General features: G+C 37.5%; 2 protein-coding genes across 2 annotated transcripts; both read right to left on the bottom strand.

The window, feature by feature from the left end:
• Positions 1–59,594: 59,594 nt before the first annotated feature.
• Positions 59,595–107,994, bottom strand: LOC139315055 (vitellogenin-1-like). The gene is made up of 33 exons (XM_070941079.1): positions 107,976–107,994; positions 106,632–106,652; positions 106,355–106,506; positions 103,314–103,568; positions 99,156–99,317; positions 96,655–96,812; positions 95,716–95,860; positions 95,426–95,571; positions 95,161–95,326; positions 93,820–93,945; positions 92,508–92,714; positions 90,598–90,815; positions 90,406–90,506; positions 87,183–87,250; positions 84,588–84,677; positions 83,017–83,136; positions 82,595–82,781; positions 82,145–82,238; positions 81,833–82,018; positions 76,543–76,678; positions 74,982–75,078; positions 73,530–73,654; positions 71,295–71,675; positions 70,789–70,845; positions 69,235–69,297; positions 66,618–66,821; positions 65,244–65,386; positions 64,534–64,672; positions 63,755–63,878; positions 62,708–62,906; positions 60,285–60,379; positions 59,821–59,915; positions 59,595–59,708 (listed from the first exon to the last, which is right to left on the bottom strand). The coding sequence occupies exons 1-33, from the start codon at positions 107,992–107,994 to the stop codon at positions 59,595–59,597; spliced, it is 4,593 nt and encodes a 1,530-aa protein (XP_070797180.1).
• Positions 107,995–159,511: 51,517 nt separating this feature from the next.
• Positions 159,512–261,436, bottom strand: ADGRL4 (adhesion G protein-coupled receptor L4). The gene is made up of 16 exons (XM_070939438.1): positions 261,316–261,436; positions 259,685–259,849; positions 213,260–213,412; positions 201,390–201,545; positions 200,551–200,618; positions 198,547–198,723; positions 198,266–198,449; positions 195,602–195,718; positions 191,662–191,855; positions 189,674–189,850; positions 187,718–187,918; positions 185,757–185,977; positions 183,616–183,682; positions 165,961–166,052; positions 163,719–163,887; positions 159,512–160,830 (listed from the first exon to the last, which is right to left on the bottom strand). The coding sequence occupies exons 1-16, from the start codon at positions 261,434–261,436 to the stop codon at positions 160,768–160,770; spliced, it is 2,325 nt and encodes a 774-aa protein (XP_070795539.1). The 3' UTR covers positions 159,512–160,767.
• Positions 261,437–288,358: the final 26,922 nt, after the last annotated feature.

Below are 288,358 nucleotides of genomic sequence, written 5' to 3'. Positions count from 1 at the left end.
TTGCTGTCAGTTTATATTCTGGTGTTTTGCATGTCTGTGTGGGTGGGGGCAGTCTTAGAGATTCCTTGGCTAGGCTGTTTACTGATGGCTCTTTTGCAGTTTCTTGATTGGGGTATTACTTGATCATTGGTCTGAAGTTAACCTTGGAGTTAATCTAGATCTGAGTGCTGATTACTAATGGAAAAGTGCTGGAGTCTTTTTCTCTTTTGGGCTAGAAGCCGGTATAAGCCCACAACCTAGAGGCCTTGGTTCTTGTAACTGGCAAATGGTTGTTAAATAAAATCAGATAAATATTTCCTTCTGATAAATCAGAATCTATTCTTGATTGAAATGAATGTTACACATTACAAAAAAAAATAGATAAAGAGAAGAAAAAAGGAAAAGAGGGAGACGAGGAAAAACAGACTTGATATGAATTATTGATTTTAATGACCGCTGAAGCATTACATTAACTCTATTATAACTGATCGATTACTTTAAAACAAGAATTTGAAACATAGAGAAGACAAAGGCATTTTAATTTGTGGAAGAGATTGAAAATACTACGTGCTCAGTTTTCTTGCAAGAGATATAAAAGCAATTTGGCTGGCATTCAATTGAAAAATTCAATTATAAAGTGTTAAATGAAAAGACTGAACTAGTAACCTGGCGCTTATTTTTGGTACTAGATAAGTAATATAGATTATGTATGTAGTGGACACCTTTATGTTTGTGATTTAATAACTTCCATATTTACCATCTGGACATTAATTACTTGTGCAGGGGATGCACAAGTAATTTATATGTACACAGATAAATTTTTTATCTGTGTAAAAGATAAAGGTTTTTTTGACTGGAGCACTGGCTTTATTCCTGATTCTAAGAAACTGATTCTACAGTTTAGCTTATCAATCATCAGGTTGTTTCAAAGGTGGGTTTCAGCAGGTTCTGACCAGTTCTGGAGAACCGATAGCGGAAATCTTGAGTAGTTTGGAGAACTGGTAAATACCACCTCTGACTGGCCCCGCTCCCATCTATTCTCTGCCTCCTGAGCCCCAGCTGATCGGAAGGAAATGGAGATTTTACAGTATCCTTCCCCTGGAGTGGGGTGGGAATGGAGATTTTACAGTATCCTTCCCCTGCCATGCCCACCAAGCCATGCCACCCCCACCAAGCCATGCGATGCCCACCAAGCCACACCCACAGAACTGGTAGTAAAATTTTTTGAAACCCACCACTGGGTTGTTTATTCATAATATTTCTACATTAAGTCAGTCAATGTAACACCTTAAATCATAGACTGAGAAAGGATTGTTTAGGACAAAGAGTATTACCCCCTATGCTGAAGGAGCCAATTTGGTATAGTGGATAGGCTAGAAACCAGGAAACTGTGAGTTCTACTCCCATCTTAGCCCTTGAAAGCCAGAAGGGGAATTTGGGGGCAGTTCCTGTCTCTTAGTCCAACTCACCTCACAGAGTTGCTGTTGAAGAAGTATTGTATGTGTTTATGCTATCTTGAGTCCCTTATACAAATAATAAAAATGGGATAACAATAAATAAATCTAAATAAATAGTACCCATGACATTACCTCTGGGTAATTGGTTCCACTGTCAAAATTATTTCTTAATGTACAGCTCGAGTTGGTTTTTCATTTTTGTATAAAAGGAAAAAAAAGTGACAAAAGGTGGTAAAAGCAATGTCACAACATCATGCAGGAAACTGCCCCTTTTTGGTGGGGGTGTAAGACATCACAATGATGCAGACATTGGGTGTCGCTCACATTGCGATGCTGCAACACTCTACTCCCTGCTTGCTCTGTTTGTAAGATGTTGCTGCCTTTAAGTATTTTAAAACATGCTATTTAGTTTTCTCCCTTAGGTTTCCATTTCAGTACTAAACATTGCAAAATTCTGATAACTTAAATTTGATCGTTCATTTTCATAATTTAATTGTGATGGTCTATTTATAATGAACCTTCATTATAGTATGAATCTATTATGGTAAAATAAAAAGTATATTAGGCTAAGACTATTTTTGTGGCAGTACATAAATGATTACCAAACTCCATGCAACCAGAAACTCTGAAAAGATTGAGTAAGCAGTTGAAAGCTAAATATTTCTGATCTTTTTGGCCTCTAACCTTAGAGGATTAATTCAATCTGAAATGGAACCTGATTAAAAATTCAACCTCTGATAAAGTACTTCTGCACTAGTGACACTCTATAACTTTCATTATCATGAATAAAAATGAGTTCCTCATAGAACAGCAAACCCATCTTTACATTTTCAATTATTTGAACATTATTTGGGCAAATTAATGTAGGCTTCAGACTTTAGGTATTGAAGATTTGTTTAAATAAATAATTTTTAAAAAGCAATTTAACTCTGTTATATTTCTTGAATTGTGAAACCTTTCAGATTGACTTAGGTTCATGGTATCTTGAATATGCAGATTTAGCCTGTAATAATGAGATTATAGTGAGCACAAAGTTAATTCCATCTAGCAGAATAAATCTGTTGTGACAATTTAAACCATCGCATTGCGGTGTGCAATTATGATATTCTAGCACAATTATGGGAAATAATACAATGACCTTAGCAAATTTCCACTGAAAACTGCATTTGCTTCCTTAAGAAGAGAGCTAATGCCTTCCAGTGGTATATAAGGGATGTATAACAATATACATATGGCATAATTATTTTGAACTGAAGGTCTCTCGGAATTTATCAGTTGTTACAGGAAAATCATAAAAAAGGTAAATGCTTTCCCTCCCCTTTTTAGTATAGTGAGACCACACTGGCTAAATTTACAGGCAACCAATAATTTCTTTGATGGATAGATTTGTCATATGCAAGACAGCACCATCTGTATTTTATCCCATTGCAGGATGTGGTTTGGATCAGAAGTGGGTCTGACCAGTTCTGGAGAACCGGTAGCGGAAATTTTGAGTAGTTTGGAGAACTGGTAAATACCACCTCTGACTGACCCCGCTCCCATCTATTCTCTGCCTCCCAACTCTCAGCTGATTGGGAGGAAATGGGGATTTTGCAGTAACCCTCCCTTGGATTGGGGTGGGAGTGGAGAGTTTACAGTATCCTTCCCCTGCCATGCCCACCAAGCCACGCCCACCAAGCCACACCCACAGAACTGGTAGTAAAATTTTTTGAAACCCATCACTGGTTTGGATCCATACATTTTGGGAAAAAATAATATGCAGAAATATCAATGCAACTGTAGTGTTAACTCTGCCATTTTTTACTATACCATTATAGTAAATTATATTATATTTAGTGCCCAATAAATTATATTATAATTAGTGCCCAATAAACAGACAAAACTAGGGGACTAACCTGAAGTGCTGGATTACAAAAACATTGAATTATTGGACCTAAGGGAGTAATTCCCAACCTTCAGAAGACTGAGAATCACTGGAAATTGTGGAACAGACTGTAAATGCTTTCTTATCATTGCTACTACAGTGGCTGTAGCTAATTACAACATACTCATTAATAAGAAGGGAAATTTTCCGTGGCCCCATCGCGCTCCACACTATTTTATTAGCTTTATTTTTAGTTGGGAAGCAGCCAAACTTTCGAAGAAAGCATTTTTTAAAGTTCCTTGAAAATGTGGCTATAACAGAAGGCCCAAGAGCATTCATAGAAATAAACACAATGCTGGAAATTGATGTTTTGCTTTGCTAAACTAAGTTCCTATTCATTTCTTAATTTAATCAAAGATTTAATCTTTTGCCAAAGGAAGTATCCACAGCTAAATTTTTGGTCACATGCTCCAGACTGGTAACAGTTGAACTATGGTCTCTAGAATTAAGAAAAATCAACCAGATGTATTTCCAAATCATGATGATTTGGTTTGGTGAGGTAAGCCTAAAGTTGTATAAAGATTCAGAAAAGTTTTTGAAAATAAAACTAACCGTAAAATAATAAAAATAATAAAAGTAACCCAGTGGGTTGCAATAAGTGGCAAACTGAGTACAGCTAGCATAAACTATATGATGAATGGTTGCACATACCCCTTCCTCTCTGTGACAGCCCCTCAAATATTGGAACACTGCTATCATGTCTCCCCTGGTCCTTCTCTTCACTAGACATGATAGCAGTGTTCCAATATTTGAAGGCCTGTCACAGAGAGGAAGGGGTCAAGCTATTTTCCAAAGCATCCAGACAAGGAATAATAAACAAGCACCCAGACAAGGCGAGACAAGGAGTAATGGATGAAAGCTGATCAAGGAGAGATTCAACCTAGAAATAAGGAGAAATTTTCTGACAGTGAGAACAATCAACCAATGGAACTTGGCTTCAGAAGTTGTGGAAGCTTCATCACTGAAAGCATTCAAGAAGAGACTGGACTGCCAGTTGTCAGAAATGGTGTAGGGTTTCCTGCTTGGGTGGGGGTTGGACTAGATGATTTATAAGGCCCCTTCCAACTCTGTTATTCTGTTAAACTGATAGAAGTTTGCTATGAAAAGCGAGCAAAAATTTGGATGCAAAGAATCTGGATGCTCAGAATTTGTAATTAGATGGAGACAGAACAGAAGAAAGATGTATCAATAAATAAGGAGAAAGGGTAAATTGAATAAAATAAAAAGGCTTTCACGAGACAGCAGGAAGCTAGCAAGGAGATTGAAACTGTCTTTCTGATATAAGGGGAGAGGAAAAATTTGAAAAACACAGAAGAAGGTACGCAATTAGGGTGCAGATACACCAGTATGCACCCAGATCTAAGGAATTCACTTGACAGACACAATATTTTACCCAAAGAAGGAGAGACCAAAGCTGAAAGAAATGGCTGGGAAAAAGAACAGGATGTGATTATCTTAGTGAAGCATCTTGAGGAGATTAAAAAAAAAAAAAAAGCAAGAGATTTCAGAGATATAAAGTGAGACTGAAAGTTTATTTTGAGAGTTAGGGAGAAAGGAAGCGGAGATTTAAAGATAGATTTCTCCTGAATCAGGCATCTTAAAAAGACCACAATAGACAGAAAAGAGATGGAAGACACAAGGGTCCAGTTAAGAAAGCAAGTGGTAGAAAGGTTATTCAGGAGTAAGTGATAAAAAGAAAACATCCAAGGATTTTTTCCTGTTATACAGTATATCCCGTTGGTGTGCTATCCTGCAGTTTATATTGGAGGGAAGTGATAGGTGGGCAGTATTAACTCCAAGGTTCTGGCAGAAGGACTGAATAATTGGAGTATACATCATATGATGGCTTGGAAACAGATCTTATTGTAAGAAGCGCTTGAAAGCTTCTTCATCTCATGAAGTGAGGGCCTAAGTCAATATGAGGAGAGATATACTTATCTAGATTGAAAGATAATTGTTTGAAAACCATATTTGGGGATTATTTATTTTATTCTGTGCTGTGGACATAATTATTTATTAATGAGGACAGGAATATTATCTGCCGAGATGGATGTGTTTGTATGTCTAGTGTTATGAATGGGGGAGGGAGGGAGGGGAGTGTATGGTTTTTGTTGTTATGTATAATCAATGTTTTTGTCTTATGTTGATTTTAACTTGGAAAATTTAATAAAATTTATTTTTTTAAAAAAGAAAGCTTCTTCATCTCCTTTTACTTCATTTGCTTTTCGACTTTTCTCAGCATTCTAGTCTTTGGAGAAATCCAGGTTGACCTAACTCCTACAATTTATTTTTCTCATTTTAGACAGTTTCTCTTTATGCTATTCTTTGCATTTTCTGACTAAAGAAGTTGTTGTGACTCTAAGTTCTTAAGGATAGCCCTGTCTTTGACTTTCTAATAATTCTGTTTTAAAAGAAAAATAGTTATATTAATATATTCTTAGTTTGGTGGATAAACATCACATGAACAGTGCTATCATATCAGGTCCTAAAATAAAATGAACAAAAAGTTGTTTTGCTGAAACAAAGGGAGAGATTTTAAATACAGCAATATAAAGAAGGAGATTTTTATTAGCTCACACAAAAACAAAGCAAAAGCCATTATAAAGTTTTTATTAAAATTCTGATGATTTCAAAACAACCTGGCTACCATACTAGTCTCCACTGAGGAATTGATGGTTTTGTTTAATTTACCATGAATAGAAAGTGTCCATTAGAGATCAATGGTCCTGTTGGCTGGAAGCTCTCATGCTGTTTTGTAGTCCAGAATTTCCATCCCTTCATATGAAGATTTAAGCCTCATAGATCCTACTATAACAGAAGGATTTACAGGTAGTCCTTGATTTACAACCATTCATTCAGTGACATTTGAAGTTATAACTGCACTGAAAAAAAGTGATTTATGAATGGTCCTCAAACTTACCACCATTCCCACGTTTATGTGATCAAAATTTGGGTGCTTGGCAACTGAGATGCATTCCTGAGATCACGTGATCACAATGTGTGACTTTCCCAGATGGCTTTTGACAAGAAAAGTCAACAGGGGAAGCTGAATTCAACAAAAGTCAACAGGGGAAGCCTGCAAAGCAAATGCATGATTTGCTTTGCAGGCATGGCAAAAAAAGGTTACAAAATTGGATGTGACTCACTTATCAATCACCTTGCTTAGCAACAGAAATTCTGGTCCCAGTTGTCATAAATCAGGGCCTACAGTATTCTAGAACACAAGAATGAAGAATGACCTCATGGAAAGAAAGCTAAAGAAAAAGGTTTTGAGAATCGTTGATTCATATTACATGTTACATGTTACAGCTATAGTTAGCCAAAATTAACTTTTGCTTTCAGTTATGCTTGTGCAATCCCATTAGGTCAATTGTTCAAATGTTTAATGGCATTTAAAATTAACCAAAATTTATGCTGAGGCTTTTCATGTCTTAATAGGCATTCTGGGATTCAAGGACAGCATTTCTATCACATGCAGCTGGATTTATCTTCAGAATTAAAGACAAATAATCAGCAAATTCTATTTCAGTTCAATTGAAGTCATATTTCTATGAAACACAATCTTTAAAGCTGGGAAAACTCTAATGTGAAAATACAATGTTTAAATTCTGGAATGACATAGCCTATTCAAAACAGACTCTAGCATTTGAAGATTCATATATCCATAAATAAATGTCAGGAATATAGATATAACATGAAGTTGAATGTTACAAGCCAACAATATATACTCTAAGACCCAAAGCATGTATATATTCCTTCAAATCAGCACTATTTAGAGCCTCTCAATTTGTTATTCAACTATAGTTGTTAAATGTGACAGAAGCAATCATTACTTAAATACCAAAGGGAGCAATCACACTCAATTATCTCAATTAAATACAATTTGTTTTATCAACTCTGGGCCTTACCTCTATCTACTTCTGGAAATGCAGATCCCAACATTACATTCAAGGGGTTCATAGAAATCAATTATTTCTTGTGATGTCATTGAAGAAAACTTGGTTGCTTTGTGTGCTGAATCTGAGACATTTATACCTGACCTTTTGGAAATCTTGTTCATGGCTAGTGAAACAGTGTAGTTCACAGAAAATCTCATGCTAATGAATTCAGATCTTAAATGGTAGGCCTCCTTCCCAAAATTTGCTACCCCACATAATTTGAATTGCTTAGAACCCACTGTCTAATTTGGAAAACCATTGGCACCTATATCCCTGTTCCTTTAGCAGAAAAATTCCAGAGTGTCAAATCCCAGAGTGTCAAATTCCAGAGTGTGAAGACCTTACTATCTTAAATAAATCTGAGGAGATTTGCACATTTTTGGGGATTGCACAAACAGAGCTGGATTGTTGTCAAAACTTGATTCCACTTTGTCTTGACAAACTGGCTTTGGTAAACAAAGAACATGAAGTGAGAGGGTTCTGGCATTCCATGCAGAAACCTAATGCTTTGCACATATCTGGATCACTGCCAGATCTTGTTCCCGCACTGCCTGGACAAACCATATGTTACAACTGGGAAAACTGACAATACAAAGATAAAGTTTGTTCCTTCTTCAACATAATGTATCTCTGAGTGTACTGGACTGTCATTGCCTGTGGAGATAATATTAGGGTTGTTTGAAAAAAACGACTATCCAGAATTTATTCTGTCATGCATAGTCATAAGCCTTTGTATAATCAATAAATCAAAAATAGATGTATTTTCGGAATATTCTTGCCTATTCCATAATCCATAGAATGCGAGCAATGTGATCTTGGATGCTTCTTCCTGAGTCCGGCTCATTTATTTGTCAAGTCTAGATTGTGAAATCATGATAATTACCTTGCTTACATGTGAGATGAATTAAGTTGTTTGGTAGTTTGAATATTTTTAGCAGAATTTTTTTAGGGAATATATCATCTTTATAGCTGTTGCTCTAAGTTGTCTAGTCCTACAACTACCCTTTTTTTACCAGCCTTAGCAGAGCACGCCAATCCAGCAGAGGCTGGCTTTGACTCCTTCCTCTGGCATGATTGATTTCACTATATTAAAGAAGATAAGGAAAGACTCTTACCAGTTATTCCACAATAACTCATCCACAGCCCTGGAACTTGATTCCCTCACTAATGTGTCCTCTTTCTCACTGAATTGAAACAATTCAATCTGTCTCTGAAAACTCACACCAATATAATTAACTAACAGCACATACTAAAATTAAACTAAAACATTTAGTTAAGTGTATCTCCATATTTACATTTTTTATTATGTGCTGATTTAAAATCAAGATCGCTAATAGATTAATAATCATAGATTAAGAAGCAAGAGCACATTAGGAACATGGGAGATGCTTCTGGGGTGACTAGAGCTCAAAGCAACATATTCAAGCCCATTGCCCCAAAAGAGTAACAGTCCAGATGAAAGATTCCTTGTGCTTCTTTTGAAGTAGAATTAAGGGTTCCAAGCAGTGGTGAAATCCAAATTTTTTTACTACCGGTTCTGTGGGCGTGGCTTGGTTGGCGTGACATGGGAAGGATACTGCAAAATCTCCATTCCCACCCCACTCCAGGGGAAGGATACTGCAAAATCTCCATTCCCACATTCCCATCCCACTCCAGGGGAAGGATACTGCAAAATCTCCATTCCCACCTCACTCCAGGGGAAGGATATTGCAAAATCTCTATTCCCACCCCACTCTGGGGCCAGCCAGAGGTGGTATTTGCTGGTTCTCTAAACTACTCAAAATTTCCACTACAGGTTCTCCAAACTGCTCAAAATTTCTGCTACTGGTTCTCCAGAACCTGTCAGAACCTGCTGGATTTCACCCCTGGTTCCAAGTATATTTCACCTTCCTATCTTTGTACAAAGGCCTGAAGTCATGGCCCTGCCAATTGGCCTGGGGACCCAATAGGGGAGTACATCATTAGAGGTGGTTGCTGGACTAACTTGCTGACCCCCCTTCCCCCTGCACTTCTCACTTCCCCTCTGCTCAACTTTTAAATTTCATATTTAATGCAATACTTCATTGCATTTTCAATTTAAGTTTATTGTTTCATTTCTTTACTATTGTTATTTTTTACATTTTTATTATTTTCCCCCATTTTATTGTTGTAAGCCACCCAGAGTACCCCTACGGCAAGATGGACAGCAAATAAGATAAATAAATTAATTAATTTCATAAGATTAATTTTAAATCAATTTTTGAATACTAAGGAAACTGCAAATTAGTAAGAAGAGATTTATCATTGCTTCTCTATTTGTGTTGTGCTAAATAATTATTTCATAATTATGTTAGTTTTAATGTATTGTCTGCATTAATATGCCCTCTTTTTGTGGTTTTTTTTTCATTTTTAATTTATGAATGAATTTGATTGATTCTTTGTTGGTTAGTAAATACGTTTATGAAGAACTTTTTCATTGTTTCCCTTGTATTTCATTTAAATCGCACTAGCACTTAGTGCGATTTACTTCACAGTGCTTTACAGCCTTCTCTAAGCAGTTTACAGAGTCCACATATTGCCCCCAACAATCTGGGTCCTCATTTTATCGACCTCAGAAGGATGGAAGGCTGAGTCAACTTTGAGCCACTCAGTATTGAACTCTTGGAGTGGCAGTGAGTTAGCCCCACAGTACTGCATTCTAATCACTGTGCCACCAAAGGCTCATAAATATCTCTTTTGAAAGCAAAGGTCCACTTAGACTAAACTAAACAATGGATTTTGATTCAAATGTATTTTTATAGTTGTGCTTTCAGTCGACTTCCAGGTCAAATTAAAAAGTTTCGTTTTCTAAAAGTTTAGATGTATTGCATCCTGAAACTTTTCATAGCATGGTTATATGCAAATTGTACAAGTGTTCATAGACAAAAGAAAAATAATTTAAAAATAATTTCTCCAGTTTTAGCTTCCAAAGAACTTTCACTCTTTTAGTACAAATATATCTGCACGCACTTTTATAAAGGGGTTAGATCAGAGGTGGCTTTCAGCAGGTTCTGACCAGTTCTGGAGAACTGGTAGCAGAAATTTTGAGTAGTTTGGAGAACCGGTAGTAAAAATTCTGACTGGCCCCGTCCCCATCTATTCTCTGCGTCCCGAGTCCTAGCTGATCAGGAGGAAATGGGGATTTTGCAGTATCCTTCCCCTGGATTGGGGAGGGAATGGAGATTTTACAGTATCTTTCCTCTGGAGTGGGGTGGGAATGGAGATTTTACAGTATCCTTCCCCTGCCATGCCCACCAAGCCACGCCCACCAAGCCATGCCACGCCCACACAGCCACACCCACAGAACCGGTAGTAAAAAAAATTTGAAACCCACCACTGATGTCTCAATGCTCTTTGTTTCACAGTCACTATGTGTGTCTAATGTTGTACCGATATTCTAGCCCAGCACTGCAGATCAAAATAGAAGCACTGAAGATCCCAAGTCTTTCATCCTTAATAATTTTTAACTACGAGTCATCTTGCTATCTTTGGGGCTCCATGTTTGTGTTAGTTTGCAGCAACATTATTGTTCTAGTGACCAATCAAATCTGCAGAAAATTGGTAGCAATTATAACAGAAATAAAATGTATATGGAGTAGTTATCAAATCTGAATAAAATCTGCAAATTCTAACTAATTGATTGGCATTAGCACACAATGATTGGTATTTCCATCTAAACGGAGCCAGATATGCATATACCTCACATGCATCCACATTTCTTTCTCATTGCTGTCTGGATGATCTTCTTTTATAACAGTCCCAAAATTTGTCAACCTTCATCTGCAAATTTTTTGCATTATAACTTTGTAACTATTACCATATAAGTCATTCAAATTTTCCTAAAATAATAGAATGTTTGGATATTGTGATGTTGCTCGTTGAAGTCAAGAAGAACTTCTGGATTATGTTCATTAATTAAAATGACAAATATAAATTACACAAATATTAGGATCTGGCACTTTGTACATTTAAATATTTGCTTTAGTATTAAGAGTTCATGAACCTGGATTTTTTAAAAAATGTATTTAGGTGTCTCTACTGATCAACTGAACACTTGCTGCATAATTTAAGATAGGATTTTAATAACCCCTAATAGAACTTCCATTAAGTACTGCAGTGGAACATAAATGTCTTCAAAGAAACATTATGTTTCTCATTTAGCTACAGTGGAGAAAAATGTTCTGCACATATAGATAGTCCTCAATTTATGACCACAATTGAGCCCTGGATTACTGTTGATAAACAAGTGAATTTTTGCCTCATTTTACAACCTTTCTTGCCACAGTTGTTAAGTGAATCACCGCAGTTGTTAAGTTAGTAAAATGGCTTTAAACTGACTCTGTCTTCCCCATTGACTTTGCTTGTCAGAAGGTTGTAAAAAGTGATCACATGACCCCAGTCATAAATAAGAACCAGTTGCTAAGCATCCAAATTTTGATCAGGTGACTATGGGGATGCTGCAATGGTTGTAAATGTGAAAAATGGCCATAAGTCACTTTTTCAGTGCCATTTTAACTTTGAATGATCACTAAACAAATGGCTGTAAGTCAAGGAAGACAGGAAGATTGCATGTTGGCTGGTAACACCATTCTCTTCTTTCAGGGCCTACACTTGACATTAGTTACCATTAGTCACGACCAGTGGTGAAATCCAATTTTTTTTACTACCGGTTTTGTGGACATGGCTTGGTGGGCGTGGCATGGAAAGGATACTGCAAAATCTCCATTCCCACCCCACTCCAGAGGAAGGATACTGCAAAATCCCCATTCCCTCCCCACTCCTGGGGGAAGGAAATTGCAAAATCTCCATTCCCACCCTACTCTGGGGCCAGCCAGAGGTAGTATTTGCCGGTACACCAAACTACTCAAAATTTCCGCTACCGGTTCTCCAAACTGCCCAAAATTTCCACTACCAGTTCTCCAGAACCTGCTGGATTACAACCTTGGTCACGACAGCTCTTGAAAAATGGGCTTGGGTAGAGAGCACGTTTTGTTGTTTTCAACCATTTAGTTGTGTCTGACTCTTGGTGACTTTATAGGCTAGTGTTCTCCATGCTACCTTCTCCAGCACAGCTTCTTTGAATTGTTGGATGTTCAAGTTCGCATCAGATTTGATGCTATCAAGCCAGCGTGATCTTTGCTTGACATTTTTTCTTTCTCCGCTAACCATTCCTAGCATCATTGCTTTCTCTAATGAATTCACATGTATAACGTGGCCAAAGTAAATCAAGTAAACAGTATCAAAAAGAAAAAAAATTGGAAAGACAGAACAAAGAACAAAGAAGGAAGGCTAAAAAGCTAAAAAGAGCTGGGAAGATACCCACAGAGAAACAGATTGCCAAGAAGTCAACAGCAGGTCTTCAAACATTGGCAAATCTCTTCAAAATGGCCAGTGCCTCAATTTATGAGCAGTTTGGAGTGCTGGCAAGGGCTAAAGATCCGGATATCTCTAAACAGCCGAGAAATCTTTCATTCTTATTTTTCTTTCAAATCAGCTGACCATAATCATTCTACTTTATTAATAGCTGTGCTGGGACCAAAGGACTTAAGGGAATACTTAAAATTACATTAACTCTGTACATGCACTGTGCAACTGATGAAAAACATATGCAAAACATTATAGATGTTTGCAGCGCAACATTAAATAAAATTGCCGGAGCAGATGTCGATGGGAAAATTTGTTTTAACTCTTGGTTACAGCTTTCAGACAGATGAAGGGCTGTTTATGCTTCTTCAGTGAACTTAGTGGCCAAATAATACAAACAATAATTTATATTATTATTATTATATTATTGGAATATTGCATTCAGTTTTGGTCGCCATGAGGTAAAAAAGATGTGGAATCTCTAGAAAGAGTGCAGAGAAGAGCAACAAAGATGATTAGGGGACTGGAGGCTAAAACATATGAAGAATGGTTGCAGGAACTGGGTATGTCCAGTTTAATGAAAAGAAGGACTAGGGGAGACATGATAGCAGTGTTCCAATATCTCAGAGGTTGCCACAAAGAAGAGGGAGTCAAACTATTCTTCAAAGCATCTGAGGGTAAAACAAGAAGCAATGGGTGGAAACTAATCAAGGAGAGAAGCAACTTAGAACTGAGGAGAAATTTCCTGACAGAACAATTAATAAGTGGAACAACTTGCCTGCAGAAGTTGTGAATGCTCCAACATTGGAAATTTTTAAGAAGATGTTGGATAACCATTTGTCTGAAGTGGTGTAGGGTTTCCTGCCTGGGCAGGGAGTTGGACTAGAAGACCTCCAAGGTCCCTTTCAATTCTTTTATTCTATTTCTATTTCTATTTCTATTTCTATTTCTATTTCTATTTCTATTTCTATTTCTATTTCTATTTCTATTTCTATTTCTATTATTTCTATTATTTCTATTATTTCTATTATACTACTATTAACTCCCTGTTTTCTCTTTAGGATTTATTTTCGGGGTGGGTGGGTGGGCTTGAAGACAATAATCTCAACCCTACATGGCATGGGACTGAGTTATTTCACAATCTCTCCCCAATTACATTTTTTAGTCCCTCGAGATCTAATAGAGAGGGCGTATTGTGGATTATTTAGGGTGGTACATTTAGTGAGTCCCAGATGGCAGGCCTTCCTAGGCATGGCACTCACCATGGCCCAGGTCTAAAAAATGCATATTGTAATATTGACTTATATAATTCAATATAACACAGTTGAAATAAGACCTGAATGGGTCTTCTACCCATTACTTCTCTTTCCTGCCTTAGGGTGCTAGGCAGAATAAATTGGGCCTCTCTTTTCTGTACAGCCCTTCATGTATCTTTAACAGGTGTTGTCAGGTCTTAGGGAAACCTAAGCCTTAACAGAATAACAGAGATGGAAGGGGCTTTGGAGGTCTTGTCGTCCTGGCCATGGCACCCACATTATGAATATCTTCCCTCCTAAAGTGAGGTTGGCACTAGCATTCCTGATTTTCCAGAGGCCCCTCAAGATTTGTTCCTGTCAGAGAACAAATCTTGAGTGGAAGAGAACTGGCAAATTAGTAAGGCGACTGTATTATTATTAACATCTCCTTAGCCATTGTTTTTTTTAAAAGTTGCATTATATATAGTTTTTAATTTGTTTAATACTTGTTATTTGTAAAGTGTTGATTTTTTAAAACTCTGTGGTACACCACCCAGAATCACTTGTTTTGTGACATGGGCAACTATATAAATTTGGAAAATAAAATCAGAACCCAGGAGTAGACCAAAGCAAAACTTTGAAGGGTTGCTTTGGGTTGTTGAAAGTTTGTGCAAAGCAGCCTTTTGAAGCTGCTCTCAGAGCAATGTGATCCCTCACTTCTGAAGTCTCCTGTGGCATAGCTGGAAATAGAGGCTTTTACATATGCACAAGTCCCTCCAGTTATTGATGTGCTAGTTAAGTCTGCAATGGAGTGCAGAGAACCTCAGCAAGGTAATGTATATCACCCCGCCGCAGGGAGGCGGAACCGGTAAGATGGTACCGCCCCAGGCGCCTGATGGAACCTGATAGGTTCCAGATGGAGCTTGGGCCAATCCCGGAGGTTCTGGCTCACGCCTCATCTGGGGACCTAGTGGCCGCCTGGGATAGGGCGGCGGCTGGAGCCCTGGATCGAGTCGTGCCTTTGCGGCCTCTGACCCGGCGCCGATCTCGCCTGGCTCCTTGGTTCACCGAGGAGCTGAGGGAGATGAAGCGCCGGAAAAGACGCCTAGAGAGCTGTTGGAGGGCTAGTCTTTCTGAATCTGACCGAACACTGGTAAGATCTCATATTAGGAGTTACCTAGTGGCGATAAAAGCAGCAAAGTGTACTCACTTTACTGCTCTTATTGCGTCATCAGATAATCGCCCGGCCACCCTGTTTAGGGTGACCCGCTCCCTGCTCCACCAGGAAGCGCGGGAGGACCCCTTGGAGGGAAGAGCCGAGGATTTTGTTCAGTATCTGTATGACAAAATCACTCAGATTCGGGCAGGTCTGGACTCCGACGGGATAGATCCAGCGAGGGTGACGGAGACAGGTCTTGAGACTGTTATCTGGGATGAGTTTGATCCTGTGACCCCAGATGACGTGGACAGGATTCTGGGTAGATTAAACGCGACCACATGTTTGTTGGACCCGTGTCCCTCCTGGTTAGTGCTGGCTTCCCGGGAGGTGACGCGAGGCTGGCTCCAGGGGATTATAAATGCTTCGTTGGGTGAGGGTATCTTTCCCGCCGCCTTGAAAGAGGCGGTGGTAAGGCCTCTCCTCAAGAAGCCTTCCCTGGACCCGGCAGTATTGGCTAATTATCGTCCAGTCTCCAACCTTTGCTTCGTTGCGAAGGTTGTTGAGAGTGTGGTTGCGCGACAGCTACCCCAGTACCTGGATGAAGCGTCGTATCTAGATCCGTTCCAGTCGGGCTTCAGGCCTGGATACAGCACGGAAACGGCATTGGTCGCGTTGGTTGATGATCTCTGGAGGGCTCGGGACAGGGGTTGTTCCTCTGTCCTGGTCCTGTTAGATCTCTCAGCGGCTTTTGATACCATCGACCATGGTATCATGCTGCACCGGCTGGAAGGGTTGGGGGTGGGAGGCACCGTTTTACGGTGGTTCTCCTCCTTTCTCTCTGACCGGTCGCAGTCTGTGTTGACAGGGGGGCAGAGATCGACCCCGAGGCCCCTTATATGTGGGGTGCCGCAGGGATCGGTTCTCTCGCCCCTTCTGTTCAACATTTATGTAAAGCCGCTGGGTGAGATCATCCGTGGTTTCGGGGTGAAGTACCATCTGTACGCTGATGACACCCAGCTGTACATCTCCACCCCGGACCACCCCAACGATGCCCTTGAAGTGATGTCCCAGTGCCTGGAGGCCGTACGGATCTGGATGGGGAGAAACGGGCTCAGGCTCAACCCATCCAAGACCGAGTGGCTGTGGTTTCCGACGTCCCGATATAGTCAGCTGGTGCCATCGCTGGCTATTGGGGGCGAATCATTGGCCCCCACGGAAAGGGCTCGTAACTTGGGCGTCCTCCTGGACTCACGGCTGTCTTTAGAAGAGCACTTGACGGCCGTGACCGGGAGGATTTTTCATCAGGTTCGCCTGATTCGCCAGTTGCGTCCCTTTCTAGATCGGGACTCGTTACGCACAGTCACTCATGCCCTCGTCACCTCTCGTTTGGACTATTGTAATGCTCTCTACATGGGGCTCCCCTTGAGGTGCACCCGGAGGCTCCAACTGGCGCAGAGTGCGGCCGCGCGGGTGGTTATGGGAGCAACATGGAGCTCCCATGTAACACCTCTCCTGCGCGAGCTGCACTGGCTCCCAGTGGTCTTCCGGGTGCGCTTCAAGGTTCTGGTTACCACCTTTAAAGCGCTCCATGGCTTGGGACCTGGTTACTTACGGGACCGCCTTCTACCATCATCAGCCTCCCACCGACCAGTACGCTCCCACAGAGAGGGGCTCCTCCAGGTGCCGTCGGCCAAACAATGTCGGCTGTCGGCCCCTAGGGGGAGAGCCTTCTCTGTGGGGGCACCGACGATCTGGAATGAGCTCCCCCCAGAGATACGGAGGATTCCGGATCTGCGCACCTTCCGCCGTGAGTTGAAGACGCTTTTATTTCATCAAGCTGGCCTCGCCTAAATCTTCTCCCTTTTAAGTGTAAATTCTAAATTTTAATGGATTTTAAAATATGGGTATTTTTAAATTATGGGTATTAATTCAGCCAAATTTATTTAATCCATTTTATTCGATTTTAAATTTTGTATATTTATGTGTTTTATTTCATGGCTGTGCACCGCCCTGAGTCCTTCGGGAGTAGGGCGGTATAGAAATTCAATAAATAATAATAATAATAATAATAATAATCTCCATACATCAAGTTATCTCTGTCAAGTGAAACCTCCCGTTGTGGTGAATTGCAGCCACCTCACAGACTTCAAATAAAAAGGACATCTAAAAAGGAACATAAAAAAACCGTGACTATTGTACGCATTCATCCAAGTTCGACTATCATTTAGGATTTAATACCACTTTAAATTAGCATCTAATTAGAGTTAAATTAAATTCACAATATCATAACTAGAAATCACACTTTTGTAGGCTGTTATAAAAAAACAGATGGCATGGAAATTAGTTTGGACATTCAGCACAGCAGTAACGAAACATGTAGATTCTGGAGAAGAAATTGTGTACTTTGAAATTTGTATATGGATGTGGTTTTGAAAGATTTTTAATCGGTGCACACATAACTGAACCCATGCATTATGAGACATGTGTCCTCACATTGGCCTCCTCAAATCAATTACTTTTTAAGATTGGCAGCTGCTGATGCTCCACCATCCTGATAAGAAACCTGTTGCTACTTAATCTAATGTTTCTTCTGGAAAAAAAATGAATCAACTTTAATCAGATGCTGTCCTATATGGGGTCTCCTTAGGCCATTGTGGAATATTAAAATGACGGTGCATGTAATTGAATTGCTACTATTCCAATCTGATATAGCCAAGGCAAAGTGAATGGAAACAGCCAACTGCTATTGTGCAAAGTTCTAATATTTTGAGAAGCATTATAGATAGACCCATAAAAAAAAGGAATAGATCAGAACCTCTTCAGTTATAAATGTGCTGCCCCAATGAAAGAAGAACCCTGATCAGGAATTTGAGTTTGCCATGATTAAAAAAAAAAAATCCAAAGTTTATGTGCCAATGAAAATATTTCTTTTTTATTCTTCTGAGCCATGCCCAAGAAATACTTTATGATTTTGCGAAAAGCAATGACATTTATTTCAGTGTGATGCTTAGATAGTGTTTTCTTTGGAATTCAGGAAGAGATGCTGAGAAATGTCCCTTATAGATTCCTGGCAATATTGCTAGTTAAAAAACAGTAAAAAGTTAAATCAGGAACAAATTCCTTAAATATATTGCTAATATAAGATACAAACACACACAAAACCCCAAATATGGAAATATGAATTAGTAAGGGGAATGGATTACAAGTAATTCCTGTAATAGAATTGGAGAATGATTCTTCAATCATTTAGCTAAAGTTGTGTAAAGGACATATGGCCACTAAGTCTTTCTACTCAGTGAAGGAATCCAGATTAAGGTATCTTCAGCAAATGTCCTTCTAAAATCCTGAAAATAAGGGGAGCATTTTCCCCATATCTTTTCTCCGAATTTTTTTTTTAATAGAGTTACCAAATATCGAAGACAGGTTAAGCAATGTTGGACAACTGTCCCCCCTTTCCCCCCCAAACAGAATGCACCCAATTTAAGTTGTAAGTTTTGGATTCAACCAGATATATAAAACTTTCTTCTCCTGGCAGTATTCTGGAAGAATTTTTATGAGGCTAAAATGCATATTTGATGTTATGAATCACTGGTTAAGAATTAATTCTTTCACCAGATATCTCGGTTTTGTAAACCCATTATGAAAGATTTTGAATCCCAAATGAAGAGCAAAGATAACAAGAGAAATTATTAGTTTACTATATATAATAATATTATGCTTCCCTAATGGATGTTTATATTAAAGTTGAATAATAGATTTTATTTTTCAGAAGAATTATTGTACATAGTCCAATTGTTGGAGTCATTTATTTGCATCTTTTTTTAAAGCATAAATTAATGCAAACCTAATGTGCAAAGTCTTCCAGTAGCAAAACACATCAGATATCTCATCATTTGTTTTGAATACAATTATAATGGGTAAGAAGGCTCATATTCTGATCAGGATTTGCCCTTTATTAACTTTTACAAATCTTCCAGAAAATTGTTATGGCATAAAAGATACCCTGTTTTCCCCAAAATAAGACATCCCCTGATAATAAACCCAATCGGGCTTTTGAGCGCATGGCAATAAGTCCAAGCACTTATTTCAGGTTTCAAAAAAAATAAAAATAAGACAGGGTCTTATTTTCGGGGAAACACGGTATCTCACTTTGACTGTTAAAAGTAACTTCCAGAAACATATTTAAAGAAAAAAAATGTAATTGCAAGGCTTCCCAATGCACGTGTATATGATTACAAATATAATCACACAGTGTGTGCAACAAAAGAGCAAAAATGTAGAATTACTCTTTTCTAGTGTTTACTATTACTATAAGTAGCATCGCTGATAATACAATTTATAAAAATTTGTATAATGCTTCCAAGTGTTTGATTCCCCCTCCCCCAAAACATAACCTTGTGTAAAGCCTGCTTTACTTATGGTGCTGTATCTGAAATATTATTACACTCACATAAGAGTTTTTGCATATCTCAACTGATTTATTATCTTACTGGAAAAAAGATTCAGTATTGCAGATTTTGATAGTGGCTTGTGATTTCCATCTTGTGGATAAAACATAGCATGCAGATAATATGCCAGTCTTTTTCTTGTAATGATTTTGATTAAAAACCAGGATTATATTTGGTTTCATGGAAAATCAAACAGTTGGGAGCCACAATGATGATCATTAGTTGGGGGTGCTCATTTTGAATATTCATAAGCTTTAAGAAAAAAAAAATCCTTTCAACAGATTATAATGCTTCATTTGAAGGCAAGAAAAATCTTATGAACTTTGTACATTAAAGCCCTCTTATTCTACCACCTCTTACAATATTAGACAACACAGTATCAGCAGTAGAGAGTTTCTGGGTTTTCTAATCTCCCAGGATTTGAAATGGACACCTAGCATTAAAACCATAATTTAAAAGGCACATCAAAGAATGTTCTTCCTGCATCAACTCAGAAAATTCAGATTGCCCCAGGAGCTGTTGATACAGTTTTACAGAGGAATTATTGAGCCTGTCCTTTATACTTCTATAACTATCTAGTTTGGTACAGCAACCGAACAGGACAGACTTCAACAGATAGGAATGCAGAAAAAACACTTGTAACCACCCTGACTTCCATTGAGGACCTGTGTATTGCATGGGTCAGAAAGAGGGATGAGAAAATATTTACCCCTCACATTCTGGACATAAAATGTTTCAACTTCTCCCCTCAGGATCCGCTATAGAGCACTGAATGCCAAAACAACTAGACACAAAGACACTTTTTTAACTTGTGCCATCACTCTGCCAAACACCTTATTACCACAGTACTGCCTTACATCGAAATATATTTATCCATGCAGTAGGGCTATATTACTATTAGCCTTCTCATCTTTTCTACTTCTACTGCGAACCGGTAGTAAAGGTAAGTAGAACCCACCCCTGATGCAAATGTGAGTAGATAGATAAGTATCACTTTGGTGGGAAGTTGACAGTGTTCCATGCACCATGACGTATAGTCATGCTGGCCACATGACCATGGAAATGTCTTCCCATTAAACTGAGTCCCTCAGCTAAGAAATGGAGATGAGCACTGCCCCCTAGAGTTGGAAATAACTGGACAGAGGAAAGCTTTACTTTTACCTTTATTAAGGGCATGGATAGACAAAACATAAAAAAGGGCTTACAAAGAAAGTAAAGGGCTTGTAAGAAAGCTTACAATCTAGATCAGGGGTGTCCAACCTTGACAGCTTTAAGACCTGTAAACTTTAACTCCCAGAATTTCCCAGTCAGCCATGAGAATTGAAATTGAAGTCCACAAGTCTTAAAGTTGCCAAGGTGGACACCCCTGATTTAGATAGTAAGCGGAGACCATCAAAACTGTGGAAAACCAAACCTTGGAATACCATTCAACAGGAACAGAAAAATTTCCCTCAGATAAAAGAAAGACGGGGTCACTCCATTTTGTCTTCCACCATAGCTCTTTCTGCCAGGTGCCTAAAATCAAATAGCAATAGCAATAACACTTAGACTTATATACCAAATCAAGGTGCTTTACACCCCTCTCTAAGTGGTTTACAGAGTCAACATATTGTCCCCAGCAATCTGGATCCTTATTTTATCAACCTTGGAAAGATGGAATGCTGACTCAACCTTGAGCCACTCAGAATTGAACTCCTGGAGTGAGCAGTGAGTTAGACCTGCAATACTGCATTCTAGCCACTGCACCACCATGGCTTTTATGGTGCCATAACAGAGGTGGGTTTCAGCAGGTTCTGACCAGTTCTGGAGAACCGGTAATGGAAATTTTGAATAGTTCAGAGAACTGGTAGTAAAAATTCTGACTTCCCCCACCCCCATCTATTCTCTGCCTCCGAAGTCCCAGCTGATCTGGAGGAAATGGGGATTTTGCAGTAACCTTCCCCTGGATTGGGGAGGGAATGGAAATTTTACAGTATCCTTCCCCTGCCACGCCCACCAAGCCAAACCATGCTCCCATACAGAACCGGTAGTAAAATTTTTTGAAACCCACTACTGTGCCATAAGTATCGAGGCCCAACCCATCATGAGTAGCTGACTGAGGGAACATATTCTGAATTATGTTCTCAATTCTTCTTTTCTTTTTCCTGTTTCCGTATGTGCCTCTTAAAAAAGTATAGAAGGAACAAGCATGATTTCAAAAGTAATCTTCAGTCAAGATCTTCCGAAAGAGAAAAATGTCTCTTATGAATGGATATTCACAAACAGTAGCTTTCATATAAACACTTCTGTCTTCAGCCAGACTTAATTTGAAAACAACATTTGCAGACCTTATGTATTTTTTTTTCTCTTTGAGGAAGATTCAGTGTGATATTTTATGATGAAAGCTTTGAGAGGTGGATTAGATGAAGAGAGACAATGTTCTGTTAAAGACTAGCCAGTTTCTCACGAGTGATAATTCCCTAACCTTGATGGATGGAATGAAGGTTTGATTTTATTTATTGAATCCGCCTCTCATTCTGAAAAGATTTTCATTTTAGCACATCGCCTACCATATTGACAAAAAGGCAAAGGAAGTTGCTACTTCTCTCCTGATGAGTAAATTGATACAGATATATATATATATTTGCAATAAAATAGTTGGTGATCCTAAATAAGTTCTTCCCAACAGTGTGGGGGAAGACAGTAAAAGTTGTGGGAGAAAATACTTCAGAGACACAGAAGGGCCAATGCATCATAAACCATTAAGCCTTTTCTATTTCAAAGTTAATGGAAAATATTTCAGAATAACTCAATGCCTAAAATCTTAGGTAAGAAAGGTATCCTTTTATTTCTCCAGGGCTCAAGAAAAGCATTGGAAGTAATGGATAGGATGAAAATAAGGGAAGTAAGGTTTAGTGTCAATTTTTCAAACATTACCAAAATAATATTACCCAACTTGTGAAATAGGAGTATATCATTTTTTTAAAAAAATCCTTAATATTTCCAGTGTTTGTTTTCAAGGACCATCTAGACATGCCAGGAGCAAAATAATATCCCTGCTTTTTACAGGCCTTCAAGACAGTGAAAAACAAGTGAGAATATATCCATAAATACAAGCAATGAGTATTCAAAAGCTGCAGTGAGTTTGGAAACTGCCAGAGGAGAATGAAAAGTATTATTCTCTGGGTCTTAGTTGTTGTTGCTTGGAGAGTATAGTGGCTGATCTATAAAATTTGTATGAAAATCACATAATGATAAAGCTACCAGTTCTCCAATATACACAAGCAACCAATAATATAATACCAGATTTTCTTTTCACTTTGGAGAAAAGGGGTATCTCCTACGGATATTTTGTGACTTCTTGTACTTTCCTGTGCCAATGATGAAGGCTGTAGTATGTTTGATGAGGATGGTAGTGATAGTGGGGGCAATGATAGAAAATGGCTATTCTTCAAATGGTATTTTCTCCCCAGATTGCTAGAAAATTTGCCAGCTAGTCAGCCAGCCTGTCATGTTCTAAGGCAGAGGTCTTCAAACTTGGCAGCTTTAAGACTTGTGGACTTCAACTCCCAGAATGTTATGCTGGCTGGAGCTAGGCTGCTGGAGAATTCTGGGAGTTGAAGTCCACAAGTCTTAAAGCTGCCAAGTTTGAAGACCTCTGTTCTAAGGCTTGCTAAGCAAACACTGAACGTCACCTCATCGTCACAAAGATCCACAAAGATCTAGGAATGAACTTTGCAAAGCAAACAACTGGATGACTGGCCTTCCATTTGTATACTTCCTATATTTTCCCAGTTTTTCCCATTTTTTTTTAACCACCAAAAAGTTCTTTTGAGGAAGAACTGTTCAGGCTGCACAAATCCTTCTGATGAAAGCTGAACATCTAAAAGCATCTTGCATCAGACAATGCATAATGACATCTCTGATGTAAAAAGTTGCCTACCAGTGTAAGACAGGTAATGTTAGATGAGAATGGTATCAAAGTGGTACAAATCAAAATAGCATATGATGTTTAATTATTTAGTCACATCTATACATCACTAATTGGTGCTTTTGAAGAATATACAGATGCATTTTAACCATCCCAATACCTAAGAAGCTTTTGGTTTCTTCATGCTTCATCTATATATTTGAGTAAGTACTCTTTATGCCATTGATGATAAAGGTAGAGTGCTGCTATTTGGATAAATTTTTAATTACATGCCTTGTTTGTTAGATACAAACTGGATTTTGTTTCCTTGATATACTGTAATTCCATCAGTTTAATCTGTAAAAATTTGCTAAAGTAGACAATTATAATGCAGTTGCCAAGTGTTCACCTGAATTATGCCTAATATAGATTTTAAGGCATTGCAATAGAATTTTCTGCTGTGGTATCCATGCTCCATTCCTTACTAATATAGGATTTGATTTTCGAAATGTATAAACTTCAATGTGTACTCCACTCCGAAAATTTACAGTTTTGGTAGGCTTACCAAATGCAGCTACAAAACACAATAAATGTACAGAAATATATTGTGAAAAAGAAAGTACAGTGAAAATCAACAATTAACTATATCAAACAACTAAAACAAGAGTCTATCAACCATTCCAGACAAAGACTTGGGGATAGAAAAATATTTTAAAGGCTTATTTAAACAGGACCACAGTGAAGGTTGTATGAATTTTGCACTCAGTAGTGTTCCTGAAGGCAGGTACCGAAATAGAAAAGGGCCACTTCTTGGATTCCATCAGATAATGTTACTTAATCTGTGGGATCTGGAACATGCTAATTCTGTTGACCATGTTAAACAGGCAGAAATTCAGAAATCCTTTTGTTGCAGTAGAACCAACCAACCAATACATAAAAATTTTGCCCAAGAGAATTATTGTCTAATGAAACAATTCATAAACTTTTTTTTTAATGTGATTTTTATGCCACCCTTCTCCGGAGACTCAGGGCGGCTTACAATGTGTTAAGCAATAGCCTTCATACTTTTGTATATTTATACAAAGTCAGATTATTGCCCCCACAAAATTGGGTCCTCAATTTACCCACCTTAGAAAGGATGGAAGGCTGAGTCGACCTTGAGCCTGGTGAGAATTGAACTCACAGTAATTGCAGGCAGCTGGATGTTAAATGCTGCCTTAGGAGGCATTAGCCTTGTAATCACAAATTATATTCTCCAGATAGCATCACAAAATCCTTTTTTTTTTTTTTTGGTCATAGTGACGATCTAAATCAGGGGTGTCAAACTCGCACTATCATGTCATTGTCATGTGATGTATTCCAACTTTCCCCCCTTCGCTAAACCAGGTGTAGGCATGGCCAGTGCGTGACAGATCCAGCCCATGGGCTGCAAGTTTGACACCCCTAATCTAACTAGTGTGACTTTCAGACAGGCTACATATGAATATTATTGGATTTTAGACAATATTTAAAAGCTTGGCAATAGCAACAGCACTTAGACTTATATACCACACCATAGTCCTTTACAGCACTCTCTGGCCAGTTTGCAATGTCAACATATTGCCCCCAACAATCTGGATCCTCATTTTACCAACCTCGGAAGGATGGAAGGCTGAGGATGGAAGGCCACTGTGCTCCATCAGGACTGAATTGCAGATCTGGGTAGAGCCTGCAATACTGCACTTTAACCAGTGTGCCACCAGGGCTCCCTACCAAATTAAAAAAAAAAAAAAACTTTAAATATATGTGATGACAATTACTAAAATCTACGTTAGTTAGAAGAAAGAATCATATGTTATGCCAATGTTTGGCATATTTTTCTCAGTATTTCAAAATTTGGGATACTTTGGTGAGGCATTGTTTTACTGCTTGACTAAGTGTAAATTAACATCCTTTGGGATACCGATTCATCTTTAGCTCTTACTCATCTAAAGTATTAATGTCTTTTCTTCATTAAATCCAGATGAATTATGACATATCGAGAAGATACATGAATAGATGTTAGCATACATCTGGGAAATACAATTTTGCTTTACTATACCATTGGCTTAATGTCAAATTTTAAAATTGGTAACTGCTAAAGAAATATTGATTGCCCTTTATCTGTATAGATCAGTTATGGCTAACCTTTTCTGTACTGAGTCTCCCCCACACAAGCCCCGCCCCCGCGCATGTGCGGCAGAGACCCGATGACCAGTTTGCTGGCGGGAGGCACGCACACATGGATGGCACAGCTGAACTGGAGTGACAGCTCGCGTGACCACAGAGAGGTTGCTGCGTTCGCCATCACAGGTATAGACAGTAGATTCTCCTTTTTTTAAAACAAATTAAAATCCAAGGTTAGGAAGACAAGTCAGGAATATGAATCCTGGTGAGTGGGATAGGCTGTGTGACAGAATTTTCTAAATTTGGATTCATATCTGAGACTATGATGTGGTACAGGAGTGTAAATACAAGCCTGTGTTGAGAGGGCCATCATGTGGCAACTGAATAAAATATTTTTCTATAGAATCAAAGTTCAAGCTGTGTAACAGACATAAGGATTAAGGATTTAACATCTCTATGGTACAAAACTTGAGTGTGATAAGTCTCCAATAATTTGTTCTGTATATATGAAAGATAAAAGCTAAAACAGTTTAAAAGATTATTAAAGGACATCAAGCAACTTTTAATTTAATAATTGCAAAATCCACTGAAGGAGTACATCTCACTCAGCTCTGATGATTTTTATCTGAGGACTCACAGAAACGAACTGCAGGCTTATATTTATTTAAAGCATTTTGTTTGCATTTTATCTGCTCTGTGATTCTGAAGACTAGATTTATATGTAGAGAGTGCATTATATACATTGCTTGCTGATCAATAATTGCCAAAAAAAACCATAGTAATTCAAAACAGTGGATTGTAAGACACACCATAAAGTTTTATACTAGGTAACTTGATACTTGATACAATAAAAGTGAAAAACCAAAGACTCATTCCCTCAGAAAACTTGGCCATGGTATCAAGAAACTTCCGAAACTGGTTACCAAATTATAATAATTTGATGACACTAGAAAAATATTGTATGCATGATTGAGGAATAACTGAAGAATAACCATATGAGTAAATTTAATTTTATATACATTTAAATTTAAATGTAAATGAAATGAAATTTTTGCTTGTTATCCAAGTTGAGGACCATGTTTGGGCTTTAATGATGTATGGGAAGACTGCATTCAATCAGTCAAAGATTAAGTGTGGTCCCCAGATCACAAAGTAAGCAATTTATAAACTAAAATTTGTGACCTATGGGACCAAAAAAACATCTACTATGGCAGCAAAATATATATACTTCAAGTTTACTTAAACTTACATACTGCTGAGTTTACTTAAACATAACAGAATCTATTGTGGATTTATTCTCCTTAGAGCCAGAATATACATCAAGAGCTAATGAGGAAAGTTTTACAGAAATATCCAAGCTTAAAATGAGAAGTTTTATAATTATCATAGTTATTAAGCAGTAGACCAGCTTGCCTCTTAGAATCATAAGGGAGCCATGACAGACATTTGCCTGGGATGGTATGAAGATTCCTGCCCTGGGGAAGAGGGTTGGACTAGAAGACCTCCAAGGCAGTGTTGGGATTCAGCCAGTTCGGGAAGGTTCGGGCAAACTGGTTGTTAAATTGCTGGCTGGCCATTCCCCTCCCCTCCCCGCCCCTTACAGGAATCCCCACGTGAATGTTTTGGCACCCAGGAGGCTGCAGGGACGCCTACTAGGCCCAAAATGGGACATGTGTGTGTGTGCAGCGCGGCCCCCCAGCGCCTCATTTTTGCTCCCAGGAGGCTGCAGGGAGGCCTACTATGGGGCCCAAAATGGGGCACGGGGGGTGCCCCTCGTGGCCCGTTTTTGCTCCCAGGTGGCTGAGTGCTGCCTGTCACACTCCCTGGCCACGCCTACCATGGCTACGCCCACACAGCCAGTCATTAGGATGGAGAACTGGTTGTTAAATTATTTGAATCCCACCACTGCTCCAAGGTCCTTTTCCAATCCCTTGATCCTTTGATTCCAAGTAAATGATCATACTAGTCTTATTAAAGGTGTATCCTTTCAGGATTGCTTTCCTTTTTTGCTTGATTATTCTCTGAGTGTATTTTATAGAAAACATGAAGCACATTGGAGATCTTTGCCAGTGTGTCATTTTGCAATACATATGAATGACCCAGGAAGGAAAAGAGGAATGATAGGAAGGAGGGAGGGCAGGTTATGGTCAAAGAGTAACGAGGTTTTCTTTTCCATATTGTCAATTGCCATTTTCTCTTGCAGTGCTAAAGGTTCTGGGAAATGGTGTCTGCCCTCCTCTCAACAAGTCCTTGTTATTCCAAAGAGGAATATATATATATATATTTCTGCTGAATATGCATGATGAAATGTGTGATTTTGAGTCCACGCAATTACCGTAAGAACCATTCTTGATAAGGAAAAAGAAATGGTTTGAGAAGGTAATTACTGCCGATCAGAAAAATGACTGCCAAATTCACAATCCTCAGAGTCGATCGAATAAAGGGTGCAACTATTTTATACAAGTACACTTGTTCTTTCTCGGTGAAGAATAACTACTTTGTTCTTTTCTGTATGCTGCTTCCTGTCTAAAAAAAGTAAGCACTCTTGGAAAAGGATGTGTGATTATCCGAGCCATGGATCAGAGTTGTGTGATTCTTGAATGTTCTGCTGTATGTTCAAGGATCAGGAACACGTTGTCTCTTAATTATTACATTGGAGGGATAGGAGGCAGAAGTGGATGAATAAGCCTGAGAACAGCACAAGAAAAGGGAAAGGAGATAGCTATGGCCTTGTTCCAAGAGATCATCTAAACAAGTTAAAGCAGAAGAAATGCATCGTGTACCTGATAAAAATGGTGTAGGGAAATATAAAAATGTAACATAATGGCCTCAATAGCACCAGTATGTACTTACACCTTGCACCTTTCTTCTAAATGCTATGCATGTCATTCTTAATATCTGTTTACTGTACCCAGGAATTGATGACTGAATTTCTCCTGAATGTTGTTTATACTATGGTTTTCTATTGAACTAACAGAGCAATTCCACGAACTACATTACCAGAGAATGAGTGTGAGATAATCAAAGAATCTTTTTCAAAATATCTTTTTCCTGGATGAGATTTGTGGAACTGGCTGTGTATTTTTAGGTTAAAAATGAAAAATACATATACCGAACTGAAATCTCATATCCTTTCACATGTCCATGCCTCCTTGTTTTTCTTCCCTAATGTAGTCTTTTTCAAAAGCTTCATTTGCTTTAAGAGAAGGCAGTGTTGCCTTAGTAGCATCGTTAGACTAATATGAATATAAAATTCTTGTTGATTTGTGTCAAATAATTCAGGAATCACTCCATAGAATTAAATTCCTTCCCCTCCCCTCTATTTTTGGATACTTGGGAAAAAAAACCCGGACATTTTGAAGCTCCTTCCAATGCTTTGGTGTCTGATGTTTTATGACTGAATTGTAAAGCAAATATTTTGAACCTGTGCTTGATTTTACAGCATAATGTCATTTTGATCATGAGCATAATGTCATTTTGTGAAAATGCCCTTAGCATCCTATAGAATGCTTGTTGCTTTATCAATCCATGGACTATACTGATTCAGATTATAGACAACAAATTGGCATGATTAAATGTTCTTCTACCTAAATTATATTCCATAGGAGAATCTTCTGATATACAAGTTTCCATCAATACTACTACTTTATCTGCTGATTTATACAGCCTCACCAAATTTTTACCTCTATGAGAAGCTTCTGCAATATTCCCAGGTCTCTAACCAGTGGTGGTTTGCTACCAGTTCGCACGGAATCAGGTGAACTGGTAGCGGTGGTGGCGGAAGGCCCTGCCCACCTGCTCGGATGCTTCTGCACATGCGCAGAAACTCCACTTGCATGCACGAGCGCAGGCGCACGCATGAGCATAACGGTAGCAACGGGATTTGGAACCCGCCCCTGTCTCTAACCACATCTTTTTAATTGGTCAAGAAATCCCTGCTTTGTTATTTCTTTTATTTGCTTTCTAGTGATGCAGTCTTACTGTATAAAACTCCTGATCAACCTATCAACCTATCACGTTGCTATGTGATTCATTTGCCCGTCTCAAATATATCTTTTTACAGGGTCACTGATGATCAAAAACATCCTATGTCATCTGTCTGTCTGTCTGTCTGTCTGTCTGTCTGTCTGTCTGTCTACTATCTATCTATCTATTATCTATCTATCTATCTATCTATCTATCTATCTATCTATCTATCTATCTAGTTATCTATCTATCTATCATCTGTCTGTCTATCATTGGGAGACATTACAAATGTCTATCATCTATCATCTATCATCTATCATCTATCATCTATCATCTATCATCTATCTATTTTTCTCCACAAAGCTGCATTAGTGATAATTTGAAGGAACTCAGGTGATCAGCCTATTTTAAGGCTGTGGCAGATGCTGGTAGGAGAGAGAAGAGTTGCACAGCTGTTTCTTTTCTGTTATGGGCTGAACACACTGAGGATTTCTCCCAGGATGGATTTGATTTAAATCGAGTTGATTTAAATCACAATTTAAATCATAATTTAAATCACTAGTAAAAGGGCTTGATTTAAATCAACTCGATTTAAATCATAATTTTTAAAGAGCAACTGTCATCTCTGCTACTCCTTTGACCCACTGTTGACTCACCGATAGTTCCAGTGTTGCAGAATATACAGCCTCATGCTACATAACTAAGCTCCATTTCATGCTGAATAAACTAAATTATTTATGTATCTTAAATAGAAAACTATCTTACGATAGATTTTTACCCCAAAAGTTTTTTATTAAAATAAATTTGATAAAAAAAATAAAAAAAATCCGATTTAAATAAAAAAAATCTGATTTTTTGATTTTTTTTTAAAAATCATTGATTTTTATCCACCCTGATTTCTCCTGACCTTTTTGTAAGATATCTCTCCCTCAAGTGAGGAAAGGCAGGAGGGCAGACTGGCAATAGTGGATTGCCAATGGAATAGCATTGCTTCTACTATCATTCTATTGATAGCTGATTTGAGAATTGTAGTAGGGAAAGTTGGGTCACAGCAGTTAACAGAGGTGATGAAGAAGTCACCACATGGCTCTTCCTCTACCTGTCTGCCTGTACTATGGGAATTGTTGTTTCCTTGGGAAGCTTGTTAGCAGGAAATTACTTTGATTTTCATTCCCAATCAACTGATGGAAAAATTGACTAAAAAATAGAATTTACAACAAAGATGCACAGAATGAAATCAATATGGATTTTGCAAAAAGAATCTATGTACTTCCAACCTTCAATTTAACTGAAGTGGAAAGAAGTAAAAATACTGGTATTTTTTTTAATATTTGGATTTATTTTCCAGTAAAAAGAAATTCAATGAAAAACTCATGAAATATGTCATTTTAATTAATACACCACTTTAATGAAACTTTAAGTAATTTCAAGAGAGATAAAATAAAGGAAATGAAAATATGGTTGCTTTTTTCATTAGCTTCTAGAGTGCAGTCCTTGATAAATGAGATGCTTATTTTGGATAAGATATGGCAAATTAAAAGATTTAACTAACACAACATGCACATGTTGTAGTATTTAGTTCAACTGAATTTACTCTGTGTATTTTTCCCCCTAGCTTGGTTGCAAATCAGGATATTTTTCTCCCCAGAAATCTTGTTGACCTGTTGTTCTAACCTTTCTTTCTTACTACAAATTTATTTGCTACATATTTTCCAAAACAAGCAGCACTGTTTAAATCAGTTGACCTTTAGAGATGTAAATAAGAAAGACAAGTGGATGGAAGTATACTTCATTTCTGTTTAGTTCCTTTGAAAGAAAATGACAGGATCTATCAAATTAAAGATTGGCAATGAAGGAAAGCTAGTACCCATAATTTTCAATAATGCTATAGGACACTAGAAGAAAAGCAAAGATTGGGTTTAGATATTAATGAAGCAGTCGATTTTATGAAAAAGTCTTATTCCTCATAAATATCAGGTAGACTACATCATCTAAAGCTCCAAAGTACAGTCTGGCCTTAATTCTTCAGTCTTAGCCTATAATTGACTGAAAGTATGATTTAGATCTCAGTCTGTGTTTGCAGTGGGATTTCTTTTGCAGTCTTTCACATTTTGATTGAAATACTTTATTACATTATGGTCTTGATAATAGAAATATACTTTAATCAGTGTGCTGCTGTCTTCTCTTATCCTCCTTCCCGTCTCTCTAGTTTAATTTTTCCTCAGCCCAATCTACTTCACTCAAAAGGATACCATCAACTTAAATTTTGGAAATCAGTTCCTATCAGAGGATGAGAGAAATCACTAGCCATTGCAATATTCTGTACAATATTGGCATCAGGACAAAAGCCTATTAGGAATTTTAGCCCCACTTAATGCAATAACATTGCATTGTTAACTGCCATTTATATAGTATCATACTTTGAAACTATAAGAACAAGTCCTTGTTCTCTATGAAATTCCACAGGGGGAACCAGACAAGAAGAAAAGTATAAACAGGAAAAGCACTTGTATTCAGTTATTGTACTTAATACTTAATTGTACCTAGAGATCAATAATAATAGCATTTACTTCACTTTTTTAATGTATATCTGTAGCTCCATTATAGCTGATTATAACATGCAAAGATTGTTTTAGAAGAAAACTGTTTCTACCTAAACCTTTTTTTCATTAATAGACATTTATTTAATCAGCACTTCTCCAGATTCCTCTCATATAGTTTGATTCAACTGCTCCATAACTGCTACAGTATCAAGGGTAGGTTCCACTTACCTTTGCAACGGTTTGCAATGGGAGCGCATGTGCATGCTTGCTTCGGAGTCAGCATATAGCCGCCAACAAGCTGGGTCTTCATTTTACTGACTTCAGAAGGATGGAAGGCTGAGTCAACCTTGAACCTGGTGAGATTTGAACTGCCAAATTACAGGCAGCTGGCAGGCAGCAGAAGTAGCCTGCAATTCAGCATTCCAACCACTGCGCCACCATGGCTCTTGAAACGAATGTTGTTCTGTCCAATATTCCTGAAGAAGAGGTGAAATCCTCCATTCCATGGAGCTAATCCTCCCTATCTACCTTCTTCCTTTAGCTCACCGAAACTTGAGGGAGGCCCATCTCACAAGCTTTCAGGTTATCACTGATTGCTAAGAAGTTTGGCTTTGGTGCTCCAATTGCAGAAGATGCAATTGGTCTTAAAGCCTGAATGACTGAACAGGCTGAGAAGGCTACAGTCATCTGTAAATTTATTAAAACAAACATTCCATTCAAATCGTTAGACATAGTTCCATGTTAATATGCATCATGTTGCATGGTTGCTTTCATTTCACGGTGTTCCTTGCTCTTTTCAATGTCTTCTCCTTCACTACTTCTCCTTGATCTTATCTCAACTACAATTTGAAAGGCTGCCACAAACCTTTGCTGCCTGGAAAGCATCTAATGTTTTCAAATCAAGCAGTTTTGGGGGAAAATAGGAGGAAGAAGAAGCATGATGTATCTTTGCTACCTTGAGTTACTTATAAAGTGATAAAAATGGGATAAAAATATTTTTTTAAAAAAGGGTTGAAGGAGCATCTTTGTTACGTTTTGTAAAAATCAAAACAGGATCTATTTCCCACACGAAGCTGTTTACACCTTTAAATGATTTCTAAAATCACTTTTCTGTTTTTGTAATTTTATTTTTGTCTCTATCCTTCAGCACACCTGTGAATTGTATTGCTTACAAGGTTTCTAGAACTGTCATTCCAAATAATGAAAAATATTTAATAAAAATGAATATATCATATTTGAGGTATAAATCAGAGGTACAAGACAAGCAAGGCAGAAAAGATTTTGGCCACTGTGGAGGGAGGGAGGAAAGGAAGAAAGGTTTATTGAAAAACTGTAATTTATCGTTAAAAATAATATTTAATAAAAAGTTACATGTGCCCGTGAAAAAGGAAGAAGGTAGATAGCATATATATAGACTACTTTTCAATTGTCCTTGTAATGCTACCAATGACTACCAATGAAACGGCACAACCATTTTTGGGGTGTGTGCATATCAGAATGTATCATAAATGAATGACATTCAGTTTTCGCAGCTAGTAAGTCATAGTAAAGTACACAGTACATTCAGAAATGTTACAAAAAATAATAATTTGATAACAGCAACAGTTCCAAATGATGTCAGGGTGCCTTTTTGCCTGGAGCAATACAGCAGGAAAATGCAATTCTCTTGATAGCAAATTATGCTTTATTTTCTGTACAGATGCAGTTAGCAGATAGTTCTGGTTAAACATGACTCTTCAGAACTGAAATACAGATATCAGATATTCCTGGCAGTGAACCAATTTCTGAGTTTTGCTAAAAACTCCCATGATAATTTCCCTTTAGTTAAATATTGCATGCTGGAGACTTACTGTGACAATCAATTGTTTGTTTCGAATTAGCCTTTTATGAAAAACTGAAAATAATAAGTTAGGTGACCCTAACTGTGAACTTTAGATTTTATACCGTTTTTATACTTAAAAAAGTATTCTGTGCTTTAAAGAGCAACATTTTTGCTCTTTATTTCTGGATCCTTCAATGGATCATTTCTCTTGAAGAGAAACATGACCTGTTTCTCCAGACTACTTCTGGATCCTTCAGTGGATCCAGAAATATTCTGGAAGAGACAAATCATGTTTCTCTTCAAAGACTGAGCAAATGTATATCCCCATGATACGGAGGGTTTAATACTCACTTGCTATATATAATTATATGTTGTAGAGAGTAAGAGATATTCCCATGAAAAAAGCTTTTAAAGTAGAGGCCCATTAATTTATTACAGTTGCATTGTTTAGATTTATTTGAATTTCCTAAACAGAATATTACTTCCCAGTGATGGAAAATTGATCTTGATTCACATACTAATGCCCCCTTGGCAGTTATAAAGTTATAGCCCTCGACAGGAGATGGATATGTGTTGTTTAAGTGAACTATTTCAATAATAAAAAAAGTAAAGATAGTATCAATAGTAATTGACACCTTGGGTGCCATGTTAAAACATCTGGAGCACTACCTGAACATTACTGAAAAACTCACCATCAGTCAATAGCAAAAGGCAGCTGAAGTTACCAAGTATAAAACTTTATGTTGTGTTTTTATATCACATCCTGTAATGATATCTGTAACAACATCAAAAAACTATCTGCCTGTCCTGGAACCTTGGCAAGGATTTGATATGTAGATAAAAATGTTAAATCCAATCTAAACATCTGCGCAACCAGTAATAACAATAATATTCAAAACTCTTTCCAAAACGACTATTATTTGGAAACTGTAGCTTTGACTGAAAGACAGAACCTCCCAATTATTCTATTTCTCTCTCCTTCCAGGATCCTTCCATATATGGAGAAATGCAAATAAAGAAGCACATTTGTGTCTGAATGCAAAAACCTGTATTTCATATTCATGCAACATTATCAATGTGATTTGATGGCATTACTATCAAAGAATTTCTGGAAGCCGAACGCTGCTTTAATGATATTCCTCAATATGACTTTGTTCATTTTTGTTCATGTGTAAAACATTTTGGATTGCTGGAACAAAATAGTCCATCAGATTTTTATTTTGTTTTCTATTTATATAGAAAAAAACCCACCTCCCCCTCCAATAGTGAGATGCCTTAAAACGATGTAAAAATGCAAATTTTACAAGATTGCAACTAATAAGCACCCTTGATCATCTTTTTTGTTAAAATGTTCTTAAATGCCACAAAACGGAATCGGTCTTATTATTCAGTAAAGATGTATAAATGCAGCATCTGCATTGCTAATTCTGGTTTAGTATCTGTATGGCTAAATAAGGCATTAAGAAGGAATCGGAGTAAAGGCAAGCAAATTTAAACAGTCTTTGCCTTTGATAATAAGTGACAGTGGACAGGATTTTAGCAAGTCCAGAAAACTAAATTTTTGTAGTTCAGTTGCTTTTCCCCTTAAGACATGCACAGATTATTAGGTCATTGTTGGAGGCTCAAAAGCCTGATAAAAATAAATCAGCTAACATCTTTATATTTTCAAGTCAGTGAAAAGCAGTTAGATATTATAAGTAATAAATACAATTGCTCTAACCTGGGATCTCTCTATACTAAGTAAAGTCTTTCAAATACTAAAAATAGTATATAGTCTCACAAGGAAGATTTTTTCTAGCTCCATTTTCACTTATAATAGATAAGTTGTTTTGAAGACTGATGATCCTTTGGACGACTCATCTTCTTCTTTGGGAGAAAAATTTCCAATAATTTATGTTAATGAAAAGCAGATATTTGCAAATAAAAAAAGTCTGCTGAAAATGAAGCTTGCTGCATTGAATGGTCTTTCTAGAGACAATAACTTCTCCAAGTTATTATCTCTAGAAAGAGCGTTCAATGCAGCAAGCTTCATTTTCTTTTTTTTTTTATAAACAAACTTTATTCGTATTTAAAAAAAGACATTTAAAACAATTATAAGAAAAACTGAACAAGTTTTTCTTAATCAAACACACAAATTACAAGTACATATACTATACATATATAGTGCTCAACTTCATCTATTAACTACTTTCTAATGTTATATATACATATATATATATATACGCACAGTGACTTATTTCCTTCTATATCTCTCTGACAGTGCAGTTGTTTATTTGCATTGATTTCTCCTAACTTTCATCTTTAAGCATTCCCTCTCTCTGACTTATCCACTGGTACCAGCTATTCCATATTTTAAAGTATTTTGAATCTTCCTTATCCTGTAGTTTTAGGGTTAATTTATCCATCTCTGCGCATACATAGATTTTCTGTATTACTTCCTGATCAGTTGGCAAACGGTCTATTTTCCAGAGTTGTGCCAACGCTAATCTTGCCGCTGTTATAATGTGGAGTATTAGGTATTTTATGTCCTTCCTAATATTCTTATTGATCATGCCGAGTAAAAAGACTTCAGGTGTTAATTCAATTTCGTGATTTGTTATCTCTAATATCCATGTTTTTATTTTGTTCCAATATTTTTTGATTTTTGGGCAAAGCCACCAAGCATGGTAAAAAGTTCCCTGCGCTTTTTTACATTTCCAACAAGCTGGGTTCACATTTGGAAACATTTTTGCTAACCTTGCGGGTGGCAGATACCATCGGTACCACATTTTATAGTGATTTTCTTTGTATGATACCGATTTTGTCATGCTATAATTATCTTCCCATGCTCTTTCCCAATCTTCTAATTGTATATTATGCCCTATGTTCCTCGCCCAGGCTATCATCTGCCAACTCTTTGACCAACTCTTCTGCCAAATCGAATTCGAGTAAATATTTGTAAATTTTTGAAATTAATTTCCCTTCTTTTGATTCTAATAGTTTGTCCAATCGATTTTGTTTTAAATCTATTCCTTCTTCCTCTTGGCCTTTTCTGTATCTTACTTTTATTTGCGAGTAGGGCCACCAGTCTATTACTATTCCTTGTTCTTTGAGTTCTTCCCTGGTTTTCAATTTCCCCTGAACATCTACTATTTCCCTATATCTTAGAATCTTTTGTTTTGATAATATGCTGGGGTGAGTTATTGCTTCTATGGTCGATAGCCAGCCGGGAATTTTCATGTAGTGTTTTTGTTTAATTTGTAGCCATGTGTTAATTAAAGATCTCCTAATTATATGGTTATTAAAATGTTTATATATTTTATTTCCTGAACTCCATATAAAGGCATGCCATCCCTTCATTAAATCATGCCCTTCTAAATTTAGCAATCTTTGATTATCTAAGGTTATCCAATCTTTAATCCATAATAAACTGGCAGCCTTGTAATATTTATCCCATGCCGGGAGTCCGAATCCACCTCTACTTTTATCATCTTGTAGTATATTCAATTTTATTCTTGATTTCTTCCCTTCCCACACGAATTTTTTAGTTATTTTATCCAAATTATCAAAGAATTTCTTATCTAATTTTATTGGAATTGTTTGGAATAAATAAAGGAGTCTTGGCAGTATGTTTGATTTTATTGCCGCTATTTTCCCCAATAAAGACAATTTTAGTTTCCCCCATTTTTCTAAATCTTCCTTTATTTTCTGGACTAAAGTATCATAATTGTCTTCTTTTATTGTTGTCGTTTTGGCCGTCAAATTTATCCCTAGGTATTTAACTTTTTTAACTGTCTGCAGACCGGATTCTTTTACTAATTTCTCTACTTGTTTTGTTGTCATGTTTTTTGTTATCATTTTTGTCTTTTCTTTATTAATTTTTAAACCTGCTACCTTTCCAAATTTTTCAATCTCTTTTATTAATTTTGGGGTTGTTTCTAATGGGTTTTCTACGAAAAAGACAAGGTCGTCTGCAAATGCTTGGACCTTGTAATCCTCTCTCTTGATCTTTAATCCTTGAATTTCTTTATTTGCTCTAATTCTGATTAATAAATTTTCCAATGTTAAAATAAATAGTAAAGGGGAAAGTGGACATCCCTGCCTTACTCCTTTATTTATTCCAAAGAATTTTGTTGGGTCACCATTAACCAAGACACATGCTTTCTGATTCTGATATATCGATGTTATCATTTTAGTGAATCTTTCTCCAAAATTCATACTTTTGATTTGTTGCTTCATAAATTGCCAGTTAACTTGGTCAAACGCTTTTTGTGCATCCAGAAAGATCAGTGCTACCTGTCTCTCTGGATGCACCTCATAATATTCTAAAACATCCAATGCTATTCTTAAATTGTTTTTTATCTGCCTTGTAGGCAGAAAACCATTTTGATCCTGGTGTATTTTATTTTGTAATATTATTTTCATCCTATTGGCAATTATGCTCATGAAAACTTTGTAATCGGTATTCAACAAAGAAATCGGCCTATAATTTTTTATTAGTGTGGTATCTGTCCCCTCTTTGGGTATTAAGGAAATGTATGCTTCTTTCCATGTGCTGGGTAGCTTTGCCTCCATTAGGGCCTCATTATATATTTCTAACAGTATTCCATTTAATGAATCTCCAAATGTCTTATAGAATTCTGTTGGTAAACCGTCTGTCCCCGGGGTTTTATTATTTTTTTGCCTCTTCAGTGCCTCTTTTAGCTCCCCCATCGTAATCTCCTTATCTAATAATTCTCTTTCTTCCTCTGTTAGTATTTGCAATCCCTCCCCTTTTAAATAATATTCAATTTCCTCCTCTGTTACTATATCCTTTTCATACAATTTTTGATAATATTGAACTGTTATGTCCTTTTTTCCCTCTAGGGCCCATTGAATCCTTCCCTCATCATCTCGTAACTTCTGAATTGTTCTTTTTTCTCTTTCTTTCCTCAGCCTATACGTCAGCCATCTCCCTGGTTTGATTGCGTTTTCAAAGTAATTTTGTCTTATATATTTCAATGCTGTTGCATATTTCCCCTGCTCTAATATGTTTAGGTTATGTTTTGCTGTTAACCAATTTAACCTTATTTTTTCATCTCCTGGGTTTCTTTGCAATTTACGTTCCCAATTTTGAATTTCTTCTAATAATTTGTTATATTCTTTCTCTCTCTCTTTTCTCCGTTTTACATTATATGATATCGTGAGGCCTCTTGCTTTGGTTGTATCCCATAAGTTTTGTAGGGAAGTGTGTTGCTTTGTGTTTTCCTTATAAAACCATTCTAGCTCCTTTTCTATGTAATTCTTATATTCTTTTTCTTGCAGTATCTGTGTGTTCATAGTCCATCTATTCTTCTTTCTCTGCTGTCCTCTCCACTTCATCATTATCGGGTTGTGGTCAGCCCAATTATTTGGTAAAATATCTACTTCTTCTATCTCCATTATTAACATCTTAGTTACCCAAATCATATCCAACCTTGACCACGATTTATGCGGATTCGAATAATATGTATAATTTCTTGTTTCGGGGTTAAGACATCTCCAGCTATCTACCATATCTAACTCTTCCACCATATCCATAAAGGTTTTAGGTAATACGTTTTTTTTATTTTTGTTTTGCTGACCACATTCATAATCTTTTCTTACATCTAAAATAGCATTAAAATCCCCAATCAGACAGACATTCTCCATTTTTTGTTCTATAATTTTCTCATGCACTTTTTTGTAGAATTCTAATTGTTGACTATTTGGGGCGTATATTGCTACCAATAATATCTTTTTGGACTCAAGATTTAGCTCTACCATGACTATCCTACCTTCTGTATCCACATACCTCATATTACTGTCTATTCCTTCCTTGATATATACCACCACTCCTCTTTTTTTTTCCTCTGCCAATGAAGCGTATTCTTTACCTAATTTTTTATATTATATATATTTGATATCCTGTTTTCTTATATGTACCTCCTGGAGGCACACAATGTCTGATTTTTGTTTCAAAATTTTTTTGCAAATTTGGTGTCGTTTGGATGGTGAGTTGAGTCCATTAACATTTACAGATAGTATTTTTAAAGTCCGTTCCATTTTTTTATTGACTTTCCTGTTGTTTCTTCTTCCTGTTCCTTTTTTTTACCTCTTGTCTGCACTCCTTCCTCTTCCTGGGTCTCTCCTTCATCTACTTTCCCTCCTTGTTGTGGTGTTCTTTCCCGATCTCTCTTCTGTTTTCCTTTGATATTCCGTCCTTCTTCTTTATTACCATTTGTTGCTTCAGCACCCATCATTTGGTCATATAATTCTTTTGCTTTGCTGTGCGAATCCACCTTGATTTTCTTTCCCTGCCACGTTACTAACATTCCTTCCGGAGTTATCCATTTGAATGGTATATATCTTCTGTTTAGTAACGTGGCCAGGAACCAATAATCTCTTCGCAAATCTCGTATTCTTTTAGGTACTTGCTTTAGGGTGATTATTTCTTTATTTCTGTAGTACATTGGTTCGTCCTTTGTTATCTTATATACAATATCCCTCACCTTCCTTCTTACAAATCTTATGTGTACCTCTCGAGGGAGTTTGTTTTGTCGGGCGTAGTTAGTGTGGACTCGGTAGACTTCATCTAATTCATTAATTATCTCGTCTTTTTCTCTCTGGAGTGCCTCTGCTATCATCTCAGCCATTACCATCGTCAGATCTTCCTCCCGGTCTTCCGCTACGTTCTGAAAACGCAAATAGAATGCCGCCTTCTCCATTTTTAATTGGGCCACGGTGTTCTCAAGTTCCTTATTTAATCCTGTCATTTTTGTATCTAATGCTTCTAATTTTTCTTCCGTCAATTCGGTTTTTTGTTCTATTTCTTTTATCCTTTGGTCATTTTTTTGAATGATTTCTTGTATTAAGTCCATTTTTCCATCAATCTTTTGAATATCATTCTTGACTTCTCTCTTTACCTCGTCCATGTCTTTTCTAGATTGTTCATGGTTTCTGGTCATACACTCTTGCATTTTGGCCATAGTTTCCTGAATTGTTATGAGCGTGGCCTGCATTGTTGGCATATTAGGTGTACTGGGTTGCTTGTCTGATGCAAACATTCCCTCCAAGGTTTTCTGTGTCACTGGGGAGGCCGCTGTTCCTGTTAAAAATGGTGTTGGCTTCTTAGCTGTCTTCAACGTGGTTGTGGTAGTGCTGGTCATTTCTTTCAAAATCTTGTATTGTTCTCCCAGTATTTTATCAACTTTCTCCCAAATCACCATCCAAATTTCTATAATTTCTATAATTCCTTTCTTTTCTTTTCTCTTTTTCCCCCCTCCTTATAAAAGATCAATCCAATAAACCTTATCTTAGATAAGATATTTATTTATATATATATTTATATTTGTAGCTATATTTATATTCATATTTATATTTATATTCTTATCACATTCTTAACTGAATTATATATAATTTTATATAGAGAGAATTAATTATTTAAAAGAATTTATTTATTTAAATGCAGCAAGCTTCATTTTCAGCAGACTTTTTTTTTATTTGCAAATCAATGTCTGTTAACTATGACTGATGTTTTTGAAGAAATCATTTTGCTGCGCAGAAAAATAAACTTATAAATGACGTTGTCAGGGAACTTGTCCAGAACTTTGCTGAACACAATTTCTGTGAGAAACCCATCTGTGATCAATTACCACGAGACACAAAGTTCAGATAAGCAGGAGAATCAACCTACTGTGGGAATCCAGCCAGTCTTCTTCTGATCCTACAACTGCTAAGAGAATGGGGACTGTGGGTTGTAATAGGACACTGCAAGAGGTTATGCTCTTTGTTTACCTGAACTGTATTAACAGAAGCCATTGGGAATCTTGCTGAGAGATAATCTGTATTCTGAATCAATTTGGTAAAGTGAAACCACGATCTCTGGATCTAATTCTATTATGCCCAGCATATTTTATATACTATCCCACAGATATTATTTAAATAGATATTCTGGGTGACATCACCCTGATCCAAGTTAGTAATGATAGGAAAGCTGTAGAACTAATGGTTCCAAACCAATCCGTATATACTAGGTTTCGTGAGATTTCCTGACGGTGTGTGAGTGTATTTCACATATATCATCTGGCTGCATGGTGTAACTCTGATCAGGATTGGTAACCTAATCTACAGTATATGTTTTGTAACTTACTAAAATGCACTGTCAAATTGAGGTGGCCCGGTTGGTAGCTATATCTAAGTGGGAAGGAAGGAAGGAAGGAAAGAAAAAAATATGTTACCTGGTATAAAGGCAAGAAACTCACAAATAGAATCACAAGTAGATTAAGAGAGTTGGTCTTCAAGTCCAACCCCCTGCTTAGGCAGGAGATCCTATACCATTTCAGACAAATGGTTGTCCAATCTCTTCTTAAAAACTCCAGGGCTGGAGCATTCAGAACTTCTGGAGGCAAGTCATTCCACTGATCAATTGTTCTAACTGTCAGGAAATTTCTCCTTAGTTCTAGGTTGCTTCTCTCCTTGATTAGTTTTCATCCATTGCTTCCTGCCCTGCCCTGCCCCCAGGTGCTTTGGAGAATAGATTGAGAGAATAAAAAGGATAGACAAAGGTGAAGATATTCAAATGCTAGTAGAAAGATTGTGACCATGATGTGGTCAATGGCAAAGAAGAAATGCTTGTTGAAAGAAGTAAAAACAGCTGTTTATAAGAGAGTGCTTTTGCCAACGTTGTTATATGGAAATAAGCATTGGGTGTGTTAGGAGAAATTTAGTGTAGTGCACAATGTTTTTAAAAATTATGTGTGCTAAAACAAGACAAGATATGGGTAAAAAGGGAAGGATACTGAGTGAATATGGATGAGCCTTAAATCAGTATGAAACAAGCACATTCGTTTGGTTTGGATCTATAAAGAGAATGAATGAAAGATGAACTTCAAAAGAAACACAGGCTGTACATGTATACTTCATAGTTGTCATGGCATGGCATTCATGATTATTTGCATAATACTACCACCTCTTACAATACTAGACAACACAGTATCAACAGTAGAGATCTTCAAATTTCATAGAATTATTGAGATAACAACATTTAAAGCACTGGTGAAGAGCTCCAAAAGGTTTTCTCAAATTGTATGGAAAATAAAATAGCAGGTGATAATAAATACAAAGGTCAAGTGTCTTGAAGTGTACAAGTGTACATGTCTTGAAACAAGAATCAGATATAATAAGTTCTGCAATGGTAAAGTGGTAAAATATTTTCTATATTCTATATTCAGTTTAGGATTAAATTGAACAGTACAGTTTGTACATTAAGAATGTTGGAAAACTGAATTGGAATGCCCTTTTAAATTTATGTTAGTAGATATATTTATCAATGACACATATAAAAGATAAGGAGAAGGATACTGTAATATCATGCAGGGTTTTTTTTAAATAGCACCAGTTCAAAATGGAAATGATGGAAAGCCACGACTGATCATTTTCTGTGACACTGAGAGATTGGAAGAATAATAAGGAGGTAGTCTGCTGTTGATGAAAGGCCTACTCTATTAAAAGGTCACATTCCTAATAGATTCCAGGTGGAATCCATCATTTTAATGTTCAAGCTTGCTTGAGTTTTTAAAATCTCTTATTTATAATTGTAATTTATTTATGCAAGAATGCTGACTTCATCGTTTCGTTGCAATGCTCTCAGTGTTTTAATGTTGTATTTTACATGCTTTTTAGTATAAAAGAGTTTCACATCAGTGATTCTAGGGCATGGCAGCTAATGAAAATACAGATGCACAAAAGTTACTCCAGGTTGCAAGGTATTTGTTAGAAATAGACTTCTCTGAAGTCAGTTTCCTCCATAACATCTATACTCTTTTCTCTGTAGATGATATTCAAGTAATAAAGTTATTGGAACCATTTGAAATCATAATAACAATACACAATATCATGCTGAATTGCTCAGTGAGCCATTATTTCTTGGGTGAATTTGTTTTACATAAACCATTAGTGTAATGTTACCAGAGATGTTTTGAGTTTTTGAAGTTTTGAAGTTTCCTGAGTGACATATTTATTTCTAGGATTTAAGTCACAATATTTATCTTTAAATCACCAAGGCAAAAAGAGTTTGTACATTGTACACAGTACACTTACTTAATAACAGTAACAGCAATAATAACAATAAAAAAGTTGTTGAGTCAGGTTCGACTCTTGGATGGATAATATGGACAAATTCTTGCCATTTTAATTTATGATGTAAGTCTTAATTCTGATGACTTAGTCCAACGATAATCCAGAATACACTTCAAATCTATTTTATCTATTGACATGTTCTCCATTAACAATTTTTGCAAGTATGATGCATTCACTTCACATACCCAGAGTGAGTGAATTTTTGCTTGTAAAGTATTTTCTTAACATGCCTACCTAAACTATGCATGACCAGGAAGAAACTGAATCATCTATTTGGGACAGCTGAAATGACTCAGGTATTAATTCCCTCTTGTATATTCTTTCTAATCCAACATTTACTTATTCATATCTCCTGACTCACATATTTATGAACAGGTAATCTATCTATCAAAGACCTCACTATGCTCATTCCATGAAGAAAAACTAAAGAATTAGTTGTTCTCCTACTCTAGAAAAGAGTCATCTTGAAGAATACTTGATAGAGGCTTATAGAACTACAGTATTACTTGCTTGAACTCAAAGCACAACCAGATATGTGGTCTGTTGGAAATCCAGTTCTCATAGAAACAGATGTTTCTATACCTTTCAATATGGAATATGTGTAGACCCATATTATCCACTGAACTAAATGCTGGAGAAATTCTGGCAACAAGGAACCTTGAAATTAGATGACTTTCTACCTGGCTCTGATTTACTTGATAAACTTTGGATTATGCTTTAACCTCAATGGTTCAGGCCACAGGCTGCCAGAAAGGAAGTGTCTTACATTGCGGAAAGATAGTTTTTCTCAAATTTTAGTAACAACTGAACAGATTCCAAAACATTAAAAAGCATGAATTTGCTTTAGGCCTAGGATTAAGTGGAATATGCTTTAAGACAAAAATGTTTGAACCTGTGAAAATAGCTGGCCTTGTAAATAACTATGTAACTTGTTTAGGAGAGAAATTGTGGTCTAAAATCTAATATAATGTTCCTTTCAAAAAAGTGCTGTATTTTAAAGTGCCATAGCAAATAGAAGTGGATGCTAGGTTTATTAGAGTTGTATTAGGCTATTTTATTTCATTAAAAGTGCATGGGGGAAAAAAACGGGAAAAATGGCCAGGTTTGTCCTGTTGTTTGAGGGGTGGGGGGTGGGGAGGAGGAAATTAAGGTGACCCATATGTTAAAACAATTGACTGTATTATTTTATACCATTCAGTCTGGCATAGTGGTTAAGGCATCAGAGTGGAAACTGGGAGACCATGAGTTCTAATTCTACCTTAGGCGCAAACGAAGCTGGGTAACTTTGATCCAGTCATTTTAGAAGGAAGCAGTGGTAAACCACTTCTGAAAAACCTTGCCAAGAAAACTGCGGGGACTTCTCTAAGAACTGGACACGATTGAACAGAAGATCTATCTTTCTATCTTTTTACTTCCCTATCTTTCTCTTAGCTTTTTTATCTCTCTCTTGCAGTGGAAGTCCCTTAAAAATAAGAGTAAATGATTTCCTACAAAGTTACAAACCTTAATTAATGCTTAGTGTGTATATTAGAGCAGCGATGGCTAACCTTTTTGCCATCACGTGCCAAAAGCGAGGGGAGCGTGGTGTGTGTGTGTGTCACACGCACGTGTGCCCACATCCATAATTCTATTTGCCCCAGCCCCCCCTCATGCTCCCCCTGCTTTTGGCACACAATGGCACGGGGGGCCCGGTAGGCCCATTTTTCGCTCTCCCCAGGCTCCAGAGCCTTTCTAGGAGCCTGGGGAGGACAAAAACAGTCTTCCCCACCCCCCTAGAGGCCCTCCGGAGGCCGGAAACAGCGTGTTTCCTGACTTCTAGTGGGCCCAGAAGGGCCGAAAATTAACTGGCTGGTGCATGCATGCATGCTGGAGCTGAGCTCGCGTGTCCACCGATATGGCTCCACGTGCCACCTGTGGCACCCGTGCCATAGGTTCGCCATCTTGGTATTAGAGTCTAGTCTAGACTAGTTAAATTTGAGTTTATGGAGTGGATCTTCAATGGCCCTGCTTATTACTTGGGAAGCACACAACTAAAATTCTGCTGCAAATTAAAAACATGGCTGTTCAAATTGCCCAGCCTGGACTGATGGGGTTTGGATTATTTTAATATGTTTAATATGTGTTTAATATGTATTTTAACATGTTTTATCTGGTTTGATTTTAATTGTTGTGAGCCGCCCTGAGTCCTATGGAGATAGGGTGGCATACAAATCAAATTAATAATAATAATAATAATAATAATAATAATAATAATAATAATAATAATAATAAAACTCATTGTCTCCCTCTGCTGTCCAATACAACTGTACTTACACTCCGGATATATTAGAACAAAAATTGATAGCTCTACACCTGTTGACAAATTCAAAGATTCAAAACTGTACTCATACTTTTAAAAGACATTACTCTTTCCAGAACCATATTCTTATAGATATTAAACCAAAACAGAGTATTTGCGGAACAAATTCACATCAAATGTGTAAGTATTCCCCTCATTTTATACACCCAACCAATTTTTTTGAAAATACATTCTGCCATAAGATCAATAAATATGAAAAAAAATTAAGATAATTAGAACAATGCTATTTTTTAAAATACCTTTAAACCATTCATCAGTTTTAATGTATGCCATTGTGTACACAGAGAAGTGACAATAAAAGTCATCTTATCTTTAAACATGGAATATTCCAATTCTACTTTCCAGATTTTTGTAACTAACTAATATGTACTCTTACAGAACATTTTTTTTTGGTTTTCTTTTAATAATAATACAGAGCTTTGGAATTTTGGAAACATATTTCAAGACTGTGAACAATTCCAGGATTAAATGCTGCTGATAAGGATGGGCTAAAGTATGAAATAGAAGATAGTTTAATCGACTATAATGTCACTCTAACTGAAATAATTTAAAAACACAATAAGCCATGAACTAATCTGAAATAGTAATACTTTTATTTGTGGAAATAAATATAGCTATGGGATTTAGTCTGGTTATATGGCCTGGGCGCCTCCTTGTGGCGACCACTGGATAGTCTTAGGTCTGGGTTTTTTTGAATTGCACCTGAACTAAGATTTCCACTGTCCTTCTGTTGGGCTAACCAACAGAAGGGAGTTCTTTCTGTTGATTTCCAAGGAAACAAAGACTGAAATATGTTGGTCCTTCTGGAATCCAAGACTACAGCAGAGATGGAAACAAAGCATGAATGACCTATCTCCTAGCTATGAAACTGGTTCTAGTCAACTTCTCTGCTTTGGTGGTGTACAATTCCCATCCAAGCGGAGTTTTAGTATACATAAATTTCGCCACCAACCTGAGGAACTGGATGCTGAATGAGTCATGGCTCTTGTATCAAAAAGACAGACCTGGTCTAAAGAAGTTGATGAAGCACTAACGAGACACGTAAATCAACTCTGGCATGAAGAGATGCTTAAAACAGAGCTTTTCCAATGGATGTGTTCCCTGGCCTTTCTACAGAAGCCATCAAGAAATGTATTTAATATTTCAAATAGCCTCCTTCAGTACAAGCTTTGAAAATCTCAGAACCGCCTTGCCAATGGACTCTACACCACCCATAGCTGGCCCCACACATCTAACTGGAGGAATACAGTATTATATCATGCTATTAAACATTTTCAGGGGCCTAAATCAGGAGCAAAAACTCCATATTTCGTGCACCATCTATTCTTGCAAACTTAGCCCACAGTAATGTGCAGAGCTTCGGAAATATCATGTCAAGCAATTTCCCCATAAATGGAAGCTGACCATTATATGACATCACACTGTATAATTAGACATTGGTCTAATACATTAATATAAAAGGCAAACTATGCAACCATACAGCATCTGAATAAACTCCAATAAAAAGATGATGCCTGCAGTGTATTTTCCATTCTTATCAGGGGTTGTATTTACTTACCTTCGCTACCGGTTCACAAATGCAAGTGCACATGTGCGCTCGCTCTGCTTGCACACACCACCTCTGCGCATGCGCAGGAATTTCTGTGCATGTGCTGAGCATAAAAAACAGGATATGATGACATCCGGGCAGGTGGGCGGAGCCTCCCGCAGCCACCGCTACCAGTTCTCCCAAACAGGTTAGAACCGGCTGAATATCACCACTGATTCTAATGCAAAAAAAAAAAAAATCATTTTCTATTTCTGCATGTCTTGGACCTAAGAACATCGCACACTGTTCAAATTGTCACTGCTTGTGTGTGTCTGTTCTAGCATTCCAAAACACTCAAAACACTACTTTTTATGTTTTGCGTTACTTCTCAACTGTTAAAAGTTTAGGTTTATATTGCAGGATTTGTGTCAAGCTATGTGTTATAAAATGCATGTACTAAAAGGTGAGAGATTGAGAAGGAGAGAGGAAAAGGGAATGGGAGAGACATTTTTTACTGAAAAGAAAGGAATTGGTGGACTTTGGGATCCTCCACCTACCAATTGCTTTGTTTCGATCAGTTACTGATACACAATACAGCCCCCAACAGATAAACCATACAGAAATTCACAGGAAAAAAGAAAGTTCACTTTTGATCTTATGCTGTGGAAAAATAGGAACCACAAAGTAATCCCTGAAGTATAGAGAAGAGAACAGCAAGTATAGACTACTAGGATCATTGGCATCTTTCAGTCTCAAGAGACTATGGTATCGTGCTCTGTAAAGAAGTCCTAAAACAGTATTTAGTGTGACTAAAAAGGCCAATTCGAGAGTGGCAATTTCTTCCACACTGAGGGCAGATACATTCTGTCCTCTGCCCAGCCCCCAGATTTCGCTGGTTCCGGGACTGCCTCTTTGCCTCAGCCTGCCGAACAAGTGTCTCTTCGAATTGGAGAAGGCCATGCTGCATCTTTAGCCTCCAAGCTGAACAATTGGAGGTTAAGGTTTCCCAGTTGTTAATGTCCATTCCCAGGGCCTTTAGGTCCCTCTTGCAGATATCCTTATATCACAGCTGTGGTCTCCCTCCGAGGTGCTTTCCCTGCACTAATTCTCCATACAGGAGATCTTTTGGAATTCGACCATCAGCCATTCTCACGACATGCCACCACATTTTCCAGACTTACAAAGAGAGTATGGCTTAATAAGAAGCTGACGGAACATACAAAGATCCAGATCTATAGAGCCTGCGTTCTGAGCACACTCTTGTACTGCAGTGACCCTCTTGGACCCTTTAAGCACGGCAGGAAAGAAAGTTGAACATCTTTCATATGTGTTGTCTCTGATGAATTCTTGGCATCACCTGGCAGGACAAAGTTCCAAATAGCGCAGTCTTGGAACATGCTGGAATTTCTAGCATGTATACACTATTGAAGCAGCGATGTCTATGCTGGCTGGGGCATGTCGTGAGATAGACTACTAAATCTGCAAGTTTTTAATGTGTGATCTTGAAAATCTTCATTCCCTTTTCAAAACAACAGAAAGTAAGCTATATCCTACCAAAGTCCTCTGGTTAAGGAACACCTTTCTCTAGGTGACATAGTATGCTGGCAAAACATCATGGTTCAAAATGTAGTGTTTCTGAACTGAAAAGTATTGGAGAGAATCAGGGGTGAAATGCTCCTGGTTCGGATCAGATCACCCGATCCGGTAGCAATGGAGGCGGATGGTTCGGAGAACCGGTAGCAAAAATCCCGCCCCTCCCCCATTGCCAGTTGAGCTGCACAATCATCAGAGGCTTTTTTTTAATTTTTAAAAGCATTTTTTCTACAACCTCTTTGGCCAAAGAGGTTATAGAAAAAATGTTTTTAAAAGGAAAAAAAGCCTCTGCTGATCAGGCAAGTCAGTTGGGATCGTCAGAGGTTTAAAAAAAAAAAGCTTCTGCCGATCAGGCAAGTCAGGTGGGATCATCAGAGGCTTAAAAAAAAAAAGAAAGCCTCTGCTGATCAGGTAAGTTAGCTGGGATCGTCAGAGGCTTTAAAAGCATTTTTTTAACAACCTCTTCAGCTGAAGAGGTTGTAGAAAAAATGGTTTTAAAAGTTAAAAAAAAAAAAGTTGGCCACGCCCACTCAGTCATATTACTACCCCCCCCCCCCACCAAACCACGTCCACAGAACTGATAGTAACAAATTTTACATTTCACCACTGGAGAGAATATGCGTCAAATTACCTGAAATGCTTATAAATCTCAGTGTTTATAAATTCTCAACCAGCAAAAGTTGAACTAAAAACAAAGGCCACTAGATGGCATGAGGGACTCATGATTTAATATTTAAAAAAAGAGAATTGCCTAGCTTCAGCTGATTTTGTTGAATGCACTGGTGCTTTGAAAAGTGATAGCAAGTTGGATATTGCAAAATATCCTTGTCAACCATTTCCCAGTGAGAGATATATTTGCGTAAAGGCTAGACAGCCATCTGCATGGGATACTTTAATTAGGATTCTCACACTGAGCAAGGGGTTTGACTTGATAGCTGCAACAACCACTTTCAACTCTATAATTCGGTGATATTCCTCTTTCACATAGCCAGCCAAATGCTGCACATGACTGTGTTACAAGATCAACCTCAGTTTAAAGTGAAGGTAGCTGAACTGTTTATGTTTTAATTTTTAAAAAACTGCTGTTATATTTAGTAAGCTGCCAGACTCCACTAGAATAGGCTTACTTAAATTTAAGTTTTACTACTACTAATACAAAAGGGACGTGCTGGCTCACTGGCTAAGACACTGAGCTTGTTGATCAAAAAGTTGGCAGTTCAGCGGTTCGAATCCCTAGTGCTGCGTAATAGGGTAAGCTCCCATTATTTGTCCCAGCTTCTGCCAACCTAGCAGTTAGAAAGCACGTAAAAAATGCAAGTAGAAAAAATAGGGACCACCTTTGGTGGGAAGGTAACAGTGTTATGTGCGCCTTTGGCATTTAGTCATGCCAGCCACATGACCACAGAGACGTCTTTGGAGACCGCTGGTTCTTCAGCTTTGAAATGGAGATGAGCACCGCCCCCCTAGAGTTGGGAACGACTAGCACATATGTGTGAGGGGAACCTTTACCTTTACTACTAATACTACTAATAACTTGCGTTATACATTTTCTCTGGATATAAAAATGGCTATATATTTTAAAATCCTTAGTCTTTCTCAACATGGGTGACATTTAACATTAACCCAGTCAAATATTCTATCAGCTCTGTTGCTACAAGGAAAATTTCAGTGTATCCCCTTTGTTTTACATTCATGATGCCATAAGATGAGCGAGTCTGTTTAAACAGATCTTATATTATCCTGCATATTTTGCTTAAAAGTCAGATTGAAATCTTTGGTAGCTGCAAGGTAATTATTCTTAGTTAATTGACTATGGAGGCTTGCAAAAAGATTGAGAAACTATTGTTTATTCAATGTGTTTGGAATCTAGAGCTAAAACTAAAACAGGTTGTCCTTCATCTTCTCAAAGAACCCAAGATTTCAAAAAGGCCATTTAGGCCATGAAATCCAACCAGATGCAGGAATTTAAATTAAGGCAACTCAACAAATAATAGTCTTCCTTCACGCAAACATTTTTAATGAAAGTGAGTATATACTTGCCCACATTCTGGAAAATTGATCCTACCCCTCACCTGATTTTAAAAATTCCACTTCTTGTTTGATGGATGGATATTAGCATACAACTGAATTATTTATGTTTTGTCATGTATTTTTTTCCCCTAAATAAGTGCCATCTACAAGATTACAGGAGTCAGCCATTTGGATTCCTGTGAATGTGTGCTTAATCTACAATAAAATTCCTTTTTTATAACCTATAAAAGGTAAAGGTAAAGGTTCCCCTCGCACATATGTGCTAGTCATTCCTGACTCTAGGGAGCAGTGCTCAGTTCCATTTCAAAGCCGAGGAGCCAGATCAGTGGTGGGTTTCAAAATTTCTTACTACTGGTTCTGTGGGTATGGCTTGGTGGGTGTGGCTTGGTGGATGTGGCAGGGGAAGGATACTCTAAAATCTCCATTCTCTCCCCACTCCAGGGGAAGGTTACTGCAAAATCCCCATTTCCTCCCAATCAGCTGGGATTTGGGAGACAGAGAATAGATGGGGGTGGGGCCAGTCAGAATTTTTACTACCGGTTCTCCGAACTACTCAAAATTTCCGCTACCAGTTTTCCAGAACTGCTCAGAACCTGCTAAAATCCACCTCTATACCAGAGCTGTCCGAAGACGTCTCCGTGGTCATGTGACCGGCATGACTTAAACGCCAAAGGTGCACCGAACGCTGTTACCTTCCCACCCAAGGTGGTCCCTATTTTTCTACTTGCATTTTTTACATCCTTTTGAACTGCTAGTTTGGCAGAAGCTGGGACAAGTAACGGGAGCTCATTCTGTTATGCGGCACTAGGGATTTATATTTATATCCTATATATTTAAACCAATTCCATTCTTCAGTACCTATTCTAGAATACGAGTCATTAAATTGTATTTGCTTCCTTGTATTAATGGTCGGGACTGGGATTGTTTATTTTTCAGGATATTATGGTAAAAACAGAGAAGGGCTTGGATATTATGAGCCAATGTTCTGATTCATTATTAAGTCATTTCATAGACTCATTAAAGGAATCTAATGTTTTCATAACATGACTAATTTTGCTATAATTTTTTGCAAACTATACTCTTTGTATCTCTTTGCCAATTTAAATGACAATCAAATGTTCCAAGCAGAATAGTGGGTGCTGAGCCTGCAATAATCACAGTGCAGGCAAAAGAATCTGGTTGTGTTAATGTTAGCTGAGAGAAAGTAATATCAGAAAATATGATAAGGTGTTATTAGATTCAAATGTGACACAGTAAATGTAAAGGGAAAGTTTAAGAAAATAAACCAAAGACATATGGCTTTATGACAAAAAATATGATCTGAAAATATTTAAATATAAAAATATGGTACAAACATGCACACACACACAAATACAAACACAACACCAAAACCAATATGAGGTAGTTCGTATCAACCATCAATATGTAAATTGGTAAATTACCAAAAAGTAATAAGAAGATCATTGGTGGTGCAGTGGACTAAAGCACTGTTAAGTAACACCAGCTGCCTGCAATTACTGCAAGTTCAAATCTCACCAGGCTGAAGGTTGACTCAGCCTTCCATCCTTTCGAGGTAGGTAAAATGAGGACCTGGTTTGTGGGGGCAATAAGCTGACTTTGTATAAAAAAAAAAAGAACACCACTTGGGGGGGGGGGCGAAAGCCCTACTAAGCAGGTATATACAAAAGTATGAAGGCTATTGCTTAACGCATTGTAAGCCGCCTTGAGTCTCTGGAAAAGGGCGGCATATAAATTGAACCAATAATAATAATAATATATATATATATATATATATATATATATATATATATATATATATATATACTGTTCAGTTATTATAGTTTAAAGTTGACTGTTAATAATATATCAGCAATATTTTCCAACTACTTTATTATTTATTTATTTATTACATTTTTTAAAATTTATTTTTTAGAATTTTTCTTATCCCAACTATTACTTTATAAGTAACTCAAGGTGGAGAACATATATAGAAATAGAATAATAGAGTTGGAAGGGACCTTGGAGATCTTCTAGTCCAACCTCCTGCCTAAGCAGGAAACCCTACACCACTTCAGACAAATGGTTGTCCAACATCTTCTTTAAAACTTCTAGTGTTGGAGCATTCGCAACTTCTGGAGGCAAGTTGTTCTCCTTCCTCCCCTTATTTTCCCCACAACAGGAATCCTGTGAGGTTGGACTGTGACAGAGCTGAGAGAAATTTAAAGTTTGAATGCTAGACATGTGATTCAAGCAACGTTTGTAAAGCATTATTAAGAAAAAAAATGAATTTAAATGTATTGATGATGCCAACTATCCAGTGTAAATTATAACTTTTGAGGAAGACATGTTTTCTATATTCTATGTGCATGTGTGTCTTTTGTATTACTAGAATTTACAATATCTGCTTTCCTAGCCAGTAGCCTTGGTAGGATGTTTTCTGTCTCTGAATAGACGCTCTTATGACTGAACTGTAAAAGAATACAAATTGTGTCTTTAATAGCTGAGAGAGAGAGGGAGGGAGGGAGGGAGGGAGGGAGGGGGAGAGAGTAAGTAGGGAAGGAAGGAAGGAAGGAAGGAAGGAAGGAAGGAAGGAAGGAAGGAAGGAAGGAAGGAAGGAGCTTCTCTTTAAAATGGAAGTAATACAGTATACAATGTACCCAATGGTGGGATTCAAAATTTTTTACTACCAGTTCTGTAGGCGTGGCTTGGTGGGTATGGCATGGCTTGGTGGGCATGGCTTGGTGGGCATGGCAGGGGAAGGATACTGTAAAATCTCCATTCCCACCCCACTCCAGGGGAAGGTTCTGCAAAATCCCCATTTCCTCCCAGCTGGATCAGCTGGGACTCAGGAGGCAGAGAATAGATGGGGGCAGGGCCACTCAGAGGTGGTATTTACCAGTTCTCCGAACTACTCAAAATTTCCGCTACCGGTTCTCCAGACTGGTCAGAACCTGCTGAATACCACCTCTGAATGTACCTAATCTCTGTCATTAATGAAATCAAAGAAAGTGAATTGTCCTGCTCTTCCCCCTCCTTTCTTGAAGGGAGTCTTATTATATTTGAAGCCACTTTGGAAGCAAAACTTTGCTTGACTTAGAATGAATCATCACTATTCTCTGTGCTACTAAAGATAAAAAGCAAGCAACTGCTCTATCCTTCTTATTTCTTTTCAACATGTTGGATGTCAGTTCTCTTCTGGAACTAGTGGGCTGCAGCTGAGAGTACCAGATTACATTTAATTCAAATGTACTGGTTTAGTCTTTGAAAGCAATATATAGCTGGATACAGGTTCCTCTTGATGTTGGGAAAAAAAAAGAATTGACTTGTTCTCTCTTTTTTTTATATGGCAACTGGGAAAAAAAATAAAATCAAACAGAGAATATTTTTCTACCTCGCGATTGCATTTCATCCGCCTTTATGTTATGCTGTTTGGTGGGAGATAAAGAAACTTGTGGCCCATTTCTAAATTACAGAGAAAGAAAGCTTTGAAAGTTACAGCACTAGGCAAAAGAAAAAAGGATGAAAAAAAAAAAAAGAATTAGAGACCTTCAAACTGATGTGAAACAGGGCATGGCATCCATTGAACATGAGGCTTAAGTTAGGAAGAAGATACACACTTTCATTAAAAGAGCTATGTTCCAGGAGGAATTGAACTTTTCACGATGAAACTGAAGATGCTCAGTATATTTTTCAAGTCATAGCTGGGGTCAACGTGTGTTACCATGGCATAACTCCAGGCAGTCTGAAAACTGCCTAAAAATATACCTGGTTTAATTAGACCTATCCTTTCTATGACTGGGTTCCTCTGAGGAGAATAACAAGGGCTGGAAGATGTTACAATGATCAAATGACATATGCATTTGCAATTTTAACAAGAAGCTTGTTCGAGAAGCCGATGCACCAGAAATATTGAAATAGGGGTACTGTTGTTCACTTTAATCAAAGCCTGGTACTGAATATCCAATGAGCAGCAGGACTCTAAGAAGTAATTCTTCTTTTGCAAATTCAATTAAAAGAAAATAAAACCTTTAACTGTGAACAAATAAAATAGCTTTACGACTTGCATTAGAGAAATGCAAGAGAGATAGATGAGCAGTATCACACCGGTACAAGGATAAATTTAACAGCACTGAGCTCTTGGATGCATTGGGACAAATCCTCATTTTCTGGTAAAGAGGATTCACTGAAAACCTAGCAGTCTGTACAGTACATATCTAACCATAACCATAAGGCCATGCAGTGGCCTAGCAGTTAAGATACTGGGTTTGCTGACCAGAAAGTTGGTGGAATGAGCTCCTGTTCTTACCTCATTTCTCAAACTTATGGTGAGCAACTGGGTTGCGTATATCATAGGGGTGTTCTCAATGTAATTATGACACAAAATTGGAGGAACAAGATTTCTGTAGCATTTCCTTCTTGATCTGCATTCCCAGCTCATTAAAACCCTCTCTGAGACTGCAGTCCCACATTTGCTTATAGACAAAATCTTCTTCAAGTCAAACTCATCTCCTAGTGACTTCCTGGCAACATGGAGAAGTAGCTTAGTGCTGTATTTACTGAAAAAAAAAAACTTAAATTCCCAGACTATAGACTAGTATTGTTTTTGGTTTTGTTTTTTTTTAAATTTGATTTATATGCCGCCCTTCTCCGGAGACTCAGGGCGGCTTACAATGCGTTAAGCAATAGCCTTCATACTTTTGTATATTTATACAAAGTCAGCTTATTGCCCCCACAAACTGGGTCCTCAATTTACCTACCTTAGAAAGGATGGAAGGCTGAGTCAACCTTGAGCCTGGCGAGATTCGATCTTACTTTAATTGCAGACAGCTGGTGTTAAATTACAGTGCTTCTGTCTGTTGAGCTAAACCAAGGTTACCCATCAACACAGTGTTGAGGCCTGACCTGCTTAGCTTCTGAACTAAGACAAGTTAAGTTGGATGGTATAGATTCTGTATCTATATGCTTAAGGTAAAGGTAAAGGTTCCCCTCGCACATGTGTGCTAGTTGTTCCCGACTCTAGGGAGTGGTGCTCATCTCCGTTTGAAAGCCGAAGAGCCAGCACTGTCTGAAGACATCTCCGTCGTCATGTGGCCGGCATGACTAGATACCAAAGGCGCACAGAACGCTGTTACCTTCCCGCTAAAGGTGGTCCCTATTTTTCTACTTGCATTTTTTACATGTTTTTGAACTGCTAGGTTGGCAGAAGCTGGGAGAAGTAATGGGAGCTCACCCAGTTACACGGCACTAGGGATTCAAACTGCTGAACTGCCGACCTTTCGATTGACAAGCTCAGCATCTTAGCCACTGAGCCTCTGTGTCCCTTCTATATACTTATTTGTGGTTAAATGCAATGGAACTTTTTAATTATGAAATAGATTCTATGACCATATAATCACAACTGGTCATTGGAAGACAATCTAGATCAGGGGTGTCAAACTCGATTTTATTGAGGGCCGCATCAGGGTTGTGTTTGACCTTGGGGGGGGGTTGGAGTGGGCATGGTCAGGGTGGGCATGGCCAGCTTGATGTCACTCATGTCAGGGATACCTGTGGGAAATCAGTCCTCCTGAGCTCTGTTTTCATTTGCAGAGGGTTGCAGGAGGCCTTGGCAGGTAAAAACGGAGCTCGGGAACCCATTTTCACTGGCAGAAGCACTGTGGACAGGTCCTTCGCTGTTTCCAGGGTGGCCCCATCGGCCAGATCTAAGTACCCTGCAGGTTGGATCCAGCCCCTGGGCCTTGAGTTTGACACCCCTAATCTAGATTAATCCAGCTTTAAATATGGCAGCACTGATATTAGGATCTGGTGTCCATTGCCCCTAGTTTTACAAACACAGCCATTTGGTAAGGCTAGATCTCCATCCTCCCCATAAAAAAGTCTGATGGGAATAAGATTAATAATTTGCCCTGTTTATGTTTACTTTCATCTGGGATAGGCTTGGCATGATACCTAATTTCTTCATAGAACTCTTCAACGCATTATGAATGTCTACTATGATGTATGTAGTAATTCAAATGTTAACTTCAAAACATATCGTTTTTGACAATCTGTTTTAATAATTAAGCTGGCTTCTTGCTAATAAATAATGGTGGTATTACTTTATTTTCAGCTCTATATTTTCTGGGGATAAGAAACAATAAGAAAGGCCATGCAAATTTATTTAATATGATGTGCATTTATTGAGACCTTCATTCAAAGATTAGCACATTTGATTTTTTTATTTATTTCCAATTAGCATAAACTATTCACATTACATAGGGCTTCCACATCTCTCAAATTATTTAGTTCATCTATGGACTAAAGTGTTTGTCTGAAAGAGGTTATCTGGGAAAGATCTTTCCTGTCTTCAGTCAGATCTTGCCAACAAGACCTTCTTGGGTTTTCTTGCATCATCTTGGGTCTTCTTGGATTAAATTAAGTCCGTTGCAGTTTCTGCCACAAAAACACAATCAATATTAATAGATAATAGAATTCAAAGCAAACACATTGAAGAAAATTTTTGTAGGCATTTTGATTATATAAAACAGTATCATTCTCCATTTGAGTTAGTAATGAATGTCAAAACAATTTTTGAACAGATGTGGGATTACAAAAAGCTAGAAATTTCATTTTCAGGATTTTGTCTATAAATGCAATTTTCAAATAATCAAACAATTATTATTTTCAGGCTGTTTTTTTTTTTGTTTTTTTTTTTTGCCAGATACAAATGCTGTCTGTTCACAAATCCCAAATCTCATAAAGGAAAACAATTCATCCTAATATTTCAAGCTCCCAGTTGCTAAATTAAGGAGCAGAGCATTTCAGGAAAATAGCTGATTTCCCCATTTTAACTAGAATGTGACAGAACAACAAATCCTGGTCAGAAAAGGGATAAATCTTGGTTTGAAGAAAATAAAATCATATGGCTGGAAGGGACCTTGGATGTTTTCTAGTCAAACCCCCCTGCTCATCTTTCTTGAAAACTTCTAGCAATGGTACACCCACAGCTCCAGAAGGTAAACTGTTCCATTGGTTAATTATTCTCACCGTCAGGAAGTTTCTCCTTAGTTCCAGGTTGAAGCTCTCTTTAATGAGCTTCCACCTATTGCTTCTTGTCCTATCCCCAGGATTTTGGAAAATAAGCTCACCCCTACCTCTCTGTGGTAGTCTCTAAAGTACTGGAAAACAGCTATCATGGCACCTCTAATTTTTCTCTTTAGTAACCTCAGGATGTGCAGAGTGATCCCCTTAGGAAAATAATGTGTTTATGAGCTAGATGCTGGCATGGTATTTTATTCCTCTCTTCCTCTTCCTGTGACCAAAAGTTGTGATCACTTCCAAACTGGTATGGAGGCATATGGTCAGAGGTTACTCCTAGTATGCATTCTGTAGATGGGATACAGCTGCTAGAATTAATTAGAAACTTCTGAAGGTTGCCCTATTTCTAGCTATGGATGTCTACCACCACAATCTTAACTTTATATAATTTCTTTTCATGTTTGGAGAAACCATTGAATGACAAAGATTATGTGCCAGTTCTTTCTTGAGTTCTCTAACTAGATTTGTGTTTGTATCCTTATGAAACCTATTCACTGGCAACCTTTAATCTCAAAAGACTACGGTATTGTGCTCTGGAAAGAGGTCCTAAAACAGCATCTGGTGTGACTAAAAAAGCCAATTCGAGAATGGCAATCCCTTCTACACTGAGGGCAGATATATTCCATCCCCAGCCCAGCCCCCAGATTTCACTGGTTCCGGGACTGCCTCTTTGCCTCAGCCTGCCGAACAAGTGTCTCTTCGAATTGGAGAAGGCCATGCTACATCTTTAGTCTCCAAGCTGAACGATCAGAGATCAAGGATTCCCAGACATTAATGTCCATTCCCAAGGCCTTTAGATCCCTCTTTATGAAACCAGGAGGAAGAAATAGAATAGTTTCTTTCAGGTTTAGCATTATGTGGACATTTTAAAATTGAAAGCACCATTATTTTAACCAATACATGCTGCTTCAAACATTTATAATTAATTTCTATCTCTAAAATGTTCAAACTTCAGAAACCTACAATGCATACCTGAATCCTGCTGAAGTTCAGGAATTAAAAATCAGTATTGCTCAGTGCCAGCTTGATTTGCGATCAGGTATTCATGTTTCATTTCTCCGTTGTAGTCCCCGCAAAGTCCACAGGTTTTGCCTTGTGCTTTTGCAGAAGTTTTTATCTACATGAACAAATGAGATGTTGCCACAGAAGTTCAAGTAAATTTTCTTGCAGTATCATTTTTTAAAGTAAAAATAAGAAATTCTTGCACAAAAAACAGCAGTCTGACTTACTCTCAGTATGACACCATCATATGCCACGCTTTCCAAGCCATATTCAGGAGCCTTGATAATAACATTGTTGGTTGTTCTCAAAATTTCAATGTTTTCTACAAAGAGAAAGCATGGCTTTAAAAGGCTGGCTGTTTACTTCAAGAGTTTTCAAACCCTTAAAGATAGCCATTGCATAATTCTATATGATTCTTGCTTCAGGATTCTTTCCATGCAATCATGTTTTCTATCAGGTGGGTGGATTATTCAGCTAACCCAAAGGGGTTGCCCCATTATTGATAAATGCTCCCTTCTTTTCAAGTGCATTTTGCTACATTCTTACAGTACGTAGAAATTACTACTAAGTAATTCAAGTTTATTTTTTAAAATAATTATTGAAAAAAATAAAGTAACTGAGCCAGAGTACATAGACTAAATGAGCTGATTCCTATTATTTAAGATATAAAATATGGTATCAGATGCAGTACCGCTGTTGTCTTCAGATCGTTCTCTATTTGTTGGTATTGGTGCTTTATTATGTAACACATTCAGCATCCCTACGGAATCTTGGATTGTGATTTCTCTGCCATTGGGAAAAAACAAAAAAATGCATTTTGGTAGAAAGTTAAAGAAAAAAAAAGGATAATAATTAGCAGAAAAGAGTCAGCCTTTCTCTGAAGAAATGCTTTTGCTATACCCACTACGGCTTGAATAGATGAAATTTGGTTCAAAGTACTAAAGTTGCCGTGGACTTGTCAATCTGGTAACATGGAAACAGATACCATTTTTATTTTCTTTTTATGACCCTGTAATCCCTTTTATTGGTGTGGAATTGGGGCGACTGAATGGAGCTAAGTGTTTACTGGTCGGATGCCGTTCCTGATGCCTATGTAGAGTTTGCAGCAGATATTTTTTATTACCATCCTGATAGAGAAACATCTGTTGCTGCTTAGGATTGAAAAGATGCCATGTTCTTATATAATTCAGATTGGCCTGAAAAGATTTCTCACTGATGATCTAGCTAGAGCAGAGGTGTCAAACTCAAGGCCCCTGGGCTGGATCCGGCCCATAGGATGCTTAGATCTGGTCTGCGGGGCTGCCCTGGAAGCAGCAAAAGACCAGCTCATGATACCTCTGACAACAAAAATGGAGCTCAGGAGGGCCGCATGCTGTCTTCCCAAGCGCCGTTTTGCTGACAGAGGGCTGCAGGAGGCCATTGAGGCTGAAAACAGAGCCTCAATGAGTGGTTTTGAGTTGGTCATGCCCACCCTAGCCATGCCCACCCCCTGGCCCGCTGACGTCAAACACAACCCTGATGCGGACCTCAATGAAATTGAGTTTGACAATCCTGAGCTAGAGGAAGAAAAGGCTGTTTCATTGTTACCAACAACTGACACCGAAGGGGTCTCTGGTGCTTTCTCAACTTGGTTGTTTTCTTGCAGATGTTTCATTACCAAACTAGGTAACATCATCAGTGCACAAATATTCTCTTTTATTGGAGCTCACACTGAGTTACTTCAAATCAACTAGAGCACTTCCCCTATACCAGGGTCAGCAACCTGCGGCTCTGGAGCTGCATGTGGCTCTTTCATCCCTCTGCTGTGGCTCCTTGTCACTCAAAATATGCGTCACAACCGCCAATGTGTGACACCCACCGGCACGTGATTTATTGAGGTTTTCAACCCCGGGTAGGCCAACCATAGATAAATCCAAGAAAAAAAAAGTTTCAGAAGAAAACAGAATGTTTAATTCAACTACATATGCTAGTTTTGTGGCCACTCAATAAATAGTCAGGCACGGAAAGGGTTTTGTGTCCCGGTGTTTTCTTTTCTGTGGGAAATGGGTCCAAATGGCTCTTTGAGTGTTTAAGGTTGCAGACCCCTGTCCTATACCATGACCAGTCCTCTTCAACTAAAACTAAATGTCATCAACTGAAAAAAAGATTCTTCCTCTGTTCATGCTACCTTACAATCTCTCTATTGTTTTCCTTATTTAATTTTTTAATTAATTTATTATATAAATTATAAATTTATAAATAATTCATTTATTCTAACCCTGTTATGTCCTCACATTGTTTGAAAAATACTTGTATATAAATAACACAATAGGTATCAATAATTTCATAGATTTTAATGTAACAGTATTTATGACCAGTCTATGGATAAAAGATTATCAAGCACCTGAGCTACTGTATGTGTAAGACTTCTAGAAGCTCTGTTTCTTTTTCTTTACTATTTTTTACTAATTAATTAGTAAATTAAAAGTATTTCTCTGTAACCCACATTCATTGTTATAAGCTTGTTCAGATGATAGCTATCCTGTAATTCTTTAAAGGTGGGAGACAGCCATATTATATTCTAGAATATATGTTTAGGGAAGGCAACTAGTTATTGATAGCAACACTTTTGTACTGGGTTGACTTTTTGAGAAGTAGTTCTGTTATTACCTTATATACCTATGAAATAAGCTAGTATGAGATCCCATGATTTGTATGGATCATGTTTTCCAGCTTTAATTAGAAACCAAAACAGCATCACTACCAGATGATGGGAAGTACATTTTACTCTTCACCCCCAAAGAACCACAGATTCCTCATCACATTTTTAAGCTTGCTAGGATTTCCATGAATGAGTTGAGTTTTGAATGATCATGTTGACATTCATTCTTCTAAGTCCCTGTAGGGCTGTTTTAGTTGAAATGTTTAAACTTAATAGGATTCTATCAGGCCTTCACTCTTTGTAAAACCTGGCCATTTTTGCATGATTTTACAGAATTGAGAAATTTAAAACCCCAATTATAAGAAATCTCTTATCAAGAATGACAGAATAAGGAAGCCATTTTTTAAAACAAATATTGAAAAAGAAGCTATTGGAAAGAAACTTGAAATAACCATCCATTTGTTTAAACTTACGCTGAATTAATGGATATGTGAATTTCTTTAGGGAAACCAGGTTTGGGATTGGGGATCCATATTTGGAATTGTGATTTATAACTGTCAGATGTGGTACAATCCTTAACTATCAGAAGGTCGCATTCTCTGTTGCCAATACTCGCGTTGAATGTCTTGTTGTCAAAGGTTGTAACCCTTTCATCCTGCACCTCACACACAGCTGATAAGAAAATAAATAGTAGGGTCAGAGTTAAACTTCAGTCCTACCTATTGGAAAGTGAAAAGCCTAAACAAACCCTCAACTTTTGCCAAATAATTAATTATACTAAGCATTGCAACATTTATAAACTTATCCTGCTACATAAACAAGTAAGATAACAATTTCAAACCATGTTGAAATGATGTTTGCTAATATATTTACCTAGGAATAGGGCTTATTTAAGAATCCCTAGTTGATATGAACAGGACTAGATCAGTGATGGGTTTCAAATTTTTTTACTACCGGTTCTTTGGGCATGGCTTGGTGGGTGTGGAATGGCTTGGTGGGCATGGCAGGGGAAGGATACTGAAAAATCTCCAGGGGAAGGTTACTGCAAAATCCCCACTTCCTCCCGATCAGCTGGGACTTGGGAGGCAGAGAATAGATGGGGGTGGGGCCAGTCAGAATTTTTACTACCAGTTCTCCAAACTACTCAAAATTTCCACTACCGGTTCTCCAGAAATGGTCAGAACCTGCTGAAACCCACCTCTGGACTAGATGTTAAGGAACAAAAGCTCAAAAAATGGGTTAGATCATTACTGATTATATTATTATAATAACTATTATATTATTAAATAATATTTAATCATTGTTATGATTAAAGTGGATACATTGAAATCAACCAGACTTAAATAGCATAATAATTACCTTACATCTCAGTGATTTCAACCAGCCTAACTGAAACAATATTAAGCTTAGATTCGGTTCTATGCTAACCAAAAAATAGCCACAAAAAGATAAACGTAGTCAATACTGGTTAGTCTATTAGGTAGGTACTGCCTTTGTGTAAAAGCAGCATTTTAATTTACCTTCAACTTCTTTGGACAGCCATAAAGCTACATTCAATTTGCTTAATTTTGGACTCTGATAAGATGGACTTGGGATGGCAGTGGGAAGAAAATCGGGATAGAAATCATCCATGTAAAAGGTTATCTGGAAAGAAAAAAAAAAAGACACAAAGACTAATGCTGCTACAAATGCATTTTGATTTAACATTTCATTAAGAGAAATGTTTATCACCTAACACCATTATTTTATTTATTGAGCCATAAACAATGGATTGAGACAAAACACAAGAAAGGAAAACACGTTTTCTTCCATCCACCCAGCTCTACTTGGTCACAAAAATTTTGTATGGATTATAAAGGGGTTAAGAATGCATGCATAAAATAGTCCCTAATATGCAGATGAAAAAGCAGATGATAGCCATGGTGGCACAATCTTCCCAAGTCAAGTAATAGATAGTATTAGGATTTCCAAGTATAATTAAAGCATTTTTAGTGGATAAACCTGCTCAGATAGGTGACCAATAGACCAACAACAGAGAAAATCTTCTTCACAGGTTAAAATGAATGGGGAAATGGCCTATATTTAGGTCTCTTAGTCTAGAAAAGCATACATACAAAATAATTAAGGACAGGAACTGATCTAATCTACATTTTGAACTTTAAATGATCTCAGTATCATGTCCTTTGAAATACCTGCCTGTGGCACTGTCTATCCTTTTCACTATACCATTCCATTAATTATCCAAATCCAAAGGTGGAACTGTATTAGTAATTTGAGAAAATGGAAAAGGATCACCTACACCAGGAATTATAATGATGGCAACATGAGCTTCTGGAGATTTTTCAATAATTCTGACTATCATCTCACGCGCAGGATTCTTCTGATAAGCTGTGGAAAAGCCTAAACGATATGCAATTCCGGGAAGTAAATACATAAACCTAGGGAAAAATAAAGCTATAGATGTGATTTATTTCAGAGAAAGGCAACAAACCTCTTTCCTCCTGAAACTATCCCCTATAATTCAGCAATGTTCTCTCCCTCCCAAAATTAAGGGTGGAGTTAGAAAGCCTTAATTCCTTTTCCATCACTCCAAAACAACAGTTCATTGTTTGAAGTTTCAAAAGCACTGGAAAAAGTGACTTAGGATCATTTTTCACACTTATGATCATTAAAGCCCCTCCATGGTCACCTGATCAAAATTCAGACGCTTAGAACTGACTCATATTTATGATGGTTGCAGTGTTCCAGAGTCATGTGATCATCTTTTTGCGACCTTCTGACAAGCAAAATCAACGGGGAAGCCAGGTTCACTGAACAACGATGTTACTAATTTAGCAGCTGTAGCAAGAAAGGTTGTAAAATGGGGCCAAATTCACTTAACAATAGAAATTTTGTGGTTGTAAGTCGAGGACTTCCTGTATTTTCCGCTAGGAAATTTAACTCACATCCATTGAAAGAAACACTTTAAAAATCCACAATTGGAAGAATGAGAAGTTACAGAGATCTTACCGGAAATAATGTCCATCTTGTAAGAAATGAAGTTTGGTCCATTTCATTTTCAGCTGGAGAGCTTTATAAATTGCAACTTTGCCTGTGGACATCTTGAGTTGTATTTTGTAATCCTTGCATTCATGTCCCCAGCTCAAAGAATACTTGAAGAGGATGTAAACACACAAATGTGATAGAAATTAAAAGAAAAATGGTGTGTAGGGATCACCATGGGATTGCCTCACTTCATTAATGGACTTAGTGTCGCAATTTTGTGTAACCTAAGCAGAGGTTCACATAATTTAACAACTGATTTGCCCAGAATAAAAAAATGTGTGAGCACATGAGCACCATGTACACGGCGTCAATACCACGGTGATTGTATAAGACAGGATAGCGCCGGGGAAGATGGGTGGCCCAGCCACTGGCCTTAACTATTGGTTCACCCAAACTGGTCCGAATCGGCTGAATCCCACCCCTGAACCGAAGTCTGTTAGCCATGCCAAACTGTACCAAAGGATTTGGAGACATATTTTCTGCTCCAACATAATTCAAGCCTGCTACCAAAATGGATAGGGGTATGGAGTATATTTAAATTAAAAGAATATTTGCAGTTTTTGCACTTTGATTCTAAAATTTCCTCCTGCTAAAGATCTGATTACCATTTCTCCCACTCCTCCCCTTTTTTGTTACTCTTTGAATATTAATTGGGTACTGGAGTCCTTTCAAGAGCCCTTGAGAGCTCTATTTGAAAATACCATTGATTTTAAAATGACTTAGATTTAATATAAAAATCTGGATTAACTTTAGGCTAGAAATGTAGCCCAAAGTTTTGCAATACATTGGATTCTGTAACAGAACCTAATCATTTAGTAAAAAAAAAAAAAGGCAAAAGAGAAATAGTAAAATAATCATTAGAAAGATTTATGATTAATAATGGAATATCTATGGAGATCCTTAGTTATCCAAGTCATGATTGTCCCAATGGTGCTTTTTCAAGAGGCAAATGGACTTTCTGGCTTCTCTTTCAAAATGTTTCGCTTCTTGGATGAGAAGCGAAACATCTTCAAAGAAAAACTAGAAAGTCCAGTTGCCTCTTGAAAAAGCACCTTTGGAATTAATAATGGAGCAATTCAACTTGTTCAGTATTTTATTAGGTACCCATTTACTAATGAACATTAAAAATTGGAGCTCATTCTTCTAGATGTACAGTTTGACTGACCAACTAAGATACTATGCAGAACTCTGAAATTCCCAGGCAGCTGTAGAGGCCTGAGATTGAGAAAGACATAGATTACAGAGGTGAAAAGGGTTTCTAAAAATATATATTGTTGTATAAGGCAATGAAGTTTAGCTACAAAGCAACTTTCACAATGCAATTTTTTTAAAAATTACCTGGAATTTGGAAGGTAGCACAAGGCTATCAAGACATGCCCTCCATTTAGTTTGGTTGAGTTGACCTGCAACTACTTTGAAATGGTTTTTGTGGTGGTCACGCTTTTTATACAAGGAAAAACTGTAGCCCTGGTCTTTGCTGTCACTCCTAACTGCTTCAAACACAACAGTGAGATATGGCAGAACACCTCCAGGTGTTTTTACCTAAAGAGACAAACAAAAAGATATGATTTTAATCCATGTTTTGATTAGGTAAGATTCCAAAATCATTTCTTTGGTGAATTGTGTAAGCAGCAATTTTTTGAGCCTTCTTTTGTTTTTATTAAAAAGGGCTTCTATAACAGTTCATTTGATATTCCAACCAGAAGATGGTACTGGAATAGGAGCTTGGATAAGTGGCTACTAATGTTAGCAAAAGAAGGGACTTTGGTTCTTCAGCCACCTATATAATTTCATTTATTGGTATCTTAATTCAATTGTGTTTTTAAGAATTTTGCACATTTACAGTTTACCCTGGCTAGCTTTAGATTGATATCTTTAAACTGTAGCCCAACACAGAAAGTTTTGGAATACATTGGCTTCTGTAATGGAACCAAATCATCTAGTCAAAAAAATAAAATAAAAAGCAAACAGAAAGCAAAAGAAAAATATTTTAAACCGAGCTAAAAATAAATAGCTATTATTTGTATCTACAAATACAAATTTGTATTTGTATATAAGCAAAACTTTCAAACTATGTTCATTCCTAAAGTTGGATGGATCTGGGTTATGTAGATATCTGTATGTACTGTATATACCATGTTTTTCTGAAAATAAGACCCTGTCTTATATTTTTTTGAACCCCAAAATATGTGCTTGGCCTTATTTTCGGGGAGGTCTTATTATTTTGTGGTGCGTGGAGCAAGACAGGGCTCCTCTTGCTGTCTTACCTGATTTCCAGCTCTGTCTCCCTAACCCTAACCAGAGGAAATGGTGGGGACCAGCTACACATGCATTTTAATATTTTCGGGGAGGACTTATTTTAGCACATGTGCTCAAAAGCCTGATTGGGCTTATTATCTGAGGAGGTCTTATTTTCAGGGAAACAGGGTATGTACATATGTACATACCCTGTTTCCCTGAAAATAAGACCTCCCCAGATGATAAGCCCAATCAGGCTTTTGAGCACATGTGCTAAAATAAGCAAACACACACATGTATGTAATACATGCTTCTCTGTATTATATATTTTTTTTCAGGGATGATTTTTCACCCACACCCACCTACCCACCTACCCACCCATTTCTGAGGGGAGGCAGACCAAATAATCTATGGATTGTGAGGAAAACTCTACCCTTGCGTCCCACTCTGGTGTGTCCCCAAAGGCCATCTCCCTTCCATGGAGGAACTTAACAACAGCCAGCCTGATCTCACCAGCAGACATCTGAGTCACTCCCTCATTTGTCCCTCACTGGCCACTGCCATTAAGAGCTTTAAAATTTCAGCCTTGGTTCAAAAGCAGCCAATGGCTATTTGCTGACTAGGCCTTGCTGCCAGCTGATTGGGCCAGAGGGAGAAAGGAAAGAGGATGGAGATGTGTCCCTCCCATCTTTTCTTGAACCATGCAACCTGCATATTTCTGGGACATATACCTGGAAGGCGTAGTGGTGCTGAAGAGGCCACAATTCCCCCCAATTTTCAATCTCATGGCATGTGTTCCAGCATTGTGTAAATTACCTTATTTGAGTTACCTTGATTCTATAGTTGTTGCCCTATACTTTCCAGTTTTGTTTGATGTTACAAAGAAACAGGGATTAGAGTTTTAGTAGTGTATATGTGCCTATCTATTCTCTGTCTGTCTCTGTCTCTCTCTCTCTCTCTGTTTCTGTCTCTCTGTTTCTGTCTCTCTCTCTCTCTTCCTCCCTCCCTCCCTCATCAATCTATCTTCTATTTGTCTATTATCTATCTATCAATCATCTATCTATCCCAGGCTAGAAATCAGGAGACTGAGAGTTCTAGCCCTGCCTTAGGCATGAAAGATGGCTGGGTGATTTTGGGCAGTTATTTTCTCTTAGCCCATAAAATTAGGTGCAGATAACAATCCAGTTGGCAAATTCCTGTGGTATCCAATAGATCAACATTCGGTCGATCTGAAAAGTGGACTCTGAACCTGGAGAAAGTGTTGAAGTGTTAAAGTACTTTTCTGAGTTGAAATTGGTTTTGTGCAGCCCTCTACCAACTGCCAGAAGAAAGCCTAAAGCATAGCCAATATTTTAAAAAACGTTGGATGAACAAGAGGCTGAAATACCAATTCAATTCAGTTCAATCCATTTCATTTTTAAAAAATAATCAGAAATGTATAAAAAGGAACCAGGGTTGTTGCTATGTTGCCTTTCCTTCCAAAGTAATAGCCAGGTTATTAGGGAGTTTCATGCCAGAGGGAACATCTTAACTTTGGTCACCCCAGTCCTAATTAATCTCTCTAACCTAATGAGTTATCAGCATAATCTAATAAGCCTTATCTCAACTGGTACATTATTCCTTACTCTTTTTCTGAAAATACATATACCATTTGATACATCAGATTCTTTTTAGAAACATACCAATTTACTTTTCTATTAATTCTTTAAAAACATACCTCTTCTTCCCAGCTGGACTCATTTCTGCTGCTTGCATCAGAATAAGACAATGGACCACTTGACTGCACCATGTAATACAATATTTAAACAGAATTAGAGATACTGAGTGGCAGAGGACAAAGGTAGAAGAATGGAAAGGAGTGATGAAGGTCCATCAAAACACAGGTTGTGATATCTATGCAAACAGCAGCGGTCTTTATTTGTATGTTTTGGGGGAGGAGATGGCAACAAAAAATTAAAGCAGTCATATCTACATGCAATATCAGATATTGTGTTGATTTAACAATTGGTTTGTCCTTTCCAAAGTACCATCTAAAATAGTGTAGGCTTAATCTTAGGGATTGAATCCCCAGATTCCAGTCTTGTACTTTTTGGAAGGTCCTTCAGGAAGCTAAAAGAAAGAACTGTACTTTTTCAAAAGGTTGGGATATTTTAAGACACAATTCTGAAAGTCCCTATGAAGCTAGACTGATTTTATGTACATCAGAGGAGCATGCATGCTGGCGTGGTAGCACAATGGTTATAATGCAGTACTGCAGGTCTAACTCACTGCTCACTCCAGGAGTTTAATTCTGAGTGGCTCAGGGTTGACTCAGCCTTCCATCCTTCTGAGGTCGGTAAAACGAGGACCCAGATTGTTGGGGGCAATATGCTGACTCTGTAAAACTGCTTAGAGAGGACTGTAAAGCACTATGAAGCAGTCTAAGTACTAGTGCTATTGCTATGCATGGTTTGAAGTATTATATAATAACTTTTATTTGTGGTCACGGACCAAAATACAAATATAGGGTTTGAAGTATTATTATTCTGTGGACTGATTGTATCAGCCCAGGATACTCAGTACTGCTTGTCTCACACAAATCAGGTGAGAAACCTGCAAAAACCCTAAAATGAAAGACATGGAGTAATATATGAAGCAGGATGAAACAGTTGTATTATTGGGGCAGAGATTAAAATCTATAAACAAATCCAAATATTAACTACAGCCAACTTACACAAAGAAACCTGGCACATGTTCATTGGCTGAAACTACAATGAAATGATGCCCTGACCACTCACTGACCATTTCAGTTATATGTGGTGGTGGGGTTCTTTTTTATGGATTGGATTGAAGGAAGGTCACCACTCATTCCAGCATTTAGAAGCAGGTCTCTCTTTGCTTCCAAGCAGACTTCTCTGGAAGCTTCTCTGCAGCCGCTTCAGAGCTCTGCCGAGCCTTACAGATTGACTGACTGGCTTATTTATTTATTTAGACAACTTGTACGCTTGCTTAAATATCATAGCAGTTATATGAAATACCTTGCTGGTAAGTCATAAAAAAACAGTCTCTGCTGGTTAATTTATGAGTGTGAACTGGGAAATATTGTCTTCATTCTCTAGCTGACAGATCTGCTTGAGTTAAATTATTTTCGCATCAACTTGCACATTCCACAATCATGTCTTATTTGAATTCCTTTTCTCCAAAGAAGAATGGAAGTATCAAGCATTGGAATCTATCCACGTTAATATAAAGAAAGGTCAGTTAAAAATCATAATAATATATTGAAACTCACCTGTTCAATCTGGCTTTCCCTGAAGGGAAGCTTTGCCAGGTCTCGGCCTTGCAATTCCTGCAAAATGTCAAAGAAGAAAAAGCAAAGCAAGGGTTACCCAAATGCACACGGCTGCATGCATGCATTCATGTTGGAAGCACCGAAGCCCTTCTGGGTTGAAAGGATTAGTGAGTGACGTCACCATCGCCCAGGGACGCCCAATTGGGGTCTCCTTTCATGCACCCATTGAAGTGGTACCTATTTATCTACATGCATTTACTCGCTTTTGAACTGCTACGTCAGCCAGAGCTGGAGAGAAAGACAGGAGCTCGCCCTGTCACACAGCAGCATTTGGGTCTCAAACGTGGGCTTATTGATTATCAACCCAGCGTCCTAACCATGTGAGCCACCACGCATGTAGATGCACATTTCTAAAGGAAGAGATAAACCACATCCCAGCCAACAGAGATTTTGAGCTAATGCGCCCTGCAGGGAAAGATTTATCCTAAGTTAGAATTGATGGGTACCTTCTCATCTTTGTGATGTGACCTCTTGCCGTGCTTCTTTTTATCCCCATCTTTCTCACCACTTGGATAACCCTTCTCCTGTTGTTGTCTTCCATAAATATGCGTATCATTTTGGGTGCTGTCACTGCTATCGCTGCTATCGCTGCTATCGCTGCTGCTGCTGCTGCTGCTGCTGCTGCTGCTAGAATCATCAAGTTTTTGCTTTTTATCCAAAGGATGATGCTGTTGGAACTGAGGTCTCTTCTGATACGGTTCCTGTTGTTCTTGATCATTATCTTGCTTCTGGCTGGTAGGAACTTGTTTTAGACTTATAATTTTCTTCAAACCACTATCACTGCTTGATGAAGTTTCAGTGCTCTCATCACTCTCGTCTAGATAGATCTAGCACAGGATATACCCAGAGAGAAGAATATCTGTCATCTCATGTAATCCTAAATCTTAGGCAAATTGATATGTGGAATTAACATTGCAAGAGCAATATCGTAAATGCTAACAGCACAGATTTTTCTGCACACTTGGAGTGCATATTGAAGAAGTGAGGGCACACATTCAGGCCCCACAGTTAACTTTCCTAAAGAGTAAGATTCTTCTGAAGATACTGATGTGTTGAGTAGAAGATAATATAATTGCATTTTGCTTAACACTTAATGGTCATGTTGAGATTTCCAATCATATGTTTCTGACTTGAGTAGTTAGCATGTAAGAATGGGCAGTGGGACAGAATTAGTAAAAAATACTCCCCGATTTCTTGGAAATGTGAGGCGGATCTAGGGTCATACTACCATATGTGGTGGGAGTGCTCAAAAGCAAAAAGTTTCTGGCAGCAAATAAGCAGCTGGTTAGAAGAGATGTTCATGTTCAAAATAGAAGTCAAGCCAGAATTTTTCTTACTGGACATGACAGATGGCAAATATGACAAAAATGTAACCTATTTAATATTGCATATACTTATCGCGGCAAGACTAGCATTTGCTCAAAAATGGAAGTGTAAACAAATTCCCTCAGAAGAAGAAGTAATACACAAAATTTACAGCTGTGCAGAGCTGGATAGATTTACTTTAGAACTCAAAGACAAAAAAAGTGAATCAACATACAATGAAGTCTGCAATAAATTTTATAATTGGTTAGATAAGAGGAAGAATGCCAAAAACAAGGGATAACGAATGTCTGGAAATGTATATATCAATGTATATCAATATATCAAGGTATATTGAATTTGTGAATGTAATATAGGTTTACTAAATATATATATAGCTGTTAAGAAGTAAAATACTGTATACTAGATATATAATGAAATAGGAGATATGTAAATTTGTATATAGATTAAGGAATATATTACTTATTAACTTAAATTTGACTCAAATGTTAGAAACCAGAGACATTGAGCAATGTCCATTGTTTTACTTTTAAAACTAATAAAATATTTTTTTTAAAAAAGGGCAGTGGGACTATCGCAGATTGGCTCATATATGTACCTTCACTTCTTCCAGATTTGAACTTGTCTGGGCAAATGGACCTCTTGCAGAAGGTTGCTCTCATAGAAGCTTATAAGTCACATTCCATGAACGGTAAGCATTGCTCTTTCATTTAATGGCACTCAATCATATTCATAGTCCTAGCTATGCTGTTCACATTAGTTGGCAACTTGTCTACACTATAATTTATGGAATTAACTGCATAGTTCACAATGGGAGTGAATTTTAGAGCTGGCAATATGAAATTTGGGAGTATATTAATTTAGGGTTTATTTATGATTGTTAATCATTTGAACCTAATAGCCTCTCTCTTCCTAAGGGATAAAAACCTGTTTTTGTGGAATAAGGCCATGATTTTTCTTCATCCTCACATATAGTCTCTGTGTTTAAACAAATGTGGCTCAGCACTATATAAATTGTGTTTATTACTCTGTGGAGCAAAGCATTTGATGTATTTCTTTCTGAAGAAATTAGAAGAAAGAATACAGTTAACCAATGCAGCTACTTGCACAGTAAAGCCCTAACAATCCACATTGTATTTTCAAAGTCAGAATAACTTGATATCTAAGCATATTATCCTAACAGTATTCACTGTAACTAATTATTTATGTGGTTTTCTATGATACTTTAAGACATTGGTGTAACCCATAATGTTTAAAACAACACCAGCAGAACATCAAATGTTTACATATGGGCCATGTATGATGTTGGGAGGGAAACTTGGATGGTTGCTATCTTACCATCCCCCCCCAATAAATACCTTGTTAAATTCGTCAATCGACATATCTTTTTCTTCATTTTTTAACAAATGTACCATCTGATCAGCAACACGAGCACCTCCTCGAATGGTGAATCGTAGCTTCTCAATTGGGACATTTGGATCAGCTGAAATTATTTTTATTATTGTAAGTTGATACAATCATTGTTCACATATATATGAACACACACACACACACACACATATGTACGCACACACATATAAACACTGTACTGTAGTGACATAGTAACACATAGAACCAGTGGCGAAATCCAATTTTTTTTTACTACCGGTTCTGTGGGCGTGGCTTGGTGGACATGGCAGGGGAAGGAAACTGCAAATCTCCATTTCCACCCCACTCCAGGGGAAGAATACTGCAAAATCCCCATTCCCTCTCCACTCCTGGGGGAAGGATATTACAAAATCTCCGTTCCCACCCCACTCTGGGGCCAGTCAGAGGTGGTATTTGCTGGTTCTCAAAATTTCCACTACCGGTTCTCCAAACTGCTCAAAATTTTCTATTAATGGTTCTCCAGAACATGTCAGAACCGTGCTGGATTTCACCCCTGCATAGAACCATTTGAACTTTGATATTAATATGAGTTTAGCAATAGCAGGTAGCGGCGCCTACCTGATTTTGGCTACTCTTAAAGTAGTCATAGAATTGGGGCTGCTTAATACTTGAATATGAAACCACCAGGGATTCTAGGACTTTAGGCAAGCGTGGAGAGTCAAAAAAGCATATTGAAGAATGCATTGGCTAACCACTACCATATTGTTGCCGAGAATAATGGATATGTCATTATCAGAATCAACCTTGATTTGAGGGCACCTTTATCTTTGTCTAAAGATCCTACTAAGAAGTAATGTTAGTAAACTAATGTAAACTACATTAGTTTACTAGCCTAATTATCAATGTTCTCTCCTAATGCTATTTTTATCTGTTTGTGAAAAATAACAAAAAATATAATACAGTATGCTGCATTATTAAAAGAGTTCTGGATTAAGGCTTGGCAATAGAGAACAATAACCCAGAACAGTAGTTAATTTAAGTCAGCAAGTGCTAAAAGAATTATTGCTAGGTTAACCAGTAGAATTTCATCATCTTTTTGAAATATACTACTGAATTTATGCCATTACTATATCATTTTCTTAACCTAATTACTATGAGTAAGTGTCATGTATTCTACACTGCACTATGTGTCACAGTGAGATTTTCACAGATTAGAACACAACACTTAAAAGCACCATTTATATTACTTTTTTCCTGTAGCTTTTAAGTTTTTGATGTAAACTAGAAATCTAAACAAAATATATATACATATAAATATGACTTACATTCCTTGAGGGAGAATTTAAAAACATGTTCTTCAATGAAGTTGTGTACAGATCTTCGTGCAATACATGCAGTATTCATATTTGCCCAGTGAAAGCAAGCCTTACAACCAAATGTACAGGTTTCAAAGCACTTTGTTTGGTGAACTGATTCTAAATACTTTTTCAACGGTGCATCGAGATTTTCAGGTGATTTTTTTTCTGATGGAAGCGTGTCCTGGTTGGATAATGAACATATTCAGACACAAACTCGACATTAAACTTTGAAATGTTATTTCTGTTTTCCTTTTAGGTTTTCTTACTGTTTTTTTTATTGTTTTAATTGTTTTTAACCTGTAAAAATAAAGTTTTAATACTGTGTGTGACCAACCATACGCTAAATAAATAAATCAGACACATTTCTCCCCTCCACAGTTTATTTATTTCCCTGAAGGTAGCCATGTTACTTTGCTGTGTTTTGAGCAAAAACACAGTGTAAGTGATAGCTTAAAAGCTAACTATCTATTTAATTATAAAATGAGATATATTACATGGGTTAATCTTTAAGGTACCATTAGATTCTTTCATATTTCACTCCTTTTGGTAAAGATGAATAATTCAAATGTGCCATGATATTTTAACTTGATCAAATATTACAGTCATTTTCTGGATGTTCATATAGAAGAAATGCAGCTATTGCGTCAACAATATAAATGATATGGGTCTAGGACTTTTCGTCTCTGACTCTTCATTCTCCTCGAGCGTTTCTCCCTGGGCGATTCTCTCCCAATTTATTTCCTCAGCTGGCACACCTCCAGCCTTCACGCTGGGGAATGGCTCACCTCCACAGGAGATAAGTTGGGGGAGAATCGCCTGAGGAGAATGAAGAGTCGGAGACGAATAGTCCCATTCCGAAATGATATCTAATTTTCTGTTCTTGTAGCCAGTAATGGTCAATCCAGTGCTATCGATACTGATTAGTTATCATTAATTTCTTAACACAATTAACTCTGAATCAAATCTTGTAGGCTTTAATCACAATTAACCTTAATTGGATCAGAATGTATTCAATTTATTTGTCGTTAGGTACTAGATACCTGAATTCTTGATCTAAGAGAATAAAAAGGCTGGGTGTTCTTAGAAGTCTCTAGGTTAATATTATATTATGTGTAATACAGGTTTAGTCCTCGACTTACAACAGTTCATTTAGTGACCATTCAAAGTTGCAACGGCACTGAAAAAAGTGACTTGTGACTATTTTTCAACTTACAACCTTTGTAGCATCTCCATGATCATGTGTTCAAAATTCAGATATTTGGCAACTGGTTCATTTTATGACCTTTCCTCTGTCCTAAGGTCACATGATTTGCAACCTTTTGACAGGCAAAATCAATGGGGAAGCCAGATTCACTTAACAACCGTGTTACTAATTTATCAATTGCAGTGATTCCCTTAACAAGTGTGGCAAGGAAGGTGGTCAAAACTCACTTAACAAATGTCTCACTTAACAACTGAAATTTTGGGCTCAATTGTGCTTGTAAGTCAAGGACTACCTGTATAATACAATGCCTGCTTTAATTATTGCTAGTATCTTGGTGGGAGAGAGGGAACAGGAAACAATAAAAATAAATTATTTCATGCCATTTCTATTGCATATAAGATCAGCAAACAAATAAACATCGGGAAATCCAGTATGATTTACCTTTCTTTCATCCCCTTCTGTTGTTGACATATCAAAGGACTCCACTACTGTTCTAGACTGATTTTCAGGGAAGGAAACAGGAGTTGACACAGCAGCTGCCTCTTCTATATTGCTTGTGATAGCAGATGTCTTCAATCTGCAGGAGAAACAAAAACATAGGGAACGTTGCTTTAGAACAGGGCTGTCAACCTTGTGGCCCCTGGGCTGGATGCATCACGTGCTGGCCACGCCCAGTTTAGCGAAGGGAAAAAAAAATCCTGATACAGATAATTCAGATTAACAGAGTTGGAGGGGACCTTTGCAGGTCATCTAGTCCATCCCCGTGCCCAAGCAGGAGACCCTACGTCTGCCGCTACCTAGGATTGAACTCACAACCTCCTGATTGTGAGGCAAGAGCTCCACCTCTAGGCCACAGCAAGAGATACATCTTATAAAACCAAACTGATGACAAACACCCTTCCTTCCATTTTGCTTCACCAACTCTTAACATGACCAGTTCTGCAAAATTAAGTTGGCATTGCCTGAAGTTGTTTTTAAATTTAGGAATAGAAATGGTTTCTCGTTCAAGCTTCTAAGAGATTCAATCACAGCACTGGGATTTCACCAACCCTTGCTTTTGTAATTATAAAGCAGAGACTGTACAATCCAGGCAGAAGGGGGAAAAAAAAATGATGAGATGAAATTATTTTGCTCGGTTAAAAAAATAGACATTAACTCATCACAGAATTCCCCATGATAATTCTCTGAGAATTTCCATTATTGCAAATTAGCTAATCTGGTTGCTTGGTCTACAGGATCCCATGCTGTAGATCAAGTTCTTTATTCTGCTATAGTACAGTAAATGACTCTTTGTTAATTATTTAAATAGCTTAAATAATTAATTCTGATGTTGCCTGTATTATATTAGGACTCTCAGAACTTTTAGCCAGAATTGCTCAATTCTGCAGCCATGACTGTATATGGTTTATACCCTCCATATACAAATATGGTTGATTAATGTTATCTAAAAATTTCAAAAATATAGGGCAAAAGCCTATAATATAAAAAAAGCCCCAAAATAACTATAGATTTAAATGTATAATGTTAAAGATTTGCAAGATCGATTTCAGCACCACAAAGAAGAAATCAGTTCCATAAGAAGTTTATAACTACTTTTATTAATATTATCTATACTAAGAGAATCTTGTAAGTCTGACTGTGATTTCCTCCTCCTTCAAGTATCCCCCCCCTCCTATGTACATGAATTAGGGAGGTATTTAGCTAATTCACGTACATATGGGGGGGAATACTTGCCTAGCTCATTCCTTCATCTTGTTTTGAATTTAAGCAATGTTCCCCCCCCACCCCCTTACTGCTTTGGTAATGAATGTGGCCTATCTCTGTCATCTTCCTTCCTTAGTACACACATGGACATATTCTCTTTGTCTCTCTCTCTCTCCACTTATGGTGTATCTTGAAAGCCACTGATGCCATTGCCTTGGGCTTGTTTTAGGAACAGAGACTGATGTTACCTGTCTGGCTGTGAACCGAGAGGCGATCCTTGTTCCCATGTTGAATGTGAAGTATTTCACATTCAGGGAAGAAAACTCAGAACCCCTCATCCTTTCTACCTGAAAAGTGGTTTTGCATTCCTTTCATCTCTTCCTTTTCTCGGTGCCATGCTGCTGAATTCATAAGGTGTGCCGCCGTTGCAATAAAAATAAACAACAGAGAACAAATAAGCTTTATTTTTTTTTCTCCAAGTTCTCTCTTATTCATAATGGATATGATAACCACACCCTGCAGTAAGCTTAGCTAGAACGTTCAGGAACTAAAAAAAAAAAAAAAATCCCTTAACTAAGATATACTTGGGAACAAGTTGAAGGGATCAAAGAAACTACAAATCAACTTGCATTATATGATGGCTCATCCAGGCAAAATAGATTAAAAGGAAGTGGCTTTCACATTTTTCACATTCAATAATTTAAACCATCCTCAAATCACAGGGTGTATATCTCCAGGCACAAGTCATTGGCATTCTCACCTTCCTACTCCTGCTGCTTTTTTTTCCGTAGTCCTTTCTAATTTTTTTTTAAGCCAATAGCCTAGCTTTATCACTTAACAATACTTAATGATCAATTCTTCCTCACTGAGAATGGGAAGCCAGCAAATCGAGTTGCATCACAGGGGACGCTAGTTGTTTCCTGCCAAATCACATAGCACAGTAAGAACAAGATGCCTGAGAGCCAAGTATTACTATTTCTTTGTGCTTTAGCAGAAAGAAAAAAAAGTTACAAAGAAGGCCTAAAGGTAGAGTATGAAAGTGGATTTGTGATCTATGATCCCGAGGGACATACAAAAAGGGAACAATTGCACAATTCCTGACTACAAGAGGTGATTCTTTTTTCTTTTTTTTTAAAAAAAAATAGCAGTAGCATTTTGGATAGATACAATGCTGTGGTTTGCTTATTTTGTATTTATTCAACTGACCTGGTGGACCTCCAAACATTTAAATAATCAGTTCAAACTAGCATAGATGCTATGGCTGCACTGGATTACTTTTGCTTAATGTGCAAATGACAGTCTGTACCTCAAAGAAGTGGCAAGATGAATAAATCTAAAAGAATAGTCACTGAATTTTGATGAGCCTTTATACACTCCATATTTTTGACAATGACTTGACAAAGCTACAACTGGTACATCATGCAATGGCTTTAGAAATCTGATACTCCAACGTTATGGACTTTACAGTCCCTGTGGGGCTTACCAGAAAGCTTTCAGGGTCAATTCCTACTATTGGTTGTTAGTTTTAAATCTCTCTCTCTCTCTATATGAGCTTTGGTGTCACAGTGGTTAAAGTGCAGTATTGCAGGCTAACTTTGCCCATTGCCAGGAGTTCGATCCTGACCAACTCAAGGTTGACTCAGCCTTCCATCCTTCCAAGGTTAATAAAACTGAGGATCCAGATTGTTGGGAGCAATATGCTGACTCTATAAACTGCTTAAAGAATGCTGTAAAGCACTATGAAGCAGTATATAAGAGCTATTGCTAACTTTGTTGCTTGTATCCTTGCGATTTATATTGATTTTGATTGTTTCCTAGTATGATTTGATTGTTTATTGTACCATATGACTATCACTGGGTGTTGTACCCTGTGATTCTTGATGAATATATCTTGTCTTTTTATGTACACCAAGAGCATATGCACCAAAGACAAATTTCTTGTGTGTCCAATCACACTAAATAAAATAAAGAATTCTATTCTATTCTATTGCTATAGTGCTCAGATCTATAAAGGACTGCTTGATCCAAATCAAAACTGTCTGCTTTATGAGAATGTCTACAAAAAGTGCTTTTTCAAAGTTGCACCCTGGAATGAAATGAGAAAAGAAATAGTAATCTTCTCATTATGCCCCCAGAAATTTGATTGGCTTCTTCTTTAGTGGCATTCAGGAAGACCTTGAACATTTGCCTTAGAAAGGATTTTGGTGCTTCAGTTGTATTTAGGAGTCACCATGTATTATTGTAGCTGTATTTTAATTGGTGAAGGGGACATGATGGCTGAGCTTGTTGATCAAAAGGTCGACAGTTCAGCAGTTCGAATCCCTACTGCCGCATAACAGAATGAACTCCCGTTACTTATCCCAGCTTCTGCCAACCTAGCAGTTCGAAAGCATGTAAAAAATGGAAGTAGAAAAATAGGGACCACCTTTGGTGGGAAGGTAACAGTGTTCTGTGCACCTTTGGCATTTAGTCATTCTGGCCACATGATGACGGAGATGTCTTCGGACAGTGCTGGCTCTTCGGCTTTGAAGCAGAGATGAGCACCACTCCCTAGAGTTGGGAACAACTAGCACATATGTGCGAGGGGAACCTTTACCTTATTTTAATTGGTATTCCAACTGGAATTCCAAACAAAGTATAATATGTTACTTGCTTAAATTACATTTCTTAAAATACCTGACATTATGCTTCAAATGCCTAGGAGATGATTGGTTGTAAGAATATATAAAAAGTTTCTAATGGCTGGGATCCAGCTGAGATCTCTCCCAATGACATGAAAGACATAATTTAGTCAAAACTAACCAAAAGGATAACTGATTTGGTTTGGTTTCCATTAAGTGACTATGAGCGAATAAGATATATTTTCTAAAATTAAAAGAAGTTTAAACTCCATGATCAGGTCTTGGAAGTAGTCAGAGGCAGAGTGAGGGGGAGGCAGGTAAGTAAGGGGAGTTGGAAGAAGCCCCTAACCTTACTGAAGCTCAAGCTAGGAGACCAAAACAGATATGACTTAGATTGGAGTGTACGGTCATATAATAACATGAAATTCTCAGTTAATGACTGCAATGCGAAGTGCCAAGATTGCTGTCGTAAGTCATTGTGACCATGTGACATCTCATTTTATGATTGTGACAACGTACAATAGCAATCTGTGGCCATAAGTCAAGGATTACTAGTATCTTATATCATACCACCCCACCATATATATCATCCTATGATACCATTTTGTCTCATTTGCTTCTTGCAGAAATGAAGGAAGGTGTGTATTTTTCAGAAGTAGCCTTTCATGATGATCCATTTAGGAATGAGATAATGGATTGGATTGAAAACAACTCTAGTCCTTCTTTCTGCTATAATATATGAAAATATTTTCTGGAGAAGCAGGACACATTCCAGACATCATGAGTTTTATAACATAAAGATAAAGGAGAATATAGTAGAACCTGTTTCCCAGTCTTTCCTCTAATGGGAATTGCTGGCTTTCACGGAAGGAAGGAATTTTACGGAATGGAATTTTTGACCGAACAAATACTATGTCAATTATAATGTGTCTCCCAAATCCATGTACTGCTTTTTGAAGATGAAAAGGTCTGTGTCCAAAGTGGTTAAGAGAAAATACAGAATAAAATTTCAACACCCTCTTGATGTTCTTTTTTTTCATAAACAAACTTGACTCTAGTTAAGTTAAACTCTAGTTAAATTCTTAACTCTAGTTTATTTAAGAGATCCTGGAAAGCATAATTAATCACATTTGTGATCAATAACATAAACAAGACTCAGATGTGAACTGATACCATTTTAATGGCCTTGCAAACAAGATTTTAAACACTAAAATGAAAGCACTGCTTAAGTGTATTTCATGTGTATTTTTCAACAGCCCATAAACTGAATTTATTCTGGATAATTCTACCTTATTAAAACTGATTTTAATCTTTCAATATAGCTACATCTAAATTTGCATACAAAAACTAGAAAAAGCAACAAAAAGTTTTTACTCATTTTTAGGTGTAACGTAACAAGAGCCTACCTTAGAGAAATTATGTCTGTTTCCTCTTTGCATGGTGGAAGTTCAAGTTTGAAGGTGTTTTCTTTAATATTCATAGCAACATCCATATTTATGGGGACATTTGCTGTCACTGTGGCCTTGCTTTCTAGAATGGCATGAATTTCAGGTGTAATAATTCCCATGCTTAAGATCATGTCCTTCGTCATCCTGCAACAGTAAAAACAACAACAGATTTTTCTGAAACATTGTAATGGTGAGGAATAAATGATACCAGGCATTTTTGCACGAGGTTCTTTTTACATGATGACTTTAGGTAACATTGATTGTACTTACAAAAGTCTCAGTCCAGTTTTCAGTTTGATATCACTGTTAATTATGTCAGGCCATGTGATTTGGGATGTTGGTTCTGGGGTCACCACTAACTGAACTGTTTAAATGAAAGAAAATAAATCAATGGATGCATTAATATTTGTTTTTTTATATATACTGCATATAAAAAGACTAAGAGGTAGTAGAATGGGATGGATTTCCTTTCGTATCCCTGCTCATAATCTAGCAAAACCAACTGGCTGCATCAGGTGATTGTGATCTGAATTTTTTTTTACTTTTCTGCAAGTTTTTTCTTTTCTTTATTTCTTATTCTTTCTTCTACCTTTTCTCCACAATGTTATTGTTCAAAATCTTTAACAAAAATGGTAAAGTATGCATATGTACATGTACATGTTTGTATGTGCATATACATAGGTATATGTATTTAATAATGAATAAAACATATTGCCTTACCATCTCCAGCAATTTTTGTGTGAGCAATATGGACCAAACCTATTTGCCAAGGTAACCCAGTACAAGTTGGCACAACACGCTGGATTTCTGCAGACATGAAATATTTCTCCCACTGGATAGTTGGAAGATTTTTAAGGACATCTGTAACATATTTTACCCAAGGAAGAGGGGCTTTTTCTTGATATGCCTGCAAAAAGTAGATTTGATTCATTTAAACAAATCTGATAAACAGATGCAAATGTTATGAGAATAATTGCTTCCCAAAAGAAAAGCTTGCCAATAGTAGTACATCACAAGTCAATAATATTTAGCTATTATTAAAATAGGAATGTTAGATAATATTTAAAATATGAATGTTCAAGACCTTAAAAAATAGATACTAGTTCAATAGTAAATGTGAAAACAGTATGTAAAACAGGCACCTGTAACATTTGTCGAATACTATCACCCTCTATACATGTAGTTCCAATTTCCTGTCCAAATATTTTGACATATCCTTCTAGATCAGGCAACTTATCTGTTGTGATTTTCTGGCCAGAAGGCTGTATGATAAGAAGTAGAAATTAGAATGTTTATTATTTACTTGACTCTGCATCCTGATTCTGCATTTATGTATACAGAGCATCATACAATAGCCTTTAAAAAAAAAAATCCGGTAGAAATTAAATAAAAATAAGCATCACAATAAACATAGATATTTATGAAAGGACCTCTATGGAAAAGCAGACTGAAAAAAAAAACTGCAAACATCTGTGCTGACTTTCTTGCCTCCTATTTGAGCCCTCTCCTCAGCATCAACACTACAGAATTGCTTATAAAAGTTGCAACCTTGAAAGAGGTGGGCAGAAGACATGGACGCCAAATAGAAGACACTTGTGTATTTTGGTAGCTCTGCAGTGGTAGAATAACAAGAAATAGAAAATAGCCAAATAAAATGAGATTTTTTTTGACAGAGGTAAAAGCATCCATAAATGTATGTATGTATGTATGTATGTATGTATGTATGTATGTATGTATGCATGCATGTAGAGGCACCAGGCTAGAAAGCAGGAGACCATGAATTCTATTCCCAACTTAGCCAGGAAAGCCGACTTGGTGCTAGTCTCTTTCCCTTAGCCCAACTTGCCTCATAAAGTTGTTGTTGTGGGGAAAATAGGAAGAGGAAGGTGTATGGAACATGTCCATTGCCTTGCATTATTTGTACAAATAATAAGGATGGGAAACAAATAAATAAAAGTATAGCAGTAGTAGTGATGTTATACTTGCAGCAGGAATAGTATAATATAGCATGGAACTGCAGGTAATAGTATAGAATGAAGTATGATAGAAGCAGACGTAGTAGCATATAGTATAGAAAACATTGTATTCAGTAGTGGGTTGCCCCGGTTCAGACCGGTTCACAAGAACCGGTAGTAAAACCGGTGGGAGGCTCCGCCCACCGCCCTGGATGTCATCATCGGCGATCTACGCATGCGCAGAAGCTTTGATCCCATTGCTAACCGGTAGTAAAGATAAGTAGAACCCACCCCTGATTGTATTGCATAAGTAGAATAGAGATAGAGTATAGTATAATGCAGAAGACATAGAAAATTTTTGCAGATATATGTTTGTATCTTTCAGTTTTGTACCTTTGATATTTTTCAAAACAAAGCAATTCCTTATAAGGAGATATAAGAATCCAACTGTCTACAGTCTAGTCTTTTTGAGTTTGGGTCAATCAAACAGGATATATAGTTTAAAAAGAACCTGTGACAACCCCTTACTAAAGAACTGAGAACAGAGCTGCAGAAGGCAAACCTTACAGGATTTTTTAAAAAAGAAGACAAAAACTGTTTGATTTTGGAAGTACTGACTAGTCTTGAAAATTCCATTGATGGAAAAACAATAGACTCCTCTACACATTTTAGGTAGATTAACATGGGAGGTATTATCCTTAGGAAAAGAAAAAGCCATCGGGAAACATTCAGAGCATAATTAACTGCTGGCCATTTACCTCTCTCTGACGTTGCTGTGAATCATGACCTTTGCTAATTTGATGCAGAATCTCTTTGATTTCCTTTATTCTTTGTATTTGAACTCCGATCTATATTGGAAAGAAAAATACAGCTGGGACAATAAATCTACATAAATGTGAACAGTGTATTGTTTTAAATAAAATATTAATATTAAAAATATTAAATAAAATATTTTCATTTGCACTTCTGAAAGTGTCTGGTTTGGCACAGCAACCAAGCAAGACAGACACAGATTCCAACGGACAGTTAAGATGGCAGAAAAAAATAATTGCAACCAGCCTGCCTTCCATTGAGGATGTATATACTGCACGAGCCGGAAAGAGGGCTGTGAAAATATTCACACACCCCTCACATCCTGGACATAAATAGTTTCAACTTCTTCACTCAAGATGACCCTATAGGGCATTGCACACCAAAACAACCAGACCCAAAGACAGTTCCATCCCACCGCCCATGCTATCACTCTATTAAACAACTAATTACCACAACACTGTCTATGCCCTGAGATGTCAAACCACTTAGTAGGGCTTTATTACTTCTTATTTTTCTCACATGTCCTATTTTCTTAGATTGTTATGACTGCAACTTTGTCGCATCTCACAATTTATGTTGATTGATTTTATTTGTTATCCTATTATGATTTATGTTGATTGCTTTAGTATCCTACGACTATCACTGAGTGTTGTATCTATGATTTTTTATGGTTGAATTTTATGACTATGATTATCGCTTGTTGCTTGTCTGTACACTGAGAGCTTATGCACCAGAGACAAATTCTTTGTGTGTGTCCAATCACATCTGGCCAATAAATAATTTCTATTCTATTCTATTCTATTCTATTCTATTCTATTCTATTCTATTCTATTCTATTCTATTCTATTCTATTCTATTCTATTCTATTCTATTCTATTCTATTCTAAATAGATCCATAACCTGCAGTATATTTAAAGACTCTACAATGTCTCTGCATTTAGAAAATCCCACAAAGGGAGACATTTTTACTTAAGAATGGCTTAACTGAAAATATAATAAAGAAAAGCTGTCATAGGTTTTGAGGTCCATGCATCTCCCCTCCTACTTTTTAAAACATCAAATAATGCACAGATGAAACCAATGCTAAATAGTTTTTTTTTTAAAAAAAGAATAAATACATGAAAGATTCATTGGTAATATACAGGTCACTTAATGTTGACTTCAGAAGAGTACAATTATCAGTTGAAAAACAAGGTACAGCTAAATAAAAACAACTGTATTTTCAGTATGAATTTCAGTATAAGAAATGAACATTAAGAAGTATAGGTTACACTTTTTATGTTTGTTGTCAGCATTCTCAATACATTAGAAAGAAGTGTGGGTAGGAAACAAAAGAAAAAGCAGGAACTTTAATTTATAATTCTGTTCAACAGATAATTATGGTTCTATATTTAAATACCTCCAATGGAGAAAATATGCTGCCCATGAAGAGTGCCTTGAAATGGGTCATTATAAATGTTGGTTGCGTATTCTCTTCTTCATGAAGAAACATTGAATTCATTCCCAGACGAGCCTTGTAAATTTCTGACAAGATAGATAATCCAGTAAGACCAATTATTCCAAAGTCGAAAATAAATACTTAAGTTTGGGCTTTAATTGCTGGGTGCAACTTATGAAATAGCCACAAAGTCTATAGCATGTATAAAACAGTCTGTTATAACAATGTTGGACAAGTGGAACTTCCACGCATATTCCCCACTACTCTGCCCTGGTTAGCCACCATTAGCAATACTATAGTTCAAAAAGGTTAGGGACAAATCAGAGCAAATTCAGAGTAGGAATACCAAGATAGTGAAAGGCTTAGACCAAGCACAAGGAGAAATAATTAGAGGACCTGGGTATGGTTAGAAAAAGCAGGGAAGATATGAAACCAGTCTTCAAATAACAGAATAACAGAATTGGAAGGGACCTTGGAAGTCTTCTAGTCCAACTTCCTGCTCAAGCAGAAAACCCTATACCATTTCAGACAAGTGTCCAATCTCTTCATAAAACCTCCAGTGTTGGGTAGGAAACAACTTCTGGAGGCAAGTCATTCAACTGATTAATTGTTCTGTCAGGAAATTTTTCCTTAGTTCTTGGTTGCTTCTCTCCTTGATTACTTTCCATCCATTGCTTCTAATTCCGCCTTCAGGTGCTTTGGAAGGTAGGTTGACCCCCTTTTCTTTGTCGCAGCCATTTAGGTATTGGAACATTGCTATCATATCACCCCAAAGTCCTTTTTTCATTAAACTAGATTCCTGCAGCTCAGTTCCTGCAACCGTTCTTTGTATGTTTTAGCCCCCAGCTCCCTAATCATTTTTGTTGCTCTTCTCTGCACATATTTGAAGCATTGTCACATGGAAGAGGAAATGAAGTTATTTTCTATTTTTCCACAGGGCAGGATTAGAAAGAAAAGATTATTAAAACCACAAGGAAATGGGATTAAGTTAGATGTCAGGAATAACTTCTGTACATCAGTAAAACAGGCTGCCATTATACTAGACAGCTTCAAACAGAGGCTGGATGGTAGTCTGTTAGATATGCTTTAGTTGATCTTGTACTGAATGGAGTGTTGGATTAAAGTCTCCTCTGACTGTATGATTATATGATTTAGGCTTGGCATTCTCCACTAATGAAGGAGAATATATTTAAATCTCATAGTTATTCTGGATGAAAGATGGGAAACTAGTTATAAGGGCATGATAATGGAACATATTCTCTATTTCTAGAATGGCATAGATTTCCTGATGTCTACATTCCAAAATGCCTTGGGATTGTTAATTTTTGCAAGATTTGGGACCTGAGTTGTGACCAACTGACATGTATAATATGGCATAATATTCTCTGAATCCATACATTTACATGTACTAGTGGAAAAATATATCCATTATTCTTATATTATACATACATACATACATACATACATACATACATACTGTTGATCATATTTATATTATATTGTGAATATTAATAGAAGGGATGAGAAAACCATGATAGATTTACCATTTTTTCTAATGCTTTTCAAGCCATAATACAAATGTTCTGGTAAAGATAAATGGCATTGCTGAGCCAAATGATTCTTAAGAATTTATGTTTCTAGTAATAAATGCTGTACAGACAAAGACATTGGCATTAATAGTTTTTTTTTTTAATTTGATTTATATGCCGCCCTTCTCCGGAGACTCAGGGCGGCTTACAATGCGTTAAGCAATAGCCTTCATTCTTTTGTATATTTTATACAAAGTCAGCTTATTGCCCCTACAAACTGGGTCCTCATTTCACCTACCTTAGAAAGGATGGAAGGCTGAGTCAACCTTGAGCCTTGGAGAGATTCGAACCAGCAGAAATTGCAGGCAGCTGTGTTAATAACAGGGTGCACTAAACCACTCTACTATCAAGGCTCTATCAAGTTTAACAATCATTATCAAGCAAAAGTTCCTGATTATGAAATAGGTGTGTATCAGTGGTGGGTTGCCCCCGGTTCTCACCGGTTCTATAGAACTGGTAGTAAAACCAGTGGGAGGCTCTGCCCACTGACCCCAACGACATCAAAACGCTTCTGCGCATGCGCAGAAGAGCACACATGCACTCTCAATTCTCTCACGCACGTGCACAGTCCTGCTGCCAACCAGTAGTAAAGGTAAGTAAAGGTAACCCCTGTAGTAAAGGTAAGTAAAGGTAGTAAAGGTAACCCCTGGTATGTCATGAAATATCCAGTATTCCTAACTGGAATTCATTTTTCTGTTTCCTTTCACAGACTTGGATCCAGATAATGTTAGAAGAGCCCCATTTTTTTTAAGAAAAAAGATAGAGAAGGTAATATCTATATAACCCCTTCCTATATTTGGGGAAAAAATACCTTTTGGAGGGTTAGAAGCTGCTAGTGTTGTGTAAAAAAAAATGATTAGGATCTGCAGGTAGAAAGAAGGAACCAATCACATTTTTCCCCTGCAGCAGCTCCGCTGGATTCCATAAAAGAAAAGAAGTCTTCCATCAGCAGAATAGCCGATCTGGATCCAAACCATACTTAGTTAAAGGAATAATAGAACTGTACATGGCTGATAAAGTTACATATAAAACGCAATGTTATTTCATGCATATGAGCATTCTTTAGAGGGCACAAAGGTCATCTGGCTTTGGCATTCCTGAAAATACAGCTGGGAGAAAGCAGGTCTGAATAATGCAAATAACGTTGGTCTCAGCTTTATGTGTGCTACTTAATTTTATATCATGAAATTAATGAAATGGTCATGTAATGTCACTCCAGAAAATCTGTAATGTTGCCTGAAATGGCACTAATTGAACTACTTGAATTGTAATAATGAATTCCACTTCTAAAAAAAAAAAAAAAAAAAGGCGGAGAGAAGGTTTTGTTAAGCTGCATGTGCAAAGTTTTCAGGTATGTTTTGACCTCTTTCTTTCTCTGGATGTAGGTAAATTTCTGGGATTTTCCCAACAATTTAGTGCTATGAAAGTTCTTTATATGCAGGGCCTAGTAGAGCCTCCTTTTCTATAGATGGGTTGTGTCCATATTGTGAAGTGCACTGGTCTGAGACTGGCACCATTCCTGGTGTCCCAACGTTGTTATGACCTTGGGTATAGTTTGAGAAGCTAAACCATTAACTAAGGGTTAGTCTTGGTTCTAGACCAGTGGTTCCCAATGTGGGGCCCACTCCCCACAGGGGGGCAATTTGATTTTTAATGGGGGAAATTTGAACCTTGTTTAAATCAAGTTAATGGCCTTTTAGGCTTCCTCCACATGGGTAGAGTTCATTTTTTGAGTAAAGTAAGAATTATATGTCATGGGGGGGGGGGATCAGGATTTTAGAGATGCTTAGGTAAACCACTGTTCTAGACAAACAGACTATTCACCTTTGATGTTCCCTCTACTGCTGTAGCAAGAATTCATCCTCATCTCAAATCATTCAAAACTCAAGTAATTTCTACCATGCCTTGGTGGCCCTGACCTCTGCCAACCACTTGCTAAACTCCTTTTTGCTGCTATTTCAAGTATTATTATTGTTTCTGGAGACAAGCAGCAAATGCAGTAAGAAAAGAGATTGGCTATTTAGTGCTGGCTAGTGATACTGGAGGACAGAACAACAGGCACAGTTATGCAGTGAGACAATCCTGCAGAAAATGATGTGATAGACCTGAATGGGTTTTGTGCAGAAGGGCTTGGTTGATTGACCAAACTTTGTCAATAAAGGAGAATATTTGTAGATCACGATTGAAATGAGTGGTCCTTGGGGCTTTCTGAGCTTGCTTGTTTTCTTGTAGACATTTCATTACCCTTACTAGACTAGCTAGCACTAGGCTAGCACTGATGATGTTACCTAGTTAATGATAATGAATCGTCCGCAAGAAAACAAGCAAGCTCAGGGAGCACCAAGGACCCCTAACAGCTTTATGTCCAAGAAAAAAAAAATCTAGAATTAGAACTCCTTGATATTACCCTTATTAAAATAAACCATTTTAGTAAATGTTGTCAGGACTGCTGCACTCCAGTGTGCTAACTGTAGGCTATACAAAGATGCTCAGGGGTGGGAGGGTGCCAGTTGCAAGTTTTAAAAAAACTCTCTGTCATTCAGCCCTAGGAAGCAGGCAATGGCAACCCATTTTTGAAATCTTGTCAAGAAGACTCCAAGGACCAGTCCAGGCAGCCACCCACCAGGAGTCAAGATTAATTTCAAGGTGGCAAAACCAAAACCCTACAGAGAGGCATTTTAAATCACCGTTTGGTTATAAGCGATATATAATAATAGAAGACGATATGTTGCTTACCATCAAAGTACTCAATGTTGGAATATCTGCTGACCGAATAACCAGCCCATCTTTGACTTTTTTCCGATAGTACTTTGAGAGCCATCCTGTAAGAAGGAGCCCTGAAAGAAAAAGGATAGATCCACCAAGGTTCACATTGAAGTCTACTCTTTGTTACTTGTGGTTAAAAGCATTTTTTAAAATGAGACTTACACCACTAGGAATTCAGGAGATCTGCTATCAGCTATTGTGCTGAGGTACATGAAGACAAAGTTTTCAACCTGTATACTAGGCTCATGTAACATTGCATTAGCTAAAGTCATCAGGACTGGGAAAGTAGGTTTTAATTCCAGAAGGACAAAGGCAGCACATGTGCGGACAAGAGGAGCAATTTTGTAATTCTTGATTATTGGAAGTAAAATTCCTTGTACCTGTGCAAAATAGATAGGAAATATTAGAGTTGTGCAAAGACCTTCTGATACATTCATGGTCCTTGAAAATTAACAGATACATTTTATGTTAATATGGAGTTGGGAGCCCATTCTTGCTTGTTCCTGATTAAGGGCTTCAACTGGAAATGCCATATTTGACTTCTCCTTATCTAGAATGGGGGAAAAAAAGACACAGTGTTGCTGTACTGGAAAGAGAGACAACTAAGGGCACTAATATCTTTCTTTTCATTACTAGCAAGTTAAGATGCCTAATGCCACTTTGTGTCATATGTTGAGAAGAATGAGTCTAGAAATCAAATAAATAAAGAAACAAACAAGGAAAAAAAAATTTTCCCGGAAAAGTTGTCCACTTTGGGGTGTGTGTGTTAAATTTCATAGAAACTGGTATTGAGAATTTGTGTTATAGTCTATATTTTCGCTTACTTTTCTTCACAAGAAAGAGATGAAATTTACAGAGATGTATAGTTAATACGAGAGGATGAAATAAGCCCCAGGAAAATGTTGCAAGGTTTCCAAGTTGCACTATTTTTGACCATAGCGAGGATCATTTTAACAGCAAGAGCGAAGCTTTTTTTAAAATTTGATTCGGTCTCCATTGCCATCTGCCAACTGTACAATTTTGTACAGTTAATAAGAAAAATAAACAAATGATTTGTGAAGGGGTTTAGCAAGCATGAGAGAATTCAGCAGCAACTAATGCCACAAAGTAAAAATGGACTTCAACCAACATAAAATAGTGGCATTTAATTGTGGTACTTAATGTGAGGGGAAGGGAGGAGGAGAAAAGATAGGAAATGGGTGGAGAAAGGTCATGCTGATTACACAAAAGGATTGTTAGTCCCTGAATTCAATATTTCCTCTTCTTGTCTTTGCCAAAGATTTATATAATCAAATGCTTTTTGGTGACCTAGTATAACTTTCCCCATCTTTTGCCTATCTAAGGCATAAGCAGAAACAGAATAGAAATCACCCAGTGTGACTCTTCCCACTAGACTGAGCTGTTAAACTCCCTAAAGGAAGTGAGGCTTTTGAATGAGATATGAGTTAGGAAATATTTTCCTGTCACAAATGAGTTAAAGAGTATGCAAATAACCGCATTCCATGTCTGGCCTAAAACAAATATGTAGTTGGGGCACAGTCCTGTAGTTGGCAAGAAACATGGAAGTGTTTTGCGTAAGAAACTATGTGTGTTCAAAAATCATACCCAACTAATATTTAGGTGCTATTCTCTTTCATTTACTGAGAAAAGAACCTTCAGGATATTTCAGCTCTTTGAGGGGAAATGGCAGAATAATTCAAAGTGATTGTGTTGCCTTCCTCTAACATTATTATTTTTTCCTGTGAAAGCAGGAATAATGGCTTCAAACTTATACAAGGAACCCCAAAGGTGACTCCATCAGTGAATTTGTCTTTTCTCCCCCATTCACTTTTTTAAGGAAAATTCCCCGGCAATGTGAACAGAAGAGACTTATATGCTTTGTTTCTCTCCACTGGAAAATATTTTGGCTTAATACAATAAACTACGACACATAATTATGGTACATAATTACGGGTCAACTTATGTTCAACCACTTGCTCCATGATATTGTTATTGTAATAATCAAGCAAAACCAAGCCAATTAACCATCTCCCCTCCTCCAAAAAACAAAACCCAAAACCCACCCTACTTACTCGTATAGGATCTTTTTGGCCAGGATTTCTTAGAGCCATGATAGCAGTCTGTTGAATTCTAACATCAGAGGGAACAGCAGATTGCAGATACTTCATAATGGGTTTCAAGACAATTATGTGTCTCACATTTCCAAATGTTTTCAAAGCCAAGACACTTGCATCTATGTCAGATGATCTTACGGCTGTAGTTGCAAAATCAATCAGAGGCTGTGGAAAATATTGTGTTATAGTAAACCTGGTGCAGTGTTATGGATAGTTAGTAGTTCCAATCAAGAATACAAGTGCACAAGGTACTCTTGTGAGTATCCCCACAAGTGGGAAAGGCATAGCTGTTTCTTTGAATGACATTTGGATGGAGCAATACATAAAATAATAGTCATCTATTATTATACGCTCTTGGTTTAGATGAGTTCATTTGGCTAAATGTAGATACATAATTCTAGATAGTTAAGTTGGCCACTACAGGGTATCCTTAAAAAAATGCAATATGGTTCTTAAAAAGTAAAGGATTTACTTATATCAAATGTTAACTTGATGTGATTTTACAATCAAGTGAAAACTGGTATTGTAGCACCAGATAATAGATGCCCATAACTGCCTCTTCTAATAACTCTAGAACATATTTTATATATGTTTACAAACATACGTATATATGTATGTATGTATGTATGTATGTATGTATACAGTATATGTATATACATACATACTGTATGATTATTTGTAAACATATATAAAATCATGCATATATCAGTATGTTTCCAATGCTAGTGTACAACAACATAAACTTCAAAATAAATTAAAAATGTATGGAAAGCAATGATAATTATTTATTCTAGCTGCTAACAATAATATAGATTTCCTACAAAAATAGTAAAATTCTTCTTTAGAGGCAACATTAAGGCATACATAACTGGCACATTTACTATTGTTTTTAATTAAGCAATGGAATCTTACATTTATTTTTTTAAAAAGAGACTTACAATAATAAGAGCTTCATAAAAATACTTTATAAAAGAAAAGAACAAGTCATATAAAACTTTCATGAAAACTTATTAGGCAAATATGCCATATAAATGTTAAACGTTTTCTGTTGTTCTCACATTCCCCCCCCGCCCCCGCCCCCCGTTCTGGTTGGCGTTAACAATTCTGATGCCAGTGAAGCAAAAATCTCATTTTAATGTTTTGTAGTAACACCTGAAAACTATTCAACAGAGGTATTTTCATTTGAAAGTTCCTTCATCTGAGCTGAGTTAGCACTCTGGAGCTTAAGGATTTTTAGGTGAAGAAACAGAATTGAAACTGGGCAATGTACCTTGAGATATTTGTCGGGGATTGTGTTTGAGACAGCATAGTATCTGGAAAGTAATGATCCATAGGAAAGACAGATGGAAGTACGATAGAGGCTCTTTGGACCTTTAAGAACGTCTATCATAATGGCCTGTGGAAAGAATATTCGGCTGTTACTATAACTGAGTAGCAAAGGCAGTTGCAATTACAAAGCAAAAGGTTCGCTTCTATTTAACATGTGGCTCTGTAACTTTGATACAAGTACACATGAGATCAGAGTCAGAAATGAAAGATCAAAATATAAAGCAATTACACTGCTTAGCATCTGTAAAATTGTCTATGGTGTTTATATCTTACCACGTAAGATATCTTACAATGTATTATCCCAATATTTCCTCTAAGAACTGATCAGGATCACTTTTTCCACATCACAGATGAGTGGCTTGCCTAAAGCCCTGATTTATGAGTTTATGACAAGGCTTCATTTAAACAAACAAACAAACAAAAAGATAATCCGGCTCAGTTTCTTGAGCCGACTCAGATATAAGTCAGCAAAGTATTTCCAAGATCTGATAAAGAGACTTGAATACAGTTAAGAACAATTTCAGGACAAATTTTCTGCTATATCTGCAGCATTTTGAAGAACATTCCATTAGATGGTGTCAGTGCCCCAGGCAAGCATGTCAATAATTACAGACTTATACATGGAGAATCACCATAGTTTTTTTGCAGAGAGTATTATCATTTTAGAAGGATAGAATATGAGTTTCTTTAGAGTGACAGCTTTCAGATATGTTAGAATTGCAGCTGCTATAGTTTCCAGTCAGCATAATCAAAAGAACGTGCTAAAGCCAATTTAAGAATAAAGCAGAATAAGCTTTAACCACATATTTTCTTTTTCGTTTCTTTTTTCATATATTGTATAGCACTCAGGTTTCTGCATTTCACCTTGCAGTCTGCCTTAGCTTTTACACAAGATAGAAATTCATGATTTGGTCTATGATGGTGGAAGTGCAAATTCTAATCAAATTATTAGGAAAGTTTGTTTTAGATGAGGTGGTTGACCCTTATAGCCTTACAGATGATCCATTGCAAAAGCTGGGAAATATGGTTCAGCAACAGCTTCGGCATCTGCACTGAATTTCATTCAAGATATGGAGAGTGAATTTAGAGGCTAGAAGTTATTTGTAAATCTGTGGGAAAGCCAACATGCATGCATTGTCACATTTTAGCATTCCCCTCAATTATTCTATTCAATCTTCCACAAACAGAGTTTTGGTTGTAAGTGTACTACTGCTTATAATAAACAGTTAACAACTTTAACATCATCATAATAGCAACAGCAAGAACGACTGCAGTATTTTACCATAGCTTCTTTGACGACTTCTTCAGATGCATTGCAGTAATGGAAGAAGACAAGCAATGTTTGGGCTGCTTCAATCGTGCTGATCTCTTGTTGAACTATTTTGTGCCTCACATATTTTAGCCCCCTTGAACTACCCGCAGCAGAGATTAAATCCAAAATGATGGGTCTGTGGAAAAAGGAGAAATAATGTTTGAACTGTGATTATTTGGATTTAAATATCCAAATTTGGTTTTCAAGAGTAAAATAACTTCCTGTTTTATCTTACCTATATATTGCCTGGCCATAATAGCGGTCAAACACTTCAGAATAATTAATTTCATTTTCTGTGCGCAAAAGGTTGACCAGATGCAGAAATCTTTTACCATCTTTTGGGACATTTTCATTTGCCAGGTAATGCAATCCATCCTCGATCTGTTGGATAAGGGTTTTTTTGGGGGGTGGGTTAAAAAAAGCAACCACTAAACTTCAAAACATTTTCAGTTATTGTTTCATTACTGAACCAAGAATATTTACATGGAAGCAAAAACCCATTTGCATTCTAATCTTTAAGCTTACCTCCTTGTTTTGGTTCTTGATTTTTGATAATGGAACAGGAAGTAGAGGACCATTTTTAAAACTATATAGAAGTGACCCGTATTTCTTCAAGTTAGAAGGTATTTGTGGCAAGCGGCTGTGGGCTTCAATAAGTTCCAGTTTTTGCCTAAAGAATGAAGATATAATGAAATTAAGAGAAAAGAAATTATGAACACTGGTTATGGTTTTGTCCTTGGTTACCAGTTGGTTTTTGTTTTGATAAAAATCAAAACAAAAATCTAGGTACTTTGATATTGCGCTCATCTTTTAATACAAATAGTACTTGATCTACAGGTCATAAAATATTGCTGAAACTTCAAAACTATGCTATTATGAGATAGCAGTTCACCTAACCTATATAATTTTAGTGGGTCTGTAAATCAACATTGCTCTCCTTAAAAATTAATTCTAAGCCACAGAATTAAGGTATAGTAATTTACCTTAATTAATATTGAACCAGTTTTGTATTATTTAGTATTTATTCAAAAAAGAAGTAAATGTGTCATGTAACAGAGTGGACCATTAATGTTATCCTTTAGTAATCAAAATCTTTGTACATCAGTCAATACTTTCAACATTTAAAATTGGTTGAACAAAATATCCTGTATAATGTTATAAAATTTTTCAGGCTGATATTGGCATATGTTAACTTGTCGTATTTGAATCTGGACATATGGTGTCAAAATGACTCTTCTCATTTTACTGAGAATATTTGTTATTGGATAGATAATGATAAAAGAAATAAACAAAATATTTCACTTTTATAGCTAACCATAATACTCTATGATAATTTGGGATTTAACAAATACAATTCTGGAAACACAATGGAATACATGTTAAAGGATAGGGGTAGGTAGCCAGATACTATCATAAAATAAAGACATTCATAATTTTGGAGCAATTATAACAGAGGTGTAAGACCTGGACTCCATTATGACACTTTCTTCAGTTCGTTCTCTGAATGGTGAGAATTGCTGAATTTCTTGAGCAGTGAGTTGTATGATTATTTTCTCATTCCTTTCCTTCAAATCCTTCATTCTGTAGTTGTATGTACTTGTGCCTTGAAAATTCTTATTTTTCTTTACAAAAATATATATATGAAAATGTTATTAGAAAGCAATTTATGCAATAGAAATGATAGCATGACTACTCATACAATAAAATATAGTAAGTTTGCTTGGATATAGTTAACAATAAGAGTCCCTTTCATGGATCACTGCCTTATTGTGGTGAAGGGGTTTGCACAGTGCAAGGAAGCTATGAGCTGTGCCGTGCAGGGCCACCCAAGATGGACAGGTCATAGCAGAGAGCTCTGACAAAACATGATCCACTGGATCACGTTCTTTTCTATTTTTCTTCTACTTTTTTTTCTTTTTCCCCTTAAGCTTTCTTTGCAATTTCTTCCTTGTTATTTTTTTTCTTTCTTAGTGTTTCAGTTTATATTAATACTTACTCTTGTTTTAAAATCTTTCATTAAATTTATATTAAAAAGGATGCCAGTAATGTTTAATGGACATAACTGATTTGTCTCTTTCTCTTTGGCAATTTGTGATTGCACGTTAAAATGGATCAATCCATGTGATGAATTGTAGTACCAGATAAAAATGTCTAAAGCAGGGGTGAAATCTAAAATTTTTCCCTACCGGTTCTGTGGGCGTGGCTTGGTGGTCGGGGTGTCCTGTGACTGAGTGGGCATGACCAATTTGATGTCACTCACAGCCACGCCCACTCAGTCACAAGACCCCTTCCCATCAAGCCATGCCCACAGAACTGGTAGGGAAATTTTTTTAAATTTCTATTCTGCCGTCGTGTCCTTACCTTTCTCCCATGGCTCCGCCCACCTGCCCCATTCCCCGGAGTGGGGAATGCACCATTCCCCGACTCCAGCCTTGCCGCAGAGCCACTGCTGCTCGCCCTTCGCCACGTGGCTCCACCCACCCACCCCATTCCCTGGAGTCGGGGAATGCACCATTCCCCGACTCCTATTGCTCACCTTTCTCCCGCGGATGGCTGTCAGGAAAGGCCAGTGCCCAAAAGATACCGGAGTCTCTCACTCTCTTTCTTGAATGAGCTGCTCTGGTCCACACGCCGGCTGTGCAAGCGCACACCCAACTTGCCGCTGAATTCAAGAAATGGTGTGCGCTTGCGCAGCTGGTGCGTGGACCAGAGCGACTCATTCAAGAAGGAGAGTGAGTGACTCCATTAACTTTCGGGCGCTTGCCTTCCCTGACAGCCAGTCGCGGGAGAAAGGTGAGCAGTAGGATACACCGCGTGGCGAAGGGCGAGCATTCCCCGACTTTGCTGCCATTGCTACCAGTTCTCCAAACTACCGGCCATCATCGTTACCTACTCGCCCAAGCCGGTCTGAACCAGGAACATTTCACCCCTGGTCTAAAGGCATTTCAAATTCTTGTTTGAAAGGTGAAAAACAAAAGGAATATTTTTATCATTCTTGGTGGACATGTAAAAAAGCTAGAAAATTCTAGATTCAAGTACATATATTGATTTGCATGATTTTAAAGATTAACGTACAAGGAGTCTTCTTTTGGGACAGTTGGACAAACAGTTGGGAAAACTCATGAAACTTTGTTTTGTGCATGATAACTGCTGCGGGATTATTGTTTGCACAAAGATGGAAAGATTCGGCAGTGATTTTTATTTCTTACTTTAGATTACTTTAGATTTAGATTTCTGAATAATTTTTATCCCAGAGCTATAATTGCACTCAACAATGAACTAAAGGGCCACCATCAGTGAGCTGTTGGACAGTATTACTTGGTCTGTTGTGTGGATGTTTGGATGGTTTAGGGGTGGGGAATTATGGTGGGTGGCAGTGTGTTTTGTTTTTGTTTTTTTTATTTGATTTATATGCCGCCCTTCTCCGGAGACTCAGGGTGGCTTACAATGCGTTAAGCAATAGCCTTCATACTTTTGTATATTTTATACAAAGTCAGCTTATTGCCCCCACAATCTGGGTCCTCATTTTACCTACCTTAGAAAGGATAGAAGGCTGAGTCAACCTTGAGTCTGGTGAGATTTGAACTTGCAGTAATTGCAGGCAGCTGATGTTAATAACAGTGCTTTAGTCTGCTGCACTGCCAGGGCTGTTGTGTTTGGGGATTGTTATGTGTGTTGGACCTGGTCTTTGGGTGTTAAGTGAATTTTGTTTTATGGGTATACTGTGTATACATGTACAATGACAATAAAGTTATTATTATTAGTAGTTTGTATTCATTTTTAATGTTCTTTTAAAAATTTCTAATAAAATTATACAAATATATAATGTATATCTATATCTATGTTTGATAACAATCGTTTATTAAAATTATTTTCTTTCTTCTCTGTATCTCTATAGCTTCAACATGTCTTTAACATCTATCTCTGTCTACACACAGACACACACATCCATTAATGGTACTGACCTGTCTGCAGAACTCACATGGAGTAACATAGGCAACACCAACAATCTTTCTAGCCATGTTATCACAAGTAGTTAAATCTTTGGATTTGGTCATCAAGAATTCATCTGGGTTTTCAGTGTTTTGAAGGAGGTAGATGGTGTCACATCTACCTTCAATGCCATTCTGCAAAATAAATAAATGTAAATCAATCAATGAATGAATGAATAAATAAAATATTTATTTATTTCTAGAAGATAGAAAGGAGTAGATGGGAGGAAGAAGAAAGGGAGGGAGAAGAATGGAAGAAAAGGAAAAGGAGAGGAAGGAAGAGTAGGGGATAGGAGTAGGAGAGAAGGTGAGTAGGGGGAAAAAAAGAAAGGAGTGGGGGAAAGAAAGGGGAAGTAGGATGAGGTAGGAGAGGAGGGAAGAGAAAGTAGGAGAAGATAGGAGGGAGGGAGGAAAGGGAAAGAGGAGAAGAAGAAGAAGGATTGTTGTGAAACGAGGGAAGAAAGGGTAGAAAAGCAACTCCGAATGTAATTAAAATGCCTTATTTTAATGCTTTCTTTAAGGAAAACATGTATATGTAGGATTAATTATGTATAAGAAAATGTACATTTTATATTATGTATATAAGAAATAAAACTGAAAAACTTTTCTAAATAAATAAATAAATAAATAAATAAATAAATAAATATATTAATGTATACAATGCAATACATATAATATAAAGGAAAAGATACCTATGAAAAGTATCAATTCACTTGGGGAATTGCAGTTTCCTTTCTAATTCCTAATGCCTTTGATCAATATTGCTGAGCACATTGTAAGCCGCCTTGAGTCTCCGGAGAAGGGCGGCATATAAATCAAATTAAAAAAAAAAAGTCATCTCCCTCCTCCACCTCCTCCTCCTCCTCCTCCTCCTCCTCCTCCTCCTCCTCCTCCTCCTCCTCCTCCTCCTCCTCCTCCTCCTCCTCCTCCTCCTCTATCATGCCAAACCTCTACAGTCCTTAGTAAAGACCCGGCAGGTTCCTTTGAAAAGTTCTTTATTCATTTTAAATTAAGGCTTATTTTATATAAAGCATAATTTGGAATTTTTTAATAATTTTTTTTTTTTGAGAATTACACCTCAAAAGCAAGACATTTCAGAGCTAGAACTGGCATATTATCCCTAAAAACCCTATTATCCTTAATCTACAATTCACACATTCCTGTGTTAGAAGCCTTGGAATTGTAGATGAGCAGATGGACCATGAAAGCAGCAATAATTAGCTCACTTGCCAAAGAAATGTGATCTTTCTTTCCTATATTAGCCGAGTTCACGCAGATCTCTAACATTATATCGATTTTTTTTGGTATTCATCAAAAGTGAAACCTCAGTACGTACTTAGAATTTCTAAGTTTAAATTTGTTTTTTCAACCCAGACATTTCCATGTGCTTTATACTCGCCATTAGCTTAATGAACTGCTATTCATCGTTCCACATTGTAGCAATACCTTCACATAATTAGCCCGATATGAAATGAAAGAAGAAGAATTTGTGTTGGAAGGCTGTGATTCAAAAAACCTACATGTGACCTTCCATGATTTTTTTTCTTTCCCCCACCCTTCCTAAAATACAAAGGCCTATGGATGAATTCTTATGAGCAGGAATGCCACAACACAATATGACATTTTATGTGGAGAAAAGCAAGATTTTACACTTAGGCAGGAAAAACCAAAGGTACAAGTACAGATTAGGTGAAACCTGGCTCAAAAACAGTAACTGTGAAAGGGATCTTGGAATTCTAGTGGATGATCATTTAAATATGAGCCAGCAGCGTGCAGCAGCAACCAAAAAAGCTAATACAATCCTTGATAGCATAAACAGAGGCATAGAATCAAAATCATATGAAGTATTAGTGCTGCTTTATAAAACCTTAGTAAGATCACACCTGGAATACAGCATTCAGTTTTAGTCACATTACAAAAAGGTGTTGAGACTTTGGGAAAAAAAAAATTCAGAGAAGAGCAACTAAGATGATTAAGAGCCTGGAGACTAAAACATATGAAGAATGGTTGCAAGAACTGGGTATGGCTAGTCTAGAAAAAAGAAGGACTAGTGGTGACATGAAAGCATTTCAGTATTTGAGGGACTGCCACAAAGAAGAGGGGGTCAATTTATTTTCCAAAGCACCAGAAGGCAAGACAAGAAACAATGGATGGAAGCTAATCAAGGAGAGAAGCAACCTGGAATGAAGGAGAAAATAGTGAGAACAATTAACCAGTGGAACAGCTTGCCTTCAGAAATTGTGGGTGCTTCATCACTGAAGGTCTTTAAGAAGAGACTGGCCAGCCACTTGTCTGAAATGGTATAGGGTCTTCTGCCCGGTCAGGGGTTGGACTAGAAGACCTCCAAGGTCCCTTGCAGGCCCCTTGCAGCTCTTCTGATTCTTAGTGATCAGTATAATAGTCTTTTTTTTTTTTACCACTATTTTATTTGTTTATTAGGTACTATACATGGAATGGTATGCTAGATAATTTAGATATTGTGGAATATAGCCTCCAATAAAAACAATGATCCTGATTTCAACTGATTCGGACTAATTTAATGAGAGGAAGATATGAGCTAAAAAAATAGCATGGATAGTGAGTAAAAAATTTATACAAATCAGAGATCAAATATAGTCAGTAGACAGTAGATGCCAAGTAAATTCCCAAAGTACAATATTCCCGTATTCAGATAGTTGTTTTCTAAATTAAATTAATTATATTCTGCATTTTCTACAAAAATAATTGTAACTATTTTACCAATATCAGTATACAGTTGAGATATATAATTTACTTATATAAGTAGAATTAATTTTGGATTTTATTATTAGCCAAATTAAAATTTTGCTGATTTATTTTGTAGAAGTTGAAGAAGAATTATCTTCTTTTATTTTAGCTCTACCAGCAAGTTATTTCAAATGTGTATTTATATAGTATATATACACTATGGAGAGAGAGAGAGAGAGACAGTGAGAGAGGGAGGGAGGGAGGGAGGGAGGGAGGGAGGGAGAAAGGGAGAGAGAGGGAGAGGGAGAGAGAGGGAAAGAGAGAGAGGGAGGGAGGGAGGGAGGGAGAGAGAGAGAGAGAGAGAGAGAGAGAGAGAGAGGGAGAGAGAGGGAGAGAGAGAGAGAGAGCGCGCGCAAGAGAGAGCACAGTCCAATACAGAGGCAGTCATTCATGATCCCAACCTTGTGTGCAGATTCCATTGAATGTAATAATCTATGCATTTCTATCTATGCTTTAGATAGGTATAAGTTTGCACTGTTAACATTTTAGTGGGACTTGAATACATATATTATGCTCTGGGCTATGCTCTAAATATTGGTTTTCAAAACTTTTCAGAATGTGGAACTTGTACATTTCTGGACTCTTCAATCAAGAAACAAAGCTGTAGAGATACAAAATGGGGTGTTCTTAAGTGAGCGTTTTTTCATCTAGTTCTTTCATGGACCCAATCAACTTTTTGCAGTGCATAGAGCAGAAAAAGGGAAGCAGTGGCTCAGTGGCTAAGACACTGAGCTTGTCGATCGAAAGGTCGGCAGTTCAGCAGTTTGAATCCCTAGTGCCGCATAATGGGGTGAGCTCCCGTTACTTGTCCCATCTTTTGCTAACCTAGCATTTCGAAAGCACGTAAAAAATGCAAGTAAAAAAATAGGGATCACCTTTGATGGGAAGGTAACGGCGTTCTGTGCGCCTTTAGCATTTAGTCATGCCGGCCACATGACCACAGAGACATCTTCAGACAGCGCTGGCTCTTCGGCTTTGAAACTGAGATGAGCCCCGCCCCCTAGAGTCAGGAATGACTAGCACATATGTGCGAGGGGAACCTTTACCTTTACCTTAGAGCAGAAAAACCTTGCTCTCTCTATATGATTTGAAGGTGCGATTTGGAAGTTCTCATTGATGCTAACATCAAAGACTACACAGTAACTGCGGTGGATCTTCAGTTTAGGGCAATCGCTCCAAACACAGTAAACCTAAAGTTGGTTGCAGATAAAATCATACTACTGAGACATCATGTTCATCTTCAAAATTTTTGCCTGGCACAGTAATGTTGCTTACAACCTCAACAGAACTAACTGTGTTATTGGACAAAAGGAAAGCAGAAGGTCATAATGCCATACCACAAATAAAACTGGAATTATGATTTACCTCTTTTATATTATATGTTTTCTGGTCAATCTTGATGGTATTTTCATATAAATTCAAAACTCCTTTGCAGAGGTTTAAAGCAAATTCTGAGACTTGGTCTGGGACCATTATGTCATCGACATGCCCATTTCTGTGTTGAAATGTAACAATTACATTCTTCAGGTGTTTCTGAAACACTGCAGTTAATTTGGGTGATGAAACAAACTTGATCCAGGGGTATATGCCATTGTAATCCAGTCCTTCAAAACAATCAATCTGTCATACAAAGAGATTAAAAAAACATACATAGTAAAATTTTATTCTTCCTAAATCTCCCATCTGAATTTTTTTAAAAAAACACTTTTAAAGAAGCCATAAATTCTTTCTATGTGGATATTAAAAATAAAGCGATGTAACACTACTTTAGCATAAAAATCTTAGTATTTAAAGTAATCTAAAATGGTGCAAGAGTTATTTAAGTTAGGAGTCCATTGTTCCAAGATAGATATAAATTTTATGTCAGTGTAGATCAGATGTCTCCAAGGTTCTCAGAAGAATGAGCTGTTCCCTTATAAAGGCAAGAGAAAATGATTTGGAGTTTAAATCCTGGAGTATAGGGAGACCTATAGAAAGGCAGGAGACAAAGCTCCTGTGTAGACAGGGCTAAAATCTTGCCTGAAATAATGAAATAGATTGTTGTAGCTGAATCATATGTGAATGCCTTCTTTTGAGCAAGCCAATTTCTGAATATAGGATTCAGACTTCTGGAAAGTCAGAATTTATAGCTGAGTTTAGACTAAATCTGAGAACAACTAAAGATGGGTAAAATGTTATTTTTGTTGTTCAGCCACTAAGTCTTCTCCGACTCTTGGACCACAGCATTCCAGGCCCCCTGCATCTTCCAGTGTCTCCCTGAGACTGCCCAAACTCATGTCCGCTGCATTGTTGACATATCTAACCATTTCATCCTCTGCTATCCCCTTCACTTTTTGCCTTCAATCTTTCCAAACAGTAGGGTCCAATCAGGGGTGAAATGCTCCCGGTTCGGACGGCTCAGGCGAGTAGGTAGTGATGGCGGCAGGCAGTTCAGAGAACCGGTAGCAAAAATCCCTTCCCTCCCCCAGCCTCCAGCTTGCTTACCTTCGCATGCCTGCCTTGCTTCGCTTGCTGATGCAATCCATTGCATCAGCAAGCAACTGAATCTCCTTGCCTGCAATCAAGCTCATCGGTGAGCAGCTCTTTCTGCCTGCCTGTCTGCCTGCCTGCCTGTAAATTTTTTTCCCCTTTGGGAGCTTTAAAAAAATAGTTAATTGGGATTTTTTTTTAGTTGTTCTTTTTTTAGACCTAGCCATTTAAAGTTTAGGAAGTTTTAAATTTAGCTGCTTTTATATAAAAATAAAAATAAAATAAAATAAAATAAAATAATATTTGTGCAGCTTTCTGAGATTTTGTGTGTTTCTGTAGTGTTTCACTCTAACTACACAAACACACAAAATCTCACAAAGCTATATGTGGAATTTTGTGTATGTAAAGTGTGAAAGTTGGTTTTTTAGACTTTTTGTGGCTGTGTGAGGTTCCTGCTTGTTGCAGGAGCCATTTTGGGTCTAGCACAGCTGCTTTTACATTGTGGGTGAGCCAGTTGTGTTGTGTTGTGTTATGTGTGTGTAAAGTGTGAAAGTTGATTTTTTGGGGCTTTTTGTGCCTGTGTGAGGTTCCTGCTTGTTGCAGGGGCCATTTTGGGTCTAGCACAGCTGCTTTTACATTGTGGGTGAGCCAGTTGTGTTGTGTTGTGTTATGTGTGTGTAAAGTGTGAAAGTTGGTTTTTTTGGGCTTTTTGTGCCTGTGTGAGGTTCCTGCTTGTTGCAGGGGCCATTTTGGCCATATAAACACAATTAATGCTATTTCACAGATAGGCAAAATTGTGAAACAGAAGGTTGGAAAGGGTCTCCTCACCTTGAATAAAATTTGTGTAATTTCTAAGCAACTAAACTAAATGTGGTCCCTCACCTCCCCCAAAATGCAGTAGCTATATATATATATATATATATATATATATATATATATATATATATATATTTAAAAAATATTGTCTACCTAGCCACAGTGGCATGTTAAGACTAGAGCAGATGATGTGACAGGGAAAATTAAGACATATATGCTACAGAACTACCCAAGACTCTCAATTTTTTTTTTGGATTGTAATTCCCAGGAATATTCAACCAACAATATGACTAGGAATGGAAAGACCTTCAATCTTTACACAACTGAAGTCTACTCCATGAGGAAGTTGGCCTTAGTACTAGGAAAAAACATCTCCCCATCCTTCTTGAAGGTAACCAAATAATAACGGAAGAAAATACGAACTCTTTATATAGCTACTGATCTGTAAATGAGAGTATCATTTTACATGGGAGGGCAGCAAATAATTGTGTACAATCAAATCTTTTAATATGGCAGACCATACAAAACTTGCAAAAAAGAGTCAGTTTGGTCTGGTAGTTAAAATTTCAGGTTAGGAGACTGTGACTTCTAGTCCCACCATAGGTATGCCTATGGCTATGAAGCCGCAGCTGGAGACCTTGGACCAGTCAGTTTCTCTCTGCCCTAGGAAGCAAGTAAAGGCAAACCAATTCTCAAATATTGTCAGGAAAACTGAGGAGACTTATCTAGTCATTTTACCAATAGTAACTCAGATACAGATAAAAGAAAGAAAGAAAAGAAAGCCATTTTGCTAAGTAAAGCCTTAGTAGTAAATTTCATCCTGCAAGTAATGAAATAGTCACGTGAATTTAAATATTTTTGCTTGCCAAAAAAGAAAATCATTTAATGAAGTAACATTTTATTAATCCAGCAAAAATAACCATGGATCTGAAATTATACTTTGCCCCTGTTTAGTTTGAACTAACTATAATTATCTGATAAAGTATGGTAAGGCATTTGCTGTATATCAGGAAATAAAGCCGAAAATATATTCTAAACTGGAAAAATGGATGTCTTTTTTTCCCTCTTCCCAAGCATGTAAACAGCACAAACTCACTTTCAAAGTGGATTTCTTTCCTTACCTTTAGAAACTTCCGGTCTTGTTCAATATTTCCAATTTCTACTTTACATTTAGCTTTTAGTCCAGCACTTGAAAAGCCATTTTTGGATATTTTGTTCTGAACTTCAAATTCATAATCATACAATAAAACTTTATCAGGACTGAAGACAGTTTCTGTGAAAATTCAAACACATGTTAAGGTAATGTATGGACAATATACTGCTACATATCTATAGACTCATAAATTGGCTTTTAAAATTCTATATAATTAAATAATGCTAGGCTGGGAAAATACTTACTATCACTTTTTTGTTGGCAACCTGAAAGATAAAAATAGAAGTAAAAAAATGCTTTTATTTCTGCGAGGAAAAAGAATTCAAATTCTTTAAAATACCCAAGTATAAGAAACATAAAAGGGTTTGAGGGATTTTGGATTAATGTTGCTGTAGTCATACAGAACTTTTAATGTCTCCATTAATGTGCAAAAATGTTTCCCTTATTTGTTCTGATGAAAATGGACTAGTTTCTTTAAGGTTCAATTTTTGAAAGATTATAAATTAAAATGCTTACTTACCCACAAGGGTCAATGCCAGTGCTAAAATTACAGCTTTCATTATGGTAGGAGAATGTCAACCAGAAAGTGCAAGTACCTGTTTTATAAAGAATCAAATTTTGTCACATGACCATCTTGGAAAAGTTTTTTGGATGAGTAAGCACATGTTTAGTTTAGTATTGATTGGCCAAACAAGAAATATTTCTTGATAAGAGATACTGATGTCACACAATCATGCAATGGCTTTATCCAAATCAATATTTAGAGCCTTATAGTAGTACAGATATAGAGCCTTGGTAGTACAGTGGTTTAAAGCACCCTCTTATTAACACAGCTGCCTGCAATTACTGCAGGTTCGAATCTTACCAGGCTCAAGGTTGACTCAGCCTTCCATCCTTTCTAAGGTAGGTTAAATGAGGACTCAGTTTGTGGGGGCAATAAGCTGACTTTGTATAAATATACAAAAGTATGAAGGCTATTGCTTAACGCATTGTAAACCGCCCTGAGTCTCCGGAGAAGGGCGGCATATAAATCAAATTAAAAATAAATAAATAAAAAAAAACATATTTAAATATTCAGTAATTCTAGTAACTAAATGCTAATGCAAACCTCTAAGGCATGGGTGTCAAACTCGCTCACATCACGTGACGTATCGTCATGTATCCCGATGGGTTTTGCCTTCGTGGAGCAGGGTTGGACATGGCTTGTGCATGATGCATCTGGCCCATGGGCCACCAGTTTGGCAGGCCTGCTAAGGGTTCGACTGAGATGTAATAAACATTGGATTACAATGCTCTAAAATGGGTATTTTACAGTAAAATACAGAGAGCAATGCTGTAATGCAAATACAAAGGATGAAAGAAATCCCGGTGGCTTTCCAAAACTCTTATTCTGAACCACTTATTGGAAGACAGAACAAAATGCTGCCTCTTTTCTATAACTATATTATTTCATTTCGTTGGAGTTGTGTCACCCAGCTTCAAGAAAAAAAGGAAGTTATTTGGGGATTCTTGATGGCCTTTGAGCTTGACTTCTTCCAAGCACTGTTTCTTGCTTATATGGGTGTTATGCAGGGGTGGGTTCTACTTACCTTTACTACTGGTTCGCATCACGCCCACACGCAGATCACCTAGGGTGATGTCCAGGTCAGTGGGCAGAGCCTCCCACCGGTTTTACTACCGGTTCTTGCGAACTGGTCTGAACCGGGGGCAACCCTCCACTGGTGTTATGTGATAGATGTGTGATATGTGTAGGAAGAAGATTTACACTTACAGTGTCTTTAACAATAGATTGACACCTTCAAACACAGTTTTAGTAGGGAAACTGTAGATATTTTAGACCAAGCCAGATCCAAATTTGCAATAAAATTCCTTACAAGCTTGGCATTCTGACCAATCAGTCATTTTATTTTTTAATTTTTTTAAAAAAATACAAACATAGTACATATACATCTAATTACAAAAAAAGAAAGGAAAAAGGAAAAGAAAAAAAACCCAAATATTACAGTGCACCCCCACCCCTGGAGACCATTTCCCCGCCTTATATTTCTTCGTCTATAACAACTAAAAGATATACAATATATTCTGAACGTGTCCTTATCCCCTCCAAAACAACATATATTCTTGAATAGGTTTATTCCCTTTGCCTTCCACCAACACTGATTTTATAAAATCCCCCCACATTTCATTATAATTATTTGCTTTGATCATCCCTTTTTAAAATTTAATTTCTGTTGTTAATTTATCATTTGTTGCCATACCCCAAATTTCATTATACCACTCATTTCTTCGAATATCCCAGTCAGTCATAACAAACACATAGAGGTAAACTTGATCTACAAACTATTTTTTTAAAAAATAAAGAGCAACTAAAGCCCTAAGCATATTTTTTTTTTAAATTTTTAATCAGTAGCCAGATAGGTATGTCCTGAGCTTGGCTGTTTGCTTGCAGAAGTTTCATTATCCAGTGAGCTAATCTCATCAGTGACCTGATTAGGTCACTGATCAGGGCATTCAGGATGATGCATCAGGGCAACAGTATCAGGGCACTGATGATCTTACCACATTAACTAATGAAATGTCTGCAAGCAAACGACCAAGTTAAGAGAGCACCAAAGACTTGACAATTCAACTCTGAGCTACAGATATTCTCAATAATCCATTCAAGACTGGTAGGACAAGCTGACATAGGTGAATACGCAGCAAAGTCATCTTCACCATAAACTGATGATGGTACCCTCATGGCAGGACTGAAATTCAACAGGTTCTAACAGGTTGTGGAGAACTGGTAGCAGAAATTATGAGTAGTTCAGAGAACCAGCAAATACCACCTCTGGCTGGCCCCAGAGTGGGGTGGGAATGGAGATTTTGCAATATCCTTCCCCCAGGAGGGGAGGGAATGGAGATTTTGCACTATCCTTCCCCTAGAGTTGGGTGGGAATGAAGATTTTGCAATATTCTTCTTCTGCCATGCCCACCAAGCCAGGCCCACAGAACAGGTAGTAAAAAAAATTGGATTTCACCCCGGCTCCTGGCAATGAAAGGAAGAAAAGTATGCGTCTGCAGGAAGAAAAGCATGCTCACAGGGTTGACACTGACTTGATGGCACATAATTAATCATTTGTAAAGCATTCAAAGTCTTCAAAAGTAGAGCAGCATGTAAACACTTTTATTTACCATTGATACTTAGTGTTAGAATGCAATGCATTAAGCTGAGAAAAGGCGGAAAAAGAGACAAGAGTTTGAATAATGAAAAAGAGCTGCCATTTCTCTCTCTTATTGAGCCATTAACTAATATCATAATGATATCATATCATAAATGTATCATAAAGGTTCCACATTAACATGATCTGCTGAGTGTTGATAAAAGTCAGCCCAACTCAACCCTTCTGAAGGAGATCATCCTGATAGCTGATTCTGTTGGCCACCATAATACTGATGGAATTCAAAACAGTGGTGTGATTCAAATAATTTAACAACCGGTTCGCCCAGGGTCAGATTGGCTGTCATGGGAGGCGTGGCCTATCCCCGTTCTCCAGGTCCACCGCACATGCGGGATAAGCCTTCCGCAATGGCGACCCTGGGTGAACCGGTTGATAAATTACCACCCCCATCAAAGTGGATTCTGGGTGCTACGTTGCGCTGTAATGGAAAAATGGGCAATGGAGTGGCCGGCACGAGGGAAGGAGGAGGGAAAGTGGTCTTCTCTTTCCCTTGTGCCAGCCATTCAGTTGTCCGTTTCTCCATTGCAGCGCAACACAGCGCCCAGGATCTACTTTGATAGTGGGAGGTGGGGGGTGGATGTGGGTAATTTAAGAACTCATTTGCCTGAACCGGTACAAACTGACTGAATACCACTACTGATTCAAAATGCCTAAATATGGAGTCTTCTCCATTTCTCACTTGGATTATAACTGAGGTTTGAAACAGGATTTGTCTGCTCACTCTCCATTCTTCCCACTGATGATTCAGTGCTGAGAATGTTCCATAAGTCCCAGTGATAGAACTATTAGGACTTTCTGGATGGGCTCTTCATCCTGTTCCTCGATTTACAACCACAATTGGCCAAAATTTCTGTGGTTAAGTGAGACATTTCTTAAATGAGTTTTGTCTCAATTTATGACATTTCTTGCCTCAGTTGTGAAGTGAATCACCGCAGTTGATAAGTTAGTAACCGGGTTGTTAAGTGAATCTGGCTTCCCCGTTGAGTTTGCTGGTCAGAAGGTCGCAAAAAGGGATCACATGATCTTGGGACACAGCAACAGTCATAAATATGACCCAGTTGCCAAGCATTTGAATTTTGATCACATGACCCTGGACCCTTTCATAACTGGGAAAGATTGTGATAAGTCACTTTTTTCAGTGCCATTGTAACTTTGAATGGTCACTAAATGAACTGTTGTGAGTCGAGGATTACTGGTATTCCAGACCTAATTCCCTTCTATTAGAAGAACTTGAGTTTTTGACCTCCTGTTTTCCAAACCTATAGAAAAGGTGCATAGAAGTGTCAAAATACATTGTGTGAATTATGGGTATATAGATGTTGATAATGATACATGTATGACTAATCTCTGACAAGTTGGGAATGTTGATGCTTCCAAGGATGTGCTCTGGGCTTGTCCTTTTTATAACCTTTGGGTTTGGGTATTTTTTTGAGTGGCATGACCTAATTTGTTTTTATTATTTATTTGTTTATTGGTTTGTTTCTTCATTCATTCATTCATTCATTCATTCATTCATTCATTCATTCATATTTATTTATTTGATTTGATTGATATGCTGCCCATCTCATCTAGAATGACTGTTCCTTTGCTGATCCTGTCTCTAATTCGATCGTCATGACATACAAGCTTTCCTTCCTGAAAATGGGTCTGTAACAGTGTTATATATTTTATTTAAAAATGCCTGGAAAGCCAAAGAAAAGCTTTATGAATTCACAAAAGACAAAACTGAAGGTGGAAATTCCTGACACTGGTAGCTGAGAGATAGCTTTGAATGAATTTGCTCAAACATTATGCTGTATGGTATTGCAATCCATAAAGGGCAGAGGGAGAAGAAAATTACTGCCTGCAAATGTTTAATGGACTTTAATGTAATTGAAGTGGATACTTTGAATTTGCAGGATCTTTGCTGTATAAATGAAACATGGAAACAGCCTAATTAACTGTAGGAGAATGATTGTTTGTATTTGTATTGTCTCTTTCTCTCTCACTCTAACACATTCTTTCTGGGTAATAGGAAGCACCTGATTTATTGTTGAATGTTGCTGATAAACTAAGTTCTTGCTCTATATTCATGTTGTTAAATTATTGTGCAATGAGACCAATTTCATACTGAGATATATGGCCTAACTGTAAAGCATGGTTTAGGGAAACAGTTCCAACAAATAACAATATCTTCACACAGTATATATAACAATCCTGTCCTTAAGAAAAGTTAAGGGTTGTTTTTTTTTAAAAAAAACATACATTACCACTAGATCTTAGAAAAGTTTAATACCAATCCTTTAGTGGCAGAGAAATACTTTTAGAATTCTTAGGACAAATTCTGGGTAATAGTTAGATTTTTTAAAATTGTATTCATAAAGTTTGTATCTTTTCCCACACTTAAGAATAAGAAATCTGATCTGTTGGATTTAAAGAGTGAATGGTAGCTGGGTGTGCAACTTATATTCAAGAAAATGAATTCATTTATAGAAACTAATGAATATATACATGATTCAAGCTAAAGTGCTATTTTTTCCTATCATAATATGGTTATTTGTATGCTATGTTTTTATGACAAATCATACTAAGGATAATTTATAAAAACATTGGGAGGGCTTTATATTTAAGGTTGATTCACTAATAATTACAAGATGACAAAAATTTAAATAATGAGGATGGTACACATTTTAAATAATCCATGATACAGAACAAGATCTACAAAAATAATAATGCAGCATACTCTAAACAGTGAAACTAAAAAAAAAAAACCCTTCTGCTGGAAGTTCTGAAACATTAATATTGCTAACTTAAATAAGGATACTATATAGTTGTGCTTTGATGTCAACCCTATAAATTAAACCAGACTAAGAAATCAATGTCACTAGGTCAGGATTACTCTTATTGTAACAGTTATAATAACAGAATCTTGTAACTCTGAATGTACTTCCTCCCTCCGTCACAATCTTAATGTGAATTAGGAGGAGTCTTAGGCATTTATTCAAACAAGTTTCTTCAAGAAGACTCAAACCAGGCTTGCCTGATCAATGTTTTAGTAGAACTTCTTCCTCCTATTCTTGAAGGTCCTCTACATTTGATAAAACAAACATATAGACCAATTTTATGCATTTTAATTGACATATATCATAGTGATTTTAGAAAAATATGTTTTCCCAATATAGGATTGCAATATTTTGTAAATCCAGCTGAATAATAATTCTCTATCATCTGTCTCAGGGGTGGGTTCCACTTACTGTACCTTTACTACCGGTTCGCAGAGGAAGCGTGAACGCTTCTGCGCATGCGCATATCACCCATGATGATGTCATGGCAGGTGGGCTGAACCTCCTGCGGATTTTACTACAGGTTCTATAGAACCGGACCGAACCGGGAACAACCCACCACTGATCTGTCTGCCTATCATCTGTCTGCCTATCATCCCTCCCTCCCTCCCTCCCTCCCTCTCTCTCTCTCTCTCTCTCTCTCTCTCATTTATCTATCTATGTATCTACATAAAACTTTCTATTTAGGAAGCAAACATATTCTAATCTATGATGGAATCTGTCTACTCAGTTACATTCCTACGCTTGCTTATAGTTCTGTGTAGTCTAGGGATGTCAAACTGAATTTCTTCAAGGGCTAGATCAGCATTGTAGTTGTCCTCCGTAGTCCAGCCAGGGGGGGAAAGATGGGATGGATGGCAGACAGGATGGACACCTCCTGCAGCACCCTGCCATCCAAAGTGCTGCAGGAGGCCGTCCAGGCTAAAAATGGGGTGTGGGGGTGGGGTGCATGTGGCTCCCCCATGCCCCATTTTTGCTAGCAGAGGCACTGTGGGTCGATCCTTTGCTATTTCCAGGACAGCCCCACAGGCCAGATCTAATCTCCTGCAGGCCAGATCGGGCCCGAGGGTCTTGAGTTTGACACCCCTGGTGTAATCTTACTTGGAACCATACATGTTCAAAAATCTGTAAGATCAGTTGAAATAAATGGACATATTTATTTTCACTAAATATAATCCTGCATGTAATTATTGTAACTAGAGAGGACTTCTGCTTGGCATGATTCCAGCAGGCACATATTAAGATACAAGAAGGTACATCCAAATAATTTAGAAAACATTTGTTTCCAGTTAAATTCAATTTATTATTCAATTGCTTGGTGGGCTTTGCAACGATTGGTTTCAGCCATTAAAGGAAACCATTGTTTCTTTAAACATGGTTTGTTTCATAAACTATGATTGGCTAGATTGACTTATGTTATTATAACAAACTATGGTTTGTAAAGGATGGAAGAGCCATTTGTTTAATGAAAAGCTAAAAGAATTATGGTGAGAATACCCTGTAAGTAGAAAAGAACTGTAATCATAAATCTGTTACTTCACCTTTTACAGCTGAAAACTAATAAGATACTCGATCTGAAATAACCAGATACTCTTTTAACTAGGATGCTTGTCAGATTCAATCTAACATGAAAACTTCTGATTATCTGCAAATAATTATTCCAGCAATAATTATTTCTGCTTCCATTTCCCCCCCTCAAATTTCTGATTGAATTCTAATGGAATTAGAGTATCTCCATATAATCAATTACCTGTTTCTTTTCTATTGAATTGTTACATCCTCCATTAAGAACTTTGAAAACTCTACTCAAGAAAAAAAAAAAAGCTTTAATCACATATTTACTGGAAGTTGCTTTTAGCTTGATGTTCTGGTCCCTACAGGCAAAATTACTGTCAGCAGCAAATAACATTTGTGCTTACTAGCTTTTTTGTTGCAGAGACTTTTAACTTTACACATTATCTGTTTTTATCATTGTTAATGTATGCCCAGTATGATTGTTTTGCCTAAAGGCACCATATGATAAATAAACTTAGAGCATTAAAGTGAAGAACAGTTAAGAACCAAACAATTATATGCATGTTTTTCAACCCCCCAAGGAAATGTTAATCCATACTCTCAAATAATAAATGGATTATATATGATTTGGGGGAGTTTAGTAAATAATAATCAAAAGCTCTGCGACTCAAGCTTTCTGTCTCGTTCGGTACCACTGTTACTTTTGTTACTTTTGTAACAAGTGTTGAAAGTGGTACAAGTAAATAAAAGGTGATATGATTTCCTTTAAAAAATGCCTCTTTTTCACTGGGATGTAACTTCTATTACACTGGGATGCATTCCCTTCCCTCAAAAGGCTTTTAAAAAAGTTTTCTTTCAATTATTAACAAATGGGTGCAACTCAAACATGACTTGGGTCAGAGTCTGCCCCAGATCAAATCTGGATCAGGGCTTTCCTAATCAAATTCTGAGTCCTTCTGTCATCTCATCTCTTTTTCCTTCTTCTCATTCCAATGAGTTTAGCAAGCCTATTTTAAGTACACACCAACTCAAAGATGGCAAATATTCTTCCTTTCTGCTGAAAAGAGGCTGGGATTACAAATTTTAGCAGTGGGAATGGTACATTAGATGCATCTTATTCTGTCAACGAAGGCAGTTTCCATTGGAGTCTTCTCCTTATGGAAGAGAACTTTCTGCTAAAAAAGCTAAAATATCTATTGTTTCCTTCACCCACCTTACATGCTTCTGGTAAGTTTGGTGAGATCTTGTTGGAGCAGAGAAAAAGAAGGAAAATAAAAAAGGACAAAAAATTGAAGGCTGTAAATTCTGTTCATGTTCTGTTGTGAGAATGGTCTATAACAGTGATGGCTAACCTTTTTGCCATCGTGTGCCAAAAATGGGGGAGCGCAGGGGGGTCATGTGGGTACGTGCCCACACCCAAAAATTCTATGCACCCTGCCCCCTCATGCATGCGCACGTGACCCCCCCACACTCCCCCCTCTTTTGGTACGCGATGATATGGTGGGCCTGGTAGGCCCGTTTTTCACTCTTCCCAGGCTCCAGAGCCTTTCTAGGAGCCTAAGGAGGGCAAAAACGGCCTTCCCCACCCCCCCAGAGGCCCTCCGGAGGCTGGAAATGGCCCGTTTGCTGACTTCTGGTCCAGAAGTCGGCAAACGGGCCATTTCCGGCCTCCGGAGGGCCTCTGGGGTGGAGTGGGGAAGGCCATTTTTGCCCTCCCCAGGCTTCTAGAAAGGCTCTGGAGTCTGGGGAGAGCATAAAATGGGCCTTCCCCCCCAAGGCCCTCTGGAGGCCGGAAAAAGCCTGTTTCCCTATTCTGGTGGGCCCAGAAGGCCTGAAAATCAGCTGGCTGGTGCACGCATGTGCGCCAGAGCTGAGCTCAGGTGCCCACCGATATGGCTCTGCGTGCTACCTGAGGCATGCATGCCATAGGTTCGCCATCATGTCTCAAATTCAGCCTCAACACACACATGTGTGAAATAATTAAAAACTTCTGATGACGGAAACCTTATGCTTTCTTCAGGAATATACCAGGAATAATTGACCTGTCCCACAAGATAAATTTAGATCAGTCCAGGTCCTATAAACCAATATTAAATAAAATATTAAATTCCTCCCTTGATTTTAGTGAAATGGGGGGTGGAACCCAAATGTCCACAGGGTTAATAAACTGCATAGACTTTGTCATGTTTAAACTGGGCACTGATATGGAAAGAATGGATTCTCCACTGTTTTATTCACAGCACCTGTTGCCAAACCTAATCTGAATTTCTCTCCTTATTTTATGCTCTTTTGTAAAATCAGGATAACTGAGTACTGATCTGAATAGTTACATCAATAAAATCTCCTTTAAGTCAAGATCATTTCTTGAGTTCAGGGGCACACTGAAAGTAATTTTCTTATCAACAGCGTTGAAGTGATTTTCTATTGCTTTCTTCTAAGATATGGAATGTTCTTTAGTAGTCTCCCACATAGCTTCCAGGCACAGACACAGCCAGGTACTGCCTCCATGTTTTATTTTATCTTGCAAGACTTTTCTTTTGAGAAGAAGGTCAAACACCAAAGTGAGTTTACACCAACAGGCTAAATGTTCATTTTAAATTTACTTACAGACAAGACAGATTGTAAATAAACTTTTGATCAGGTCACAGTGACTCAGTTGATAAGAGAACCAGGTTATAATATCAAGAGAAAAACAAATATATCTCTGCCAATGTAAATAATGAGGACACTACTTGCAGGCAACAAATCAGAGAAGATGATCAATGTAGATTATAACAAAACATCCAGAACATTATGCATCTTTACATGGTTGTGATATGTGTCACCAGGCTTACTGAAAAATAGTTAGAGGTTTACTATAGTGCAGTAATAAATGTAGGACTCATGTAGATGTCATGTACACCTACAGGAGCATGGGGCAAAGTTCTGACAACCCAGAGTTTTCTCAGAGAGAGGCTGTACAATCCCGAGTTGGATGGAAGAAGGGGAAAGAGATTCAGGATAGTCCCATTCTAGAATCTTTCAGGATATATATATAGTAGGTTAGAAGATTATAACTTTAGTTTGGCAAGATTCTGTCCATTAGATGCAAGCAAATAAAAGACTGAACTCTATTGAATATTGCCGTGTAGACTCTGGGCTTGGGCCCAACATAATTTCACATAATGGGATTTTATTAATGGTTGTCGCTCAGTGGCTAATCCATGTTGATTATAATATACACAAAGGAGGAATTTCTGAACATCATTATTATTACTTTATTCCTTATTGTGTTACAAAAAACCAAGATCATCCACATTTTTCTAAAAATTCCAGACATTATCAGTAAAAGTAGATTTTCGATAATTTAATTTAATAAACACCAATGTCAGGCCTGGAAGCCATCTTTTACATTGGATCTTCAGGCCTGCCACATTTAGTGCTGTGGGAAACTGGGAGGGGGAATTGTATGGAGCAGGGGAGATATATAGTCATAATAACATTCCTTTCTCTGAAAGTCAAGGACTTCCTGCCCTGCACCTGGAGGGGTGTGACTGGAGGTATTCCCAGTTGGGACGGTGCATTGATTGGGCCATGTGATGGACATGTGGGTGCTGGGGCAGGGATTTGAACTTTCCTTTTGGTGGGGAAAACTGGAAGCTTTCAGATTCGAGTTTTCCCAGATGTGCCAATATGACATCTCTAATAAAATGGAATTTTGAGGAACTTCTGGCTGGAAAGGAAGGACATTTCACTTTAGAAGCTCCCGTTTGACTCGCTTGGCTCCTGGGCGTGGAGAGGGCTTAGACAGCAGCGGCGGCGGCTCCTCACATTGCTAGGGAGTGAAGTCATTGCGACCATTGTCTGCCCTAAGCTGCCTGCTGGGTGGCCAGAGGGGTAACCAGCCACAAACCGTGGCGCCCGCCTTGTTCCCTGAAGCTGCTGGGCAGATTCCCATCCCCAGACTGTCCTGAAGAGGGTTATTCCTCAGTCTATGCCCTGACCCAGATTCCCGCTGCCTGGAACTGCCCAAAAATGTCCGATGGGTGGGGGCCGGTGGGTGGGCGTGGCTACATTCGGAGTATAAGACGCACCCAGATTTTCACCCTCTTTTTGGGGGTAAAAAGGTGCATCTTATACTCCGAAAAATACGGTAATCCTGTATTTGGCAGTTTTATTTGTTTCAGAAGTTTTATCATGAAAACTGGTTTTGTGCAATCTTGTTTTACATTTTGTTAGTGGGTAAATGAAACTTGGGAGATACGATACTCTGGATCTTACAGAAGGAGTCACAGATAAGAAAATGATTGGGTAGAAATATTATGCTCTTTTTCAGATTGTGCAAATTACTGGTTTTAACTAAGAAAAAAAAATAAGCATCTTGCTGTGTTTCATCACGAGTAAGATTGGCAGAACTTGTTTCTTAATTTCATTGATGTTTGCTTAAAATAAACCTCAGTTACATAAGATGCAAGTTCATAATTTCTCAGCATGATCCTAAGTAGGCTCTGTTGATCATTAATTCATCCAGGAAATAATTCAGATCTCACTTGTAAAAGGTTGCATCAGAGTACAGTAGATACTGGGAACTGGGATCCAAGGTTCTGAACCAAGTTGGATAATATCCACGTTTAAGGGAATGACTTGGCCAGATGCATCCAAGTCAGGAAACAGGAAGATAAAAGGGACTGGAATGTTACCCTTCTAATATATCCCCTATGACTTGATTTCCAAAGCCATTCCTGTCATTCATAAAATACAGTCTATCCGTTCAGCTCATAGAATTCAGCTCATAGAAGTCAAGATGGAAAAAATAAATGTTAGTGAGAGGAAAAGTAGGAAGGCAAGAAGGAAAACGATCAAACAGTATGTGAGAATATTGATTGAGAAAATACAGAAGTAATGAAGCAATACCAATTCTGCAATCATTTATTAGCACTGGTGATAAAATATTCATCTTTTTTTTCCTGGTTTCAAACAAGCAGGATGATTCCAACAAAATCCAGCACACAAAATAGTTATGCGCACTTTTATTCCAAAGATGAACTGTATTTCTATGCGGCATACATGAAAAAAACTAATCTTATCAAACAATCTGGATATAATACAGGCATTGCTAATCTTAAAATAATCATGTATCATAAGAAAACTGTACATAATGCAAAAAAATAATAATAATACAAATAACATAAAAAATAATGATGAATACCCTTAGTACAAATGGCACAAACAACGATCTATTTTATTTAGATTTCCATTACTTTCTTTACAACTCTCTGGAGTGAATTCTAGTGCTTCCCGCATTTGTCTAAGAGAACAAATTCCTCTCTAGTTATGTATATCGTATAACTCAAAATTTGTTTACTTGTTTCACCACAGGAGGAAAAAAAACTGAAACAAGTAAACAGACACAAACAGAGAGACACATAGAAGAGATACAGAAACACAAACACATGCATGTGCACACACAAACACACACTCCTGCCTCCACACACACACACACACACACACACAACACACAGAGTAAATTTGAACACTGCTGTCAAGCAAATGGAATCTTACTGGGTTTAAGCTCTATGGATTCACCATGATATAGTTAGAGCAGCTATTCAAAGAAAGAAAAATGTCAGTTTTGGAAAGCTGTAAAGATTTTTCAGATTTTGTTGTTATTGTTACCTTTCTTGTGAAGCCTCACTGAATTATCCCATCCTGTTTATGTCCTGTGAAAATGAGTGAATAAGGCTGATCTAGACTCAATTGGTGACTGAATGTTGGGAGTGAGATGGTGGCACTGTGTCATCTCTCTTTCTCTCTCCCTCTCGCTCTCCCCCTCCTCCATCCTTTCCCTCTCCCCCTCCCTCCTTCCTGGCCTCCTTGCCTCCCTCTCCCCATTCTTTTCTCCTTCCCTCCCACTCTCTCCCCCCCTCTCTCCCTACTGGTTCTCAAATATGAGTGCTCTGTCTCTCTCTTTCTCTTTCTCTTTGCTTGCACATGCCACCTCTGCGCATGTGCAGTGCCTTCCACTCATGCGCAGAGCTTCAAAAACGGGATGTGATGATGTCCGGGCGGGTGGGCGGAGCCTCCCGCAGCTGCTGCTACCAGTTTGCCTGAACTGGATAGAACCGGCTGAATACTACCACGGCCTCCCTCCCTCCCTCCCTCTCTCCCTCACACACACAATTACATGGGCAAAGGTTTTTCAAATGTACCCCATTTTATCCTATAATGGCAGCCTTGTCTTTTAGAAAGGGAGTTGTGACCGGCTATTTCACTAAGGAGTTAGCACCAATTGTAATAATTAAATGCCATTACATGCTGTTTACAGGACAATGCTCTCTGGTTTTTTTATCTTCAATGCCGATAAAATATGCAATGATAATTTCCTAAATTATAAAGGAGTGGGATATGTTCAGCGTTTGCTTTGATCCATTTGTTACTACTGCATCATTCAGAATGTAACTGGAAGCTACCTAGGCTATAATCTTTCATTCTTGCCTTGCTATGCAAAACATAAAGAAATGTCACTTGAAAAAAATGCCCAGGGCATCTCATCTTCAAGCTGAGAAGTCACTGCAATTGACTGGGGAAAGAAAGCCACTTGGATGGGAAAAGTCTTAAAGAAGATCTGTTTTACGTGAAAGCACATCAGTAACTCCTGCCATAAATTTCCACTCACCTATGGGATATATATAGGAAGAGATAAAAGGGAGTGATCATAGCACATATACAGATACCTAGATGGCTTCTGTGCAAAGAAGAAGAAATGATGTGTGTTAACGAAGCTTGGAAAAGATAGTTATATTAAAAAATCATTTGTCAAGCCAGAATAATCTCTTGAGAAAATAGAGAGGGCGGGTGGGAAGAGACTGAGGTTTCAGACGAAACCACAAGAAGTATTTACCACATACCGGTACAAGAATCCATGTATTTGCATGTCAGGATTTCAAAAGCCTTAAAACCTATCAGGTAGTCCAAAGTACATGAGAAAAAAGCTGAGATTCCAGGATAAAGTCAGCTAAAGCTACAATGGTTATTAAAGAGTGAAGGAAAAGCAGCATTTCCCATGCTTTAGAGAAAAACATTTTATTGTTAGTTTTCCAGACTGCAAAGACTGCCTAACCTGCTACACTGTTAAAGTCTGGGCAGAATTGGTACTGGATTGTATGAGGCCTTCCTTCCTTCCTTCCTTCCTTCCTTCCTTCCTTCCTTCCTTCCTTCCTTCCTTCCTTCCTTCCTTCCTTTGCCCCCCCCTCTCTCTCATCTATCTATCTATCTATCTATCTATCTATCTATCTATCTATCTATCTATCTATCTATCTATCTATCTATCTATCATCTATCTATAGGTTTTATTATAAAAACTTGTCATTATACTTGATAGTCTTCCTTCTTATTTTCTCTGTGAATCCCACCCTCCAACTTCCAGTTTATGATCTCTGATCTACATTTTTCCTCAATTTAAATAAAATAAATACATCAAATTAAAACAGATCCATCTGATGTTATCCCCCTCCTCTTTTTTTTATCCTTACCATTTTTGTTCTTTTCTCTATATTTGGCCCTGCATAATGTGGCACCTCCCTCCTTTCCTCTTCTTTCTCTTCCTGGAAAAACATCACACAATTCCACATTTCTGGACCTTGGAGCTCAGTTAAATTTCAGAATTGCTTTCCACATGGGGTTGGATTTAGTAGTTCCTAAGCAATACTTTCTTTAGATCAGAATAACTTTCAGATAACAAGCTTTTGTTCCCCAGGCAGCTTCAGTTACATACACAGAAATACACAAAAATATCAGAGTCCTCCTTTTTGATACTATTCCTGTGGTTCCTGGATTTCACTATTTTTTTTTTAAGATTTCATTTTTTTTATTTTTTCAAACAAAAAACAACATAAAAGCATCATCCTTTCAAACAATTACAGACAGTGTTTCGGTCGGTTAAAATCTTTTCGTGCTCACAAACTCTTCAAGATAACAATATATGACACACGTTTCTTTTCCACTAAGAAAAAAACAAATTTTTACACATTTTATCTTAATTTCATTTCATATATCATATTTCATCTCCATGTTTTATTATCTATCCATTAATAAAATAAATCTCATATCAAATAATATTAGTTATTATTGATATGAACTATTGATCAACTACCATACATTCATGACCCCAAATTTCATCCCTCAGGGTCACATTGGTGGTATTCAGCCGGTTTTATCCAGTTCGTGTGAACCGGTAGCGGCGGCTGCAGGAGGCTCCACCCACCCATCCAGACATCATCACATCCCATTTGATGCTCTGCGCATACGCAAAAGGTCCTGCACATGCACAGAGGTGGCGCGGTCGAGCGAAGCGAGCACGCACGCTCACATTTGCAAACCGGTAGCAAAGGTAAGTGAATACCACCCCTGCATTGGACATACACAAGACATGGCATGTGATACATTGACTGCATGGCAATGTTCTCACAATGGTAGGTATGATGGAAAATGAAGGAGCTAGGCAACTTTCAAAGTTGGTAAACTGGCAAGAAATTTCCTGGGGATCAGCCTCAAATGTCAGACTGTGTATTATTTCAATATGCTTTTCCTCAAACAGGGTTTCAGCATGTGCTCATTTTTAGAATCTGGGAGTTAAAGGCCACACATCTGGGATATACTGGTGAGAGAAGCCTTTTGAGATCTTTTGTCTGGCAATGAGAATGAATTATCTGATTTTATTCCTCTGTTCTCTTTCCCTAGCCATCGCTTATTAATAAGAAACTCTCTTATTACGATATATATTAAACTTATTACAGAACAGGTAGGATTTCCCAGGGGGCCTCTCTTATTTCAGTTGTTCGTGACCAAGAAGGATGCAGCTCATCTTTCCTCTCATCTGATTTTATTCAATTTCATCAAAACCTGGCATTGAGTAATGAAGGATCACTTTCTATGAGCTCATTGAAGGAGAGCTAGATAGAAACTTTATAGTCTTTCACCTTTCACAAAACACAACTGGAACCTTTGGGGCACATTTTCCCTCCTTAAAATAGAGGCCTTCTGAAACCATTTCCTTCAGGCTGGAATCAAAGGGTTGAAGTAGAGAAATTGTCTTTACTCACATAAAAATGAAGGACTTCTAAAAGGGATTGATAGCTACATGACAGCAAACCTGCATTTTTTTTCCAGTACTGCAGGGAATCTTTTAATAAGTCACCAAAGAGTTCCATTTGATGAGTTGAGCCTTGATTCTTTTCCAGACACATTATAACTAAGGAGGGGCTAACCCAGTACAGTGGACAAGGATGTATAATAGCAATTCAATAGAACAGACTGAGTTATTTCAATGCAATGAAATTGCAATGAAAGAGAGGCTCTTCATGCAAACAATGAAAGGACTGGGATGGTGACATGAGAAATGTGCTCTATTATAAGTCATATTTGGGATTCCTAGATACTGTACCATTATCTTAGTACTTTAATCCAACAATTGATCTGTCCAAAAAAAAAAAAATCTTTACTGGCAAAGTTAACAGCATAAATTCAGAACATCAGGACGATTAAATTTAAATAAGAATGATTTCTTTATACATCTTACGTCAAAAAACAATGTAAACCCAGAGTATGATTTTAAGGATGAAATGTTGTAAAGGTGGGAAATAGAAATAGAGTTAATATTCAGTCAGGTAAAATGGAAGAGAATTTAAACTATGTGGTTTTCCAATAGTATTTTTATTTATCTTTTATCTTTTAGTTTTTTAAATTTAATTTTCCCCTTTCCCTTTCATCTCTTTTTTCTTTCCCTTCACATACCTACATGCAGCTGCCTGTGGAATAATGACAAATAGTGGTGATATCAATATCAATATTATAATTTTGTAGTTATTTCTTAAAATGCCATAATTAATTTAGCCCTATACATTTAATTAATCAATTAATGATTTTTAAAATTCATGATAATTATGAAACCTTATGCACAAGGTTTGTTTCAATGTTTTTTTTTCAATTTCTGTAGTTATTTTTTCTGTTTCTTTAAAAACTTTGTAAATTAATTATTATAAAATAATAGTTACATTCATGGCTGAATCCATAAAGCATTCATATTTCAATTTATGTTTATTATGAATGTTTTGATGCAGCATCTACTGCATGAAAAGTCATCATATAGAGTTATTAGAGAACTTTTGGGTATCATTGTAACCAGTGGCGGGTTGCTCCTGGTTCGGTCCGGTTCTTGCGAACCGATAGTAATGGCGGGAGGCTCTGCCCACCTGGCCGGTTGTCATCACGGATGATCTTTGCATGCGCAGAAGCATATATACTCCCATTGCGAACCGGTAGTGGAAGTAAGTAGAACCTGCCCCTGATTGTAACTGTGATGTTCTTACTGGAATTGTGACTATGTGTTCTGAAATGAGGGACTATTGATGTTTCTCTTGTCATGGTCAGATCACAAATCTATTTTTAGCCATTGTTACTGACTGGATTGGTATCTATCACTTAACCCACAGGTGTCAAACTCCCGATCTCATCTTGTTGTCATGTGACGTATCGTGACTCCCCCCCTTCGTTAAACTGGAGTTGGGCATGGCCAGCACATGACGCATCTGGCCTGTGACCCGTGAGTTTGACACCCGTGACTTAACTTATCCTACCATACCATACCCTGCCTGACCCTAACCTACTGGATTATTGTAAGAAGAAAGAAAGAAAGAAAAAAGACAAGGAAGACAAAGTCCTGTATTGTAGGCTGAGCTCAGTACTTGGAGACAAGGTAGGATATAAATTTAACAACAGAAATAAATAAATAAATTTAAGAATGAGCAATTTAAGAATGGGTTTATATGTTTAAATACTGTAAGATAAACAGTAGATATCACTTCCAAATATATTGAATTAAATTTCTCTTAATTTATTATAATCCAAAAAGCCAGGAAGAACCAAGGCCCAATGTTGCTGGATCTTTAACCTCTTCCAGCTGTTCCGATATTTCTGACAAAAATCATTAATGAGTAGAGTGAAACTCTAGAAGAACAATATCATTTGAAATCAATATATTTAAACAACTGAAAAAAACATGTCCATATCTTGTCCTCTTGAGTTATTTATTTTTCATTATTGCAAATAATGGTTGAATGACTTTTTCTTCATGTCTTTATGCATGGCAATAAGCACATGGTACATTTATTCTATTTACTGTAACAGATATATCTCAGCCATTCCATTTCATTAATGCACAGGTAATATCGGACAAGTAAGTGAACATTTAGGGATGAAATTATTTTTTAAAACATCTTTGTAACTGTTTATGAGCTCAGCATTCCTTGATTCATGTTTAATTAATATAGAGATTTATATGCCACAGAAACATTCCCTTCCTGCAGAAGATGAATGCTAGGTATAGAAAAAGAGAGAGAGAGAGGGAGAGAGATGGGTTACATTTTTCTTGAAAAGTGTTATGCAGTCATACATTCCAGGTACATTCCATTGTCCCTTGGAGTGCTCATTTCCATTGATAATTCAGGCAAAATATATTCTGCACATTTTGTGGGCTTGACTTCATCACAGATGGACTTACTGGCAGCTTACAAAGTCGTACAACCTCCTGCTTATTCTTGATTTAAGGCACATAAAATTATTGGCAGGCGACCCCAAAAAGGAACAAGATGGGAAGGGAGAAATGGAAGTGAATTATACTGAAGTGTCAAATTCAGTCAGTACTAAGAGAAAATAAAATATGGCTTGTTCCCTTCCTGACTGCTGGAATGGGAGAAAAAAAATGGCATGAACAGTCCTAAATGTGGTATTCGGCATCATATTCAGGCACCTTAATATCATCTGAACTTTTGCAAATTACTTTGAGGTCTGAAGAAGTGAAGAAAAAATAGCTCAGTTCATTCATAATTAATGAACATTTTACGCAATGATAGTTTATTTTGTTTATAGCAAACTCCCCCCCCCCCACCATGTGATTGGAGAGCATACAGAATTTATTATAGATTATTGGAACCTATAAACTCTTGGAAAAAAGGTAATAATTATATATTGCTGTCACACATTCAAGTCTGTTTTGCTTCCTGGCAGCCACCTAGGCAAGTTATCTTGACAATAATTTCAGAAGTGGTTAGCCATTGATTTTTTTTCTAGGACTGAGCTAGAACGACCAGTCCAAGGTCATTCAGTTGGCTTCCACATCTAAGGCAGGGTTAGAATTCTATTTTGCAGTTTTTCTTTTAGTACTTTTAAGCACTACGGAAAACTGGTTTTCTGCTACTCCTTAAATTCAATGAATACCATATTATTGCTGTTATACTGTTTTTCTCACATAGCATTCTTATAATGTATATTATTCTCTGATACCGAGAAAGAGGTTTTATTTTAATTGAACCGAGTTACAACTGTGATTTAACTCTGATAATTCTAAACATTAGCATTATCTTTTGCAATGAATCAGTAAGAATCCAGACCTAATCTTATATTTTACTTTATTCTGCATGATTATTGTATTGCTAAATTTAACTCATAAAGAAGAGCTTCTGAGATTCCAGTAGGAAATACAGTTTGATATAGCATTTATAATGCTATAAAAGGGCTTTTACTGCCAAGAATGAACCTTCGGTGTATGATATAATTACTGATAGAAGAGTCTTTATGCAAAAAAGTCAATTGTAAGGCATATGAAATAAAATAAGTTAGTAACGCTTCATAATATATCAGACTGTTGGCTTTCATAGAAATGAATGAGAATTAGTGAATAATAAAATTTGGTTGCGACATCAAAAATGTAGTAACCAAACTATCATGATATTCCAGATGTATCTCATTGTGTCTACAAAAAATGTTTTTCCCAAGATGATATTGTATTTTCTCTTTGATTTCCCTGAGCTAATCCAAAACTGTTTTCTCTTCAGAACTTCTTTTTGTTGTTCTCTTGCCATTTTTTTTATTTAAAAAGTTTTAACAATCATTACAACAATTTTTTTACATGTCCACCAGATATGATAATACATTCACATCTCCAACACTTAGGTTGCACACTTGGATACATACAGGCTAGCTTTTTAGGATCCAGATGCCATCTATAAAACATTTTATAAAAATTCTCTCTTAAGTTTTGGGCTTGCGTGAACTTCACATTTCTAACCCGTATTTTTTCCCATGTTTCCATCATTATTGGTTCTTCAATATTTTGTGCCCACTTTATCATACAGTCCTTGACTAACTCCGTTTCTGAATCTATTTCTAGCAACGCATTATACAACCTTTTTATATGCATTTGACTTTGATCTCTAAGCTGTTTTACCAAGTTCTCCTCCTTTTGCAGAAAACCAATTTTCTGGTCTTCTCTCCATCTAGCTTGCAACTGTACATATTGAAACCATGTTCGAATTGTCCTTTCTTCTCTTAGTTGATTCAAAGATTTTAATTGTAGTATACCTCTTTCCTTGTTAAGAAGCTCTTTATATGTAATCACACCCTGCCTTTGCTCTACACTTATATTCTCTATCGCATGTCTGGGTATTGCCCACAATGGTAACTTCTCGTTTAATTTATACTTGTACTTTTTCCAGACACTCAATAGAGCATTCCTTAATATGTGACTTTTAAAAGTCTTGTCCAATATTCTTCTAATGAGAATGAGGGTGAATGTTCATTCCCAAGCTTATGGGTTGGTTTCAGGATGTTTCATTATCAGGCTAGGTAATATCTTCAATGGAGTTTAGGGGATGTCAGTGTCAATATTCTTCCATTTATAAGGGCTTCAGGTAAAATGTTTATTACATCTCAGAAGTTTTGTTATCTTCACGGTTATTTTAACTCTAACTTGCCATCCAATTTAAAACCAGACCATTGAAATGTCTAAGTGATTCACTCCACTTTGCATGAATGTTAAGCTATGTGAATCCTTCTAGCACAGTGATGGCGAACCTTAGACACCGAGTGCCCAAACTGCACTTAAGCACATGCCCAAACTGAAAGGTGGGCGTGGGTGTGGACATGTGTGTGCATGCACGGACATGCGTGAACGTGCACGCATGTGCCATGGAGACCCGAAGACCAGCTGGCCAGCGGGGCATCCCAACACCGGCAGCGTGGCAAGAGGTAAGGTCTTTTTCTTTCATGAGCTTCTGTTTCATTGTTTGCAGGGAAATAGAAGCTCACAAAAGAACCGCCACGGAGATCTGACCTGGGGCGACTGCACATGTGCCAGCAGAGAGGGCTCTGTATGCACCACTGGCATGTGTGCCATACATTCAACATCACGGTTCTAGCATCTTAGTTTTTCCTAATGCTGAGTGCAATCACAAACTGGAACCGTGCCTGCGTGTTTATTTTTTAATCTTGTGATTTTTTGGGAACACTTTTTTCAATATGTTAAATTAATTATTTTGTATATCATTAATTATACATTAACAGTGGAATAATATCCGTGATATCACCTTGTCCCACTAATAACTCATTTTGTGTCCTAAAGGGCAATTCACACTTTATCCATCAGTTATCTCCTTGGCACGAAGCAAAGTATATAAATGCTGGCTTGCTTTCTGTTGCTTTCTTTTTCTTTTTTTCTTTTTACTGCAGGCAGTAGAAAGCATGAAAATTGCCAAACTCCTAAGAGTTCCTGTTGTGCTTTGCTGTATGAAAGCTGGAAGCTATAATTTTGGGATAAAAATAAAGGTTTGTTTTTTTACCAGCCAAACCATCAAGGACCTAGTACTTAGCCAGATGTTATAGCATCTTCTAGAAGATTTTATCCTATGTATATTTTGTCATGGTAGGGCTCAAAGACATTCCGTAGATAAGAAAGGGGACCAAAGATTATGTTGCAATTAAAGATGATGAGGATATCAGAAGATTGAAGGATGTAAGATTGCTTGGCTAGAATGAAAGGCAATTTAAGCAGACGTTCAAGAGGCCAGACCTGCTTAAGGCCAACTTTGTTCAGGTGGGAGTAGAAGTACATGTTTTCAAGATGTGACTTGGACTCAGTAAAGTCTCTGAAACAATGTCAGTCTGTACAGAACTTTAGGATTGCCTATTTGTAACATATTTTATTGCTTGGATGGACAAAGAGGGAGGGGAAAAAAAGGAAAACAGGAAAAAGAAAATCAGAAAGCAAAAGCTTATTTATTGCACACTGAAATGAAATAGCTCATTTTGTAAAACATATCATTAAAACTTGATTGCACAGAATGGAACTGATTAATCTTTTCATTATACTAATAATGAGCCAGTTCATAAACGTGCTTTTATGCTTCTACATATAGTAATAAATTTAATATTTTGGGTGGTTGTATAGTTCCAAAGTACAGTCATATCTTCAATCTGTATTAATCTTTCTAACATAGTATTAACAAAGTTAAGGCTATTAAACCAGAAGAGGATAATTGTGGCGTAAAGCCACATCGTATTTCTCCGGCTTGCCTAGAGAAAGTTGAAAAAAACTTTATATGAAAAAAGCATCATTATAAACCTCCAAAAATATCAATATATATCTTGTATCATTCAATGGAATTGGGTGAGGATTAAAACTTGCAAAGTAGGAAATTAACAGCCTAATTGTTAGAGACCCGACACACCCACTTTACGGTCTGTTTCTGTTGCTCCCCTTTGGGAGGAGGTTTTGAAGTATTTCTACCTCAGGGGTCTGCAACCTTAAACACTCAAAGAGCCATTTGGACCCATTTCCCACAGAGAATAAAACATTGGGAGCCACAAAACCTGGGTGGGTGTGGCCAATTTGACATAACTCACTTCCACTAGTCACATGACCCCCCTAGCCATGCCTACCTAGCCAGTCATTAGAGCAGAGAACTGGTTGTTAAAAAACACCGGGAACCACAAAACCCTTTTGACATCTCTCCCTCCCCCCCTCTCTCTCCCTCTCCCCTCTTCTCTGTATCTCTCTATGTCTCTCTCCCCCTCTCTCTGTATTTCTCTGTCTCTGCCCCGGCTGCTTCTCCATACCCTGCTGTTGCCCTTACCTTTTCAGGCCAGGTGAGGAGTGACTGGGAGGGGAGGGTGAGGGACGGGGCCAACCAGTGGTGGGATCACCTGACAGGGAGCCACAGAGGGCCCAAAGAGCCGCATGCGGCTCCGGAGCTGCAGGTTGCTGACACCTGTTCTACCAGAACTAGCAGATTCTGTGACAGCTTTGTTCCCTATGCCATCTGTCTGGTAAACTCACAAGATTCATTTTTCTCACCATATACATATATACATCTGAACTAGGCTGTGTTGTTTCTCTGTGTCATATAATATATGTCAGTATGTGGGTATATGCACATTTATTTATTTATTTATTTATTTAGTCATGTTTATGTAGTATATATTGGAGGCGGTGACCGTTTGAAAGCTGTCTCCAATGAAATTTCATTTTAATGTATGCTGATTAGTGCACATTTAAACTGACAATAAAGTTATTCTAAGTTCTAAGGTCATACAAGACAATTTTGGTGAGAGTTGTGTGAAATCGACTACAAGCAAAAAGGTTAGGCGCCTGAGTTCAGCACTGGACCCCATTTTTCACTTCTCTGAAGTTGCTTGCTTCTTATCTGTTCAGGTCCTTGATTGTTTAAATGATAATTCTGAGGAAGGAACTGGTTTTCCTTGCATGCCCATGATCACAAGATTTTAAACCTTGAGACTGTTGACGTGCTTATAGAAATTATGGGTCTTCACCAAGTTATATCTCAGAGAAGCCTATAGACTCAAGAGAGTCATGAATATTTAACTGTCTTTCCAATCTGATATGAAAACATTGAATATATGGCTGTCTTATTTTTTTTCAAGTTTATAATGATTGATTAGGAAGAACTGGACACACACACAATGCAACCATCAAAAACATGGCCAGTAGTTTCATTAATATAATTTCATTAATATTTCATTAATATAGTTTCATTAATATGCTAATCTGGAAGGTTATGCTTCAGTTTGCCTATATTTGAGCTATCACATTTCCATAGTTGGGAACCTCGGTCTGAATAAAGTGAAGTTACTTTTCTTTTGGGGACCTTTAAGGGATTTACAGTATTTTGTTCTGTTGTAAAATTTGTTCCTATTTTTTTTCCTGGAGTTACCAAGTTATTCACATGTTTTAGTAAACTAAGTATTCTTGATGGATGACAGAACACAACCACTTTCATCCTCTTTGAGATTTTTTAAAAAACATACATAGTCACAGATCTTTCTTCAGAGTTCAAATTCTGCTGAGAATTGAATTGATAGATTGTTGCACTGTAGGAAACTAGGTACAATACATAAACTTTAAGAGTTATCTCGGTTTAGGAGCATTGTAGAATGGGCTAAGTAGAGTCTATCTATCATTAGAATTATATATTGCAGTGATGGCTAAACTTTTTGCCATCGCGTGCCAGGAAGGGTGAGCGGGGGAGGTTTGTGCGCACGCATGCCCACACACGTAATTCTATGCACCCTGCTCCACACATGTGCGGGCGACCCCCCTCCCCCTTCTCCTGGCACGCGATGGCCCAGTAGGCCCATTTTTCTTTCTCACCTGGCTCCAGATCCTCTCTATGCATCTGGGCAGGGTGAAAACAGCCTTCCCCACCCCCTCGGAGGCCCTCTAGAGGCCCAAAATAGCTTGTTTCCCAGAAACTCCCAGAGAGGCTCTGGAGGCTGGGGACAGCACTTCCTGTCCAACTGGAAGTTGGGAAACAGGCCGTTTCGGGCCTCCAGAGGGTGAGAAAGGTGAGAAAGAAAAATGGCCCTTCTCCACCTTTCTTGGCCCTCTGGAGACAGGGAGCAGCCTGTTTCCTTACTTCTGGTGGACCCAGAAGGCCTGAAAATCAGTTGGTCGGCGCGCGCATGCGCGCCGGAGCTGAGCTGGCATACTAGGTGACACGGTTCCGCGTGCCACCTGTGGCACACGTGCCATAGATTCGCCATCATGGATATATTGTATGTAGCCCAACTTTTCTTAAGTTCTCAAAGTATAAAGATACCCAGACATTATAGAGAAGAATCAGGAAAAACAAACTGACAAAAGCCAGGAAAATGCAATGCAAAGAAAATAAAAAAGGGAGATTGCAAAAAAAAAAAAAATCCCTAACAGGTCCCTCCCTCAACCATTACTACTGATATCTGATGGGACATTTATTTATTAAGGAAGTTTACATTGGAAATATCCACCCAATCATTAATAAGGACAGCTTATTCCCATCAAAAAAATGGACACAGAGAGAGGTAGATGAGTTTAATTTGGAAAAGTTTTAGAGTTGTGATTTCATTTTCTCACTTTATCAACTAGAAATCCATTTGTGGAAATTCTAGCTGCAAAGTTTCCATAACTTTTCTCTCACTTCTCTCCTGCTGATGATTCTGCTTATCTATACAGGACAGTTGGATTAAATGTATAACTTCAAGATAACCCACATAGATTTACTACACTATTAACCCAGATACTAGCAGTTGTTCATGAGACCAGGAGACATGTGTAGCATCAGCACTGCAAGCCAGTTATGATGATTAAATTTTTCATCAGCTCCACATCCTCAACTTGACATAAGAAGGTTAAAGAAGTAGATTTGCTGAAGTATTAAAAAGACATACATATGAAGTTTTCCATATAACAAGATCCTAGAATGCTGCACACTATATTTGAAAAAATTAAATCTTGCACCCTTTTCTCTCACCCTTTCAATTTGTATTTGTCATGTATTTTGTCAACAGTATTTTGTCAAGCTATCCAGAATCCTCTGGAATGGGGCAGCTTACAAATTCTTCCTTCCTTCCTTCCTTCCTTCCTTCCTTCCTTCCTTCCTTCCTTCCTTCCTTCCTTCCTTCCTTCCTTCTTTCTTCCAGTTATTTTTTTTAGCTTGAAGGTTTCTGCTGCCTATCTCTTATTTATAAAATGTCTTTTTCTATTGTGAGAATGAGAGATTCCTGCCTCATAGCTCAAACCCTTTCACACAATCTAAAAACATCATGGATCAGCAAATTTACCTGGAGATAACTGATAATAAAAGATATATATGTAAATTATTATATTTCTATTGGGAATCATGCTTTCTTCTATATTTTTTCAACATACATATGCCTGAGAAATAAAAATCTGCTATGTAGTTTCATTACGTCTATTTCTATTTCTGTTTGTTATCTATGTTTATCAGAATATTGAATAGAGGCCTTGATTAGGATATAGACATAATAAAGAACAGTGAGCCTCAATTTAAACTCAAGTAAGATGGGATTTGGAAGATAAATGGTTATCTAGTCTACAACTAGATTTATAGAAATATGAATGAATTGGTCCTTCATTTACACAAGCTTCTTTAAATCAATAATACATTAGTCTGTTCTTTTATCTATGAACCATCCAAAATACCCTGAAAGATTTTTGAATAGATACAAACTTAAGACTAAAATACAAATTCCCTGTAAATTTTAATAGATTTTATGGCATGCTTTCCATGTTAATGGTGCTTAAATGGTTAACATTTAATTGTTGGGAATTTAAAATATGTATTAGTTGATTAGTTAATATAACTTGAATCTTCATTTCCTGTTTTCTATCAACAGCTTTGTCGAGTGACAAAAGTAAATTATTTGAATAGAATGCAAAAAAACTAAGCAAAGGAAGCAATTGTTCTGGGCACCCTGAAAGAAGAAATAATTCTGACAGATAGACAGTGAACAGGTCAAAGTTTGATAAGAAGGTCTGATGAAAGTTTGCTTAAAAGCAGAATTTGCCAACAAACAGCCTTAAAAAAAATAATAATTCAGGGTGACCCACCATTTTTCACAAGTTTAAAGAGAAAGCAATCACTGACTTCATTCACAGACTTAATTTCTGGTTTCTTCTGTACCGATGACATTTTGTTGAAAAACTATTTATAATAGAGAGTGGGTGGACAGAATTTTGTTTGTCTTTCTGGCACAAATTGTATGTGCTCACCTTGCATGTGGCAGTGACCACTGGCTGACTTTCCCATGACAGCATCCTTCCTTCAAATTGCTGTTTAATTATCTTGGTCTGCCTTAACATCCTATTATGATAGTAACTATCATTTATAAAGGAAAAACTGTATGAGGAATTCCATAGGCTACCCTTTGATACAGTGACAGCCATGTGGTTTGGGAAAAAATGTTGAATCCTCTAAATTGTTCTGCCCCAGCTCTGGATTCCCGAGGATATTGACACACATCAACGGTCCTTATCAAATTTATTAAGTAGCAAGAATAAACCAAAGTCCGGCAAAGGTTGGCAACCAGCCCAGAAAACAAGATACGATAAGACTTTTCCAAAAATGCTCTGATGATAATTACAAGTTGATTCTAGCAAGAAACTTACTAACGGCGTGTGACTTAAATAGGCTAAGGGAGTGGCCAATTATCCTCAAGCCTTACTCTCGAGGAGACCTCCTCCTCCTGAGTAGCCACTCCTGCCTTTTGGCAGCCCTGCATGCTCGAGCATTGAGGAGAGGCTCCTCCACTTCACTCTCTCCACTTGAAGGAGCCTCTGGAGGTTCTGAAAGCCCTAACTGAGTCTCTGTCTCTGGCACCACATTCTCTTCAGCCTCCTCGCTGTCCGACGCGAGAGCCGGCTGCGCAAGCTGCTGGCGCGACACCACGCCAGCCTCCTCCTCTTCGGGATCAGCCACAATCCACGCAGGCCGCTGGCAGGCCACAACATAAGTGTTGTCTAAGACTCTGTGCCTGCAACCCCTTCCACCTCTTCTTTAAAGCATTTAAGACAGCCAAGATTCCATTAGAATATTCTATATGATCAAATTTAGATATTGTATTGGGAAATAACAGAATAACGGAGTTGGAAGGGATCCTGGATGTCTTCTTGTCCAACCCCTGCTCAGGCAGGAAATTTTATACCATTTCAGACAAATCTCTTCTTTAAAAACTTCCAGGTTTGGAGCATTCACAACTTCTGGAGGCAAGTTGTTCCACTGATTAATTGTTCTAACTGTCAGAAAATTTCTCCCAAGCTCTAGGTTGCATCTCTCCTTGATTAATTTCCATCCATTGCTTCTTTTCAATGAGGTTCTGTATTGCAGGGGTATCAAACTCATGTCGTCACAGTGGCATCATGTGATGTATTGGGACTTTTCTCTCCTTTACTAAACCGGGCATGGGCGTGGTCAGCGCATGAAGCATCTGGTCCACAGGCTTAGAGTTTGACAACCCTGCTGTAGAGCAAAGGTTTCCAATCTTGGCAACTTTAAGACATGTGGACTTCAACTCCCAGAATATCTGACGGGTGCTGGGGAATTCTGGCAGTTGAAGTCCACATGTCTTAAAGTTGCCAAGATTGGGAATTCCTGTTCTGAGGAATCAAACCTCCAACTCTCCTGAATACTTTTTCAGTTAACTACAATTATCCAAATTTTTATGGTTACTCAGCAGTATGAGTAGATAGTGGTAAGCAGGACCGATGAGGTAAGCTTTGATAGATTTAACAAGAAACCTCTATGGTTAGGTTCATTTTAATAATTTTGACTGGACTTTTCAGATGCACCACAACTGAGCACATTTTTGGAGAGAAAGAGAAGTGTTTTCAAAGTTCAAATGCCAGTCCAAAGCAAACTCCAATAGTTTTCAGATTGGACAATGTTTATTTGGAGGAGTTTATCTTTATCTCCATTTGAACAAGAATATTTGGTCATAGGATTAAGAAGAATGTTTGCCTACTCTCTGCTTCACTCTTGAAAATATGTAAACCAAGTTTCTTTTTGTGAAAAGCCACAAACCCATGAAAAGCTGGCCTTGCCTGTAGACTCACTCATTACTCTTTCTTCTGGACAGAAAAGACACTGGATCGTAATAAGTATCTCAGCTGCTTCCTGGGGAGCTTCCTTCCTTAATATGTGAACGAAGGAAATTAGCTGTTTTTCATTTAAAGGAAAACATTCTCATTTGTGAGAAGCCTGCTCACAAAATTCTGCCAATGTTTTCATCTCTAAAAATCTGCATGTTTCTTTCCTGCATGACTGAATGGTAGTTTTCCCAAATTGTGCATATGGGCTTGTGTGTGAAGGTTACTCCAGTTTTGTTTGGACTATTCTCCTAATGATATCATATCTTGCTTGTTTTATATACAATCCAGCAGATGGCACTACAATATTATGCCATGAGTTTATAAAATTGTAGAAAAAATTGCATTCATGAACAAAGAATCAGGCAGACAGAAACGAGTGAATACACACACACACACACACACACACACACACACAAACAGACAGACAACTCACAGATATTAAACATTTTTCAGTAACTCTCCAACTTATCAGTTGTGGTGTGGAGAAAAAAAGAAAAAGAAAAAGAAAAAAAGCAAGCAAGCAAGCAAAGCAAAGCAAAGCAAATGATGTTTAAAAAATGATGTAAGTTATACTGTATTGAGGGTGCATGTATACTTTTGCAAAGCATCCTGTGCAGAACCTGTGTGGAATCAGAAATAATAAACCAAAGGTATAACTTGCTATTCTGAAGCAGGAACTTATTTCTTTCTGATAGTTTGTGGTTCTTTGTGTGAGGAGAAAGTTATTTGGAGGCTAAATATAGTTACCAGTGTTGATGGAAATTACATATGCAGATTCCAAATTCCAGATTGGGAGGATTGAACTAAAAACAAGCTGCTGAATATCCCTCTGCCTGTAGCAGCTGTATTCTTTCAAAAGTGTTATTCATCTGAAATGAGCTCTAAGTTTATGCATTTCAGAATTAGTTTCTTTTTGTGTATTGATTCATCATAGTTTCTGGTTAAAACGTACAATAAATATGCACTGTAAACAATAAATAATACCAAGGGGCTTAAGCTGTGTTTCTCCATCTTGGCAGCTTTAAGCTATTTGGACTTCAACTCCCAGAATTCCCTAGCCAGCATTGTTGACTGAGGAATTCTGGGAGTTAAAGTTCATATGGCTTAAGGTTGCCAAGGTTGAGAATTCTGAAGCTATATTATTAAACATATCTCACTGTCCTAAGGTTTTGACTATGAAAACTGTGGATAGATGTACCGTTTCTTCAAATATTTCCAGTTGGAGATGTTGTTTTAGTAAATATGGTATGCTTATGTGAACTATTTTTCATGTCCTTTCATTGCCACATCTAAAATATTTTGATTTCTACTGATTTGTGTAGATAAGCTGTCTAAATGAGCTAATTGTGTAGATCTTAATGTAGATCTACACCTTACCTTTGATACTTTTATACCATTGAAGTGGTCAATCCATCAACCCCTTAAACCCATGTGCTACTCAAACTTTCAAAAACATGCATTTAGAATGTTTGTGGAAGTGGTAATGTTTTTGAATTCAGATGTGAGCTACAATTGTTTCCTTCCTTCTGTTGTCAGAAACAACAGAAAAAGAAGTGCAAAAAAATGTCTCAAATTCTCCATCCCTTGATTTCAATAGTACCTCTAATTTTTATTAATTTGGGAATCTTGTGGGTCAAGTCCGTTTAGGTGCAATTGTTAAATAATGAATGAAGAATAAAATATAATCAGTTAAGTAAAGGGCAAATCAATACTACTTTGGAGACAGAGCATGTAAATGTTACCCTGTTCTGGATTCTGAAAAGCATCCTGCAGTCTACCTAAACTTTTTTAGGGGTGAGTGGGTGGGTAAAACAAAATATTTATCTTATTCTTTTGCCAAGCTTTTCATAGATGACTTTAGCATGCAGTTTACTGTTAATTCTATTATTTTTTTCTTTTTAAAATGTTATTAGCCACTTTGAATGCAAGGTATGAAGCAAGCAAGCAAACGAATAAATATTGAAAGTAAGTAATCTAAATGTTTTCCTAGGTTGCAGTTTTGGTAGGGGGAATTTTCAATCCCCCCAGCTCCTCACACTCTGCTTCCTGACCAGTAGAGATAAGAGGATGAAGTTGCATCAGTTCAATTTATTCCTACCAATTTTTTTTGAAAAGGTGGACAAAAATTTACTAAATTGAATACGTGAGACCAGGTGCATGTATATAAAATGTTTCTTTCGTTCTTTAATATTTAAAAGTTAGTTATTTTTTTCCCTTCACGTTGGTGGTCACCACGATCTGTCAAAAATGGTGTTGGGTCTCCTGCTTGGGCGGGGGTTGGACTAGATGACCGACAAGGTCCCTTCCAACTCTGTTAATCTGTTAATCTGTTTTCTTAAGAAGTGTCAGAGAAGAATCACTGCTGTAGATTTGCTGAGTTTGAGTTAACAAAAGTTAACAAAAGGTGAAAGCGATAACAGAATAACAGAGTTGGAAGGGACTTTGGAGGTCTTCTAGTCCAGCGGTCACCAACTGGTGGTCCATGAGAAAATTTTGGTGGTCCGCAGAAATATTATTTGCATTTTTTATATCGCACTAAATCAGGGGTCCTCGAACTACGGCCCCTGGGACAGGTACGTGCAATGAACGTTTTGTTCACACAGACAGACAGACACACACACACACTGCATAGTCCAGGCCATTATCAAGAGTAAAATGATTCAAAGGCACCAAAAATGAAACAAAAAAGGGAACAGCCACATTTACTTCTGTCCAAGTTTTTGTGACTTGCAAATAACTTTAAGTGAATTTTAAATTTAAAATCCCTATTTATTCTCTTAATGTTTTCAGTGCATTTTAATTGAATGTTTGTAAGCCATTTAGAATCACTTCAGCCAGAGGGGTGACACATAATTTGATGAATTAATAAATTAATGAATGACTCTCTGTCCAATATAAATGCCCAGGAGATCTCAACTAATCATTATTCATATGGACAATAATGTCAGGTACCACATAGTTTAGTCAGTGGTGGGATTCAACCCATTAACAACCAGTTTGCCGAAAATTCTGCCACTCTACGAGGGTCCACCAAGCAGCCTTTCAGGGCCTACTCCACTCCATCTCTGCTCTTTGGGGCAGCGGCTGCTTCTCTCTGCTGCTGCTCTTGCTGGGAGAGAGAGCGTCTCTTGTGCAATTTAGCAGCTGTGAGCGCTGCTTTCCTCTAAGTCCCATCCAGAAAGCGCTGGATACAGAGAAGCAGCATTTAACATGGCTGCTGCTTCTCTGTGTTGCACACTTTCCGGATGGGACTTAGAGGAAAGCGGCAGATCACAGCTGCTAAATTGCACAAAAGACACTTTCTCTCCCACCAAGAGCAGCAGTGGAGAGAAGCAGCTGCTGACCCAGAGACCACATGGAGCGTCTCTATGAGTGACTGAGCCACAGCAAGGAATGGCTTCAAGATCTCCACTGTAGCCAGCTAAGAAGAACTGTCTGGTAGTTTGAGGCCAGAGGGCGGCTGAAGCATGTGGGCAGAGGCCCGGAGAATGGCACATTCCCCGATCCGGTTGAGGTGGGTGGCGAGCAGGCGGAGGCTCTGGGGCTAGGCCAGAGCCGGGGAGTGGCGTGTCCCTGGGCCCCGACCTGAGGTGAAGGGTGAGCAGGCAGCATGCTTACCTTTGGTGAGCAGAGTGGACGAGGCATGGAGGCAAGGCACAGAGATTAGCTGCGTGGCGAAGGAACGATAATATACAGGACAGGGTGGGGTGGGGTGGGGTGGGCGGGTCCAGCCAATGGTCGATTTTACCAGTTCTCTGAACTGCGCAAAATCATAACAACCAGTTCGCCCGAACCGGTCTGAATCCCACCCCTGAGTTTAGTTGATTATGGGCATGGATCAGTAAGAATGTAGTGAATCATCACACTTTTCCACTTTTGTTTCATAAAACTAATTTTTTCTCTTTTAACAACAACAGTAGCAGCAGCAGCAACAGAAAGTAAAGTGCTAGTCTTTCATCTTCCCACTATAATGATGCATTTCCTAGTTTGGTCCCTTTTATTAGCCTTGCTGTCCAATCATTGTGTTGGCAACTAGGAGCTGGGAGGCAAGGAAAGCCAGTCAGCCCTTCAATTTTTATGAATACCAACCCTGTACAACAGAATATTTATTAATTTCTTCAGAAAATGTAAATGACCACCTATTTATACATGATAATCCTTGATGGCACACAACAACATGTCATAAAATAAAAATAAATAGAACCCCAACTCTCTCAAAATAACATCACATATCCTGTCATGGCACCACAATATACAGTATTACCAATTGTATATTTACACTTGCTGGGCTCACTTCCATCCTAACCCAATGCCGGAGTGAAGAGCCATGTCTTCACAGCCCTCCAAAAGGCTAATAACATGAGGTCCCTCCAAATCTCAGGATGGGGATTGTTTCAAAGTGTCTGGGCATCCATAGAAAAGGGAAGGGGCCCAGAGTGTTGCTCATCCTATGCCACCTAATGGGATGGGCAGTTACTTTTAAGGAAAGCTGGTTCCATAAATAGTGTGTAGGCCTTTAAAGGTGATAAGTAGCTTCCTCTGCAGTACCAGCTGCTGCTAGCAAATGGAAACTCTTCATTTACCTGGGACTTCATATCTGTAGTAAGGGGGAAGTCATGAGCCAGTGTGATGATAAAGACTAGGATTGTGCATGCTCTGAAATTGATTTGAGAGAATTTCTTTGGATATCACACTAGCATAAAACCAGCACTCTGCTATTCATTAAAGCATTTTAAGTTTAAAAGAAGAGAGGTAGAGAAGGAGGGAGACAGGTAGAGAGAGAGAAAGTGAGGTTGCTGCTTTAGAGATGTGTGTTCAATTCAAGTTCATTCCGATTTCACCACAAAGCTAGTTGTTCAACTTCCTGTCTGTATGCAGATTTGTCATTGTCTCGAATGAGACCAATCACTGTTGTTTCATCTGCAAACTTCAGTACTTTAACAGAGGGATCCTTTGAGATGCAGTGGTTGGTATACAACGAAAAGAGTAATGGAGAGAGCACACAAGCCCTGGGGGACACCTGTGCTAATTGTACAGGTATCTGAAATGATTTTGCCTAGCTTTACCTGCTGCTTCCTATCTGTTAGAAAGCTTATGATTCACTTACAAGTATGGTCGGACACAGCTAGCTGAGTCAGTTTAGTGAGAAGAATATCTGATGGTATTGAATGCCCAGCTGAACTCTACAAAAAGGACCCTTGCATAGGTCCTTGCAGATTCAAGATGTCATAAGATAGCAATAGCAACAGCACTTAGACTTATATACTGCTTTACAGTGCTTCACAGCCCTCTCTAAGTGGTTTATAGAGTTAGCATATTGCCCCCAACAATTTGGTCCTCATTTTACCCACCTCAGAAGAATGGAAGACTGAGTCAACCTTGAGCCTGGTGAGATTTGAACTGCCAAATTGCAGGCAGTTGGCTGTCAGGAGAACTTGCCTGTAGTACTGCACTCTAACCACTGCACCACCATGGCTCATGTAGTGCAGTGCCTTATTAACAGCATTCTCTGCCGATCTAGTTGCTTGGTAGGCAATTTGAAAGGATCTTACAGTGATGGTTTTCAGGTGGACCAGCACTAGCCTTTCAAAAGTTTTCATAACTATGGATGTCAATTAAAGCTTGCATCAAAACTGAAAAGGTTAGACTACTTTAATAAATAAATTCTGCCCTTGTGCCTGCACAAGATCCAGAGTATTTATTTCAAATACTTTTTTTTTAAACAGGCACAATCCTAGTAAATACCCAGCAAATTGGCAGTTCCATTTGCTTCATGAGTAGTTCTAACCCAAAATTTAGTAATGTGGAGTAATGTAGTCATATCCAGAGTAAGTCTTCCATAAAATTGGTGTACTAATTATTTTTCATATTCGTATTAATCCTTGATAGATAGTAGATTTCATCTTCATACAAGCCTCATAGACATATTTTGACTGTTAATTGCTGAACCCCAAGAGGATTAACTTTAATTGGGGTTTCAGGTCTGAAACAGTAACAGAGACTGACTTCCAGGATCTGGAAAATGAAATAGTTATTCAAGATACTATCACCTTTCTTATTAATTTCCTGTACTTCCTTTGCTACTGATATACATCTGATATAGACCTTTAGATCTGCCAAGCTTAAGAACACAAAATCAGCAACTAGTTTATCATTTTCTGGAACAAGAAATTAATTCCCCAGACTTTAAGTTGGAAATTAGTTGTTTGCTATTAAAACCCTAAAAGATGTTTAATTTTAAAGGCTGCAGATTTATTATGGTTTTATTACAATGCACTTGTATGAATTTTGAAATATGGTTTTGGAATGTTGGAAACAAATTGAATTTAGTGTTCCTCTGAATATAGATTTGCCCTAATATGAGGGTTGAATGAAAAATAATACCCTAATATTATAAGTCACAAAGAACTGAGAGTATCCTATAAACTCAGCATATTTTATAGTATCTGTTCTTTCACTTTAGTTGACAGGAATTTGCTATGGGAAAAGCTGTTGTTCATGAAATTGACGCCTACTGTGAGTGCACTTTAAGCTACATGCCATGATTGATTTTTGACTGCCAAAAAAGTCTTCCAAAAATCCACTGCCAAACACAGGTTGTTTATGATGATGATAGTATTGATGTGAGTACTGTGAGTCACTGGGCCAAAAAAGTATAAAGATGGTGAACCAGGAAGAGTATGATATGTGTGAACAAGAATGAAAAGTGAATAACCTGTGATGACAATCAATGGAGTTTTTACATGAGAAAGGCTTATGAACTAGTTAAGGACAATCAGCAAATCATGTAAAGGGAAACTGTGAAGCTTGGCATGTGAAAGGAATGTGGGTATCACATTATGGATGTTTATCAATATTAGAAGGGAGGTATGGTGACTCAGCAGAAAAATGACAGCCAAGGTTCGAGATCCGAGCTCCATGTGATGGGGTGAGTTCCATCCTCACCCCAACTCCTGCCAACCTAGTAGTTCAAAAGCATACAAATGAAAATAGATGAATAGGTATCAATTCAGTGAGAAGGTAACAGTGCTCTGTGAAGTTATGCTGGCCACATGACTGCAGAAATGTCTTTAGACAGCACTGGCTCAAGGGCCTTGAAATGGAGATGAGCACTATCCCCTATGACAGGAGTCTGCAACCTTAAACACTCAAAGAGCCACTTGGGCCTGTTTCCCACAAAAAATAAAACACCGGGAGCCACAAAACCTGGGTAGGCATGGCCAACTCAACATCACTCACTCCCACCCAGTCACATGACACTCCCCAGTCACACCTACCCAGGTTTTGTGGTGCCAGGTATTTTCTTTTAAACAGGTCTTTCCCTTTCTCTCTCTCCCCCTCCCCCTCTCCCATCTTTCTCCCTCTCCCTCTTTCTTTGTCCCTCTTTCTCCCCTCTTTCTCCCTCTCTCTTTCTCATCTCTTTCTCCCTCTCTCATCTTCCTCTCTCTCATCTTTCTCCCTCATTTCTCTTTCTCTTTCTCAACTTTCTCCCTCTCCCTCTCTTTCTCATCTCCCTCCCTCCCTCTCTCTCGTCTCTCTTTTTCTTTTCCCCTCTCTCTTTCCCTTCTCTCTGTCTCTCATCTCTCTACCTCTCTCTTTCTCCCTCTCTCCCGGCCTCCCGCCCTCCCTCCAGTTCCCTCTTGAACCATTTCCAAAAACAGGCGAGGATTGGTTTTTTTTTTCCTGATGTTATTCTTTCTTCTTCTTTGGGTGCTTTTTACCATATCATTTAATTTTAAATCAAGAGTCATTTCAGGTTCCCAGATAAATGAAGTTCTTTCGTCCCCCTGCTGTAGCTCCCTGTCGGCTGGCTGCCCCCCCTCCCCTCTTCCTCACTTGCCCTGAAAAGAGAAGGGTGGTGGAGGCGGATGGAGACTCACTCCATATTTTAGAACAGAAGCGAAGTGCCCCTCTACTTGCCTCTTTTTCTGGCCCTTGTTGGGAGACGCACAACTTTCTCCACCCTGAGACACCAATTGGGCCACCCCAGCCGATGCTCCTTGTCATAATGGGCTCCAGGAGGAGGAGGACGGGACGCCATCTCCCCCATTCTGCAGTGTGCTAAGTTTTAGTGCAAGAGCAGCAAGCAGCCATGGAAGCAGCAAGAGGAATATGGGGAAATGCGCGACTTTCTCCACCCCAAGACACTGGCTGGGGCGCATCTCCCCATATTCCTCTCCCCACCTCCATGGCTGCTTGCTGCTCTTGCACTTAAACTTAGCGTGTTGCACAATGGGGACATGGCACTCCCTCCTCCTCCTCCTGGAGCCCATTATGACACAGAGCATTGGCTGCAGCTGGGTGGCTCAGCCAGTGTCTCGATGCAGAGCAAAGTCACACGTGTCTCCCCAGCTGCCGAGGTGCGCACAGTGCCAAGAAGGGTCGGAAAAAGAAGCAAGTAGAGGGGGGGTACTTTGCTCCTGCTCTGGAAAATGGAGCCAGTCTCTATTCACCACAGTCGCCCTTCTCTTCTCATGGCAGGTGAGGAGTGAGGGGGAGGGGAAGGGCCACCCTGTGGTGAGATCATCTGACAGGGAGCCGCCGAAGAGGGCCCAAAGAGCCGCATGTGGCTCTAGAGCCGCACGTTGCTGACCCCTGCCTTATGGTCAACAGTAACTAACAGAGTAAAATCTGCATTTTATGTAAAATGGATTCCTCACATGTTCATACCAAGTATGAAACTTCAAGACATGAAATTTTCCAGTAACTGCTGTCATACTAGGAGAATGAATGAAAATGAGAAGATTCTTCAAAGCATCATGTCAGCCAACAAAATATTGTCTCATCATTTTGGTCCAGTAAAAAAGTGCCATCAAAAAGTTTTACAGAGGGAGAGGAGAATAAAAACTCAGATTTCATATGGAAAGCTCATGTTTACAATTTTTGAAGATGCAGATGGTATAATTCACTAGAATTTCCTTTAACTTGCCAGCACTATCAACACAGTGCTACATTGCAGTGATTAAGCAGATTTTGGAAGCAAAAGAAGAAATTTTGGTGCAAGATAACAGCATTGGCCTCATATCTCAAGAGACAATTGTGAGGTTGTATCTCATTTTGTTACCCCATCTGACATATAGTCTAGATTTGGCATCATGTGGCCTCAATGTTTCTCCAAAATGAAGGAACACTGTCATGGACAACAGTTTAATTCAAATGAAAAGATAGACAGAACTGTCAGAACCTGAATACAGAGAAAAATTAAGGTTTTTTTTTCATCATGACTTTAAGAACTTTGCCTATTGTTGGCATAAGTATATAGTGAATAGTTGTGGCGATTCTCTGTAGAACTGAATACAGATAAGCAAAGGTTTCATTTTAGGAATTACGGTTCTCTCATTTATGAAAATATCCTTACTTTAACTAAAATTATGGAAACAGAGGTAATACTTTTCATTTGGATTTTATTTCATTGCAATCATTCTCTTCAGAACATCATAAAGAAGTTACAATTATACAACCATTTAGTTCCCTAATTTTGGGCTGTCCTAAAACTTGGACCATATTTGGCATTTGATGAGTTTATCTGTATGCCTTGATGAAATATGTTCAATGAAAAGCTAGCTTCATATAAAAAAAATATTGCATGGACTCAGTATGTTATCTGAAGTAAGCACCTCTAATAGTAATGAACTAATCTACCTTTAGCTCCTGTAAGTTATTCTCATTGGGACAAAGACATGACTAAGGTTGCCATATATGTATCTTTATTGCTATCTAGTGGTCGACCAAATGTTTGCAGCCTTGAAATAGCATTACCTGCAGGTAAAATACTCGAGAGGCACTATTATACAACTGATTAAATTACTTTTCATTTCCCTATCCTTCATAGGAATTCTGTGATACTGGTCTGATATATAAAACAGCAGTCACGACATTTTAGATAATCGCGAGAATCTTAAAATCAATGAATTATTGAAAGAACGGGGCATCCACATTGACTGGTGGCCATATCTGCAGATCAAATCTAGGCATCAAAAAGATAGGGAGGAATTCGGAATAGAGATGGGATCAAATAGATTTGACAAATTATTGACAGGCTCGGAAAACAAATTACTATCTAAATTATACAACTATTTGCTAGAATACGACAGAGCAGAGGAGATGGTAAAGGAACAAATGATTGCGTGGGCAAAAAACATAGGGCATAGTATTAATTTGGCAGATTGGGAAATAATTTGGAATAGGAACTATAAATTTATAAGAGTGGCAGCATTTAAAGAAAATCAGTATAAAATATTGTACAGATGGCACTTAGCCGCTACAAGATTAGCCAAAATTTACCCAAATTTGAGACCAAATTGTTGAAAATGCAACCACCACAAGAGTACCTTCTTTCACATGTGGTGGACATGTCCCGAGGCGATCAAGTATTGGAAAAAGATTTGAAAATGGATCCAGGAAGTAATTGAGGAAAACATAGATTTGGCACCTGAAACCTTTCTCCTGGGAGTACTAAAGAGGACATACGAGAAAAGAAAGAGATACTTAATTATACACATTATCACGGCAGCCAGACTAACCTATGCACAGCATTGGAAAGAAAAGAGAATACCACCAGAAGAACACTTAATTCGGAAAATCTTAGAATGCGTTGAGATGAGCAAATTAACATATGAGATTGAGGAGAAAGAGGAATCGGAATACTATACGGTGTGGGGGCTATGGTATAGATGGTTGGAAGATAGAATAAAGAAAGGAAGAGAGATAGCTTAGAATAGCCAAACAAGGGAGCAAATTAGGAGATATTATAAATTAAGAATGTATTCAATCTGTATTTATATTATCACTGTCAAACCGATATTCTATGTATTGCACTATAACTACTCTAATAAAAATTTAAAAAAAAACAGCAGTCACATCTTCTATGTGATTACTATGTGACAAGAAACAATGGATGGAATCTACTCAAAGACAGTGGCAACCTGGAATTAAGGAGAAACTTTCTAACAGTGAGGACAATTAACCAGTGGAACAGCTTGTCTTCAGAAGTTGTGGGTGCTTCATCACTGGAGGCTTTTAAAGAAAATACTAGACAGCCACCTATCTGAAATGGTATAGGGTCTCTTGCCTGAGTAGGGGATTGGATTACAAGACCTTCAAGGTCCCTTCCAACTCTAGTCTGATTGAAGACTTTTTTTTCTAGGAAGCAGCAACCAAAATGCTCCTATTCTAAGGAGCAGTCCTGAATTGTATAAAGAACATATTGCTTCAAAATATACAGCTGATTCTGAACTTTATAGTATCTATTTCTATACAATACAATCATATTAGAGAACACAGTACCAACATTCTACAACAGATTGTAAAAAATATTAATATCAGTGTAAATACATTAAATAAACATTTGTTTTGTTTTGTTTTGTTTTGTTTTGTTTTGTTTTGTTATGCTGTGTTGCTAATGCTATACTCCATTGAGTTGTAACTGACTCCTGCTGACTCTATGAATGAAAGATCTCAAAGTGGTAGTTTTTCTTCTTGCACTGACCAAATTTTGTACGTGATTTCTGTAGTTTTAATACTCAGCATAGCCACTTCTTGTACTGCTAGCCTCTCTTTTCTTGTCCTTTTCTTTTTCCCCAGCAACACCATTTTTCCATATCTATTTCAGTCCTTGTGATGTATCCAAGGAATGATAGTTAAATTTCATGATCCTTGCTTGCAACACATTCTAACCACCCAACTCAAACATTACGACGCTGAAAAATATACCATAAAAAAAAAGAAACAAAACCACAGAAACCGTCACAAATCAGTTAAAATCCAACTTAATAGGCAATGGGGGACCCACCCCCCTGTCTTCTTCCTGATATGAACTCTGATAATAAAAGATAATTAGGTGTCCTGCAATTTAATATGTTTGCGAGTAGGAGTTTGTTTTAACATTCAATTATTAAAGTGAAACACTTTGTTCAACAACAAATTCTAAGTGGAGAAATCACTTCTATTTGTCATTTTGAATTAAATTATTCCTTAGCTGATTTTAGAGGCATGGATTTTTGTGGGCATATGCATATATGTGTACAGGTGCAAGAAATATGAAATGGAGATTCCATAAGCTTACAGGAAGATAGTTGTTTGGATCTTCATTCTCTTTCAGACCATCCACTATTAAGAATTAATTAGTGATTCAAAGTAGCCCCTCTATGTAAACTACTTCATCCCCCAAATTCATCTTATTATGTGATCTACTGGTTTTCAAACATGGAGTCTGAGCTATGTAGGTAACCTTATATTTACCAGCCTAGGTACTCTTATTGGTAAAAGGGTTTGTTAGAATTTTATCCTCAGTTGTACCTGTGGGTAGAAGTCAACTGGCTTTGCAGAGTCCTACACTCCTTTTTTTAATATAATATTTTTTACTAATGCTTGAATGAGCCTGAGGTTCATTCAATGGTTATGAATAATTATATTGGCTCCCCACACTATGCCATTGATAGACTTCTCCCAGTGAACGGGTAAAATTAGGCAATTATCCCATTCAATGGGTTGAATATTCTAGCATTTTTCAGATATTATATTAGTATATCACATTATTAAAAGGCTGAACATAATGAAGGAAAAGATTCCTTGTGTGAAACATAATCCTTCATGTAAGTATTACTGTTGCACAACCCTCCTTCTAATTAGCTTTATCATCAGCACTAATAGGACACTTGTCCCTAAAGACTATTCCTACTGTGATTCCAGATGGCCCTCTGAATTCTCAGAAGCTTTGCTGCCATGATAAATGACAGATGCGAGAGCTATAATCCGGTTTCAAGTCCAATAATGTTAGTTATGATGAAATAGCTAGTTGGATAGTGGTAAAGAATTGCAAAGCCATTGCATTCAGTACCAACATAAGAAGCTCAATGAAATGAAAACAAGCTAACCAACCAGCAGATGGTTCTCTTTCTGGGACAGCTTTGCAATACAATCTGCAAAATACTTCTTTGTAATTCTGCCATATTTCTAGAACAGATTTGATTCAAGAGTGAAAAAGGAGGGAAGTACCCCATGGTTGCCCACATTTAGAAGAGAAGAGCAGAGGGTGGTAAAATATCAAATCAAATTAGCTCAGAACGCTCTACAAAAAAACAAAAAAAAAAAAACCCACAAAAAACCTTAATCCTAACATTAAGAAAACTAAAAAGTTTTAGCTTAGGCAATCGCCAAATTTTGTACTTCTTTTGAACTGTAGGTAAGATGAATGACACAAAATCAAACAACATCAATCCTGGTCTGATAGAAATGATAAGAAATAAGCATTGTGTCCTCTCCCAGGTTAGTTCTTGAAAATGGGATAAATAAAGATCTTCCGAAATTCTCTCTAAAGACAGAACAAAGGAGCACTTGGTTTGGGATTCCATAGAGCCATTTCCAGATGGACATAAAAACTATTAAAAAAGAATAAAGTTTTTCTACCAGCCCCACTGAACCACAGAGGGTAGGGCAACCAACTTAGCCATGATGAAGGCCCAACAAAATTGGAATTGAAAAGAGCAATAAGTTGATAGCACATGGTAAAATCTATAGACATTAATTTAGAATCTAGAAGCCATCAAACCTTCTTCTGCATCATCATCACAACAGTGGGCTTGAATCCCATATGAATCTCCCCTTCACCAAACTGGGCACTTCCAAATATTCCTTCTGTACTCCCGCTCAACTTTTAGAATCACAAAGGACCTCTTCTTTCTTTTTCAAGGAAATATACAACCACTCATATTCTGTACAACCACGAATATACACAGCATTTATAACTCCTCCCTTCAGAAGCAACTCCCCCTTTCCTCAGCTGCTTGAGAATATTTTTTTTTTCTCCTTGTTCCTGTTCGAACAGCAGGAAGCAAGTGGTAACAATTCCTGAGAAAACTCTTGAGAACACTCCTTCTAAATGGCTCAGGCTTGTTTGTTTCACTTCAAGATTATCTGACTGAGAAGCAGGAAGTGGAAGTCATGTTCTTGATAAAACAATGGCTGACTTGGATGTTCCAGCAGAAGAGGAAGTGCTGTAGAAGCAACAGCAAAGGTGCCTCCCTCCCTTGCGCCTTCCTTTCCCTGCTACTTCCCTGCTATGATGCTTATTGGGGCTTGTGCTTATAGGCCTCAACATGGCCACTTCTCCTGCTTTGACTATTTCTATGCTTCTGAGTGTCAATTGCTCAGCTAGGTCACATGTTTGATTGTTTAGGATTCCATGAGTTGTGATCCCAAGATACTAGGCGACACTTGGTGAGTGGTAGACAGATAGGTTTCAAGCATGCAAGTTTGAATGTTTGACAAAGCAAAGAAAATAATGTCAGAAATTCTGTGGAGATGGGTGGCCTTATAGAAAGCTTGCAGTAGTCTTGGATCATGCACCTTGCCCATTACTGCAAAAATGTATCTATAAGTTATTTGTGCCTGATTCAGTGGCTTGTAATACCCTCAACTCTCTTGAAAGTGTTGCATACAAATCATCTATTAAAAAGGTAGCCTACGTGATATCAGAGGAATTTCTTTTAAGATTCGGTGGATGCCTTTTCAATTTTGCTTAGCTTCAGGGGAGACATCTTTCAAACTGCAATCAACTGATGCATTTCCCATTCCCCAATAATTCATATATCTACTCCTCCCCCTCTGTCTGCTTAATGCTTTTCTTTGTCTACTATCATGTACAAGCAAGGCCCAAATCCTTCAAAATGAGGGTGTTCTCAGTCATCAACATGACTGCCTGTTCATCTTTTTTGCCTTTACTTTGAGGCAAGAATTGAACCTATACAGAATGTGAATAAATGGATTGTGCCAAATTCCTCTGTTTGATAGAGGAAGTATCAGTCAGCTGGATTCAGATTTAGTCCTTCTAAGACACATTAGACTTTATTTAATTACAAATAAGTTAAAGGTAGTTTGGTCCAATTCTGCAGTTCTTCCACAATAATCATCAGGGACATTATAATTTGCTTTACAAAAGTGCTTTATGCTGTGAAGGTAACGTTATTTGCCTTGTTGAGATGCACTGAGTCACTTGGAGGTCACCTTTGGCACTTCAGTTAGCCATCAGAGTGTTCTGCTCATATTCTGTACAAGATAGAGAGAAACGTCTTCTATCTAAAAGAGATCTTAGACAGATCGTAAGTAAAACAGTTTTTCTTTTCTTTTACTTTTTAGGAACAAGATTATGTTATGTTATGTGAAGCAATTGCACACTTTTGCAGAACCTACCCATTTACTGTATTATTTAGGAGTTCCCAAAATGCTATAAAACACATTTATCATTGTTTCTTTCTATGATGTAAACTTAGTTGCATATTGGTGCAAAGCAGAATACTCAATCAGTCAATCTATTGTCTTTTAATCTCAGAATCATTGATACAGACTAAACTGAGTTTTTCGACAGGTGTATTATATGCATACACTAAATGTTGTGGGAAAAGGTGGTGTTGTCATTATTTGCTTTGTTGAGGGCTACATTTTTGCCATACTGTATTGGGCACTTCATGCAAGTTTAAAGAGGTAAGCAAAGTGTGTTCCAGAATCTGTTATGATTTATTTTATTTTATTTTTATTTTTGTATCAAGTCCTTCTTTGTTTCTATCCCTTCCCTATTTTTTTCCTCCTTCACATCAAGACTATTCAAGAAGGAGCAGATGGCCATTATCAAAAATCTCAATCAATAAATTGCAATTTTTAAGTTAGATGAAGAGCAACCATGAAATAAGGCTTGATACCACCAGTTCAGGGGTAAAATGCTCTCGGTTCGGATCGGATCGCCTGATCTGGTAGCGATGGAGGTGGGTGGTTCGGAGAACCGGTAGCAAAAATCCCTGCCCCCCCCCCCATGCCCAGCTGAGCCGCACAATCATCAGAGGCTTTTTTTTTTACTTTTAAAAGCACTTTTTCTACAACCTCTTTGGCTGAAAAAATGCTTTTAAAAGTAAAAAAAAAAAAGCCTCTGATGATCGCACGGCTCAGCTAGGATCTAAGCTGAGTTGCCTGATCGGCAGAGGCTTTTTTTTTTTTTTACTTTTAAAAGCATTTTTTTAAAAAAAGCCTCTGCCGATCAGGCAACTCAGCTTGGATCGTCAGAGGCATTTAAAAGAAAAAAAAGCCTCTGCCGATCAGGCAACTCAGCTGGGATCATCAGAGCCTTTTGAAAGCACTTTTTTACAACCTCTTCAGCAAAGAGGTTGTAGAAAAAATGCTTTTAAAAGTAAAAAAAAAAAATTGGCCACGCCCACCCTGTCACATTACATCCCCCCCTACGAAGCCACGCCTACAAAACCGGTAATAACAAATTTTAGATTTCACCACTGCACCAGTTGTTCTGTAGTGTAGAACGTGCAGATCACTGAAAATCATCTTTATTTCTACATGGTAAAATTCTTTCATTGGATGCTGCTATGTTATATTAACGATACTTTGTTGCAAATACACTATGATTCACATATGTTAAAACTATGTATGTATATATTTACATATATGCACATAGATATGGACATAAATACAGATATCTTATTTGCATGAAGCATAAAGTCTATGCTTAAAGTCTAAAAAAGATCCACAATGAAAAATTATTTATCTTTAGTTATTCAATTATTGTAGAATTTCAGTTACCAGCAATCTGGCCAGCATGGTCAATAATGAAAGATGCTGGCACTTGTTTAGAAAAGAAAAGAAAACATACATACATACATACATACATACATACATGTGTGTGTGTGTGTGTGTGTGTGTGTGTGTGTATTGTTTTACTCCAGTGAATCATCTCCTTGTACTCTTCCCTCTAATGGCAATGGGAACAATAGTAAATCAAGTAATAGTATTATATATGTACCTTGTAACTTCTGGAAGGTCAGGTCAAATGTGCATGTTTGACTTCTGCAAAATGGAAGTCAATGTTATTTCTTCAAAACATAAATGTTAGATTAACTCCCTCCCCTTTTAAAATAGATATTTTGCATAACTACCTTTGCCTGATGGACTTAGCATGCATTTTCACAAGACTTGCTCAAGCTAAGATTTAGGGATATAAAGAAATAACAGGTAATACTGAAAAAACATTGGTTTTCCTATTCCGTTAATGTCTCATAAATTTTATAGATTATATGAAAACGAATCTTTGCAAAAATAGACCAATTTCATATTACTTAAACTGTAGGCTGAGAGCAATGGAAGGATGTTATTAATGACATTTCTGGGCTGTTCCATGCAACACTTTGCATAGAATACGCTGAAATAATAACTAAAGCAATACAATTTTTATTTTAAAGAACAACTCCATTACTTTCTAGATGTGATTGCAAGAAAAGAGATTTCTTGGGAGTTTGGGTTAAGCAGAAGGATAAACACATAGAGTGCCTATGATTTAGAAAAGGGGTATTCAAACTGGACAACTTTGAGATTGTAGATTTCAACTTCCAGAATTTCCCAGACAGCATGGCTGGCTGAGAAATTCTGGGAGTTGAAGTCAAAAAATGTTAAGAGTTGTTCAGTTTGGAGACCCCTGGTTTAGAGTCCATTTGGCCAGTTCTGTAGTTTGTAGAATATTGCACAAAGACCTTGAAGATGAAAAATATGCAGTTTGTCATTGACTTATAACATTTCTGATATATTTGCTATCATAATGTATCCCTGCTTTATCAGGAAGATATCAGAAATAGCATGAATAATTGGTGGCATAACAAGGGCGTCACTGCAATTCATTTGCATTTTCAGATTTCTGGAATTCAGTTAATAATTTATGTATAACAATGTCAACAGAAATATCCTTGAAAAAACTTTGCAGTTTCTAACTTAATATGTGAGGAAATCAGTTAGCAGTAAAACACAGTATTGTAACGTTTTTTTCATGTATTTTGAGGAGAACCTTAAACAATATGATGTATATCCCATCCTTTTATATTTCATTGGAGCACTATGAATACAATTTTCATATATTCAGGTATTTCATGTATTTCTCATTACTGTAAGCCAAACTTGGAGTCAGGAGGATATTCTTTAAAATTACACACGAGACAATACAAAATAGCATTACAAGCAGTGTTATTTAATTTTTTGTGCAAAGTAATTGTTTGTGTGCTGTTCTGTGGATGTGGCTTGGTGGGCGTGGCATGGCTTGGTGGGTGTGGCTTGGTGGGCATGGCAGGGGAAGGATACTGTAAAATCTCCATTCCCACCTCACTCCAGGGGAAGGATACAGCAAAATCCCCATTTCCTCCCGATCAGGTGGGACTTGGGAGGCAGAGAATAGATGGGCTAGAAATTTTACTACTGGTTCTCCGAACTACTCAAAATTTCTGCTACCAGTTCTCCAGAACTGGTCAGAACCTGCTGAAACCCACCTCTGATGTACCTGTAATGAATGCCAGGTCAGTCCTTCAACAGAGGGAGGCCTTATTACCAGGCTTGCACTTAGCAGAAGAATCTCGAAAGAGCCTCAAGTCTATTCTTACAAAAACTTAGTCTAACTAATCAACTAATTTGGGGTGGGGTTTCTGCTATTTTTTAAACTTTGCTTTAGGGTTGACATAACCTTCTGGGAAACCTCTATTTGCTTGAATCTATGTATTTTGGGTCTGCTTAATCTATTGGACTGGTTTGGCACTATCAATGTCTAATGCTGCATACACAAAAATGCATATTTTTATCCTGTACATTTTCAGTCTCCAGTACTCAGAATCTTCTGGTATATTCATCATGATGAGTTGAAAAGATCCATTTAGTCAACACTGTTCATATGACCAGTCTGCCGGATGATGACACCTGTTTTTGAAGTTTATGTAATATCGTTTACCATTCTGGTCCAATTATAGTTGGCATATAGATGTTTTTTGACTTCCCACTCTCAGGTAGAGAGAGCTTGTTCACATTTTTCTCTCTTATTTAGGAAATACAGTAAAATGATTAAAATATGTCAAGGAATATCTTACCCATGCCCTTGAACAGGTGTTAAACATCATGCTTCATCATAGTAAGCAATAACGTTTTAAAAAGCCAACATTCTTAGAATGACTGTTCTAAGTCAAGAAGTTTGATGCCATGGATTAATCTCAATAGTGCTTGTAATTTGGAGGATCTGGTATTTCTTCATGCAGCTTTTCTTCTTTCTTAAACTGCACAAATGCGCTACTCCTTGAGCATATTTTTCTTGAAAAAAGACAGAATTACAATCTAAATGAAAATTGTAACTTTATGTTGGCTAAATTGTTTTGCACAAGGTGGATTAGCTGCAGACTACTACAGATAGTGAGTAAATAAAATTAGCATGGCTTATATCCTTTTATCCTTGTGACAGAAAAGCATGAAGAAAAAGCGGAATCAGGTGACTTTATTATGCTGCATCTGATAATTTAGCGAAGGCTAAATATGTCAGTGAATCATTATATTTTTCACTTTTATTCATTTTGCTTAATTATGTTTTCAGTCAAGCAGGCAGTGGTTATATCTTAACTTACATGATCTAATAAAAAAGTTCAGCTGTTCAGCGACAGCTGAATATCTTATTTTCCAGGTGTGTATTGCTATGATGTGGATATTGGATAATGTGCATGAAATGCCTTCACCTTGGATGCCGTACTTCTCAACTTCTTTGCTGGCTTCCTTTTCAGATCATTGACTAACTTCAGTTAGAGACACTTCTTGCCATCAGATTTACAAACAAACAAACAAACAAACAAAAAAATCAAACCACACACAAGGAGACGAATGCAGGCAACAGAAAATAAGGATGATGATAAAAGGATATAAGGCATGCTAATTTTAAGAGCTGTGGTGGTGCAGTGGTTAGAATGCAGTACTGCAGGATTGTTGGGTTAATATGCTGATTCTGTAAACTGCTTAGAAGGGTCTTAAAGGACTGTGAAGTGGTATATAAGTCTAAGTGCTATTTCTATCAATGGCAAGTGAGAGGATGAACAGCATAGAGAGGTGGCACATTTGTATATCAGAAAAGGTCCACAGGTGTACCACATCAATGAGTCACAAGTGAATGTCGGATAATGTTGCACAACTGTTCAGCCAGAACTCTGCCTTGTGGGATCATTGGGGCTTTCATTGCTTCTCCCAAGTCCCAGGAATCTGTGATATCATGGAATTCTGGGTTCACAACCTGGAAATCATGCATAAGAGTTGTGTGCTGTGCAGTGAAAAAGGTTGAAAACCACTCACACAGGGTGTTCAACTTTTGCCAAAGTCAAAAACAAAACTGAAGAGTAGTGTTATCCCTTAAGAGCTGGATCAGTTGAACCTCCTGCAGCATAGAATTTTACTGTCTGGATGTCATCACTGATAACTCCATTATAGAATAGAGCCAGGGAAGAAACTCAACCAAACAAACAAGAAAAGCTTTGGGATATAGGCTACCTAGTTTCTGGAATCATTAAGTATTATACCAACATTATATGTTAGATTAGATCATAAGGATCAGTAAACTCAGATAGATGGGTAGACAGGCCCATTTAATATTTAATAAGAAAGAGGAAAGAATCTATTGGTGGAGAGTCTTGATTGTCCCAATCTGATCCCTTAGGAAAGAAAGAAAGAAAGAAAGAAAGAAAGACCATTGGCTCCAAAGCAAAGTATTCTTTTACTAAAGGTATTGGTTGCAGTAAAGTCAAGCCAGCTCTGAATTCTTCCGTGCTTGCAAGATACAAAAAAGGTTCACCCACAGCCATCCTTCCCCTGTGACTAGTCTGTTTCCAGACAACCAGAGGTTGTTTGAGAACACTGAGATGTTTGGGGGTAATCCACGAATTTCTCAGGGTGCTTGGTCTTGGATTGCTCTCTCATCACATACACACACAGCTTTTTTCCCCTTTCATCCTCCTTCCTCCCTTCCAACCTTTGATGGCAGGATACTTGTGAGGCACTAAGCCGAATCAGGCAGAGCTGACATTGAGGGCAATAATGGAAGAGTTGCTTGATGAACGTAAGCAATATTAAAGCTGTGGATAAATAGAGGCTAGCTTGAAGGAAACCTCAATGCCAAGGACAGAGAATAGAATAGAATAGAATAGAATAGAATAGAATAGAATAGAATAGAATAGAATAGAATAGAATAGAATAGAATAATAGAGTTGGAAGGGACCTTGGAGGTCTTCTAGTCCAACCCCCTGCTTAGGCAGGAAACCTACACCACTTCAGGCTCAGAAGGAAGACTGATGATTTGAGGAATCACAAAAACCTACTACAGATAAACTTTTTGGGAAAGCTGCATCCAAATAGAAGAAGTGGTGTAATGCTGTTGGTGACAATAAAGACAATGAAGGAAATGAACTGAGCACAGGTTTTTATATTGAAACAAAACAGCTTGGGAACGAAGTTGTTGAATCAGAGATCACCAGATGAGGAAAAATACAGTATTCTTTGTCGTGCAATTTAAACTCTGCCAAAAGCGGTCTAATTTTCATTAAAACAAAATCCAATAGAAATGTTAACAATATTTATCTTAGTAAAAAAATCAGATGGTTCATTATCCTGGAAATAATTATACATTTGCCATCCAAGCTATAGCATTTTGTTCCGGCTTCCTCAGAGTCAGAGTCTTAAAGAGAACATTAATAATAATAATCCAGATGGACTACTTCCCCTCCATTCCCACTACAGGACCATGTGATTCTTGAAGGAACATTTCTGATGGTCAATAGTTAATAGAAAGAAACATCAGGAGGAGATTGTATCACAATTTTAGACTAAGCAATCTTATATTAAAATGGTGTAAGCTTTTGTGTGCTCTTAAAAACCATTGAGCCAATATTGCTACCAGACTTCTGATTTTTTGGCTAACATAGCACTCTTCTTACAACAGGGACAAGAACTGATGTGATAGGAGGTGGCATGAACAATCAGTCAGTTCTATCCCTCTCTGTATAGACTAGCTGTTGATGGTGACACGAATACTGGATCACCAATACTATATATATATTGTACTATGGGACTATGAAACCCTGTTGAATATGATTAGACTTTAGCTTTTTGTCAAAATCCTGCATTAGCTACTTGCATAAAAATAATAGCACTTTTCTAATAACGAAAGAGTTCTGTAATGGCAGACCTCCTCGATGACTTCTTGAGATGGATTGTGTTGATTAAAAAAAAAAAGCCTGTGTAAATAATGGACTGAAAATAAAATATAATCCTGAGAGCTGTTATGTGGGGGAATTGAGGGCAAGATCAGCAAATAATTAATTTGCTGCATTGTGTCCAGAGTGTTTTTAAAGTAATGCAGTAATAACTTGACATTAATATTACATTACTGGTATAATCCTTTGGTTGCAAGGTGACTCGAATGATAGGATAAATCGCAATAACTAGGAGTTGCCATTCAGTAGGAAAGTGAAGAATTAGAGAAAGAAATGCAAAGGATAGGACTAAAAAAAGAAATAAAAGCAACAAGGGAAAATATAAAGTCCCTCCATAAAGAAAAACAACAACTTCAAAGACATATAAAGAAAGGCTTTTGTTGCTTGTATCTCTGAGCTTCACTACCTAGTTGCATTTCCAATTCAGCTGAGATTTGGACTAGAAAAAGATTGAGAACTATTTTTATGTAACTTGTTTCTTTACATCAAATATTGGTTATAGGGGACCTATTCGGCCAGCTGCTATTGTTCCTTGACATCTCCACTGTTTTGCTGTGAATATCCCCAGCCTTCCCCAACATCCCTGAGATTTGAGAGTCTTTGAAATTACAAGATAGAATGGCGGAGGAGGTAAAATTACAATGACAACACTCCAGTTCTTGTTAACATAGATTTGATTTATTATTATATAGATGCTCTGGCATTTGGAAAACAGCAACATTCTCTTTGATATTCTTAATTGAAAGGATTTATTTAATCCAATAAGCAGATTTACACTTACATCTAGGCATACATGTTCATCTCTCATTTATTCAGTCCTCTAAAATTTTTTCTCACTAAAGCCTAAGAGAGAAATTCTGCATTTCTGGAAAGTCTCTTATTTCTAGGTTTTGCGTGCATTTAAACTCTTTGAAATTAGTCTTCCAAGGATCATACTGGCCTGAAGAGGTCTTGCTGGAAGCAAATGTTGTTATATACAATGCAGTTTTCACATATACATGCAACATATACAGAACTGCAGTCAGAAGGAGGCACATCTGTAACTACATATGGCATTTGGCTTGGGCACCATGCCCTGGAATGACCAGTTTAAATTCCACTAGCATAGGCTAAAGCTCATCTGGGCTGGAAGGTCCAATGCATATTTTGGGCAGTATCAAATTAGTCCTGCCTAATGAGATTCAGTGCTTGAGACTACCAACATTACTTTGGCAAAGGAATTGGGGTGCCTTCTGCATTTCAGCAAAACAAATCGCATTGTCTCCATCATCTGATTCAATGCATTAAAGCAAACTTAAATCAATTCACACAGGCCGAATTACAAGGCTATCATCCTGTCCATAACAGGTTGACTTAGATCAGGGGTGTCAAACAGGCGGCCCGCAGGCCGGATGCTTCATGCACAGGCCACGTTCACCCCAGCTCCGCAAAGGGAAAAAAACATAATGTGACGGTAGCATGACACCTTGAGTTTGACACCTGTGACTTAGATCCTACAGTACTTTGGAGTTTTGGTAACTGTCTCTCACCTGGTGCAATTGTTTCATCACAATAACTGTGACTATCATGTTGGATGTGGGGGAGAGAAGACATTAATAACATGAGTTCTTGCAGTATCTTTCCCCAGGTAATCTACCCCCCCTCTCTCTCTCCCTCTCCCTCTCCCTCTCCCTCTCCCTCTCCCTCTCCCTCTCCCTCTCCCTCTCCCTCTCCCTCTCCCTCTCCCTCTCCCTCTCCCTCCCTCTCTGTCTCTTTCTCTCTCCCCCTCCTGCTCTCCCCCCTCTCTCTGTATCTCTGTATATAACTGGGTGAAACTTTCAAAGGGTCCTGTTGAGCCTTCCGTGGGAAATGGTTTCCATAAAGTTTTAAGGAGAGGTTACTTTGTCACATCACTATGCTTTGTACACTTGGCCTTTCAAATGCTTTCTATACTGGTGATCTACTCAATGTTATGACATTGCCCTAATGCATATTTTAAGGCAGTATTGCATGAGAAAAGTTTTTCTTTAAATGCACATCTGTATCAAACATAAGGAGCCCCACCTTTTCTTTGCTAATGTAGATAAGTTGTTTTGAGTAAAACGTTTGAGGTGAGAATAATGAATACTGGTAGGCTATGTATCACTATTGACTATGCCATGTCAAAAACCCCCATTAGCAGATCATTGACTTTAAAAGAACTGTGTGGGGCAGATTTCCTTTATAACCCTATCCCTAGACACAGAGAATCCCCTTCTCCTCCCATGTGGGCAGTGAATGATTAGTATGCACCACCACTTTATAAGACAAGGTTAGACAATGTTTTTTTTCCCCAAACTTGGCACCTTTAAGACAGGTGGACTTCAATTCCCAGAATTCCTCAATCAGCATGGCTGGCTGAGGAATTCTGGGAGTTGAAGTCCACCCATCTTACAATTGTCACAACTGAGAGATCTTGAGCTAAGAGAAGTCTGAAGCCTGCCATCTAAACTTTCAGCTAGCAAAATCCGTATGTCTTCCCCTTATGATCAGAACTAAAGAACTGCACACACTGCTATTTTCTTAACTTAGCTCCTTTCAAGGCAGGACACAATATTTGACCAAGGTAAAACCTTTTTAAAACACTCTAATGGGTTGTATTCTCTTTAAATAGCAATAAGTGAAATTATTTCATTTACAAGCATTAGATATGAAATGAAGAGTCAATCTGCCAATAACAACAACAAAAAGCTTTTCACCTTGGATTCACTTTTCCCTCTTTCAAGCTTTAGCTGTTTGCCCTAAAGAGTCGTGGGCGCCTTTAGAAGTCTTATTTGTTACACAATAAACCAGTCTGTCTTGTACAGATATGCATTTTTTGTACACAATATAGCATGCCTGAGTGCACATTTAAGTACAATACCTATACCGGAGAGAAAATAATTGATTTAAGAGAGATGACAGTTCAGTAGCTCATTTCATACTTTCACAATATAGCAATTTTTCGAAAGCCTCTCGTTTTCTGCTTTCTTCCACAGTACAGCTCATCTTGGCTTTCCATCAATTTACCTCAAGCATCTAAAACAGCAAGGGACATTTCTGAACAGCCTGGAGTATTCATCCTGGATCTGAAATGAAAAGATACCATGAGCACCTTGGCTTACTATCAGGTAAATATATATGTTTTAAGCATCTTTTACCAAATGTGGCTTATTCTGTTAGAAGGGCTTTAGATAATTTGGGCCCGCAGGGAATTAGAAAAGATGCTGATGAGATTTTGACAATGTAAGTTGTAGGACATTACATTAAAAAATTTCAGTCCGGAATCAGATGACTATAGTTAGTGAACCTCTTTAATTATTTGATAGGATTACTGCTGTATAATTTGAAATGCCTTCTGAAATCCCAGACCTGTGTTATATAAATCAGATTTCAAAGTCTTAATACATGAGTGTGAAATATGCATGTGCATGAATTATTTTATTCAAGCAGGATGGCAATTCTTGACTCACTTTTAAGTATGGGGCACTAAACTAAATCAGACTCCAACATTACTATAATGCATTTAATGTGTGCATTTCCAACTCTCTCTAGTTCTGATTATATTTTTCTTTAGATCTTATTCAACTCTGAATCAGATATTTAAGGCCTGCATGGCACTGCTGTGGAGAACAGCTATTTGTTTATTTATTTATTCAAAAACTTTCCAACTGATTTCTGTGGGGACTATTATGTTTGCAAGAAATTACTAGTCACTTGATCCCAAACATGTTGTGGATTCTTCATATCTCTTCTACATTCCTAGCAATTCCTGGTGAAGATTTTTTTTTTGATAATTTTTGATTATCAAAAATTTGATAATTTTTCCAAATTATCAATTTGGAAATTTAATTTTACAGCCCTGCTTAATATTTTTTCCCAAGTACTGTATGAAACAGTAAGGTATGATTCCTTCTTTCTTTAAACTGTTACCCTTTTGCATTTGTGCAAATAAACAAAAAATAAACTTCCTCATCATGCTATCAGTCAGTTAATCAATCAATCAATTTGTTATTCTGTGATGTGCCGCCATCTTTCTATAAAATGGAGGTGGACACCTAAATCCTGTATGCCTTAGAACAAGTTCAGAGAAGGGCTGTTGTTTTGACAAGGGGCTGCAAACAAATGCCTCTTTCATAAGGCCTCCTAATAGAGGCAGCAGTTGCCTTATTAACTATTTCAGAAATATATAAATATATAAGTATGTGTTCCCAAAACTTTTGCCCTTCACTGTAAAGGTACCCTGCAGACTTGTCTGTTCCAGTTTTAATGCATGCTTTCTACTTTCTGTTAACAGAATCCTTGATGTCTGGATCAACTGCAGTGTCTCATCTGAGATAACATGTGTTCAGTAATTTTTCCACCTGACAAGGGAAGGGAAGTGGGGATGAAGGGACTCTTTAGACTACATCACCTTATGAGAAAATGATTCAACAAGTCTTTGGAAGACTGGACAGTCTTCAAGAATGTCTCACCTGGATTGGTCATGCAGGTGGGGGAACAAGATAATTGCTAAAGAGATATTCCAACCTGTTTCCTTTTGTTTGTGAGAGTATAGGGAAAGAAGCAGGAGGGGAACAGATTCTTAGAGCCTCTCAGATAGAAACCATGGAATTGGAGAACAGACAGCATCAGACCTGCTCTCTTATTCCTCTCCCACTTCTTCTCTTGCCATGAGTGGCAGGAAAAATGGTGGGAGAAATGGCACTTTTGGTGCCACTTTTCCAATCCAAAGAAGTAATGATTGCTTAGGATTAGAAAACTGGCAGCAGAAGACTTGCTCATACTTCTCCTTGCTGGTGTTGCTATAGTGGTAGGGGGAGAAGTAGAGAGGCAAGAGGGAAAGAGACACTCTGGTGCCATGTAACTACTTCCTAGAGTGGTCATTTAATGACAGTTCAACACCATGGGGGCTTCTCTTGCCAGTAATTGTTACCCAAAGAGGCTTTCCCCGCTCTTTTTCTTTCTCCTTCATTTTTCTTGTGCCAAGACAGAAAAGGAATAGCACAAAATAAACCAGGGTACTGTCTTAACATCTTACCAACTATGGGCTGCTGCTCAACATGTGAAGTCTGGATATACATTAATTTTTCCAAAGAGAGATTGAAGTAACCGAGTCTGCTTAACCTTCAGAAAAGATACCTGAGTGGACATGCTAGCACTTTTCAAGTATCTGAAGAGGCTTCAGATATGTTCTCTATCATAGATTGCAAATTATGGAATAAGGGCCTTAAGTAATAGATGGGCAGACTTAGATTGCATGTTAGGCAAAACTTTCTATAAGCAAGAGCAGTTTGATAATCAAGCAGTTACTTATGAATATGACATGATATATATTTGTTTGGTATATTTTAATTTAGATTACTGCACTGAGCAGATCATCCTGCATAAAATGTTGAAAACCGTATAAATGAGGAAATATATTAAACATAATTATCAGTATTGCCCTTATTCTGTGGATGGTGGGACAGTGCAGTGCAGACATCAGAGAAGTTTCCCTTACTAGTTTTGTTTGCAGTTCGAGTACCAAGACTACCACTTGGAAAACGCAAGTAGTAGTTTCAGAGTAGGTTCTTTTACTAAGACTGGGGCTTGAGTGCCTAATCATCCAATAAAACTTTCCAAGAGCCAATATTATTAAAGCTCTCCTGAAACAGCTCTGACTTTCAAGTAGCTGCTATTTACAGGAAGGAAAGAAGGAAGGGAGGAAGGGAGGTAAGGAGGGTAGGTGGGAAGGAGGGAGGGAAGGAGATGAAGGAAGACAGGGAGTGAGTGACTAAGTAAGCAAGTACATAAGTAATATATTGACAGAGAGGGAGGGAGGGAAGGAAGGAATACATTGACAGAAAGACAGGGAAGGAGGAACGGAGGGATGGACGGAATGAAGGATGGCAGAAGGAGAAAAACATGTTAAGGATAATTTTGTATAAATGCACCTCCTGGTCTATTTACATATATTGAAAAAAAAAAACCTTACTTTTCGTGACAGCACACAAAGAAATATAAAGATGAACAGTCCCTGAAATGCATTGAAAATTGTGAAAAGATATGCCGTGGCCACTGATCCCTGGATGACATGGAGTACGCCAAAAATCCACGTAGCCCCCAGGAGAAAAAGGAGAGAAAGTGCCCCTCGTGCGCAGGATCTAGGGAGAAGGGAAAGGAGAGCTGTTAGCCTGGCTTTTCTTTCCAGTTCCTTCCCTTAAATGTGAGACACTGAGAGACCCTCGCGTTCTGCATTGCAGTGACATGGTTTCTGCTTTAGGGTGTGCTGCAGTGCCGTGGCTGGGATAAAGTTCCTATTTTGTTTTCTGAGCAGTCACCAACAAAAGTGGAAACGCTGATGGCTTTTAAACACTGGCTGTCTTAATCTTCAAATCTGTTTTCTCTAGTGTGCTGCAGAACCATATGATTTGATTTTAAATCTACTGTTGGTGCAATTCCCCAAGGTAAAACATATGTCTGTTATGAAGTATACCCCCTAAGAAACCTTGGGAAAAAAGAAATGTATGGCATGCTCTAAGGTCAGCATATGTGCCAGGCATCAGAGGGAACTTTTGGGCTGTTTCTCAGTTTCAGCTTCAGAGATAGTGCTTAGTTTGTTCAAAACACAGACTTTCTCCTTATCCTGAAACAATTTTGCTTTCACGATGCAAAGGAAGTTTAAATTGTTGCAGGGTCAAGATATTGACTCCCAAACAGCTCACAGATCTGTTCCCTGAGATTGTTTCTGTCTTCTTACATTAACACATGCTAATATAAGTTTCTCCAGCTTTGGTCATGAGCTATGACAAATTACACAGTGTGCTCTTGCAAATGGACTCAGTCATTAATTTTCTGTTTCATTTACAGCTCGCTGGTTTTGAACTTCCTTTGCTGAAAGTTGTTCTCTCTCTCTCTCTCTCTCTCTCTCTCTCTCTCTCTCTCTCTGTGTGTGTGTGTGTATGTGTGTGTGTGTGTGTGTGTCTTTCTCTCTCTCTCTCTCCCCGTCCTCCCTCTCTCTCCCCATCCCCCCTCTCTCTCACACACAAATCTCCCACCCTCATCGTCTCTCTTTTCATGCTGCTTCCTTGGACATGTACACTATAACCATTTGACTCCATTAGACTTGGCGCTCTGTGAGAACTGATCAGGTGGAGAATGGGAGCAAAGTAATCAATCAAAGAGCTGCTAAATCCTAACTATAAATCTAGTGCAATGACTTGAAACAACGTGAATGTTTCCAAGCAACAAAAACAGTAAGTTGCTTTCAATGGTCCCTATAGCACATTCCAGCTATTCCAGCACAAATGCTTTTCAAGGTCTCTATAAATCAGTTTTAAAAAAAGCAGATTGATGGAAAAATCATAGTAGCCCATGAAATAAAAAAAGAATAACAATAAAAAACAAACCCCGGTGAAGGAGGAAAAAAATATGGAACACCTATTTCTATAATCTCTCTGGAAATAGAGTGAAACATCAAAAACCCTACTGAGAGTTTAGAACAAGAGAGTTAGACATATGTTTGGCTCCCCTTACTAAAGAGCCTCATATCTGGATTCTTATGCAATATGAAAACTTTAATCTGGCTTGCAAGAGTAAGATGGTCATATTAGCCAGACTTAATCTCAGATTTGTTGTTTAAAAAAAACCTCCCAAAGCTTTAACTCTGAAGGATGATCTAGAGCAGGACTGTCAAACTTCCGGCCCAAGGGCCGGATGCATCATGCGCTGGCCATGCCCACTCCCGGTTTATCAAAGGGGAAAAAAGTCTTGATATGTCATGTGACACCATTGTGACGATGCGAGTTTGACACCCCCGATCTAAAGGGACCATCTTCCCAGCCAACAGCTGCAGAAGCAGAATAGTTAGCAACCGAAGTTTCTCATTTGAAAAACTTAACGTATCTTAGAAATATTGATACAAGAAGAAATAATGTTTTTGCAAATGTCTCGGTATTTTGTGATGTCAGGAGATCTTTTTGTTTTACTCTTATTTTGTTCCCAAGAGATCCTTATAAAGGGTAAAATATCAATATGTTTTTGTAAAAAAATCATCCTGTGGAATTTAGGCATTGGTCAGCAAAGTAAATACTTTAATGCAATACAGTGAGGATGTCCTTTCTTATTACATTAAGAAACTGAAAATGCTTCAAAGAGTTGTAGTTAGCTAAAACTAACATTGCTTGGTAACAATTTAAAACATGCTGCCAAATAATTCTCTCAAAGTTGTCTCTTACCTTATATTTTCATAGCAGCTAACTTCTGGCTTTAGCATGGCTGTTTGACGAAATACTTTATAGATAATTACTCCAAATGCCATCCAATTCACCTTGAGAAATATAGATTGACATTTTAGTTTAGGGAAAAAAAGCTTTTTTCATATAGAAAACAACTAAATAAATCCATTTGATGTATTCTTCAAGAAGAAAAACCACTTTATAAAGCAGCACTAAGTCCTGCAGTTGTGCAAATCAGAATTATAATTCTTTTTTTTTAATCTCAGCTTTATTAGTTTCCTTACAATTGAAAATAGGAAAAGGAAACATACAAAACTGATTTGTGTAGTACATAGAAATTATATTTATAATTAACTAAATGTTACAAAGTAGTAAATGGCATGAATAGTGGAAAATAAAGTAAAACTGAAAAAAAAAAACCCCAAAAAGAACCTGAATGGGGAAAAATATAGTATTTTGTCAACTTTTGCATAGTATTGAAAACAGTATTTACATTTTTTATTTAAAATATGTCATTCAATTAGGAACATTTATTTTCTTACCCAAGAATGTCTAAATATGTATAACCACAGGTGCTAAAAAAATCACAATATTTATATTGTAATTGGGATGAAGCTCTTGCCAAAATTTCAAGGGAGTCAAATAATAAATCTAACTGGGTCCCTAATAGCACATATTTAATATAGTTATTCTAATATATTGCATTATTGACATTAACAAATAAGTCAAGTGATATAGTTTAAAATCAGGAAAATAGAAACCACTATAATGAAATAGAATGGTAATTCAATGTGTTTTCCAAAGCAATCTTTAAATGTTTTATAAATGAATTGGTAAGGTTATTTGGAGAGCAGACATTCATCCTAAATTTAACTATAAAATGCAAATATTTATCTTGGGTTTTAATCCAAACCAAATTAGACAAAGAGCAACTTGAAATATTTTGCATTCCCCTTATTGCCAGAAATACAACACTAATTACAGGATGTATTTATAGAAGTACAAGTACAAGTACAGAATATAGAAATATATGAGGATTTCACAATATGTTTACATTAAAAGATTCTGTGTTATTCTGTGTTAATCTGTGTTAATCTACCATTCTTTTCATCAAACAATGTAGTAAAAGAAACAGAAAAACAAACAAATATTGTTTCTCTAAGTTTGAAAATATTGAAGACTACTGGTAGTAATTGGTTAGAAATGTTATATTTGTTTCACTAACAACTAGTAAAAGAGAAATATAAAACTTCAGCATACAGTGAATAATAGTATCTCATATCAGACTTATGGGATACAGTATCCCATAAAATAATACTTGGGGTATTCTGCACCTATTCCTATCAAATAAATTGCCTGAAAATGAGGTTACATTAGCTTCTCCTATGAAGTCACAATAGCTATTTACAGTTATAGGAAAGGGAAAGAATTAACTTTTTCTGCTTTCTGAGGCTGGGTGCTTCAAAGGTCTTGGAAGCTCCTCACCAAAGCACATTTTCTGAAAATTATCCTTTATTCCTGATGCTACAGTAGCTAGAAAAAAACATTGATCTTTTTTCTTCTTCATGCCACAAATGATGTTGCAGCCTGTACAGCAGTTATTATGGAGAGCAAATACACATATACACAATATCACAAACCAAACCAAAACTAAGACCAGTTTAAGAACTTAAAGTAAGACTAACTGTGTAGAGAGGTGGAAGGACCTTCACCATCTGGAATGCTTTAATTTAGAACCTTGCTCTTGAGCATGGAGTTGGCCTCAATCATTCCTCCCAGCTCTATGATTTAAATTAGCTATGTTTCCCTTTGCAATGGTCATGTCTTTGAGGTAAACATTATGGGCCACGACAACTCTGTGACATTCTAAAATTGAATGTGTACCATGGACTATACATAACCCTTCACATTGGCCATGTTTGCTGGGGCAGCTGGGAAATGTATTTCATAATCTTTTAGGTTTTGGCTTCTGGATGGAGATCATGATGAACTAATATACCTCTGCACTGCAGAGGCAATTGTGAGCTAAAGATTGGCAGCCAGGAGTTGAGCCCTGGCCGACGGATCTTCTTTGAGATAAGTTATGGGATCACTCATTTGAGTTCTGGATGGTAGTTTCACACAATCCTAGGGGATTTGTGGGTAATTTGCGAGTAGAGCTCTAGCAGCCAAAGAAGAATGCATCGTAGTCACAGCCTTTGACAGATTGGAAGGAGTATCTAACATTTAAACAAAAGAGATACCTACGTAATTCAGTCCAGAAGGCAAGAGATTTTTATGAAACAAACTGAAATGTTTAAATGACACTATCAGTTAATGCAAAAGGTAAAGCCATTGCTCCTTGATGCTGTTTCCACTATTATACTAGCCCTATTCAGGCTACACTTTCAATCCTGATATGGGATTCATCCATTTGAACATTCATGGTGCTGGGTTTCCATTCAGGCATTCAAAAGAGCATCAATAGGTTCACACCAGTGGTGAGTTTCAAATTTTTTTTACTACCGGTTCTGGTGTGGCTTGGCGGGTGTGGCTTGGCGGGCGTGGCAGGGGAAGGATACTGTAAAATCTCCATTCCCACCCCACTCCAGGGGAAGGATACTGCAAAATCCCCATTTCCTCCCAATCAGCTGGGACTTGGGAGGCAGAGAATAGATGGGGGCGGGGCCAATCAGAATTTTTACTACCGGTTCTCCAAACTACTCAAAATTTCCACTACCGGTTCTCCAGAACTGGTCAGAACCTGCTGAAACCCACCTCTGATTCACACAGTGGTGTATTTGTGCTGCTGCAATTTATCCTATTAATGATTTTTGCATACTGAATTTCTGGAAAGATCTAATATAAAGCAGCCAAAAGAAGATTATTTAGGTCATGGAAATGATGCCCATCAATCAGTCCTCACATTAACAATGATATTTTCGGGTTTACCTGCAACTTAAATTTAAAATCTACACTGATCACAATGTACATGAGACTTAAAATTAGACTTTATATTTAGGTTCCACTTTTCATACTTAGGTAACTATATATAGATCTCAAAATCAAAACCTTTTAATCCCTTTTTTAATTAGAAAAAATAGATTCCCTTTTGTTAATGAAAATATCTGGGGTTAGGGGGTGGACAGAACTGAAGGGAGAAAAGATTGTTTCTGAATAATAAGATAAGATAGCAGACTATCGATTAGTAACTGAATACATAAAGGGATAATCTAAAGATATAATAATGTACTAAACTAGTACACACTCTTTATGGCAATTTTTTTTAAATGCTAAAAGGATAGGTTGATTTTATTTGTTCTCAATATTCATGATCCTTTTCTGGTTTTTAATGTTCTAAACTTTTCTATTATTTTATTTTATTTTGTTTTGTTTTGTTTTATTATTTTTTGTGATAATAAAGCACAACAGTTAATCCACTAAAACCGAATATGTATTCTTGGGAGAGGACTCAAAATAGAAGGCCAAGTAACCCTTAGTTTCCAATTTGAATGAGGACTCCTAAGGAAGATGGGCTAGTATAGAAATGGACAAATATTTCGCATCACACAGTGCAAGAATTCTTCTTTGCTAGACTTTGATGGGAAAGGATGGAAAACATTTCATGAACAGAAAATGGACTGCATATAGATCCTCATATATAAGAATCAGAACTCGGATGATTTCTACTTAATATATCCAACTTCTTTCCAGTTGTAATTATTATGGCCCTCAGAGCGAAGAAGGTCTGCTGTGGTTTGAATTTGTATTATTAAACCTTTCAAATTTCTTGGTCCCTATGATATTTACCAAGACAAAGCTGTCCATATTTTAGTTTATATTTTTTGAATTCTTTGATTCAGCAGCTTTCAGTGTAAACAACCACAATGAAATAAAGTATCTTTTAAATGAAAAGTTATTGAACACTACAGTATATAAATAAATCCCCTAGTGTTTTAATTCTGTAGTGCCTGTTTTCAGGTGGCAACAACAGCAAGTACGAATCATTGTACTTCTGAGTCCCTCTGGAGAAAATCAGAAAGCCAATATCCTAGTGTGTTAGATTTTGCATTAGGATCCATGACTGAGTTGTAAGACATCCAGACAGCTCCATATTGAGCTCACATCTGAGGAATACAAGGCATTTCATCTTCTATTGGCAGTTTGCTTAAACAGCTGGCTTTGAATACATTTCTTACCTTATGGTAGCATACAGGAAAGAGAACTGAATTTTGATTTGCCCAGCCATAGTAGTTTTTGTGAATTTTTTTTTTTTAAATGGGATGGGAACATTTAGTCATTCTCTGAAGCCATTTCCCCTAGGCATTTAACCCCCCCCCCATATATATATATAAGCCTTGACAGTTATCCAAAACAAATATAACCCCCCCAAGCACATCTTAGATCTGACCAACCACTGCCTATCCAACACATACTTCATCTATAATGGACAGAAATACAAACAAACAGAAGGAGCACCCATGGGATCACCCCTCTCACCTGTCATTGCCAACCTCTATATGGAATACTTTGAAACCCAAGCTCTAGAAAAATCTGATCATAAACCCAAACTCTGGCTCAGATATGTGGACGACACCTTCATAATCTGGCCTCATGGGAAAGAAAAACTGGACAACTTCCTCACACACCTCAACAGCCTACACCCCAAAATACAGTTCACCATGGAAACAGAAGCGAACAACCAACTTCCCTTCCTGGATGTCTTAGTCTACAGAAAATCCAATGGCTCCCTAGGACACACTATCTACCAGAAGAAAACACACACAAACCGCTATCTGCACGCACTCTCACACCACCACCCTGCCCAGATCAACTCTGTAGCCAAGACACTCATTTCCAGAACAAAACGCTTAGCTGACGAACAACACCTAAAAACCGAACTACACACTCTTACTAACGTACTAACATCCAATGGATTCCAAAGAAATAAGATCACCAACCTAATCCAAAAAGAAACCCCCACTAAAATCCAAGACAGAGAACAAGAAAACGGCAAAGCCCTCCTCCCATACATAAAAGGCACCACAGACAGAATAAGCAAAATCCTCCACAAACATAACATCAAGACAGCATTCTGCACAAACCGAAAAATATCCACCATCCTAAGGAACCCCAAAGACAAAATTGAGTTAGAAAATCAAGGAGTATATGAAATCCCATGCACCGCCTGCCCCACTACATACATCGGACAAACCAACAGACGAATAAGTGCACGCATAGAAGAACACAAGAACTCAGTCAGAAAAGAGGAACCAACTTCTTCCCTGGTCCAACACCTTAAAGCCACAGGACATGATATTGACTTTAAAAAGACCAGAACTATCGCCAAAACTGAACACTTTAACAACAGAATAATCAGAGAAGCCATCGAGATAGAAAAACGCCCACACAGCATGAACAAACGAGACGATACCTCCCCCCTACCAGCCATTTGGAAACCCGCCCTTATTGACAAACGAGTCCCTAACACGACAAATGACACCAGACCCACACTCACGAGAGCCACACAGGATGTCACCACCACACATCCACGCAGAAAGCAGACTCAAACCCACACTGATAATGAGCCACGACCAAGGACCAGAAGCCAGACCACAGCTGCATCATTAGCCACTTTAAACCCCTCCAATCCATACATGAAGCAGACTGACACCCACCATGAAGAGCTCGCACGGCCACAAACACGAAGCCAAACAACAACAACGCAGCTCACCAGCTCAAATCCCCCTGCAACTCAGACTAAGCTGAGCACAACCAAGCCCCCACCCAAACAGAACACACCCCCAGCCAATCAGAGCACAACCAACCCCCCATCCAATCAGAGCACAGCCAAGCCCCTAACCAATCAGAACACACCTCCACCCAATCAGAACACAGCCAAGTCCCCACCCAATCAGCTCACACCCCCAATAGCAGTTAAAAGGAACAGACAGCTGAGATCTCACATTGCTCCTGGAAGCACGAAGCCGAGAACACCAGCCTGAAGATGATGAATGAGACTTCATCGAAACGTCGCCAAGACACTTCCAATCTTACGTGGGAGAAGACCCGAATAACCAAAGACCTACATACAAACACCCGCGAAAACCTGAGAAAACATATATATATATATATATATATATATACATATATACATATATATTTATATATACACACACAAATATATACACATATATATACACATATATATATACATATATATACATACATACATACATACATACATACATACATACATATATATATATATATATATATATATATATATATATATATATATATATGAGATATATTTCATCAGCTCAGATTCATTAGGAACAGTTTTTCCTGCCTATTAATAAGGCTCAAGGGATGCTGGGTGGAGGTGTATTCAGGCAAGAAATGGTAGAATGTCTTAGGTTGACGTGAAGACATTCAATCCTATGTCAGTAAGTGAGATAAAGGGTGGAAATAGGAGAGTGAAGTACTTAAGTGAGAGATAAGTTAGAAAGAAGAGAAATGAATGAAGGGTTAAATAAAATAATGAGAAGTTAAATAAAATATACTATCTTGCAAAAGATAGAATGTTGTATTACAGAAAAAATGAGCTAAAGTTGTTTTTTTTTCCTCTATTGATGTCTCTGCTTTGTACATAAATTATTCATATCGGATTCTGCTTTAATCTGCCCACTGACTTTAGGATAGTCTATAGGCAAATAAAAATTAAGTAATAATTGCACATTAAATAAAGCAATATTTCAAACATCTTGCCCTCCCAGGGTGAAATTAGCTCCCACCCTCCTGATCTGCCACAAGAATCTGAAGACTTGGTTCTGACAGTGGTTAGAAGAGTATCATATTGAAGATGGGCCAATAGCAGAAAGCACTTAGATTTATAGTGCCTTACAGCCCTCTCCAAGCAGTTTACAGAATCAGCACATTGCCCCAACAATCTGGGTCATTATTTTACTGACCTCGGAAGGACAGAAGGTTGAGTCAACCTTGAGCCTGATGAGATTTGAACTGCTAAATTGCAGTCAGTCGGCAGTCCGCAGAATTAGCCTGTAATACTGCGTTCTAACCACTAAGCCACCACAGCTCCGCCCCCCAGCTCATCCTACTCCTTCCCGCTCTATCTTTTAGTCTTAATTTGTAATTGGTATTTTTATTACAGTTAGATATATACAGTAAGTCTGTATGGTTTTATTGCTTCCTTGTGAATTTTTCAACTTTGATTCTGTCAGGCATGAATGACCAGACCCGCAACTGTAGAGTTGATACTACCAACTTTATTGTTCTGTGCCAATTTCACAGTAATCTTCCCAGGCTGGTGGCTTGCCCCTGCAAAAGACTAGATAAAGTCCAACAGCATCTAAAAAGTGTGTGTGTGTGTGGGGGGGGGGGAGAATTCAGACCTGGTCCTCTTCTGTTTATGTAAGAACTCCAGCTAAGTCTTCATTTGATTCCTCCTCCTGAATGGTACGACTGCTTTCCAACAGATTCTGACTTTTAACTTGTACATTCTAACCTTGCTTTTAATTTTATGTCTAACTGTACATTTAGTCCCATTTTAAGTTATTTTGTTATTAAATCACTCAGAATCACTCTGGTGAGATGGGCAGTGTGGCAATTTAATACATGAACAAATAATAATTCTTATGTAATCATTTCAAGAACGCACACTGAGATAGCTAGTATTTTCTCCACTTAATTAGTGAGGAAGGATAAAAGTTGCTCACCAGCCAACACCATGAACCCCAGTCTTTTTCCTGTTCACAGTAGGGATTGTCTTAAAAGATAGCCATAGCTTGCCAAATTACTTTCAAAACCCAGTGCCAAGGATACAGGATGCTTATCAATAGTGAAAAAGGAAACAAATTCCCAGTCTCAAAGACCATGTAGCATTTTGAATAGCAGAATAGAAGAAAAGGCAGTTGTATATACACACTTTTGCAAGAACCGAGATGTTGCTGATGTACATCTAATGTCAGAATTAATGCTGGATTTAAGGGAGCCATTTATAATATCACTTTTCTACGGGGATAATATAAAGATACCTAATTTTCATGGAAGGGCTTTGCAGATGCTCTTGGTCATGGTAATATCCTAGCTCCCATCAAGGGTATGTTTTCTTCTACAAGAAATACTTTGATCCAATATTGGAAGGGATCTTCCTAGTTTCCCAGGGCTAAAAGTCTGGAGATATCATTAGTCCATAATGTTGATTTTTGTCTCTTTTTAGGAAAAAAAATATATAGTTATTGGAACACTTTTGAATTTCTCAAGGTTTACCCTAAAGGGTCATAAAACTCCTCATAGCATTTAGAAAATTACTGATGGCAGTTTTATTTCAACCATGCCTTCAACCTTAATTAAATGTCATTAGTATCCATCTTGGATGGTAATTTGATATATTAATTATAATTATTTTAATGTATTGTAACTTTACTTCAAAACTTTTGGTTTTGTTCTATTCTAAAAACTAAAATAAATAAGAAAAGAGAGGGGAAAAAAAATAAAAATGAGAAAGGAATATTTCTATTTCTGGCCATTTGACATCCTTTTCCCATATCTCCATTTGACATTTCTCTCGTGAAAGTAATAAAGTATACATGCCATATTTTTTTAAAAAAATATTTTTAAGGAGAAAAAAGGATTTCCTGATTAAAAAGAATACTTCATTCTCAAACATTGCACATTCGCCAAAATGATTCACAGAAACATCTGTGAAAATTATCATGTGCCAGAAATGAAAATATATGATGGGAACATAGAGGTGAAAAAGTAGTTGAAAACGAGCAGGTTAAAATATTGTGGGATTCCCAAATACAAACTGATCAAGTTTTGGCTCATCCAGATTTCAACCATATTTGTATACCAGGCAGTCATTGAGATATGACTGCAATTGTACCCCAAATTTCTGTTGCTAAGCAAAGCAGTTCTTGAATGAGTTTTGCACCATTTTGTAACCTTTTTTTTTGCCACAGTTGTTAAGCAAAACACTGCAGTTGTTAAGTAAATCACGGGGTTGTTAAGTGAATCTGGCTTCCCCCATTAACTTTGCTTGTTGGAAGCCAGCTGGGAAGGTTACAAATGGTAATTACATGACCCTGGGATAGTGCAAGTGTCATAAATAAATACATGCCAGTTGCCAATGCCCACATTTTGATTACGTAACCATGGGGATGCTACAATGGTCATAAGTGTGAAAAATAGTCACTTTTTTCCAGTTGTAACTTCAAATGGACACTAAATGAATAGTTATATGTTGAGAACTAAGGGGTCAACATTTACAAAAATCTGTTAATGCATATGATTTGGGGGGGCGGGGGGGGGCTCAAGGTCAGAAGGCACAGTTTTTTCATATAAGACGCTAAATTTTCATGTATTTCAACTTGGAGTTCTAGGTAGCAATTCTCAAATTAACCTGCTTAAATTAGACAGGCGTTGCATTGTTCATAGGAACAAGCTACAATACATGTTCATCCCACCCGCCATAAGTCTTCAAAATTAGGACTTGCAATCCACGGGTGGGTTCTAATTTTTTTTACTACCGGTTCTGTGGGTGTGGCTTATTTTGTGGGCATGGCTTGATGGTCATGTGACAATTCTTTAGGATTTAGCAGAGGTACTGGTCTACTAGGCTTTTAACTGCTTGCAGAGCTGTACCGGTCTACTTGTTTTTGGAGGCACCGGTCTACCCATTTATTTTTGCAGGCATCGGTCTACTCATTTGTTTTTGGAGGCACCAGTCTACCACCACACTGCCTTTTAACACTGATCAGGTGTAGGGCAGCCCTTTGAAGCCCTGCGGCAAGAGTTTAAACAATTTTTTTCCTTATAGCTCATCATCTGGGACTCAGGAGGCAGCAATAGATTGGGAGTGGGGCCAAATAAAAGGTAAGAATAATGCAGGGGAGGGGGGGGTGGGTGGTGGTGGAGAGGTGGGGGGCAGGGGGCGGAGGAGGTTCCGGAACCGGTTTGGTGACATCATATCATCACCGCTACCGGCTTGGCAGAACCGGGCCGAACCAGGAGGAACCCACCACTGTTGCAACCAGATATGTAGGTTGAGCCTTGCAACTTTGTGACACATGAGTGTTCTGTTTCATTTAGTTTTTTTAGAGTTTTTTTTTTATTTTTTAAGACAAATAAACATTTAACACATCATTCATTTCTTACATGTGACATTTCAGTGTTATCTCCAAAAATCTTCTCCTCTACTCTTATCTCCTGTATCTTCGTACTCACTAAATCCATTACAGAAATTTTAGCTAATATAATATTCTAGTTACAACATTTCCCCCCTACTCTTTTAAAACTTATTTATATCTCTTTTCCAACCAGTAATAAAATTGATTCCATATCTTAAAATATTCCGAGTCTTCTCTTTCTTTTATCATCACAGTTAATCTATTCATTTCTGCACAATCTAAATTTTTTTTAATTACTTCTCCCTCTGATGGTATATTCTCTGCTTTCCAGTTATGTGCATAGACAATCCTTGCTGCTGTTATTACATGTACAATCAGATATATATTTTCTTTACTAATTTTCTCTGGTAAGATACCCAATAGGAACAGTTCTGGTTTAAAATCCATGCGTTGTTGTATCATTTCCTCCAACCATAGCTTAATTTTATTCCAATAGTTCTTTGCTTCAGGGCTGTTTCATTTAGTTTAATGGCTTACTTTCATATGCATTATTAAAGCAAGTATAGCAGAAAAGCAGAATAACAGAATAACAGACTTGGAAGGGACCAAGAAGTCTTGTAGTCCAATCCCCTGCTCAAGGAAGAAACCCATTTCCAACAAATGATTGTCTGATCTCTTCTTAAAAACCTACAGTGTTGGAGCACTCACAACTTCTGGAGGCAAGTCATTCCATTGATTAATTGTTCTTACTGTCAGGAAATTTCTCCTTAGTTCTCTGTTGGTTCTCATTTTGATTAGTTTCCATCCATTGCTTCTTGTCCTGCCTTAAATTCTTAAAAGTCTTGTGCTTATTGAGATGAAGTATGCACATTTAGGATTGTAACCCATTATTAAGAGTTGCAGGGATGGTACACAGCTGACAAGGCTGTGGCAAAGGGTGAGGTAAGAACCTCCATGGCTATTGCCATCTTGCTGCCACAGTAGACTGGAAAGATAACCCTAGGTGTCAATTTGGTAACTGGTGGCATGACTAACAAAAGGATGCTGTCTTCATTCTGCTGTAGCTCTAAGGCAGGCACTAGTAACTGTAGCTGAAATTTGATGTTTACGATTCTTTATTGTTAGTACAATGTATGTATAGCTAAACATGTTAAGTACTCATTTTTCAATTCTTCCCTTCTTATTATTTCTACACGTGTCACAAAGCAAGTTGTATACCTGCCTTGTGGAGCTAGGGGGTTCCTAAAACATTATGCATTAGCAAAAGTAAGGTACAATTGCTTATATCAGATGCTAGCTAAATAATTTTTTAAACAGCATAATTTAGGTATAACTGAAAAAGTCAAGCAGTAATTATTCTGAACATGAGCATATTCAAAGGGAAGAAAAGATAAATGTGACTCCTATCCAAATCTCCCCAGTAATAAAATAATATTGAAAGTTGTATGTTATGGAAGTGAAATACGTAAGCATGAGACTTTTATGGCACTCTTTCTGTAAAGAAAAGAAACAGCTAAGGAAAGAGATAATTCTGAAGATTTTGACATGCTATTTCTTAGTCTGTTCAGCGATTTATATTCAAAACTTCAGAAATAAAACTTCCAATTCATCCCTTTTTCACTAACCTAGACTGTCACTCAATAATTGATGAAACTATCTATATGCTTATGTTAAATTTCAGTAAAGCAGAGAGAAGCAAAGTTATCTCTTGCTGCTTTTTAAAGTCACATTCTTTCTTTTTCTTGTTTTTTTAAAAATCTATTTAGATATGTTTCCTTAAAAATATCTGATGTCACTATACAGACATCATTCTTCCCATGACCCTTATTATCAATGTTAGAAATAATAAGCTAGAATTCTGAAGTGCAGCCTTGCGTGAAGAGAGAAAGATTTTTGTCTTCTGGCTAATGGCTGGTGAAATGAGGCTGCTTCAGGGCTGCTTCCATCAGGGTAGAAGATAGTTAAATTGATAACTATGCAATGGTTTAAGCCAGTCAATAAAAATGTATGCCATATTAATTGCCTGAAATTGCCCGCAAGCTGTCAGTCAACAAAGAAAGTATGTCTGCTGTCTTATTTGTCTCATTATCATCTCCCAGATGGATACACCTGCCCAAATGCGTTAGCTATTTGTTCTAGTTTGACACAACTGGAAAAATGTTTAAGAACAACAACAGGAAGAAATGCTAATGGCAGAGGCGAGATAGAAGACTAAGCGGGAAAGAACTATCTTATAACGGCATATCCATCCTTTTAAATTCTAGTGGTCTAAGTCTGCACTCAAACCTGATGAGAGAGAAAAAATGCCCATCTTCAGAAAATCCACCTTTGGGGAAAGTTGCATACTGAAAAGTATATGTGAGGGAAATTTGCAGCCAGAATTAGAACAAAATGCATATTGTTACAGAAAGCTGCACATTTATCACCTGAGGATTTGGGTATTTGTGTTTATTAAGCTTGGGAATGAGAATGAGAATATTCTTTATTGGCCAAGTGTGATTGGACACACAAGGAATTTGTTTCTGGTGTATAAGCTCTCAGTGTACATACAAACAACAAAGCGATAAATCATAAATCATAAGGTACAATAATAAATCATAAGATACAATAATAAATCATAAGATACAAACAACAAAGTGATAAATCATAAGATACCAATAGGAGAAGGTAATAGGAAAGATGAGAAGGACAATAGCAATACAGCCCTTCTAGAACAGAATAGAATAACAGAATTGGAAGGGACCTTCTAATTCAATCCCCTGCTTAGGCAATAAACCCTATACCAATTCAGACAAATGGTTGTCCAAGCTCTTCTTAAAAACTTCCAGTGTTGGAACATTCACAACTTCTTGAGACAAGTTGTTCCACTAATTAATTGTTCTAACTGTCAGGAAATTTCTCCTTAGTACTAGGTTGCTTCTCTCCTTGATTAGTTTCCATCCATTGCTTCTTGTCCTGCCCTAAGGTGCTTTAGCAAATAGCTTGACTCTTTCTTCTCTGTGGCAATCCCTAAGATATCAGAACACTGCTATCATGTCTCCCCTAGTCCTTCTTTTCATTAAACTAAACATACCCAATTCCAGCCATTGTTCTTTATATGTTTTAGCCTCTGATCCCCTAATCATCTTTGTTGCTCTTCTCTGCACTCCTTCTAGAGTCTGAGAATATACGAGTAAATATCCTTAGGCATAAGACAATGCTGTGGGAATTAGGTGTTTAGCAGAGTGATGGCACGGGGGAGAAAATGTCTTTGTATCTAGTGTTATAGATTTGGCATGCAATGCCCTGTAGTAGCATCCTGAGGGGAGGAGTTTTTATGACCAGGATCCTCCTCAAAATGGCACCACCGATGGCAGCCTCGGTGACATGTTCTCTAGTAGTTATTTATCTTTGCAAATGGAATAATCAGGAACTTCTGTACAATGGATTAATAACTGAATATATACAAAATTAGTTTAAATGGATATAGATTTATAGTTTGCATAGATTTATAGTTTAGAGTGATAGCCTTTGCTTTCATTGTCTGAAAGAACCACTAGAAAATCACTGATGTTTCTGACTGTATTCTTGAGAGGTATTTGGGAATCTAAAATGAAAACTTTATATGCAATCAGATACTCTTCTGTGCGGCTGGACTACTGGTATAATCAAGTATCCAACTTCCATAGACACTCTGGTCTCCAAAGTGAATTGTCAAAATTTCCCTTTTCCGTAAGAATCGTGGGAGAACACCGTCACACAACTAAGATCTGTTCTTACTTTATGATAAATGGTGTACAAAATTTTAAGTTGTAATACCGGTATCTGGGATGGCTACTGAGGCATATATGATAATGTTTCTTCACTCTTGGCCAGAGAAATAAAGAGGCATTTGTTTACTTTCTTACTAGCTTACTAGCAGCTTAGTATACTGTATTCCTTAAAGAAGAGTTAAAAATGACACATAAAGTCATAATGTCTCAAAATAACTTTCAGTTCCATACCAGGCACCATAAACTGACTCAATTCAAAAACAAAACATCTCATTATAAAAGGAAATACATCAGTGGTGGGTTGCCCTGGTTCACACCGGTTCTATAGAACCGGTAGTAAAACCGGTGGAAAGCTCCGCCCACCGACCCCACCGTCATCAAAACGCTTCTGTGCATGTGCAGAAGAGAGCATGCACAGCCCGGTTGCAAACCAGTAGTAAAGGTAAGTAGAACTCACCCTGAAATACATGATATTTCTGTCCCCAGGTCCTGTTGGAGAAACTAGATTTCAATCATCTAAGATAGGTTGGGGTCTTCTCCTGCAGAATGCTTTTCCGAAGAAATCTGACCTAAGAATCCTTTCCATCTTGCTGATCATCTGTCTATTCACATTTTTTCCCCAGTGTTGGTGAATTTAATATTGAAAAAAGTTAGGTATCAATGTTTCAGAAAGGAAAGACTGGATCTGCTGGAACTAAGCAATTCTTAGGGGCCCTTGGCATGATTTCTAATGACTTGTCTCCCAGTGATTTCATGGAAGCTTTCATTTCCAGCCTCCTGACAGCAGCCTGGGAGGTGGTAAATATTGAAGTTCTGACTTCCCAGTGCTTCATAAATAGGGCTGCTTTGCCAATCTCTATTCTGTTCAGGAGTGGTTACAGTGGCTGAATACTGTATCACAGTGTAGAAGTTAGCAGGTTTAGCTTAACCTTTTTATATCGCTTGTAGCCATAATTACTTTCACCCCTTCCTGCAGGCAGTTTTTCTCTGTTTCCCTAAAGCTTATGCTGAAGTCATTATTTTATTTTAAAACTATATTACAGTTGCAAACTCCCTGCCCAGTCGAGCTTTGATCTAATCTGAAATATAGTCTCGGAATTAGTGGTGGTGCAATAAAGTCTGCAAAGAGAAGCAAGTTGGGGAAATTATCTTTGGCACGCAGCTTGTTTTACAAAGGTTTAAAGTACTCCTTCCTCTTTGCATGCTCATGCTGACCCAATATTTTTTTTTTTAATATTTTCTCATCAAGAAAATAATAATTAAAACATTGATAGGATCAATTATGCCACAGGCCTATACTTCAGAATTCTAATTGTACTTCAGGCATTAATGAATAAATATTTCAGGAAAGCGAGCACTGTTTAAACACTTGGAGGGGAACAAGTATATAGTGATGAATGTTGAAGTGAATGTCTTTTTAAAACCAGATCTGTAATATTAAAATTGCTTCATCGTCTTAAAACAAAGTGTGATATTGTAAATAACCCTTATAAATCTGTAGGGTCGCTATAACCTTAATAAAGTACGTGAAACTTCCAAGGCATATTATGATTAACTCATCAAATTATCTCCCATCCTTTCCCCATTTATTTATAAAGAAATATCTAGAAAAGCCTAGCAACAGCCTTCTCCCAAAAGTTTATTTAAAACATTGTGGATTCCAAGTATTAAGTGGTTCATTTTACCATCCTAATAAAAATCACGATGTTTCTCAATATACTATATTGTCATATTCTTATGTAAAAAGAAAGATTTTTAAAAAAAGCATTTTTGATTACATGATGGGCATATTCCTTTCAATGGAAAAAAATTGTATTTCCTTTAGGCATGGATGAAATTATTACCTTCTTTACATTATCTTGTAGCTCGAAGTTAGTAGAGAGGTCATATCAAATTAATATGAGTATTTTCTCTAGATCAAGTATTCACAGGTATCGCTGTTGCTAAGGTTATTTCTATATTTGTTAACGTTCTTCCTGGTTGTGGAATATTGTATTAGCAGACCAATATTCTTCTACCATTCCAATGCTGAAGACAGTAATGCCACATTGAAAAGCCAGACAACAAACAGCAAAACTGCAACTAAGAAAATATGTTTTTCTTTAAAAGGTGGCTGTATACAAGAACAGTACCTTACAAATGCCAGTGGGCTGTGCAACCTATTTGAGAAAATTGTGAAGAAAAACCTGCAACTTATTTAACAGGGAAAAATGAATTCTTACAAAATATCAGACCCATTGAAACCTTCTTTCACCATTTTTTCTCCAATATTCCAAACATCTCTCTTTTTCAATAGCTTCTTAGCAAAAGCCACTCCTAGAAATTAAAAAGGTCATGCAATGTATTGGAACAAAACTGTAAACATTTGGATAATATTGCTAGAATACACTTGCTCATGGATTTGTCTGAAAATACACAAGTTTGTTTGGCTTTGAATATAAATCCACTGGTCAATGGGATTAATGGGATCTGTCCAGTGGTGGGATTCAGCCAGTTCGCACCAGTTCAGGAGAACTGGTTGTTAACCTTCTGAGCAGTTTGGTGAACTGGTTGTTGGAAGAAATCATTAGGGCAGAGAACTGGTTGTTAAATTATTTGAATCCCACCACTGGATCTGTCATGGATCATGGACACCTGGAAAAAGCAAGGGTAGTATTGTTTAAGAGGTAGTATTGCATTAAGGCTCTTGTTTAAATGAGGTCATTTGGAATAGTTATCCATAGCTCATGCTGATTTCCCCAAACTTAAATTCCCCTTTATAACTGCACCAAATTCATTGAAAAAAATGTGACATGTGTAACAGTGCCTGAGTTGGAAGGAATTATAAGAATGTGCAATTTGGAATAGTCTAGATCAAGATAAACCACTTTATCTGCTTCACTACAATTTCATAACATGAAAGAGATTGTTTAGATTTTTTGATACCAACCTAGATTTATGCTTACTGTACTTCGTACTAACCGTGCAAATATATTTTAAACGAAAATTTTATCAGCAAATGAGGACCAGGAGTTATTTATATCATTGACCTAACAGTCCAGGATTTTTTACTTGATCTAAATTAAGTCTTACATGTTTAACTTCCTGGCACTTTGGAAGCATCAAATATTTCCAAAAGATCAAGATCTGAAAACAATTCCAAGGGGAATTAAAAAGTCTCCTTCCATCTGAAATATAGGCTATCAATTCTCAACTTGCCTGTCTGTGTGAAATAGCAGGTTCTTGTCTCTGATGTTGCAATTTTGTTTAAAATAGCCTTGATGATGGCAGGGTACACGAGAATGAAAAAAAATATAAAAAAGATGACAGCCTAATCTTCAAAGATGACCGATCACAGATAAAAGATTAAGTAACTCAGCATTTGAAATACCAGATTATCTGTCTCCTGGCATCATGTCTGTATACCTCTCCTGCTGAGTTCTGCCAAGATACAACTGACATGTAAAGATGCTACATCTTATACAACTGAATTGCTATAGAGAATTCTGTTCCCTCCAGCCATCGGGTTAAAAGAAACAAATCCCCAACTGAAATATTTAGTTAATCAAACATATGTTTTTGAGACAGGCAAAGCACTTAGACGTAGAAGAGGTAAATATATTTTAGAGCCAGTTATATAAAAGCCTTTAAAATAGTTCATTTTAACATTTTAAAGCACTCACAGATGGCCTATCAATGGGAAAGTAATGATTACACACCTTTTGTTATTATTACTATTTTATGTATTCCAGTTTTTTTAAAAATAAATATGGGAAGAAAAGCATACTTACAAGGATTATTAGACATGCTGGTCCTATAAAACTCCATATAAAGTTATTCTTTGTGCTGAGCCAACATCTGTAAGGCAAATAGGATGAAATATTTTGAACTACATTTACAGATTAAACCATCTTGGCCTGGTATTGAGTGCCAAAGCCAAATATCTTACTTTTTTGGTATTCTTATTTCTGGATAAAAGTTATTGAATGCGTTGTTCCTGAAGCTAAAGACGACTCAGTTTTTGTAGATGTGTACAGTGTTTTGAAGGCGTGCTTCATTTCAAGAGAGGCTTGGGAGAAGCATATTTTCAAACCTGTTTGGCAAAGTATTGCACACTAATTTAAAAGGGGAGGTGAAATAGCCATATTGCTTCACTTCACATTGTTTGGATCCCTAGTCAGGTGTAGTCAGCACTGTATCCTCCAAATTCTAGAACTGATGAAAGAAATGATAAGGCAGAAAGGCTATGGAAGGTACCTGGACAAGGAGCGTTGTTACCTCCATGGTGACATGACATGACATGACAATAGTCAGTTTTGTGTGTGATTTAGGTACTGGTCTAGAAGCCAGGAGACTGTGATTTCTAGTTTTGTTTTAGGCATGAAAATAGGCTGGATGATCTTGGGCCAGTGATCTCTCTCAGCCCAACCCATCTCGTACAGTTGTTGTATGAAAAAATAGGAGCAGGAAGGCAGGGGTGAAATCCAGCAGGTTCAGACAGGTTCTGGAGAACCAGTAGCGGAAATTTTGAGCAGTTCAGAGAACCGGTAGTGGAAATTTTGAGTAGTTCAGAGAACCGGCAAATACCACCTCTGGCTGGCCCCAGAGTGGGATGGGAATGGAGATTTTGCAATAACCTTCCCCCAGGAGTGGGGAGGGAATGGAGATTTTGCAGTATCCTTGTCCTGCCATGCCCACCAAGCCATGCCCACAGAACTGGTAGTAAAAAAAATGTGGATTTCACCACTAGAGAAAGGAGTATTAGGAGTATCACTGCCTTAAGTTATCTATAAAGTACTAAAGGTGGGATAAAAATTTAATAAACAAATAAATAGCTCAAAGAACCTTGCTGACACCTAATTGGATCACTTTGAATAAGTCTTATTCCAGATTAAAAGATATAGTCTTGCCTGAAAGATAGATGAGGTGAGGAAAAAAAGAATAATTGAACAGATAGTAATGAAGAAAGTTGATACAAAGTATGGAAGAGACTCCACAATTCTCATCCCTGGGATTGACATAACTGCCTATTCAGAACAATTTGAATTAAATTTGAGGTTTTAAAAATCCTTTTTTAAATTGCATAATAGGGAGATAATTTTTTTCTTGAAAAAGACCAATATTGAAATATAATTTAAATTATTATTGCAACAGCTTGGATAAAAGAGGAGAGAAAGAAGGAGGAAAGGAAGAGTAGGTTACTATACATCAGAAATAAATAATCTACAATGAGAAAAAAAAAAGCTTGGGAAATAGATATACAGCATATAATATCAGGCCAGGACTGCTAAGTGTTGCCTTCTTCCATGGAAATGAATGGAGAAGCCTTTATAGATGAGACCATTAAATTTGATCATTTGATTTTTCTCTCGGTTCATAAATAAATAAATAAAAATATCTTGCCTCAAATGCATACTTTCAGACTTGATTATCCTATTTAATCTTGGTTACAGATGACAGTTTCTCCTTGAATTGATATAATGGGTTTCACCCAATTCAACAGAGGAGACAGAACTTTGGAATAACGTGTCCATAAATTGAAGTACAGTCAGATATGTCTCTGAGGCTAAAGTTCTCCCATCACTACCAAGGATCTTGTGAATGTTTCTAATATTTAGTCAAAAATCAAATACACTCAAGACACAATGAGAATGGTCAGCATAGGAACACCGATCCCTTATTGGGCACAAGAGACAGATGGCAGAACACCTTCTGGCATTGGGTAAATTAAGGTCTTCTACACATTCTTAAATGAGGAGTGCTGAAGTCAAAGATGTTAATGATATTTCAAAGCTGTTAGTATCAAATGACTAAATTTGTTAACAATATTGACAACGAGAAAGTCATAGCCAAAGCATAGTTGTGCTATTACATCCTGGCAGACTGTATTTGGACCATGTTTGAAGTATCCAAGGTGTAAATAGTAACTTACACATCAGTTGTTCCGTAGTATTTATATCCCAGTGCAGCAGAAATGCCAACCACCACTGCTGGGCTTACATAGCCAAAAATATAGAAATTCTTGTGTAAGAATCCTTTATTGTAGATTACTCCAACAACTATAAGATACAAGTGAATGCCTTCGATACACATCCATGCAAAAGCCGCTAAGAGGAAGTAATGGAGCAATCCAGCTGTGATGGAACAGAATAGCTAGAAGGGGGAAAAAAAGGAACAGTATAAGTGACTAATATAAAACAGTACATTTATTGCAATGCAGTTAAAACTTTCTTCCTGTACAGAGGAAGCACAGGTTTTTCTGACATTTTGTCTCAATACAAGACCATTAAGGACCTGTCATCAATTGTCTGAATGTGTATAGGAAAACACTTGGACCAATGTCATTTGAAAACTGAAGCAATATACAGTATATGCTTATTTTGCCCATGTAAAATTTTTAGCTTGAAATATTCACCCTGATATCAAGCCCAGACCAGCTTACCATACATGGGGGGAAGGCAGAAACAGTCGTGGTGGCAAGATCAGCCATGCGGCGCAATGGAGACCCAGCCAGTGATAAGGTGCCCCGCTGGGATGGCGTTGGCTCCGGTTGCAGGGAATGCAGCAGTGAGGGAAGCAATGGTGAAATTCTCGCCCACATAGCTGACTGGTGGCCTTCCGGGACCCAGCTGGCTGGTGCCGGATACAACAGTGTGTGGGGCGAAGTGGTTGGAGGCCGGATGGAGGCTGGCGGCCAAAGCACTGGATGGTGGACTGCTAACACAGAACTGAATGCTGACGCCGGATGCTGGTTGCGTGGGTGGGTCGGAGGGGCATGGCCCCACCTATATAGAGCACTGGGAGCTCCCAGCACTGACTTTGCAATGGACTGCTATGTACTCATTTGTGCCAGGCCTCAGGCTTGAATAGACCTGTAACAGAGCATGTTTGTTTCTGCGTTCGCAAGGCCTGGGGTTTGAAGAAGTGAGACCTGTCACATCAGACTATGCAAACTGCAGGCTAATCTACAGGTAGTCATTGATTTACAACAGTTTGTTTAGTGACTGTTCAAAGTTACAATGGCATTGAAAAAATGACTTATGACTATTTCTCACACTTATGACCATTGCAACATCCCTGTAGTCGTGTGATTTAAATTTGGATGCTTGACAACTGACTCACATGTATGATGATTATAGTGTCCCGGGGGTCATGTGATACCCCTTTTGTGACCTTCTGACAAGCAAAGTCAACGAGGAAACCAGATTCACTTAACAACCATGTTACTAATTTAACAGCTGCCATGATTCACTCAAGAAATGTGGCAAGAAAGGTCGTTAAACTGGGCAACACTTCTCACTTAGCAACATAAATTTTGGGCTCAATTGTGGTCATAAGTTGAGGACTACCTGTATTCTCTCTTCCAGGAAATAGATTTAGATTTCTCTTGTTTTCCTTACATCAATGTGGATAAGCAACATTTTTCTATACTGATTAAAAATAAAGCAACCCATAAAACAAATTGGCAGAACTCCTGCTGATATTGGAACATTGCCAGTCTAAACAATTAAGAGTCTGCCTCCACTTTCATTAACGAAGGTCTCAATTCTCCATGAAGTCCACAGGCAGAAAAATTATTCAGTGGAGTTTATATACTTTGAACTGAACTGAATTGGCTGGAACTGTTAGATGAGGATTTTAAAACCCACCTAATGGTATTGTTATATTGAATGTTATATTAATCTTAAGACTGGAAGATACCCCACAGATAGTGTCCGTTATATGTACACCATAGAATCATTGCATAAATGACAAAAATGATGCAATCTGTGTGATGACATTCTGTTACAAGTCATATGACATCACATAGTCTCACAAAGGCTCATTAGGACATACACCTTTGCAAATGGGCACTTTAATGTACCATTTTTGGCATTAAGAAATGATACTCACCTTATTAGTGTTCATGTTAATTCCAATCAAAAAAATAAACTCTGCCAGGAAAAGGCTGCAACAGAGATTTTTATGAATCGTTGTTCTTGTACTTTGGATTTCACTGAAGAACCAAAACGTGAAAATGCACATGGCAAGGCAAATCAATGAGATAATTATTCCAAGTTGAGTGATTCTTGTAAGAATATAATCCTTAGCTTCCTGGGATTGAAGAAAAAGTTTAGTCTACTTGAACATTTGAATAAAACTTTATTTTTGTTCTTTTTCCCAAGGTTATCCATATTGCGTGTGCATATGTGTGTTGTAGCATGTAAAGGGCAGATGCACCTGCTCCATCATTTTATGGATCTTCTCTGCTTTCAATAATACAGCAAATGAATAAAAATCTCTTGCCTAGAATGTTTACTTTTAGTCTTGATTATCCATTTCTGTCTTGATTATAGATGACAGTTTCCTTTCCTTCGCCTTCCCTCCTCCACTCCCTTCCCTCCTCCCCTGCCTCCCCTTCTCTCCTCTCCCCTGCCTCCCCTCCCCTGCCTCCCCTCACACATCTCCCTTTCCCTTCCCTCCCTTCCCTTCTCTCTCTCTTTTTTCTTATTATTCAAATTATTCAAACGACTGGCACAGAGGAAGGAAAAATTAGTGTGGGTTTCATTTTAATGTCAATTGTACCCTTTCTGAATATCAAAATAATCTTTGTACATTTCAGAATGTTTCAGTGTCATTCATAAATAAAAAAAGATATTTTAAAGTTATAATGAAGAATGTTGGTACTAAAATGGATATGCATATGAAGAAAACTGAAACACATACTTTAGTTACTTTTCATGTAATTTATTAGCATAACTCTAGGTCAGCACTGCGAAATCTAATTTTTGAAATGTCATCTCCAAAGTGTGAAAAGTGTGAAACTTCTGTGTGTTCTTCATTCTAAACCTCTGGAGTGAGTACACGCTGTGAATATTAAAAATCATGAAGGACAAATGAGGGTCTTTCTAATGGCTTTCTGAGATATAGTACACAGACTAAGAAGTGATGCGTAGAAAAGTGTTTAATGAAATCCACAGTTCTTGCACAGAATAAGTTTGGCAAGGAAAAAAAAAGTTTGGATAGCAATCAATTCTCTTTCACTTCACAAACAACTGATCAGTGGGGCAGTTGGAAAACAAGGTAGTAATTGCAGGAGGATAGGTTAACCTGTAGATAATATAATGCTCTTTGTCACATTGCAGAGTCAGAGTGTCAAAGAGACTTCATTGATCCATACAATTTTACCAGGGATGCTGAAACTTTGGCATGCAACTGTAGTAATTTCTATTGTCTGTGAAACATAGTGCAGGGACTCATAGCTAGTATAGGTCTCTCATTTCCATTGGATCTTTCTTCCAACTAAATGTAGGTGAGAATACCTTTTGAAATGGATGAGTCATTTTGAGTTCAGATTTTTTAAAGTATAAGGCGGCCCATTTTTTTTTTCAAACAAAGATGTATCAAAAAGTAAAAGAACAGCTGCCCATTTAAAAAAAAATGAAGTGTTCCATGATAAACCATAGAAAATGAACAGTGAACAACCCTCTAGCATAGAAAGTAAAATAGAAAAGGGACCGTGTTGTACCAGTGGATATCTAGAGATTCTAAGAATGTGATGTTCAGGCAGTGGTGGGATTCAAGTAATTTAACAACCGGTTCTCTGCCCTAATGATTTCTTCCAACAACCAGTTTGCCAAACTGCTCAGAAAGTTAACAACCGGTTCTCCCAAAGTAGTGTGAACTGGCTGAATCCCACCACTGTGTTCAGGATCAACCTAGCCACAGAAATATCTAATCCTGAAGAAGGAAGTGGTGGAGGAAGAGATTAATCTGTTTGCAGAAAATATTCTTTATAAATGGGTTTATGGTCCCAAATAGAAAAGACTAATTAAAAAACAGTTTTTAAATTAAAAAAAAAACACTTACAACTTTAGAGCCATTTGAAGACATCAAGACTGCAAAATGAGTAAGATGGTTACATCTGCATGATGTATGTGTGCTATTGGAGTGGGTCCTCTCACACCCTTCTGTGGCCCAGTTCCCTTCCATTGTGTCTTCTGAATAATTCCAAAATACACATTTAACATCCTTTTTGCCTACAGTCTGGAGCAGAAACAAAATATGTTAAGAATGATAAACAACATACAATTGTGTGAACCTCTTCTAATGAACAACCTCACCCCTGAAATTTGGAAGGTCTTGAAGATCTGGCTTTTATCCTTAGAGCCTGGGCCAGGATGCTAGTTGCATTTTATGCCATTGGACAATCCATAAGGAATCACGGTTAGTTTTTTAAAAATTGGGTGTTGTCTCATTTTTTATTTTGAGCCACCCAAAATGAGCATATTATTCTTCGCTTGCTTCCGGTAGCCCTAATTTTGCCAAGGTAGTATGTATATATATACCGTGAGATGTGGTGACTCAGTGGCTAAGACACTGAGCTTGTCGATCGAAAGTTCGGCAGTTCAATGTTGGAATCCCTAGTGCTGTGTAACGGGGTGAGCTCCCGTTACTTGTTCCAGCTTCTGCCAAACTAGCAGTTTGAAAGCACATAAAAAATGCAAGTAGAAAAATAGGGACCACCTTTGGTGGGAAAGTAACAGCATTCCGTGTGCCTTTGGCTTTTAATCATGACCACGGAGACAACGCTGGCTCTTCAGCTTTGAAACGGAGATGAACACCGCCTCCTAGAGTCAGGAACGACTAGCACATATATGCAAGGGGAACCTTAACCTTTACCTTTACCTAGTATATATACTTTATTTTCTGTTGGATATATTTGACTTGCTTTCAGTCTTGAACTTCTAACATCTATGGAAAATGCTTCTCTTTTTTAAAAAATGTCCTTCCACCATCCCTTCTCCCTTATTCTACCTCCAAAGTTCACACATGGGATGTTGTTGTTGTTATTATACCCTGAACCTCCTCCAAATAATTCACAATAGGTCCTTGACATTCATGAGAATGCCTAAATCAAGAAGCGCTTACTTTCCAAGAATATGTAGTGGGGTTTAATGGCTATGTGTGGATTAGAATGTTCATCTTTTCAATCCACATTTATCATTCTATAGCTCTCAGCTGTTATGTACTATCACTGTATAATGGCAAGTAATCCAAAACGAAATATCCGGAATTATATAGCTGTTCTGTAAAACTGTCACTGTGATTGCTGACGGCTATAAGAAACAGTGGCACTGTTCACTTAGATGCCCTGTTAAATTTTATTCTTCGTGGTGGTTGTACTTTGCTAAGTAACATAAGGAATGCAACAGCCTCCCACTTTGCAAGTGGCAAAATGCTCAGATTTGAGAGTTGGAAATACAAACTTATTGGCGCTGACCTTTTATGATGTCATAATCTACTGATCACCAGGGGGCAGTAGGGTGCTGGTAGAGTGTTAAGGGGTTTACTTCATCTATGCTTGTGCAAGAGATGTCTAATCTGAAATAATTGTTTCCCCCCATTCTTCCCGGGTGTATATGGAACCAATGATCTAGGCTTTATTTATTCCTATAATGCATTTTCTATAAATGAATCTTTCTTTTACACTTACAAAATGTGCTTCATTAATTCTTTCTTGGGCGCTATTTTCTTTTTCAAAAATGCTCATATACACTTCAGCCTCCAACAAGGAAGAGCCTTGGATTACACTTGCACATTGTTGACAAATGTGTAATAAGACTTCCATGCATTCATTATTCTTGTCAGTTTCTAGTCACACTTTTTAGTAGCTACCTACTCCTACTCCCTGCCTTGCACTTGCTGTGCTAAACTAAACCTTGTAATTTCCCTTCTAATTATATTATGCCATATTGGCAAACAACAGAGTTATAAGGATAGTACCAAAGCAGCCCTTGCAACCCACTACAGAAAAATTAGTCTTAAACGAGAGATGTTTTAAAAAGAAAGCTTACCTGTGTATGTTTTAAAGTAAATATTATTTTCTCAGCTGGATACAGCCCAGGTGGAGTGGACCTAATTGCAACAGCTATAACTGATGAACCTACTATTTCTCCATCCTCTGTATTTTCTGTCAGGGACAAATTCTGTGGTAATGAAAGCAGAGCTCCAATATTGTCGTATCGCAGAAACACAACTGCAACTGTGCCTATCCATCAAATAAAACATGCTTAGTGGTTTGAGAATTGTTGATTTTTTTTAAAAAAAACATATAAATAGTAAAATATTTAAAAACACTAAGGAAACAACAATCAAAAGACCTTTTTAAACTCTGAGAAGAAGAATATCAAATCAATGGAAATTTTGCAGAAAACTTACAGAAAGACTGCAGAAACAGAGGGAAATGTTTAAAGCAGTAAGGGCTGTGCCACTATTAGAAATTAAATTTAATGATTCAATCGAAGAATATTGCCCATATTTTTGAAAGGTAAATCTTCCAACTGTACAATTTAAGAGGCTACAGGTTCCAGGCGTTAGGGGATTAGTTTCCAGTCCCAGACAAGGGTTGTTCACATTGCCCATTGCAACTATGCACGTGAATCTCCACCTCATTTTTAGATGCATCGCCCAAAAGGTTAATGTAAAAAAAAAAAAAAAGTTCAAGACTTCATTCACACAATCATGATTGCCATCCTCTTTTTTTAACCCCCTTGCACATCCCCTGCTCATATAATACTACAAGCAGTATAGCTCTTATAAAATAGACAACATTCTGAATGTAGACCTATATCTTTTCCTAACAAGTGACTTTGCTTGGAAATAGTAATGACAGAAGGGTGATCATAATGTTTATGAAATATAAGAGAACCCCAGAAAATGCTTTTAAAATCCAGTAATTTGGATTCCTTACTTCTCATCATTTAAACTTAAATACAGTATATCCAAGCGCATTTATACCTTGCCAAGAATCTTGCCTCCCCCTATTGTTATGATCAACACTAAGCTCTAAAAGCATTTATGTTTGGTGCTCCCGCTGAGACAGAAAGTCACATTAAATATTGTGTACAATATGGAGAAAGGAGCAATCAATAGGAGGCTAATTTCAGGGTCAGCTCATACAAAGAGTTCAGATGTAACTCATAAGCAGACTCTGATACTTTGGCATAGCTGCAAGGATGGCATCAAAAATATTTGTTTCTATTTCCAACTAACCACATTTTCTCTGAACCACAAGCTGTGATTGGGGAAGCAAGCCTACTTCAGAAATCAGAGTTTGACACTGGCTTGTAAACTAACTACATTTTGTCTAGGATCAGATAAAATGAAAACTCTGTTTACCAAGGGATGCAGTAACTTTTTTTTAATCTCATCTGTAATCAAGTCCATGAATCACATGTAATATAAAAGATATGTGACATAGTCAAAATGTAAACTTTAGGTTTAATTTCTTTGGCATTCCTCCCACTCCATTCCAATTTATTTTAAAATAGGGAAAAGAACAATACTTTGCAGACCGCATTAACAAGACCTCCTAAATTAAAGGTCCATCTGACTGGGAGGAAAAAACTTTTAAGCTATCAATTTCAAGTAAAACAAAAACAAAACAAAACCCCAAAAGCACCAATATTACCACTCCCCCAGTGTACAGTTAAAAATATACTTTCACTTGTGGAATTATAGTTTTGTGGTTAAATTCCAGGGTCATGATGCACTCCAGATTATGTACTACTCTATTACTTTGTGAAAAATGATATCTCATTTTTATGGGAATAGGCGACTTATTTAAGGGATGGAAAGAACCTTATATATTGGTATATTAAATATCCTAAATAACCAAACATCTGCCCCCGAAGACTCAGATTGCACGGCTCCTGTTAGACTTCTCTCTTTTTACATGCCCTCCTTTTTCTCACCTGCACTTTCACAAATTTCCTTTCCTGCCTGCTTTCAGATAACAATACAATTTTAAAACCGGAAGGAATCTTATAGAACATCTAGTCCCGGGCTGTCAAACCAGATTTCATTGAGGGCTGCAACAGGGTTATGTTTGACCTTGGGGGGGCCAGGATGGGCATGGACAGGGTGGGCATGGTCAGCTTGACGTACCTCATACTGGGGGCACCTGTGGTTGCCCGAGTGCTCTGCCAGCGAAAACGGGCTCCTGAGCTCCGTTTTCGGCTGTGACAGCTTCCTGAAACCATCTGCCGGTGAAAATGGAGCTCTGTTTTCGCTAGCAGAGGTCCGCTGTTTCCAGGTGGCCCGATGGGCCAGATTTAAGCACCCCGTGGGCCAGATCAAGTCCCCCCAGGCCTTGAGTTTGACATCCCTGATCTAGTCTAATCTCTTCCCTTTTAAATATGTAAATTTTAATCTGTTTTTAAATTATTGGGGTGTTTTAATCTGTCTGGGCCAAAATAATTTAATTTGATTTTATCTGGTTTTTAAATTTTTTATGTCTATGTTATTTTATTGTTTGGCTGTTCACCGCCCTGAGTCCTTCGGGAGTAGGGCGGTATACAAATCGAATAAATAAATAAATAAATAAATAAATAAATAAATAAATAAATAAATAGTCCATCTCTCAGGTGAATGGAGGAGCACATCAAATCAGGAAGATTTGAAAGATTTCATGTGAAAATTTCCAGTGAAAGAGATTCTACCACTGTTCTAGGCAGGCAGCTTATTTTTCTTACTTTTAACATTTTTATTTGTTTAAAAAATATTCAGATTGTCCATCCATCCATCCATCCATCCATCCATCCATCCATCCATCCATCCATCCATCCATCCATTCCTTAATTTTAACTTGTTATTTGTCATGCTTTCAGCCTCAACAGACAACAGCTCAATCTCCCTTTTGAATAGGATAACGTTTGATATATTGAGTATGTAAATGAGTGTTTTATCTCTCCTTTTTTTCTTTTTTCTTTTGAGAGCTAAACACATCCTAAAGCTAAACTCCTTTAGCAGTTTTTATAGTTCTCCCTGTTTGCCTCAATCACATTAGGAACTCTTTCTTCTGAGAGAAGACAAATAAGATACCAGGCAATTTCATTTTCACCATCTTCTTCTCATTCTAAGTTTTAGCCTTTCTGAGTCTATCCTTACAACCTCACACCAGCAGTTTGTGTTCCTCCTTAATTATTAATCCCTGTTTCCATTTTCTATTTCATTTCCTTTTATTTCCTTTTGACACTGTGTTTCCCCCATTTTTTTCTTCTTTTTCCAAGGAGTTTGTTCTTGTGATTTCAGTATTTCATTTACCAGCTTCTCCCATCCCTTTAAGGCTTATTTATCCTTTAGAATTTCACCCCAAGGTATGCCGCCCATGTATCACTTCAGAAACTAGTGACTGAAACCATGACCAAGATGAAGGAGAACCTCTTCTACACGAATGTTTCTCAACTTTGGAGGCTTTAAGATGGTGGACTTCAACTCCCAGAATACCCCAGCCTGCAAAGCTTGGTGGCTTAAAGATGGCTTAAAGCTTGGAGGCTTTAAGATGGGTGGACTTAAACTCCCAGAAGATAGCTGAGGACTTCTGGGAGTTGAAGTCCACCCATCTTAAAGCCATTAAGGTTGAGAAACACTGTTCTACACTATTTCAGTGATTCTGCTCAGGATTCAAGGGAGACAGGGGACTGCTTGCAGATGATTGCTCCCCTGAAATCTAAGGAAAAGGTTTCCTTATAGGCAGATGTAGTTTTCACAAGCTCATTATCAGTCAACGTATGCAAGAGATCATAAAATACTTATGAAGATTTATTAGTGTGAGAATTAAAATCCCAAAACGGCATCAAATTTTTTCCACTTTCTATTTCATCTATTTAACTTTATACTGGATTTCTTCATACTGCAAGTGGAACAATGTGGCTGATGAATCTTAGAAAAAGAGAGGGTTTTCCTTTGAGTCCAGATATTGTACCAACAACAACCCTAAACCACCATCCTAACCTTTAGCAGCCGATATTTCCTTTTTCTTTGCAGAGATCTTAATAATGTCTCCTCCCATCTGTGTATTTTGGTTGATGAGGTTCACCTTCTCCGTGTCAAAAGTATAAAGTCTTAAAGCTGAAAAAGAAAAGGGGGAATTATGTCTTTGCAAATAACAATTACACTGAAGACTAGCTTAATATAAAGTTCTGCAAGAACTATTACAGGCAGTTTTCGAAGTACGACCACAATTGAGCCCAAGCAAGAAATTGTTAAATGAGTTTTGCCCCATTTTATAAACTTTCTTGCCACAATTGTTAAGTGAATCACTACAGTTGTTAAATTAGTTACACAGTTTTTAAGTGAATATGGCTTCTATATTGACTTTGCTTGTCAGAAATGCGAATGATCTTATTGTGTGTGGGTATCTCTCAATGTTCAAGTACAGAAATTAATATGGCAGTATTAATATTATGCATTCATATTAATGCATAAGATTAATGCATTAACCCGATGGCATGCTATATATTTCATGCTTTGTCCCTTCGGCCCCATCCCCAACACTGATCCATAGCCCTTTACTATTTTGCTCATGTGCTTTAAACTTTAGGACCATGTTATTCATGGTAGGTGGATGTCCTTTAATTCTATATTTGTACCTTTTCATTCTTTGCCTGGGGAAGAAAAAAGTAACCTCTAATTTGCTTTGCATTAAGCGCGGTTTGGTAAAGAATAACGAAAGCTGCTTTCAGAAGAGCTTCCACTTTATTAAAAATGCATTTCTGAAAGTGAATACCAATTTCTTTAAAAGCACAGGAGACAATACCTTTGAAAGTATTTATTTTGCAATCCATTCAGTGTGCGTTTATGTGAAGATAAAGGCATGCAATTCAACTGCATTGGACTCTAATGATATTTGTTGTCAAAAACAAACAGACCAAATATCAACCCCCACCCCCACCGCAGAGTAGAAGTGAGAAAGTAGCACATGAAATCTTTTAGCTTTACATTTCAGTCCAGTGCTTTAATCCCCTGTAAAACAATGGAAAAGTCAATGAGCAATTTTGTTGTAAACAAAACAAAAGTTTGACTGATGGGTTGAAATTACTTATGCAGAATTTTTGTTTTGTTATTTATTTTTAAAGAATGATGGTTTTCAATATGCAGGCCTCATTAAAGGCTTTTCCAGCACCTAAGAAAGAGGTTCTCCTTTTTCCTAAAGAATAGAATAGAATAGAATAGAATAGAATAGAATAGAATAGAATAGAATAGAATAGAATAGAATAAACAGAGTTGGAATGGATCTTGGAGGACTTGTAGCCCAACCCCCTGCTCAGGTAGGAAATTCGATAACGGGGTGTCAAACTTGCAGCACGCAGGCTGGATGCGTCATGTGCTGGCCCTGCCCCTGCCCGGTTTAGCAAAAGTGGAAAAAGTCCTGATACATCATATGATGACGCCGTGACGATGCAAGTTTGACAGTCCTGCTCTATACCATTTCAGTGAAATGGTTGTCCAATCTCCTCATAAAAACTTCCAGTGTTGGAGGATTCAGAACTTCTGAAGGCAAGTTGTTCCACTGATTAATTGTTCTAACTGTCAGGAAACTTCTTCTTAGTTTTAGGTTGCTTATCTCCTTGTTTAGTTTCCATCCATTGCTTTGTCTCCTGCCCTCAGTTGCTTGGGAGAATGGATTGACTCCCTCTTCTTTGTGGCAACCCCTGAGATATTGGGACACTGCTATCACTGTTGAGGGACATCATCAGGAGAATATGGATGGTTTGAAAGTCAAGAAAGAGTAGTCCACCTTTAGCCAATTGAAAGAACTACAGATAGTTCTTGATTTACAACCATTCATTTAGTGACCGTTTGAAGTTACAATGGCACTGAAAAAAGTGACTTAGGACCATTTTCACACTTACAAACGTTGCAGCATCCCCATGGCCACGTGATCAAAATTCAGATGCTTGATTCATATTTATTACAGTTGCAGTGCTTTGGAGTCATATAATCAGTTCCTGCAATCTTCTGACAAGCAACATCAATGGGGAAACCAGATTCACTTAACAACCATGTTACTAACTTAACAACTGCAGTGATTTCACTTAACAATTCTGGCAAAAGAAAAGGGCATAAAATGGGACAAAATTCACTTAACAAATGTTTCACTTAGCAACAGAAATTTTGGACTGATTTGTGGTTGTAAGTGAATACACCTCGTATGTTAAGAGACTGTAATGAAACAAATTCATAGGCTGCTTGGGGAGGTATTTCTCTCATTGAAAGAGGTTAAGGACTTTCATGTGGTGGACAAGCCAGAGGCTGTCCACCTTGAGAAATGGGACTGATAATCAGGTCAGAAAAGAAGTGACTGCAGTCTATCCATCTCTGGTAAAAGGTTTAGCTAAGCTTCTCCATAATACATGCCTGAAAGTCAATGGCAGGGTTAGATGTGCCAAGCCAAGAGGTTATCTAGCCTTCCATTCAGTTCTAAATACCAAGAATAAATAGCTCGCATCCATTGGATTTCAAACAGTTGAGAACAAACTTACGATTCTGCTTCTAACGTCAACAATTTGTCTGCAAGGATGCAAAAAAAAAAAAGAAAAAAGAAAAAAGAAAGAAAAAAAGAAAGCAAGAAGAAGAACAATCCATCTTCAATATGTTTTGTTTCCCTGTGCGTACCCATATCACTAGCATTAATGTCTACTTCTGCCATCTTTGGGAAATTCTGAGATAGGAAGGCTGTTGTTTCCTCGGTAGCATGCATCAATTTGGTGAGGCTTCGTCTTCTGTTGTCTGCTGGGACAGCTTCCCAAGCTGCCTTCTTATTCTCCTGAACAAAATTATTTACAGTACTAACAAATTCCTGTTGGGTTAATAAAAATATTATGTTAACTTTGCATGCTGTATCCCCAATAAGATATCTTGTAAGTAACAAAAACTTTAAATCCCAGTTCACTCACATGAAGAGTTTGATCTCGAAGCCTCTCATTGGAAATGGTGTAATTTGTGATACTCAGCAAAGAAAAGGGAACAGATAACATTTCAACATAAGAAATTACTTCAACTGGTGTAATGGGTCCTATGCTGTTCTTTTTGATTTCTTGTAATACAGCCAGAGGATCTTTTAATTCACTAATCTGAAAGAAAGTTTTAAACCATTATGCATGTCGTCCAATACTTCATTTGAAATGAAGGGTCATAATTGGTGCTCAATTGGTAGTTAAAAAGTTGCTACTACCATTTTTTATTTTTTTTTGCTGAACTTGAAAGAGAGAGAATTGTATGGTGGATAAAATATAGGTTGTCTACACAGAAAAGGTCTGGATTCAAATGTAACCTTGCCATGAATTTCTGGTTAGTAATAAATATCTCTAAGTAAGGTGATCTCACAACTTTGCACTAAGAATGTTTTGCTCGATACCTAAAGATTATTTCTACCCAACAATTCTTACCCTTGGATCAATATTTGCTCCAGGATAAATTTAATTCTAATTATCAATTCTGTGTACCAATTTCAGGGTATTTCTGTTATATGTGGCTGGTAAAGGTAAAGGTAAAGGTTCCTCTTGCACTTATGTGCTAGTTGTTCCTGACTCTAGGGGGTGGTGCTCACCTCCATTTTAAAGCCGAAGAGTCAGTGCTGTCCGAAGACATCTCCATGGTCATGTGGCCAGAATGACTTAACGCCAAAGGTGCATGGAACGCTGTTACCTTCCCACCAAAGGTGGTCCCTATTTTTCTACTTGCCTTTTTTACACGCTTTCAAACTGCTAGGTTGGCAGAAGCTGGGACAAGTAACAGGAGCTCACCCCATTACGCAGCACTAGGGATTCGAACCGCTGAACTGCTGACCTTTCGATCGACAAGCTCAGAGTCTTAGCCACTGAGCCACTGCATCCCTTTATGTGGCTGGACTACCATTGAAATAATCCACATGCTTAAACAAGAAAGATAACTCTGTTTCTCTTGTTGTGGAATAGTAGGGTTGTGAGAAAATTCAGTGTGGGAAATATCATTAATGTTGAAAGAGGATTGGGTGTTCGTAAAATATCTAATCTTGCTTGAAATATAGCCTGATTCTATGAGACAACATAAATAAAACCTCTTGTTGCAAATACAAGTACATTGGCAATTTATCAAACTTTTATATGGGAAAGAAAGTTGTATTTAAGTTTTGTAAATGTTCTCTAGCTTCCTGAAGAAATAAATACTAGCTTTGTATGAAGAAAGTCCATTTTATTTTTATTCTGGGTGTGGCACTATATAGTCCTTGAAGCTTTCATAAAACTAAAGTAACTAAAGGAAACTACAATGAATCCAACTCCAAAAATCATATAGTCATATAATCAACTCTCTTGGATTTCTTCTTGCCACACACTGCAGGATATTTTCATTCTGCAGTTCTGTGCTCTGTCACTTTAAACACATTAATGAGGTCAATGAATCAGATGTCTATAAAATGTCTTAAATTAAATTAATTGAGGGTTACAAGCCACTGTGTCTGGTTTATTACCATAAGTGGATATGAAAGGATTGCAATAAATGTATACTGTAGGATTGTGACAGCTATTACTTATTCATTACATTTATTCTCTATTTTTCCTTCAAGAACTTTTGAACTATACCATGTTCTCTTAATCACACTCCTATGGGATGATATAGACTAATACCAATAAACTCAAAAGAATCCAGTTAATTTAATGACAGAGTGAGGATTTGAATCTAGGTCTTCACAGTCCCAATTTAATACTCTAGACCAGGACTGTCAAACTCCTGGCCCGCGGACCGGATGTGTCATGTGCTGGCCATGCCCACGCTCGGTTTAGCGAAGGGGGAAAAAGTCCCGATATGTCATGTGACACCACCGTGATGACATGAGTTTGACAGCCCTGCTCTAGTCTAAGCATTTACACCAATCTAGAAAAATCTGACAACAAATATATACCTATGTAAATCTTACTTACTTTAGCTAAAGTTTGGTTAATGTTTTTAGTTATACAGTTGTTCAATTCACAGGTTGTTGTTGGTATTGCTGCAGGAATGGAAAAAAATAGAGTAATTAATATGCCATAATATGATAATTATACATAGTCAATTTCTAGTCAATGAAAGAAAGCCTCAGTGACTTTATGCCTTCACAAAGGCCAATATGTAAAGTGCTCCTCAAAGACAAATATATAAGCCTTAATTGCCAAAAGTAGGCTACTGAAAATTATTCAGTGTAATTTGTCTATTTAACAGTACAGTGGAACAATATAGAAGAAAAGCAAATTTCTCTTTTATAATGACAGGGAATTCATGTTTTAGCAGATTGACTTGGTGTGTGTGTGTGTGTGTGTGTGTGTGTGTGTGTGTGTATTGGCTTTATTCAAGAATATGCATTTCATTCAGAAAGTGCATCCCTGTAGTGGTTCCCATCATTTGTGTAAATAAATCACTTTGTTGCATGATGTGCACCAATTTACAGCCTTTGCTGGATGATACCAACTTGCAAAAGAGGCCATTTGTGATATTTGCATAATTGCATGATTACCCACATGTAAATCACTGCAGGAATCTGATCTCTTGCAGGTGAAGCCAGTTGTGTTGAGATCCACTTAATTTTTACTGTATGCAGGGAAATGGCTTGTGTATTTCAACAGGCAGACATATCCTTTATATATATATAAATCTGAGTATTCATGCATTGCTACATTTTCATATCCAGCTGATTAATCTAAGCGAGACTGAATAGACATCGGTGGGCCGATGTGTCTCAGAAGACACACTTCTATAATAACAGATAAACCATAATATCATTTACCTTGGCAGGAAGTGCCATCATTTGGCTTAAACTGTAATTTTCCTGTGGATGGTTGATAACCTTCGTTACAGGTGCAGCTGTATCCTCCATCCATATTGTCACATTGTGCATGATCTCCACAGGCACCGGTTCCCAGTTCACTGCACTCATCTATATCTGGAAATTATGAGAGAAAATGATTTTTTTTTAAAAAAGCTTGTACATACGAATACTTCATTGCAGTTTTGATAGCAAGCCAACAACATACCCATACCTTCTGTATACAGTGAGTCCTAAAAATAATAATTTAAAAAAAATTAATCTCTTCCTCCAACTGACACGAAAGCATGACCATTATAATTCTAGTCCAAGATTGTGCAAGCAGTATGTAGTTTTGGAAACAGAGATGGTAATACCTGTTTGGTATTACTTGTCTGTTAATTGTAAACTGGACTCTAATTCCAGTTTGTTTGTGATTCACAAAGTTTTCTTGCATGAATGAAATGCCCTTCACAAAGAATCACATTATCTTTACTCTTTATTATATATTTCAAGTTCAGTTGAAAGTTCCATTAAAAGCTCCCCCCGCAACTAAATTATAAGCAAGAAAAGTATCAAACTAAGCTTATCCTTTAACCTTGGATACTTGAGTTCCCATTTATACTTTTTTCTAAAGTAAGAATTCTTGACATTGAAATTATATAACGGTTTGCAAGATTTGATATCTTGCTATTAATTTATACCTTTTCATGTTTTGAAATTGGTGCATATTAATTATTGTAATAGCAGAATGTGAATTATTCATGTTGAACTATCTGAAATAAGTAAAACAGCTTTCCTTAACATTTCAAATGGATCAAAAGTTTTGCATTCAGTTTAATGCTAGGCTGTTCCTTGGTGCAATCCAGGTCACCTTGACAAATATATATATAGGCCACAGTGGACCAACTTCAGGTTTATGTGATCTTCTTTGTTTTTATTAGAATGATAAATGAAGCTATTAAAATATCTGGTAACGAGTGGAGCTTGTTCAATTTTTACATGGTAAATCTTTCATTCACTATGAAAGTTATGTTTCCCCTTTGCTAATATAATATAATATAATATAATATAATATAATATAATATAATATAATATAATATAATATAATATAATATAATATAATATAATATAATATAATATAATATAATATAATATAGAACCAGTGTTTAAGGTGATGGACAAAAAGCAGGGAGATTTCACATTCTAATACTCCTTTAGGCACAGAAACTAAATAAGTGACCTTGGTTCAGTTACTTTTACCCAATGATCTAGTTGAAAATTGATTGATTATGTGCCATCAAGTTGTCAACTCTTAGAACCACTTAGATAAATTTCCTTAGTGATCTATCTCCTAACCTGGTCTTATAGGTTATCTAAAGGTGTACACATTGCTGCTTAACTGAATCTATTCATCTTGCTTCTCTTCTCTTCTCTTCTCTTCTCTTCTCTTCTCTTCTCTTCTCTTCTCTTCTCTTCTCTTCTCTTCTCTTCTCTTCCCTTCCCTTCCCTTCCCTTCCCTTCCCTTCCCTTCTCTTTTCTTTCACCTTCTCCAGGATTAGAGTCTTCTCCAAAGATCTGGGGCTTCATATAAGGTATCCAAACTAGGATATTAGAATCTGGTCATATGTGCCACAAGTGAGAACTCTGGGTTGATTTGTTCAATGATCTATTTGTTTATTTTCTTGGCAGTCCACAATACTTTCAGGAGCCTTTCCAACACCAATGTTCAATAAACATCTATAGTCTTGCTATCCTACTTCTAACCAGTTGAAAAACAAGCCTCTTGGTTTCTGAATTATTTATAAAAATAATAAAAGTGGGATATTAAATAACTAACTAAGTAACTAATTAACTAATAATAGATTCCAAAGAGCATTTGTGTCAGGAATTCCCTGTGTCACTGTGAGGGCATGGACACTTTAAAATAGTGAAAGGAAAAGAAAGATTATCAAATTTACTAAATTATCAACTGTGGTGATTCACTTAACAACTGAGGCAAGAAAAGTCATAAAACACAGTTAACAAATGTCTCACCTAACAACAGAAAATTTGGTCTCAATTGTGGTCATAAATCGAGGACTATGTGAATATACTAAACATAATAAACTGAGAATAACTACCTTAGTGGAAGATGTGCAGATAAATTTAATCTATCTATAGGAGTAAAACTAAAGAATTAGGACTAAAGACTAAATTATGACAAACGATAATCTCAGGATACACAAAACTGCAATATTTTTGTCCTTTTACATAAGAAGGATCTAATGAGTTCTAGAAGATCCAGCATCTGTTTAGATTTTTATTTTTATTTATCAAGCATGTATAGATAACAGATATAAGTATAAACATGATTATGAATACATGAAATGGATATGAATAAAAGGGGACATTAGGACAGGGACAGTAGGCACGTTGGTGTGCTTATGCACACCCCTTACAAACCTCTTAGGAATTGGGTGAGGTCAACAGTAGACAGTCTAAGGTTAAAGCTATCCAATTATGCAGGGATCCAGAAATGCCGTAGGATTTTAGTTTTAGAAGTAGTTTGTTGTGTACCACTGAATCAAAGGCTTTACAGAAATTTATGTAAATTGCATCTATTGCTTTGCCCTGATCGAGTTGTGTAGTCCATATGTTTTTGCAATGTAGGAGTTGAAGATTATAGGATAATTTTTTCTGAAACCAAGTTTTTTGTTAGAGAGTAGGTTGTTTGTCTCTAAGTGGAGGGTAATGGATTGGTTAATGATGGATTCCATGAATTCCACCTTTGCAGGTGACACAACATAAAGAGATTGGTCTGTAATTTTCAACCAGGCTGGGGTCTCCCTTTTTGAAGGTAGGGATGACCTTGGCTCGTGACCATAATTTGGGCAACCAGATGGTCCTGAAAGATTTTTCAAAGATTATGCTTAGAGATTCTGCTATGTCAGTGGAAACCTTTTTTAAGAAGTAGATATTCAGTAGATATTGAAAGATTTAGGTGAGGAACTAATCACAAATATGGAAGTTGTGAAACACAGCCACCGTTTCTTTGATAATTTGAGCTCTGCATTGAGAAAAGGTGAACCAGGAAGTGGATTGCACAAGGAAAAGCTAGAATAATATGAAATTAAAATATGACAGGGAAAATAAGACGGGAGAGAAAATCTTAAATAAAAGCATAGAGATTAATTATGAAAGCCTGGATTCAGCTATTCTTTTAAAGGAAAAAAAATCCCAATATGTTTGTGACATTTTCCTCCTGTGTGTTATATAGTAAATCTGTTTTCATATCCATAGCGAATGAGCACACATTGGGGAATGAAAGTTACATATTTGCATGGAGTTCAGATATATGTATGGAAATATTTCAATGAAATGGGCACTTGTGATGTTCTAGGTTACAAATTTCTGGTTAAAAAAAATAAATAAATCCCTGGTTACCCAGAGGCCCCAGGCAGGCATTCAACAAAATCACAGTGGATTTGAGGGAGGCCTATACAGTGCCTGCATTCCCTGCCTGCATGTTCATTTCTATCGAAGACATCCAGGGAAAAAACAGTGTCTAACATACGCCAATTCAATTGGATTATTATGAGCTCAAGGGTAAAGCTTGAAATATAGACCTACAACAGATTTTCTACAAACCCCATGAGCAAAGAGCAACAATGAGCACACGTTTAATTTATTATACCTGAATTTGAAACTTCTATTATGTTGGTGAAATTACAAATCCACATGACAATGTAGAACATCAATCCTCTCTTTCAGAAAAGCAACTAAAATAGAGTTGTTCTGAAGGGCCTTTGGTTAAGCACTGTAATTGGTTTGCCTATAGTTGTGTTTACGATGGAGTAATTTAATTAATGATGTTATTATGCTCTTAGTGTAACATTGTGCCTGCATTATTTGAGATCATTATCCTGATGACTTCTTTTGGTTTTAATGCATTGTACCAGGAATCCATGCGATGTCTATCTGTATAAAAATGAAATAATAGATAAATAGATCTATAATAAGAGAAAGAGCTGTAGTGGCGCAGTGGTTTGAATGCAGGCTACTTCTGCTGACTGCCGGCTGCCAGCATTTCAGCAGTTCGAGTCTCACTTGCTCAAGGTTGACTCAGACTTCCACTTTTTCAAAGTCGGTAAAATGAGGATATTGTTGAGGGGGCAATATGCTGACTCTATAAACCATTTAGAGAGGACTGTAAAGCAATGTGAAGTGGTATATAAGACTAAGTGCTAAATTTATAGTCTTATAAAATGAAACTGGATCTATTTTCTTTTTCATTTACAAGAAAATAAGCTATTTGTTTAATTCAAATAATTATCAAGTTTTTAAATGTACGATGATGCTTATGGTGAGCATATTTCCTTGGAAAAAATGAATAAACCTGAAAAAGGGGCAAATCTGGAAGGTGTCCATAAGGATAAACAAAATATTGTTTATGTTTATAAATTAGATTTGCTAAGAAAATTCGAGAACAAAATCAAGAAAAACTGTACAAAATGCAGTTGCAACTGTACAAAAAACATCTAAAACAGTATATATAAATTTATTTTAAATGGAGAATTCAGTTCCATATTTTTCACATGAATGTGCAAATCTGTGAATTAAAGACATCATTTGCACAGCAAAAGTGAAACAACCAGAATAAAGGTTAAAAGTGAGTTGTTAAAAAAATAAATCTAAAGGACAGCTTTTGGATAAAGGACTGCCCTTTATAATAAAAGATGTATGGTCACAGTAATTATACATGTTTCATTATAATTTTTGAAATTCAATTTGTTAAATATTTCCCCACTGCATTTTAATTTGGTATGGGTCACACTTGTGAGTGTTGTGGTCAGCAGGCATTTTGTGTGTTTGATGCTGCCCGCCTTTTATTTTTTATTGCTGTGTGATTGTTGAGTTTATGATTTAGTTTAGTTTTGTTTTTTTATCTTACTATGGACTCATTTCCCCCATCCATATATTGTAAATTGCCAAGAGATTGAAGTGAGATATAAATTCAATAACTAATTAAATTTGGTAACAACTTTCAGAGATTTCTCAGTGTTGTGCCTAAAGCTTTTGACAGCCACATAAAGCTCTGAGGCCTTTTTTTTTTTTTTTTTTGCTTTAGAAGTTGAAAAGCTCCCAACATTGAGAAGTATTGAAAACGTAAGGTTTAATTGTAATAAGGTAAATTAATATGGTTATCTATAAGAACCTGCAATGTATTTGAACATTTGGTGATTTATATAACTTATTTTTCCTTTTTGCAAGCAATTTGGATCTTAGTATACATTTTTCACTTGCTTTGGGTTAATCATTAAGGTGATATTAATGCTGGAAGATATAAAGTATTTTCTATTACCTATACAGCTAGGAACCATATTCAAATTTCTTGGTGAATTGCTGCTGATTGATGTTTATTAAATACATTAAACACAACATTTTGAAAATTGGAACATGATTCTTGAATATCATCTAAGGATTATCTGGGCTACAATCAATGATGTGAGGTTTTGATTAAACATAACAATTGATATTGTTAAGCTGTCATAGCTGTGAACTTCTGCATCTATAAAGCCTTTATGTTTTCTGAGATAACTTCCCAATTACCTTTCGGTGATTTCTTTTATTCTTCACTAAAGTACAGAAGTGTCGCTGGGTCATAATCATCTGTCTGTTTATTGTCAATTCTTTCAACATTCAAGGCAGTTTATGTTAACAGAGTTAGAAGGGATCTTGTAGGTCTTCTAGTCCAACCCCCCCCCCCCAAGCAGGAGACTCTGCACCATTTCTGACAAATGGCAGTCCAGTCCCTTCTTGAAAGCCTCCAGTGATGAAGCTCCACAACTTCCGAAGGCAAGCTGTTCCATTGGTTGATTGTTCTCACTGTCTGAAAATTTCTCCTTATTTCTAGGTTGAATCTCTCCTTCATCAGTTTCCATCCATTATTCCTTGTCTGGCCTTTGGGTGCTTTGGAAAATAGCTAGAGCCCCTCCTCTCTGTGGCAGCCCCTCAAGTATTGAAACTACTATTATGTCTCCCCTGATCCTTCTCTTCACTAGACTAGCTGTGCTGAGTACTTGCAACCATTCATCGTATGAATTAGCCTCCAGTCCCCTAATCATCTTGGTTGCTCTTCTCTGCACTTTTTCTCAACATCTTTTTTGTAGTGTGTTGACCAAAACTGTATGCAGTGTTCTAGGTGTGATCTTACTAAGGCTTTATAGAACAGCATTAGTACCTCACTTGATTGTTATTGTATCTCTCTGTTAATGTAACATAGATTCGTGTTACAGATGAGTTGGTCTAAGAAACTGTAATGGTTGTCTGGTGAGTTCTGCATAGAGCTGGAGCTTAAACCTGGACTTCCTTATTTCAAATCCAATACACCATGCTAGCATTCCACTTTCCACTGTAGTGGAATCACACTTGGCCAGTAAAGAATTCAATTCTATTCTTCTATTCTAATGCTAGTAAGGATTTCTTATATTGCTTGTCTTCATTTACTATTTGGGACAGGGGTGGGTTCTAATTTTTTTTTTACTACCGGTTCTGTGGGCGTGGTTTATTTTGTGGGTGTGACTTGATGGTCCTGTGACAATTATTTAGGATTTAGCAGAGGTACTGGTCTACCAGGCTTTTAACTACTTGCAGAGCTGTACCGATCTACCCATTTATTTTTGCAGGCACTGATCTACTCATGGTCTACCTATTTATTTTTGCAGGCACTGATGTACTCATGTATTTTTGCAGGCACTGATCTACTCATCTATTTTTGCAGGCACTGGTCTACCCATTTATTTTTGCAGGCACCGGTCTACTCATTTGTTTTCTTTTAACACTGATCGGCTGTAGGGCAGCCCTTTGAAGCCCCGCGGCAAGAGTTTAAACAGTTTTTTCCCTCTAGCCATCAGCTGGGTCTTAGGAGGCAGCATTAGATTGGGGGTGGGGCCAAATAAAAGGTAAGAATAACATGGGTGGGTGGGGGGTGCGGGGGGCACTGATCTACTCATGTATTTTTGCAGGCACTGATTTACTCATGTATTTTTGCAGGCACCGGTCTACTCATTTGTTTTCTTTTAACACTGATCAGATGTAGGGCAGCCCTTTGAAGCCCCGCGGAACAAGTTTAAACAGTTTTTTTTCCTCTAGCCATCAGCTGGGACTCAGGAGGCAGCAATAGATTGGGGGTGGGGCCAAATAGAAGGTAAGAATAACACGGGGGTGGGGGGATGGTGGGGCAGAACCGGTTCGGTGACATCATATCGTCACTGCTACCGGCTTGGCAGAACCGGGCTGAACCGGGAGGAACCCACCACTGATTTGGGGCAATAATTCCAAATTCTACCAAGTGTTTTTCCCATGCTTAATCACTTCTACGATATATTGGATACAATATAGAGTGCAAAGTTAGTCCACTTTTTATGTTACATAGAATGCCCTATTTCTCCTATTGGTTTACATTGTTTTTTGTTTTTTTTTAACTTCAATTATTGATAAAACAAGTTTCCAGATAGAATAACAACTGTAGATTTGGAAACTTTCAGCGAGGGGAACTGTTTTACTAGAATGTATATGGTACATGTAAAAAAAAAATAATCAAGTTTATCAAGTATATAATTGTAATTGGTCTTTTGTGTAAGTTTATGTCTGTCTACACAGACAGACATAAACTTACACAAAAGACCAATTGCAAGTTTTTCCATTTTCATCATGGTTGCAGAGATCAGCTAGGGACCAATCTCATTATCAAAACTGTTTTTTCTTCGTATTAGTTGCATACAGAAGGCTGTGTCCTAAATGCATCCCATAAAATTAAATAGCTGCTTCTCCAGGGATGGACCTAAACTAGGCTACAATGATTTTTTTGATGTGATTGACAAAATAATATACTGCAAACTAGTCAGGTTTAAAAAGGCAGTTATAAATAGAATATTAAAAATTAATGCATATATTAATATTACCAGCACTTTCCCTCTAAAACATAATAAACACTGTGCAGAGTTTGACATGAATAATTTACCATAGCTCAAAATTATCAGTGCAAAAAACAGAGGTTAATTATGAATGTAAATCATTTATAAGGATTTTTCCAGGTATCTTTCAGGATTTTTTTTTTTAAAAAATCTCAAAATGCAGTTCAAGGATTTATTGCTGATGGACAATGCAAGTGTGGCTTTTCTAATAATACAATTGGACAATATGAAATGGATTTATTAACAATTAAAACATACACCACCATTACCTTGTAGTTCTGTGTACACTTGAAGTAAGACTGGCCAAAGACATTATACTGCCCGTGAAAAATTGGTTGCCTTATTCCAGAATTGGTTCAATAGATCTGTGATTATTTATGATTGTCTTCGAGAATGCAGTTCAAATTAATCTACTGAATATTGATGTAATTTTTTTTATCACTTATCAGTTGGTGTATAGTTTAATCTAGATAATTAAAGCTCCATTAGAGCACGGAAAGCTCATCCCTTCCGAATGTTTACTAGTTTTAGCTTTAATGGCATTAATATTGATTTATATTAAATATATTTAAATATGATATTAATTTGAGGTACAACTCAAGTTACAACAGTTCATTTAGTGACCGTTTGAAGTTACAACAGCACTGAAAAAAATGACTTGTCACTGTTTTTCACTCTTATGACCATTGAAGCATCCCCATGGTCACATCAGAGGTGAGTTTCAGCAGGTTTTGACCAGTTCTGGAGAACTGGTAGCGGAAATTTTGAGTAGTTCAGAGAACCAATAGTAAAAATGCTGACTGGCCCCATCTCCAAATATTCTCTGCCTCCCAAATCCCGGCTGATCGGGAGGAAATGGGGATTTTGCAGTATCCTTCCCCTGGAGTGGGGAGGGAATGCAGATTTTACAGTATCCTTCCCCTGCCACACTCACCAAGCCACACCCATCAAGCAAAGCCACATCCATCAAGTCACGCCGACAGAACCGGTAGTAAAAAATTTTGAAACCCACCACTGGGCCACATGATCAAAATTCAGATGCTTGGCAACTGACTCATATTTATGACGGTTGCAGTGCACTTTCTGACATGGAAAGTCAATGGGGAAGGCAGATTCACTTAACAACCATGTTACTAACTCAAGAACTGCAGTGATTCCCTTAACAGTGACAATAAAGATCGTAAAATGGGACAAAACATTTAACAAATGTCTCACTTAGCAACATAAATTTTGTGGTCATAAATTGAGGGCTACCTATATGTATATGTCAGCATTAAACAATTTGTGCTATCCCATGGGAAGAAAGGAGCATTGAGGCCAAGAAGAACTATTTTTCAATGATGCTGTAGTGATTTGGAACAAATTCTCTTAGGGAACACAATTGGTGTCATTTGTAGCAGCCTTCTGTAAGTTAGTTAGGAAACTGAATTGCTTCAGAGAATGACTGAGGGTGAACTGACATTTGTGCTGGTTTTATTATGCTAAATTGTTTTATATCGTACTTTACTGTGGACATTTTACTGTTGTTGCATTTTAAATTGCTGTAACCTATTAGAAATTGATAAAATGTGGCAGCATATCAATTAAATAATCAACAATTAAAATAGCACATTGTAATATAAAGTTTATCATCACCTCTGTTTTAATTGTTAATGGAAAAGAATGTGTGATCTGAATTTAGATGAATGCATAGATATAGAAGAACCTCTTATCTTTTTTCCTTGCATGACAACATTCCAACATTAAGAACTCCTGAAAAAATGTGAGTTAAAGTTTTAAAAAGTTACATTAGCATGGGAGTCCTTAGGAATCTGCCATGTAGCATCTTAAAACATTTGGATAATTTTACATTGGGGAAAACAGTATATCATTATATGGATAAGTGTTTATGTTTAGTTATATTCATGAAGTTTGGTTTCATAAAAGCCCAGCTTATATAAGTATGGCCTCATTTAACAAAACTTCTGGAAACTGGAAATGTTAACTTTTTCACATGATAATAGGATAAATTAGATTTTTAATGTTCTGAACTACACAGATGCTAGATAAACTAGATAGAGGGGTGGCTATATCCTCCTTCCTTCCTTCCTTCCTTCCTTCCTTCCTTCCTTCCTTCCTTCCTTCCTTCCTCCCTCCCTCCCTGCCTCCCTCCCTCCTTCCTTCCTCCTTTCCTCCCTCCCTCCTTTCATCCTCCCTCCCTCCCTCCCTCCTGCTCCTTCCTTCCTTCCTTCCTTCCTTCCTTCCTTCCTTCCTTCCTTCCTTCCTGTTAAAATGAGTATCATGTGATTACAGCAAGAGCAGCAACCGTCAAGCAGTGCTGAAGCAGCCACAACTTCCTCAAATTTCCTTCTCTCTGGAGGAATGGTTCCTGGATTCTGGATGCATCCTGTAAATTATTTCATTTGGGATACCTTGGTTCAAAAATTGGAACCTTATGATGCACTGTTTCATAAAGTTAAGGATTATAGAAACTAGAGTTTTCTACAAATTCTACAATTAAATTTGTATTTATTTATTTGTATTCCACCTTTATTATTTTACAAATAACAGAAGGTGGCAAACATATCCAACACACCTTCCTCTTCCTATTTTCCACACAACAACAACCCTGTGAGGTGGGCTGCGCTAAGAGAGTGACTGCCCCAAAATCACCCAGTTGGTTTTTCGTGGCTAAGGCAGGACTTGAAGGACTTGCTTTTTAGACTGGTTTCATACACACACAGAGACATAGACACATAGACACACACACAAGGAGAGAGAAAGAAGGCGGCGGGGAGGGAGGGGGAATGTAATTGGCCTAACATGAAAATATTTAGGGAATCAAATTTTTAATCTCCCATGCTTCAGTGAATACAGTAGAACTTACATAGGAAAAACATATAACCGCACAGAAATTTATTTCACTTGGGGAAATACTTCTTCGGGACTTTTACAACCCTAAAAATAATAAATCAGTTTATTTTTGGGCAAGTATAAAATCCCTGTGTTGATATTATCTTGTTCAAGTCACATCTCTATAAAGTAAAGAGATGTGACTTGAACAAGATAATATCAACACAGGGATTTTATACTTGCCCCCAAAATATACTGATTTATTATTTCCTGGACTGGAAAAGTAGAAGAAAAGTATCATATTCCTTCCCCTAATGCAAAATAAATTTCTTCAAGGTTATAGACAAAATTAAATACCATGTAAAGTATTAAGTGTTTATTACATGTAACAAGCACTTAATATTTTACACATTTTAAATGTGTATTTAATTTTAATGTTTTGCTTAGTATTTAAGTAAATAATTAAATACTTTAAATACAGTTAAAGACACTGTGGTTGTCTTTAACACTGGAGAGTTGACAGCTCAGGTTCAAGACCCGAGCTCTGTGCAATGAATGAGCTCTTGTTACTCGCCAGTTTCATTCTGCCTAGCAGTTTGAAAGCATGCAAATGCAAGTAGATTAATAGGTACCACTTTGGTGAGAAGGTAACAGAGTTCTGTGCGCCTTTGATGTAAAACCATGTTGGCCACATGACCACGGAAATTGTCTTCGGACAAAACTGGCTCCCTCGGCTAAGAAACAGAGATGAGCACCGTGCCCTAGAATCGGACATGACTGACAGGGAAACCTTTACCTTACATGAAAACCATCATATATTAAATTATCCCAAAGTGATAGATACAAAATTATATAGAGCTAAAATATTATATTGAATTCATTTAGTCTGATACTGCTAGAGTCTATTTTTTTTTTTAAATATTCATTTTCATTATAATTTATCTACGAGAATATTTTAAGTAACAGAATAAACAGGTACATAAAAAAGAAAAGGCAGAAAGGGTCATATTGGTTAAGGAATAAAACATCAGTAAATGAACAGGGGATCTCTTGGAATCTTACCTCTACAAGAAGTACCATCATTGGTTACAAAGCTTGTGTTGCCATTACTAGATTTGTATCCATTTTTGCACATGCAGAAGTAGCTTCCCATAGTGTTTGTACAGTTCGCCTTTTCTCCACAAAGTTGTGTGGCATTTGCACATTCATTATCATCTGTAAATAAACAGAATTATTTACTCTCTGTTAAAATGATTTCCCTCCTTCCAAAATGAAGACTTTTAAATTTTCTGAGATTTCTCAAGTGATATTGACTTTTCTGGCTACTTATTTCTCAGTAGAAAAACTTTTAAGTAAAAACTTTAAAGTAAAAACTTTAAAATAAATCCAGATATCAAAAGTCTGTATGATTCAGGAACTGCACCCTCAAATAATTTCATACTTTTACTTCAATACCTGAGGGGTTTGTGTGTGTGTGTGTGTGTGTGTGTGTGTGTGTGTCTGTGCATGCACAGATACAGATGCACACACACACACACATACACACACACATTCTAAAGACAAATACTTGTGATCAGGAATAGTAAACATTTGTTTCTGGCATTGAGCTATGATGGTAACTTCCTTTTGCTTCTTTTTTTATTGCAGAAAGATGCACTCAGATAGTAGATTCTCATTTTTAAAACTGATCTGAAAGTCTTAAATTCACTAGCTTTAAATGGGATGTCTTTGTTTTTGTGTGAGTGTATGTCTGTATATATATATATTATGTGCATGCCTGTGTGTGAGTGTCTTTGTGTTATGTATATATGTATTATTGTTTTACATATTTAGGTTGATAGAATGCCATGGAACTTAGTTTCCAGGATTGAAGCTTACAATACTCTGCTATCCTACACATGCGTTTGGGGGCAGATGGGGAGGAGAGAGAGAAAGAGAGGGAGAGAGCAATTCTCATACAATAATGGGCTGGGGATAGGGTTCTGTGTGATCCATGGCATTCCTATAGCACAAAGCATTCAGCTTATATACCTTCAGGAAGTGCTAAGTCAGGGGTCAGCAACCTGCGGCTCTGGAGCCACATGTGGCTCTTTCATCCCTCTGCTGCAGCTCCCTGTTGCTGGTCAGCTCCACAATTGATAGGGCTTTCAGTTAGGACAGGTAGAGGAAAAAGGATGCCACATTAGGAGGAGATTCTATAGTGGGGGAACCCACTTCCAGTCGGCAGAGGTAAAAGGACACCATGCTAGGAAGAGACTATGATGGGGGAAACCGGACTTTCAGTCGGCTCCAGAATTGAACTGGGGCTTCCGGTTAGGACCTTTGTGGCTCTTTGAGTGTTTAAGGTTGCTGACCCCTGTGCTAAGTAATCTGCAGGGAATTCCTGGTATTTACTTGAATGTAAGTAGAATATGAATAGAACATTCAAAAATGGTTAAAGCTGAGTCTGCCACCTGTTTGCCATGAGTGAGTTCAGATTTGCCATTAAATACAGCAGGTAATAAATTTGAAAAATAAAACATGGTATTTCTAGAATGAAGAAAAGAACATCTTTGGCCCAACTTTTATACAATGACAAGAGATCTACAGTTTTCTATTTTATGACCTGCAAGACTTAGTCTTAAAAATAATAGAGCTTTCCCTAAATTCATAGTCAATGAACTCTGAACTCTTGACGTGACACTGAAGTCATAAACTCAGAATCTTAAAATGTTTTGTCTAAGAGGAATGTGATAGGATTACATCTGAGTAAGGTAATGGACCTTACCAAGTGTAAAAGATAAATTAGGTGAATGTTCTGAAGAAAAAAGAGGGCATTCCTGAATATGTGACATTTATGGTAGGAGTGTATATACAATTCCAGCAATTGATATGTGAGTTCACTGAATTGGTATACCATTGTTAGATAGCCATCGTTAACCTTGCAACCTGTGAGAAAATGTTTCTTGACTCCTTATAGATCTTGATCCTACTCTGGCATTTCAGTCTGTCATTTATTCTGCTTCTCTCCTTCTCTAGCATCTTACATATTATATAAAACTTACATAGGACAATGTACTGTCTCCCCAATATATTTTTTCACTTCTTGTTTGTTTTTCTATTTCAACATTTGATAATCTGTGCCTATAATTGTCAGCAGAATATTTTACTTGGGGCTATGAGTGTGTTTTTGTATATATGCACTTTAGAATTCTTTTTGAATTTTTTTTTTTTTGGATACTTCTGCAAATCTCAGGATATTCCTGAGCATAATGCTATTTCCCTGATACCATGGATCATTTTCATCCTTAATCCCAAAAGTGTTTACATAAAATTGTTCAATAATATACACTAGTAAAAAGGCAAAAGCCATAAATCTTCATTGCTAACATTTTTATATGGTTAAATGCCCAGTTAAATAAATAGGTCTTTGATCCTTGGCAGAAGCATTTCATAATGGGAAATTGCCACGCTCTAAGGAATGTTATTCTCCAATGGGAAGACCACAGTATAGTATCTCCTCATCTGGACCACAATCAATTGAATACTTCTAAGTATTCAATTCTAAGAACAAAAATATAAACATTGGGTAAGCGAATATGGTAAACGAAAATGATTCTTCTGATGTCTATTAAGATTCTCAATCATCCAGGTCATGGTTGTCTCAAAGGTGCTTTTTCCACATTTGGGACAACCATGAACTGAAGAAGCTTCCTGGATAAGAAGTAAAAAGTTTTCAAAGAAAAACCAAGGAAGTCCAGTTGTTGTTCCAAAAGTTTCTTGACTCCTTATAGATGTTGATCCTACTCTGGCCTTTTGTAAAAAGCACTTTTGGGATTCCTCTGAGAGCTCCAGTTCTATCATGTCCCAACATTGTTGATTAGAGGCTGAGGTACTTTGTGCGGATTTATTTCTTTACACTATTTATCATTCCTGTTTGAGTTATTTCAACTCATACTCTTGGCCATGGAACAATCAGTCAACAATATTTCTATTATTCTTGCAGATGTGGGAGCACTATGGTGCACATATCATGGATAATGTTTTCTTCATTTATGTATGATAGAGAACTGGGTTTTTTTTTGTAATTTATACAAAATGCATCTCTTGTAGTGATTGAAAGTGTACTTGATATAAGAGGGTTATCAAACAGTAAGGCATAGATTAATATTGGATTATATAAGGCAAACATAAGATGCAATTTTGGGAAAAAACATTGTTAGAATTCTCAACTGGGTGGAAAAAAACAAACAAACAAACCCAAGGGAATGGGACAATATATTCCAGGACAACACAGTTGCTTTCAACCCATTATAATTGTTATGTTCCATCCTTTTTCCTTTTAAATACAAACCAAATATTTCCATCACATTTTTTCATGGACTGAAATGAGATACAGTGCAAAAAAATTGCTTTTACTGTTGGAACCATAAGCTATGGACCTACATTTGGTCCTTGGAGACATGTATTCTCTGCTGTGGTACCTGCCTTATGGAACATTCTCTGATGATTATATCTATAAAGGAGTAGGTATTCTAATGAACTTCCATGAAGTGGCAGTTTCCTATGAAGGTTGTAGCTCATTCCAAGGAGAGGAGTGAGACAAGAGACAATATATCCCATAGCTAGATAGAAGACAGAGAAAGAGAGTTAGGATAGTCACTCCTTAAAAATCTCCCAGGGCCGTGATGCCGAACCTATAGTACGCGTGCCAGAGGTGGCACGGAGCGCCCTCTCTGTGGGCATGCGAGACGTCACTCTAGTTCAGCTCCACCACGCATTTGTGCATGACTCCCACTGGCCAGCTGTCCTTTGGGTCTCTGCCACACATGTGCAGGGGTGGGCCGCATATGGGGCCCATGTGTGCATGCTCAGGGGCCATGTGCACATTGCATTTTGTGGGTTCGGGTGCACGAGCTTTGGGCACTCGGTCCGAAAAAGGTTACCCATCACTGTCACAGGGTATATCCATTAGGCTGAGGGTAAATTTAGTCTGGCAAGAGTCTGGGTTATTCTATGCCATTCTTAGGTTTTGCCTGACACATTCTTCCTCCTGAAATTAAGTTTACTCCATTCCTTTTGACATTTCAGAAGTCCCCCAAGACCCGGTTGTGTAATCAGTTCTAGGGTTCCCAGGGCTCCATTACTAGGTGCCCATTCATATCTCCCCTTTGCTTATGGTTGGCTTTTTTAGAATTTTTATTTTATGCTGGATTTTATATTTTTAAATTGCCTGATTTTTTTACTTATTGTTATTGGATTGTTATACACTACTCAGAGGCGCAGTTTGTGAGATGGGGTGGCTATATAAATTTTATTCACAACGAATAAATAAATGGTTCAACCCTCAAATGAGGCAAGGAATGCTTTCAACTGGCATGTAGTAGTCCCTATAAAAATCTTTACAGGTTTTGCTTATTCATTTTATCATAGTGTTTTCAGCAATCCACATAGCTAGGTCCTTGTAAAAATTTTAATGGATCTATACACAGTAGATCTTCTTCAATGCCCAACATCCTTTCCAACAAAGGATATCTCTTCACATTTTCACAAAAGAAACAATGAACTCTTTATTGCCAATTTTCAAGGCTAGCTTTTCTTTAGTTATACAGGCTAACTAAATTTCTGGTGGAATTATTTTGCTTTCAGAGACAATCTGCAGGAATAAGAGACCTAGATAAATCTGCTCCAATATCCAGTGTCTTATTTAAAAGTGGGGAATCAGTTCTGGGGAAACTGTGATGGTATTATAGCTTTCAATTTATTTTCTAGTAAGAGTCAGTGCTTCCTTGGATGGTTAAAAAATAATTATGGTAACATACAGACTCCCACTTCTACCCCCAAATGATACACTGAATACTTTTCCAGGCTGAATATTACTGTTTGTTTGTTTTTTAACTGCACTTTTATTTCTATCTGACTCCTGTATCAGAAACTATTTGATGAAGCTAAAAAGTATACCAGTGGAGCAAATTCAATATGGAAAATATAAAAGCTACATATTGGAATAGCCCTTGTCAAGTTATATGAAAGTTGCATGGGTGATGATTTAACCATTAGGTTACTAAGCCATTAGGAATCGAAGTTAACAATATTGACAATCCTGGGTGACATTTAACAAGGGCACTCCAAATAAAAATATGAGAATAGAATAGAATAGAATTCTTTATTGGCCAAGTGTGATTGGACACACAAGGAATTTGTCTTGGTGCATACGCTCTCGGTGTACATAAAAGAAAAGATACGTTCGTCAAGAATCATAGGGTACAACACTTAATGAAAGTCATAGGGAAACAGTCAATATAAACCTTAAGGATACCAGCAACAAGGTTACAGTCATACAGTCATAAGTGGGAGGAGATGGGTGATAGGAACAATGAGAATATTAATAGTAATGCAGATTTAGTAATTAGTTTGACAGTGTTGAGGGAATTATTTGTTTAGCAGAGTGATGGCATTCGGGAAAGAACTGTTCTTATGTCTGGTTGTTCTGGTGTGCAGTGCTCCTTAGAGTTGTTTTGAGGGTAGGAGTTGAAACAGTTTATGTCCAGGATGCGAGGGCTCTGTAAATATTTTTTGAGAATTAAGAACGTATGTGTGGATTGTGAATATCTAGGTTATAATACTCCTTTATATTTCTTGTAGAACATATTAATCATCAGCATGTTTTTAATAAATCAAAGACACAAGACACAATAAATCAGTTTGGGGACCTAAGGGTTGAAATTTATCTTTTAACTTTTTACCATAATTTACCATAATTTTATGGTATTGAACGCTGCATGGTTCAAGGGAAATAGCAACTGCGGAGTTTATAGATTGAAAAATGTGTAACCTTTGTAAACAAGCTTGTTTTTCTCATCTTGGTTAGAAAGGATACCTTTGAAGGCAACCAAGCATATACTCCATGACCGCATTACTATCTAAGCTTAATTATGCACAACAAATGACTTCTGGCAAGGATACTCTTCACACACCAAGGAATAAACTTTTTGAGAAGAATTTAAGATTTACTTTAAAAAGGAAACATTTAAAAGAACTCAAGAAAAAAAAAGTTTGCCTGCTAAGTCATAAGAAAATATTGATTTGCCAATGATATATATGCTCACCGCAGTTCTGTCCAGTTTTGCACTGATACTGTGTTGGAAATTTTTAAGAATTTCAAGTGCGCCTCCATATGAACATGAATGTACATGAGACCCTTGCAACTCTACTTGGATACAATTAGAACTGCATAGTTGAGATTTGATAAGGACACGATTCAATTTAAATCTGTGATTGGAGAGCAAACCCGTTTGTTTCTCAAGCTGCTTTGGGGTTTGAGATTTAATTAAAGAAACATTAGTGTCTGTTATCATGAGGAAGCCTTAAGATAAATCGAGTCAGTGGCTTCATTTTTTTGGTCAGAATAAGAGAAAAGAAGCAGGAATAGTAGACTATTTAGAGGATATTATCTCTGCCAGGTTTTGGTGGATATCTTTAAGAACATCACCATATTCATTTTTTTTAACAATTTCCAATTTACGTCTTTTAAGACAGATAGAACCTGATCAGAAAAGCATGTCAACACACAAAGTATCTCAATTTAAAATTCAAAACTTTTAAAAACAGTTTTAAAGCAATCCTTTATTTTTTCACTTTTTTGTGTCTGCTGTCAGGCTTGGCAATATACTAAGGAATGACCTTTGATTTGCTTTTATGTGTAGGGATGCGTTGATGTCAGTAATTGTTGGCTGCAAGATTGGCCTCTCTTGGGGGAAAAAAACCACTTATCATTGGAAGAATGTGGTTATGTCAGAGTTGTAACTAGTTGGTAAAATTCAGGAGAGGTAACAAAACAGGCTGGCACAGTGGAATACATTGCTATAAGGACAGACAAACTAAAGTGAAAGCAGTTGTCTCAAGAAACAGTACTATTTTCTTGTCCTTGTTAATAAAAGAATAATTCTTGGGCTATACTTCTGTGTTTTTATCCTGCTGCCAATTCATTCACAGTTGAGTGTCTTAAAGTGTATAAACTTAAATGTAACTTAAGAAAGCCTGGTTTGTTTGATTCAGGGATGTATAGCCTTGCACCAGTTAGCCTTGAGCCCATAATAATAAAGAAATGTTTTGTAAGCACCAGTACCAAAGAGTAAGACTCAAGTAGGAAGGGTAAAAATAAAATTTATGACTGGCCACATTAAAGAAGTTGAGAGCTGCGAAAAAGAATAAAATCCTAAATAATGGTACTCTTGGCATCTCAAAAAACAAAAACAAACAAAAAAACAACTTTCCAGATTTGATAAGATGAAACTCCTTGACTGGCTATTTATATCAATGTCAAACATCTCAGAATGCTACTCAACCTCAAACCCCATGGAAATAAAGTTACAACACTGTACATCACACAAGCAATAGAAATGTACAGAAATTTGTACCGTGTTTCCAGAGGCTACAATATGCTTTGAAGCCACCTGTTTTGATCTATTGCTCCCAAGCAGGTCCCCACACCAATTCATAAATCTCCTTTGATGGAGTGATTTGATCAAAGCTTCAATAAATCGAAGCATCCCTTCAAAGCTTTTCCCAATCCTAATATGCACAATGAATGACTCTCTTCATTGGGGGGAAAAAAAAAAACAGAGGAAGGCATCACAGGAAATAATTCTTTTTGACATTTGAGAAATCTCAGAGCACTTATAGCGATGTACGCCCAATGTATCGATGTATTTTTTTTTTCCTTTGATGGCTATGGATAATAGATTGAATCCTCACCATTGTTAATAATAATACCTTAAATAAGACAAGGTAACTTTGTGGCATAAATTAGCATTGAACCACCACAAATAGGAAAAGTCGAGGCCAATAAATGTTCTTCACCTGGCATCTTGATAGCTAATTACCAGTCACACCATCAGCTGCTGAATGAGACTGAGTGAGTCATGTCTGATATTGTGGAATATAGTACAGTTACATATTCCATCGGGAAAGCTATATTAATTTGTTTACTCAGAAAACAACAATATCTGAGATTAGCAAATTCACTGTGGCTCATAGTAAAATAAAATTTTCTGTATTAAAACTACCTCAACCTTAGTTCTTTTACAGGAAACATACCCACTACGGGAGAAAGAAGAGAGGTTTGAGAGACACATTAGGGGCTGTTGATTAGATCATGTTGTGTGTAGATTATAAAGTAATATGCTGGCCTTGTTCAATAATTCCATACTGCCTATATTATTAAGTGGAAGTGCTGCTGACCAGATTCAGAATCTCTTCAGGAATGTAATAGACTTCTACAAGCTTATCTGCAGATTACTTCCCTAGAGTTGTAGCTCCAACTAGAGCAGAAATCAGTAGTAATTCAGTTACAGAACTTTGCTTAATTCAAACCCAAGAAAGATAACTGTGACAGAATATGAAAAGCCATAATTTAATGGTTTCAAGAATATAAACAGCCAAGATTCAACAAAAGCCAAAGGATTAATTAAGTGTCAAACTGACTCTGATCTTTAAGATTTGGAAGAGTTTGCCACATCTTAATCAGAGCTTTTGGGGATTTACTTTCGCTAACTCAGTTCAGGAAAAATGGCAGTCCAGGTTTTTCTTTCTAACTTGTTTCAGCCAACATAAATGAAAGATACCTTAATTTACCAGGAACAATTATTTCTGCTACCACTATAAATATGAGAATGCAAACTCTATGGGACAAAGTCTTTAAAATAAGCACGATAATCCTACATTGCATATTTGTAATTTTATACATAATACTGACTGAGAAATAGGTTTAGATGAACATGGTAGATCTTTTTCCTAATAAGTATGTTTAGATATGATAACATTATAAAGCAACACAATTTATGGAATACTTATACATATATTTCTGTCTCCCAGGCAAACATGTTGGCTGACTGTATATACTTAATATTCAATAAAAATGGATATATCTATTATCAATCTTTTTCATAACCACATAATTCGCTCGCAATAATTTTAAAGCTGTATCATCTGAATATTTACATCTGTTCTCATGCTTCTAAAATAACAGGGAAAAAATTACCATGAATTTCAGTGAACCCTGGATTACTCTTCATGGCAATTTTACAAGGAAACAGTATATATTTACTGTTTTATTGAGAATGTAGTTTCAACCATTTCTTATAATACTAAACATAAGTGAGACAAAATAGCAAAGCTAGAAATGAACAATCTCCAGATTATAAGGGGTAGCTTGAATCCTCATTCTCAACAATTGTCATGATTAGCATCCTCATACCACCATCAGAAATTTTCCATAGTCACTATTATGAGGATGGCAGGCTCGAGATATACACTCTGTTTCTTGTTGAGATGGAAATTAATACATAGAGCAATGAGAATGTGATATGTGTGTGGAAATTAAGGGAGAGCAATGAAGTGGTACATGGAGGATGGAGGTAGTATAGACAGGATAATGAGGTTGGATAGGCAGGTGGCATCAGTTATGAAATCAGCTATTATAGGGATCTGTTGTACTGATTTCCTATTAGACTTGACATTGTTATAATTTTATGTTAAATTGTCCCTGAGGTCATCTTCAAAGAGGCCCTCTACTTACCAACCATCCCAAATCCAAGTAATTAGCCACCTGTTAATAAATATCCATGTTTCTCTTACAGCCTTTCTCTTCAATGGCGCTTTGACCGAAGTACTTTTTGACAGACTTTGCTCAAAAGTTTCTGAAGTTAAGGATGTAGCCCTCCCCCCCCGACAACTCCTCGCTAGCATTAGAAAGACTCGTAAGGCACGAAATATTTCACCTCTTTCTCTCCAGAATAACCTGGATATAGGGTCCCCTGTGATCAAAACCTGTCTGGGGTGAATTTGACAGCTTCAGGCTGGTGGCCGCTGAGGGGCTGTCACTGCACAGAACTGGACAGCCCTGGTTGGGAAGTGAATGGAGTGAAGGTGGCTGGGGAACACATTGATTCATGGCATCCAGCTCTATTTTTTTGACAGCCGCTCTCTGCTTCTCTGCTCTCTGGGGATATCGGAGCTGTTTTCTGTAGCGTAATCCCCAAAGGGAAGCAGTGGTTGAAGTTGCTCACTTAACCCCTCCAAAACAAGAAAATGAAGTCTTCCTGTAAAACAAATCCCAGCGATATTCACCTTGCTGAATTTAGCTAGCGTAGAGGTCTTCACGTAGCGGGCAATATGGAATATATTACCTCTTCAGATACTGCTCTAGTTATACAGAAACAAAATCAAGTTCACAATTGTACTTTACCTAATAATCTCCACCATTACTGAATAAAAGTTTATGGTTGTGCAGTTTTCCAACTAACACTAGTGAGTTTAGTAAACTTCAAAAAATGAGGAACTATTCTTCAAAAAAGTGCAACCCTCAAAATTTGGAAATTGTGGAGATTAACAGAGACCATTTCTACATTGTTTTACTGAATGAAATAATTTTTATGATTCTTATATATGTTTTATACCTCAAGATGGGGAATTGCGATCTGGTTAAAGATTAGCAATTTAGGTGTGTCCCTATTATATATTATTCATTATTTTTTGGATAAGACCTGACAAATTTCTAATCTATTATATTTATTAAAGGAACACAGAAACATGCCAGAAATGGATGGACTAACTTCAAAACTTCAGAAAGTATCTGCACTTCCCCCCCATACTTTTAAATGGTCAATATACTTGCAGCAGCTCCAAGAATTTTCAAAAGACTTTTTTTTTGCAGTTTTGAAAATGGCTATGTGATGATATAGTTTTACAGGGTCACATGGCTAATTGAGAAAGTGATAGAATAATGGTTCCACTCTACGATCTGAAACGAGCTCCCCCCGGAGATACGGAGGATCCCGGATCTGCGCACCTTCCGTCACGCGCTTAAAACGTTTTTATTTCATCAAGCTGGCCTGGCCTAAATCTTCTCCCTTTTAAAAATTTTTAAATTTAAATTTTAAACACTAATTTTAATTTGTTTAATTATGGGATATTTTAAAATTTAGCCAAATTGTTTAATCTGTTTTAATTTATTTTAAATTTTGTATCTCTGTGTTTTATCTTTTGGCTGTTCACCGCCCTGAGTCCTTCGGGAGAAGGGCGGCATAGAAATTTAATAAAATAAAATAAATAAAATAATAAAATAATGAGGCGCTAGCGAGGGAAGCCATCTTCCCAGCTTTGCCTGCTCCCTCGACTCTCTGCTGTTCTTTAACCAGGCGCTAGCCAGTAAAGTGATCTCCATGCTTTGGTCCGACTCTCAGCTGTTCTTTAGAAGCTTTTTTTCAGCCCTAACTAGGCGCTAGCCGATTGAAGCGATCTCCCCCCACCCCCGCCCTCTGCTTTGCCTGTTTTTCTCATTGTTGCTTCCTCTCAGCTATGCCTGAGAAGCTGTTTTTTTATCCCCAAGCACGGGATAAAAAACCAGCAAACTAATGTGCTGAAGCTGACCAGACTAAGGACGCTAGCCAGATGAATACCTGGTAGGCAGATTTCCCCCCCCACCCCTATTTTCCTCCCAAAAACTAAGCTGCATCTTATACTCCAAAAAATACTGTAAGTCTGATGCTTCCGTAGATTCATTATTGTAATAATAAACCAATAAAACTGAAACAGAGCTGGTGCCTTGTTTTGTTATCATCAAAAGGCAACTGAACAGTTATTTTGTTGAGTGAAAAAGAGAATTTTATTTACTTGCAACATTTGGAACTTTTACAAATGAATTACAAAATGATGGAATGGTTCTGTAACAGACCACACTGATCGTAGAACAACTTTGTGTCTTAAAAGATTTAAAATTCCTTTCATTTTCCTCCTGAAGATCCATTCTGTTAATGTGCTTAGTCTATTATTATATTTTATCACCCAAGTTTTGTGGTCTTGTCTGGGTTATCTACATTTGGAGTTTTATAGTAAAGGAGGTTATAAAGAAAAACCACCTAAGAAATAGAACAGTCATGTTATTTTTGATTTTTCAGAAATGACAATGCTTGCTGAATTCACACAACAAAGTCAACATGGTTACTAAATCAACCCAATTTATGAGTTTGCACACTATCCTAAAAATCAAAGTAGACATAAATGCCACAAAATGCCATGTCAAAGCCACAAAACCTTAACCAAAGTTAACAATATGCTTAGTATATCATGCAAGGCTTTCATCTGATCTAAACATGTTGGGTGATCACAGACAGATATTTTTAGTGTACAAAAATCTCAGGATAAATATATGATTATATGCATATATAAATTTATGCATGTGATAGTAAGAATGACACAGAGCCTTTTATTATATTATACTAAATGGCCAGGATAGTTGTATGAATTTTTATCATATGTGTTCTGCTTCTCTATTAAGCCTGTTACATTTCCCCATTTCAATGCTTCCATTTTGAAAAGATGTTGGCAGAATGTAGATTTAGATGCCTTAATTTGTTTCTCCATTTCTTCCTTCTAACATAAAGAATATGCCAAGCTTTAAGAAAAAACAACACCTCGATAAAAATTACTGGAGGGAGAAAATGAATGCATAGCAGAATAATTTCCTATTACATAGAAAGTATATTTCCTAAATAAATCCTAGAAAAAATAACTTTACTATATACAATAGAGAATACGTTTGGTCAGATGTCAAAGAGAATGCTTGGGTAAAAGGCTATAAACTAGATTGTTTGGGCGAGATAGCGAAAATTATTAGTTTTACTTCAGGTAATAAGAAATAAATGGGTCATTTGCAAAAATTAATTTGCCCAGTTGGAAATGCCTTTGATATACTTTCTTCCTTCTCTTAGTCTGTTTGCTTTTAAATTAGAGTCAGATTAAATGATTCCATATACATTCTTCCTGAGACCACCTACTTCTTTTGATTGTAAAGTCAGATAGCAGTGTTCCTTGTCCAACTTCAGGATCAAAGGTACCAGACTTACATTCACAAATAGATATTCATCACTCAAGGATCACCATAATTATAATATCAAATGAACTTTCAAGTGTCAGCAAACTGATCTGGATTACAAATATAACAGAAACATTTCCACATCACTTTATCTCGCCTCATTATGGAGCTTGAATTCTAAAGTTAACAATTAGAACTTTTTTTCTATGTCAGATGTAGGAGTTAGCAGGAAATGTAAGAATCTACAATCTTTTTCTATGTGTGGCAGGGATTTCTTACCCAAAAGAACAACTTGTACAAAGTTCACAAAAGATATCATATCCTGTACGATGTTACTTCCTATCACAAATGATTTCTCAAACAAAGACAAAAGCTCTGGGAACTGTCAATCAAAACATCTCTGTTATTTTTCTGAAATTATCATGCATTCTGTTTTGATCGAAAATAATATATAGACATATTTTTATCAGTGAAATATCTCTTTCTCTAATCTTCCATTATGTTCAGTTGGGTTTGCCCCTAAGTCAGGAAAAATTGTGATTGCCCTATCATTAATTAACTTTAGGTACAGATGCAAGGAGAGCTAGTTTGATGCAGAGGTTAAGGGATCAGACTACAAACTGAGAGACCATGAGGTCTAGGTCCACTTAATCACAAAACCAGCTGAAGACCTTAGGTTCAGTTACTTTCTCTAACCTCTACAGAGGAGGCAAATGGCAAATCATTTCTGGAAAATCTTACTAAGAAAAATGTCTATGGAGATTCTCAGTCATCCAGGTCATGGTTGTCCCCAAGGTGCTTGTTGTAGCCTGCCAGCGGCCAGCGGACCTAGCAGCAGATTCAGACAGTGAGGAGGTTGGGGAGGAACTTGGGCCAGTCCTGGGAGCTAGGGAAAGCTCGGACAAGGGCTCTGTGTCGGAGGCAGAGCGGGGGGTAGATAGCAGCAAGGCAGAGGAACAGCTGGAGCCGGTTCCCAGTGCGTGCATGCACAGAGCTGCCAGAAGACAAGAACAACTCAGAAAGCAGGGCCGACTCGGGAGTAAAGCCACACCTTGGAGGTGATTGGTCCCTCCCATAGGAAATAAAAGAGGAGCAAACAGGGAGTGGGCTTTTGCAGGAAACAATTAGTTCATTCCATGACTCTGAGAGACTCTGTGCCAAGTTTGGCCTTGTACTGCGGTTGGAAACAAGTTACAAGGCAGCTTGCCAAACGAGATAAGGTGTGTTGAGAAATATTCCTTTGAAAAAGTGTTTTGACAAACTTTGCTGATGGTGAAATAATGTAATTCAGAATTGTGTAAATAAAAGAGGTTTTGCCAGGATCAATTCCTGCCTCCTTCTTGTTAAGGGAGCCTAGGCCAGAACAGTGGTTTTTCAAGAGGCAACTGGAGTTTCTGGGTTAGGGTTAGGGTAAGGTAAGGTAAGGTAAGCTCTCCTTCAGCTTCTTGGATGAGAAACGAAATGTCTTCAAAGAAAAACCAGAAAGTCCAGTTGCCTCTTGAAAAAAACACCTTTGGGACTTGCTAAGAAAACTGCAGGAATTTGTCCAGGCAATCACTGAGAATTGAACACAATTGAACAATTTGTTTTTTTAAAAAAAGCAATATTGCAGTAAAACTGGAGCACATCCCATCTAATTCTTTTCATGCTTGCATGTAGTAAATAGATTAATTCTTTATAACAAATGGTCCAGGAATACTTCAAAATATATAGCACAGAAGATTTCTATTTACATCAAGAATAGCTTCAGCCCAGTAATTACCAAGCAAAAGAAATCCAAATATCCCAGATAATGTGAAATAGAGTCTCCAAAGGATTAAGGTCATTTAATTGTACAGAAAAAGCCACTGAAGCACACAACTTTAGGGTTTTTTAAAGATATTGTTTGAAAGGAAAAGTTTTTCAAATTTAATGGGAAAAATACTGAAATCCTTTTCTGAATTGAAAGCTCATCAGTAAATGCATCCAATACATTGACAGCACTTTTGCTGACAAGCCCTACTATTTTAACATTATGCAAAATTCACAAAATACAGTTGGAAGATAATATAATGCATGGATTCCCTTGAACTGGAGGAGGTGGAAACAATTAATCCAAATCAGATACATTGAAAAATACCTAAATGGTAATACACACTTGGAAAGAAGTCATTAAATTATTTTCTCATGACTAAACTGGTAGATAGACAGCTATAGGTCTTCATCCTTAGTAAGGATTACTAGCTACACAGAAGAGACTGCATTTCTGGATTGGGCTATGTGTCAAGGGATATATACCTGATTTGAATATTTGTTTAAGTTTAGGATAAGTATCCCTATCACTGATTAGTAATTTATTTTCCTTCATCAAGTTACATAGGACACAGAATCAAGATAGGGTATTGACAATGCAGTGCAAAATTGTATGTAGTAGTCTATGAAATGGAAGAATATGCCGCCCTTTATGGGAGACCATTTGGTTACCATTCATAAATGAATCTGAGTTTGGCCTGAGGTAGAGAGAAGATGGTCTTAGATTTTGCAATTTGTTATGAGTCTGGGAATCGACAAACTTGAGAACTCCTTTTAGGATTTGTAGTTCTGTTTTCAACTTCCAAAGAATTTGTTTTATTCAAATGCACATAGACTAACAGGTGTTGTATGGAAACATGGTTCTGATTGCTAAATTTGTATAAGGGCTTGTATCTGAGTGAGCTTGGGAATTTACCTTCATTCATGAGTGAGCTTGTATTTATTAGTTAAGGTAAGCAAGGTCGGAACATTTGAGATAAACACCATTTATTGATTTAAATATATCAGGTTACATTTTAAATATACTGTATGCTTTTAAAAATGTTTTCACATTTCACATTTGCCTATTTTTTAATTACCTCATTACATGTCATCATGCAGAAACACTGAACTTCTAGTTATAATGTGAAATGCACTGGTAGTTTTTCACAAATCCCTCTTTGCTTTGCAATAGCAGATGAGAAAGACCAGTGCTTTGGTGCAACATGCTAACTTTTTTAAAAAAGGGAGTTAGCAGGTTGCACCAAAACACTGATCTTAAAAAACAAACAAACCATTAAGGAGTCCTTGATAATTAAAGGTGAAAACTACACTCAGTTTTAAGTCATTATACAAGATTATCAGTCTTGTTACAGAGCTGTATATTCCCTGACCTTCATTTGAAGCATTTTACAATTGGGATTATTCTTTTCATTTCACATTTAAATCTATTCCGCTGTGAAAGGATACTACTTTCTTAAGTATCCTTAAGACTTATATTGACTGTTTCCCTATGACTATCATTAAGTGTTGTACCTTATGATTCTTGACGAATGTATCTTTTCTTTTATGTACTCCGAGAGCGTATGCACCAAGACAAATTCCTTGTGTCCAATCACACTTGGCCAATAAAGAATTCTATTCTATTCTATTCTATTCTATTCTATTCTATTCTATTCTATTCTATTCTATTCTATTCTAGTCTAGTCTAGTCTAGTCTAGTCTAGTCTAGTCTAGTCTAGTCTATATTTATATTCCATGTTGCTAATCTGTATTTCAGATACTTTTTAAACCCAAAAACCAGAAAAGATCAGGGTATGAACCTTAGAATGAAGTTGTTTGTGTTTGTACATGTGGGGTGACTGGAGCAGACTCAAAGCAAAATAAATTAATTTTCTTCTACTTCATTCCATTTAAAATATATGTGTTATTTTAACTAAATGTTACAATTTACAGTACCTTTTTTTTTTTTTTGCAACTAGTCAGATATTTTCACAATTGTTTCCTCCATCAATCATAGCCAAGAAATATACTGTCCCAGGATAAAACCCAAGATTACCCTGAAGTTTTTGATTCTTGGCCAAGTGTGACATTTATCCCACCATTAGAAGCCAGTAAGACTGTTACACCAAGGCAATTGCTACCCATGGCAGCCATCTTTATTAGTGTTTTGACCCCACAAAATACTAAGAGGAAAAAAAGAAAAAAAAAATGGGGGAGGAAATAAGGCCTTTTATGCTATTGGACCAGACCACATATCATACTAACAATAGTTTTGCTTGCATCCTTTCCCAACGGACAAAGGAAAACAGTGAATCTTCAGAAAACATAATTATAAAATATGTCTCACTTTTTCATGAAATGAATATTATAACTGAATAAGGTGGCATAGTGGTTATAGTGCAGTACTGCAGGCTACTTCAGCTGACTGCTAGCTGCAGTTCAGCAGTTCAAAACTCACCAGGCTCAAGGTTGACTCAGCCTTTCATCCTTCTGAGGTGGGTACTATGAGGACCCAGATTGTTGGGGGCAATATGCTGACTCTGTAAACCACTTAGACGGCTGTAAAAACACTATGAAGTGGTAAGTACTATTGCTATATTATAAAACTCATTATATATGTGTGTGTGAAAATAATTTTAAAGTTGTGCAATTCTCTAAGGGGATGCTTTGCTGTGATAAAGATTTGAATGTAGCAACCCTTGAAGCTGCTTCATGAAGCCATGTGTTTTATAAAATCAAAGTGCATACTTGCATTGTTAGCTTTGCTGTCTTCTGTAGAATTCATAAAAGCCAGGGCTCTACATGCACAAAAACATTTCTGATGGGTCCAGATACTGAAAGAATTAGGAATAGATCTTCTGGCTATGGAAAAACATAGCAAGCTAGGAGGAGGCTGCAAAGTGTCCCTGTGAGACAAGTCTTACCAGATTCGGAAGCTGAATTGTGTCCCCTTTGCAATAAGTATCTCAATGAGGCAAATCACTCCAACTTCGATAGACTTAAGAGCATCTATTTTTCTTTTAAAAATGAATTTCTTATTTTTCACAACTATGCAGTTTAAATTCTAGAAGGTGCTTAGCTCATATAAATTTAGAAAGCTAATGAAAAGAAAATATGTGACAAGCGATAACAACCAGTGTAATAATAATAGTGCTGAATGAAAACCCATTTAAATTTCTATTCTCTGCTGACACGATGGACTCTTACAGAATTCAAAAGCAGTCCATTCTTAACTGAATGGTACTTGTCCTTCTATAGTACTGTTTTGAAAACAAGTGTTTAAATTCAATACATTTTTAAAATGATTTACTATTATTTTTAAATTTATTACATTTATATCCTGTCTTTCATTCAGGAGCCCTAGGCCTTCCTCTTGCTTTTCTAACAACCACAAGGCAGGTTGACCTGAGAGAAAGTGATTGACCCAAAGTCACTCAGTCAATTTCCATGGTTAAAAGTGAACTTTACCTCAAGTTTCTATTGTGACATATTTGCTGGTGCTATCCATATCATAGAGGACCTACATATTAGAAATGGGACATTGTTCTTCCTAGTGCAAATAGAATGAACTATAATGGGTATAGATCGGGGCTGTCAAACTCCCGGCCCATGGGCCGGATGTGTCACATGCTGGCCACACCCATGCCTGGTTTAGCGAAGGGAAAAAAAAGTCCCAATATTTCATGTTACGCTGCCGTGACAACGTGAGTTTGACATCCCTGGCTTAGATGATATTGTTTCGATTCTGAATCAACACTGTCAACAACAGATCAACAGTACTAATGCTAATAATTCATTAGCTTTGTTCAGTGGATGAACAATTGGTATTTATTAGAGTAAGTAAAACTCCAAAGGTCTACAAAAATAGGGGGTGTGTTTGTGTGGATAAAGGTGAATAGAAGATTATCAGAGAAATTTGAATAGGCCAAAATACAGTATTTAACACAAATACTATTGTATTTGTCTGGCAATGCTCTTTCAAGATGGTCAATATTTTTTCTTAGGTCTGTAACTTGAGCTTTTGTTCATCTACATTCCAAGATAGCAAACCAGGTTAAGAGATGCAAAATAAGTAGATGTCCTCCAACATAATAATATTGGCTGCCTTATAAAGGTAGAACCAAACTAGCCTTTATCTTAATTTTGAAGAAGTCATCCAGAATAATTATATTGTGTCTGTATATGCATGTCCGAATATTCTTACAGTGTTCTTAAAAGTAATTTGTATCATACTTTTACTGCTTCTCCTTTAGATAGAAAAGAACAGAATGTCCTTGAAAGAACTGGAACCTATGAATCACTTGAGGAAGCAGTATAATTTATAAAAACAATGAAAAGGCTCACAATGAGACAGTGCAAAGGTTCAGATTTAACTCACATTTTCCTATGGAACAGGGATTATGAAAACATAGGGTCAAACAATGGCAAGAATAGGGCTATAACACTAAGAGAAAGTAAACTTTCACAATATGAAGTTGTTGCAAGTTACTATCTGACAGCAAGCTTTTTGTGATAATATAAACAAGGCGACTTATTTAATCACTGTAGGCTCTTTCCAGTTCCCATTAAAGGGAATTTCTTTGTTATCCTTTCTTAAGGGAGGAAATTCTCCTTTTCCTTCTTTCAAAACAGATAACACTTCTTTAATTATATTATCAGAAGAATGGGTTATTGTGAGTGAGACTAGAAAATGATTTTTTCCCCAGAGTATAATGTGAACAGACTGCTTTGAATTATGGTTTAAATCTTCGTTAAATCAATATTTTTTATATATATGTTGGCAAAATTTGTGGTATATAAAATATTGATCACTGCCATTATTGTAAAGGTTGGTATTTAGAAATTAAAACTAAATATGAAAGTCTTCAGAAACTGGGAGAATACACAAGATAAATACTACTTAATATGATTTAATATGTTAAGTATAGTTATTTTATGCTATGGTTGTCTTCCTTAAATATAATTGTATATTATAGTTCTTCCATGAAAACCTGATTCCCTGTTAGAACCCAACATGTATAATTTTGTGCCTATTTCTGTGAATGCTAATATTATTTTTTAGAGATTTCCTGTTTTTTTGAAAATTGTCCCACCAAATGAGAATTAGCAAACATAGCTTTGACATTTCTGCATGTTTGTGATGCTACCTCTTTTTAATAAAAGGATTTATAATAAAGCCAGTCTCATATTTTTAAAGATCATAGAAGTGAAGACATGTGAAAAATGGCAACATGGACAATGACCAAACAAAATATAGGTCTTATTTCAAGAAAAAGTAAATTCTCTAAAGGACCTTGATTCATCCATCATCTATATCTATCTACCTACCTACCTACCTACCTACCTACCTACCTACCTACCTACCTACCATCTCTATCTATCTATCTACCCTGTTTCTCCCAAAATAAGACATCCCCTGATAATAAGTCCAATCAGGCTTTTCAGCGCATGGCAATAATGCCAAGCACTTATTTCAGGGTTCAAAAAAATATAAGACAGGGTCTTATTTTCGGAGAAACACGGTATCTATCTATCTATCTATCTATCTATCTATCTATCTATCATCTATCTATCATCTATCTATCTGTCTGTCTGTCTGTCTGTCTGTCATCTGTCATCTGTCATCTGTCATCTGTCATCTATCATCTATCATCTATCATCTAATTTGTATTCTATATCTAAATATTTTCTATGGCAACAAAATGGCTTTCCTTAATTTCTTCCATAGTATTTTTCATATTCCCAATGTAATCTACAACCTGGCATTCTCTGTTTGGTGGGGAGTGACTTATCGTCTAGGTACTTGAAAAATGTTTCTGCCTGCTGAGAGATGGGTGAGATACTTAGCTAAAGAGGAGTGTGCTAGCAAGCTTACAATATGATTGCCTGCATAAGTGCATGTCAACCCAGCTTATGTTTTTTTAAAAAAACCAAAATGCAAAAATTGCCTCCCCTTCCATAATAGAGGTTCTCCATATCTATGCTCTGTATTTGTGAATAGCCCATGCTTTATATACTATGAGTTCATGAATCTTTTCAAGCATTCAGCTTGGTATATAGCAATAGCACTAGACTAAGCCTTAGGAGATTTATGTTTCTTGTTTTAATGAGGACTTAGTTTAAAAATAAAAAACTAGTGGGAATTTCCACAGAGCTGTTCAAATTTTAGCACTTATCTCTCTATTTCTCTATCTCTATCTCCATCATCTACCCCCCCTCTCTCTCTATCTATCTATCATCTCTATCTCTATCTCTATCTCTATCTCTATCTATCTCTCTCTCTCTCTCTCTCTCTCTCTCTCTCTCTCTCTCTCTCTTTAGCCACACACACACAATCAAAAGTGTTAAACATGTCATATTATTAGATGGTTGAAGACATCTCTTAATTATATACCATTACTAATTCTGATTTGGAGTTAGAGGGATAATTGCTTTTTTAAGATTTACTTTCCATTTTGTTTTCCAGTTCTTCTCTTTTGCTTAATCAAAACGACAAGAAACCTTATTGTGATTTAATGCATTTTTAAACCTCTATTCTACTGTTTCTAGAATCAAAACAACCCTCACATCAAATAAGCTTCCTGTTTACCATATGGTTTCCAATCATTGAAAAGAATGGTTGGAAAAAGATTTAGATAGCTAAACAGGAATGTTGTCAGAAAAGAATGGTTGGAAAAAGATTTAGATAGCTAAACAGGAATGTTGTCAGAAGAGAATGGTTGGAAAAAGTTTTAGATAGTTAAACAGGAATGTTGTCATAAGGCATCAATCCAGTTTTTGCATATTGCTACCATTACCTGAAAAAGTTAAGGCCAGTATTTTGAAGTATTTTGGGCTCTGTAGACACATGAGGTTGATGTCATACATATCCTCTAGCCTTCTATTTCAACTCTATCTTGCAACAATTCTTTGGCAATAGAAATAGGCTGTAACTTTTCTCTAGATACTCATGACTTGATGTTAATATTGTCATTGTAAATTTGCAATACATCATAGCTGATAAATTCTACACCAAGTAAGTGCAGGCAGGAGCTGCATTTTCTATTTTGCCTTGCATCTCCTGTTGCCTGTATCATTCCCCCACCCCCCAACACCCATTCTAAACAGTTATTCCATTATTCTCATAGAACCGTCATTGCATTTAGCCACAGGATAGTGCTTCCTGTGATAAATGATTTCTGTCCCAACTTGTGGAATCATATATTATGTGGGTGTGCAACCATCTCAATGCCCTCAGTGATGGCAACCACTGTATTTTCACAATGTAACTGTAGGGAGCAACATAATAAGTAGTTCCATACATTATGAGCAGTCATCATTTGGCACAGTGAATACATTTTCAAAGCATCCCCATAGTGTTTGCTATTTGCTAATTCTATTTGCTATTTGCTAATTCCAAATCTCTTATAATTGTATAAATTCTTGATTACATGTCACTTTACTTCTTGATCAGTGAAACATGTAGCACAAACTCCTTGATCAAGGTTTCTGCTACCTGAAACTGAGAATTTCTCTGGCCCTTTCTCACAATATGCCTTATTCTGAAGTACATCAACATTTTCTTAGAGGAAGCACTGTAGCAAACTGAGGAGGGGAGTGGGGGAATATCCAGAGTATTGGTGACTGTAAATGCTGCTTTAAATCTCAGAGCATGCTGCTGGTATATGTTCAAGGGTTTTCTGCCAAAGTAGAGAATGTAATTTAAACCGGCCATAGTGAATTTAGCTAACCTTGGCTGATCTTGGAACATTAAATAGGGTCAGGTCTGAATAGTACTAGAATGGGAGGTTATCAGTATCTACTATACCCATTGACCAGACTTGGTTTAAAAAAAAAATCTGACTTCTGTACTGTGGCCAAGAGAACATTGGATAAGTGTTTCTAAAATTTCATAGTAAAACATATCACATCTCGAGATCTTTAATTGAGACTTTTCCAAGGCAAGGACAAATTTACCTCACAGTGAGTAAAAGAATGCTCTCTGCATGATTTTCCACACAGCTCTTTAAAAAAAGGTTTCTTCTTTCTTCAAAAATGGAAAATTCAGGAAGACAGCTGGAATATTGTTACCGCACACACACCCTGTACGAATTTTAACCAGATAATGAAGATGGAACTCAGTCCCACCAGTATCCATGATAAACTTGTTCCAAATGCATATATATCCATGAATGACTCACTCAAGTCTGCCAAATTAAAATGAACCCAATCTCCCAGACACCCCCCTCCCCCAAGATACACGAGTAGGTCTTTATTCCCTTGTATTTTATGCTGTTAAAATTATATTATATCTTTTTCTGCAGGAGCTCAAAATGAGTGATCTCTCTTCATTTTATCTGACCAACCTTTGAAATATGTTGGAAAGAGAGACGGTAATGTTATCCAATAAATTTCCATGAATGACAATAAGGAAAAAAAAATCAAAAGGGATCTGGTAGTACCCAGATTTACTGATTTTTTTTGTGTGCTACCATAGACTAACATTAACATAGACTAATAGCTCTTCTCCTACATGATTAAAGGTAACATTAATCATGGGTTACCCTAACGCTAACTTATTAGGGACAAGATGTATCACTGCACCATATCGGTACTGACTTTTTACATGCATATTTACAAACAGGGAAAGAAACCAGAAAATAAGGCTCAACTTCAGGGAGATCAGAGATGGATGGAGCCTGCTGAGTGACTATTTTCAAACCTGTAATAACTGAAATCAGTTTATATGCAATGCATATTTTTTTTAAACTTATGCAGTGACTGGGAACAATTACTGCTGTCCTACCAATGTTGGCACCTGGAAGGCAAGGCAATTCTATTAAGGGATGTCAATCAATGTCACATTCCTTGATGCATCATGAAATGTTTTGATGAGGTTTGTACTGCCTGCTTGTCTTTCTTGGCCCAGAGAGCAACAGGATGAGATCTATGACTGCATTCCAAATCAGAGTTTTGTAGTTGAATGACTGTCAGTACGATGTAGTAAGTAGGATTGAGAAGACCCGGGTTCAAGTTTATTCTCCACTCAATGGATGAACTTTGTTGTGGTAGAAAGATAAGAGAAAGAATGACTGAAATATACACTGCCTTATGTTCCTGAAGGAAAAGTGACACAACCCAACCCTCTATTCCATTCTTCTAATGCAAATGCATGATTACAAATATTGAATAATTTAAACTTCCTTTTCTTTGTCTCCTCAGCCAGGGAGTACATGTCAAGTACTGAGAGGACTCAGGGTTGTTTGGGATGCTTGCAGGACATGTAAAGGACAAATAGACTGGACTAGGAAATACAAAAAAGCCCAACAACTTTGAAGAAGACATTAATAACTACTGCAGCACAATTGCCAAGATTAGTATGTGGTTAAGTCCATGTAGCCACTAAGATTCAATCTTGACTCATTAGTATCATGACATTTTAAAAAAAAATTCCCAGAAGATAACTTAGCAATCATTATAATTTGTACTACCCTATTTCCCCCAAAATAAGACATCCTCTGATAATAAACCCAATCGGGCTTTTGAGCGCATGGCAATAAGGCCAAGTGCTTATTTCAGGATTCAAAAAAAATATAAGACAGGGTCTTATTTTTGGGGAAACATGGTAAGTATTACAAACTACAGGAAGGGGTTCCAATAAGTGCCTTTTGGTTAAATTCCTTTTAATATAGTTATGCAAAAAGACGCTTTTTGGTTATCTCTGGGAGATCTCAAAAGCCATCTCCTTTTAAGGTTCTGATTATCACTTATAAAGCCTTATGTGGCATAAGACTGGGTTATAAGAGCTGTGGTGGTACAGTGGTTAGAATGTAGTATTGCAGGCTAATTCTGCCAACTGCCAGTAGTTCGATTCTAATTGGCTCAAGGTTGACTCAATCTTCCATCCTTCTGAGATTGGTAAAATGAGGACCCAGATTGTTGGGGACAATAGGCTGACTCTGTAAACCGCTTAGAGAGAGCTATAAAGCACTATGAAGAGGTATATACAGTAAATCTAAATGCTATTGTTAGTGCTATTGTTGTTTGTGGGATTGCCTACAGCTGAGGATATCTGCTTGCCCCACATGCTGTATGGGGAAAGGCACACTCTAGGTCCCTTCCTTAAAATAATGTCATCTTATGGGACACAAGAGGTGTGGTTGGTCTTGCTCTGTTTCTTAACCTTTCTCCTTACCCTTAGTCTTTAGAACATACTGAATACAGTCCCTATGCCCACCATTTGTCTACTTGATTGTCGTGATATGTACACTTTCTTGTGTTTGTTGGTTTCCATTTCCTTTCTTTTGTGGGCTGCCCAGAGTTACATCTGTCTAGAATTAGGCAAGCATATCAAGTTTTCAAATAAATGTACAAATAAATGGCTGAATGAATGATTGATTGATTGCTGTGACACTGTAATTGAAGCCCTGCCCCCCTTTGTACAACTTTGCAAAATTGATACAAGTACAAAAGGGGCAGACTGGGCTTGATTGTATTGTTGGGACCAACGTCTTGATTCTTTGGATAACCCCCATCGTACTCCACAATTGTTTCTTGCATTTATTTCCTTTATCAGAGTGTGATTTGCCATGCAATTCAGAATCTAAAAAGACTTGCACAAAAAAATTAAGATATTTGGAACTGATAATTTAAGGATTAGTATGTAGATTTGCAAACCTATAATCTGCCAAATATTTCAGCATAAATGACTTGATTAAAATCAAGTAGCCCTTTCCATTGCTTGATTCTGCATAAATAAAAAATTATGAACCTTCTTGTCATGTTTATCCCAGAGATAAATAGAATGATTGTGTGTGTGTGTGTGTGTGTGTGTGTGTGTGTTTGTATGCTTGTACGCATGCACATACACACTCAGGTGAAGATCTCTCTCTCTCCGTCTCTCCCTCTCTTCTACAAGATGTTTACAAACTATCTCTGGCACTAACTTTTATAAGCATTTTAAAGGAATAAAACTATGGATTAAAGGTCCTTTATCACCTGCTTTAATTAAACAAATTTATCTTCTAAATGATAAAATGTGCTTAAGATGCAGATAAGATGCTTAATATGTAAAATAGTAATTATATAATGAAGGAGGTATTTCTAAGTGTTTTAATTTATGATGCCTCTGTAGTATAGTTGAATTGTATTGGGATTTATAGCTTGAAAAAAAAATGCATGCCATTATGAAACTGTGTTTTAATAGTACGTTATCAATTTCACAAGTTATTTATGTTTTAGCCACCAAACAGTGAACATCAGCAACAATGGCGATACAAGCTGCTTAGCATTGTCCTCAAAATAAGAAAAATAGCCGCACGTGTATTATAACCAATAAAATCAGTAGTAATGCTTTTCTTCTTCCTCTGCTGATGTTAAGCACTGCAATAATCTAATGTCCTTGCAATTTCCTAAATCTCCTCAATAAGGAGGATATTATCTACTTATTTAATTATTGAATTTGCTGGGACAACAAAGCTTTACCACTACCAACAAAGGCATTTAGATGCTTTCCTTTCTCTTAAAAACGAATTTTGTTGAAGAACAGTAGCATAGGAAAAGTTGACAAAGTGGCTTCCCCATTGACTTTTGCTTGTCAAAAGGTTGCAAAAGGTGATACCATGATGACCCCAGGATACTGCAACCATAAATATGAACCAATCATAAGTTACTTTTTTCAGTGCTGTTGTAACTTCGAACAGTCACTACATGAATGATAGTAAATTGAGGATTACCTGTACATGGAGATTATTATCAAATTTCACCGTGGAGCCACACACAAAAAATACACATTTACAAAATGTAATCAATCATCATCGTTATCTTCAATATATATGGCAAACTAAACAGGATAATTAAAAAACTGGAAGGGAATTCCTCTTAACTGGACCTAAAGTCCTGGGGTAAAAAGCCAGGCCATAACTATTTTGCTAAGGGAAATAGAGTTGGGCCCAATTATATATGAAGGGTCCTTGGTGCTAGCCAGTGGTGGGTTCCTCCTGATTCGGGTCAGTTCGGCCGAGCTGGTAGTGGTGACGATATGACATCACTGAACCAGTTCTCTTTGTTCGGGAGCTGGGCCCCCCTGTCCCCCCGCGTTATTCTTACCTTTTATTTGGCCCCGCCCCCAATCTATTTGCTGCCTCCCGAGTCCCAGCTGATTGGCTAGAAGAAAAAAAACTGTTTAAACTCTTGCAGCAAGACTTCAAAGGGCCGCCCTATAGCTGATCAGCAGATGGGTGCAGATGGGTTTACTGACTGCGTACCTGGCTCCCTGCCATGTAACGGTGACCCTGCCTGAGCTACTTGATGTTATTGGTGGGGTGGCAGTTGATACCCACAGACTTATTGTCATGGGGGATTTCAACCTGCCATCTGCTGGTGAGGCATCAGAGGTGGCTCGGGAGTTCATGGCTTCCATGATGGCCATGGACCTGACCCAGTTAGTTCAAGGCCCCACTCACACAGGGGGACACACTCTGGACTTGATTTTCATCTCTGGTCAGTGGTTGAATGATCTTGGTAGAGAGGATTTAGACATTAAACCCTTGTCATGGACAGATCATTCGCTACTTCACTTGGACTTTCCAGCCACTTCCTCCCGCCACAGGGAGATGGAACCGACTAGACGGTTCCGTCCCAGGCACCTGATGGATCCCAAAAGATTTCTGACAGAGCTTGGGCCGTTTCCTGAGACCCTGGCACATGACTCGACTGAAGACCTGGTGGCCGCCTGGGATAGTGCGGCCGCTGGAGCGTTGGACCATGTCATGCCTTTGCGGCCTCTGACCCGATACCGATCTCAATTGGCACCTTGGTTCTCCGAGGACCTGAGAGAGATGAAGCATCGGAAAAGACACCTAGAGAGCATTTGGAGGACTAGTCAATCCAATTCTGACCGAACACTGGTGAGATCTTATATCAAGACCTACCTAGTGGCGATAAAAGCGGCAAAATCTAACTATTTTTCCGCTCTTATCGCATCAGAGAACTGCCCAGCCACTCTGTTTAGGGTGACCCACTCCCTTCTTCGGGGGAGTGCGGGAAGATCCCTTGCAGGGTCGTGCTGAGGATTTTGTGCAATTCCTGCATGATAAAGTCGCTCAGATTCAGGAAGGCTTGGACTCTGACTGGGCGAGTCCAGGGGGGGAGATGGGGGTAGGTCTTGAGAATATTATCTGGGAGGAGTTTGATCCTGTGGCTCCCAAGGATGTGGACAGGGTTCTGGGTAAGATTAGTGCTGCCACATGTTTATTGGACCAGTGTCCCTCCTGGTTGGTACTGGCCTCCCGGGAGGTTACACAAGGCTGGCTCCAGGGGATTATAAATGCTTCTCTGAGTGAGGGTGCCTTTCCAGCCACCTTGAAAAAGGCGGTGGTGAGGCCCCTCCTCAAGAAGCCATCCCTGGACCCGGCTGAATTAGCCAACTACCGTCCGGTCTCCAACCTTCATTTTGTGGTGAAGGTTGTTGAAAGTGTGGTGGCACAACAGCTTCCCCGGCACCTGGATGAAGCTATCTATCTGGACCCGTACCAGTCGGGCTTCAGGCAGGGGTACAGCACAGAAACGGCATTGGTCGCATTGGTGGATGATCTCTGGAGGGCTCGGGACAGGGATTGTTCCTCTGTCCTGGTCCTATTAGATCTCTCAGCAGCTTTTGATACCATCGACCATGGTATCATGCTGCAGTGGTTGAGGGGGTTAGGAATAGGGGGCACCATGCTGCGGTGGTTCTCCTCCTTCCTCTCTGACCGCTCACAGTTTGTGTTGGCAGGGGGGCAGAGGTCGACCTCGCGGCGCCTCGCTTGGGGAGTGCCGCAAGGGTCAGTCCTCTCGCCCCTTCTGTTCAACATTTATGTGAAGCCGCTGGGCAAGATCATCCGTGGTTTTTGGGTGAGAGTCCATCAGTACACTGATGATACTCAGCTGTACATCTCCACCCTAGACCACCCCAATGATGCCCTTGATGTGATGTCTCTCTGCCTGGAGGCCATGAAGGTCTGGATGGGGAGAAATAGGCTCAAACTCAACCCTGCCAAGACCAAGTGGCTGTGCCTCCTGGTGTCCCGATATAGTCAGCTGGTGCCATTGCTGACTATTGGGGATGAATCTTTACCCCCCACAGAGAGGGCTTGTAATCTGGGTGTCCTCCTGGATTCAGGGCTGTCTTTAGAAGAGCATATGACGGCCGTGGCCAGGGGGGCTTTTTATCAGGTTTGCCTGATTCGCCAGTTGCGGCTCTTTCTGGACCAGGACGCCTTGCACACGGTCACTCACGCCCTGGTCACCTCCCGGCTGGACTACTGTAATGTTCTCTACATGGGGCTCCCCTTCAAGAGCACTCAGAAGCTCCAACTGGTCCAGAATGCGGCCGTGCGGGTGGTTATGGGCGTGACTCGTTGTGCCCATGTGACACCTCTCTTGCGCGAAGCTGCACTGGCTCCCAGTGGTCTTCCGGGTGCGATTCAAGGTGTTGGTCACCACCTTTAAAGCGCTCCATGGCTTAGGACCTGGGAACCTTCGAGACCGACTTCTGCCACCAGTAGCCTCCCACCGGCGAGTTCGCTCCCACAGAAAGGGGCTCCTCAGGGTACCATTGGCCAAGGTATGTCGGCTGGTGACACCCAGGGGGAGGGCCTTCTCTGTGGGAGCTCCTGCCCTGTGGAATGAACTGCCCCCAGAATTGCGCAAGATCTCCGACCTCCATGTATTTCGCTGTGCCCTCAAGACCCTGCTGTTCCGCCAGGCCAGGCTATCAATGTAAATGATTTTAAATTGGGTGTTTTAAATTTTTGGGTTTTAATTTGGGCCGAAATTATTTAATAATTTTAATTATTTTTAATTGATGTCTGTATATTTTTGTGTTTTTAATAGGCTGTACACCGCCCTGAGTCCTTCGGGAGAAGGGCGGTATAGAAATAAAATTATTATTATTATTATTATTATTATTATTATTATTATTATTATTATTATTATTATTATTATTATTATTATTATTATTATTATTATGCAATGTGGTGGTAGACCAGTGTGCTCGAAAAACAAATAGGTAGACTGGAATGCTCCAAAAACAAATGGATAGACTGGTGCCTCCAAAAACAAATGGGTAGACTGGAACACTCCAAGAACAAGACCGGTACAGCTCTGCAAGCAGTTAAAAGCATGGTAGACCAGTACCTCTGCTAAATCCTAAGGAATTGTCACATGACCATCAAACCACACCCACAAAATAAGCCACGACCACAGAACCGTGGCGTAAAATTTTTTAGAACCCACCCCTGGTGCTAGCATTGATGATGTTACCTAGTTTGGATGATGAAGTATCTGCAAGAAAACAAGCAAGCTCAGAGAGCACCAAGGATCCTTCATGTCAACCTGAGCTACAAATATTCTCCTTTATTGGTACCAATTGTATGTTGCTGGTGAGGAGATAATTCCACAGAAGATAGTCAGCCACCAAAAAGGCAATATTTAATGTTGTTCCATGCTGTTGAAGCATGTAGCTTCCAACCCAGAATCTTCAGTAACCCTGAATCTTCAGAACCATTCAAACCATAGTGTTTGATGGATCTATCCTATGCTTTTTCTGATTGACTGTTAAACAGCATGTGTGTTAGCCTATGTGTGAGAGAGCGTGTATATCTGCACTTGACACCTATGTGGCAGGCTGCATACCGCTAGATGAGTCACAAGTTATATGCAGATTTTATGTAGACATGTATTTACATTTCTGACACTCTGAATTCAATGATGAATCATATGTTTTAAGAATACACATCCTCTACACAAGCACCCATCCAATGTAGAACTCCTTGAATATATTGTAAACACAAGGGAGCATGAGCCAACTACCTGTTTACATGAAAGGATGTACTAGATGTTCAGCTAATGAGCCTTTCCTCTACACCATGCAGCTGTGTAAATAAATTTCACAGTCTGTGTTTCTTCCATCTGGAGCAGCCACTGGCACACAAAGATACCAACTCACTCTATATCTTTTTTCAAAACCATCTTTCAAGATCCAAATTTACTACAAAAATAGTATAAGTCATATGGTTAGCTTTTAGAAAATATGGGTCCATAATCACTTTTAGGAATCTCGTGTTTTCCTCAGAATCAATCATCATAGCAAATCTTGCAAATTAAACACTGCAAATTATGTAACTTGTGTAAAATCTGTTCAAAAATGAATATCGTAGAAAAATGATCAGCTAGGCTTCTGTTGCTACTTAAATAGGATAAAAAAAAATCTTATTAACTTTGAGAAATTTGCCTCTCTGAATATAACTGTCAATAATTTTTTGAAACTATTTGATCTGCAACCTTCAGCCTTTTTGCTACCGAAATAAGATTTTTTTCTGTGCAATGTCAATTATCATGAGCCGAGGTGGCGCAGTGGTTAGAGTGCAGTACTGCAGCTACTTCAGATGACTGCTAGTTCAGCAGATCAGCGGATCAAATCTCACTGGCTCAAGGTTGACTCAGCCTTCCATCCTTCTGAGGTGGGTAAAATGAGGACCCAGATTGTTGGGGGCAATATGCTATTTAGTGTATTGTCTTTGGTGTAAGCTGCCCAGAGTCGTCGGAGAGTGGGCGGCATAGAAATGACTAATAAATAAATAAATAAATTGCTTACCCCTTACATTATTGCAGGATTGGCATTGTGCCACTGACCAAATGTTCTGTTAAATGCCTACACCAGAGCTGTCAAACTCCCAGCTCACAGGCTGGATGCGTCATGCTCTAGCTACACCCACACCTGGTTTTACAAAGGGGGGGGGGAAAGTCCCAATATGTCATGTGAGGCCATTGTGGTGATGTGAGTTTGACATCCCTGGCCTACGCTATATTTCTTTTAATAGAGAATAAAGTTTTGGTTTTCGGTCATTAAAGCATTAGTTTTATAATCTTCTAAGCACACAATGCCTATTATTGCAAAACAAAAATAACAAGAAGATAGTATTTGGATTGTAATAGGGATCTTTACAGAATTCTCCCTAACAAAATTTTCCTTCAGATACTGGGGTTTTGGATGATTGCTCTGTTTGGAAGTTGTTATCAAGCAGTAGAAACCTGTTATTTTACCAACATCATCATTATTGACATAATGATGCAATTTTCATTTCCCCCCAACTTGATTTCATTGTACATAAGCACTTCTGTGCATTGATTAAGCATTGCATTGATTGAGCATTAAAAAAGAAAAAAGAAAAAAAGAAGAAGCACCGATCTGCTCATTCAATTGTATCCAGAACCCCTCAACCATGCATAAGAAAGAAGATCAACCAAAAAGTATAGAAAATAGTTCTTGGGCCAGTTTTGGAATTAAATTTGGAGATAATCTTTGTAGAGGAAAGCAGCTAGATATAAGGCTTCTAAAAATGTTGATTGAAAAACAACAACAGAGCACTGGACACCTATTTCTCTTTCAACTATAACATTCTTGATTCCAGGATTAATAATGTAGAATAAGAAGTACAGGAAGACATCTTGGAATGATGAATGTCTTATTTTTGCCATTTGGCAGATAAACTTGACTATGCATAGTCTTTGTTCTGCCTCAATTATCTCTTAGCAGTAGAATGGATACAGAGAATCACAGATCTGGAAAAGGGCCTCTAGGTCACTAAACTGAAGCCTTCACACAGTGCAATAATACAAATTAAAGCATTTCTAGAATGGATGTATCCCCTCCATCCAGGCTCCACCAAAAGTCATCAGCAAGTGCCAACAGTGCTATCTCTAATCTACCCTGGCCTAAAGATACATTGAAACGAGTCCAGATTGTCCATTTCCTTCAAGATCCTCTGTAGTTGTCATTCAATCACCTGTTCCATAACTTTTGCCAGTGATTCTCCAACAGGGATGGGCCCAGTAATGACCACTTGAGGAAGGGGCATACCATCCCCTTCTTCAATCCTGGTGTGATCACCCGATCTTTCAAAGAGCCCAAAACCACATGAACCTATCCTGTGGTCATCTCCCAAACTGCTTTAATAAACTAGGATAGGCCATGAACTGTCAATGAGGTCAATAAAAAGACTTTGTCTACTTCCTCAGATATAATCAGGAAGAATCAGAATCAGAATCAAACACAATCAGGGAGGAGAAATAATCATCATGATGTTTTTTTTTTTGTTTTTTTTAAATTTGATTTATATGCCGCCCTTCTCCGGAGACTCAGGGCGGCTTACAATGCGTTAAGCAATAGCCTTCATACTTTTGTATATTTATACAAAGTTAGCTTATTGCCCCCACAAACTGGGTTCTCATTTCACCTACCTTAGAAAGGATGGAAGGCTGAGTCAACCTTGAGCCTTGGAGAGATTCGAACCAGCAGTAAATTGCAGGCAGCTGTGTTAATAACAGGGTGCCTAACCACTGTACTATGTAGGCCAAAATATGGGCTCTTCTCACATTATATCAGATTTGCTTTTTGTGTGTGTGTGTGTCCTGGCTTCAGAAAAAGGGAGAAAGCACCCATGCAACTGGGTGGGTGCAATATGGGCACTTGGAGAGGGGGCAAGGCTTGCAGAGATTCTGGGTAGTAGAAAACAAACTGTGGACGGAGCGTGGTCAAAATGCAGCAAGGAGACAAAATGTGGGTATGGATGGATGGAGTAGAGTGACTGGAACAGAATGTGTGTAACAAGGCTTGTCTATACATCAGGAAGTTTGTCTGGTGAGCTGGCAGCAGACAGATAGAGGGGCAAAAGAAGAAGACCTGGGAAGTGGGTGGAAGAATGTGCAAAATTTTTAGAGGCTGAGGGGAAATCATAATCCAAGTCAGATAGTCCATAATCAGAAACCTACAATATCTTGAAAAATTCCAAGGAAACAGTCAGAGATCTGGCCAGGAAACACACCAAGGTCAAAAACATAGCAGAAGTTAGACATAAGAATAAACAAAACACAAAACCAGATGCCAAAGATCCTTCCAGCAATAGAAGGCAGTCCCTGCACAGTTTAAATTCTCTCCCTGCCACATTAACAGAGCTGAGAGTTTCCTCGCTCAGTTGTTGCTAGTAACGAAGCACTAGTATTGCTTGCAGAGTCAGCATCTTGCACAAAATAATGAGGTACTTATTTTGATGGGGTACAGGATTTTCATGCTGAGGGGATTTGCCCTGCTTCTTGGCACCCCATTGGATAAAGAAGGTTCAATGCTGGTTTAGGAGATCTCTGAGACAGTGTGTTTCATTTAGTAGCTGCTGAATCACAGGGCCCAGTGAGGACCTAATCGTCCTATATTTTGGAGCCTGGTTCTGAAGTCATGACACTTTTTGTCTTTCTCCAACAATGTTCTAAGCATTGCTTCTGGTGTTTCATCTCTCAAAACTCATTATAAAACCAAGGAGCACACCAAGAAAGAGACCTCATTAGAAGTAGTCTGGTCTAGGCTGCAGGGAAGGCCTAAAACAAAGTGCCTGGCAGGTCTGGGGAGGGTGGAGGACCAAGGTCCCCTTGGACCCGAACAAGAGTGGCCAGTTGAATAGCCCACTCTATATTTATTTATGTTTTTATCAAATTTATATGGCCACCTATCTCACAAAAGCTTCACATACTTCTCACAAGTACTGCATTTATCTCTAAGTGCTTCTTGAATTACTATTTACCTTTTGAATCCAGATCTCCCTACAGCTCTATTCTTTGGTACCCTTAATCCTTTATAAACTCTCCTTGAAAATAAATTCTCCAGGTTTTTTCAAAGATTATATCTATTCATCCAGACCATCAGCAAATTCCTTCAATGTCTTAATATTAGCCCTTAAAGATTTAATGTCAATAAATATTTCCTCTTCCAGTCAATCTCTGCACCCAGATCAAAACAAGAACAAGCGGCACTGGGATCAACTTCCAAAAATATAGTCCAATGTCTATTTCTTAAACATCAACAAGCCTCAAAAACAATTAACTGGCAAAAGCAGATAAAAGAGCCAACAAAAGTAGAGAGAGAGAGAAAAATATGAACAGCAGATAAGGAGAAGCAGACTTAATAACATTAGTGTTGTATTTGTATTATCTATATTTCGAACACAGAATTTTCCAGAGCTATTGCAAACAATACAGTGAATAGATAATCCCAAAGTTAGGAGTTGCTGATAGGAAATACAATGCAGTATAAGAGAGTAGATTTTCACTTATTCATTATAAGCCTAATTACTACTGTTACAGGTGTAGATAAATGGGTAAGAACTACAGTTAACTCTCTCTCTCTCTCTCTCTCTCTCTCTCTCTCTCTCTCTCTCTCTCTCTGTGTGTGTGTGTGTGTGTGTGTGTGTGTGTGTGCGCGCGCGCACACACACCTTTGTGTTAGTGCTGAGTCCTGGTGACTGGACAAGTTCCCGCAGCTTTCTTGGTAATCATTTGGAAGTGATTCATCCTTGTCTCCTTTCCAATGTCATCTAGCTAGCTTTGTGATAAACTGGGTTTAGAATTTATCGTTTCCTGGTTTCTAACTAAATACCATGACCACTACACCAAAAAGGCTGTAGAGTTAATGCTAAATAATATAAATTAATATATTTCATATTGTTTTTTTATCTCTTTATAAATACCAACTAGCAAGTTGATTCCTTTTTTTAAATAGAGGATATGACATAGCCAGTGTGAACTTTTTACTATTCTCTTTAAAAATGTTGTATTTTTATTTTGGGTATGGGACAATGTGCTCTGCAGTTAGAATCGTCATTTTTTTTTCCTTGCATAAGTCACAATTTCTTTCCAAGAAATGTAGAATGTCTGTATAAGAAATATGTATTAAATCAAGAAATATGCTAGTCACTGCAAGAGCTTATGCCGACTCTTAAAATAACTTGTTTAGATGGCTGCCCATGTGAATAGTTTTCATTATGAATAAAGCATCAGACCTTCACATATCCACCCAAGCTATTTTTCTAAATTGCAGCACCCATTACACAGCTGCCTCTAAAATATACAAAGATTGGATTCAAATGTTTGAAAGAAAATAACCATTTATTTAAACGGGGGGACGGGGGACTTTCAAAAAGTTTTATTTTTTTCTTGCAAAAACAAGAGTTTGGTGTCTTGATAACAAATGTCCAACATTAAATCATAACAAAAAGACCTGAGATCTCATTCTGTTAAAGTTACAGAATGCTGTTCTGTATGTATGGTGCTGTCTGAGTTTAAGTTTCTACATTTGCAGATGATCTAAACTGTCTTCTTGGTTGTTTTCATATACTTTTCAAAGATTGACTATGCATTTCTTTTCATAAATACAAATTTCTAGGTGATCCTTAAAAACAAGATACTCAGGCACTTCTAAATGATATATATGATAGGGTATGGTTGGTGTTTTGTTCTTTTTAATGTAAAGGCAACATAAATGAACCCAAATTTAGTTTTTCCCTTAGCCTCAGTGACTAATATGTCCTAACTTACTTTTTTTTTGGGGGGGTGGGCAATGTGGCTCTTATATACCATGTATTTTAAGGGATGATACATTGCCATTGGTCACAACAAAGCTATGCCTCTGATATAAATCACAGGGCTACAGAAGAGAAATTCAGATTATGACAATAGGTTTCTCTTCCATTTCCATTCATTGTTTAAAGTTTAATCCTGCTGCCATATCGCCCAATTGCTAGTACAGGCCAGCAACCGCAGGTCCTATAAGATTTACCTACATGAAGGAAAACCTTTGCCAATCACTTACATAGAAAATAAAGCTGCTGCTGCTGTTGGCGGCACAGCCGCAGGGGAGTTGTCCAAAGAGAGAATGTTATAGCCCATAGTCCTAGCTAAATAATCTGCACCAACTACCAAGTATATTAACATTAGGTGTAGCAATTGTCACCAAGTGCAAAGTATGTTCTGCTCAGATCCTATTTCCATAACACAGTTAATGAACATCTACTGATTGGCATTCTTAACAGAAACACATCATCATCTTAACATGGAAGATATGATTGAGATAATAATGGTCAGATTAAAAAGGTACACTAAAGAATGATAACAAATAAGCAAACAAATGCTAGGGTTGAGTGAAAATATGCTTCTTTCAAATGCTGCTTTTATTAGAGTAGATAGGAAAAGATAATTCCTTCAGTGAGTCAATAGTCCAGGAGAGGAATAAAAACAACTATTATTATTTATACATTAAACTTATGACCATACCCCTCCAACACTGCAATTCAATCAAACTCTTCATAAGATGACCTTAAAGGGTCTCTATGTTATTTCAACCTATATACGAAGGCATGTTATAGCGTTAAACTCACTTGGCTCTCCTTACTTACCAAATCTGAAAGCCATGACCAAGAAGAAAACCACTTCCAATTTAATTATCTGAAGATAAAGCATTTTAAATGCCTCATCTATTACAGGTATTAACTGGGAACAGGATTCAAGTTGCCCCATCAAATATAGTAATTAGAGAATCAATAAATGGATTTATTTGATCAAAACAAATGGAAACTAATTCTAGGCAAAAGTAATCATGTCTTTCTAATTTTGTTCACATACATTTTAGGAAAAGGATGTTGACCCAAATAAAAACATAATGATTACAATAGACTGTATGGTGACAGTCTTATGAAGAGTGAATTACAGAAGCATAATCAAGGTCAATATTATATATATATATATATATATATATATATATATATATATATATATATATATATATATATATAGTACACAATAATCTTAACAATATAAATGTATGTTCAGAATGTACTTAAAACATATTATACTGAAATTCTATTGTTCTGCATGTTCCACCTACAATTGTCTGGAAAACACTATGATGTTACTCAGTGGTGGTATTCAGCTGGTTCGTACCGATTCAGGCGAACCGGTAGCGGAGATCATGGGTGGACCCCCCCCAACCTTCCCTGGTGCTATGCTGCCTTATTTCGCCATGTTTTTGAGGCTGGGTTTATAAGCGGAAGGTGTGCACGCGAGCAAAGCACATGCACGGAAGGCGCACGTGCACCAGTGGTAAAAATATGTGAAACCCACCTCTGATGTTACTACAAGGTTATCACAGAAGAACCTACTCTTAGGCAATAAAAACATTTTTGGGTTTACTCATATTCTGGCAAAACAAAGCTTTTAATATTGTGCTTTTAAAACTAGATTTAATTATGAATTCTGTATTTTCACTATATGACTGTTAACAGTGAAACAAAACACTAATCCAAACTATAATAATCCAAACTATAGCTTCTTAGAACCTTCTAATTAAAATCTAGCGACTTTTAATTCAGTTAATGGACTACTGGTCTAAAATAAATTTAGCCTAGCAAACTTAGCAACATGCAAGATACTGTACAAATTCTACAGATGTCAATCTCTGTAGTAAAGACCTAAAGGGAGCCTTCTTTTTCAGAACAGAACCTTTGGAAGAGATTGTCCCAAAGATACCTAACTCCTTAGTCATTAGCAAGTTTAAAGGAGGCAACCAGCATTTTGAATGGCTTATAGCAGATGCTTAGTAATAACTAAGCAATAATATTACATGAGTAAAGCAACTAATGACAATTGGTGTAGTGGTCAAGCCATCCATTGGGAGATTGTGAGTTCTAATCCCATCTTGGGTACAAAGCCAACTGGGTGACTTTGGGCCAGTCACTGTCACTCTATCCTGGGAAGCAGGCAATGGCAAACCGCTTCTGAATTTTGTCAAGAAAACTGCAGGGACTTGTGGTGGCAGTTGCTAGGAGTCAATATTAACTTAAAGGCTACCAAACAAACAAACACACAAACAAACTTTAAAAAACCAACTAGTACTTAAGCTGCTACATTCTGGATCAGCTGTATGTTAAGTGCAATCCTATATAGAAGGCATTGCAGCAATCCAATATAAATAACTGAATCAACAATACTAGTCAAGATCAGGTCAAACTGTTAAATAATAAAATATTTTTTCATGTATTGTAGATGGTACCATAAAGGACCTCTTAACTGCAACAGTGTCATTCCATGCAGTCTTTGCCAATTCTCCCCTGGTTTTCAACAGAGGAGCATAAGAATGGAATTGTTGGCTCAAACCAGCAATCCATCATATTCTGTTTCCTTTTTCCAACCAGATTTCTAAGTGAAGCCCATACGGAAGACATGAAAATATTAGCATTTTCATACGATGATGGGTATTAACAAATTATTTTAAAGACAGTTTGTAGCCTATACTCATGGATGTATTGGCAATGCACCCATCAACCATAAAGCCTGTCCCTAATGTAGAGAAGTTACCTTTTCATTGTGACCAAATAAATACAGTTAATCTATGTGATGGGTTTTAAAGTTGCTAGCTGTTTCCATTCAAAATCTGTTACAGTGGATTTTTTTAAAAAAAACAAAACAAAAGTGCAGTTTCAATCAAAACCAACTTTCATCACCTATGAAAAATAATATGATTCAGCTTTATGGCAGCTTTGAACAATCAAGCTATTGTTTACCACCTAGGGACTTGAGAGTGATATTGCTTTAGCTTTTATGAATGCATTTATTGCTTTAAATAAATGCATTCTTTCTGAATTCCTTATAATTGCCTGCTCTTTGGGGATTCTGTCACTGTGATCCAGCCTTACTGTGGAACATTATATTTCTACTTTGCTATCATCCGTCCTTCTTTCTCCCCTTTCAAAAGTGTCTCAATCAATTGTTTTTAGAGTTTATTCTCAGTGTATTTTTATCTTTTCAAAACTCCCGACTACATTCCCTTTTTTCATTGCTTTCAAATGTTTTTTATTGTGGCTTCACTATATATTATTTTATTTACCGTAAGGTGCTGAAACTGCACTGCACAGGAGTGATAGATGAAGATGCTATAAAAGAACTGTTACTATTAATATTTGAGCATTTTACTGAATCATGTAATTATAATTTAGACATTCTGTAAAATACATTTTTGCTTTTCACCCAGGCTGCTCTCACTCTGCAACTGCAAATCTCAATGGAGAAGATAAGAAGACTGACTGGCGTGAGAAGGTTTAATGAGAAAGTTGACAAAAGAGGAAATATATGATGCTGTACAATCCTCAACATGTTTGCTTGGAAATAAGTCTCACTTAGTTTAACAGGGGCTCCTTTTAGGGAAGAAGGTTGCCTTAAATCATGTATATTTCCTTTGAGCTATAAGTTATGCCTGCAGAACAGAAGTGGAATATCTTGCAACCTCTATGTTTGATAAAGAGCAATATTGTATGAATTCATACAGCATCGGATCCCCAGTTGGAATAGGATCCCAAGCTGGCCCGAATCTGCTCCAATATTTCAAGCATCTAAAGCAAAAGATTTCAAATGAATGTTGGAAATGCAAAAGTAAAGCAGGGACCTTTTATCACTTATGGTGCACACATGACAAAGCAAAGAAATATTGGAGTAGGATTCACATCCTAATACAGAAGATTCTCGAAGTGAATATAAAGATAAAACCAGAAACTTTTTTTGGGGTTTAATGGAAAAAGAACTTGGAAAAAATTGGAACTTTGATATATGTTGATGGCAGCAATATTACTTTATACACAAAAATAAAAGAACACTTTGATTCCCACAATGAATGAATGGCTGCAAAAGTTGATGGAGTTAGCAAAGATGGCTTAACCGACTGCTTTGATTAAGGAAAAAAAAAACACAATTACTTTTGTTTCTACTTGGAAACCGCTTCTGGACTTTGTGCTTGAGGTGAAAAAAATGAAACTTTGATTTTGGGTTTTACTGATTAGATAGGTTTGTTGTAATAGAAATGGCTAGTTTACACTATTATGTAAACTTTAAAAAAATGAAGTTTGATGTTATTATCTTATTACTGCATCAAAAGGAGTCTGAAGTCAATGCCTTTTGTTTCTTCCCCCCTTTTTGCCTACACTTTCGCCTTCCCTTTTCCTTCCCCTATTTTTCCTACTATTTTCTTTTGTATTTTTTGTATTTTATATTATAAACTAAGAAAAAAAGAAAAAAAAGCATTTAAAGCAGGGGTGTCAAACTCGTGGCCCACGGGCCAGATGTGTCACGTGCTGGCAACGACCATGCCCGGTTTAGCAAAGGGGAAAAAAGTTGCGATATGTCACGTGATGATGTGAATTTGACACCCATGATTTAAAGCAAAAATACAACAACCTTTTAACTGTGTATGGATTCATCTTTTCTAGCTTCCCATCAACTTAGCTTATTAAGAATTGTGTCTGATTAAATGAAAAATCTGAAGTTTTGTTGTTGCATAACAGAATCGTGAAATTGGGGCATTTTCTGCCCAAGTCATGGTGTTTTCTGCAGAATTTTCCAGACTCTTCCAATAAATCCCAAGGTCTACTATGATGTGCTTGAAACTCTTCCTTGAGTTTACAATTATGAAAGATGAAAGAACTTGTGATAAGCATGGCTTTCTCAAGCTGCTCAGATAAGTTGAAATACAATTTACATACAAACCATACCAGCAGAGCACAGAGCATCTTGCACCAAATTTCACTTTGCATTTCTTAAAGAATGAATTGTGGATAAGAGGAAATATTCAAGTAGATAGATGAATTGAGTGCTGCTTTCTGTTATTTGGCAGACTTGCATGTTAGAAAGCTTAAGAGTCTTTTGGTGTAGTAAAGAAGGGTTGGGAAATATAGGCAGGGGTGTCTGCAGGAATGGATCAATGACATCAAAACAGAGGGTACAATCAGGGTGATCAAAGCTCTGTCCCTTTTTACATGTGGATGATGCATGGAACACATAATATAAAGGGGTGGAGCTTTGATCATCTGGTAGCACTTGCCAGTTTGATGTAAAATGCCTCAGGCCAGACTTTGCCAGAACCAGACTGTAACCTGAGGCTAAGGCATAGTTAACTAAGGGAGACATTCAGCCCACATATTTCTCATGCTAGAAATATCATAATATTTTAGGAGCTATTTCATACCAATGTCATTTTTCTTTAGAAGGAACTACTTTTAATGGTAGTAACCCTCCAATGTTAGTCAACAGAAGGTAACACTTTTGTATCTTTCTCCTTTTAAAATTTTCCTCAAAACTCAGAACATATCAGTTAAATTTAAGACTATCTGTTGTCCAAGCACATTTGAATGAAATCAAGTTAGCAAATGTAACGTTCTGTTGTAATTCATATTCTCAACCCTTAATAGGTTTAATGGTGGCGTGGTGGCTCAGTAGTTAAGATGCTGGGCTTGTCAGCTGGAAAGCTGGCAGCCGAGGTTTAAGACCAAAGCGCCATTTGGATGGGATGAGCTCCCGTCCTCGCCTCAGCAACTGCCAATTTAGCAGTTCAAAAGCATTCAAATGCCAGTAGATAAATACGTACCCCTCTTGTGGGAAGGTAACGGTGCTCTGGGACATCATGTTGGCCACATGACTACAAAAATATCTTTGGACAATGCTGGCTCAATGGCCTTGAAAAAGAGTTGAGCAATGCCTTTGGCAACAACTAGCAGAGTAAAAATCACAGGGGGGCTCCTTAGACAAGTATAAAGGACATCTTCTATAGAGAAGATTTTGACATTAACCAAAGAAAACATTCTAGAAACTAACACAAAAAGGAGAAAAAAGGCAAAAGAAGTTTGATCTTTTTGATATTAATAATATGTGCTGCAATATATCTCTGGTTTCAGCACATTTCTTCAATATTTAGGTTTGTGAAGTGAGAGGTTATATAAATATGGTAAATAAATAAATATTTCAAGAGATATGACAGAGAAGTCTGCTACAGAAAATAGAAAACTAGTACCCATTACTCACTAGAAACAAGAAACACCAACAGCTAAGTCCCGAAATGATTAATAATTATTTCAATGATACATTTGATAATTACAGTACAAAATATGCAATTTCCATATGCAAATAGGATACCTAGTTTCAAGGACATAGACTGAACTATCATATTATCTCAAACACCAGCACACTCAGTTCTTAATATTTTTGAATGTTCAAGAGCTAAAGGAAAGTTACTGGATCTGAAAGCAAAGAAATTCTCACACATGATGCCAATGTCTTTATTGTGTAGGTCTCATGCATTATATTGTCAGTGCATTTCAGATGTATGTTAAATGTTGTGACACTGGTTCTCTTAAAAGATAGCCTGAGTTGTAGAATTACTTCTAAAGCAAATACAATTGCTTTGTATTTGGGATATACTGTAGCTTTTCAGAGCCGTAACTGCATGTGAATTAAAATAGACCTGACTACACTATTCTTGATATCTAGAAAAGTCGCTTTTATTTTTCAGGGGAGATTGATTTGTTTTGTAAGAGTGAAAATTGTGATTCATATTTGCAAAATAATATTGTGCTATTGTGTCTCTACTCTCCCTGTTTTCTGGGCTCAATTGAACAAACAAGTTCACTTCATTGTTCTGACATATTTTAGAAAGTTAAAAAAAAAACCCACTATGATTCAACTACTAGTTGAATATTCTGCACTGTGCTATTCCTAGACCAAATTGGCAGTTGGCAAGTAAAAAGATAGGGAATAGTAAAATAGTAAAGCTACAAAACAGACTATATGTCAGCTCTTTTTATCTCTAATATGGGGAAAAGGAAGGGAAAAATTCCGAACAATGCATTGCATTTATCTTCTTTGTCACCCATAGGTCTCCAACAGTATCTGAATTGTTTTTGGACAGGGATTATACATAGTACCAATTCTATTTTTCTGCAATTTTCTGCAAAGATTTGATTTACATTTAAATCAAATATAAAACTGTAATTGTAATTTACAGAAATGGTTCAATCTTCAAATACAAAGCCCTCATCTGATTCCTTCCCACCCTTTCCACATCCTGTTTAACTTCTTTCCCTTCCCTTCCTTTCCCTTCTTACATATCCAAAGGAGTAATGGTTGACCACCAAGTATCTGAGTTTGTTGCTTGAAATTAAGAATGAAATTAAGAGCAGAGCTCTTTGTGAACCTAAACTATGAACTGCCTACAAGTGATTTAATTCAACCTTTGTCCCCTCTGCATCATTCTCTGCATATACTGGGAAAAGCAATCTTAATTTGGTTATGGATTTGTATATGTGTTTGTGTGTGTTTTATAAAAGAAATAGAGTGCACATATTGCTGTATGCATGTATTCTTGTTGAAGATCTGACTATATATGTGAACATTCCCAGGATTCACATTCTGAGGCATGGAGAAAGATTTTAAGAGTTATTGCAAAAGCCCTAGAGATTTGGCAGCAATTTAACTCCTTGATTTTTTAGAGTCCACTTGCCGCAAGGTTAATAAAAGTTATATGGTACTCAAGCCACTTCCTGTCACTGTCATTCTTGAGAAAACAGATTGCAGTTCTTGATTGGATCAAGAGTTACTGAAGGAGAAGTTTCCAAAGCTATTGGCAGATGTTTTCTGCAAAAGAAAGAGGTGATAGAAACATGCTGCTCTTAATAGTTAATTAATAATTTGATTGTTAATAGTCAATTCATAATCTGCTAAGCAATGAATCTTGGAATGTGAAGCATAAATGACAAAGATTGGCCCCCAGCCACTTCTTTCTGCTCAAAGAGAACTGAAACTTTACTCAGGATGCAATTCTCCTGCTTTTTCCAACAGTTAAGAATTAGATGTATGATTGAATATGCTTAGAAGAAATTAAATTGATAATTTTGATCTTTTCTTTACCATCATAAATTATTTTTTTTCCAAAGGTTGAATTTTATTTTTGTAAGCAATAACTCCTGTGGCTTCTTTGATTATTCCAATAAAAAAGTGCCAGAAATAGAGTGGAAAAAATGAGTATTTAAATAACATCATTAACAATATCATTAAAAACCTAGCTATTACTGAACAGGTGCAAAATTGTTAAATCGATGCTAATAACAGTGAATGTTACCACCTATCTAACTAATATGCTTTCACTGTGGGTGCTATTTGGGGAACTGAGATTCCCGTGAGCACACAAAAATGAATCTGTGTTGATAGACGAATAACTGCTAACAAAGATTATCAATTAAAATGAAGCCGGCATTTATCTCTACAACAGTAAAAGCCCTCTCTATGAAAAAAGGAACTGGGAAGGGGGGGCACAGACCACAGTATCTAACATATCATTAAGTCAAAGCATTGTTCCATATTTTAGCTTCAAGCTAATTATTATCCTGACTGTCTTTTAATCCTTCTAAGATCTTATCCAATTATAACAAGATAGTAGATATGTTCTTAGAAGACAGAAAATATTAATCCCAAACTGTTACTGCCTTCAAGAAACATTTTTTTCTTTTAATTTTAAAGTACTCTATTATCTAGTTCTTAGACATAATATTTCCTTGCTGCAGGAAGTGTTTCTTTTGTTAAAATACTTTTCTTTTCTTTTTTCATTCCAGCACAAAATGTTCAAGGAAGCCAACAAAAAGAAAATAAGAAAGACAGACCTCCAACACAATAAAACATCAACATCTCCCTATGCCAGGTCCTTAGGAAGAAGTCAATAAATGGATAAAAATGTCAAATCCAGTCTGAACATCTGGCTGACTGTGATGAAATTAATATTATTTACTATAATTCTATTTTAATTAATATGGTAGCTTTATTATCTTAGATCCTTGGGAAGGATCTGATAATAAAAAATATAAAATGTAGTCAGAAATTTTTCATGCTGATTTGGGGTACTCTTCACTTGAAAAGCTGCAACTTTGTATATCCCAAGTATATAACAACATTTCCAGGCATCTGGGGAGTTTAAAATGGAATCTGGTTTTCTATTAATGTAGGAGAGGATTGATCATAAACTTCAAAACAATTAGATAAGACAGCAAAAATGCAATATATTACTGTAATCAATATCTTGAGAAACACTACAGAACAACATTTATTACAATTTGATAGAAGGTATCATGCATAAAAACATGAGAATGAGCATTAATTTGCCATCTGTTGTATTTGCAACAGATTATTTTCTATATTTGTTATATGTGCTTACAATATGCATTAAATATATGAATATTTAATCTGTGTTTTTATGTTGGCATTTTAATAGCTGTAATAATGACACGTTGAAAATGTGCACAGAATCAGAGGCTGATATTGCTATCCTGTAAAAGCTTATTCAGTAAGGAGAACTTTACTGAACAGTTTGGGAATAGTTTGACAATAAACATGCCTAGGATTGACAGGTTAAGCATTTATTAAAACTCAGAACCACAGATAAAATCTTCCATTAGCACCTAAAACCTAGAGAGGAATCAACAAATAATTATCCCTCTCCAGTGGGTCTGTCTCCAATAGCTCTCTTCTGAAAGTTACTTCAAAGCAAAGTGACAGTGAGTAAGAACTTTGCAGGTGACAGTTGAACAAATAGGATATAATTTCCAGAAAATTGGCATTATAAAGTATAATTTTTATTGCCATTGAATTTTTCGTCCAGCTAACAATCAACTTGTGCCCAGGCTAGGATGTACTAGCCTGGGCACAAGTTGTAAGAAATGCATAATTTCAGAAACAAACTACATGATACAGCTGTACACATTCTGAGAACGATTCAGAAAAACTGCTTTAGATTTTGTAGGAACACAACACCCAACAACCTCCCTGCCCACCTCATGCCTTACCAGTTAAAGCAGCCACATCCCTTTTGGCCTTCTGAGTGAGGCTGAAAAGAATGGATGCTGTTGCTTTAAGAGCCTCTTTAATTCTAGTGAATTAATGCCTGAAACAACAGTATCTCTCTCCCCCCTCCCCCAGGTTTGCATGGAAATCTAAAAAAGTCTGCTTTAAAAACAAGTAACTGCTGTGCCTTCACTTGGGCAGGATTCAAAGCATTTCTTCCCAATGACTTGCAAAAGGATCCACAGCTCTCCAATATTGCCCATACAACCTTCATATATCTACATTTAGTGTTCTCCCATATGATGCTTGATGTAATTACAAGGCTGTTAAAAGGAGGAAAAATTATCAAACAAAGCTTAGTGTCTCACCATAGCAACCACTGTTACCATCTGCATCTATCCCAGGTCCGGTGAATCCTGGGCTACAGTAACAACCATGGATTCCATTGCGAAATTCACATTTGGCATGCTTGTGACATGGGTTGGTACAGTTCTGGAGGCTGCAGCAACTATCCAGCAGGGTGGCAAGAAACACTACAGGGATTGAAAAGCAACACAAAACTGCTGATGTTAAGAGTAAACCACATGCCGAATTTTAAAATCTGGACATAAACTGTTTCAACTCCTATCCTCAAAACGACGCTATGGAGCACTGCACACCAGAACAACTAGACACAAGAACAGTTTTTCCCCGAACGCCATCACTCTACTAAACAAATAATTCCCTCAACACTGTCAAACTAGTTACTAAATCTGCATTACTATTAATATTCTTATTGTTCCTATCACCCATCTCTTCCCACTTATGACTGTATGACTGTAACCTTGTTGCTGGTATCCTTAAGATTTATATTGACTGTTTCCCTATGACTATCATTAATTGTTGTACTTTATGATTCTTGACGAATGCATCTTTTCTTTTATGTACTCTGAGAGCATATGCACCAAGACAAATTCCTTGTGTCCAATCACATTTGACCAATAAAGAAGTCTATTCTATTCTAAAAAAACTAGCTCTCCTTCAATCAATTTGGGACTTACTAGTGTGAACCTGACTGAGGCATCCTATTCCCAAATGAAAAATTACATTCCCACTACTAAACTTTTAAAAGCTCTGCTTAAAAATAGTTATATACCTGAGTAAGCATTTGAAAATATTTTTGTTGGGAAAGTTTTATTGTCTCTGTCATATTTTATGTTGCTGTTCTTTCCCTGCTATCGTGAAAATTCTTTCTTTGTTTTATATATACATCTCAGTATATGTGTATGTGTGTTTATATATGTGTGTGATGCACATCTCCCCACACTTATGTATACAAATATATGCACATATTTGCTTGTGGGTATTAATATAAAGAAAAAAGAATGAACAGACGAACAGTCTGATTAGCAGCAGTCAAAAACACACTCAGTGGGATTTACTCCCAAGTTTTTTAAAAAAACTTATAGCCTAATGATCAAGAAGTGTTTGGGTAAAACCAATTTATATAGGAGAGAACCTATTTACCTACATACTGCTTTTCTGGATCACAGTCCTAATATACAAGTCTAAGACGAATTGCTTCATGAAAACCAGAAGCTGCTTTCTTGAATAATGATGACCAGAACTACAATAATAAATCTATTTTAAAGGTTAAGATTAAATAAGTTTGTAAATATAATGTTGAACTGGTTCATATTATCTGTGGCATTATTATACGTTATTACTATTCTTTCATGCAGAGAACGCATCTTTTTTTTAAAAAAAACAAATCTAGCCATTTATAAACAAATAAATCTTCTTTGGCTGTGTTTTATTACAATACAATTTCTCCTCTAGATACAATGAGAATGAATCCATAAGGTTTCTTGCATGCCAGTTCTTACAGATGCTAAATGTCTGTTGCGCTTGTCAAACATAGTAACTACCAAAAAAGGATTTCTGAATTGTTATGAGAACCTTGTTTATTTCCTAACTCTAATTTAGTCTTAATCTTTATTTAGAAAAGGAAATCACCTACCTAAAAGCAAGAGAAGCTTCATGGATGGTGCTTCTACGAAGTGTCCAGTTTCAAGTTCCGTCGTTACAAATGAAGGAATCTTGTTGGATGTCGTATGCTCATGCGCCCAATATCCACACATGCCAACAGAAGACAAAATCCTTGTAAAGCTACCGACCTTACAATGACATGTATCCTTAGATATGTTCTTCCAGATCTTTTAAAGGAAGGGCAAGGTAGAGTCAAATGGTGAATTATGAGTTGGGAGATAAAAGAAAAGAGTTTTATAGAAAAGCTAACAGAAAAGATGGGAACGTCAAGATCAGCATGGAAGGTAAGTACAGAGGTTGCGATGTTAAGGGCTATGGAAGGAGTTGTAAACCAAACTTGGCCCTAGAAGGCTACAGAGAACAGATCAGAAGTAAAAAAACCAGGGGGCAAACCAGGTGCAAGCTTATTATCTCTGTTTGTTGAAGGCGATTGAGCATATCAAAACTCTAGTATCTCAAAAGCTTGTGAAGACTGACTGCTTCTGCCTTGTTGATGGCTTTCCTTGAGTATCCAAAATATCCCAGCTGCTATATAAAATTTTGCCACTTTAAGAGCAGCAGTATAAGAAGGAGGTACAGGAAATCCACTAAGATTTCTTTTGTGTGGAAAACAAAGATGTAAAGCTCTGGAAGGAAGTAGGCAGGAAACTGAATGTGCAGCAAAGAATTTCAGGGACAGCGGGGAAACCTACGCAGGGGGATATAAGTAAAAACCCTAAAGGAGGTGACATCACAATAATTAAGAGATAAAAGGAGCAATAAAAGAAACTATACTATGCAGTGGGGAAGTGGGAAACAAGAATTTTGTTAGACCAAACGAAGATTGGTGAAAAAAAAACCAAACATTCTCTTTATCTCTGATGTGTTATTTCCTATTATAGTCTAGGTTCTGTGTGACTTCTTTGGAAGCTTGCTATAAACCTCTTCCAACAAGATGTACTGAATTGTCATTCTCTACATAAGGAACACCTCATTGTTTCTATTACGGCATCATCTTCCAAGGCTTTGATTGAATGGAAGCTTGACTACTAATAAGATTTAGTGCTCAAGATTTCTTGAGAAAGTATTTCAATGTTTATCTGAAAATACTATATAATATTAATAACGAGGTGAGTACAGGCCTTCTATGTGAAGCCATATAGTTTTTTCCCCCAAAATAGACAATTTGGTGTAGTTTAAATTAAGCATAAAAGCTGTGGGAAATCTTACTCTGCATTCTTAATCTGCCTTCCATTTTATTTTGAACAAACTCTTCAAAAGAAATTAAATTCAGAAAATCATGGTCTGACAGAAGACTGAAGCATCACTTTTGTGATGATCATGGGAAAGGATCTGTCCCCCTTTTTTGGGATATACACCATCCTTACTCCATCATACTCCATGCCATTTTGCTTGTGCATCTCTACAAAAGAAGTCTACAGAAAGAAAAGTAGTTTTTTTTTCTGTTGCCTATTACTCTCCTGCCATGTTTTGTTCATTTAGGGATAGTGTACACAACTACCAATAGCAATAAATAACAGCAGAAAGGCCGACAAGATGTAGACAGAAGACTCTAATGATATCACAGGTGTCCAATAATTCTATTTTTTGATACCTACCCTGCCTGGACAATGACTGAATGAAATAAATGCCCAGACATATAAAACCATGTAATAGGAGGATAATTTTCTGGTCTGGTGATGTTAGGAAAAATTCACTAAACTATACAATGGGTGCCAATATATATATATTTTAAGATCAAAAGCAGACCCATGGGTTCTTCCAACTTTTAAAGCTTTAAAATATTTGTGCTAGTAGTGAGTAGCCTCCTGCCATAAATTCCACTGAAAATGGATTCCCGAATTCACTCCCAATAGGACTGAGACAGATGGGGTTCTTTTTCCATCTTATTGTTTTCTGTCTGGGCTGTATTTCATTTTACAAGGGATTTATAAATAACTAGACTCTAAACTGTTTAAGAGCCACCTTCTTCAGCTTGTCCAGTTTTACACAAAAAAGGTACATCAAGCTGTCAATCACTTTTTGGGTGAGGAGGTATTGTTATTTGCACATTTATCAAATGGACTGATTCCTCTGAAACTTGTCCTTTCACTATTTGTTATCTTTAAAAATGTGTTCTATAATTCAGAAAGAAGGAGTATATATTTGTATGTTTCTGCTTGAGAATATTTCCTTATATATTGAGGTACTTCCTTAGATGAATTTTTAGTAACTATTTATGTAGATATAATGGGACTCTTCTAGGCACAAGAAATTTCCAACCTTCCAATTTTACATTTTAAATGGAAAAGGACTTGAGTGGCTCTCCTTATTAAAATCACCAGAATGTGGTGGACACTTTTGCGCAGAAAGGCTATAACGTATGCGAACACCAATAGCCAATCAAAATTTGTCTTTACTGGCTAGAAAGGAAGCAAAGATATTTCAGGAGATCACTGTTCAAGTATTGAGTAGGAAACAATATTAAAGGAAAATCCAGCTGTTGCTTCAGCATCATTTATGCCTGTCAATTAGATTTCCCCATATTTAACGTTCCCACTAAAAAAATCCAAAAGACACAAACAAGGACCAGAAATCAAGATGGGGAAAGTTCTGACTTCATGTCCACAAGAACTACATTGAATAAACATTGGCATAATTGGTTTCTATCATGCAGGAAGAAGGCCTTAGATTAATCTCTGCTTGATTCAGTTTGTAGTGTGTGCTATGAAGGGAAATTTGTGTTCCTGAGTTTTTTTTATCTATAACAAGTCTCACTTCAGGTAACAAAGCAGGAAGAAGCATGTCCCTACACCTATCCAATTTCTCTTTTAGTTAACATTCATTCTCACAACAGTTCCCATCCTTTCTTTAATTTATTACTATCTTTCCAGCCCTATTTCCACATCACCCATCCATTTTGTCATTTTAGTAAATATGTTATCGAGGTGCACAAATTCATTTGCTGGCTCTAATTTGTTGCAATCTTGGATAATTAGAATTGTTCACTCCATTTCTCTTGTCATATTTTTCAGCTGTATTTCACCATCATTTATAAGACTGACAAAAAAGAAGAAGAAAGAAAACCACATAAAAAGTTCAGAGGTGGAAAGGAGGGAAAAAGGAGTTTGATGGGAAGCTTAGATGAGCCAAGAAGGCAGGAATGAAAGGTGAAAAGCAGACAGGAGCAGGAAAGGGGTCAGCTCATAAGACTATTAAGGATAATACAAGAAGCTTACATCAGATGTAGCAGGCAACAGAGAACTGGCAGAGATGACAATTTAGGAATGTCACAGCACTATCTTAATGGAGGATTATTTTCACAACAGATTAGTGGCAAACCTGAATGTTGAGGGTATCAGCAGGAACCTGAAGAAAATGAGGTTGCAATAATCAAGGATGAACAGGATGATGGACTTGACAAGTTTTATATTTCTGTGGTGAGAATGAAGAGGAAATGCAAGATTTTAGAGACATTTGGGAGATAAAACCACCTGGATTTAGCGATCATATCTACCAGTATATGGGGATAAAGAGTCGAGTGACACCTGAGAAGGGACCATAGGATACGGGAGAAAAGCACGCTTTCAAAATCGGCTGTATTATCAAGTTTTTCTTATGACTCTTCCCAAGTGAGAAATCAGAAAATGTTAAGCTCTTCTCTATAATCAAATAGAGTAAATAAGCACCAAAATGCAAAAATTTGCATTTTGTTAAGGGTGTAAAAGACATTCTAATCATCATTTCGGCCAGCAATAAATTTGAAAGTCTGCATTCCAATTTCACAGTGGTACAAATTCTAGCATCAAATAAAATTGACTAGTGTTTGTCTTTTCACAATCAATAATCTGCAACAACAAAAAAAGTACCAGAGAGAAAGTGTGCTAGTGGAAGTCATATGCAGTAACATTTGCATTTAAAAAGTCTGCATAAGGAAAATGTCAAAGTATGGAAGCTGGGTGAATCGCATTAAAAATCTTTCTTGAGCAATTTACTGCAACTGTTACATAAATTATGGGCTGATACAGGAAAGGTTTCCATATGTTATGGAATATCACATCTATAAACTATAATTTAAATGTAAGGATTTTTTTTTCAAAAAAGCAAACCCATAGAATACAATGGCTGGCCAGCATATAATAGAGCAAACATTTTTTTCAGAGATTTGTGCATTCATTTCGGATTTCCCCGTTCTATGTTTACTTAGAAACGATCCCCAGGATATTTAAGTGTATAACATTGTACGCTTATTCTTGAACTTTCAGAAATCCATGGTTTCTGCACCAGTATATGCTATGGTTTATAGCAGGAGTCTCCAAACTTGGCAACTTTGAGATTTGTAGACTTCAACTTCCAGAATTCCTCAGCTGGCAGAGGACAGAACAATTAGAGGGATTTGTTGTGGGGGTAAGTGTCAAAAACGTCCAGATGGCAGTTGTGACCAGACAATTAAAAACTTGCCCCTTCTGTACATTGGACATATGACATGTGTAAAAACATGTGTCACATATAAAAATGGGGCATAATTTTGATTCGTTGATCCCTTGCATACATCTTGCGAACAGTAGCGTCATTGACCTTCTCCTCCTCAAGTTTAGTTACCATGTCTCCTTTATTTGGGTGAAGAAGCTATTTTTTGTGACCTCTCCTTTGTGTCTTCAGTGGCCAACTAAGACTCTTTTAGTTTCACTAAAAGTTGGTTCCTGGAAGAGATAAAACTGGTCGGAACTAAATTTGCATTATAATTTTCTTGTAAATCTGCCTCAGTATGGGAGCAGGATGGTTATTATATTAGATACTTTTGCACTCCTAGCCACATGCATAAAAGGACAGTCAATCGATACGAATCAGCGTACTGTAGCTTCCTGCCTTAGGACTATTGGGATTGTGATTCATAGTTGTGCAGTTTTCTGGAAAAAAGGACAGAAACGGTCTGCATGGTTTTCTACAGCCCTGGGAGCCTCCTGTAGAAATATTAATCAGGACAGACCCCATGTTAGGCCAGAAAACTTCCACCCCTGAGGCTTTTTATTTAAGGCATCTTCCTTCAAAATATATCATTATATTCCATGTGCAATGAGTTTTTGACAGGGGACTGATTTCTCACACAAGATCACCCAAGCTATGTTATTTAATCCTGGGTAGAGGATTGCACCTACCGGTTTATTTGTTTATTTTGGTGAGAGGGGTCCTACCCCTTTGTAAATGGCCGTGATCTGCTGCAAGGATCGGTGGCTTTTTCCTTGGTGGGGCTGTCAAACTTTCAGCCATCCCCTAACCCGTCTCAAGGCAGAATCTGCAGTTTGCACAGCTGCAAATTTTACAGTGCTGTTAGATCGTCTGTAATTTTTCTTCCCTAATAGTCTGTCACATTCCATTTGCTTTCTTGACCTTTGCAGCATATTGAGCTGATGTTTTCAGTGAACTATCCAAAAGGCCTCTGTATTTGTGCTTTTGGATTCCTTTGTGTTTTATTGCTGCCTGCTCAAAATACATGGTTTTCTGGGAGGGAAAATCCCATCATATTGCCTTTTCTTTCTAAAAACATAATTTACCTCATCATTCTCCCATGTTGGCTAGGTGAGGCGGTGTCAGTAATATTTACCTTTGCCCCTGTGAACTGCATTACTGTGACCTCTTAAGCAAAGGTAGGATTTCCCATGGTTTCAGATTGTTGTGCCTGCCAACATTTCTAGGAAAACCTCCAGGTTTCAGACAGTTATAATTCACACCATAAAACCTCCTAGAAGTTCAAGTAGGAGATCTTTTTAAAATTAAACCGGTATCTGTCACTACAGAAGAAAAAAGTTATGATTTTAATATTTTTTGCAATACTCACTATAGTTCTGAATAGCAGAACAGAGGAAATGCCAGGCAGACCTAAGAACTATGTAGAAACAATATTTTAAGAGCAATTTAAAGTTGGAGTTTTCCAACTTTAAAGCCTGGGCTGCTGTTACATAACAGGTATGATAGATAACTGTTTGTCCCTCTTAATAAGCATCCAAAGTAGGCATATACCTAAATTATTTGTGTTTACATTTTGAGGCCTTTCATACAACTGTAAAATCAGTTGTCTCCATAGGTCTGTTGAGCTGCTCATTTTCTTTTGCATATCCATCCATTTTTATATACCTGATAGGAAACAAATTGCTTCCAAACATGCTTTCAAAGGAGAAGGTTTCTCATTTGTAAAACGTGGAGATCTTGTGCTTATCTTGGTTGCAGCTTTCTATTTCTTATTTACAATCAGCTTTGCAGCATTCTTGGCTTTCTGTACTTATCATAAAGCCCAAGGGAAATGGACACGCAATAATCTCTCTGCTGTGGCTTTTTTCAGATCAGGAAGTGGGGGCAATCAAGGATCCGCTGAGCTATGGAGAGATATGAAGTAAGAAAAACAACAACCGGGAGCTTCCTCAATCAACCGTCTCTCAACAAAGGTGAGCTTAAAAATGCCACCAAAAGAAATTCTAAAAATACCCTGAAAATGAATCAGAAACTTGAGCTTCTCACAGGGGTGGGGGGTGGCAAAGGTTTTGAAGGAAGGAGGAGAATACATTTTGGTAGAGTATTTTTCACTCAGGCAGATGTGATTTAAAAAAAAATCACACAAAAGTTTTGATGCAGCAACATGTAAGATTATAGCCTTTAAAGGAATTCAGCCTCAAGAAAGAGGAAAGCTGAAGGAATTCGGTGCCGTTCATCTTACATTATTGTTTATTTTGATGCATGCTTCCAACCAAATGTTCAGCATGGTATACAACAAAATCAAAATGCATAATTAAAAACTACATAATCAAATTATGACAAGTCAATAGAAATAAACAATAACCAACATTAACCCATTGAATATTTAATATTTAAACATTAAGATTAAAAATTAATAAGAAAGAAGACACCAAAAATAAACAACAATCATTATATGTACCCTGAGGCAGAAAATTAAACTAGGACTACAATATTTATATTATATGCATATTTATTTGCAAATAAGTATCACTGTGTGCAGAGGTACTTACTCTCAGGTAATTGTATAGGAATGTATTAATCAAAAAGAAGTAATTCTGACATATCTGTTATACCCTCTTGAATAGATTTTATTTTATGCATTTATCAATGTTGAATGCAAAGATTTTCTCAGACAGAATCACATAGAAATAATCAATTCACTTACAGGAAGGATGGGGTTTTAATTATACAGTTGTGGTCACTATCTTGACTTTTTTGATATCTACTTCGAACACACTTGTTAGTTATTATTTATTTGTTTATTAGATTTGTAACTCAAGGTGGTGAACATACATAATACTCCTTCCTTCTCCTATTTTCCCCACAACAATAACCATGTGAGGTAGATTGGCTTAAGAGAGAGAGTGACTGGCCCAAAGTCACCCAGTTAACTTTTATTCCTAAAGCAGGACTAGAATTCATGTTTCCTGGTTTCTAGGCCTTAGCCTTAACCTTAGCCACTATAACAAACTGACTCTCTTTATATTAGCATAATTCATATGAATAAGGATTGTGAAATAGGTTTGCTTCAGTGTTATGCATGCAAAGTTATTTATTTATTTATTTCAACAACTACCATTGGACAGAATGTCTATTCCTTTTTATTTACTTTTTTATTTACTTTCTGGCATAACTATTTAAACAAGGATTAAGAGATTTCATATAATCTTGATGACACAATGTTTATTGGACTGAAATGCCCACAGTTAGCTTTCTTCTGCCTTTATGGTGATTTTTACAATAGTATTGTTAATAATAAAATATAAAATAATAATATATTTAATTTAATGTAAAAACAAATATAAAGTTGGAAGGCCACAAAGCAAAATGCCAGTTTCCAATTTTATTTTTCCCTCTAAAAATAAAGACTTTGGGCCTATAAGGCTTTAGTAAACAGTCTTAGAAAAGAATAATAAAACCATAATTGTAGGCTAATACTGTATTTGAGGGTACTAGAGACAGGGGTATCAGCAGGATCTGGTTATAAAAAGTTAATATAGTGACAAGATGGTACAATTCAAGCCCCCACCCTTTTTTTATTTACTCATTTATTATAAGAAAATTTATATGGCCACCCAACTCATTCTCAGTAATTCCAGGAAGCTTACAAGAATAATGTTTTTATGCATGACTCAGGTACACACATACACACACACACACACACAGATAGGCTGAGATTGAAGAGTTGTAGCTACCTTCTTGACATTTTTCACCATACTGATCAAAATGGGACATTGCTTTATTAACTTCCATTTGAGCAATAAGGCAGTCTGTGCCATGTTGTATCTGTGTGGCAGCCCAGTTAGTGAATTAGCAAGACACAAGGCAGCAATTCTGTGAAATGATATTTTACATGTATTCATCATTCCTATTATGCCCACCCACATAAAAGTATTGGATACATCTAAGAGCAACATCTTTAAAATTTGTAATATTGTTTATATACAGCCAATGCAAATTTGAAAGATTCTCCTTCCTTCCTTCCTTCCTTCCTTCCTTCCTTCCTTCCTTCCTTCCTTCCTTCCTTCCTTCCTGGATAAAAACAATTTTAAGGCACATTTTAGCTTATAAACAATAGTTCTAGAGCAAGTTAAAAGGTTTATGATAACCTTTAATTTTTCTTCACTGTTTTATTTATCTGTGCTGCAGAGAAACTGGAAAGGTTGATGGGTACAATATAGTTTTAAATGATGTGTCTTGTTTATGATGCTTCTTATGGCCAATTTCTGTAAGATTTGAGTGGAACCATATGATTATAGTCTTAGGTTGTCATATAAATAGACTAATTTTGTTTCATTTCCTGTTCCCTTCACTGTCCTTGTCAATAGGATGAATAAAGCTTATATCTTATTCTATTTCTGATTGACTCACATAGCTGACATCAGAACAGATTAAACTTGTGCCTACGTGACCATAAATTCTTTCTTTTAACAATGACTTATTGAATGTAATGCCAAATATACTTTGTTCACATTCTGTATTTTAGTCATTGGCAAAAATTGTAGTGCAGTCTTATCTCAAAAATTGATCTGTAGTTTTGTGCACTTTCCTCAGTGATTCATATAATGGGGGAAGGAGAGGAAGAAAAGAATCTTTAGTTATTATGTAATTCAGGTTTAAATGGCATTGCAGAGGGACAACTCATTCACACATGGATTGATATAGTCAATACATATTCCTTTAATTGCAATGGATTTTTCCATTGACTCCAACAGAAGCTGATTTTCAGAAACTGATTTCTGATAGATTAATTCAATTCACACAGATACAAAAATCAATATTTGGCTGATGGTTTTCCCACACCTAGAAAAATTGCATTATGAAAATTGATCGTTTGGATCATTCACTGTGAACATAAACCATGTTTATGTTTAACACAGCCAAGATCATTGCCATATGGTGGTTTGTGATGGTCAATTTAAAAGGGATGGAGGAAACCAATGGCAATGGCCATATTAATGTGTCTGGAATGTCTACAACTTTAAACTGCCAGAAAATTGTTTTCATACTGAAACTTGTGCAATTTAAATGGTTATAGATCAGATGTTGCTTATTTCTTTATGTAAGTGCTGAAGGAATTATTTTGAAAATAAAATATGCCAACCAGGGGTGGGTTCTACTTACCTTTACTACTGGTTAGCAACAGGGCCACATGCGCACATGTGCAGAAGCTTCTTGATGATGTTGGTGGAGCCTCCCACCGGTTTTACTACCAGTTCTTGCGAACTGGTCCGAACTGAGGGCAACCCACCACTGGTGCCAACCACAAACATTAAACTTATAGTTTTTTGTGTAATAATAATTTGCCGGTACATGGAATCTTATGTTAATACTATTATTATGTTAGCCCACCTCCATCAAAAAAGGAGGAAAAATCAAAACTACTCATTTTACTAATTATTTCCTTGTCATTCATCAATTTCGTACTTATTAAATGAGTTGGGGATGGTTTATTCTGTATATTATAATTTAGTGTTTTTATATCTTTGGGCAAGCTTCTTCAGACCTTTAAGGGGGAAAAGCTTCAAATTTCTGAGTGGAGAAAACAATTGTCTTAAATGAAATATGTTTAATTGGTCATAAAAACGTCTTCCAAGTTTCTATTCTTTCTTGCCAATATATGTCCAGCCCATTGCTTATATCATGAGACTGACACTGAGAAGGTTGACAAAGAAATTGGAATTGAATGTGGAGCACAGATTTGTCAATCAATTTTTTTTTAAAAAAAGACATTCCCACAAAATAAAAATAACGCATTACAATAAAACAATAAGCAGTAGCAAATCAAAAGAAATCTTCCTGAAGAAACAGCTATAATATGCAAGAGAATATTGTAGAATATTCTTTCTATTCCCAAGAGTCTCTGGAAAATCTGATTTCTTATGGTTTTCCAAAATAATAAATAAATAAATCTTTTTTTGTGTGGAAAAATGCTTTTCCAAAAAGGTGGTGATGGGATGGCAGGGTACGCTTCGAGAATTTCCAGATAGCATTGGGGATTTGTAGGAATGAGCAATTATGGCATACTGAACAGACTCCAAGATATACTTTAAATAATAAAATATATTTTTATTAAAATAAAATATTTTTTTTAATAAAAATAAAATTTTCTATTAATGAAATGAAATGGTGTGTCTAGTATATAACATTAGACTTTAGAAACTAAAGTCCTTGGTTCGATATTGGTAAAAAAAAAAATTCCAACATTGATATGGCAAAACCCAATAGAAGAACTTTGGATTCTTTGACCATTGGAATGTAACAGTTAATTTTTAGTATATAAGCCTAAAACCAGGAGAGAATGGTTCAGCTTAAATTTGTTTAGTCTGGACTGCCAATATTACTGCTAATTATGCTCCCAATCTGACTTGTTTTTCTTTTGAAAAACAGTTCCTTTGAATAGGTCATTGGACAAAGACTGTTTATTTCTGAGTTGACCTTTCCTAACATATTCCCAAATTAAGATGCTGATTGTCCGTAATGTTCTACACATCTGATTGGAATTCTTTATGCTTTTGAGCCTAAAATATTACCATGATCCTTGCTTCAACGATCCTGGATCTTCCATGAGCAATTGAAATTACATGCAACTAAAATTGAAATAAATAATTGGTACTGGAAGTTAACTGAGTTTAACTTTTTTATATTTTTGATGACTATCCAAATCAGTGTGCATTGAAGACTGAGTTATTGCAAATATCATGATGAATTTATTTTTTAAATTTAGGCTGACAAGATTTCCTCACGTTAGAAAGTATCAGAATTGTACAGGTCTGATAAGATGCTTGCCGCACTCAGAAATATAATGAAGTGACACATGAAAGCAAACTGAAATAGTAAAGGAAACTCAGAAGGGATAAGAATGCTTCACCTATCAGCAGTGGTAGAATTCTGCCGGTTCTAGGGGGTTCGGCCGAACCCTTTGTTAAATTGCTGGCTCGCCCCGCCCCTTGCCCCGCCCCTCCGCACTACTATTTATTCCCAATAAATGGGGCGAGCGAGCCAGCAATTTAACAAACGGTTCGGTGTTTTTTTGTAATTTATTGGCCCCCGCAGCACACCGAACCGTTTGTTAAATTGCTGGCTCGCCTGCCCCCCCGTCTCCCACCCGCGCGGCGCTAGCCTACCCTAGCCAGGGGTAGGCAATTGTGGCTCTTTTATAACCTGTGGACTTCAACTTCCAGAATTCCTGAGATAGCTTGGCTGTCTCAGGAATTCTGGGAGTTGAAGGCCACAGGTTGTAAAAGAGCCACAATTGCCCACCCCTTCCCTAGCCTGAGTTCCGCTGCCTGGGATCCACGTGGGCTGCCACTTGGTTCCCCACCAGCTCCGGATGCAAGAGAGCAGGATGGAGAAAGCAGCTTCCATGCCTTCACTCACCCTCACTCTCTGCTCTGTTGGATCGCCGGCCGTTCGCTTACCCCATCCACTCCCAATCTATTGCTGCCTCTGGAGTCCCAGCTGATGGCTAGAGGGAAAAAAACTGTTCAAATTCTTGCCGCGGGGCTTCAAAGGGCCGCCCTAGAGCCAGTGGTGCAGCCGAACCGTTTGTTAAATTGCTGGCTTGCCCCGCCCCTCTGCACCACTATTTATTGCCAATAAATAGTGGTGGGCAAGGTGCGGGTGAGCCAGCAATTTAACAAATGGTTCGGTGTTTTTTTGTAATTTTATTGGCCCACAGAGCTTCAGCATAGCTAATTAGCCCCTTGATTCTATCGGCCTCCTGGCTCTCAGCTGATTTGTCTCAGCTGTTTTGCTCAGGGCTCTGCTCCTTGCTTGCAAAGAGTCCTGGAGCAGATTTTTTTTTCCCTTAGCTCTGTTGAAACACGAAACTGAAACTGCTTTGCTGTTGCTGCAACATTGGAAAATTAGGCAGGCAGAATTCTTTTCTTTTTCCTCACCAAAAAAGGTAGGTGCAAACAATGGGAAATTTAGGGAAAGATTTTAAAACACAAAAGAAAAAAGCTCTATTTAACTAGGGAATTGTAATAATTGAGATACTATTAATTGTATATTTCTGAAAGCAGAAATGGTTAAGTTGTGGTTTGGAGGAATATATGGGGGAAATTATTTGGTTTATTATTATTGGTAAATATAATTAATTGATTTGTAAGAAATTGGATTGCATGGAAATAATTGGAATATTCATGTTCATATTGATTAATATACAAAAAAGGTACTTATATAACTAATTGATTTATATTAAAATGTTGAATTTATATTAAACAACTAATATTACATAATTAACCAATGTGAGGATGGATATAAAAATAGATGACAATAGGAAGGGGTATAATATAGAATAGAAGGGAAAAATTGAATTTGATTAAGATTAAAGATGAGGATGAAGGATAATATTGGTTTTTTACAAAAATAGATGAGGAATAAATATGGCAAAAAGAAAATATAGAAATTGTAAATTTAATTGAAATGACTAAACACTGTTTCAATTTGTGAACCGGCCAAATACTCTGTTCAAAGAAAATACATTGTATGTTTGTATGTGTGTTTCTAATTATTGCTATTTATTCATATTTGTTCTCTTTTATTCTTTAAAGTTTAACAATTCATTCTTTATCTTAATATCTTTATATTTGCTTGGGGTTGGCTTTCTTCCCTTTCATCTTTTTTATTGTACAGCAATCTTTCTCCTCAAACCTACCACCTCTCTCTTTTCTTTCCTTCTTACTTTCTCTTCCTCCCCCTCTTCTTCTCCCTACTTCCTCTTCCTTTCTCCTTCTCCTCCTCTCTTCCTCCCTCTCTTACCCTCCCTCTTATTCTAATTTCCCTTCCCTTCCTTCATCCCTCTCTATTGCTGTATCCTTTTGTGCATATGGACTACTCAGAGGGCTGAAAAAGTTATTTTTGACTGGTCCTCGCACTTTTGACCAGTCCTCGAACTTACGACTGTCCTCACATTTTACATTTTTGCCCTATCTTGTCACCATGGTGAAGAGAAGCAGTTGTGAAATGAGTGACATGGTTGTTAAGAAAGCTGCAAGGGCATAAATGTGAGGATGGTCATAAATGTGAGGACCGGTCAAAAGTGTGAGGCCCAGTCAGAAATGACTTTTTTCAGCCCTCTGAGTAGTCCCTATGCACATAGCCACGCCCACCCGGTCACATGACGAGCTAGCTACACAGCGACATGACCAGCTGGCCACGCCCACCCAGTCACATGATTGCCAAGCCACACCCTCAACTAAGCCACGCCCACAGAACCTGTTGTTAAAAAAATTGAATCCCACCACTGCCTATCAGGCTTCTTTAGAACTTCTTTAGAAATCACAAATTGGGTGAAGAGTTAAAATTAAAAACTTGTGAGCCCTTGATATGAATATCCAGAACAAGAGCAAGCAAAAGAAAAACTCTTGTCTTTGGCTCTCTTGGAGTCTTGCATATTTGTAAAACTTTAAGGAACATGATTCCAGTGACATACATTCAATGATCCCTTTGGAAATTGAATAAGAATGGCCTCAAGTGATCAGTCTCTCTCTCTCTCTCTCTCTCTCTCTCTCTCTCTCTCTCTCTCTCTTTTTTCCAGGGATGAAATCCAGCAGGTTCTGACAGGTTCTGGAAATACCACTTCTGGCTGTCCCCAGAGTGGGGAGGGAATGGGGATTTTGCAGTATCATTCCCCTGGAGTGGGGTGGGAATGGAGATTTTGCAATATCCTTCTGATGCCATGCCCACCAAGCCACGCCCACCAAGCCACACCACACCCACCAAACCACGTCCACAGAACCGGTAGTAAAAAGTTTGGATTTCACTACTGATCTATTCTATTCTATTCTATTCTATTCTATTCTATTCTATTCTATTCTATTCTATTCTATTCTATTCTATTCTATTCTATTCTATTCTATCTGTCTATCATCTATTATCTCTCTAGCTACAAAATTAAATAACAAATGTGCTAAAAGTCACATAGCTGCAAGAGAAAAGTAATCCGTGGTAATATTGTATGAATCATTGTAAAGCCTCCCATTTTGCCAAAGATTTTCCAATGTTTGCATCCCTTTGCACCAATGAAATTAAGCCTTTGTTTCAATTTTCCACTGGACTGCAGATAAAGTTTTGGTTGCATCACTTTCTGTCAAAATAGCGGGGCACACATAAAAAAAAAATAGGAAGTCTATTAGATTTTGAGAATTCCTTGTTTTTGAGACATATACTAGAGACAAATACGTTTATTTCTTTTAAAATTTCTGAAGCAAATAAAAGAGCAAAAAGAAATGTGTAGACTTGTGTTTTAAAGGAAAAGCTCCTTGGTTATTTTTATTTTGCCATATAAGAGAAAATACCTGTGAAAGGATCTTTATCAACAATATTGTTTTTCTTTTTTTATGAAATGTCTCAGTAGTCAGGTTTTAAAGCTCAGAATATGTCAGTTGAAGTGTAGAAGGTATAAATTTTGTCAATTAATTAACTTGATGCAATATGTTTCCCTCAGAGAGCTTGATGCCAACTGTCTACCTTTCAAGCACTAGGCATATTATATTTATAGAAGCTTGGGGCTTTTATTGCAAGTGTTACATAAATGAAATCTCACAAGGCAATAAGACAAGTACAATAAACAAATGGTAATGTCTGTTGACTGAAATGCAGCCAATAACAGACTTATGGCAGGTGTGACATCGGAAAGCTAAACTGAAATTTATAAAATGCATGTGATAGAATTTCACTTTTCTTATTTATTTATTTATTGATGGAATGATATGAGAGATGCCATAAAAGAAAAAGCCCAGCTGAAATGAATTTGCATGTGGAAATTCTGCAAAGTTTCATTTTCTTCCCAAGTACCTAAAAAAACCAGGATTGATTCCCCTAAGGACAGGTGGAATTTGCATTTTTTTTTTATTATGCCTCATCATTTTTCAACTGGTCTATGAGCCAAAATATTGAATATTACAGATTCTCAGCTGACTCCTTTATTACTGTTCCCTGGTATTTTTAATTTATTCGGAAGGGTTAAAAACAACAAGAAAACCATAAAGCAAATAAAAATAAAAGTCTGAAAAAGTCTCTTTATTATATCTGTCCCTGATGAAGCTTGCTAGAATAGTGAATACATGAAATATAATGAAAACCTGATATGATTTGTTTTAACTCTGCTGAGGTAAGTTTGAGGTGAATCAAGTTAACAACTGGGGACCGAATATTCTTGCTTGTGCTGATAGAAATCAAGGCCCACTATGGAATAAATTTCAGTAAGACATGGAGAATTTATTTTTAATCAGTTTTGAAATGCAGACTTCTAATAACAATTTCCTTTGGCAGTTGTAGCCTCTCTTGCATCCCAAAAGAAATGTGGGGGGAAGAAAAAAGGAGAACGGGAAAACAGGGAGCATTATTGTCCTGATCTGGTGGGGTTTTCCTTGTTGAAAAATTCCAGCATCCTCTTTTCATCAGGAACTAGCAGGCAGACTGCAGTGAAACAACATCTTTATGCTTACTGAAATCGATGTGCATTACATGAAGGGCTGTGTTTAAAAAGCGAATGTGTGAGACATTGAACACCATACCATGCAAGCTATATATAATCTAGGGAACCACAACTGTAATTATATCAAATAAAGCAAAGGGCAAGGCAGTTCTCTGTGATTCAACTGGATGATTTAGGAATAAGTCTTGTTTGTTGAGTATTGTATGACATATATTATGTATAATTTCAGGGTGGTTAGTTTTGTTCAGGGGTGGGTTTCAGATCCTTTAGCAATGGGTTCACTGCCCCGTTGCTGGGTGGGTGTGGCCATGGTGGGCATGACCTAGTTGTCCACCTGCACCACTTTCCTCGAGCCTCTGGGAGGGCAAAAACTGCTTCCCCAGGGGTCCGGAGGCACTCTGGAAGCCGGAAATAGGCCCATTTCTGGACTTCTGGAACTTCCAGGAGGCCCGTTTTTTGCCTTCCCAGACCCTCCACGTGACCCCTGCACTTACCTGGAATGATGAACGGGCTGCGTGGAGACTCCTGGGAGGGATGGGGTGGGCTTGGACATCCAGGGGTGGCATTTGGGGGTTCGCCAAATCCCGGCGATCCTTGGCTAAAGGATCGGCAGAACTCTGCCGAACCCCCGGGAGCCCACCCCTGTTCCTTGTTTAGCTGCCTTAGTGGACTATGACAAGGATGAATAAGAGAAGTTTGATCCCATCATTTCTGAACTTTCCAAAATGATTTACACATACTGTATTTGAGGAAATAAAGATATTTAACAGTCATATTTGATCAAAAATCATCATGGATACTACAGTATCATGATTTCAGGGAAAATCTATTTTGAGAATGACAATGAACTACACAAGCTGAAGCAAAACTACATAGAATTAAGAATGGATCTAAAGAACCATGCTCACATATCCACCTGATATAATCTTTGCTAGCACTGGTTCATGGTTAAGGTAGATGATCACATTATAGCAAGACATAATTTCTCATGAAGGGACCATTTTTTATATTCCATCACATTAAGTGTAATAAATTAATTTATATTAATTATATTGGAGGCTTATTATCTCCAGCCATATAGAGCCCCATCCTTCTTGTTTTATATTGCCATATCACACCACTAGTATTAAATGACAATCTTTAAAAAATATTTTAGGCTTTAAAAAATGGAAACAAAAAGCTAAATAGATATTTTAGCCTTTTCTGGTCTTCTAATAGCATCTTTGGGCCTAATATAATAGCTATCTATAAAGAGTATCTCATTCATCCAAGCACTTTTTTGTTTTAGAAAATAGACATTATCAATTAGGTCATATCTGACACATCATGGTACTTAAGCAAGTTTATGGAAATCTGGTGATGTTCAGAACTGAAATTTCTGCTCCTCTCACTAGAATCAGATAACCAGTTTACAAGAAAAAGAGAAAGTAAGTGAAATATTGGGGAAGATGGTAGGTGGAAGCCATGAGAGGGCAATCAGAATTCCAACAATGATGACATTATATCAGGGCCACTATCTCTGCCCTGCAAAAATCAGGATGCTCAGTAGATGGAAGCAAAATATAGTAACTTGGCCCTCGCTTCACTAGCGCACTAGCGCGTTTTGATGATCTCGGGGTCAGTGGGCGGAGCCTCCCACTGGTTTTACTACTGGTTCTATAGAACCAGTGCGAACCAGGGGCAACCCACCACTGTTGTAAGTCAAGGACTACATGCAGTGGTGGGATTCAAATAATTTAACAACTGGTTCTCTGCCCTAATGATTTCTTCCAACAACCAGTTCACCAAACTGCTCAGAAAGTTAACAACTGGTTCTCCCGAAGTGGTGCAAACTGGCTGAATCCCACCAATGACTACCTGTAGTGCAAAAAGGTCAGGCCAGTGCAAATGGAGTCATATTCATTGTATTTAACTGTAGGATTCTATGTATTCTAAACAAAGCTATTGGAAGAGCTCAGGGATTTTTATTTCCGTCTTGTTGCTTACTTTTATTGCTTACCTCTTACAGACCCATTGAACCTTAAGGTGAAGCTCTAGTTCCAATTCATAGTTAGTTGCTACTTTTATTTTTCACTGAGCTACTTTCTCCCATTTTAGCTGTGTATGTGAACAATTTTATCTCAAAATTAATAATGGGGGATAGAAGCAGTTGAAGAAGGACAAGGGAGATTTTTTTATAAAGTATTTCTCAAGGGAAACAAAGGAAAAAATAAATTACATGGTAGTAATCATCTGCTGTTAGGAAGAAAAGTGAACAATTTGTGCTGACTATCGTACAGAAAGTTACGTTATCAAATATATTGAAGGTTACACCAAGAGGGGTCTTCCCCCACCTCACAATTTTCACATAATAAAGCTGAATATATAGCAAGGTTTCTGACTTCTCCAAAATTGAGAGAAAAACTATCGATATATGTATAATTGAAAGAAATAGACATGAAATCCAAGAAAACTCAAAAATACAAATGGAAACCAACAACACAATATAGAATTAATTTGCTGGAAGAAACTTTTTTTTTTTTTAAAGGGGTAAACTAAAAAAAGAGTGGACGTGAGTCAAACCTCCACTTCCTAATTAGCAAAATTATTAGCAATACTTTGACATATTGTTCAAATCAGCTGCTGCTGAAGATAATGGTCTGGAAAAAGAAAAACAGGGTACTCAATTTTTAAAAGAACTAAACATAGAAATATGATTGTAGGATTCTTTATCAGGATGGATCACTTTTGGATGAATTTCAGTTCACAAACTCTTTTCTCCTGATCTAGTCACTCAAGGTTTCACAGTCTAGATATGTTAGCCATATAATGGGTTCTGAAGGACATTTTCCAAGGTATGTACACTTACTACTACACTTATTACACTTACTATTCTACCCTTGTTTAAAGCAAATCACAAAATAACCACCTTTGTATTAATCCCAATTTGTAAGATCCATTCTAAAACTCAAACTACTATTGCATGCAGTACATTGATGTGGCTACAGTATACATTTTCCTAAAATTTAAGATGTTTTCATGAAACTACTCCTGTGTTAAATTAAGAACAAACTGTCGAGACACCCCATGCTCGACACATTGGGGATAAGAGCAAAGCAAAGAGCTCATCATGCAAAACCGGAAATGCCATAGAAGGATCGGGGACTGCAATGGGGGGTAAGGGCATGTTCATGGTGATGGGGGTGATAGAGGCTCGGTAGGCAGACGGTCACCCTGTGGACGGGTTAGGGGCATTTGGTTGTTTGCTGCTGCCGATGGTGCATCCGGGTGACGTGGCAGCTTGCGCACTTTGTGGGGCTGGAAACCTGGAAGCGTAGCCGATTGGAGGACTGAGTAGCATGGTTGTTTAAACGGCATTGGGTTGCAGTGGATCCCAACGCCGACTTTGTGTTATCGCAGCGTTGTCTGCGGCAGACCTGGAGAACAAATAAACCTGTTTCCTGCTCAATGCTTTATTCGGCTGCAGCGTGGTTTGTTACAGTGCCCAGGTTTGTTGAGTGGTCTGAGACAAACCATTCCAATGTACCATTTCAAGTTATTGCCTTACCAAAGCATTTCCACCTAAGCTGCATTCAAAACACAGACATGTCTCAGCAATATGCAGAATATTTTTTTATATCCATCAATGGTGTGATTTTTTTTTTTTTGCTGGTTCTGTTGTCAGATAAAACCATTCATTTTTTTATGAAGATGTAGTGCCAATCAAACTGATTGTGGGAAGAGAAGAGATCAGAAGCAAAGGGACTGAAGAGAAAAACCTGGAGAGATACTGAGGAAGATAAACAGAGAATAACAGAGGCCAAAAGGGAATGAATAAAATGCCAATGAAAGGTAGGGCAGTGGGAGGAACTGCTGATGAGATAGGATTAGAACGGAGGAAGATAACAATCAAAGGAATAAAAAACATGATTTGTGGCAGTTTCTGCTAAGGGAAACCAGGAGCCTAGATACTTCTTGACACAACACTTTACAAGAAATGAAGAAGGAATCATAGAAGAGCTAGAAAGAGGACAGTCCAACATAGCAGATGAGAACAGAAACATAAGGGTGAAATGTCAGAGAAAGTCTTGATCATTTATGGCCCAATGAGTGTGACCATAAACCAATGTTTCTCAATCTTGGTGACTTGGTTGAGGAATTCTGGCTGAGTTTTGGTCCAGTCATTTTAAAGTCACCAAGGTTGAGAAACATTACCATAAAAATATAGAAAATAGTGCTAATCTTAAATTATAAATTAAATATGCACCCAATTCTGTGCAATATGAATGAGAAAAATAAAAAAAATGATATAAAACATTTATTTGTGATTAGTTTTTCTTTTGTCTTAATGCCTAAGGATTTCCCTCCCAGGTGACAACGTGACCATACACATAATGTGAATAATATTGAATTGTTCTTGTTTTCTTTGGAAAGTGAGATGTGATGGAAATTGCATGCAGATGTCTAAATAGCACACATTTATTAATGGAAAGAGGGTGCCTGAACCTACGGCAACTTACTACAACAATTAGATAAATTGTTCTGCACTGTTGCGGATTAACTATCTCAAATAATGATAGCCTCTTTTCTTACGCAATGGTTACACATTAATCAGCAGCTATATTTAGCACAGACTAGGGACATATTTGGTTATATTACAAAATTTAGCAAGAACCTAAGGATCTTTAAACTCAGAAAGAACACTCGCAATGTAGGCGATATTTAATTTCATGCAAGTATATGGAAATCAATTTTAGCGTTAAGGATTACGGAGACCTGGTTAGGCCAGGAGGGAGGAGTTCCCCTTGTGGAAATGTGCCCACCAGGTTTCTGTGCATTCCATCAGCCAAGGACTCAGGAAAGGGGTGGGGGAGTGGCAGCAATCATTAGAGAAAGTTTTTGCCCGAGGGAGGCCACTGTTCCTCAGATAGCCGGATGTGAGTCCCTCCTTGTGAAGTGGGGTCGGGGGATTCAGATGGGCCTACTGATTGCGTACCTGGCTCCCTGCCACGTAACAGCAGTCCTGCCTGAGCTGCTCGACATTATAGCCGGGGTGGCGGTGGAAACCCCCAGACTTATTGTTATAGGGGATTTTAACCTGCCATCTGCTGGTGAGATGTCAGAGACGGCTCGGGAGTTCATGGCTTCCATGACGGCCATGGACCTGACCCAGGTAGTTCAAGGCCCCACCCACTTGGGGAATCACACTCTGGACTTGATTTTTGTCTCTGATCAGTGGCTGAATGATCTAAGAATAGGGGATATAGACATCAAGCCCTTGTCATGGTCTGATCATTCTCTCCTTCACATGGACTTTCAAGTCACTTCCACCCACCGCAGGGAGACGGAACCAACCAAATGGTTCCGTCCCAGGCGCCTGATGGACCCCGAAAGGTTTCTGATGGAGCTTGGGCCATTTCCTGAGACTCTGGCTCACAACTCGACTGAGGACCTGGTGGTCGCCTGGGACAGGGCGGCTACTGGGGCCTTGGACCGCCTCTGACCCGATGCCGATCTCGTCTAGCTCCTTGGTTTTCCGAGGAGCTGAGAGAGATGAAGCGTTGGAAAAGATTCCTGGAGAGCGATTGGAGGACAAGCCGATCTGAATCTGACCGAACACAGGTGAGATCTTATATCAAGACCTACCTAGTGGCGATAAGAGTGGCGAAGTCTAGCTACTTCTCCACTCTTATTGCATCTGCAGAGAACCGCCCAGCTGCGCTGTTTAGGATGACCCGCTCCCTACTTCAGGTGGGGGTACGGGAAGATCCCTTAAAGGGTCAAGCTGAGGATTTTGTACAATTCCTGCATGATAAAGTTGCTCAGATTCGGGAAGGCCTGGACTCCGATTGGGTACATCCAGGGGAGGAGACGGGGGCAGGTCTTGAGAGCGTTATCTGGGAAGAGTTTGACTCTGTGGCTCCTGAGGATGTGGACAGGATTCTGGGCAAGCTTAACGCTGCCACATGTTTATTGGACCCGTGTCCCTCCTGGTTGGTACTGGCCTCCCGGGAGGTTACACGAGGCTGGCTCCAGGGGATTATAAATGCTTCTCTGAGTGAGGGTGTCTTTCCCGCCACCTTGAATGAGGCCGTTGTGAAGCCCCTCCTCAAGAAGCCTTCCCTGGACCCGGTTATATTGTCAAATTATCGTCCAGTCTCCAATCTTCGCTTTGTTGCGAAGGTTGTTGAGAGTGTGGTGGCGCGACAACTACCCCGATACCTGGATGAAGTTGTCTATCTGGATCCATTCCAGTCAGGCTTCAGGTCACGATACAGCACGGAAACGGCATTGGTCACGTGGATGATCTCTGGAGGGCTCGGGACAGAGGTTGCTCCTCTATCCTGGTCCTATTAGATCTCTCAGCGGCTTTTGATACCATCGACCATGGTATCTTACTGCACCGGCTGGAGGGGTTAGGAATAGGGGGCACCGTGCTTCGGTGGTTCTCCTCCTTCCTCTCTGACCGTTCGCAGTTTGTGTTGGCAGGGGGGCAGAGGTCGACCTCGAGGCACCTTATTTGTGAGGTGCCGCAAGGGTCAGTCCTCTCACCCCTTCTGTTCAACATTTATGTAAAACCGCTAGGCGAGATCATCTGTGGTTTTGGGGTGAGTGTTCATCAGTATGCTTATGACACACAGCTATACATCTCCACCCCAGACCACCCCAATGATGCCCTTGCTGTGATGTCCCATTGCCTGGAGGCTGTGCGGATCTGGATGGGGAGAAACAAGCTCAGACTCAACCCCTCCAAGACCAAGTGGCTGTGGCTTCCGGCGTCCCGGTATAGTCAGATGGTACCATCACTGACAATAGGGGACGAGATCTTGCTCCCCACAGAGAGGGCCCGCAACTTGGGTGTCCTCCTGGATTCACGGTTATCTTTAGAAGATCATTTGACGGCCGTGGCCAGGGGTGCCTTTTATCAGGTTCGCCTGATCCGCCAGTTGCGTCCCTTTCTGGATCGGGATGCCTTGCACACGGTCACTCATGCCCTAGTTACCTCCCGTATGGATTACTGTAATGCTCTTTACATGGGGCTCCCCTTGAAAAGCACCCGGAGGCTCCAACTGGTCCAGAACGTAGCCGCGCGGGAGATTATGGGTGCAGCTCGTTACGCCCATGTAACACCTCTCCTACGCGAGCTGCACTGGTTCCCGGTGGTGTTCCGGGTGCGATTCAAGGTGTTAGTTAACACCTTTAAAGTGCTCCATGGCTTAGGACCTGGGTACCTACAAGACCGTCTTTTGCCACCAATAGCCTCCCACTGACCAGTTCGTTCTCACAGGGAGGGACTACTCAGGGTACCGTCAGTCAAATTATGTCGACTGGCGACTCCCAGGGGGAGGGCCTTCTCTGTGGGGGCTCCAACCCTTTGGAATGAACTGCCCCCGGAGATACGGAATATCCCTGATCTCCGTGCTTTCCGCTGTGCCCTCAAGACCCTGATGTTCCAACAGGCGGAGCTAAACATACGAACATGTGAATGATTTTTTAAATGTTATCTAATTCTGGGTTTTATTTAATTGACCAAACTAAGTAATAATTTTAATTAGCAATTTTATGATGTTTGTGTGTCTATATTTTTCTTGACTGTACACCGCCTTGAGTCCTACGGGAGAAAGGCGGTATAGAAATATAATAAATAAATAAATAAATAAATAAATGTTAAGGGACATCTTATTTAATCTGAATTGCTATTGCAACTAACATTGCTAATGTAGCAAACTAAATAATATGTCCTCTGTAAATGAAATGAATTGTGATAAACAAATAAGCAGTAATATTTGTACCCGTACTATCACAATTGCTCTGCCTATCATTTCAGCTACTTATAGCCATGATGTTCTAAATTGTCTCTTCCTGCTTTCTTTTTGTACCCTTCCAAAGTGGAGAAGTTAATAGTAATGTTGGGATTCTCACTGCTGTTTGTCCATCTTCTGGCATGTCCACTGGACAAAGCTATTCATGCAAAGATGAAAAGAGGCTTAAATAGAAGAAAGCAGATGGAGTCCTTGGTGCTCTCTGAACCTGGTTGTTTTTTTGCAGAGGTTTCTTTATGAGACTAGATAACAGATGGTTATTAATTGGGTCTCTGGTGACTGCAACCAGTCCAGATCAATGGGGGTTCTTGGGTTAATGGAGATGCATTACTTTGTCTTGATTCAGTGGAACAGTTAATGGACCCAAGTCATTTCAGTTCTACAGAATGGGGAGAGGAGCCTAATCAGTTTTGATTACTTTCTTCTTTTAGATGGAAGTCATTGTACAGTATATACAGGAACCACTTTTGATGAAAAATGAAATGTACTTCATGGAGCTGTTTTGCTTGAATCTCAATAGAAATGAACCACTGATTCAAATATTTGCACAGCTCTCTTGTTATTATTTACGTATTTACGAGACCGCCTTCTGCTACCAATAACCTCCCACCGGCCAATATGCTCTCACAGAGAGGGCCTCCTCAGGGTACCGTCAGTCAAGCAATGTTGGCTGGCGGCCCCCAGGGGGAGAGCCTTCTCTGTGGGAGCACCCGCCCTCTGGAATGAGCTACCTCCCGGAATACGGCTGATTCCGGATCTCCGCACTTTCCGTAAGGCCCTGAAGACGTTTTTATTTCAGCAAGCTGGCCTGGTCTGAATAGGTTTTATGGGTTAGTTTTTTAATTGTATAGCTTGGGGTTTTAAATTGGGAGGCCGATTAATTTAATTTATTTTTAATTGTCTTAACTTTTATATTGTATGTTGTTTTAATTCTCGGCTGTTCACCGCCCTGAGTCCCTTCGGGGAGAAGGGCGGGATATAAATTCAATAAATAATAATAATAATAATAATAATAATAATAATAATAATTATTATTATTATTATTATTATTATTATTATTATTATTATTATTATTATTATTATTATTATTAACAATTTTTTAAACCTTCGTGGTTGGCTTTTTCCAGCCCTGGAAAAAGAACTGGGAACTTCTATGTGCACAGTCTGTATTGTACCATTAAATTATAGATGCCTATATCATTTGGAATGATAATGATATTAATTTGTCTACTTTTATCCACACATTACTTGGATTGGGATTTTGCTCCTCTTACCTGAGTAAAAATGGAGCAACATTATCTTTGTCTTTAATGTAATATGTAATATGACCTTAAGCTACAATACTGGAATTTGATATAGTAATAGAAGCCAGATAAGATGTCTCAAGTGATTAGATTAAGACCCTGTAATATCAGTTCCTACACCCTAATTAGACTGGAACAGAAAAATCAGTGATTGTATTAATGGCAACAATGTGACAATCTGGAGGAATGAAAAAAGAGTACTGTACAATTTAGTTGTTTAAAACAAATCTCTGTCTTATATACCTCCCATTTTCTGATGGCTGTAATAATAACTCTACTTCTTTGAAATTAGATTTGTTTCCCTTTTATAACTAAGAATAATTATGTATTTTGTGTGTATGTGGGGTAAGATATGTATATGTATATGTATATGTATATGTATATGTATATGTATATGTATATGTATATGTATATGTATATGTATATTTATATGTATATGTATGTGTATGTGTATTTCCAAATTAGTGATATGAATTAACTGGTAATGTTGGAATGCTCCTTTTTTCTTTTACTAGGATTCTTTTCTAGTTATTCATGGGGGAAGAATAAGTAATATCTGCTGCTGTTAGATCCATGCCATTCTTACTAACAAAAGAAAACAAAAAGTAAAAAAAAGGTTTTATTGCAGCTACATGACCATAAAGGTAGGAAACACATCATCTAAATGAGATGAAAATAGTCCATAATTTATGTATTATTTTGCCAGACGATGCCCTGATTCCAAATATTTTTTCAAACAATATTGGCATAAATAATATAAACAATCATTTTTCCTGTTCTTTTTCTTAGCCAGGAGCAGTAACAAGATGGAATTGTCTCCCCGTGTATTTTTATAAATGTATGTGACACATTGTTACTGTAAAATATAGGTATCCCAATGAACATAAATTAAGTTTGGTGGCTAGCTTGGAAATAACACAGTACTTGGGCTGTTAATATATATTTTAGTTGCTTTTCACACCTTAAGAGTGCTATATGGAAGCCTCTGAAAACAACAGTAACATATTCAAATGACCTTTGACCATTAAAAGATAATTCTTGCCCATTTGGAAGAAGATGTGTAGAAATAGTGATTAATAGGTCTTTTCTAAGCTTTTAGCTTGCTAGATATTTTATTTAATTATTTATTATTGCATTTGTACTAGCCAATATCTCTATATTTGGGATGTTCACTGATTTAATCCGCAAAATACTACTCTTCCCATGTAATCGTGTACAGGAATATATAGCTTGCCTGACATGGCTACTTACAAACATAGAATTAGAAGAAATTTTCTACAAGGTCTTGCAGAATCTTCATAGCTCTTTTGAAAACGAATTACAGGCAGATGACCATCCAATATCTATTGAGCAACATCATACCATTTCATGAGGTAGCCTAATCAATGTACCGTGAGGAAATTCCTTTTAATATTTATTTCACAATCTATTAATATGCATATTTTTTAATGAAATGCTGTAAATAATGGTATGTGGGAATGGCCTTGGGAGACACAGGAAGAGCCTCCGATTTATCTGAAGATGGTCATGTAAGAGGCAGCTTAGCCCATTGTGGGCTTAGCATTGTGGGCCTGCAAATGTTTCAGAAGAGCCTTTCCCTGGACTGTAAAAGTGAGGGGTGGGAGAGATCTACTTTTAGACGTGCAAGATTCTATTAATGTAGCTTTACAATAAAGTCACAACTATGAGCAGTACTTCTTGGTGTGCTTCTTGTTTGACTACCTCACAACACTGACAATTGTTTCCTTTTAAGTTTACCACATATATTCAACCTAAGGGGGAAATCGCAAATCTTCCTAAAGTGTTTTCAACAGTCCTAATGGATCTTCGGGCTTTTTTTTCATTTTCCTGACAATAAAACAGCATGCTACTTGTGTTCTATCACTGTCGAAACAGCAGACAAACATTTTATAATGTTAGCCTTTATTTTGCAATCTTCTCTTTTCAAAAGGTTGATCAGAATTAATATAG

This window comes from Pituophis catenifer, unplaced genomic scaffold, assembly GCF_029215685.1.
Source record: "Pituophis catenifer annectens isolate HBS135680 unplaced genomic scaffold, rPitCat1.0.hap2 SCAF_3, whole genome shotgun sequence".
Classification (NCBI taxonomy): domain Eukaryota; kingdom Metazoa; phylum Chordata; class Lepidosauria; order Squamata; family Colubridae; genus Pituophis; species Pituophis catenifer.
Note: the sequence above shows the minus strand (reverse complement) of the source record. Positions and strands in the feature narration are given on the sequence as shown.

Coding starts and splice junctions, on each gene's coding strand:
- ADGRL4 (XM_070939438.1), bottom strand. CDS start 261,436: ATGTGTGGATATTGGGCGCATGAGCATACGACATCCAACAAGATTCCT. Junction 198,450..198,546: donor TTCGAGATCAAACTCTTCAT/GTGAGTGAACTG, acceptor TTAACCCAACAG/GAATTTGTTAGTACTGTAAA. Junction 185,978..187,717: donor TTAACATGAACACTAATAAG/GTGAGTATCATT, acceptor TCCCCCTTCTAG/CTATTCTGTTCCATCACAGC.
- LOC139315055 (XM_070941079.1), bottom strand. Junction 103,569..106,354: donor AAGACCGGAAGTTTCTAAAG/GTAAGGAAAGAA, acceptor TTTGTATGACAG/ATTGATTGTTTTGAAGGACT. Junction 75,079..76,542: donor CAGAAGGGGATGAAAGAAAG/GTAAATCATACT, acceptor TTATCCAACCAG/GACACGCTTCCATCAGAAAA.